The following is a 261412-nucleotide window of genomic DNA, read 5'->3' on the forward strand; positions in this document are numbered from 1 at the left end:
GAGGGCGTGGTGAACTTCTCTTATTACGCTGCTGAGAGACGCCAGCTGAGGTTGCGAAGAGGGAAACAGCATGCGCAATTCTTCCCGGATTACGGCTCTGATAACGTCCCTGAGGCTTTCGTCGTGCGGGATAGTAGTTCTGGCAGTGCTGTCCATCGTTGCCGTCGATAGGCGGTCATAATGCCTTGCACGCATTTGCAGCGACTTTTCGATGTGGCTGGCTTCTTTTATGAAGTCTTCAACGGTAGTGGGGGTGTTCCGTAAAAGCCCAGCGAAAACGGTTTTCTTTTACGCCTCGCATCAAGAAGCGCACCTTCTTGTCTTCAGACATCGTTGGGTCGGCTCTTCGAAACAGTCTGTGCATTTCTTCGACGTACATTAGGACGGATTCGCCAGGCTGTTGTGTGCGCGTTTGAAGCAGTAGCTCAGCGCGTTCCTTGCCGTTTTCGCTAGGGAACGATTCCAGGAGGCTCTGTTTCAACAGATGCCAAGAACATAGCGATGCTTCACGGTTTTCAAACCACACCCTGGCGGAGTCCTCTAACGCAAAGAAGACGTGCCGAAGTTTACAGTCGTCGTCCCACTTGTTGAGGCTAGCTACCCTTTCGAACTTGTCTAGCCATTCTTGGGCGTCTTCCCATGGTGAGCCACGGAACGTTGGCGGCTCTCTTGGCTGCTGGAGGACTATCGGTGTCGTGGTTGAGTCGGTGATGCTAGCTTCTGCCTTATTCGTTGTCATCTTGATTGCAAGAGGGCCGAACTCCGGAGGCAAATTTTGCAATCGGCGGCTTGCTCGCTGGCTGGTAGCAACGTCGACTGGAAGCGCACGAAGGGGGCTGGTGCTCCGACTTCTACGGCGCGAGTTGGGCATGGGACCGCAGCACCTCCACCAGATGTCACGTAGTCTTGCGACTAGTGCGGTAGGAACCCGAAAACAGTCCAGGAGGTAACCACTTTATTGGTCGAGCATGTGCCCGAATTCCTCGGCAGTAACGTCGACAGGCGCGGCTGTTCGTAGGCGTAAAAGAACACTGCACCTCGGTGCTGCGCGCTCTTTTAAAACAAGGCGTAGACCATGTGTGACGTATCTTATCAGTACGTCAAGTGACACACAAAAAGAAAGCAGTAACATAGTTAAACTCTGACACACTGCGCGCATAGTTCCACGCGTGCAACAAAAGAAACAGATGCAACAAATGATAAAGATAGCGCGCCTGCAGTGACCAACTGCATAGCCCACGTGGCAATATGATGCGTTTACTGCAGGACACTCCTTTTGATTTCTGCAAAAGAACCTCGCAACTTTCACTCGCTGTGCTTATAGCCCAGATCACGTTTCTTTTAATTTTTTTTGCGAGATTAGGCTTTAGCACGTAATTGTGCGTGGTAATTATAACCAAGAAAACACAGTTCAGATGTCCTTTGAACGCGAAGTCTTTTCAGGCTTCACATTCAGACATATTGTTGCTGCGCAAGCAAAGAATTTCTGAAAACGTTGAATACTCAATTACTTTGCACAGTTGCGTAAGTGTGGTGCACACCGTTCCGAGTCCGCTTTCAAGCACGGACGCTGGAAGGCGGCTTCTTCACTTGGCAGGTAGTTTCTGTATGGTGGAGTGGAACACTCCAAGCCTAAGACGTACGAGACTCCATCACATAAACCCTTCACTGGAACTCCGATCTCCATCCTGACTTCGTAGACGTGAAGCTTCGCTTCTTTGTCGGCTTTGGTTAGGGGTTGCGTTCGAGAAGGGTTATACAACGTTAGCCTACTCGGAGTGGCCGACAGTGCGGCATGTGAGGTCTGCGGCAGTGAAGAAAACGTAGAGCATTTGCTATGCCATTTTTTTTTATTTGCCTCTGATATAGGAACACTTTCTGACGCGCTGCGACGACTGGACGATCGGCCGCTGTCCGTGCAGATTTGCTGGAGCGCCCTCCTCATTGCTCCTTGGCCCACAAGGCAGCTAAGGCACATTTTTGTTTTTTAAGGACTACGGCCCTGTGTTAACATCTTTGTTTATTGAATAGCGGAACCGACACATAAGGATCAGCTCATTTATTGCACATTTCCTTCTTTCCTCCCCCCCTCTCATCTTTCTATTCCCCTTTCGCATTGATCCAGCGCAGGGTAGCCAAATGGACACGTTTCTGGTTAATATCCCTGGCTTCTCACTTTTGCTTCCTTCCTTCCTTCCTTCCTTCCTTCCTTCTTTCCTTCCTTCCTTCCTTCTTTCCTTCCTCTGCAGGAATATTTTTTAGCGCTGCAAAGTTGAGGACGAAAAAACATGGAGAACACAGACGAAGCGCATCTAACAATTCAATTTATTGAAACAAGAAGGAGAGGAAGAAAAGACGTAACATGCGAAAGAAAGGGCACTGTAGGCAAACCACGCATGAGCCAAGCATCGGTGCTATCTATGCAGTGAAACACGTGCATAAATCTAATTCAAACTTTACGTCGGTATCACTGAGGTCACTTATGCTCCGATTACATTTATATTTGCGTCGCTAAACATGCCACTTGTCTTTCCGTGAGTGCTATAGATGGGGAGCTAACACATGCGCCAAACTTCCCCGACACCATACTGTAAGCTTCATTGATAGTTCTTCTGTCTTTGTCCTTGCTGTGCGCCACAATGGAAGTGTCCCTGAAATTTGGGTTACACTTACAATCAGAGCAGTGCTGAGCGAGATTCCCTTCGATTGCAACCCTACTACACAAATTCTTGTGTTCCTGAAGCCTTTTGTTCAGGCACCTGCCCGTCTGCCCAATGTAAGATGCCCCGCAGGTTAAAGGAATCCTGTATACAACTCTTACCTTGCACTCTACAAATTTTTTGACGTGTCTGACACCACATGCTGCATGTCGGGCGTCGCCTTCACTACTCTGGGAGTTGACTTTCCTACACAAGCCTACCAGCTTTTTGGGCGTCGAGAATACCACTTGCGCGGAGCATAAGTGATCGGAGCATAAGTGACCTCAGTGATACAGACAAGAAGCAGGAATTAACGTAAAGTTTGAATTAGATTTATGCACGTGTTTCACTGCATAGATAGCACCGATGCTTGGCTCATGCGTGGTTTGCCTACAGTGCCCTTTCTTTCGCATGTTACGTCTTTTCTTCCTCTCCTTCTTGTTTCAATAAATTGAATTGTTAGATGCGCTTCGTCTGTGTTCTCCATGTTTTTTCGTCCTCAACTTTGCAGCGCTAAAAAATATTCCTACAGTATGTTCCAACTAGCCCCCACCCAAGCTCTTCTTCCTTCCTCATTTGGCATGCAGGGCTAATGCGGTAATACGAGAGTATCTGGACGCTTCAATTCACTTCGTTTCATACGCGACATAAGGAGACTCGTCTGGGCGCTTGCTACGCGGTTGCTTAGGCTACGCGACGTAACCATCGGCTACGCCACACCGGAAGCGCGGACTTCGCGGGCGGCCCTTTCATCCACCCGTGTCGATCGCTTCACTCGCTGCAAAATGCATTTAGGAAGGCACTGGCGTGACGGCTTTGCATCTCGGCTGGTTAAGACTTTGCATAACGTTCAACATCGCCGAAACTCCCGGTGACCTTGCACAAGCATACACAACCTGCCATCAGTTGCACTCTAGTGATCGGGCTTTCTCCAGGAGACGGTACTTTTCGTAGTTGGCAGTATCCACTCCAGTTCTTTGAAGAGGGAAATCACATAATTAAAAATGCATTATGATTTGCCTAGGACGACTCGAAGCCGAAACCGCCCGCCCACTCCGGCCCCCCATAACTTTCTGCACCCAACGTGGTTCTGCACTGCCTCCGGAATCGGCCCACCTTTGACCAAGTGGCGACGTCACGTGATGACGTCATCGTGTGATGTGACGTTACGGGACGCCATAGTGAGTGCACGACGACGTCGCAACTTTTGACCACGTGTGGCGTAATTATGACGCCATATAGTGACGTCATCAGATCAAGATTTTTTGCAGCATTTTTCGCGTTTGATGAGGCATCTAAGACATCCGTCTTAACAAGTATATCCACTTGAACCAAGGTGATTTAATGTACGCAGTTGCGGTTCTGGAGCGCTTTTGCGCGACTGACTCTTTGCAGAGATGCAAACAAAACCCAAGACAGACGATGGAGGCTGCAAGTGGCGAGAAATAGTCGAACAGGGCAATGGCCGAGGAGGAGGAATTGCCTTCGTCGAGACAGCAACTGTGGGTTGCCCGAATCGCTACGGGTATAATTTTAACGACACTCACTTCGCCAAACTTAAACACGACACAGGTTCACGGGAAAATCGACGCTTGAAGGGACGGGTTGTCGTCGAACAGGGGATGTCGCTGAGCCAAGGCTTCGACGGGACGATTTGTCGGCGCTGACGAAGAAGTCTCTTTTTTGAGACGTTGGCTCCAGGGAAGTTTCTTTATTCGACGACCTGTCGTAATTTTGCAAACGTGTGGGTTGAAACCGTGCTAAATGGCGCTAAATCCACTCTAAGTTGATGATTGCAGCTGATAAATGCCCCAGTCTTTAAAATGCAGAAGAAAACGTTGCGCATCCAGGAAAGACAAACACCAGCTATCAAAATGTACGCTGTATCTTGATATGTCGTTTGAATAATCTGCATACGTAACGCGTCGGTTATCTCACCTTTTTCTATAGTAAAAGACCGACGCTGATGAACGGGACAATGAACGAAATTTGACATGGTGGATGGCATTAGATCAATTTCCCTCACCTTGGATTCTACGGCACCTGTGATGCCTGTGTGCAGAAGCACTGTGTGTGTCCACTTAAATAACTGCGCGTCATTTTTCAAATTATACTTAGACGCCAGTTTATATCCTGCAGGGTTGGCGGCTCAATGGTTATTGCTTCTTTGACACTGATTATGTCCTCTTTGGCACTGTCCGCAGCGACCGCATTTCCATTGGGCCAAGGAACTGAAAACACCGTGTAGTTCGATTTGGCCGCACGTTAAAGAGCCCAGGTGGTCGAAATAAAACCGCACTCCCTTGCTAAGCCCTGAGATTGGGCTTTCGAGCACACCGACAGCAGTGGTCTAGTCGTTGTGGTACTTTACTGCTGACCCCAAGGTCGCGGGATTGAATCCCTGCCGCAGCGGCCGTATCTCGATGGAGGCGTAGTGCTGGAAGCCGGTGCGCTTAGATTTAGGTGCGCGTTAAAGAACCCCAAATGGTTGAAATATCCGGAGCCCTCCACTACGACGTCCCTCATGATAATATCGTAGTTTTCGGACGTAAAATTCTAACGTTATTACTGTTATCAGGCTTTCAAACACCTGAGGCACCGAAATGTAGTAGCCAAATTCTAACCTTGTGCCTTTTAGCGGCAACCGAACGAGGAAACACAGGTCTAACCACAGCTGGATAGTTTCGTTACATCGTCCGAAGTATTCAACGCTTCCGCTTCTTTGAATTCGGAAGATAGTGGTTTAGAGTGCAGTTAGGTCGGTAGTAGTGCCCTATCACCACCTATTCTGTATTCATGCCAAAGACGAATCGCTGCGTATACGTCAACCTTCAAGCGCCACATGCCAGGTGCCTCCCCGTCTTCTGCGAGGGTGCGATTACATCGCCCGATTCGGCCGTGCTCGCTTTGTGCGCAACGGGATAAACGCGGCCGGCATTGAATCTGTCCGTCTGCAAAGCACTTGGCGGCCGCTCAAGGTCGGGCAGCCCTGCAGTGCGCGACGAGAGATCGGTTTGAGGGCACTGATGAGCTCCGCTTCTGTCTGCCGTTTCTTAATGCGCCGTGTCGGCGACGACCAGTGAGTTGAGATAGCTGCGGGTAGGTGAGCTGGCTTTTTTTTTGTTTTATTAAGGGGGAAGCCTTAGATGCCTCATTAAAGGCGAAAAGTAACCGTGGGAGTCAGCGGCGTCAACATAATTAATACAAAAAAATAATCCCCATGTGATGACGTCACCCTGCGGCGCCATCATGACGTCCAAGGTTGAAAATATTTGTAAAGTGAAACGATGCGCTGCATAGATGAACTAGGACGATGACACAAGAACACGAAACGGACAAGGACCTTGCGCTTTTAGAAGGCAAAAATGCATTCCATTAGTGCTAAATAAGAGAGCTAGGATCATTTTAGGCTTCATTATTTCTAATTTTTATTTTACAGCAACTGTCACGAAAAAACTGTGTCATCGTCTCTAACTAGCCCCCGTGGAAGCACTACTAAACGTTATGAAAATATTTCTGACGTGAAAGACATGACGTCGCAGTATGATGCCGTCACATGATGTCGTCGCTTGGTCAAAAGTGGGCCAATCCCGGAGGCAATGCAAACCACGTTAAGTGGCGAAAGCTTTCGGGAGGGAGGGGGATGGTCGATACAATCGAATAAGAAAAAGAATACGACATTGGATTTCGAATCGTCTTAGGCGGATGCATAAGAGAGCGTCTTTCAGTATGGTAATAGCGGTTACGCGGACGCCCTAGACGCGTTTTCGTCATTGCTGTTGACGCGCAGGCTCACCACGTGCGAGCAGTGTTAATCCTCCGAATGTGCATCGAGTTCGGCTGGGAGCGCGATAAAACCCCAAGTGAAGTCATCGTAACACGCCGCTGAATATGCTCTGCTGAATCATCGGTACATAAAGTTCGAGATTTCAACGTCTGCTACTATTACGGTTGCGTGAATACTATCTAGCGTTCCTGCTGGGGAGATGTGTGCGTGCCCCACCGTGGTGCACTCGACTGGACAGTAATTAAACGCGGAGGTAAATAACGACTACACCAAAGGGCAGTCTCGTTCAAACCGGCGACACAATGCAACAGTTCCACCACATGTAACGGCTTCCTTTCTGCTACAGCTGAGCAATTTGGCTTTATAATCATGTGTCAGCAATGTAGTCTGGCGAAGAACACAAGCGTTTGAACTTTCTTGCCATTCAGCCTGCTCCTCCAGCTGCACTATATATCATGCGCACGGGGAACCAAGATGATCCTGCAGTGAGTTCGCACTGTTGATTTTATGCCATCGATAGTGCCATCGAATTTACTATCGATGGCGCTATCGATAGTATATTTTTCGCCATCGATCGCTCGATAGTGACACAGCTATCGATAGTATCAATATTACCATCGATAGTTCTGCATCACTAAGGTATGAATCTGTCGGTGGAAGACAGGACCAATGCTCGTCCTGTCTTCCTCTTTTCTCGTCCGTGTTTCAGTGGCACTGTTTTCTTTGGTGTATCGTACCAATAAGCCAAGACACATGTATAATGTGCCAAGACTAGACGCACAATGTAGTCTATTCGCTTCTATAGTGCCCACGCTTTCTTCACTGAAGTCCATTCCAGTGAAGTCATGTGCCAATAATTTCCCCTTCTGTAGTTTTGGACCACTCTGCGGCACGGAGACAGTGTAACCGCCTTTAGTATTGCCTGTCAGCAGCGAGCCTAATCCCGATATCGGACACCGCTGCACATGCGACCCAGAAAATAAGAAGGGCAAATTACGAAACCACGTGCGATAATAATTCGTCGCTCCTGTAGGCGGCGTGGCGTCCGTCGTGCCCATCGTATGGAACTACCGACGGAGAAGTCGCACTAACTGCTGCCTGTGGTTCCGCTCCCTTAAAGAGATACAAAAGCCGAGGCAATCTTGGAGGGCACCCGCACCTGTATGTCGACGCTTTGCGGGGAAAGAGGCGTAACGAAACGACCGCATTCGTTGCGCATGGCTGTGAAATGAGCGCTTGCCTTTCTCACGTGCGTACAAGTCCCGCATTTCCGGTCAAGCAGCGTTGCTGCGACTGCGCACTGCCATAGCTACTGTTTTCTGTGTCATCGAGCGTGTGATAGAATGCTGGGACTCCCCTTAGCTGAATTTGTACGCTTGATACGCATTATTAGGCTGTCTCGCCGGTAACTTCCCCCGTAGCCCCACCCCAATCTCAGTTCTTGACCGTTCAACTGCTACTCGGTGCTCGGGAACGAGGACGGCGTGAGTCAGCGATTAGGCGCGATTTCCGGAGGGCCGTGCGACGTATTCTATTAATAAGAAATTGGAGGCAAGCCTAATCCTTGTCTTTGGTGTCTTTTAGTGGCACCGACACGTCGGCGTTCGTGTGGCCTGGTGTATTCCTTTAGGTTGACTGTGTGCTAGCGTCTTGGTGCCGAAGCCGATCACAGAGGCTACGCAGGAAGAAGCGTGTGGTAGACATTTGCTCTACCAGGTGCCGCAACGATCCCAGCTGCTCAACAGAAAACCATCTGCTCTTTCAGTGAAGTTATTCAATTAATTTCAATTAGCTATCCTGACACTTGGTGTTTTAAGCCAGCAAACCGCCGCCAGCCAAGACGGCGAAGAAGACCAAAACAAGGGGCCCTGCCGGTCGAAGACTGTCATTCGCATCTGACATGCGTGTCTTGCTGTCCCGTTGTTCCTGCCCTAGTGCGTGAAAAACTGGTAGAGGTGTTGGGTTTATATGCATGCAATGTAACTCTTAACATTAGCAAGAACCATCAGTTCCGTACCACTCCTATTTCTTTAACCACGTTTTCTGAATACTCATAAAACCGGAAGGAAATGTGCGACCGGAAGTGCTTGGAAGCGAAACTAGAGTTTCACTTGTTGCTCGTGCCACTAAAAAATTTCAGCATCAACCATATATTCAACTTTGTCACCAACCATGTATTCAGCTTTGTCTGTGAAGAGGAGTTTCGTGCAACACTCATCTCCACCCACATTTTGTTCAGCAGCCACTCCATGACACTCCATCCGCATTGTAAAAAACGCACCAAGTGCCTACTCGCGCTGGCTTTTACGAAGTGACTTCCTCTCAATGCTGTGAAAAAGACGTGGCGAGCGTCTGAGTGCACTTGTTGGCCCACACGGCGTTTCCAAAGGTGTTCTATGCTGCTTAGCGCTTGTTGCGAATTGGTTGGAACATCACGCTTAGGCACTCTTGTACCCTTGAATGTACTTAGAAAAGAAACTAAGCAATATTTAATTGGTGTTGACTTGGGCGTTACATAGTACCGCCTTTACTGTTAGCGCTGCCATCCTCCTTTTCAACAAAAAGGAAAGCAACTTTGCTTCCCGCGACTTTACAAATACTTAAGCTGTCAGAATCGAGGTTGCCGACCGACATTTTACGTACGGTGTGTGTGTGTGTGTTTGTGTGTGTGTGTTTGCGTGCGCGCGCGCGCGCGCGCGTGTGTGTGTGTGTGTGTGTGTGTTTGCGTGCGTGCGTGCGTGCGTGCGTGCGTGCGCGCGTTCAGAGCTCTCAAAGTTCCGTTCTTGTGTTCTTCCACTCGGCTGCACACGGCTGTCACCTCGTGTCGACGCCACCAAGGCTTTTACCGTACGCTTCGATGAAACGCGCAAGAAAAGCCTCGCCGAAACGCAAGCCGCAACAGGAAACTGGGAGAAGGTGTTACGGTGGCAATGGCGACGTAAGGGTGTCATTCGAGAGGAGAGCGTCGGCGGATTCTTCTTCCGGTGACACACTGCAGCGTGATGCGCCCGAACACCCACGCGCACGCGCAGTGTACGTAACGTGACATGTCCCTCGTATTTCCTTACGTACCGCTCTTGCGTTGTTTCACTTCCTTCGTAATACAACTCGCAGGTTTCGATTTGTACAGTCGCCTCTGTGTTAAACGGACACTAAAATGAAACGATAAATCAGTTTATGCTGATAAATTATGCGCTTAAAGCTATACTGTTGTTAATTCTCCATCTTAGGTTTATACGTACACGAATAAAATCAATGTGCATAGTTTTACTTTTAAATTTGTCGTCAAGATCTCTGATGGTGACGTCACGGATGTGAGAGTACTTTTTCGTATTCTGGCCACATTGGCCCAACGAAGTTTATTGAAACTTGGTACTAAACTCAAAAGTAATTATACTTCGTTTTTACCGACTAGGAACTACGTAGGGCCTAGTCTGACGCCGTCAGAATTTATGACGTCTTGGCGACTGGGGCGGGAACTTCAAGGTGGCGTCGCCACCTGCATTTTCTATTTGTGCGTTTTCTCGCTGGCCAAACGTCTTCTTGCAGCAAGCGTGGCGTTTTGGTATCCTGGAAGTGTAATTTACTAATACGAGAACATCACTTTTTCTCTTTTTTGTCCTTCTAAGGAGGTCACTGCTTTCCGTTTGGAAGCACGAGCACCGAGCTACAACAGTCTTGCATTTCTTCTAAGCACTTTCGTTCTAGCACTTCCGTTTTTTCCCGAATACTCAGGAAAAGTCCCGTTAATAATTAAACTGGTATAAAATAAATGGTTGGGGTTTAAGTTAAAATTTATATATTGGATACATCTGATATCGGAGCAGAATTTTACTAAAGATAACGGCTGATTAACTGTTACCATAATTAATAAAAATTAATTGAATGAGTTGATAGAAAGAGCGGACGGTTTTCTTGTGAGCTGCTTGGATTTTCCGCACATTTCAGGGGCGGATTTCTTTAGAAACAGGTTCTTGCGCAGGCCCTAGCTGAATGGAGTGTAAATTATTATTACAAGGCGTCATTGCGACTCATGGTCAAGCTCACTCGCGGCCCTTGCATGCCGTCTAATATTCTTTCGGAATAGTAATATCTGGGTGTTTACGTGCTAAAACTACTATATGATTACGAGGTACGTGTAGTGGATGGCTCCGGGCGACTGACATCCCATAGTATACGCGCCTCTGGTACTTTGCCTACGTCAAAATGCGACCGTCGCGGTCGGAATCGAACCTGCGACCTTCCGGTCAGCAGCCGATCACCAGTCATTTGAAAAACAAATTGTGCTAATAAGCGTGATTTCATGCACAAGCGAAAGCGTTTTCTTTTCTCCGGGGTTGTCGTATTCCGCGGTCACTTCACCTTGGAGTGTTCATCTTGTAGCTTCACTCTGTGCAAGTGCACTTAAGTGGGAGACCCAATAATCAGTTTTTTTTTTTCATGCTTCTTCTTTCTTTTACCTTTTTGTGTTAATGGCGAGTATGGAATTATCGTCTTCTTGGCATGCGGTGTGCGATCCCCGACGAACGCCTCTATCCGGCTGATTATGCGTCTCGACGTGACGAGGATCAAGGCGCCCTGCTTAAACTTTTTAAAGGAAAACTGACTTGGCATGCTGTTTGTGAGAAAATATTTTTTTTTTCTTGCGAGTGAGATTCTTCGCACTTTCAAGAAACAGTCTTCTGTTCGGTGAATATTATTAGCTCTGCAAGAACCTGGGTAACCCCAGGACATTTGTATGATTTCAAAAGTGTACACGAGGATTCAGCTAGGCTTTGAGGGCGATCCTTAAATGTGTGCCGGTTTCCATTGCTATAAACTGTACGTCGAAGCCGCAAAACGACAAACCGGAGCTGAATGTCCTGCGTGACGAACATATGTGACAAACAGCTCGGTTCCTTTAATCATGCGAACCCTTTGATGCCTCTGCAGCGCGAAAGCGCTTCCACCCCACCTGTCGAGATTTTGCGGATGTCAGGAAAGCACTCGGGGCTTCAGGTGGAGTCAGTGGAGGAATATGTCGCGTGCGATGGTGAGGCTAGGCGTTCCTCGGCTCTGTGGTGCTTCTAGGCGTTTTCTTTGGCCACTCGGGCTTGGCTGACGCGCGCCTTGCAGGGCCCCAGTAAAGTTCTTTAACTAACCAACCAACCAACTCGGGCTTCGCGTTCCTCGTACGTATCGGCAGCGCACCCATCACGCTCGTACGTTCTTCCAGATTCCAACCACGTGTGGCATTTTCCGCTGCTCTTCAATGTGAATAAAACTTCAGTTGTTCCTAGTTAGCACATAATCCTGAGGTAAAACTTACAACGCAAACATACAGGACTGCCCGCGAAGAAAAGACGCGATACACAAACGCACTGTATGTGGCTTCGCGCAGCGCTACTTTCTTTCAGAAGCCAGGGACGTGGCTATTTCGCGCAAAAAAAAAAACACAAGGGAAGGGTTAAGGGGAGCGCAAACTTTCCACTGTTTATTCCAAATTTACTGCAGTAGTATATATATATGCAGACGCATGCGCAGAAAGCAAGGCAAACATCGAACAGATAACGCTTTGTGCAATGCAATGCATAGGTATAGACATGCGCAAAAGGGCAGGCTGACAACGATCGGATACCATCTTAATCACCACCTGCGATGCAAGAACGCGCTCTCTGCCTGCGAAAGAAACAATGAAGTGTCACTAATGCATATTAAACCTCGTGCTTTTATGTGAAAAGCTTCCAGCAGTTCTCTAGCAGTGGTGTCCCTGCTTCTCTCCAGAATCTAAATTTTATGCAGATACGGCTCACACTTGTCGGAACTGCAGTGGGCCGGCAAATGTGCCCCATCTTTACCTTTTAGGGACAGCTCGTGCTCCCGCGCACGCTCATTCACGCACCTTCCCGTCTGGCCGACATATGTCTTGCCGCAGGAGAGCGGAAATTCGTAAACAACACTGGTGGCGCATTTTGTGTATGAGTTTGCGTGCTTCTTGCCACAGCCACTTTTTTTGTTCCCGTCATTTAGAATACACGGGCAAAGCATATTGCAAAGCATATGCATATTTCACCCAGCCAGACAGATCTCTGTCGAATATGTTCACATTTAAAGCTGAGATAGCTTCCGTGGCGCGGAAAAAAACAATTGGCACGCCGTGCCTGTTTGCAGCCTTCTTGAGGTTGTGTGAAATCCGGTGCATATACGGGACGACATCAGTTTATTATGCATTAGGTGACACTTCATTGTTTCTTTCGCAGGCAGAGAGCGCGTTCTTGCATCGCAGGTTGTGATTAAAATGGTATCCGATCGTTGTCAGCCTGCGCTTTTGCGCATGTCTATACATGTGTATTGCATTGCACAAAACGTTATCTGTTCGATGTTTGCCTTGCTTTCTGCGCATGCGTTTGCATATATATATATATATATATATATATATATATATATATATATATATATACTTCTGCAGTAAAATTTGGAATAAAACAGTCGAAAGTTTGCGCTCCCCTTTACCCTCCCCTTGTGCTTTCTTTGCGCGAAATAGCCACATCCGTGGCTTAATTCTGAAGGAACATGAACCGACTAGCCCAACAACGTGAGCGCTATTTTGCTTGGCGGAGATCTCATTTTTCGATCTTCTTACTGGCGCACTCTATTATTCGAAGGAATTCAGCCTGAATTTTCCCTTCTTTCTTTTCCAGTTCATTGCGTATTCGTTATGCTGCTGCTAATACTACTACTACAGCTGTGGTTAATCAGTCAGCCAATCAATCAGTCAACCAACCAACCAATAAATAATTTATTTAACGTGCCCAGGAACAACCGTGACATCCTTGCGCTGGCGCACTCAGAGAAATTAATAATAATAAACAATTAAGAAACAAAAGCAAAACTGTTCACAACAGGGCAGCAATGCACTTACTCAACGCGAGGAATGTAGAAGCGTAACAACAACAACGACACAACCATAAAAAACATAATAATAATAATAATAATAATAATAATAATAATAATAATAATAATAATAATAATAATAATAATAATAATAATAATAATAATAATAATAATGCACCAGCCGGCGCGTTGTATAAACTGATAGTCTGGTGAGGATACTTTACAAAAATTGAAGTCTGAAGCACTGGCCTGACCAGTCCTCTCTCTTCTTGCTTTGCATGAGCATAATTAGAATGCTGCCCTTAAAGCGGCGGAGGCGGGTAGAGTTGCGTGTGTCGTCGTAATATCTTTTCTTTGCGAAAGGATCGCCACACGGGGGTGACGCTGCGGTTCAGGCTCATCCAGTGCACAGTTTCCGGGTCAGCGAAGCGAGCCATATATGCGTAGGGCGCCACCTGAATGCATGACGAGGGAGCGAGCACGTGGCAGGGGAGCCATTTTTAGGCATGCTCTGTAGCGCAAATAACTCAAGGCGAGCGTTAACTGTGGTAATACGCGGCGAGCTTCAAATTTAAAGAATCTAGAATGTCGAAAACCAAACTAGTTGGTATGGATATCCCAATTTGCGTGTACGCGGTGCCCCTGCTAATTTTAGTCAAACAAGAGAGAGATAAAAAACGGAGAAATTGCAGCGAGGTCAACCAGCAATTATAACATCCGGCTTGATACCCTACACTCTTAATCAAGTCCTGCTAAATGCTGGCTATATCCAGGAAACTAGACGAAAACAGTCCTGGCTGTATCTAGCACTTTAAGAGGGACCTGTTTAAGTGTGTACACTATGGGGAGGGGAAAATAGAAGGAAAGGGGGAAAGAAGAGCGGAGAGTAGAGCAGACGCGTGACACAGAGCGCGTTGACCTATTTTGAAATTTTACACAAAGTTTGAAAATATGCCGACGCGTTCTATGACTAAGCGACCAAATACATGCTGCTGACTACCGCATGGAGTAAGACACTGTTTTCCTGATGAATTTAATGCTTAATTAGGTCATATTAATTAACCACATTCTTAGGTGACAATAATTAGATCAGATAAATCAACCAACTTAGCAACGAAGATGGGCGAAAGATTCGAATTATAATGTGGTAGATAGGTTTGGAAAACGTCCTGTGAGACAATTTCTATCTTCCCATCTATTAAGGATTGGTGTTTTTGTGCTTACTGCTGATGCCCGCGAAATCTAAACAGATTGCTCTCCCTAACGTTCCGTCGCGGTGGTTCATTCATGGCACCGATACCCGCAGCGCCTTTTACGCACTGACACACGCGGCCAAATTCTGTGGTCGTTTGCACGCGGAAGGTTTGGATAGCGCTGCCATTACGGCGAGCATGCAGGCATGCCAATCGCTATTTTTCTTTTCTTTTTAATTTTGCAGGCATTTCCAATTACCGAAACAAAACAACAAAAAACAATAATACTTAGTAGACAGAAAATTATAAACTATCTAATCGTACGTTTTGCGAACAACTTTCTCATTGGAGTTTTTTGCCAGGATTCGTTACTTTATATGTTGGTTAATTCATCTTGCCTGATTAAGCAATTGAGCAGAACAGGAAAAAAATAGTGCGAACTACTCCGGTAATTTGTCAGCAACATGCATTTGGTCTCATCCTCATATTTTTGAGTCTCCCTGAAATTAGCTGCGGCACCGTGTATACAGCGCTTTACGATGTTATTAAACGAAAGACGGCAATCGCACGACAGTGGCTGTCTCGCAATATTACGAAACATCCTGAGCAGATGCTAACGTTACAATATGAACGCAAGCTTAAACAACGAAATCGTAATAACTGTAAGTAGTGTTGAGTTTACGCCTACACTGTTCTTCGTATGTCGAGCAATATTTCTGTGCGAATATTTCGACTATGTCCTCTTTCCCTTGGCAACAGTCCCGTTTCTAAAATGGTTCAGTTTTGTCGTGCGCTGCATTTTACATTGGCCGCCCATTCCATTTTTTTTAACACGAAAGTGTTTTATGCCGGGGTCCACGACGGCTCCGCTGACGTATTTCCGTCACGGATATGACGTAAAATATAAAGACTAACAGTGGGCAAAGAAAAAAACCAGAAGGAAAAAGTTCCGTCACCGGGAATCGAACTCACGACCGCTCGTTCTGCAGCGCGCAGCGCGAAACGATTCAGCCACGAAAGGCACGTTGTTCGCAATGCTAACGGCGAGCTATTTATATACACCATTTGCGGGTGGCTGTACTCAGAGATCTGTGTTAGTGTGTTTTCGTTCTCACTAACGAGATGGCGCGACGGGCTCGAAGAGCGTATAAGAGCGCGCTTGAAAGGATGGTGAAACGCTGTTGCGACGAGCGCCCGCGTCTACAGGGCGCGGTCGCCTGTACTCAGAGATTTGTGTTACAGTGTTTTTGTTATCACTGGCGAGATGGCGCGACGGGCTCGAAGAGCGTAGAAGAGCGCTCTAGAAAGGTCGTCGCCGCTGCGACGAGCGGCCGCGTCTACAGGGCGTGGTCGCTTGTGCGGGCGCTTATCTCGTGATCGCGGTGGTTTGTACGTCTAGCGTTGAGAGCACGAAAGTCACTTGGCCCACTGCAGCGGCTGCTTTTGCTAAAGGAGCGCGGTGCTCAAGCAGAAATAAGTTACAAATGTGGCAGTTAGTTCTCTCTCATCCTGTGTATGTTCGTTCGTGCACCCTTTCTGCTTGAGCAGCGCGTTGCAAGTTTCGAGCTGCTTGCCGTTCTTCGCGTGACATTACAATTTGTTGCTGTAGCATTCATTCCATCGCCCTTGGGGCGAAAGAATGCGCAACAAACGCTCAACTACGTCTGTGAAGACACGTTTCACTTTCGTGTTATACCGATTCCTATGACAGAGGGATCATCCATGTTTTTTTCCTGTTATCGGTGCGCAGTTTACATGCAAGTAATTTTTTTGTAAGTTCTCGTGTCCACTTTGCGGCGGATAGGCAAGTTCTTGTCTCTTCTATCTTCTTTTTTAACAGCGTGCCTTTTTAACGCGATAGCGTTAAAGAGCTCGCTTCGCAGAATTTCCGGTGTAGGCGTCGGCGTCGCTGTCGCCGTCGGTGTCGACGTCATTGGTTGTGAGCTAAAAATTGTCATCTTGTCCGTGACCGAGAAATCGAGAGAGACGCAAATAAAATAAATAATAAAAAAAACTGCGGTCCGAGTGAGAATCGAACCCAGGCCACCTACGTGGCATGTAGATGCTCAACCACAGAGCTATGTTGTAGCTTAAAATTGCTTCGAAAAAAAAAAGCACAGTATGAATGCCATGTAGTGCAAGGAGTCTTCTTAGCGCATGTAATATTGCGTGGCAGAAGCGTAGAATCGCGCAAGGCGTCAAAACATGTGAATCGCGCAAAAAGTGGGTGTTTTAAAGTCCCACCCATTACAATGCGCTCAGACATACTTAATCATGATCAGCTCCAAAAGCATCAACAAAGTGAGCAGCTGCGTAGGTTCGCGTGTTGCCTTACGGACGCGTAGTGGACCCTTCGCTGATTCGCAAAAGGAAGAACTATGGCGTCTTGGGCACTTAAGAACTGTACTTGCAGAAGGCATTCTAGGATAGTTTGAAACGGCACAGTCGTTCATTTCCTTACGGTGCGATTCAGGCATGCACCGAGAACCGAAGCTAGGCTAGCAGTTGAGAAGGCGATGCGCATGGAGCCCGATTACGCTATCGCGTTCTACTCTTGAAGGCGAAGCTCAAGCGTCCTCCAATATTTAAACTCGAGGTTACGCCGAGCACAGTGAACAGAAACTATCATCATCATGATCGGCCTCTACCTTCTAACGCGTTGCTCGGCCGGCGCGCTCTGTCTTCGTCATCTGCTAGGTCTTCTTTGCTCACAAAACACTTGCGCCAAGTGGGATGCAATAACTCGGTTGGGCGAGAGAACTAGTTTCGAGAGAGAGAAAGACATAGAAAGGGAAATAGAGAGAAAGAAGGGAAGAAAGACAGAAAAAATAGATATAAAACACAGAGAGTAAGATAGAACGAGAAAGAAAGGGAGAAAATGAAAGAGAAAGAAAGAAAGAAGGAAAGAAAGAAAGAAAGAAAGAAAGAAAGAAAGAAAGAAAGAAAGAAAGAAAGAAAGAAAGAAAGAAAGAAAGAAAGAAAGGAAGAAAGAAAGCATACCGCAGCCACGTATAGCATAGGATAGCAAGGAGGTGGGAAAGGAAAGTGAGGACTAGGGACAGGAGGAGGAGAGGGGCTGAAGCACAGCACAGCCATGTATACTAAAGTATAGCAAGGGAAGTGAGAGTGGGGAGAAGGGAAAGGGGGAGGGGGAACGCCACCATCTCCGCTCTTTCCTCAGTCTTCTCACCACTAGTCGTAGCTGCCCTAATCTTCTCTTTTTTCGGGCCTTTTTCGATAAAAGGGAGTATCGAGGGGCAATGTTCAGTTCGTAGGTCCGTCTTCCAGCACAGAGTGCTGGTGTACCAACCGTCGTACCACCATCGGGCTCATTCGACATAGGTCAGTAGTGCTCGCTGACTGAATTCTATGAAGCCATGAACTGTTGTTCGCGATCTCTTGGAGAAAGGCCCGTGATACATTCGGCTGAGCCACTGTAGGTCCTGCGTTCCTCACCACAGTATTCATGTCCAAATATGGAGTAAATTCGAATCGTTTAAGTGCCAAAAGCCCAATATGATTATAATGCACGCCGTTGTGTGGAACTTCGCAATGATTTCTGTAGCCAGTGCTTTCTTTGAAGTCTAGGTAAATCTGAGCACACGGGTGCTCTCGTATTTCACACCCATCAAAACACGGCCGTCATGGCCAGGAATCGAGTCAAGCCCTCGCGCTTAGCACCGCAGCAGTTTAACCACTAAGCGAGCGCGGTGAGTTATTTCTGTACCCGAAGCATCAACGACATGAAAGCCAACTCTTACCAGATAGCAGCGTGAAAATTCCGAAAGCTATACCAAGCATTTACAACATTCTAAATAGCAAGGCGTCACTTTCAGCACCACATGATCCTCAGCTCGGATACGCAGACAATAGCGTGTTTTAGCAGTGGCAGTAAACCGTACGGTAAGTACGGAAATACCGTACAGTCTTGGTCATTACGTTGCTTTCTTTAAGCGTTTTAGCCACGCGAGTTGTTCATTGTATATGATAACGTGATGAGATGATCAAAGAGGGTAATGGAGATCTTGCAGACTAAAAAGACTACGCGCCGACCACGACGGTGCGGTATTACCATACTTACCCTACGGTAAACAGACACTGCTCAAAGACCCTATTGAGGCATTTACGTATTTGTGCGCCAGCAAAAGCGGAATATGAGCGGCCTCTCCGGGAGTCGAGCCGCTGACCTCGTGGTTAGTAGCGGAACCTCTTAACGGCTACCTGACTGCGGCGTAGATCACGCACTGAGAAACAAAAAACGGACAGTTATGCGTAATAATAATTACTAAACTTCTCGAAACCTAAGCAACTGCTTACGGGCATTCACACCGGGGCCGAAAGAACGCCCGCTCGGCGTTAACAATGGCCATGTTTGTGCAAGCACCGAGGTTTTAAGCCGCACGCGAATACTGAGAAAGAGGTACTTCGTTGCTCGACGAGGATAGTTTAGACGGCAGCGCCTGTTGTCCTTCGTCAGCGGCGCTCGTTAGGTAAACAAAGGCACCCATCGACGCCTGTTCGCCTCAGTGACGGCCTCTTCTGAAGGAGACCCACTGTCCTGGAAGGTCACCGCCTCCACAAGAACCTCAGGAGAAGTGACTGGCCTTTTAAGCTAGCGATGAACTATAACTAACTGCTCACAAACACATGTAAGACTGAAAAAAGTAACCCAAGGATGAGCGTCGCTTACTTTTCCTTCTTTCTGTTTTTCATTTCCACCTCCCCTTGACGTCTGTTGACTGAGAAGCATAGCGGTTTCGGCTAGTTGGTATTGCTTGATCTTCAAACAGCGCATACAACACATATATACAAGAAAGAACTGTTCGTTCTGAGTCCACTTTCATTAGAGCGAATGAATTATTGCCGCTTAGAGCATACACGTTTGTTCTAACAGTAGCTTCCTGTGCCTGCTGTCCCCTTGCGCCGAACTTCAACAACACTCGAAATTGCTATTTGGCTTGAGGAAATAGCTGGTCCACGCCACGTCTCTGGCGACGACGTCAATTAGTTTAATTATCTTTATTCATTCCGCAGTAATGTGAGGCAATTGGTATCTCGATTGCCTTTAGACAACGGTTGTGGGGGCGGGAATTAGCCTGACGACTCGAACTTTGCGTAAATGGTCTCAAAAGTTCTATTTCTAGCGGAGATGCGGCTTTATGTGACTCAGCGGAGGGCCACAAAAATAATCGGAAGATATGTGCACCTACCAAATACAGCCCCTAAGCAATTAAACCTTATATTCGCTGGCTGCATGGTTTCTCTTTAGAAATAAATGTAAAGTTGACGTGTGAACGGCAGTTTGTCACACAAAAAGGGCCAAACTTAGGCTAGGGTCATTCCACGCCAAACGTCCCAGACATTGCGCTCGACCCTCTCCAGTTGTATTGTAAAAAAATTGTGGACGTTAATATCAGTGCACTATTTGCCCTCGGAAAGTACTTTTTGGAAAAAAAATTTTTCTTGTCTGTTACAGTGATTTGAATTTTGTCGTAGCGGGTGAAACATAGGTTGCGAAAAAATACTCTAAAAAATACAATACTTTACGGAACGCCTTAAATATCTGCTGTTTACTTGAAAAGGAATGCCGCTATCTTATTATCACCCATTGACGACCACTACTTTGTCCCAAGATGTGCTTTGTGGTGAAGCAATGCTGCAATTCTGCGCCCACTTTGATAATTTTTTAAAAAATTCTACGAATATTACAGACAAAATAGGACTATATCACATGGCTGGATAGTTAGCAGTAAGCGAGTCAAAAAAGTATTGAAGTCGATGACCGAGAAGTCTCGAAGTGGAAGGGCGCAAACATTGAAAAATGTGTGAAATGCTCCACGTTCAGGCACATGTCGAGTGGTGATGCAGTCCAAGTAAAAATGCACGCTTGGTCTCGTTGGGAATAGTAAACAAAGGACATTTATTTGTGAAAGTTTCATCGGAGTGTTTTTTGTTTTGGGCGAGAAACAAAAGTTTATGTTGAGCGTTCGCGGCGTGCCTGGGCGCGGGCCCGTAAGTCCGCTTCACTGCGCCGCCACTGTTCCTTGGGGCAACGGAAGTATGCAGCGCCCACGCGGGTGACACGATCGTGTGCTGCTGTGAGTTTTCACGTTGCTGAAAACTTGCAAACAGTGTATATGGCTGGCAGAATGTTTCGGAAGCGCACTAAAGGCTGCCGGGTAGTAGTCGGAGCAGAGCACGATTTCATTGCCACGTCACTGCATGCACACGTACGACAGGCGCAGAGCTTGGGTTGTGTTTTCAATCTCTGCGGAGGTTGCAGTTCTTACTTCCGTTGCCGACGTTATGGTCTTCGCCACTTGAAATGCCTCTGTTGCTGAGTATGTGGTGAGCCCGGGATTAAGAGTGGTCAGTGGTGATGGCACGAAAAGGTGAAATGTGCACGTACTTTTGAGGGAGATTGTAGACTCAAACCTTGCTGAGAACTCAACTTTCTGCCATGCTGCATGCGGTGCTTTCATCTTAGTAATCGCCTTGCGATTACTAAGCGAAGGCGATAGACATTTAAAAGGACGAAGCGGCCTTAAAGGCGGCTTCGTCCTTTTGTATACTTATCGCTTTCGGTTTCCGTTGTACAGGCTCTCCGCCTAAAATATGACACGATAGCAGTATACTCCCCATTCGCAATATTTATCTTACGCGCTGCCAAGGGATGCGGCCGAAAGACGAACCTTCGAGTGCCGCGTGCTCGCTCGGCGACGCGATCACCGGAGCAAAGTTCACCTCTGCCGAAGATCCAAGCGTAAGAATACGTAGCACCATTCGGCTCAGAGGCACGAATGGCGCGACTCACGTGCAAGCGAGCTGCCCATAAAAAAGAATTATAAGTGTATTCCCGGTGCATGTTAGCTACTTTTATTATATAATAATATATTTTAAACGAACCATCACTCGTTTTCCCTGACACTTCGTCGGCGGCACTGCTGAAAGCCGAATGCGTGTTGAAACGTGAAAACTCACAGCAGCACACGATCGTGCCACCCGCGTGGGCACTGCATACTTCCGTTGCCCCAAGGAACAGTGTCGGCGCAGTGAAGCGGACTTACGGGCCCGCGCCCAGGCACGCCGCGAACGCTCAACATAATTTTTTGTTTCTCACCAAAAACAAAAAAACACTCCGATGAACCTTTCAGAAATAAATCTCCTTAGTTTACTCTTCCCAACGAGACCAAGCGTGCATTTTTACACTGACTGCATCACCACTCTACATGTGCCTGAACGTGGAGCATTTCACACATTTTTCAATGTTTGCGCCCCTTCCACTTCGAAACTACTCGGTCATCGACTTCAATACTTTTTTGACACGCTTACTGCCAACTATCCAGCCATGTGATATAGTCCTATTTTGTCTGTAATATTCGCAGAATTTTGAAAAAATAATCAAAGTGGGCGCAGAATTGCAGCATTGCTTCACCACAAAGCACGTCTTGGGACAAAGTAGTGGTCGTCAATGGGTGATAATAAGATAGCGGCATTCTTTTTCAAGTAAACAGCAGATATTTAAGGCGTTCCGTAAAGTATTGTATTTTTTAGAGTATTTTTTCGCAACCTATGTTTCACCCACTACGGCAAAATTCAAATCACTGTAACAGACAAGAAAAATTTTTTTTCCAAAAAATACTTTCCGAGGGCAAATAGTGCACTGATATGAACGTCCACAATTTTTTACAATACAATTGGAGAGGGTCGAGCGCAATGTCTGGGACGTTTGGCGTGGAATGACCCGCTAGTGTATGTTGTAGTACGCGAAATATACGTAAAGCCTAGAGAATTATAGAGTCGCGCATGCGCTCTCGAACAGAACACGGCCAACATGTGCTGTTCTATACTTTTCATGGAGCATTGACTGCCTTGCAAACACTCACTCCCTCCGGAAGTCATTGACTCAAGGGTTGAAGCTATTTTTGGTGCTCCCCGATCTTGTCCCATGCTTTTCAATTACGACACGAAAAAAAAGGAAAACACGTTTCGTGAAAGTTTCACCTCCGTAGACAATTCAACCATGTCCATAAAGGTGAAATTGCGAATACGTAGGCTCACCGACGTTTACATACCGTTCGTCAAGTTATTCCGGCGGGGTAAAAATCTGGTGGCATTCATCATGCTTCCACTGTTCACTGATGACGTGTTAATTCAGAAGAAACTACACTGGACCGTCATACAGGATGCCCGCCTTGGGGCGCCTTCATAGATGAACGGAAGGATCTACGGCGCGTTAGGCGGCGGGCGATCGGAGAGTAGCGGTGATTGGCGCAATTATCCGGAGCGTTCGGCTTCGCGCTCGGTATACACAGAAGCGCAAGGCCGCTGTAAGTGTGTTTTTCTTCGCCGGCTCTAAACGGCAAAAAGCCTAGGAGAGGGGGCTGTTCAAGGACGATGGGGGAAGTGCGGAAGTTGCATTCAGTCACGTAGCAAGTTGGACATCCGAGACCCGCTTAAGTGAAGAGAGAAAGGAAATACGGGCTGCTGCAGGATAAACAGGAAAGATTGGCAAATGCGTAAAATGTGGACTTTCGTCAGCCTGTATGCATTGTTTAAAGCAGTAGAATTCAAAAGGAGGTGTTCGCAAACAGAGCGGAGCCGCCATTTTGTCGTTTCTAGAAAAAACACGGTAGTTAACAGCAACGTTCTGACAACGTTATTGGACGCAACAGAAGACACGACAGAAAACGGTATACTTACATACGAGACGAACGGAATGACTCAATAGGGATTGTTCCTGTATTTACAAAAGTGGGAAATACACAAATATAGCATTCCCTGTGTAACTTCCTTTTTGTGTCATCTTTTCTTTCAATTAGTGATATTGTCATTACGTGTCAGCTAGGCCCTCAATATGTCCTTTTGACAACATTCTTCTCTCCTTCTACAGAAATCTTTAAATTGCTTATTCGTGTAAAATTATTGTTCAGGGATTCCTGCGACAGCAACCTCTGCCGCCGCAGCCATATGAAGTACTGAACGAGATATGCAAAGTGAAGTCTATAAAATAAGCCTCAGGATGAGGAATAAGCTATATCAAAGTGAGCCTACAGTATATAATACACCGAGGTGGCCGGTGGTCCTATTGTAGGTTGCCGCCGTTACTGTGCCCCGACATATTGGTCTACTCTTCCAGAGGATGGTGACCCACAGGACTCAACTTAGGCTCAAATCAACTTCTCAACTTTAGGCGAGTACTGTGAAGGGGCCATCCGAAGGTTTCGCCAGAGTGCCCATGTCATCTGACAAAAATTACAGGCCTAGAAACCGTGAAATAGAGCTCACGGTGCCAATTATTGTTATGCCATGTAGAGGACTTTGGCCACAGCAGCAATGATGATCATGTTTCAAAGCGAAAGTGAGTATGTGGATAACGTGGCTTTGTCGAGACATGATATTAGCAAGGACAGCTACCCGGCGAATGAAATTAAAAAAAACCAAAAACATTGCGCGAGGTTTAACATGTGCATATAGCGGTTTCTAAGGTTTTCTGAAAAATCCTTGCGGATTTCCTCGTAGTTTTGTTCTACAAATGGGTTGATGCCAATTTTCCCTTTCTCAGCCATTCCTCCACATGGTGGGATTCTGAATAACTGATTTGCCATACCTATTTGTACCAGTATATTTCCAATTAGTTTCCTGGTCATGCAAATGCAAGGTAGCATCACCAACCAGAGGAGAAAGCGCTTGGACAGCACTGCAGTTGTTATCCAGTTGATCACAGAGCAGATATCATCTTCACATCAAACACTCTGCCAAGGAAACAGCGCTACGTTACAAACACTCGCACGAGAGCTTGGATAGTTACCAAGTTCAGACGGGCACGTGCAGGCGACGACGTCTATTTGTTCTGGCAACCTCTGGCCCTCTCCGCCTATTTTCGTAAGATTGCAGCACTGAAACATTAATCGATGTACGGTAAAACCTCCATATAACGAAGTCGGTAAACGTGGCAATATACTTCGTTGTATCGAAACTTCGGTACATTGAAAATCCACCGTTTAGGCAGATTATAGTCGCCAATGTCCTCATTCTTTCGCACAGCAAAGGCCTGAAAGAATGTTTGAATAATACGGCCTTACAGAACACTAACTTCAATAACACGTTAAAAAATAATTTTCTTGATCCTGAGACCCGCCGAGCGCGGCCTGACGCTGCGGTGGCGAAGACGTCACCTTCACAGCGGTCGAAAGTCATGCGCGAACCCAAATAAAATGCAGGTAAAACTTACTAGCTAATATCGAATAAGGTTTCGCAAAACCACTTCAATTTATCTCCTCGATCTTCGTCTGGGGCAGCACTGAAACTTCGCCGTATTGAAACCACGGGTAACACGCTTCGTTATATTGAGGTTCATGTTCTATGGCATGAATTCGTGAAAAGTGAAATATTTTGTTATATCGAGAATTTCGTCTTGCCGGAATTCGTTGTAACTACGTTTATCTGTATAGTACACTGATATACCGGGAAACGAAACGTGATAAAGACAAATCATTTGTTTAAGTAAAGAGAACCCGCAGGGCTATTTGACAGGCCCTGGTCGTGGGTTGAGTCCTCAGTTCAGGACCCCATGAGCCCTGTCCGCTCTGCGAACTCTCACGAACAGATCGGCCTTGTGCCTGAAGTTGCCGCTAGGAAGCGTGGCTTCCGCTGTTTTGTTGCCTTAGAACGGGTAGTTATAAAGGGAGATTCAGTAAAGAAGAAGAACAATGCACGTGCTACGGGGAAGATCAGGAAACGGCGGAGCATGTTCTGATTGAATTTGGAGACATCCACCCAGGTGTACGTTTGGGCACGAGCCTACATGACGCCTTGGGTTTTATAGACAATGGAAAGCTGAACACACCCGCGATTGAAATAAGTAAGCGACGGTTAGAGTATTGGTGGCAGAAAACTAGAGAGAAAGGACAAAAATAAATATCGGGCAAAAAATAAGGACATTCTGCCGTAAAGGGCACAGAACGGAGCTGAAAACTTAAGGTTATTTGTTTTTTTTTTCTTCTGGAGTAAAATAGTTTTAATTGAAGTAAAGACACTAGGCCAACGCTAAAAAAAAAAGAGTAAAGGTTTTTTTTTTTGAGCCTGGTGGCACACTTGTCACCGCCCCGTTATAAAGGGGACGCTCATAGCATCCATCCATCCATCCATGTCGTAAGGTGTACGATTGGAAAGTAGGCGATCGTGAGCTAACAACCGCACCCTGCCCCCCCCCCCCCCAAAAAAAAAATAATAAAAAATATATATATATATATAGGGTGTTTCAAGAAATGTGTCCGAAAATCCTCTAAAATCAGGCAAATGCGATATTTGCTTGCTGCCTTTACAATTCCTACTTCTGTAGCGACAGGCATCTTATGATGGTTAAAGGCATCATTTGGGACAGTAGTTAGGAAAGTTATATTAACTTTTTAATTAATAGAGTTAGGCGGTTACGTCAAATGGGAGAATTGAAGTTCTTTATACGAGGAACCCTTCGCAGCTTTGAGATAAAGAAAAAGCGACCTCTATTAATTATTGCCGCGTAATGAAATTCAACCAATTTCAACGGCGAAACCGAAACCGAAGCACCAATGAGCGCAACAAGCAGACGTCCAGAATGACGTCACTGTTCAAGACAACGAGTACAGAGGTGTGGTTCTTCAGCGTTCGTTAAAGTATGTGCGCCATGTGTGCTATAATAGCAAGCGCAGCCCGCACACCAGCACAACGAAGTCGGTTGATGCTCGATATAACGACGCTCACTCATTCTGGACGTCTCAGAAGAATATGACACTTGAGCGCTCCCGCGTTTAGGTTTCGGTTTCGCCGCTGCATTTGGTTCAATTTCATTACTTCGCAATTATTGCTAGAGGCCGCTTTTTCGAAACCTCAAAGCTGCAATGGGTTCTTCGCATGAAGGACTTTAATTCTCCCATTTTAATTAAACACCTACCTCCACTAATTAAAAAGTTAATTAATCTAACTGCCATAATTAGTGTTCCAAATGATGTCTTTAGCTTACTTAAGATGCCTGCGGCTACACAAGAAGTAATTGTGAAGGCGTCGAACAAATATCGCATCTTCCTGATTTTTGAGTATTTTCGGACAAATTTCTTGAAACACCCTGTATATATATACACACAGACACATATATATGTGTATATATATATATATATACATATATATGTATATATATGTATATATATATATATGCAAGAGTGTATATATATGTGTGTATATACGTGTGTATATATACGTATATATATATACATATATATACACACGCACACACACACACACACACATATATATATATATATATGTGTGTGTGTGTGTGTGTGTGTGTGTGTGTGTGTGTGTGTGTGTGTGTGTGTGTGTGTGTGTGTGTGTGTGTGCGCGTGTGTGTGAGGGAATCTGTACAAATATACAAACACATGCGGCTGTATCAAATTAAGTATTTCTCATCGCAATTAAGACCGCTTGCATTAAGGTTCTTCCAGGAATAAGCTTAACTTTATCAACTGTCGGTCTTCTTTGAACAGCTGGCCGGAGCCATTAGAAGCTTTCTCGCGTAAGTATTTCGCGATAAATTATGCTGTTGCTAATTCCCATCAGCCCACCAAGCTAGCACTAATCTCGACGTCACGATTAACGATAGCGGAGCTACTGGCTGCGGTCCAAACATTATGTGCGAAGAAGAAACACACGGCGTCAGCCGAGTGGCTCAGCTGGCGAAACGCGTCGTGAGATATTTCATTCGCGCTCACGCGCGATAGAAGCGCGACCACGGGCGCGCTGGAGCGCTAGCATTTAACGTGGTAGCGTTCCAGTGCAGCATTAATACAGCGAACGACTTAATTGCTGGGAAAGAAAGAAAGAAAACCGCAGAAATGCATTTAAGACGAGAAACGCGCGTCATGCACGCCTTCTTGCATCCTTTTCGCAATGCCGATGATAGCAATACAAAAAAAAATAAATGGTAATAAAGAACCCGGGAGTACGAATCCGACGAGGCGCGGCTATTAATACCGGTACGCAGAAGTTGTGCCGACTTTCATTTCGAATGCGAGTGTGGCCGCAATTAAGTGGCTACCGTGCGCGTGGCTGTGGCGGAGAGTCTGAGTGGATCGCCAGTGGCGGTGGGATGATACGCAGTGTTAAGTAGGACTGGTTTTCAGCAATCATCACACCATCCGGCCACGTGCGTGCCACGTGGCACCGCGCCCTGTTTTCTTAATTATCATTTCTTGTCTAATCACTTCGCGTTCGTCCTTCGATGGATGGAAGAAGCCCATAGGCAAAGGGAAGACCCCCCCCCCTTCAGCATGTACACGGAAAGCGATCCCTGATCTCGACGCTATGCCGGCAAGCTGTCTGTGTACGGAGGCAGTCTTGCCTTTTTGACGGGAGATCAGTTGTCAGGCGGCTTTATTGATGCCGGAGCTGACGACATATCTAGGCCAACGATATGTGTGGTAACTTGTTTTCATTCGTGTCTACCGGGGCGCACATTTAAATACGCGGGAGTTAAAAACAGGCTGTAATAAGCGAAAGTGCGGCAAACGGTAGTATAGGAGGACTTGTAACGGAAAAGCCCTTTGGTTACTCCGAGTCCATAGCAAATGACGCTAAATTGGGCAATAGATGAACCCCAATTAATTTACATGTGCAGGGCGAATGACTTAAAAGTACAGTGCTCTTTTTTGCACTATATATCACGTAACGTTTATTGGCTTTCATTTCCCTCGTAGTGTATGGGTAACTAAACATTGAGATAAATATATTCGTCGATGTAAATACCACCTTTTACGTGTACGCCGACTGGGAGCACCAATGAACGGGATCGTACGCGGCGGCATCAGCAGGCATGGGTTCCCTTTGTGCTAACGAACAATGTATTGTACTTAGGAGCCAACTTTGTACCGGATAACAACGTTAAAAGAATTATTCGATGATAACACGTGAATAAATAATATCGCTTCACATGCCATGCTGGCACGGATGTTGCTCAGATTAGAACTTCTACCGTTCCCGATGGCATAGTAAAGCCGATGTTAGTCTTGCGGTGCTCTCGTCCCCACAGATTTTGCCACCTCAATTGTTCCCATGAGGTCTATGCTGAGAGATACCGACCATATCTTTGATTTGAAACAGAAACGTAGTGCCTTTTAAACTCTTGTGCCAGTCGGCAAGAAAGCCAAATTTTCTGCGATTCATCCGTTATCACATTCAAATTCTTAGTTACTTTTATGTCAGGCCCGTAGCCAGGAATTTTTTCCGGGGGAGGGGGGGGACGGGGGGGCACTTGCTGAAAACCTTGACTATTTGAGAAAACACCTATTTTCAGTACTTACTTTTGGTGAAAACACCTACTTCACCAAAATTTCGGGGAGTGGGGGAGGGCCTTTAGGAGCCTTCCCCCCCCCCCCCCTCCTGGCTACGGGCCTGATTTTACTTGCTCCGTCCTTAGGTGTCTTATAGGGCACAACCCAGATTTGAGCAAATATCATAAATTGCGGTGCGTTTTATTAATGAATATCAAAGCTACTATTTCACTTTCGTAAGTGTAATACTTGATCTTTGTGGATATTGAAAACACTACATCGTCGATCCCTAAGCATACTCGTGAATGTAGTATTCACACCTCGTGTTTTTCTCGTTGCAGGTGAGTCAACGCCAATTTCCACTTTCGCTCTCGGCTACTGGGATAACGTGATTCTGCGAAGGCAAGTAACGAAACAGCAGCTGCAGTAGGCGTTTGCTTATCAACATGCGCAATAACCGAGTGATCGTTCTTCACTTCAGTCGATCATTGGTGGAAGCAGCCCGAGGGCGCGCCTTATTGTGCCGACAGCTACAACACACGAACGGAACACGTGGAAGGGGGCTCCTTGCGTTGCCGCTTATGTTAATGTTGCGTTCTTTGAACTGAGAAATTGTCCGAAACGTCGCATAACTATGGCGCGCATGGTTTCTTTTTTCCTGTTCCTAGCCCCAATTAGCTAAGCCACTGGTATAGCGCGGTCAAGGGGAAAAAACGCTTCAATTTCGCGGGAAACCAGGCGCAAAACCACGCCTGAGGGTAGGGTATTACTCTTGTAAGGACGTTCAGAAATGACGCATTCGTTCCACATATCGTGCAGTGACATATTTCGGTCCGCCGCCTTTAACGAATTGTTCTATAGCTTATGGTATACGGAGATGTCCCTGAAAAGGAAGTCGATTTCACTAGACGCGACGGTGCGGAAAAAGCTTGCCTGAATGAATTCGAAGAAAAAGTAGGGATGACAAGATGAAGGCTCGTTGCTAGCTCAACCCTGCAGCTCTAATTTTTGCTAGCGATCTGAAAGCTCTATGCGTAAGGTCTATGGTGTACACAACGCCGTGGTGGTTGAAGCGAGGAATCCTTGACGATTGCGTTTCAAGACAACAAAGAAACCCTGACGTTCTAGCAAGTGTTTATAAAAAAAAAAATCACAGCATATCCACGGAGTGAATGATGTTGAGTGGGCGAAGCTGCGGAGGTTCATCGGTAAACCGTGAATCTTCCGTGAATTCTGCCCAGTACATCATCACCGACGTGAGATCGGGCGCGTTTATACTAAAGGTTCGATGAGTTATGACGACTTGCAGCTAACTTTAATTTTACATGTACGCTGTGAATTTTCATTGTTTAGAAAACCGTTGCTTTAGAAAACATCTGGCGTCTTTCGTTAAGCAGCTGGCGTCTTTTCGTTTTGCTTTAGAAACATCTGGCGTTCTTTCGTTTTGCTTTAACAAAACATCTGGCGTCTTTCGTTGGTTTATTTCATCAATCAACGGCGTTTTGAACAAAATTTTTATTGTTTAATCACGCACAGGAGAAATCTCTCCAGGTGCTACCTTGGAGGTAAATAATGGCTGCTAATGGAAATGAGAGACAGAAGAAGTCGGCTTTTAGCTAACACTTACACTTCTACTTCTACTAACGTTTCCTACTGGAACATGCCAATGGCTGCTAATGGGCAATAAGAGACAGAAGAATTCGGCTTTTAGTTAACGCGCACGCTGCGAATTTTTTATTGTTCAACAACGCACAGGAAAAATCTCCCACCGGCACCACCTTGGAGGTCAAGACCTGGTTCTAGCGTTACGACTGGTTACGCACTACTACGACTACGAGGGACGAACGGGTGCCGCCTTAAGGAGCTTCGCCCCTAAAAGTCACAGTTTCGCCGCAAGGGCGAAGCAATGAATGCGATAGCAAGAAACTAATGCTATACGAAGTGAGGCTCGCCAATGGATACTCTCAGTTTCAACAGCGCTCCTGTTGCAAAGGCGGCCGAAGCAGCGAAGGAAACTAGCGTGCTTCAAGTGTCGAGCTGTGACACTTGATAGTTCGCGCTCATCTCCTGTTTGTTCGTTTAGCGGCGTCCCTTGAGCTCGAGTGACTTTCTTACGCTACGTAACATGAGCGGGGACATCACGGTGAAAGCGTGAAACATCCCTCTTCCCCTCACCACGTGAAAACCGCGCGAGCAGACAGCGGAAGGGCAAGGTTCTCCCTGCGCAAATATAAGAAGCGAGCGAACTCACCGACGACTTTTAAATGCGCCCGTCGCGCTCCTAGCGCCATCTCGCTGGTAATGAAGAAACGCTTATAAGCGGCTGCCGTCCCTGAGTCCGTCCAGCGGTAAAGGGTGTGTATATAACGCTCGCCGTTAGCTACGTGGAGGTTCTGCGTTTCGTGGCGTAGTGGTTAGCGCCACTCGCTGCGGAGCAAGAGGTCCCTGGTTCGATTCCGCGCTTCGGGAAGCATTTTTCTGAATTATTTTTCTTTGGGGCTTTTTTCTATATATACATACGTATTCATATACGGTGCATGACGGCGGCGACGGCGACGGCAAAATTCAGACGAGACTGTCCATATAATTGCTATCGCAATAAAAATAAGAAAGAACAGGTTGCACCTTCAATGTCTAGAAACATCTATTATTGGCAATAACAACATTATTCTACACCTTGTCTAAAATTACCGTTTAACAAAATACGTAAACTTAAGGTGACTATTCTAATTTGTTGTAACATCGGCCTACATATTAGGTATGTATTTAGTTCTTCTGGGCGAAGCTGGTCAGTTTAGTTGGCCTATTTGATGACACTATTTTTTACTTTGTATGTACTTTCTTTGAGGTTAGATTATAATATGCTGCAAGCCCTTGGCAGAAGTGCCAAAAGCATAAATTTTTCTAACGTTGTCCTGGTAACAGAGGCACCTTAATCAACATATTTTCTTGCCACATTTTCCTACTTTGCCCTGAGATATGTTACAACATGGCGTAACGTCCCTGTAGCAAAAAAAAAAGAAAAGAAACAAAGAAAGAAAGAAAAACGCACAAATATCGATGCTGGCGGATATTCATGCTGTCGCAACTAAACACCAAACAAAAATAAGAAAGTAGCAGCAAACGGCGCACCTGCGACGGAAACACTAAAGAATTCGTATGCTTGTGTTTTTTTCCTTTTGGTCAAATTGGAATCTTTGTACAAAACAGCGAGAAATGCGGCTGACCTTCGTCAGGGGACGTGCGCAACTGCAAACGAGATGTCACCTTGGAGTTGGTTGCGTTTGCGCGTGTTTTACATACGTAAGTGACGCGCCAAGCATCTCGTTACTCTGCCTATATCTTCGCGCAGCTTTCATCAATATGCGCTGAAAAGCACTTCTCGATAGAAAGGCGGTCACCGCAGCGAGCTTTGCTGATGGACCTTGGCTGTACGCTTGGGTGAAGTTCGCATAACTCCTTCCCAGATTCCGTTCAGCTTTTATCTTGTCACCAGGAAACAAGTGCAAAACGCAACGAAACAGCCAGAAAAACGGCAGGAGGCGACCAAAAGCAAAACGTGACAGAAATTTCCAACGTGCGAAACCGACTTCGGGAACCGGTATGTATCGCGCTATTTACTAAGGTAGAGTGCAATCGGGGCTCATGCCGCACACGACTTTGTTGTACCATTTCCTGGTATATGAATGTCCTCTAACGAATCGTGAATATCCTCGATGAAACTCTCTCATTTAAATCGATACGGACAGATATTTTTGTGCGTTTTTTTTTTCTTTTGAGAAGCATTGGTATTCTTAAAGATTTCGAGAAAGGAGTGATCCGTGTTGCAACGCATCGACTTTGTAAAGTTTCTCGGCTCTGTTGTTATCATTCGCGAACGTTGCAAAGGACTCCGTAAATCACTCGTTTTTATAGCCCCGGCTCTCGAGCAAATCCTGCGGGCATCTGAGAGATTGTCCGATGACTGCGTCCTCCACGCGTGAGAGGTGTTGAGAAATCAGCTGTTTTCGCCGCGTATTGAGCAACAACCGAGCAGGGGCAGCAGCGCAAAAAATGAAAAAAAAAAAATGAAGTAAGAGCCGTCTTGCTGGTCGTGCAAGTTTATGCTTCGTTTGAAAAACGCAAAACGCTATCGGCTATACGCAGTCGCTGGTCGACTGTATCTCATTTGCCTTGTCGACGCGCTTCTTCACTGTCACATATAGCGCTAAGTGCAGTCTTATGTAATATTTAAATGAACACATCATTTCGCGCCATGTCGCCCAGAAGTCATGTTTTGCATTGCTTGCAGCTCACGTAAGTTATAATACAAAGGGGGAAGCCTTTCTAGACTATATATATATATATATATATATATATATATATATATATAGAGAGAGAGAGAGAGAGAGAGAGAGAGAGATGGCCTCGATGTCTGCGCTACAATAGGAAAGTAAGGTGCTGAGGAACTGTACCTTTTCTGACGTCACAAGCGACAAGCATTCTCCTCCGGTAACCATGGGATTTGTAGATACGTCAAAATCACGAAAAAAGGGAAAAAAGACTAGGAGGCCGCGTTATGTGATAATGATGAAGCCTACTCATAAAATGATGTAATGCAGAAATAGGCATTGGTCACGTGATAGGTAAGAGCTATTATTGATTGGCTCGCTTAGATTGCGTCCATTGCTGGCGCTGCGAGGGCCTACTCCTACCCAGGAGGGACCGCGCTCTGGTCGGGAGGGGTGGCTACAGAGGAAGTTGGCTTGCCTACGCTAGCGAAAAAACGTGATGCTCCCTTCTAGTGTTTTTTTTTCCTTCTTCTATGGTCAAAACGTAAAGGGTGAATGCTATCGCCTGCAATGCGGATAGGTTGCCTACAGGACAACTACAGTTGCCTACAGGACAGCCCGGCTGTCCTGTAGGCAACTCGTTTGTCATCACAGTATGCACAGCGCATGAAGAGTCAGACGACTGTGTCTTTTTGCGCTCGTTTCTTTTTTCTTAATTATTCGTACGCTGTACATGTCGTAGTGTCGGCTAGCCTTTGAGTTATGATTCCAACGAGCTGTTCTCTCTTCTGTGGCTATGACTTAATCCTTCTTCAGGCGGAAAAGTTAGACAGCCGTAATCGTAAAAGTTTCCTTCCTCCAGGTAGAATCGATATTTTTGCCTGAACATACGAAGACCAAAAGGTCGAGACCCGCCCGCATGGTGGCTGTGAGGAAGCATGCATAGCTGGGAAGCTTATCGTATCGAGTGGCGCATGTAATTCACTCTTTCACACTTGAACTACGCAATACATACAGCTAATTCGATAAGTTGATTTCAAATTCTGGTGTTTCTACGTTAGGTCGCCAGAAGTTCGTAACGATCGCCACGCAGGATTCCGATTGCTCGCGCAGTTGTGTCGCATCCGTGTCTCTTCAAGCTCATAAACTGTCGTCCTGAAGAAAGGTGAAGGCAAACAAGCAGGGTCCTTCCACGCTAAGATGGCGCCTTCCACCGAAGTTTGGCATGGGCCCAGGGATCACGTGCTGCTAGGGCTATAAAAGTTGAGGAGCGATCCAAAACCCGATATTGATCCGGGGCTGAAGGAAAAGATGTGATAAAGCCGAGGTTTAGGCTTAGCAGCAAAGCAATCACACGGACCACTACGCAGTCGCTCTTCGTATAGGTTTTATCGGCGAAGCTCGCACACACGATGCCAGGTTTGACCAAAGGATATTCCGAATATGTGGATGACGATTACATCTGGACACACTCCAGGCACTCGCGAGAAATCAGAGTACATGTTTTACGACTGAGGAAACATGCGTAATTTCTTGCGTCTGCTAGTGCTTAGCGTAAAGGGACAGGGTCGTGCAGTCTTATGGTGATCACGGCTCAGCGCGGCATCGCTCCGCGGAGCGCCAGTGTAGCCGGTGCGGCCGCACGCCACAGAGACCCACGGCGCACAGGGACCCATGGGAGGTGCACTGCGCCTTTAGCTAGAGCGTGTTGGAGAGCTCCGCTGTTGCTTTGCTGTGATGCAGCAAGAGTGGCGCGCTCCTGTGCGCCCGCGCACCTTCGTTTCGATACACTGCCACTCCGCGGAGTGCGGCCACGCCGACCCATGTTCACCCTAAGAGTGGACGACCCTCTATACGGGACCCAAGGCCATGCTGCGAACCCTCACAATACTGCTGCGCAACGACGGGCACACTGCCCTTCCAATAAATATCTTCTATCCTTTCCCCTTCCAAATCAGCCCCTCAACTCGCCCCTAGCCCGTACCAATTTTCTCCCGCAGGACCAACGCGCTCTTATACTACCGTGTGTCTACTTCCTCCCCCTTCACCTCAATAGGGCGGAGGAAGTCGTGCTTAGAAGGTTTCGGGCAGAGGTGGCCCACCAGCTGTCATTTCAACGTTGAACCTGTCGCATTTCCCACGGGGTGCTACCAGTTCATACCGCTTCGTTGCAGTGATGGAAAGATTGGGATACCAACCAATATGAATCCAGTCATGATGGTGAAGCGCTAAAAGAAACGGAGACTTACGAAGAACACAGGCCGCTGCACAGCACGCGACGCTGCACAGCACGCAGCGCTGCATAGCGCTGCGTCCTGTGTTCTTCGTAAGTCTCCGTTTCTTTTAGCGCTTCACCATCATGAATGTATACCAACACGCCCAACTGGCAGTTATTATGAATCCAGGTTACGTACTCCCACCACAAGCAAGCCTCCGATGCAAGGAATTTTACAAAACCCTACTTCAATTTATACATAACACAGGTCTTACTGCACAGTTATAATAGGCACATATCTGCATCAACAGTTATGTACTAAGGGCCGGTCTTCATCGCAACATAGAAATGCATGTAGGTATATATTTACGCGTCTGAAAGGAAAGGCAGAAAAATAACCTTGTACAAAGGTCAGCATGCGGTTTGTGATAAGCAGAGTAAGAAGAGCTATAAGTAAAACCACGAAAGAAGGGTCTATTAGTTTGTTTCTTGGCCGGCTTCCCATCGTACATTTCAATCTATTCAAAGGCGAGCGCCACATAACCTTTAGAACAAGGCAGAAGTTCAGAGGAAGATGGCGGATTCAAGAGATGAATATTCCTGAACAGAAAATGTCAGTGGAGACAACGTCTCGACATGTAGTCTCGTCTTCTTCGAAGCAGAAGCTGCCTCGAAGAAGACAAGAACACTTGTAGAGACATTGGCTGTAGTGATACTCCCCATTCAAAAACGTTCATATTATCGTTCGGTCAGTTTTACTGGGACACTAAACATTTTGCTTAACCCGCTGTGGAGCGAAATGAAGGTGCCATCTGGGCAGCCGTGATTGAGATCAATGAGAAAGAAGCATGCTGCTCGAGTGACCGACATGTGGAAATGCAGCTATTCCCAGTGATATCCTTACATCTCAAACGTCGACGGTGCTATTTGCCTAAGCGGGGTTGCTTGCTATCTTGCTGCTCTGCTATCTCACCTTGCTCAATCATTCCTGCGCGTGGCTTTTTAGCCTCTTCAGCCTTGTTTTGGAACAGATGCGAGCATCCTAGGTACAAAATTACTTCATGCGCGGTAATGTCGAGACGTATTGCGTTTATTGCGCAGCGTTATCTCCATTTGTTCTGGTTGCTTCGATTGCATTGTTACTAAAGCCACGCAGCAACATAATGTGCATCCGATATCACTTTGCATGTGGACCGTTAGCTCCACCGTAGCTAAAGATTAAGACATCTTCGTGTTCTCACCTTGCGTTCTAAATGGGAGTGAAGACTATAAATCGACACGCACCATATTTATGATCAGCGCGTCCCACAGGCTTCCGTCGTGGCGTTCGAGATAGTCTTTCTGTTGACCCCAGAGGGCAGCAATCGAGCTGTGAAACCTCGTGCGTCGGTGATCGATGGAGATCTGGAAGGCCGTCGGCAGTTCTTTCAAACCGCACTTCACGCCTTGTGCCCTTTGAGCTATACCCGCGCTGACCGCGTCGTTTGAATATTTCGGCCACGCCCCACTCCAACGCGCGACGGCGCCATTCATATTTCATGCCGGGACATTATAGGTCGCCGACGATGTTCGAGATATCGGGCTCACGGACAGTCGCGCTTCTCTCTATTTTCTTTTAGAGTAGCGACCGCCCCCTTGTAACGATGCCCAGCGGGCACAGTAGACCGCCGCCAAGCGTGAACTCACGCAGCTGAATTATCGCTGCACCTTGAAAAGACCTCTCCGTCTGGAAGAGCTACCTGAAAGGGCAGTCTCGTGACTTCGTCGCTTGTCCGGACAAATAGGCAAAAAATCAAGCGAAAAAAAAATTGTCTGGTGTGCAAGAGCACGCTACGCGATACCTAGAGAAGATGTCCTTGCAAACCCACGAAGAAATCGGTTTGTCACCGCCTGCCGCTAGTGGGACAGTGTGTCTGCGTTTGGCTGCGGGCTGAGATGACGGCAAGGTGTTAATTTAGACGCACTGCCCCCTCCCCCCCCTCTTCCACCATAGACTCCTCTGTAGTGCGTTCCACTGTCGCCAGGGGGCATGCCGCGCTTCAGGCGACAAAGAAACGAATGACTGGCGCTGGATGTGAGGCCTAAGTGTTCGCTATTAAGGAAGGGGAATTACCGCTTTGCACTGGCACAGCGCGCGGAAGCAGGCAGTGTGTCTGCCATGCGGCCGTCCTAGCTCGAAGCCCAGTGAAGAGAGGCGAAGGGCCGCAAAGACAATGCAAGGACATCGCGGTGTGGAGATAAGGTGTAATTTAGTCCGCGGACTCGCCTTCTGGCGGCACAGGTTAATGGAGCGCGGAAAAATCTATAAACACGAGTTGCGCATCGAACGAGCAATAAGGTAAGGCACGCTTGTGAGGAATCCCGTCACGCTAATCTATCTAACTGTTTCTCGAGAGTCTCGGTGAGACAAACCGTGCTCGGTGGAGACAATGGTACTCGATGAAGAGATAGTTTTTATTATTACCTTTATCAACATTGTAATCTCTGCCTTAAAGTGGCTCATTCGCGCCACTGTTTAATACGCAAGTTCACGTGTGATGTGGGCTCTGCATTCATTAACAGGCCCAGAAATTAGCAGTGTTCTCAAAGCTTATTTCCTTCCCAAAAAGTGCGAAGCACTGTGTAGTGTGCAGAGGTTTTGAATAGATTGTAATTTGACTGAAATAGGACGCTCATTTTTTCGCTTAAACCAAATTCCCATAGAAGTGCGTTTAGCGCTCACGGACATGCGCGTGCACAAGATGGCACTTTTCGTACAGGCGTATCCATTCATACTCTTCTTCAACTGAGCTTCTTGAAAGCACTTCTTGTAAGCACGCACCAATAATCTTCCAATCGCATTAACAAGTCCGCGGTATTATGGATTGTCCCATGATGGGCGATGGGCAAAGGCAGGTCCACCAGCCGAAACGAAATATGTTGTGCAAAACCAACGTATGTCGTGCTGTATTTATTAGTTCACATATATGTTGTAACGACGTAAGATCGACTAGGATGAGGAGCACGACAAAGCAATACGCATTTTCAGTCGTCAAAGTTAAAACAACCTGTCCTTCGCCGCTGTCCCTGTACTAAACACACTCCCGATGCTCCCACGTCATCGCCGCTGGCACATACGCGCAGCAATACATTAGAATTCATTATGACACCTCTCACTTGTCGCCAAGGTTTGAAGAATAACGCGTAGCGGCAATATATCACGCGAAGTAACAGATACCATCGCTCGCTGCTCACCTTCTCGATAAAACCAGCTCGAAGACCACTTTCGCCGGGCGAATTCGTGGCACGCACGGTCGGGGGCACGCTCGTGTTTATGATTTCGCCGGCAGCTCACACTATGGCGCCGCTCAATGCCGGTCGTGCGTTACCTTGCCCGACTGAACCCGAGTTCGCCGAAGGGCGCCAGCGTCGACCCTCGAAAGAATGAGAAGCTAGGGCGAGGCCAGAGCGACGCTGTCCTCAACGGAGGTGCCGATGCGCGGCCTTGCCTCTGGCGTCCACCAGTCTCGTCGTGACGTCACGTGATCATAACACTGCAGCGCTGTGTGCCGTGGAAATTGAGAAACCCTTCGGCTAAAGCTGTCGTTCTTTTTTGGGCAACGTATAATTTGCACACAAGGCGACCTCCTGTGACCTCCCTGGTGGAGTTCGTGGTTTAGAATTCTCGTAGCAAGAAAGAAAGAAAGAAAGAAAGAAAGGAAGAAAGAAAGACAAAAAGAAAGAAAGAAAGAAAGAAAGAAAGAAGGAAAGAAAGAAAGAAAAAAGGAAAGAATGAATGAATGAAAGAAAGAAAGAAAGAATGAATGAAAGAAAGAAAGAAAGAAAGAAAGAAAGAAAGAAAGAAAGAAAGAAAGAAAGAAAGAAAGAAAGAAAGAAAGAAAGAAAGAAAGAAAGAAAGAAAGAAAGAAAGAAAGAAAGAAAGAAAGAAAGAAAGAAAATGTAAATTAAGAATTAGTCACTACCGACCCTGACAAGACGAGCTTCTGTTGACACGTTGAAGCAGTCTCCAATCTGACACATGTTCCAGAAGCGCGGACAAACTGGAGCACTGACAATGACAAGCCCTTGGCTCAAATGCATATTTATCTTGCAGCAGGACGGTACGAAGTACAAACAACGAAAAAAAAGCGCTGATTTTTTGTCATAACCACGTGATCCCTTGGTAGTTTGTGCGTCCGCATTTTTGGTAACGTGTGCTTAATGCTCGCCTAATGAGCTACAGTTCTCCTAGCTAGGATCAAAACAGCACTTCGAGACTGTACGGCTGGAGCAGTCTTTCATTTCAATCACTATGCGGGATTTTTTGTACCTTCCATATTTTTTTCTCCAATGGTATTCGGTGCTAAAAAAATTTGTGGTAACTTCGTCGTATCGTGACTCTTGAAATGTGCATGTATTCAACGCGTTTTCTGCAAACCACATTGCAGCTTTGCTAGCGCGATCGACAGTGGGCGATGTCTCTGTGACGAAATTTGCGAGAAAATCCGACAAAACTAACATTAAATAAATCGACAGACATCAAGTTTTATGTGTAAAGCACTGAAATTTCTATTTGCCAACCTTGGAGCCGCGCCCTTTTATAGCAGAGCCTTTTGTGGCTGTAGAAACGTCTAGGCTAGTTAATGAGCTTGTGCGATACAGATATCGCTGGGTTTTGTTATGCCCATGATGTCACCACTAGTATTTAGCGACTCGACGGTATTTCAGAACTAAAGAGAAATAGCCAGAGACAGAATGCATGCCCATGATCGATAAAGCTGATTGTATTGTCTAGTTAAACGTAATCTATCGGAGACAAATTTCTAGGAACGATTCCTGCAGGGCGTCGTCTGCTTGGGCCTGTAGCATTGTTTCGCTCCATGCGCTGATGACAACCTATGCGAAACCAATGAATAATCACGTTAGCACAACTTGTGTTCTCGGAGGGGATTCGTAAACAGCCCATCGCGAGCGGGAATTCCTGACGCACGGAACGGAATTTCCTTTATTTATTTGTTCATGTGCCAACAGAGTTAGTTTGGCATTACATCGGCGAGATGGGATTAAGCGCAGACAGCTGGGCTTGTTGGTTTTGGTTATAGCTTTGCAACGTGATACTGACGAGCAAGTACACTGACGCGTAGAAACAAAGGCACCGACAACGCCAGATTTCGACAAAATTTTATTGCATACAAAACACCGTGAGTAGCCACTAGGATCAAGGCGTAACGATAGGTAAACAGCCGGGCAGTACTTGATCAACAGCCGGTAAACCAAACGTGCACAGCACTCACGTAAAATCCTGTACACCTCATGACAGCGTAACAGATGACACGGACAGATGAGATTTCAGAAATTCTAGTTCGTTTATCCCTAGCGTGAGAGAAGGGGCACTTATATCGTAGTCTTTCCCATTATCTATACAAGAGGCTTCAAAATTTTCGCGTTCTTTCTTAGTGCCATATTTCCGCAGTGCACGTGTTTCATTAAAAATGGCCTTCCATACTGGCTTGTACGAACAACGGCGTATGCAGTCAGCTAAATGACCTGCGTCTGATATTCACGTTACATTCCTGCTGTGCTCTAGCAAGCGTTCTAGCAAGGGGGGATGAAGCCGTTAGTATCGATAGAAAATAGCGGACGTAATGCTAGGTGCAATAGGAAATGACGGTCACCTTTATTAAGCCCACTTGGTGCTTAGAAAAATTCGGGCACACGACGGAAAATGATGCAAACAACATGCATATGGACTTGTCTTGCTCTTGTGCTATATATGACTGCGGCAGACCGGGAAAGGAAGGGGGGGAGCTTTTTCTTCCACTGAAGAAAACAAAGAGTGGACATGTAAGCGGACAAAGGGCACGTTTACCCTTTCCCTGAAATCATAGGCTGGTTAGGGTTGCTGGAGAGAGCCGTGTTGTTGTGCTCAGTAAGGTGCATGGGCCCGCCTTGGTACTACACTTCCCCCTCTATGTGGTGCTATTTGGTGCACGTTCAATAACCATATCACTACTACTACTGCTGCTGCTATTGCTACTACTACCATAGATCGGCAAACTCACTCATGAGCCGTCTCACTCAGACTCACGCAGACTCGGATCGCGCCGTGAGTCGGAGTCTGAGTGACTCCGAGAGAGCAATATTTTCCTGAGTCCGAGTCCGAGCGAGTGCAGTTGAGAAAAAATTCAGTGACTCTGAGTCCGAGTGAGTCCGAATGAGGAAACTTTTGGTGTACCTGAGTCCGAGTGAGCCCTAAGGGAAAAATATATTTCATGATTGAGTCTGAGTGAGCTCCAAATTGTTTTGGTGTCCTATGGTCCTATCTACTGATCTTCTGCATTACTATCAACCTTATTACGACTCACTCACGTGCACCCACACATACTTCAAAGCCTTAGCGTTCATATGCCATCACAATATTTATTGATCAAACAGGCGTGAGTTACGGATGGGGGTAAGGGGAGTTTGACCTCCCTCTGGCAAAATCTTTCAGGGCAATTCTTGACAAAAATATCTCGTGTGAGCCATCTCTTTAGATAAAAATGTCCTTACTGGATTGTAAGCATTGATAACTCTTATTTGAAGGTAGGAGATCAAAATATGGTGGTCGAAAAAAGGTAATGATACGCTAATGGACTCATGAGTCGACTCACTCAGACTCAGATCGAGCCGTGAGCCTGAGTCTGAGTGAGTCCGAGCGATCAATATTTTGGTGAGTTTGAATCTGCGTGAGTCCGGTTTAAAAATTTTTCTGTGAGTCCGAGTCCGAGTGAGCCCTAAAAGCAAAATATACTTTATGAGTGAGTCTGTGAGCTCCATATTTTTTGCTGACTTATGACTACTACTACAACCAATACTACTACTTCTATTACTACTACCACTAATAATAATATTGATACTATAATAATAAAAATATCAGTAATAATAATACTAACACAAATAATAATAGCGCCCGTTCTGCCTATAGGTCCTGTCTGCGGCCCACTTTTGAAGTAATGTCTGCCATTATTATTAAGCGGGTATTCAAAACTACCTAATCGTGTGTTGGCTTTAATTCTTGGTTATTGGTGACAAGCCCACACCGCGTCTCAAGGGACTCCTTAACCATTGTCGCAGGACCTGCGCATGCGCCGTCAATAGTGGTGCATCTGTAAGCCCTGAGCGTCCCTACAACTGTTATCCCATCCAAACCAAATCAAATCAAAATTTATTTTCTTTTCAATAAGAAAACAGAAAGATATATAATGCAGTCACCATCGTATGCACATTTGGAAACGCTTCAGAGAGCAACACCGATTGTTGGCGGGCCAGTTGGTACATACTGAGCGTGAAACCACTGCGCCGAGAAGGGACAGGAAAGAGCTCTTGGGAGCCACTATATGTATGCGAATGTTATAGACTGTTTTACGCATGGGTTTCAGTGACGCTATGTTGGGCTGTAGCCTTGTCGTTTTGTATCTTTAACAAGTATACCAACAGCGCTACGGTAGAGGCACACCCATGGAAATGGCTAGGTTGGTGCATTCGACGTTTCATGGCCTTATTTACTGCCGTCGCGATATACAAAAATAAGAAAAAAAAGTTGTTTAACAGCCCAAGATGGCGGCGCCCATGTGGCCAACGTAAAATCGTCTGTAGTGAGGTGGAGACATAGTGCCAGAAATCACCGCTCTAATGCTCGCACGCGCGAAACACAAGCACACGCACTGAAACTAGGTGTAAGCACAAAAAATACCGCTGAGCATACAGTTGCGCGGGATATTCCCCCGTCGTTGCGTTATCTAGATGGCATTGGCAACGCCCTTCCGACGCTCGGCATACGCATCTCCTTTTCGCGGAGAGACGCTCCCAGTGCAAGGTCACCTCTTCTACAGGAGTTCCCCCGTGCTCCGTCTTGGAGAGCTATGTTGTGCGCCATCGACGTCGGAGAACTTAGCGATGCCGATGAGCCACATCGACAGGGGCCCGCACGGAGGTCGATCACTGGCGTCAAATCATGGGAGGACGCAACGAAGTTGAGCCGGGAAAAGCACAGGGCCTTCCGTCGAACGGAGTAACTCCGTGAAGGCCTTCCGTAAGGATTAATCAGAACGCAGAACTGAATCCAACCACAATTACAACAAGGACAAAATAGGTTGGTCGTAGATGAAAATCCGCAAAGAGAAGAATGGACACAGAAAAAGAAGGCGACAGGACAAAGCTGCACTAACAACAAGTTGTCCTCTCGCCTTTTTCTTTCTTTGTCCGTTCTTTTCTTCGCTGGTTTACATCTCCAATCATGTACGAAATGGGTCAACTCTCGACGTTACTAGCAGATTAGTCGGCACACTCGCCACAAAATAAATGAGGCTTAAGCCTAGAAAAGACGTATAGATTTGCTCATGAATGAGCATTTGAACTTTTTTCAAGAACACACCTTGCATGTGTGAAGTGGCAGATCGCCCGAAGAGAGAGCCTTTGCGATATGAGGAACGGAGCCAGCTCAGGACAAGGAGGAAAAGAAGAAACGGAAAGACAGGGAGGTTAGGGAGTCAGCTCAGCTCCTTCCTTATGCATGTGAGTTGTGAATTATGCATGTTAATTTTAAATAATTCAGAATCGGCAGAAAATGAAAACAATACAAACATCATTATTGGTTTGAAACATAGTTATACGAGAATAAAATAGACAGCAGCTTAGGATGATTGTTATAAGAATATGAAGTGATATTTCAGCTTTAGCGAGACAGATGTTCGAAGGAAGATGAAGGCTTAAAACGATGAGAAATCATTGAACAAGCTCGTACAATGTTGCGCGTTAAAGACACATACAAGAGCACAGAGACAGACACGGAGCAGTCTTGTCTACGTCTTTAACGCGCAACAGTTTACGAGCTCGACTGAATCAATACAGAATTACTTCCTCACTATTTCCTAATTATTTTTACTTAGAGTTCTTTTTACCTTTACCTGACTTGTTTATGATACTCAATTGTGCATTGTACGTGTATCTATGTTGTACCCTGCCGCTCCTGCATGGGCCACATGGCCTGCAGTATTTTGTAAATAAAAAATAAAATAAAAAACAATGGGAAACCAACAAGCCGAAGTAGAAACTTTTCGACTTTTCAAACCGTTGGCTCCAGCATCATTAACTGTTCGACAATCTTTTGTTGCTTTTTTTAGTAGCTCATAGAAGAAAAATAATATCATAATTCTCCCTCAAGCACAACATATTTCGCAAGCGCCTTGTATAGATCATTGCCATATTACATGAAAGGAAGAAGCACCACAAATAAACAGATTTATTTTAAAAATAGACATTTTTACGAAGGAAAAGCATTATTCTGACATTTCAAAAGAATAATTATATCTTATAAATAGTCGTAAAATGCATTAAATGGCCATAATAAAATGGCATGGGCTGATAACCTGTTCAGCAGTAGGATTGGTTTTTCTTTTATCTTACTCAGAAGTCTTGCGCAGTCTCTCATGAACTCGAATAGCGGTCATCAATTTGTAATAACTTTTCCGAATCAGTCGGTAGCCTCCACTCAAAATACATTCGCTGTCATTATTGGCGGTAATTATTGTTCCAAGACACCTAGCTATAGCGTAACACTTTTTTGTGAATACTAGCCCACGGCTCCAAAAGTTCACTCAGAACCGGAACCCGAACGTCATCGACGCTCGGTGACCACGTGATCCGAGAGGTGGCACAGCAATCCGCTTTCGCCAGTCAAAATGAAGTATCACATGGAAGCACATTGTGGGAGCAGCATTTTGGGCAAGTTGGTAATTCATAACCTCTTCTGTGTTGTCTCCGTGTCTTTTCTGTTGTGCAGTCGTATCGAATGAAATAGCACTCTAAAACACGGATATAAATGTTAGAACAGAATTGGGATATACTTTCTGATTCTGTAACAGAGGGTGTGTTAAACTGAAGCTGAAGCAGTTTTAAAAATTACTTTGGAGTGTGTATTATAATTTATTAACTGCTTAATTCGAATAATGTTGTGAGAGTTCTCAAAACTGAACGAAGGTAGCATTTCTGCCAAAAAAGCAGTGGCGGCAGAAGCCGCTGCTCTGCCAACGAAACCTAAGATGACGTAGTTTCAGTTAGTAAGTTTCCACGCCCACACTTTCGACGCCTTCACGTGGGTGGAGCAAGACAAACTTTTATGTCGTATATTCTGAAGCTCCTGCTGCAGCAACTGCGGGAAAAATTGCAACATCGTCGGCGATACCGCCAGTCCCCTTTAACGGTGATGATTTACGGAATTCTAAAACAGATTCAGCTTCCCTCTAAAGAACAAAGGGTCTGCAAGTACTCGTCCATGCGTCCAGATGTAGGCGATTCACCGAAACTAACGAAGATCGTGCACGTGGCCCTCTTGTCGCCTGCAAGGCCGCATCTGACAATAACTACAGCGGCTTAGATTGGCCGCAAATTATCCTGTCGATAATAATCGCGTATTGCTTCGATAGTCATTGACGCCAAGAGAACGAGTGGCGCACGTTCCGCGGTGATATAGCTAAAATAATCAGCGTTAAATTTAAAGGCAAGAGATGGAAAGCCTGCATGTAAAGTCGTATGGTGCATAGTTTAAATGCTTCTCGTTGTAATAGCAGTACGAGTGCTTGGCATTTTTCAAGCGACCCCTGGTTTCAATGTGCCTGTAAGTTGAGTGCATATTAGAATCAAGTCCCAAGCATGCTCGTCTACGTTTCACCTAAACCGCCTCGACGACATTATCTACTGCAAACCACGGGCGATGCAACGTAGCAGAACGTTAGAACATGGGATAGGGCCTTCACAACTACTGAAAATTGGTCAGAAAAAAGAGCGCAAGTCGGAAAGAGCACGCCTCATCACGTCTCGTCAGGGGAGAAAAGTGGTGAATATCAACTTCGATACGGTGGCTAAGCGGACTTGTTGGAACGTACGTACACATAGTTATTCCAAAACAGCGCAAAAACGGGACAAGAAAGAACCACACTACACATGCGTGGAACCACAGGGTTGCTCTTTCTTGTCCCGTTTTTGCACTGTTTTGTAATGGAATGCTAGGTGAATATAAGTAGCGAATACGTCGATTTCAACACAAATTCGGACCATAAAAAAGCTGGTCAAAATTTATTTGATCATATATGCGTAGTCAGGCGTTTTGTCTCACTGATCTACGTGCCCTCAACCGACGTAAACATTATCGTGAAAGCAGCATATTTGATCGACAATCCACGATAGTCTTTGCAGTGACTGCAAGCATACTGTATTCGAAGCTGACTCCGTCATAACAACAAACTCAAGCAACTTGCGCAATTTTCAGAACATAGAAAGCCTGTTTTAGCATAGCAGGCATACAATTCTTCAGAAAAGGCTGTTGACTTTGATTTGCTCTAAGACACTAATTGATTAGGCTTCAGTAAACAAGAGGGCATTGTTGTTGTAAGACAGACAGACAGACAGACAGACAGACAGACAGACAGACAGACAGGCAGGCAGGCAGGCAGGCAGGCAGGCAGGCAGGCAGGCAGGCAGGCAGGCAGGCAGACAGACAGACAGACAGATAGATAGATAGATAGATAGATAGATAGATAGATAGATAGATAGATAGATAGATAGATAGATAGATAGATAGATAGATAGATAGATAGATAGATAGATAGATAGATAGATAGATAGATAGATAGATAGATAGATAGATAGATAGATAGATAGAAACTGTCAAAGTGTCTGTGTCTTGTCTGTTTAACAGGTCTCGAAAGAAAACAAGAATCGGTGTCGCTATTTCGTTCATGAACATGAGTTTAATTAAAAGTCGACTTCACGCGAGCCTTAGACACCGCGGAATAAAAGATGCTACTTAAACGCCAAAACAACTTTATCTCTTTCGCGACAGGATAAAGTCACTCGCCATAAGGATCATAGGGCAATATTTAGCGGAAAGAACTTATTCCGTAAATAAAGCTTTCAAACACGAACCAATTTAAATTCGTTACAGCAGCCGCACGTGTTGACTCATAGCGGGTCTTATGGCTTTGTGTGCTGGCGCCAAATCTAAAGAGGAATTCGCCAAAGGTGTAATCCCCTGGAGCGGTTCCATTGAAAGCTGTAATCTGCCCGTAAAAGCGAAAACAATTCTACGTGCCTTGAATCTCCTTATTACCCGGTTGAACACAGCACTCATGAGCGGCCGGAGTGTGCAAACCGCGATGTTTCGTCTCAGCAACTTAGGGCTGCCGAGTCTTTAGCCTCGCGTTGGTTACATTCATCGGGTTATTCGCCAGTGAAATTAGCCACTCTCCTTGAATGGAGTACCAAAGCAAATGCATACCACCTAATATGGACATGCCCAGGGTTGTAATCGGAAAGCTCCCGTGTCCTACTGCAAGCAGGTGTCCTCCACAACAAGGGTCTCAAACATGCGGCCCGCGCGTGACTGTCTTCGTCTGGGATGTTTTTTTTTTCTTAATAACAATCTTCATGGGCTACACAGATGTGACCAGTTTCAAGCTTTTCTTTCTTCGTGAGCCCCCCGCTCCCCTCTCCCCTATGCGGTTACCATGTGTTAAAACATGACCATTGAACCAAAACCTACAATTCGAAATTGGCGTCCAGACTTCAGAAGTTCTAGTGATCAGTACCAATGGGTCACTGGAAACCTGACTTCAAATTCCCATCACAAATCACCCATATATAAAATATGGGAAAGGCCTTTCAAACCACAACATCATCTGACATTTTGTTCGAACCCCCCCCCCCCCCCCCCCCCACACACACCCAAACACACAACCCCCGACGACTCCAACCTTCTTCACTGTCCCGGCCCTTGCTGGAGACTAAACGTGAGTGCGGCCCGCTAGTTGAGGTGAGTTTGAACACCCTGCGCTACAGTGTCACTGCCAGCTATGGCCATTGAATACCTGACAACAGGTTCCACAAAACGCTGCTTCAATTTATCCAAAACGGAGGCCTTACAGCACGCGTATGCACACTCCGACCTTTAGGCCTTAGGGGCGAGGCTTCATCTCACAAAAAAAAAACGAACTTCATCTCCTGTACCTTATTTTTCATGGGACTGAACTTTCGCGCTGAGTAGGGAGTGTCATCACACACGCTGATTCTACCTTCGACGCTTAAATTGTCGTAAACGCGGCACGTGAGAGAAATTTCGAATGCATCCCATTAACATACATACAATCACGACCACAGCTGCTGCTTATTGCCAGCGACGAATGTGGAGATACTTTTATTGGCGGTTTACGGAAGAGCGTATACAATGAATTTATTGAAGATATATTGCGCAGTAAGCTTCAAGTAGGACCGTGACTCAACGTGGACAAAAAAACGCCCGATGAAATAACCTCATGAGTTTTACTTTGCTTTCTGATATGTAATATCATCTAGGAGGAAGTGTAAAACAGTTGAGAAAAATACACCAGTAATAAAGAAGGGTAGTGGTTAAAACTTGTTGGTAAATGTTAACTTTTGGAAGAGCCCTACACAACAGCTAGGACAAAAAGGACGACATGTTGTCACAGGCTAGGAGACCGGGTTCATTTAGAAAAAATGTGTTTCTCGATTGATAAACAGCTCAACAGTTTATTGTGTGATGGAGTTACGTTGTTGTTCGCTAGGGTTGTTACCTGCGCTCTTCGGCGTTGCACGTGTGTATTCGTGTTTCCCACGAAAACCTCTTCGTTAGTATGAGGCCATTCGTAGAGTTATCCTTTCCTTAGAACTCCTAGTATCTTTTGGAGAAACGTCCAGGAGAGTAAGAAATTGAAATATTACCCACTTTCACCGTATGAAGTAACACGAAAATTGTGGTGAACTTTGCACGGAGCTGCGAAGGAAAGCAGTCTCCTGGTTCTAATCTCATGTAACAATCCATTCAGTGGACTGTATGTTTTATTACGCTCTGAATGGCTCAGGCAGCTAACTGCACCAATCGGGACCGCCGCCTCCGATTTCTATTCAATCAGAGGACGCTGAAATGTACAATCCACTTACAAAAGAGAGAGAGAGAGAGGGAGATCAGCGAAGGCGAGAGGCAGGGAAGTGATTCAAGCCCTGGCTGAGTAAGGCTACCAAACACTTGGGGAGGGGAGTAGAAAGAATCATAGATAAGATCTGCGAGCGTAAAGCGCTCAAAGGACGACGTGGACCAGGACGGACAAAAGACAGGCGCCTGTAGTTTGTCCGCCATAGTCCATGTCGCCCTTTTATCGCTTCATCCTCGTTAATAGTGCAACACCAACTAGCTCAGACTGCCACCCTTCTAAGATGAGATAGTGCAGAAAAAAGCAAATAGCAGAAGAAATAACAAAGGGAGAGTTCGTGTGAATACGCAAAAACACGAACACGCGCTGGCAGTTCACAAACTCCCGTGAAGTCCAAAGACGTCAGGAAGCACAATAGCGCTTTTGTAGCCTTGTGCTTGTACGAATGCGTTGGTCAAGGTATAGGGCTGCGCAGGTCGATGGAGAAGACATACAACAACGATTGCAGTGACCACAAATGTACTGCTTAGGTGCTACGACGTAACCGTTGCCATGTGCATTCTTTCTTTTTCTAATTTTTTTCTCCGACAAGAACGTCTGTATATCACGCATATGTGTAGCCAAAGAGCTGTAGCTGGACAAAGCGCTCCGAGATGTCGCTGCCAACATTGTTGTTGCATTTGTAGCCAACCGTAACCCAGCATTTCTGTAGTATCCAACAGGATTACACACGACCCCAACGCGTCTGTGAAATCACTTTCAACCTGGTTTCATTGCGTGCTTAGTCCCTTCGAGCTTCGAGTAGGATGTTGCCTTGGCTCTCGGTCCAAGAATATATTGATTCCCCCTTTGGAATCGAGCTTACGCAAGGGGGTTCATTTAAAGGGTATATATATTTATGACTTAGGTATGGTCATAGCTGTTTGAGCCAAGGAGAAGCCTCTTTATATTCCGAAGGCACGATGCCGCTCCATCTGCAGAAGGTAGGTGACACGTATCCTGCTCTGCGCAAGCAACACCTGCGAGGCGTTTTGCACTAGAGCGGTGTGATCAATGTTCACGTCTCGCACGAGGATCCTGTTGGAGACACCCCTCGGTCCGGCCAAGCGAACGAGTGCAGAATGCAGAGCATCTTTTAAAACCTTTATCGCTCTCATTTTTCCTTCCCAGCATACGTGATTCCTAAGCCGATTGAGAAACTGCTTTGAAGTAGCTCACCTTACGTGATATGTCGCGATATGAAGTTAACGCCGCCGACCAGGAACTAACCACGGGCCCATTTATTGGAATAGATAAAGCTGCCTACTCGCTTGTAATCTGAGGAAGTTTATTTTACTTGGGTGCTGCGCTGAATAGCAACCTGGACGATTGTTGCCAATTATTCTGAAACGAAAATCTTAACTGCCCACTTGCATTGCACGGTCGTGGCTGAGGTAAAACAATTTTCACAAAAATAAAAGTAAACAGGAGCACCTTTAGCAAGGTCCGACGCCTCCTGAATTCAGAATCTCTAGTCATTTCCACCTGTATTTGCATGATATTTGAATATTTAAGGGTTCTTTTTTTATTGGCAAGACGCTTCGCTATCATTCACGATAGACTCAGGAAATTTGAGGTTATAACGCTGTTTCATGAAAATATACGGCCGAGCGACAATATAACAAGCCAGCATGTTAATATGAACCTTGCTTATATAATTACTCACACGTGTTTCGATACTCCTAGCTTGTTACATAATATCTCGACGCATGCTAACAGCTATAGCGCATGTAGCGCATGTGACACAATGTAGCGCAGATTTTACTCAATGTTGCTATCGCCCAATTTAACGTTCGCAACCCTATTGCATTCATGAGAAAATATTTTTGTCATTTAATATAATTTTTTACGGTACTCGATACTGCGGGCCAAAATTCTTAGAGACAGTAATCGCGCCTCTCACACGTGTTTCTCATGCAGGGCAAAAATAAGTAAAATAAAAATACTTGCAACATTTGCCGTTGAAATCCACGTGGCGTTGCTGTCAATGAAATGCCCGTGAAAAAGTACACGGAAAGATTATTACATTTGAAAAAAAAAAGCATCTATGGAATTTGAACAAATGGCATTGTGTCAAGGTACGTCACACTAGAGACACAAAAATAGTTCAGGTGATCATTGCTATTGATATTCTGTACCCCATCTTCAAAAAAATGCTGCGATTTGCTTACGCATCTACCACTATGAGCCATTCACTGCCTGTATTAATATTTTCACGCAGAAGCAGCACAAACATATAATACCCAAGTACAGTTACATTTCGTACACATCGTATTTTTTTATTGAAGTACCCTAAAGGCCTGCGTAGGCATTACATAGGGGAGTTATAACACAATAAAGCTCTTAGAATTACGGTGTACAAATTGAATACCAAGTACAAACGATTGATACAAATAAATATAAATATGCACATACGCTATACATATGTAGGCATACTATTACTTAACAGAACACTGATGCTGCGCGGAGAAAATAAAGAAAGTACTACTAAAAAGAAATAAAATAAAAGAACAGGACAACAAAAGCTCGAAGAAAAATTTTCGCAGTGTTCAAAGAACAAGAAAAGGGTGCAAAAAAAAGGTAATTCCCGTTCATTGAAATTCCGTGTTCAAATAACAACTAGAATAACAAGAACAAAACAGATTTGCACAAGAACATTATTAGCGTTCAATAAAATAACTTTTAAGATTGTTTATGAAATCTTCATGATTTTGAGAAGAAACGACGTCGGCAGGTAGCTTGTTCCAGTGATATATTGCGAGAAAGAGGAGGGATTTATTTAAAAAAGATGGAAGGATATTGATAGATGGAAGGATATTGAATATAGCCGGACGCGAAAAATGAAACAGGATAGAGCTCATCAACGTGTGTCAGACATCAGTCCTCACATGCTGATGGGGTGTGTCCCTTTTAGGGTTAAGTTTTGTATAATATATTTAGATTACTTATATTAATATGGCTTGAAAAGCACAGAGTTGTGAAACCAGCACAGCAAGATATTTCTGTGCACATTTATTACTTGGTAAAGCGGCCTCGGAACATTCCACCGGTTTTTTTTTTTTTGTCAATACTGCTCAGACTTATTCATGCCGGTTGTAAACGTGCATTCACAACACTAGCAGCTACAGACTAAAGACGCCTGAAATGATGATAATGGGCAATATTGCTGAAACTTTCCTGCGCGACAGGGTTGCGGAGAGCCTCACACACATATAATAAAACCGCTGCAAAGTAATTTTCGTACGCAGTGTTATTATAGTATTACTGTTGCGTGTTATTGTGTTGTGTGAATGATCCTTTTTGTTGTACTGATTCATTTTCTGCTTATTAATAATACTGTTTTGTTAAACCCTACTTCACCTTTACCTAATTCCTACTTGTAGGGCGTGAGGCACCTGTAAATAAATAAATAAATAAATAAATAAATAAATAAATAAATAAATAAATAAATAAATAAATAAATAACAGTGGTATCAAGTGTCCGGAAGAAAATGTAATTGTAATTTAAACGATGCTTCCAGAGGACAGTATGCTACAAGATATTCGACGTAAGGACTCATGTAACGCCTAATGTTGCTTCTCATGTATCGAAAGTCATCCTCGCTGAATCAGTGTATACAGCAGGTTTCATTTGTGTTTCATATTAGAGCGGCATCAGACCTATACGCGCTCAAGATAAAGAAAGACCACGAAAACAAAGTGCTGAGCTCACCACTGATTCTTGATTCGAGAAGTGAATTTATAAAATCGGCAAATCTTACAATTTTGTAACACAAGAAGGCGATAGCCTTGCTGCACTTATGTAAGACAAGGCGAGGCCCAGTGAGCAGTGCATTACGTTTGGCCTGAATGTGGCCGCCCTCTAAACGCCTTATACGGACCCCTTTTTGTGTTATGCTGGTGTTTACGCCTGTTGAATACGAATACAGAAATGTACCTTGAAATGAAAAACTTGAGAAATAAATACCGGATGCTAAGTAACAATAAGTAGATGTAAAAGTCGCGATCGGCGTTTTCCTATGTTATTGGATAAAATAGGCGCTACTCGACGTAAAATGCGTAAAAATCTAAGGACACTACGATACGTCCAGCGTTACCGAAAAGTTCTATATAAATCATCTAGTGGGTTGTAGAATACAGCGCGCAATCAGTGGAAGACGAAATAGCGTTAAAGAGGTACAAGCCGTTCTTCATGATCGCGCACATGGGCGGTTTTGAATACAGGTAACAAGCGATAAGCTAACCCGTATCTTTAAGCTGTAAATATTCAATGGTGGGGAAATAACTTGTGACAATGTCATGTGAATTTGTTTGATTAGTTTGAAAGGTACCACATTCGTCACTTTATCATTCATTGTCAACTTAGCGAATCATCACGTCAGTCGTGATTGCGATCAACCGTGTGATAAAATGTTTATGCGGATTTCCGGGGCAAACATGCCGTCCTATCATATAAGTACATAATTTGTGTTGGTATTTTAGATACGGTCGGTGGTTACTTAATATGCGGCACTGTGCTTATCGAGTGTTTGTTCGGCTTTGTGATGTATTATTCCTATAGTGCACTGTGCACTCCCTTTTGGCACTGAAAAGCTTTCTTACCATTTACGTGTTCCTTGCCTCTTCAATTTCACGTCTACGTACCTCAAGCTGATCGATATCGGATCGACATGCCCTCCTCTAGATGAATCTCAAGATGTGTACGTTATTCAGTGTTGCGTCATTTGGAGACATGCCGGGAAAAGTATATTCTTGAGTCTGAAATCTTGCGAAATACTAGCACGAAAAGAAATGACACTGCAAGTACACAAAGCGTCCACGCCCATACGCAACAAAACCAAGAGTAGCAGAAAAGCACATTCTAATTTGCGTCAAAGGAATTTGCATGTCTGCATAGCAAACTCGGCCAATTTTCTTTCGATAAGGCAGGAATGTTCAGACGCGCGTTCCAGGCGTCTACTGGCGATGCAAATGCGAAAGAGCAGTCTCGAATCGCCGCTTACATGTCGCCCTCTCTACATTGATTTCTTTTTGATTTGCAGTCCACGCAATTCACCTGTGAGCCTCTTTCGTCACTTGCGCTAAGTGGTCGTTTGTCACCTCTCAGATCTTAATGCGCGAAAGCCACGTGGATACCGCGAATTTTCAGCTTGTCGTCACAACTAGAAGGCGCCAGCGTTGGAGCTTGTAGTGTAGGCCACGCTGAAGAAACAGCTAGCCCGTGCAAGAGGGGGTCTGCCTCAAGCTCTCCCTTCGGTTCACCTCATGCAAATCTTTGCGCTCGTGCTTTCTAAATGAATGTGTAGGAAGGACAACACTGCATGCATTAGCAAAAAGAGGAACTTGCGACGTGACGTTGTTCGTATTGATTCATGAGAGCAAAACAGAAAGAGAACGTTTTTACCTCGACTTGAGAAATGATTGAAACAGTTATGAGCCGAAGGTTGATAGCTGCTTCAACTGCGGTCAAGCAATCCCCGTAAATTGCTTAATATCATCTGGCAACCTAACTTTCTGCGTCCCTCTAGCGCGCTTGCTTTCCCGTGCAATCGAGTCTGCTGCTTTTAATGACCAGAAGTTATCTTGCGTTCTCGCTACATGTCCTGTCCATACCAATTTCTTCTTCTCGATTCCGGCTAAGATGTACCTAACACGCGTTTGTTCCATGACCCACTCTGCTCCCTTACTTACCCTTAACGTTACACCCATCATTTGCCTTTCCATGGCTCATTGCATGGTCCTCAATTTCAATTAAGTCCATATTCACACCTTCAATCAAGGATAGAAAAATGCGTGAAATATAACCAACCACTATATATAGTTTACCTGAAATAAATAGCGCAAAAAAAACCGACGGAAACACACAGGACAGTGCTTGTCCTGTGTGTCTTCTTTCCGTCGTCGTCTGTTTTTTGCGCTGTTTATTTCAAGTATGCACAGCCCAGTCAGCTACTTTGTTAAACTATATAGAGACTTCATAGATTGCGAGAAAGCATCTGATTCAGTCGTAATCTCAGCATCATTGAAGACGTTACGATATCAGGGTGTTGACTAACCGCATACAAATATATCGGAAGACATCTACAGGGGCTGCATGGCCACATCAGTCCTCCATAAAGAAAGCAATAAAGTCGCACCAACAAACTGGTTGTTTCCTCAAATTTCTGCACAACTATGCAGTAAAACAAGAAACGCTACATGAGTTGAGTGCAAGAAATGTATGCCGCCAAGAGCAATGTTCACTTACAGGAAACCTCTCTATGTCCTTTTTTTTTCTACGGCTTCAGATTAGTAACGTTTGTGCATGCGCGGTGCTCGGATGTTGCACTCATAAACCTTGACAACCATCGTTAGATGGTTTCTGCTGGAACTCCTTTATGTATGGTGGCATAAATGAACCCTACCACTCATCCGGAACGCCATACACAAGCAACAGCGTGCATGATCGAGGCACAATACCGTCGCTTATTACACAACACCCCACCGAAAGTAGGTTTCTGGTTGTAACAGTTCGCAAAAGGTGCCGACGATTGTGTCTTCGGGGTATCGCACGAACGTCTCCAATGGCTCCATCAGCTCGGCCTTCATACGAGGAAAATAAAGGCGCAATAACGGGACACCCTTCCGTATACTGCGCGTTCAGCCTCTCCCTATGCGAAAGCCCAGGTATTAGGAGAGTCGCAAGGTCGTATCAGTTACGATTGTTGGGCTGATAGCCACATATAGAGACGCGTTTGTAAGCTGTGTATCCTGGTCATGCATTCTTGCGATTTGCGACGAAGTTTTCTCGCGTGAAGGCCATGGCGGGGAGGAAATGGTAAGCTTTCGCAGCAATTCTAGGCCGCGCAATGTTGAAGGGGTAAACCAGAGATGCTAACGCAGTTATTCGGTGTCCCGAAGTGGGGCAACCAGGTCAAGCCTCGAAGCAAGAAAGCTTTTTTTTTTTTTTTTGAAATAACGAATATCGTTTTCTGATGCCCAATGTGCGGCTCGTCGACAAGCTGTTCATTGGAAAAGGAAGGCACGACAGGAAGGCCGTGTTTTCTTGTCGTGCCTTACTTTTCTAAGAGATTAAAGATTCGGGAACACGGGATGTCACTGTAGCCGGCGTTTGGACAAGCGGAATTGTCTGCTTCGAGGCTGCAACAAGTCCGCTTCTCGAAACGTCTGCTCCAGCGGCACCCAGTGTTCCCGAAGTTTTGATCTCTTTAAGCTTCGACCTTCCCCTCAAATGCTGGCTTTTTTTGCACTTACTCTTCTAAGAAATTTGCACGAACTAGCCTAGGATTGCGTCTTAGGCAGTTATTTGGACCCGCAAGTTTTCTGCTGACTATCAATTTTGACAATTATAAATAATTTTCTTCAGTATCTAGATCTGTGTTGTCACAATATGTAATTTGAGACGGTAGAAAACCTGCCGCAGCAAGAGTACATTTTTACAAAAAGAAACGTAGACATGCGTAACTGAAACACAGGAGATAAAAAATGACTAAATACTACAAAACACGTAGAAAATTGAACAAAAAGAGCTGGAATTCTGCTTTGTTTATTTCCTGTTCCTGCATTTGGTCTCTTTCGGCGAGCGCCGGTTTGAGTTGCTACCGTAAGATCTCCAAGCGTAAACGGACCCGGCGCAAGAAGGCTTAGCCTACTCATGCAACTTACAAACATGCATGGAAATTATGATAAAGCGTGTCGATAATTGTCGCATGCGCAACGACATTTGCTTTCAAGGTCTCCGCTGCAGGATTACGCTAGTATGTAAATGTCGAGGCTGCAATATTCAAGCTAGTGAATAAATAATGTTTTGCATATAGTGATAAGGTGCACCACTCAGGAAATATACATGTCACCATTTCTGGTCTAGCATTCATCGCTAAATTAAACGAGGCTACTTTTCTTTTTCTCTACTATTTCGCGTGGTCTTGCGAGATAATCATTGTACTCGTCCCTGGTTGCTGTCATCGGCGTGCGCTTTCTCCAATAAGAGGGGGGAAGGGGGACTATATCACAGCTCATTTCAGAGCTTTCTATATAACACCGTACACATCATTTCAGGGACATTGGTGTAGATGCTAATCAACATGGAAGCGTACTTCATATCTCCTTCTTCTAGAATTTATGCCTCTTAAATATTGATTGCCATTATCTGCACTTGGCAAACGTAATTCGTATTGTCGCACACCATACAAATCATCTGCCTGTTCATCAATCTTTTAAACACACGCCTCCCCTCTGCGTAGCAGTTTCGACGGCATGCCTCGGAGCTCAGGAATTTTTCGCGGCACATCTCAAGTAATTCTGTGAACCTCGCAACACAGAGGCGAACGTTATAAGCTTATCTCACGAATTTACGCGCAAATGTGTAGTATTTACTGCTGCGCTGCCTTTCTTTGTTGCAAGCATCGTGGAAATTTTCGAGACAAGCGGTACGCGCGTCTTGTCTGTCAAATAGCACAGACTGCTTAGCCACGCCCCACCCCAGGGGCATGCAAATTATCCGCTTTCCCGCTTTTTACTTGTGTTAGGCATGGAAATAAAAAAAAAAGTGAAAGAAAGCCAGTCGTCGAGGCCACTAACGGCTGTTATCCGCGCATGACGTTAACTATGTCTTCTTAGGCACTCTGGATACGAGCGCGTTTGCATTCCTTCTCCCATGAACTAACGAAAACATATGTGACCCAGTCCGCTGTAACTTGTTTCTTTCAAATGTTTCTTTTGCTCCACTCTGCAACTTCCACGAGCACGTGACGTGGTGTTACAGCCAATGGGAATTTAGGTGCCGTTTCGCTGTTGCAGACCCCGGCTTGTTCGCTCAACGAGCCGTTTGATGCATTCGCACTAAGATAAAGAACATAACGAGCGGTGAGGTTTACTCAAGGAAGAGGAAAACTCAGGTTAATCACTTCAAGCGCGAAAATTGGAAAGTCTCACGATCAGACCTTTCTCATCAAGAATTTGAGGACAGCCATTCGTATAGCCTGCTGTGGACAGGGTTCAGTTGACGAAGTCGCTCGTTTTATGATACGAAGATTTCTTTGGCAGAGGAGCTAGCAGGGCAGAGGACACAAAGAACATCACAGGCGGACGGCTACGCATTGTTTTTACAGCTCTGCAGAGACAGGAAGAATTACTTTTCATTGTTGAGGTTTAATGTCCCGAAACCACGATATTATAATGAGGGACGCCGTTGTGGAGGGCTCCGGAAATTTGGACCACTTGGGGTTCTTTAACGTGCAGCTAAATCCAAGTAAACGAACCTGAAGCATTTTCGTCTCCATTGAAAATGCGGAAGCTTCGATCCCGCGAGCTATGGGCCAGCAGTCGAGCACATAACCGCTTGACAACCGGCGGGTAGAAAGAATTCTTGATACAATGTAACGCATCTTCCAATGTTACGTCAATAATAGAGATAGTCGCCAAATGCCGTGAAACGTGTAGTAAAATTTGTAGCTGAGTATTTCTTGAGTTAAGACTTGGGCGATGTGGCGAGGGCGAAAGTTACAGAGTGACGAGAGCCGAGTGCCGCTAAACTACGTACCACTTACGCATTCCGTACCTGCGTTGGCAGGAGGAATGAAAAAGAAAACGCAGTTAGGAATGCCTTCAGATCCATCTGACACCGTGTCGGCTGGCGCCATCTTTTCTTCTTTTTTCTCGAGAGATCGCTCGATGTCCTTCGACGCACATTCCGTCATTGCTATTGACTCGTGGACACCAGATTGCCGGTGCATGTGAGGCAACTCCGACTTCGCTCGGCATATCAATAGCCGGCAGTAACGAGCCTCCTGTTTTGGCAGATCGAAATGCATAAACGAGGGACGTGCTCCGAATATTCGGCGTCTTTGGATGCCTTCTTCAAACAACACCAACCCTGTACAGCGTCAGCATGGAAAGCAAGCCTCGCTGCTCATGCAAACGTAAGCGTCAAGTTGTGGAATTTTAGTTCGTATCCGGTTGTGTGGGCATATAGTTTGCATCGCAATCGTGTTGTTCTGTGCTTGATGCTTGTGTAAGGTCGATGCTCTTGTTGTCTCGCTCGTTGCGAAGTTATTCTCGTGTTTTCGATATTTAGGATGGGCATATTCTGTTTTTTCTAAGCGTGTGAGGTGTGAGACTGAAAAAGAAAGAAGAGGCTCAAGGTCGTACATGTGGCCAGTTTTCACGGAATACGGCAGATCACTAATGATATGTCGTACTCATTGATTATGCGCTTCGAGTTGTCGAATAAATCGCCCTCGCGCTTACGATTTCCAGCCTCCAGGTCACCTCAACTGCTACAGCGACGTTGGTCTGGAGTTCGAACCTCGTCCCAGGACAGAATATTTGTCATTTAAAAAGCAGTTATTTCTGAGAAATTTGAATGAATTCCCTCGTAGCTTGCAGCTGCAAACGGGTGGATGACATTTTCCCTTTTCAGCGCACATAAATTTTGGACTTCTCTCTCTCTCGCTCTCCCATGCTGGTTTCGAGGCCTTCTCTATTTTGCCTCGTCTATGATATGAAAGGCACGTGCGTTGCCCACGATGTGGGCTTTCTTTTTCTTTCGTGATCACGATGAGTTGCCGAGAGGTTCACCCATTCCATTCATGCCACCCTCTTCATTCTTTTAACTAGCGGGAAAGCGGCATCATACGACGCGTTCCGCCTGTTCTGTCACCGCTACGTCATCGCTTGCTGGAGCTTTTCTCAGACGCCAATTTGAAGAGTTACCGTCAGTATGCCAAGGAAAAAAAATCATAGAGAAAAAGGAGCAGTCGGCAAATTATTGGCGTTGGCCAAGAGCTAACACGTGTCCAGGAAGAACGGCTAGTGTAATGGTTTAGCTGTTTATATATGCCGTACTATTAAACCGCTTCTTTTTTGTTTACGTATGCGGGATTACAGTAATCCGAGGCGTTGCACTCGTTCACCTCACAAGTGTGCAGTCGTACCACGTGCTATATACGGACCATACACAGAGCAAATAATAGTGGAACCAAGAAGACATCGATGTACATGCACGTGGTTCTTGACGGTATTTTCGTGAAATGAAAGTTTTTACTTGCTCTCGAACTTGATTCATGTCCTTTTGATGCTGGTGAACTGGAACGGTCTGTACGAGGGAGTCGAACACGCCAGGAGCATACCTCCCACCTCCCGAACAACTGATACGTTCCTCGCGAAGCGTAGTACCAACGTGGCTAACGCTACTTGTTTTCATTCTCGCCAACGCCAAAAAATGGAGCAGTGACCTTCAAACAATAACACGGTAGAAGACTGTTACCGGAGAGCACATTTCTCTGTTCGTCAGGGTTTGAGGCTATAATGCTGGCTTTTGAAGCGTAGGTCCACCACGCGCATTCAAATCAGTACATCTGGCGTACTGAAAGCACCTACACCGAACTTACTGCTCAAAATGCGCTTGCTTCTTGCAACGGGCGCCATTCTTTGAAGTGCATATTTTTCTTCTTCTTTGTAGGATATTTTCAAACTTTACCGTAACCTTCGAATCTGCAGTCAAAATAGCACTGTGCGTTCGCCTCGTGCGTGATGGAACGGTTCTTGCAAATCCACTCGTACTTGACTTGGCTCGTACTTGACTTGGTAAGTATTCAACACCCGGAGTTGTCGACTGGACATAACTCTGAGTGTGAACGTGTTTACCAAAAGCACTGAGTATTCCTAAGGGTCATGCCTCGCCTCCCTTTACGCTTTTATCTCTACTGTCGCCTCCTATGTTTGGCACCACTTTTTGTTTATTTCTGTAGGTAGTGCCGACGGCCTATTTTTCATTTGCAAAAGAGCATCCCAGCCATACTTCTCATATGCACCTTCATCCTATCTTTTTATTCATTAGTTTCACTTATTGCACTGCCCCCTTTCCTAGTACACCGCTCTGACGTGGTGTCCTCACCACGAAGGACAGTTACGGCAGTGTACCTATCTGGGCTATTTTCACATTCTAATGTAACTACCCCTGCCTACTGTGATCGATATTCCACGCACAAGATGCCGGTCGTTTAGCAGTCACACAACGTTTCGCTAAACGTCCGAGCTGCTGCAAATCAAGAAGCATTACGCGGCTGCTGCCGCTGGTCAAGAACGTGCGCTCTCCGCTTTCCCCGTGCATGACTGCACCTGGCACGAGAAAGGCGTGGAGGCGCAGCCTTCCATCAGGGATACTCTCTCCCCTCGGCCGCTCGGCGCAAGAGTGAGGTTAATCCGTTTTGAAAGAGCGGCTTCTTGAAAGTCGCTGCCTGAGACACGGAGGCGTCGCAACAGTCAACCACCACTGTTGTGGACAACACCCTTACTGCAGTGGCTTTCACCAGTGGCGCTCTCGTTAAAGTGCGTCGGAGGAATCAATATTATTTCTTCAATCGGTGTGCGCACGAGACAACTTTCCATCTCCACCAAGCTCACTACTTCTTGAAGATTTTGATTGGGCACCAGCGGCGGATATCGTTCCACGAAATAGAGGTACGTTACCTATGCCCTTGAATATTTGCGTATCATAAGTGTTTTTGTATATTAGAACGGTTCAAAGCCTGGATCCAGCAGTGTTGTTTACTTTAAGTTTATTCTTAATATAGTAACCGCCGAGGTGGCTAAGTTGCTGTGACGTATTGAAGAGGTCGTAGGTTCGATTCCGGCCGCGGCACGCGGATGTAGTACATGCCAGGCTGTAATTGTGCCTTCGAGCGATGGACTACTTAGTGCACAATCTTTCTATAATTACACGCGCATGTTTAGAGCGGTTTGCAGCGCTTGAATCATGAGGATAGCGGCGCATACAACATGCCATTATTGGGATATTTCTGAATAGACATCACGTCAGTTGTTAATTATTCACTTACCGTCGGCTTTTAATTCGATAAAAAGCTGTAAACTAATAGATTGCAAGCTTGGCAACATCTTCAAAGGCACAAAGACAATAAATGTAGTGTAAATAGCTCGCTGTATTTTGTAATTTCGCACAACTGAGTTTTCATTCAATCAACCATAGTCGCATACATCCTTTTATATTGAATTTACATTATAAAAGATAATTGAGCCAACAACAACCGAGTAAACAACATTTTGTGTGGCAGTAATAAAGAACAAGTTACAATATGCGTAAGATGAAGCCTCAAAAATACTGAAAATCGAGCTCTAAGTATGGATTCGAAGTGTGAAATTGCTGTATATTAGCCATCGTATGCCCAAGCCCTTTCATGACATGTCGCTTTGTCTGAAATTTTCTGTCTATTATCCGCTTTGGCTTCATCTATTCCGAGTATCCTGCTAATCTTGAGTATTAGGTCACTTATAAACAGTATTTAAACACTTGCAGTATCGTCCTCGTTATCATCGATACACGTTAAAGTGGCGCAGTGTCGAACAAGTAATCCTACCATTAAAAAAAAGACAAGGAACTACGCTAGGTTTGCTGATGCCTCCGAGAGTTGCGGAATACAGGCTGCCCACATTCAGCTTTCTATGAAAACCAGCGCAAAAGCCTGCATTTGTCCGACACTGCAAATGAAAATCGCGGGCCCCCTAACTGCCAGCATATTCAGCAGGAAATGACGGTAACCGTTTTGGTGTTTATTGGAAGAAAGCATTCTCAATGTGCCTCTTGCAGGGTCTTGATGAGATATCGGGCATGCTTAGTCAGTGACAGCAAATCAATGTTCCGTGCTGCGAAAGAAGTTGGTGGTTTAAAGGACAGGCAGCGCTTCTTAAAGGGCCCCTAAACCATTTGGAGTTCAAATACGAGTGAGTTGTTTCTTACTCGCCTTCACGGTAACCGCCACGGTGGTCTAAATTTTCGGAGCTCTCCACTACGGTGTCCCTCATAATCATGTCGTCGTCTTGGAACGTAAATCCCCACAAATTATGATTTCTCGCCTCCCCTACCCTTCCTACACGTGACATCTCCTCCTCGCCGCTTATTTATTCAAAAAACACATGGGCAATGTCAATGTCAGCAATGTCAGCACTAAGCGTTGAGCCTATCAGGATTTCGCGCTCTTCGGCTGCACGCTATTACCTACACTTGCGCAGTCGAAAACGTACAAAACGAATCTGGAATGAGTAAGTCGCGCGCTATTGTCATGCGAGACAAGATATAACGGCGTGCGACTGCATGACAAAGCATAATACGAGACAATTGACAACTGAGATCCGTCGTATATGCACCAATCAGGAGCTTGTTACTACATGACGGTTACATGAACAGAGCGCTGGCGCGTGCCGAAAAGTACGGGAAACGCTGTAATAAAAGAACGCCTTCGTTCTTTGTATTTTCAGAGGTTGTTTAGGGGCCCTTTAATACTCTGAAAGTATCAGCTGACGTCGAAGTTTGCCATTTGAAGTCTAAGAGCTAGTGAAGGAAGCGATGTAGAGTCCGCAATATGTAATATGTATCAATGAAGCTATCTGCATTTGGCGAGAGGAGCTTTAACCACTTTCGCTGCATTATCACTAATTATACTAGTCGAAACACCGCTTAAATACGGAGACAGCTGTGGTCTGACTCTAAATTGTGATGATGTGCATCGCCATTTGTCATTAGCTTAAGAGAGAGGTCGGTGCTTGGCACATTTGTTCACTTCTGTTTTGAACTTTTTGGTAGTCACAAGCAATTTATTTGAAGTGAAGCTCGCGTGCTTCATTAATAAAAAAAATCGCGCGAAATCAAGGCGTCCGAATGACCCACGCAGGCTTCCAGATAGTGCGCACGAAGTTTATATGAACCCTTCTCCTCTACAGAAATATAAATAGCGCCAAAACTTGAATCGCGTTTGCGGAGAAACGGGCTGTCATGCCAGGCGTGAAAAACGCGGGCGTTTTGACGCGTAACTGGATCAGCTGGCGCTGCTTCCATTGGTAAAGCAGTTGAACCAGGCGAAAAAAAGGGGGAGGGCTGTGCTGCGGTCTTGAAACTACCAGTTGTCAACTTGCACCGCGAATGTGACCCCTGTAATTACGGAGAAATACCGGTCTGCGCACTCAGGCGCGAACGACTTTGCCGGGCCCTTTCATTGGTGGTGTTCTAACTTGTGCGGGTACTCTTCGCCCAATGCCCCACCCCCCCCCCCCCTCTATTTTCATGTTTGGTCTCCTATTGGAGGTTGCCGAAAAATAGAGGATATCTTATGACGCAAAACAGCACTTTTAGTCTAACTCTTACAGAGACTCACAAGATCCCTTCCGCATTTGCCCAAGACGACTAGAAGACAAAATCCATCTTCTTGTTTTTCTTCAGTCGATGTACTGATCCGCCGAGAGCTTTCTGCACCTAACAAGGTTTTGCACTGCCTCCAGGATCGTGGGCATTGCAACCCTTCTGCACCTCATATGGCAATACACTGCCTTTGTTCAAGCGATGGACAAGCCCATCCAAGCCTACCTTTGTCCAAGCGATGATGTCTGGTGATAGTTCCAAAATTAAATGTCGTTTATAAAATTTAAAAGACAAGCGCTCTTGTATATACAGTAGCGCAGAGATCAGAATTAACTTTCGTTATGTGGTCTTCTTCAGCCTTCGTACAACGCACCTTAGACTAGAGATTTTGCGTACAACGGAATTTCGCCAGGAATATAACCGAAGAAAAATAGTTATAGCTATTGTGGCACCGGGGCGTGACCTTCATGACGAGATGACGTCATGATGCCTTTCTGGTGTCGTTGATATTTTGCGCATTTATATAGGCGTTTTCGTGTGCACAAGGATTGTTTCAAGCACCTGCTAAATACAAATTTTGCTTTTATTGCGATATGGCTTGCCCTTAAGGCATAGCACTTTGCGTGTACGCGTGTGTTATGTCTGCGCTGTAAGGCCTGTGTTGTATATGAATTGAAGCAGTGTCCTGTAGAATATTCTATTATGTATGCAATGGTCATAGCTAGTCGTGATAAAGTAGCGAAGGCCGGCTTGCAGTAGGAGACGACGGGAGTGTTGCGACTGAAAGCCTGACATGTCTATATTAGATACGACAGCAATCATCGCACTAATAATAATAATAATAATAATAATAATAATAATAATAATAATAATAATAATAATAATAATAATAATAATAATAATAATAATAATAATAAAAAGAAGAGGAAGAAGAAGAAGAAGAAGAACCTTATTGTACTTTTATTGCATGCAAAACACCAAGAAAGTACTCCGACATACTCGCGCACTACAGGAAGCAACGACGCCACTATCCAGCGGCTCATAAAAGGCTTACTAGAGAGGAAGCAGTGACTTGGAGAAGGCTACAGGCGGGTACCAACCCGCACGGTACACTACTCCACGCAATGTACCCCGGCAACTTTAACAGGCACTGTACATACTGCCCGGCCACTGCCAACACCCTGTACCACATGGTATGGGGATGTCGCAACAACCCAAGTATCCCGCCCATAGACGAACTGAACGTGGACGAAAATCCGGAAGACCAGTGGGAGGCGCTGCTGACGTCCGCGAACCCTGAGGACCAGCTCCGGTTGGTGGACAGGGCTCGAGCGTCAGCTGCAATCCATGGCTACCTGGAATGAGGAAGTCACCCACCTCTGGGCGAAGAGCACGCGCGCCTGGTCCCTCAATAAAGTTTAATTCTCTCTCTCTCTCTGCATGCAAAAGATCTTTGGGGGAACATCTTTCTACACGGACGACTTGAATAATGTGGGACCTATAACAAAAACGCATTTATCAAGGACTTGGTGATATACGAAAAAACACTGTTTAATGAAAAACTAATGTTACTTAACACTACTTACAAAGAAACTGTGTTCTATCAAGCAGTATCGCGTGTTAAATGACAAAGAAAGCAAACATTTTGGAAAAAAGAGAGAAGAGAGAAAAATGTTTTAATTATGGTAGCCTGCCTATTCGATTGACGTAATACGTATACAAAATAGGCGAAATGTACAACCTGAATACAGAACAGGACAAGGCAGAGCCATGCAGTCATAAAATGTCCTAAAAACGTACTGCTTGAAGCGTTAAACTGGAGATGCACATCTTCAAGGGGAAAAAAAAGTTTTTTTTTTTTTTTTCAACCTATCAAACTCGCAGCCTGTGCGCCGTAAGATGCGGCATACACAACACGACCACGTTCACTGGCGCCTTGAGGCGCGCGCAATCGCTGCCGAGAAGCCCTGGACGCAGACCGCGTAGCGTGTTAATGCACTTCCCCTCGCGCCGTTATTACCGGGTCTGGGGCAGTGAACCCCGCCGGAAAACCAAGCCGCAGAAGGGGACGGCATGTTACGAGACGCGGTCATGGCCGTCACGGCTCGCCGATGGACCGGCTGCGGCACGGCGAAAATCGTCGACGCTGACGCAAATGTCGCCCGCGCGCGCCGTCCTGCTACTACCGCCGAAACCACCGTGGCCGAAACCGCCGAGAGGGCGACGATGAGTGTGCGACGGCTATTTTGCCGCGCTTGCGACAGGCGCGCTACGGTGGCGCGTCGCGGCGCGTGAAGTGCCGGTCGTTTCCATCAGGTGGCGGTAAAGGTCGCAGTGCCGCAACGGCGCCTAACGCAGGGAACAGTTTGAGCGCGCTATTTGCACACAGGCGCGACGTATCTCATTTCGTTCTTTGTACCATTGTTTTGCGTCTTTCGTAAAGCGTGACCACCTAATAGTCGGAGGTGAAGTGGCTGTAAGGGCGGTCCGCTGACGTGACGCAACGTGATGGGTCCTTTTAGAAGGTGTTTAAAGCGGACCCACAGCGCCTTAGCCTGTGCGCGCCCCATTTTTACTAAACGGGCGTGCGCTGTAAACAGCTCCTAAACAGTTCCTCATCCATTCGGGAAATGTTCAACGCGCGCAGGAATCCAGCATCACATTTTCACCGATCGCTGAAGCAATGCCGTCATCCTGTCATGGCCTACCTATTTTACTTTCTTATTTCTTTACTGATATTGCCGCACAGCTACATCTACCTTGGGAAAACATGGGTGAAAATCACAAAACTTCCCTTTCGTAAGTGCGTTTTACCATTGTTCAGCCGGCTTTGCTAAATATATTTCCGCATCGTGATTGGCGGAAATATAAACTTACTAACATTTTAGCTTAACACATTTTTGTGAATACAGGCCCAGACTCCTTCACCGAAGGATAGGATAAAAGAGGGTACTCTGAGTTTTGCGCGCGCCATCGCCTTGGGTTGTCTCCACTGCGCTTGCGTCATGCGCTAAACAGTGTTTGAATTAGCAATGCGGTCCCTATAATTTTAGAAAATAGCGTGCCTGAAGTTACCCCGAAAGCTCATTAGCATTGATCTCGTGAAGATACGAGCGCGATTTACTTCCGCATCGCTTTGTGGACGGACAAACATTGTTCCAAAGCAAGGTCTGGGGACGGGCTAGTTGGTATTCCATTTTAAATTGTGATCACAGCGCAAAGTAAGACACGAGACAGAGAGCAACGAAGACGAGCATTGACTTCCAACTAAAATTTTATTGTGAAGCACTGTGTTCCAAAGCACTTCCGGAACACTTACGCAAGTAATCCAGGGCCTGGGCACGCCATTCTAAGACTAAATATTGAAGTGGAAAGTGCTCGATAGTATTGTCAACTAACTATTACATTACCAAGATACTGGTTCCGCTGCTAGTCTTCGCAGTGCATCTTGCTACTTTGCAGTACACGCCGTGATAATTATAACGAACACGATTTATCTCTAATGAAGACAGACACTAAAAGTCCTAAACAGGTGCTACTAACAACTGTTAATAGTGAAAAACACTCGCCGCTCTCTATGTGTATTCCGTAGCGCATGCGCAGCGAGACATCATGAAAACGGCGCGGAAAACAACATGGTATAGTCCAACAAATCAAAGAGCTCTCAGCCAGAAATAATATTCGGTAGAATGCATTCCTACAGAAATCGCGCTAACATACACTGGGTTGTTTCTTTTTCACGAACAAAGCTTCTAAAGCAGGGGTCTCAAACATGCGGCCCGCTCATAACTGCATTCGTTTCATTTTTTTTTTGTTCTTAAAGGGACACTAAAGAGAAACAATGAGTTGGTTTAGATTGACAAAGTGTGCTCGGAGAACTCTTGTGTAGTTTATTTCACCACCATATGTTTATTATTAGAGGAGAAGACCAACTTCAAAGTTTCATTTTTTAAATTTCGCGCCGAACTTTGTAATTCGTGACGTAAAAGATTTCAAAGAGCATTTACCGTATTTTGGCGCCACTGGCTCGACGAAATTTCCAGAAACTCGTTATGTCAAGTCTCTGGCCCCCTCAGAGGACAATGTACTCCGATTAACCGATTAGGAACTACGTAGGCCCAAGCAGGCGCCGTCAAAAATATGTGACGTCACGCCAAATGGTGCCGGAATTCCAAGGTGGCGTCGCCACCTGTATTTTCTTTTTGCGCGTTTTCTCGCTTATTAAGCGTCTTCGCGCAGAAAGCCTGGTGTTTTTTGTATCGTGGAAGACTACTTTACTAATGCGAGAAAAATCGTTTTGCTCTTTATTGTCCCTTTAATAAGAATGTTCATGAGCTATACAGACGTGAGTGCACTCAAGCATCTTTTTTTTTCGTGAGGCATCGCGGGCGGTGACCATGTGTTAAACGTAACAGTGGGACAAAAACTATCTATTTCATAATCGGCATCCAGATTTCAGTCAATCTGGAAATCATTGTCGACATGTTTCTTCAGAAATGAGCCATATGTGGTATATGGAACGGCCTTTTAAATGGCAACGTTAGGTGACATTTTGTTTTTAAACTCCAACCGCCCACCCCCGCTCCAACTTTATTCACGGACCGGGCTCTTGCGGGAGACACATCTTGTGACTGCGGCACGCTAGCTAAGGTGAGCTTGAGACCACCGTTCTCAAGCTAACCGAGTTGTACCGTTCTTACCACTATCTTAGTTATAATGCAAGACCAGCTAGCCCAGCAGTCTGTCCTACGCCGTTATAACACTTAGAGCTGTTGATGCTAACCACCGCAGTTATTCACTGCACTTTTCTGTTATCGCCGTCTGCCATCGTGGTGAAATGGTTACTGTGCTCGGCTGCTGACCCAGAAGACGCGGGTTCGATCCCGGCCGCGGCGGTCGCATGTCGATGAAGGCGAAATACTATAGGCCCGTGTACCGCGCGATTTCAGTGCACTTTGAAAAACCCCTGGTGTTCTAAATTATCTGGAGCCTTTCACTACGGCGTGTCTCACAGAATGTCTCGCTTCAGGGACGTTAAGCTGCATAAAACCCATAGTGCTCCTACGCGCCGGCCTACTATAGTGAGCACCACATGACGCCGCAGGTATGTAAGTAAATAAGTAAATATAAAAAATGACCGCTCAGACTTTTTATATACAGGCGTTTAACCAGCGAAGCTGAACCGAGCGGACCCGCAGTGTTTAGCAACAGCTACTCCAGATGGTTTATTAAAGGCTTTCTCAATAATCGACTACATCTGTACAAAAAAAAAAGCTTAATTGATGTTTTCCGCCCATGTGTTTCCTTGTTCATTTTTGGTGGATCAGTGTCGAGTACTTCTTTAGTTTACCACTACGCGCTAGGGCTGTTTTGCGTACATAGGACGGACGGATTTTGGTTTTACCCAGCCGTATACAGATTCGCTGTAATAAATAAATAGAGCAAGTACCTCCACATTTGCGTTTTCATTCGTGCGCATATCTTTCTTCGAGAAATATCAAATCTCGAGTAAAATTGTTGCTATGCGCAAACGGCCGGTATGTCGCACCCCGCTGCTTATTCGACCGCGACAGCGGCCATTAGTAGTTGACAGTCTGGAGGAGAAGAAGGGCTTACAGTGAGGTTGCCAGGAGGAAAGGGGGATGGTGCTCACTCGGCAGACGCTGACCCCATTGGTCAACGGAGCGCCGGCGAAAGCTGCGCAACCAGCGGCGGCGATACTACCCCCGTATACAGCAGCTACAGTGCTGAGACTCCGTGCGCCTCGCGCGATACGCGCCGCACGGCGATGACCGTGTCACGAAATCCCAAGGGCTGTGAGGAGGTGTATCGCTAGGTGCGCGTGATGGAGTAGCGTCTTTGCCATTTCCACACATTCGTCCTGGCCGAAGAAGAAGGCGCATAAGATGGAAGCGATCGAGGCCCAGGTGGTTCGGAATACGATTCGATGAGATCAGGAAGGTGCAAGCGATGACATTGCTTCACTGTCGACTCTCTGTTGGGATCGGCATCTGGTCGTTAGATACTCTAGTATATATGAAGCATGTGCACATTTCAACATAACTAGGACTAGCAAAAAACGAACAAAAAGTGCAAGAAAAATTCCGACAGATCCGACGCATTGTGGGTCTCTTTACATGCTCTCTATACACAAAAAAAGAAGTAAACTTAATCAGTGGTATGTTTGTTTGAACTTTTGTCGCTCCTGCACAGTCTGTTCACGTTATAAAAGCCTTTCCATATTGCCTAGTTATAGTCCCTTGACAGCTCCTCTGCGCATGTTCTTTAGGCTTATCGTTTGTGTATAAATAATCTGCATATGCCAGTAAATCACAGTTGAGAGTCAGCGCTTGTTCTGTGTATTCTTTACTTCATCCCGTCCGTCCGCGCGCTGTTTTTGCCCATTATGTACCACCAACTAGCGCAACTTTCAGTATTGCTGCATTGTGGGAAGCGATTTCACCCCAAGCAGTCAACGAGAAGCTGCTTATGCATCACTTTGAGCCAAGTCTTACTAGGTAGAGTGACGTCTTAGTGTAACTTGAACAGGTGAGTGCATACTGTGTGCTTACAAAGCACGTTCACTACACCTGGAGCATAAAGGAAAGCTGATTGTCCGACGTAACGCCGGCGCTCACGTTACCAGCAGAGACGTCACTTTTATCGAAACAAAGCGTAAGCAGCGTTCGTTCGCGTATTCCTACAGGAACTGGCAACGCCTGTTGAGTCATTGTAGTACATATTTAAACGTTTGTGTGCTACGATATCATCGCCAACTGTAACAAACGGTATGTCGTTGTCCTGTTTAACCCGCGCAAAGTGTCCTATAAAGCTTTCACTGTCTATTTTCGATGACCTGGGTTGGCACAGACTGTGAATTACCTGGGGCACTTGCCCGCGTACCACGGGCAGTCGTATGAGAAGCCACACGTGATTTGGGGAAAGGTTTCATGACGTACGCGACAGGCGTGTCATGTTATTGAAGTCATGACCCCTCAGTCATTTTCGCCATACAGTCTGTGGGGTCCTCACGTTGGGCGCCAGTTGGGGGGTTCTAGACGGCGGCTGGCACGGAACCCCTCAGAGATGAAGCCGGAGACGCCGTTAGGCACGTCTTTATTCGTGGAAGCCTTGGCTGCGACTGCCCACTGCCAGCGGAGGCAAAGCGCGAGCTGCCCACACGCGCATCTTCATTCCTCTCTTCACCGCTCGGCCGCTCGCTCTGACTCCCCACAAGTCCTACCCTCCTATGCCCATCACAGACAGACAGACAGACAGACAGACAGACAGACAGACAGACAGACAGACAGACAGACAGACAGACAGACAGACAGACAGACGGATAGATAGATAGATAGATAGATAGATAGATAGATAGATAGATAGATAGATAGATAGATAGATAGATAGATAGATAGATAGATAGATAGAATGAATGAATGAATGAATGAATGAATGAATGAATGAATGAATGAATGAATGAATGAATGAATGAATGAATGAATGAAATACTTAATATATCCGTGTGCCACACACCTTAGCTGGTCATCCACCTTCACTGAGTGGAATGGCTCATGCTTCTTTTTTTCTGCTTTCTCCTTATTCTGCTTTCTGCTTCTTCCCTTTCATTACGTCCACTCCACATCCACGATTCTTTTCACGCAGTTCTGAAGTAGAAAACGTCTGTGTGTGAGCATATGTGGGCGCAGATGGCGAGGAGGAGTAGCAAAGGACGTTGTTCCGCTCCAGTTCCGTGTGGCACCTCTCTAGTGGATGTAGTTTGGCCTCCGGTATTTCGATGCCTTGACACGCCAACTGGCGTGCGTATCGCTCGGCGATGAGAACCAGAAGGGTTTTAGTTTTTAAGAAAGGGATCAGTCTTGTGAACTGTGCTTCCATGATTAGAAAAGTCCACGTATGGAACTGGATATGTAACATATCATGGAGTCCAAATGATTCATTCACCTTTCACAAAAATTGCGAAGTAATGCGTATTTTCCGTGAGAGCGCGCAAGCAAATAACAAATAAAACTGCATTTGGGTTTTTGAAGTGCTAGTGTGTACATGTCATTTTGAAGGAAACAACAGCGCGACGACTGGACACAAGATATTGGAGCGCACAATACGAGGGCTATCACGCACTAAATGGGCACTGAATGTATCGGTTTTCATTGAGTGTTCTCCTGTATGCATTGGGTATGTTACGTGATAAATCTTCGTGTCGTCACAACCGGGGAACATTCCTTGTTGCGATTGCCCAATAAGTGGTTGCAGTTCATCAAGAAAAAATCAAACAGCTTCAATGTCCCCTTGCTGAAAATCGTCCAACTCGGCCTTTTCTAGACGCAAACGCCAGAGCCTCCCCTGTCTATGAATGCAAGACAATGATCCAGCAAGGAGGTTTAAAAACAACTACATGAATGGCAATTATGCCTCAAGCGTGAAGCCGTACCCACCTTAAAATGGCGCCCGCGGCAGCCACCTTAGGCAGGATAAAACCTTAGCGCTCGGTGAAGAAAAAGGAGCATTTTCCTTCCACGCTCTACGAGATTAATATGGCAAATTTTTGTGGACAGATACTGCTCAGTGCGTGCCTTTGTGTTATTGGTTTCCGCAAGGAACCTCAAAGTCTAAACTCCTGGCTAATTTTATTCGACTTCAAATCATCAATACTCATCTCATCTCGGTATAATATTTTAGTCAGGAACAACGGCCTTTTATTTTATAGGTAACATAGCATCCGTATTAACAAAGCAAAACCATTTGAACCCTAAGCTGGTACCACCCGTATAGAGCATGTTTCCGGTGTAGGGGGTGGGCAAGCGCTGATTTCATTATCGCCGTTAAGGCGTATCGAAAACTTCCACTCCTGCATATTTTTTAAACCTACTTTGGATCCAGTGTGCCCCTACGCGAGTAAGTAATTTTTCAAAATTCCATAGAAAGTCATTCATTTTCGAACGGGGACAGTGGTAACCCGGTGGCCTTTTCCCGTCTGACGCGTATCAATCGTTCCATTGGTCTCTTTATGCGTCGTAGACACCAATAATTCTTGTTTTCTTCAGTTTTCTGAGGTTTTGTTTCACCCTGTTTTTTTTTTTTCAGCTTTGGCGGCTTCCGACTTCGGTGCGGCAACCTCTTTTTACCACGACTTGCGCAACAAGCCCGGCTCCGGTGAGTGTACACCAGCTGCGCGCGTCTCAGTCTCGCCTAGATTTTATTCGGGTCGCACATTCGCCCGTCGCCAATCCACGAAAACTAGCAGAGCTTGGAGATCGCGTCGGTTGCTCTTTCAAGCTGTCACTGCCAGCGTCGGCACCGAAGCGTGGCGCAGATTCCTACGGTACAGGTTACAGCTCGGCCCACGCGCCGAACACGATTAAGGCGAAGTAGCTAGTAGACGCACCATTCGGTTGACGTTCCATAAACCTGCAGATGAGTTAAGTAAGGGCGTCACCTTGTTCTAGTTGAGCATTCAGCTGGGGCCTTGCGGTGTGATGCGTTTCATCGACCTAATGTCATAGCTTGAACTATTCGAAGGTTCGCTCATTGCTCTGATACGTGGCTATAGGATGATATACAGGACAGTTACCTATACTGTCACCTTCGGCACCCTCCTCGCAGGTCTAGTGGTTATGGTATTCGACTGATGACCCTAAGGTCCTGGAATCGAATCCTAGTCACGGCGACCGCATTTCGAGGGAGGCGAAATGCTAAAGGGTCATTCCACGCCAAACGTCCCAGACATTGCGCTCGACCCTCTCCAATTGTATTGTAAAAAATTGTGGACGTTCATATCAGTGCACTGTTTGCCCTCGGAAAGTATTTTGTGGAAAAAAAATTTTTCTTGTCTGTTACAGTGATTTGAATTTTGCCGTAGTGGGTGAAACATAGGTCGCGAAAAAATATTATAAAAAATACAATACTTTACGGAACGCCTTAAATATCTGCTGTTTACTTGAAAAGGAATGTCACTATCTTATTATCACCCATTGACGACCACTACTTTGTCTCACGATGTGCTTTGTGGTGAAGCAATGCTGCAATTCTGCGCCCATTTTGATTATTTTTTAAAAATTCTACGAATATTACAGACAAAATAGGACTATATCACATGGCTGGATAGTTGGCAGTAAGCGTGTCAAAAAAGTGTTGAAGTCGTTGACCAAGTAGTTTCGAAGTGGAAGGGGCGCAAACATTGAAAAATGTGTGAAATGCTCCACGTTCAGGCACATGTAGAGTGGTGATGCAGTCCAAGTAAAGATGCACGCTTGGTCTCGTTGGGAAGAGTAAACAAAGGAGATTTATTTCTGAAAGTTTCATCGGAGTGTTTTTTGTTTTTGGCGAGAAACAAAAATTTATGTTGAGCGTTCGCGGCGTGCCTGGGCGCGGGCCCGTAAGTCCGCTTCACTGCGCCGCCACTGTTCCTTGGGGCAACGGAAGTATGCAGCGCCCACGCGGGTGGCACGATCGTGTGCTGCTGTGAGTTTTCACGTTTCGACACGCATTCTCCGGCTTTCCGCAGTGCCGCCGACGAAGTGTCAGGGAAAACGAGTGATGGTTCGTTTAAAATATATTATTATATAATAAAAGTGGCTAACAGGCACCGGGAATATACTTATAATTCTTTTTTATGGGCAGCTCGCTTGAACGTGCCTCGGAGCCGAATGGTGCTACGTATTCTTACGCTCGGATCTTCGGCAGAGGTGAACTTTGCTCCGGTGATCGCGTCGCCGAGCGAGCACGCGGCACTCGAAGGTTCGTCTTTCGGCCGCATCCCTTGGCAGCGCGTAAGATAAACATTGCGAATGGTGAGTATACTGCTACCGTGTCATATTTTAGACGGAGAGCCTGTACAACGGAAACCGAAAGCGATAAATATAGAAAAGGACGAAGCCGCCTTTAAGGCCGTTTCGTGCTTTTAAATGTCTATCGCCTTCGCTTAGTAATCGCAAGGCGATTACTAAGATGAAAGCATCGCATGCAGCGTCTTCCAGAAAGTTGAGCTCTCAGCAAGGTTTGAGTCTACAATCTCAGTCAAAGGTACGCGCACGTTTCACCTTTTTCGTGCCATCATCACTGACCACTCTTAATGCCGGGCTCACCACCTACTCAGCAACACAGGCATTTAAAGTGGCGAAGACCATACGTCGGCAACGGAAGTAAGAACTGCAACCTCCGCAGAGATCGAAAACACAACCCAAGCTCTGCGCCTTTCGTACGTGTGCATGCAGTGACGTGTCAATGAAATCGTGCTCTGCTCCGACTACTAACCAGCAGCCTTTAGCGCCCTTCCGAAACATTCTGCCAGCCATATGCACTGTTTGCAAGTCTTCAGCAACGTGAAAACTCACAGCAGCACACGATCGTGCCACCCGCGTGGGCGCTGCATACTTCCGTTGCCCCAAGGAACAGTGGCGGCGCAGTGAAGCGGACTTACGGGCCCGCGCCCAGGCACGCCGCGAACGCTCAACATAAATTTTTGTTTCTCGCCAAAAACAAAAAAACACTCCGATGAAACTTTCACAAATAAATCTCCTTAGTTTACTCTTCCCAACGAGACCAAGCGTGCATCTTTACTTGGACTGCATCACCACTCTACATGTGCCTGAACGTGGAGCATTTCACACATTTTTCAATGTTTGCGCCCCTTCCACTTCGAAACTACTCGGTCATCGACTTCAATACTTTTTTGACACGCTTACTGCCAACTATCCAGCCATGTGATATAGTCCTATTTTGTCTGTAATATTCGTAGAATTTTTAAAAAATAATCAAAATGGGCGCAGAATTGCAGCATTGCTTCACCACAAAGCACATCTTGGGACAAAGTAGTGGTCGTCAATGGGCGATAATAAGATAGTGCCATTCCTTTTCAAGTAAACAGCAGATATTTAAGGCGTTCCGTAAAGTATTGTATTTTTTAGAGTATTTTTTTCGCAACCTATGTTTCACCCACTACGGCAAAATTCAAATCACTGTAACAGACAAGAAAAATTTTTTTTCCACAAAATACTTTCCGAGGGCAAATAGTGCACTGATATGAACGTCCACAATTTTTTACAATACAATTGGAGAGGGTCGAGCGCAATGTCTGGGACGTTTGGCGTGGAATGACCCTAAAGCCCTGTGTGCTTATATTTAGATGCACGTTAAAGAACACCATATGATGGAAATCTCCGGAGCGATCTACTACGGCATCCCTCATAGTCATATCGTGGTTTTGAGACGTAAAACCCTAATTATTATTATTATTATTATTATTATTATTATTATTATTATTACGTTGTCGCCTTCGCGGTTAACAACGTTATTAAGACGTTGTGCACCTCAGAAAGAAGGAAGGAACTAACATCGCCATGTTGAAGCCATGTTGAAGCGTTGCCATGTCGAATGCCTGAAATTTCTTTACAGTCTAATCAATTTTCCCCGCCTCGACACTCTAGACAGTTATCTTAAGTTCTCCAGACCTTTATCTACGCGGAGCGACCACACCCTTAACATTGCAACTTTTTTCACCCGCACTGACATGTTCAAGTACAGCTTTTTCCTTCAACTATAGAAGCCTGGAATTTGTTGCCCGGAAGTGTGCGTTGCTTACTACTAGAATTTCTGGAAGCCTGTTCATGAATGTTGATGTGCTGTTATTGTTTTTTTTCTCTTTTCCCACTACTGCAATAGCATCATTGAGGCTGCAGTACGTAAAAATAAATAAATAAATAAATAAATAAATAAATAAATAAATAAATAAATAAATAAATAAATAAATAAATAAACCATCACTACCCGGCAGCTACTAGACAGTTTTAATTTCACGTACGTAGGGACTTCTCATCGCAAACGTGAAAAGTACACGTACGTTACGTGCACGACATCTGAAACGTTTTTAGCTGCACGCACGCGACGCGCGGTGAGAGCTACCACGTAGCCCCATCTGCTGAGAATCATGAACACTGCAGTAGTTTGTTCGAGCGCCCGCGCGAGCAGACAGCGGAAGGGCAAGGTTCTCGCTGCGCAAATATAAGAAGAAGCGAGAGAGCTGGAAGACGCCTTTAAGTGCGCCCGCGCGCTCCTAGCGCCATCTCGCTGGTAATGAAGAAACGCTTATAAGCCCCTCCGTCTCGGAGGACTGCAGACGGTAAAGGGTGTGTATATAACGCTCGCCGTTAACTGCCGGAGGGATGTACGCTTTGTGGAGTAGTGCTTAGCGCACCGCGCTGCGAATTCAGAGGTCACTGGTTCGATTCCGCGCTTTGGAAGAATTTTTCTGATTTATTTTTCTTTGGGATATTGATGTATATATACATACTTATACATATACGCAGCATGACGGCGGCGACGGCAAAAATCAGCCGAGACTGTCCATATAATTGCTATCGCAATAAAATAGTAAGGAGAGAGGCGACAGGGGTAACGTTGTATTTCCGATTGATTATTTCGTGGCACACGCTAAAGCTCTTAGATTGACTGCTACAAACCTAATAATAATGTCTCGGGTTTTATGTGCCAAAACCACGATATGATTATGATGCACGCCGTAGGGGAGGGCTCCGGCAATTTATTCCACCTGGGCTTCTTTGACATGCAAATCAATCTAGGTGCGTGGGCGTTTAGCATTTCGCCTCCTTCGAAATGCGACCGCCGTGGCCGAGTTCGACCCCCCCCCCCCTTTCGGTTTAACAGCTGTGCGCCGTAATCACTGTACCACGCGGCGGCTGCTGTTACTAACACCACGCAACTCACTGTACACGACGTGCGAGCAGGCCAAGGAATTACAGTTAATTACTTGAGTTGTTAGATGGCAAATAGTAATCAAAGCTCTGTGTGCTTAGCTGATGGAGTACTGTGCCGCAATGCGGCACCACCACTTCTGCACCGGTAACCCAGCGCCGGTATTTACAGCACCGTTAACCCAGCAAACGGCAAATGCTTTGATTTTTTGGCAAACTAAGACGAGCTGTCATCGGTGGCAGTGTACAAGTGGTTTACGTATTCTTGCATACTTCTAAAGGCCAGTTAGAATACCCATGACGCTCTCTGTGACGTTCCAGTCTTATTTAGAGCAGTGGCCTGAACGGCACAGTCGGTGTTTTTGAAGCTCTTGGGAAACCAAAAGGAAGGACCCCGGCGTGACATCTTTCGAAACGAACAATCTTTACCCAGGGCTAGGCAATCTAGCTGTTTCTTAAGAAATCAAGTTTAGTTATCGATGCTCACAAATGAATGGCACTTTCGTGGCACAGTCTGGAACCTGCAGTACAAACAAGATAGGAGTTCAGAAAAAAAAAAGATAGAGGTTTAAACTGATGTAGAAAGGATGTCGTTGGAGCCAACGTTTCCATAAGAGTACTATCACGGCTAGGGTAACAGCAGCTTTTTTTTTTTTTTTGCAGCGTTGCCCTCTTGTTTGTTTTACGCTTGCTAGCTTTGTCGTAAGGAGAGAAAATAGCAATATAGATATACAAGTTTTGACATAACGCCGCGCATGGAAATGAATCAACTGAGATTATTTCAATCTATATTGGACTTAAGGACAATGACCAAAGAAAATGTTATGAAATATGAGGTAATCACGTTTCTATGATCTGCTGGCTCGACGCTTATTCATTTGGTGTTGACAAGCTGCCAGGACACACAGATCGCTGCCGCTGCTGAACTAACATACATCGAGCACTACTAAGACAAATATTCTTGAACAGCGGATGTCGCTGGTGCCAACGTGTCAATAAGTAGTCTTGTCTTCAAGGCCGCAATTGCTGCCTTGAAGTTGCTGTATTGAAGAAGAGAAAACCACTTGTCGAAACATTGACTTCAGCGATGCCCTCTTTTCAAGAATATTTATATCTTGAAGCCTCCATCCAGGGGCGTAGGCAGAAATTTGAAATTTGTTCCGGGGGGCACCTCCTTGATCTGAACTGGGAGCCGGGCAGGCCACTGTGGTCGAGTGGCATATTGTGCAAACAATTCGGGGAGGGGGGGGGCGGTATGCCATTCCCTGGCTGCGCCACTGCCTCCATTTTCTCCTGAAATTCTGCGCTAAGCACTACGATCGCTAAAAGATAGCTGTCAAAATATACCTAAAATATTTCCACAGTCCTATACGAATGATTAAAACATGAGTATGGCAGAGGCTTGATATGACTGCATAAAATCGATAAATGCGTTTTCGAATGAGCATCGGGCGAACACGGTGGTATCAGTAGAAAGGAGAACCCTGAATAGGCAAAAAGCAATTCGACTCAGTTGAGGTTAACAGCAATCTCGGAGTCGATACTTCACCAAGCAGTACTTGAAACGAATCTCAATACCCTAGCCAACGTCGACAATGACTCCGCAGCAACCCTGCTTCTCAAGAAGAGGCGTAAAATCGCGATCGAGAAAGGGGTCAGACAAGGAGATGCGATCTCTCCAATGCAGTTCACTGCATGCCTAGAAGTATTTAACGGACCGGACTGGGAAGAGATGTGGGATAGAGATTAACGGAAAGTGTATGAGCAACCTAAGATCTGCAGACTCTTCTAGTGCTCTTCAGCAGTAATGGCGACAAAGTGCATAGGATGATGGACTTAATACGAAAAAGTAGGGCTAAAATGAATATTCTGAAGGCAGAGGTAATCATAAATATCCTGGCAAAACAGAGTTTGCGATTCGAAACTAACACTTAGAGTTCGTACAAGGTCAGCAACTAACAAGGCAACCTACTCATGAAAAACAGAGTGAACGAAGAAAAAGGATGAGCTGGAGAGCATAGGGCAGGTATTACCGGATCATGACAAGCACACTGTCACGGTCCCTAGAGTAATAACTTTACATTCATTGCATACTGTCAGTTTTAACATATGTGGCTCAATCTTAAAGAATAGTAAGGAAACACGAAAAAAAAAAACTCGCAACGCGCTGTGCAACAAAAAATGATGGGCCTAACCATTAAGAAACCAGACGAGAGCACATTGAGTGAGACCACACACAGGGACCGCTTATATTCTACGTTGTTGGTACTCAGTGAAATAAATGGACCTGGCCCTAGCCACATAATGCATATTATCTTGCAGGGGACATAAAATTAGCTGAAAATTATAAAGATCATGATGAACTTCGTTCGACAAATCGAATTTTTCACATCTTTTTGATAGCGTCAGTGCTTGAGTCACTGGTGTCCTTTATTAAAATTCACGTTTATAAGTTAAACTTTTACGGATCCAAAGGCCGAAACAGTCGAACTGACTTGCATAATTTCATAATAGCTTGTTTCCCACGAAGAAACCTGATTGCGGTTGATTTGTCCACGGGAATATCGGACACCCTGATGGCAGCCCTATCTGCGAATGCATGCTCTCTAGATGTCTCAGATTTGGTTCATGGTTTAGTGAACTACACGGCCCGATATAATGGGCCTACTCCTCACACATGTCACTAAGGAATAAGGTATAGACGAAGGCACCCATCACGCTTTCATGCCTTCGATTGGCTCTAAACAGGAACGCTTTTATTCGCGCAAAACCAGTGGCGCGCATCATGTCGCCTTCCAAGGCCGATAATTTGGGGGTATCGAAAAACGGCCCGATTTCTTTCGAGTGGTTGTTATTGTTTCGTCGTCCCGCTTATTCCGGGAGTGACGCCCTTGCCGCGGTACATACTCAGCGACTCTAGCTTAGAGACGCACGTTCTGTCCGAGCCGAACGGTATTGTTTTCCAGTCCACGCACGCGGCAACAATCACCACCAGTATAGGAGCTCACGTTGCATCCACTGGCGCCAAATTGCGGAATATCACGAAGCTGGCGGCGAAAAGTAAAGAAAATCGTTTTACGGTCCGCCTTCGACACGCACGATGGAGAATCACTCTCCCGCCAAAGAAAGTTAGAGAGGTCTGCTAAAAAAGAAAAAAAAAGCAACCGGCACGCGCGATTGCCCTGAAGGGCGTAGCAATTCACTTTCTGGGGCCCTCTTTATTCTTTAAAGAAAAGTTTCTGGTAGGTGGCACTTAGATGAGGCAACCCTGGCATTAGCGAAGAAGCCGGCATGAGTCCTCGGCGGTCCCATCCCCGCGACTGTAATCATTAGGTCGTTTCGTCATGACAGGATTTGCCGCTACACGCTTTGAGGCGTGACGGTCGATTCTTCTCCGCTGGCAACGAGATATAACCACGGACGTGCGCAGAAAAGGGTTGTTTCTCGCATTCCCTTCCATTGTCTCCGGGAGTTAGAAATGCGCCGAGCAATTGAGAAATAAACGTTTAGCCGAGGCGTCTCGAAAGAAAAAGGGTTCGGAGTCTTGCCGAATCTGGAGCACCGAATCGGGTATTGAAAGTCAGTGACAGTGATGTGCGGACAGGTCTGTCGAACCATGGCTTCGTGTACTGCTTTGAAGGCAGTGTGCGCGACGGCGCGCCCCTTGTATGTTGTTCTTCTTTTCTTATTTGTAACACCCGCGAGCGTGCCCACAAGACTAGGAACAACGGTGAAATTGGTCTGTTTCGAAATTAAATGCAAGACACGTGTATGGCTCCATCCTCGCTGCATAGCGCTGAACAGTGGAACTAGGAAAGCAAGGGAGCCTAGCCAGATGCACGTCCGGTTTTCTACCCTGCGCAACACTGCATCCTTGAGAATACTGGCAACGTAAAGCTCTACGGCACTAGTGCGATGGTTTCCATCCCTGTGAAGTGCTTCCGTACACTGGAACCTCTAGAAGAGGTCAACGGAATATTGGGTTGAACCATAAACCTTGTGCACAAGGAGACGGTTCCTTTAGCCAGAGTCTGCAGCTTTGCTTATACAAAAAAAAGTGCTCTAGATGAACTTCTGGGCATACCGCAATAATCTTGATTGTACTAATTTTGGCAATACACCATGGTATCACGTCTGCGCTAAGTAGGACCTTTATAATACGAAACAAAATTCTTCCGGAATACATAGTCATCTGATTACTCTTAAGAAGCTATGAATCAGTTTGATTTTTGTGGCCATTTATCGGCGCTGGACTGACGCTTTTCTATATCTGTGGCTAAGCGGTCTGTACACGCATTGTGAACAGGGCCTCGCATATTATACGCAGTTCAATGCGACCTCGATTATTTGCTGTCTGATCCACCTAAAAAAATGAATATAAAAATATATGTGCTGTTGTAAACAGCTAGATGTCAAACTCAGAGCGATGAAGTCGCACAGAGTACTAATTTTTTCACGCACACGCTTGCAGTAAAATCTATGGGACACATATGCATACGTTCACACTGTGTGTTGAGCTTTAATTTTACAGTTATGTGAAAGAAACGAGCTGAGTCGTGCATTCACACCTGACAACAGTCAAGCTGTGGCGCAGTTGTAATAAATCGGTTCTAAGAATGAAATTGTTCACGGTATTGGTCAGAATCGCGATGTCATCAGGAAACCAAAGCCGTTTTGACCAATCACGCGAAGTCAAGTGGGTGAGCTAGCAGGGGCCGCTGGGCGAGTTGGTGCAAGTGGGTGGTACGCTAACCGAAACGTTATCTCATCGCACTCCTGTAGGCTCATTTAAAATTGAAGAGGAGTGTTTTTTGAAACACGATTGAATAAACCTTGGTTTCCAATGGACAAATTGACGAAATGTCTCTTTCGTTACTGCTCTTCCCTATTGGCTGGCCGGCTTCGCGATTCATATATCCGGTATCATAATTGCATGAAGCATTCTCCTACGAACTTTCTTAGCATAAGACGTTTGTGTGAATAGGAACCAAGATGTTCTATGTTCGTCTCGGGCACACAGAGCTTCAAACTCACTGAGGCTTGCCTTCTGCAGCAGCGCAAGCTTGGCGTTATTCGGATCCCATGGTGGCAAAGCCTACATGTCAAATAGAGAACAGGGGCAAAATTCACAAACCTTCTCTTTCGTAAGTGCTTTTTGCTGTTGGTCAGTCAGCTTCGCTAATGATATGACCCGCATCGTGATTGGCTGAAATACTCTCTTACGAAAATCTTTATCGTAAAACGTTTTTGCGAATACGGGCTCAGAAATCTAACAAGGGAAAGGCAGTAACGTGGGGCCTAGGTTCACGAAAGTTTTCTTTTGCAGGTGCGTTTTGCCGTTGGCTGGTCGGCTTTGGTAATGATGCTTTTAGCGTTGTGATTGGTTGAAATATTCTCTTCCGAACGTTTTAAGCGTAACATCATTAAACGCAGCGCAAGAAACACGGACACGGACACGGTGTCCGTGTTTATTGCGCTGCGTTTAATGATGTTGTCGTACCAACTCGCCCAGCAAGACACCCTTCTGAAGTTTTTAGCGTAAGATGTTTTTGTGACTACGGGCTGCGTTCTTTCCCAACTGCGCAAGTAGACAGTCAGCACTGCGTTTCATTGCTATGCAGCACAGAATCAAGCAAAACACAAGGTTGATTGCTCGCCTGAGTATTATATATCACGCATCTTGGGGAAGAGGAATAAGCGCTCTTTTGTATCTCGGTGGTGAAACTGAGGCACAGGCAACGTTGGCAGAGCCCTTGTTTCTACGGACGAGGCTTGCTACTGGTACACTCTATTGTTGGCGCAACGTAGGCCGCGCACAAAAGGCACTCCGAGCGCGCATAATTCCAGCGATAGAGCACCGCGAGCGCGGGCGGAGGTATGCGCTTTCAGCGCCTACTTGAGCGTTTTCACGCAAAAGATGGATGACACCAGGGAGCGTTTTCGGGCAGCTCATTTGCAATTCCGAGAGGCGTCACGCTTGTACGCTCCTCAATGGAAGACAAGCGACCGACATTATTTTCGATCCCTGTCGCGTGTCATGCGCGCGCTTGAGCGCGCATGAAGAATGACTCAGCGCAAAGAGAAAGCTTGACAGCTGGTGGTCACAAGCACGCCTTTTGCTGGCGAAAGTGCTCGACATTGTGGCCTTGCATATAGCGAGCCTTGGAAGAAGGATTTTGAGGTCACGGAGCATTTGCTTGTAAAGGCGAAAACGTCCGCCTCATAGCCAGTCGTTGTAGTGGCCAGTGGTTTGCATGTCGTGTTTGTATACCCATCCACACTGGTAGACCAACGACCTTCAAACTGACCTTCCGGTGATATGTGTGCCTGAATACTTGTCTCGGTATTCTCAGTATTTCCCCCGATAGCCATACATGTGCGAAAGCACGAAGAGAAAGAGAGCTTTCATCATATCGTTTTGTTCATTTTATTCGTTTTCCGAGAGTATATATTCCGCTGAGGCAAAATAAAAACTAGTTGTTGTCAGTCAGCGCTTGGTCCTGTCCCTTGCCTTCTTTGTCCCGTTGTAGCACCGTTTAACCGATGTTCACGAATAGAACATTTCAAGTTCGTTCAAGGACTTGATTTGAGCGCGACTTCCGGACGCGGTAGCGCTTCTCAGAAACAAAGCGTTTTAATTGCCGATGGACATGTCATGTTCCGCAGATCGAAGCAGCCTAACGTCTTTCTGTGGTGTTACAGAAGGCATATGCACATATGCTTCGGAGGGCTGAGAAGCATGTTTGGTTGCCGTCCGCCTCGCGGGCTTTCGCTCAAGTGACTTGCGTAATTGTGCTTTAAGCTTGTTGCTCAATTTTCTTCTTTCTGAACTGCACACAATAATAAAAGTTTCAGTTCCTCCTGATGTATGTACATAACGAAACTCGAAAAATTTTTAAAATGTGCACAATCATTGTTCTCTTTACATTTCCTTATAATTTACGGTTAGTTGCATAAAAACAATTGCGGACGAACGGTGATTTGTTTGTATCTAGTAACCAACACTATGGGAATCTTGTAATGCCTTCTTCGTTACAAGATCGGCCTGCATAAAGTTGGCGTCCACGAAGTGAATCTCTTCCGCACTGCTGAAAACACTTCTGCACTTTCACCAGTCGTGAGCTTCGCGTTATACGAAGAGGCGCATCATGGCGACTGTTTCATTGTCCTTCGAAGAATGAAGGAGGGAAGGAAAAACGGCTCGCGTCGGCGGTTTCTCCGTGAATGCAACCCGCCTTTTCGCATGATCCACCTCAATCGGTCATACGGCGCTGTCAGGCTTCACGACCCTCGCGTGCTGGTGTCTGTAGAGATGCCCCGACTCATAACCTTGCCACGTGGTTAACGGAGGCGCAGTTCGTAAAAAGCAGCAACAATGTGGCGTTTTTAAGGCGAAAGCCTTATATGTCTCATGAGACAAGAAATTTTTTGAGATTTTACGAGGCCGTTCGATACTTCGCGAGACCTTGTCGGCGGCGTCGGCGTCAACACTATAGTGATGAAAAAACTAATAAAGCTCGGTCCAAAGTCACGTGATACTCTTATGACTGTTCACGTGTGTTGCAGATGGCGCACCAAAAGTCACATGACCTCAGTATAACGTGACGTTATCAAGATGTCACAGATCGCAAGAATTGGCTATGTCATCATGACGTCCTTATGACGTCACAATATAGCTTCACGTGCCGTCGCCGCTTGGTCAAAGATGGGCCGATCACGGACGCTGTGTAAAACCATGTGAGGTACGGAAAGCTTGCAATGCCTAAGATCCCGGAGGTGGTCTAAAACCACGTTAGCTGCCGCAAGCTCTCAGTGCGTGGGAGGGGGGGGGGGCAGGGTTTGATACATTACGCTCAGATTAAAATGAAAAAGGAGAAGAAGATGATGACTATCGTCTTGCACTCGTCTAAGGCGAAAGCATAAAGGGCGGTGTGATTTTTATCTGTATCCCACAGCGGGATGACAGCTGGTGGAAAAGCCGTGACGCCCATGAGACAAGGCCAGCGCTCGGCCTTTAAATACACGACTGAAAGCACTGGTTAAGAGGTCTACGCGAAATGTTCGCTGGCCACAGGAAGCGAGGTTGTTCTAGAGGACGTGATCGCATTGTGAAGAACAAGGCCGTCTGTCTATCTTGAGATGTGACGGTTGGATGCGGTGCCCCGTTTGTTTCAGGAAGACGAGCTTCTGATTGTTTCGTGCGGCGCAATGCACTAACTATGGCCTCTGTTATCATGGAAACCTTAGTGTATAAAAAGCGTCAATGTATGCGTTTATGAGTAGGAATCGAAATCCTAGTATTCCGAAAAAAAAATATTCGTCATTACACTCAGTGGCGTAAATACATACTGTGATAGAGTCATCATAAATGTATTTTGATGGAAAGGGCGGGGAGTGCGCAGATGTGCTTCATTCCTCTTGCTCTAATTAGAGCTCATGTAAAATATGAATTGTTCATTTGTTGAGGCAACAAACAAAGTAGGGGACTATTTTGCACTGTTGCATTGCAAAACAGTTGCAATATGTCAGAAGATCAATAAAAGTGTTATTTTCTGTTGCCCAGTTTTAAAATACACCTTTCCTTTTTTCAAAATATATCATCAAGTATTTTTTTAAAAAGTAAATAATTCTCAGGATGTACCTTTGTCGAGAAAATATGTCTCGCTTTTCGTTGTTATTAAAAACCACGTTTGCGGCAGCCACTAATGATATGTGTTAGATCTGTATTTTGTACAAATTCATATCAATCCGTTGAGCAAGCGCACGTAGTTTTTAAGAATTGTATACACACACTAGACAGCCATTTGACTTTACTAACGTGCTTGAATATCTTAGTTTTGACGTAAATACAAATGCTGGCACACAACTAAATTATTCTATTCAGATGGCATGAAGATGATGCTGGTGTAATAGCAGCTGATGGCCTACATTAGTTAAAATTAACATCAAGTAGCACTAGTTAATATTAGCGGATGTATTAGCCGAAATTGTCGAACAGGCTACGTTAGCCATACTTCATTAAGAGGGGCGATTATTACACGCGAAAGGGCGCTGGCGGTATACCAGTAAACACAGCAGCTGGATTCACCGGACTAGGTCAGCCGCTCTGTTAGACCGCTCTATCTGGGATCAGCGCATAGTTTTCGTAAGAAATCAGACATATACAACGCCTGTCTCTGAGTGGAAGAGCGCTAGGCAGAAAACGAAGTCCTGCCTAGCAAAAGAAGTTGTCTGCAGAAAAAGAAGTTCGTGAATGTTCTTTTATCTGGCGTTTGAGCTCTTACAAAGGCTTGCACAGCGAGTCGTTGACAAGCTGACTCGCTCTCGAGGTTTGTTCAGAAGTTACTAACAATAGACCAATATTATGCCTTGAAGAACCGATCGCTCCTACCCCAATACGCCACATGCGTAGTAACATATGTAAGAAGTTTCCTATTACGCCTTAGTGGATGCAAACAATATGAACGAGAAGGAGGGAACCGCAAGGCTCAGTATCTCAGAGCCACAACCCTACGAAACCAAAAGGTAACGAAGCCAAATGAGAAGTGTCATTCCGGATTGTATTACAGTTTAAGGTAAATATAACTGCAAATAGACGAAGGAAAACAACCTTGTGCCGGAGGAAGACATACTTACCTACTCCGCAGTTATGTTGCGACTAAAGTTATGCTTCTATTATCGCTACATGAATGAACATGAGAACTTCTCGGCTTATGTTTCGAGCTAGTGACCACAAAAGCCCTCTGTCCAGAGAAACTTTACTGTGCTATGCTGCAAGCGCACGAGTTAAACGAGAGAATCAGTGGGCCCTGTAAGTGAATATGTACCAATATATGATGCCTCCAACTATCGTAATGGAGTAGGTAGAGAAAAATACGTTAAAGGGTGGTCGTGCGGTGTAAAACAGGCACGAGAAAGAGTAAAAGACAGGGGAGTAAAAGAAGCGGAACGAGTAAAAGAAGAAACCGAAAGGAATAACCGGCTTCTCGATGCGATTGACTCCCTTTCCATTCGGCGGCTCGAGACGCACGAATGCGAATACATCCTCTTCGTATACTTCCTCGGAACAAACCTCCAGAAGACGTCGACGACGAAGACCGGGGAAAGAGTTGTCTTCGGGAGAAGGAATACTCTCTCCCGTTTAAAACGACAGGGCTCCTGAGGGCAAGGGGGGAAATACCCTCTGAACAGCTGTTGGTCAGGACGCGAGAGCAAGAAAGTAAGACACCGGCAAAGTAAAACGAGCGTGAAACTTGAGAAAGAAGGACACCTCCCCAAGTGGTCCCTTGCTGCAGAGCTCCTGGTCGACACGCACCGGTCATTTGATCGACACCCAGCGCTTACTGAGGGTAGTGCACGCGGGCCAGTCGCAGGTACAAGAGTGTGAGAGAGAGAGAGACGGGCAAAGAGGAGAAGGGGAGAGGAACCTCGACCACCCCACATCGCACGCGGCGGCAGCGGCGGTCACACATCCAAATCGAGGCCGCTTCGCAGACGAGCGTCTGGTCTGGCTTTCGGAACTCTTTTTCTCGTTCAACGCTCGCGCTTGGGTGACCGCCGCCGCCGTGTCTTCGAGTCGCCGCCCGCCGCCACCCACCCCTCCCTTCGGATAGCTAGTTCCTGGACTGAAGCCGGCCGCTGACGTACACCTTCTCGGTTTTGCGAGGCCGATGATGTTGGTTTCCTGAACTCACGTGCGGTGCCCTTTCCACGCTGATCGCGCTTCTGGTGCTCCGCTTGTGTGCGCGTGTGTCTACACTGCGACCGAGCACCTCTGCAAGTGTTTTCTCTCGTACCTTCGAGATCGTCGGCCTGACCACTGTGCGGACACAAATTCGGCGTCGACAGCTCTGCGGCCTATCTGGCTCTGAAGATCGCTGTGTGCAATGCGCGGGATGGGAAAGACTGGTACTACTTCAGCGGACCGTGCATCTCGCGCTGTGCCGGGTGGCTTTAACACGTATCCGCCATTTCAGGTACGTTCATGCGCAGGTCATTACGTGTCACAACTTTGTGATGATGCGAAATCCTTGAATAGGGGTTATTTCTGGAGCCAGCGTTTTGACAAGTGGTCTTGTCTTCTTCGAGGCAGCAACTTTGCTGCCTTGCAGTTGTACTACCAATGGCATGAGCACAAGAGAATAGTACATTAACGCGGAAACTCGGCAGTAATATGCAACAAAAATCACCACAAAGGTTAGCGCCGTGTTTGCGTACTTTTTGAACTCGTCGTGTATTCGTCCTATTGAGCCTATAGAATTGTACTGAAACCAGCCTTGTGACCTTGCTAGTCGTGGTCACGCCATCCCATTCAATCGCCGATAATGCATGAGTCGCACACCTCGAGGTAGTCCTTGTGTCTGTGTATTGATGTATGTTTCATGACATGTCAACAGCGAAGAAGTCTGGGCAATGCTAATGCTATCCATGTTAACTTGCAGAATTTCGAGGAAATGGTTGAGCTCCTAAAGTAGCTGTTCAGGGCAAGTAATGTAATCAGGCAAGAAGGGATATCAGGACAGTAGCTCTTTCTAGTTATGTAGGTTGCATATTTTCTTGTTATAGGCCTATGTTTAGGCGTACAGTTTGCGTGATTCTTCATCGACGTCTCACAATGACTGTTCTTGCTTCGTTTCAATATTTCAATCTGCTCCTTTGTAGCTGCAGCTTCCACATTCTATTTGTACAACGATGGCCAGCTCTAGACCAATTGTGAGGTCTACCTTCACTGGTCCCGTTGTTCTTGTTATCTTCATAAGCCAAGCATTGAGTCTGAGAATGGCAAAGGGAAAGAATTCAAAATATGCAATCGGTGAAAAAATGAGGCAGCTTGCGTCGTGTAGAGGCGACTATAGTGAAGCCTATGGGAAAGTACACTTCATAGACGCGCCGCTAAACTATTTTTAGCGCTCGCAGAGGACACAGTGTAACACATGTACGCCTATGAGTTAACGTAGACAGTGTCAACCAGCTACTTCGTAGCGACTCTTTGTTCGCGTGGTTCTGCGCTTGCGATATTTGCTTTGCTTAGTGTAACGATCAGACTGTATGGGCGCCGTTCACTGCTCTAACGTGCGCTGCCCTCACGACTGAATGCCCACGCTCGACATGTGGGCAGCTAGTGCAGAGCCCCAAGTCGTGCTGCACGAACTGCCAGTAGCCACCACGTTAACAACCGTTGGGAACGTGACAAGAAGCGGTACGGACCCATTGTGCTCCCTTATGTCGGTAGTATACCGAGAAAGCATTGACGTTAAACCCAAGCACTAAACGGTATTCCATTGTGTGCAATCACTAAATTGTACGGCACCGTGTGATTAACTTCTCAGAGCCTGTAGCTTTCACAAGCTCTGTCACACACAGAATGTTCGAGCGTGCCGAGGTCACACGAAGCACGGTATTCAGCTGAGCTAGCCTTAGCGTTATTGACGGTTGCTCTGGTCATTACGAGTGCTCAGTAAGCTCGAGTACACTTCACTCGAAGTTGCGAATGGAGCAGCTGTTTTTGTTTTTATTTCGCGATGCGGTTCATACAGGACAGTAATCTTGTTGTGATAGAGTGACGTATCTGCTCTTGGTTGCGCGCTTCACTTATGCTTACGAAGAACGGACTATTAAAAAATTATTCTCTCTTTTAAGATCGCTAAAGGCGCGTCGTCAGCTTGTGATTTAGCTTAATTACGCTCTGTGTAAATCTAAAATTACTCGGTGCTTGTGGAAGCGCAGCAGTTGCACATATGAGTTTCAGGTATGTTCGATTTCTGTTACTTCACTCAAACCCATATGTTGTCCAAATAAATGAAAAATTGGGTGTGGAAAATGGAAAGGTAACGTTCTTTGATAAAATATTATTAGGATCACCGTCTGGTAAGGGAGGCAAGAGCCTGTCAAAGAAAGTGGATATACCCGAGAGAAATAATCGATAGTAGTAGTTTATACGGGAAAAATGCAGGAGAAATACTCCGTGCATCAGAATCTTGTGGGGCGATCGATCTATATACATAAGGGGTGTGCGAATATTCGAAAGTTTCGAATATTCGTCCAATATTACATTCGAAATATTCGTATTCGATTCCAAAATCGTGTATTCAAGAAGTTTCGAATATTCCGTAACTTCGAATATTCGAAAAATTTGAATATGCGATTCGATTATCATGCATAAAATAACTCGTCTTCCACATTTATGCTGCGTTCGCATAGCTAAAAAGGTTGCCGAAAGGAGCGATTAACATCGTAAGTACACGGAGGCACGATATCTGCCTGCGACGAGCGCCCCAATACGTATCATTTATTGCTGGTGCATCTCCGACGTGCAGCGCTGTTGGCGATCATGTAACCGTACATTTTCAATATTATGCGGCCGTAACGTGCCGCACTACCACTCGTTCACTATGCGGGACCACTTCTGAAGAAAGACAGTGACCCACGTGACTGGTGGCGGACTGTAGGCACCTTCAGATCTGGCAAAGCTTTGCCCCATGTAACTCCCTATACCAGCCACTTCTGTTCCAAGCGAGCGTGCCTTTTCAGTGGCAGGGGGGGGGGGTTGTCTCTGTTAGAAGGGAGTGCCTGCTGCCTGATCATGTGGAGCAACTCATATTTCCTCATGATAACATCTAGTCATTACTTTCATTGTGCCGTGATATTTGCTTGCGTTGTGATGTGCATTGTGCTAACCTGAAGATTGTGTTCTGGAGATAGCAGTGTATGTTTTGTTGCCAGTCAGGCTGTTAATGTTTTTTTTTTCAAATAGCTACATGTTAAATGAAATATTGTAACTGTGGAGGCATTTTACCTCTGATATTCGATATTCAATTCGATAGTCGAAGGTGGATATTCGTATTCGATTCGTATTCGAACAATTTGATATTCGCACACCCCTAATATACATCTATAGAAGCAGGAATTTACAAGTACGGGGGAGAAAACAAGGATTGCCCTTGTGCCTTATGTCTCAGAGCTAAATATTGTGTTAAACGTGGCGCACTATATACTTTGCACACACTAACCATTTTAGCCATGAATCTGTCTGCAACTTTGTATTCCTTCTACTTAGTACGAACTAACACTGTCTATTTATAATTTTGAGTCGTTTGACTGTTTAATCATTTTTTATTATAGTATCAACATGGGCATACATAAACTTTTATTTTGGCTGCACTACATCGAGAATATAGTAGCCGAAGTGCTCTTTATATCGATCTCTCGACGGCGCTGTGAATTTGCTGTTTCTGTGCGAATGGTTATAAGCAGTGGTTTTTTTGTTCCTACCAGGGTGCTATGCTTTGAACGTACCAGTTTAGTAAGCGTACGGCGCATACCTCATAAACGGCATATCACTGCATGTAAAGGATTTTTGTGATGTCATGTTCTAAATATCTATGTTATATCGCCATCTATGTCAATTTTCGTGCGATTTTCTTGCTTTGGCAAGTGCTGAAAGCATGCCTGTCTTGCCAACAGTCGTACTGTATACTGAGAAAGGGCCTTTATTTAGTTCGTGTCTCTTCTCGATCGCACGAGGAACTGATTAATCAAATGAATTCACATAAACAAAAGTAAACTACAGCATCACTTTCTGACAAGCCCTTGCAAATGCATCGCGCAAAAAATAAGAGGAAGGGTTAAATTGGAGGTAAGAAGAAAAGTTAGAATAAGGCCCTACAATATAGTTTGCTGGATGTGCTAGTCCAAGAACACTTGCACTTAGCTGCCTTGACTTCTGGATGTTGTTTAGGAGGAAAGCGATCGTTCAAAGGGCTGGTAGATAAAAGGCTGTGCTGCAGTTCAAAGCACGATTGCTTTTGAGCCATAAAAGCCCGCACATAACCAACCGCAGTTGGTTTCGAGTATGTTACTTGTAACAGCTCGTTGAGATTTTCGCGCAAGCCTAAAGCCTAACGTATTTTAGCACGGACAACCGAGAAACCGAAAAGGAGGCATTAGCGAACTTAAGAGCTTATACCATTACACTAGTGGCTGTTTAGTATAAGTTATCGCCTTCGAGCACGGGAGCGCGTTTCTTACCCGGTCATTCTGCTCGCATCACGGGGTGAGGCTTCGGTTCATGTCATTGGACACAAAACCAACAGAAGTCTTTTAGGCGAATGCCTGAGAACCTACCCAATTACTGACAAAGAGATAGCCGTATGACTAGTTGTTCATTTGAAGTAAGTAAAAGTGTGCGTATTCCAATAGCACTTTGACTTGGGCGAGTTGATACATACTCGGATACATGCAGCGCGACTTGGACGAAGACAGGAGACGTTTAAAATGACGGCGCTCGTCTGTGTTTTATGTGTCTCCTGTCTTCGTCCAAGTCGCGCTGCATGTATGCGTCCTGTTATGCGTCTTGTCAAGGACGCCCATTCCTATACTGCTAGCTCAGCGCTGGAAGCTTGACCGAGGTGAAACGTCTCCTTGAACGAAACAGTAATTCGAAATTATCTCTTATGCCCTACTCGGAAGGCACGCTGGGAGATATAGTGTTTCATGTTTCGAAAACTCATCAGTACGAAGCAACGCGCGCTTATTCAATGAGACAATGTCATATCGAACACGTACGCTAGGGAAACTGTACACGTGTCAGAGAAGGAGCAAGGAAGAGTTCTTCGGCGGCAGCAGATGCTTGCACGCTGTCCTCTCGACAGAAATCGTACACCACCCGTAATGATAGCTCTTCTCGTATACGGCAAGCAATGTCCCCTGTCGACAACGCGTTCTCAATATGCCAACACAAAGTGACTCTTCGCTCGGAGAAAAGAAAAGCGAGCACGCACCTGAGAGGGTCCATTTTTGACAACAGCGACAGAGAGGAGAGCGTAGACCATTCAAGAGCGGTCATAGATCGGCCCACACGGAAGCTTTCGTCCGCGTTTCGCATCTCTACTTCGCGATGGCCCGGCAACACACGCACGCACGCTTCTTCTTCTTAAAGCCATAGAGCTGCGGACAGCCGAACAAAGCGGGCCGTGAGTATTCACGAGAGAATGGACGGCGCGATTTCTCACGGTTTCATTGACACGCGAGGCGGCAACTCCGCGAGGAAGCGCTTTTCCCGGCGAGCAATCGTCGTCGTCGGTCGCGTAGTGTTGCCGGCGTATCAGCTGGAAGGGAGGAGGCTAAGCATGGGCAAGGGAAGGCTCGTAGCATCAGTATGAGTACACATCACTCGCAGCGATCTTGTGTGGCCGTGTGAGTGAGTGCGCGTGTTCGTGTGCGTGCGTCCGTGCGTACTACCAGATTGAAGGTGGGGGGGGGGGGGGGGGGGCTGGACCTCTTTTGCATGGACGACGTCACTGGCGGCGTTCGATATCGGCGACACTTTATTTCCCACGCGCTGCTCCTGTTTCCTCCTTTTTGTGTTTTGATGGTGGCCGTATATAGTGGTTCGCTTACGTACAGAGCGTCGCGAACGCGTGCGTGCGCGCTGCAGAGCCAGCCTGTCCAGAGTTTAGCGCAGCCGGTTAGTAGGGTACTGGGGGAAGACATTTCCTATCTCGTGTTGCAAAGCGCGCGGCAAGCACCTGCCGAGGCGGGGGACGCAAATACGGCTCGAGTGCCCAATGCAGGCCGAGTTCAGGGTGACCTAAACGGCTTAGCGCGTTCCGTCGACTCTTTCATGGCGAGCAAAAGAACCACAGTTACCAAGGCGAAGAACATATGAAACGAATTATTCAAATGCTTGGATTTTTTTTTTGCGTGCCAGAATGGCGACTTGATTATGAAGACCACCGCGGTGGCCTAATCTCGATTATGATGGCCACGTGAGCCCCCCGTTAACGCGCACATAAATCTAAGTTTACGGGTGTTTTTACAATTTCGTTTCTATCTAAGTGTGGCCACCGTTAGCCGGAATCTCACTCGCGTAATGGTGGTCAGCAGCGCAAGATCTTGACCGCTGATATACAAGGGTAGTAAGGTGCTCAACTAAAATACGTTCTTTCGTCTTTATTTATGCCGGGACGCTTAATATCGGCGTGATTTGGGCTTACGCGTTTAGTGTGGTGTCTAAACAATCTTTGGGAACAGATAATTCCCGACGCGAGGTTGTGCTCTCAAGTTACCGCTTGATGACATGACGTGACAAAAACTTTATTTCAGTCCTAAGGAACTCAGATGAAGCTGTCGGAATTTTGTTTGCCCTGTTCGCATCTCATTTGCCCATGGTTGTAACTTGGCTTAGACTAAACACAGCTCAAATCGGAAGAGCTAGCTTCCATTTCGATTGCATTGCCATTGCTAGCGCCTTTCAAATGTCGCACATGACTACCCCACGCCTGCTTCCTACTCAGCTACTGATTTACTTAGCATGCGCGTTAAAAATTAATATATTAGATTGATTATTTAATTCTTCTGAGTGACTGCAATTGAAATATAGTTGGTACTCAATAGTATATTGTGCTACAGAGTGAAGAAAAGAATACAGAAATCATAGGTTAAATCTCATAAAAAATTGTTTCCTATAAAACAGAGCGCGTGATGCACTTTTGTGGCTAAGTAATTGGTCCTATTGCTTTAATATTTGTTTTCCAAAGAGACGCAGCATTAGAGGCCGCTAACAAAAATCACCAGTGGGCTTCACTTGTACTCTCTACTTGACACGCATGGAGTATTAGGATTGCATACATTGTCGTAGTGACAAGAACAAAAAAAAAGAATGCTGTGCCACTCTAGTCGGTCACCTTATTATACTCTTGCTTACGCTATAACGAGAACATCCCAGTGCAAGTACTGATCATAGAAAAAGATTAAATTAAAATCTGACGCTTCACTTCGCGTGAATGTAGGGCGTGACTTCGCAGGCAGCAATCACGGAGGGTATAATTAGTCTCAGCTATTACGTGCTTACGTCACATTACGCCGATCGCATGCCGGAAGTGTGTGTAGACAGGCAGCGCCGGAAGGCCTAATTTGCCTGAGAAGACGCTTGAAGTGGACGTAATGAAAAAAGGATATATTTCCTTGCAGCGTCGTCAACCTTAATCTTTGAGCAACGGACCTGAAACGGTAAGCACATACGCGATCGAGGGATGCAAGCAACCGTTGTAGGTCGAGTCACACACTAATGAAGCGCATAGGAGAAACAATACTCAGGTTTGATGGCACTTCGGTACCACGTAGAGCGAAAACTGTCGTGTTCTGTTCTAACGGGCTTGCTGTGGAGAGGTCGAGGTTTATATATTTCTCGTCTCTATGATTTCTATAGATTCTGCAGTGCAAAAAACACACAAAAAACAAAAAAAGCAAAGGTTACTCAAAAACAACAATCAACAAGTTAAAAAAAAACACAGAGCAAACTGAAACAAGTAAGGAAAATAACATGACAATAGGCAGTTCACTTACATAAGTTCACTTTGCAATTCAACATTCTCACGCGCACATGTATGTTCAAGACTGCAAGAAAAAATAGGACAAAAACTTCCGGACACATTAGAATACATCTCAGACCATCAGGCCAGAAACATTCAAAGGAGGATTCTATATATGTATACAGAATATCTCCTATATGAAGCATTTATGATTTTGTAAATTCGAAGTAAGATCATGACTGAAAAAAATCGTGAGATTTACGGTTAGGACGGTGCTGAAATTATCACGTTTGAGGCTAACAAGACGCAGTGCATGATGCGTGTTTTAGGCTTTCGGTTCAGTTAGGCGCGGGGACATTGAATTTCGACTGAACATGTGGACGTACACGTTCGCTCAAGATATGTACAAATCAAGCAATTATAGCTAGCTTATTTCATGATCTATGTAATGAGAAGACAGTAAAGATATTGTCTCTGCTACTACGATAGGGTTATTGATCTCATCAGCCTGATTAAAGATGGAAGGAACACAAGACGCTATGTTTGCAAATCACCTAACTTGTGACAACTCCGAGGAACACCTTGCAGCGCTTGTGCAATTTCCGGCGTAAAACAACCGCGCAGAAACAGAACAGGTAGGACGATGCTTATGACCATTGGGCAGTCAGGGTCTTATCTTTTTTTTAAGGCGAAAGCTTTAGATGCCTCATCAAACACAAGAATTGGCCGTTGGTAGCGTCAACAAGAGTCATTCAAAAAATCATCACGTCATGACGTCACCATATAACGTTGACATGACGTCTCAGGATCGCCGAAATATGTGACGTCACTATGATGTCACCGTGACGTCACATGACTGACGTCACGTGATGGGGTCCTTACGTGGCATCGTCGCTTGGTGAAAGGTGGGCCGATCACGGAGGCAGCGCAAAAGCAGGTGTGGTGCAGAAATCTTGCAACGCCTGCGATCTTGTAGGATGTACAGAAAGGTTTCAGAGGTACCGGGACAGGATCAATACATCGACTGAGAAGAAAAAGAAGATCGCTTTCGCCATGGAGTCGTCTTAGTTTAATGCATAAGGAGCCCTGTGAGTTTGTGCGTTTCAGAATGCGTGCTGTGCTTTACTGCGACCAAAGCCCAGCCCTTGCTATAAAGTAAAGCCTTTGCTGTACGAGGTGACGCACACTCCTCACACCGCCACGGCACAGAAGGGCCCAGCAATCTCTCTTTGCAAAGGTCCACTCCCGACCTTTTAACGCGATAGCGTTTAAGAGCTCGTTCACCTGAAATTCCGGTGTCAGTGTCGGCGTCGGCGTCATTGATTGTGAGCGAAAAATCATCATCTTGGATAAAATAAATAATAAAAATATCTTAGGTTCGAGTGAGAATTGAACACAGGCCGTCTGCGTGGCAGGCAGGTGTTCTACGACAGTGCCACTCCATTTCTTGAAGTAGCACTGAAATTAACTTTAATGCTTCACAAATTTGTGTATAGGTGTCACAGTACGAGATGTAATAAGACCACGCAACTGACATTCTCAAAAGCTAATAGCAATTGACATAGGTCTAAGACCCAAGAGGGAAGTACCTGATGCCGACTCTGTAGCCGCCCCTTGTCGGCTTGGTGTGCCTTCGTGGCTCCTAAGAGGGCAATGCACGGGGCGTCACACGGTGCAAACCTGCCTTCGCAGTGTTGGCCCATACGTCTGTTTCCGCAGTAGGTTGTGCTATAGAACTAGTGCCGCCAGCTTACAAGTTAGTAACGCTACAATGGGCAACACAAAGAAACACCGCCTGCTTGCATTCGTGTGTGCGTTCATACAGGAACTCTTCGACGGTTACTATGCGCGTCACAAGCTCACTCGCTTTGCTGTGTTTCCGAACACCCTGTGGAGCTTTCGAAGCACGGTTGTGAGCGCCACGGCACGGTAGCGCATCAGCGCAGTTGCGTGGTCTTATTTGATATTTTGCTGGCTTTTACTAAACATCGGAAAAAGTCACCACGCAGCATGCACGTTGCCAAAAAAAAGAAAACAAAAGAAATGGTTCATAAGTGCGCACTTTTATGTATAAATGTGTCCTTGTGACGTGTGAATAAAACAGTTGTTAGCGCTGACGTTGTGTAGTCTTTCGTCGCTTTTTGTCTGTTCTCCCGCTCCCTGTTGACTGAACGAATATGTACCAACTAACGCACTTGTCGATCCTTTTGCGAAAAAGAATGAATCGATTGTTTTTTAATGTCCTCTACAACGCGACACCCGCCACGGTGGTCTAGTGGTTATTGTGCTCGAGTGTTGACCCGAAGTTCGCAAGATGGAATCTCGGCCAAGGCAACGCATTTTCGATGAATGCTAGAATGCTTTGTGCCCATGTGCTCGCGATTTAGGTACACCTTAAGGAACCCCAAGTGGTCGAAATTTACGGAGAAATCCATACGGCGTCTCTCATAATAATAACGTGGCTTTGGGACGGTAAACCCAAAGAATTATTGTTATCTACAACGCGACGAAGCCCACGTGGGGTTAGTGAATAATTAAAATTTCGCATAACTGATCTTAGTTAATTCAACAATTTAGCGCGATATCAAAAAATACCTTAACGAGTGCTGCATGACCGCGAACCACACGCAGTGCTGGGCAGTATCGAAGATACATGTATCTTCGATACTATCTTAGATACTCTTTGGGTATCTTGTATCTGTATCGCGATACGTCTCGCAAAACAAGTATCTGTATCTGTATTTCCGATACATTGAAGATTGTATCGTGTATCTTAAGATACAAGATACTGCGATCGCCCCACCACCGTGCGAAGCAACAAACGTTGGCTGAGCTCCGCTTCTCAAGCTGATACTGCTGACGCTAAGTCACCAGAATAAAACTAAAAGCAGGGACATTATTTGATCTTTCCGCAAAAGCTTTCCAGCGAAGATAGGCGATAAGCTCTGAGCGTCCCTGTATATTTGTTGAGCAAAGTTACGAGGTGGCGCTCGCGTCGTCTCGACAGACAAGCGCGCGAAAGTCTGCGCCCAGCCGAATTTGTGTGTTCAATTGTTTTTTTTTTTAGTTTTGTCAGTGCCATGACACTTGCCACTTAGCCACTCTCCTGTACCGCGTACTACAATGCGTGCGGCGCCTTTCGCACACATGCTGATGACGCTGTGGAGTCATTATCGAAGTTCCTCTTGGGTGGTGCTTCGTTACGAAGTCTGAAGCATGCAAGAATGGCGGGCTGCTTTGCGTCTCGTGGCTTTCACACATCGGCGATTTGAAGGATCTCGTGGATGTAAGTTTGCATTACATGCGACGAGATTGACTTATAGGCAAGTAAGATTCTAACAGTTACACCACCAACAGTGCCGATGCTGGATTTAACAGAACAAGCATTCACCTAACAGACGTTATCTTGGCGTACGTCTGTTTTCCTTTTATTCAAAGAGTTCTTAAAATCATGCTTTGATTGTTAGCAGACGTTCTTTCTTAGCTGTCCATACCATACATTACTTATGTTTCTATATATTTTTTCTACCGGTCTGCTTACTGCAATATGCCTTTAACGTGCTGCTAGGGTAAGCTCTCCGCTTTATTCCTAGTTTTAACTGTCTGCGTCATTTCTGCTGGGCTATTCCACGTAAGACCGAACAAACGATGGCTGGTCGACCTCTTAAATTTATTTCAAAATTTATATATTATTGCCTGATGAGTGGAAAGAAGAGATCCGCAATTTGTTTTGCCGCAAAATTTTTTCGAAGCACAGGAAATCAATAATGACGAAGAGGTGGAGTGGAGCGGTCATCCGCTCTGCTGTTTTGGCCAACTTTCGTTATGAATTGCACAAAATATATTAAAGTGAGGTAGCTGAAACTTCTTTAACTAAATAGATGCATGTTTTTGCTTCTGCTCAGGTATTTTTAGTTTTTATGTGTAGTGTAAATGTTTTTATAAAAAACCTCAAAATTGGCCCAGGAAACGTTATTTTCCTTACTTTGAAGGTCTTTATCTCAAAAAAGCCTTGTAGCAGAGCGACAAAAAATCCGCATTACGTTTTTCGCATACTTATCTACCAAACTGCCGCATAATATATTTATATACTTTTTCAGTAAAGAGATACGATCGGGCTAAGTTCAAGAAAACACCGAACAATGGAAACTTCTGACAATTAAAAAAACCCATTTTTTATATTTCTTAAACTTTGTCCACTTATTCTCCTCCACATCAGCTTTCACAATCATTGAAAACATATTGCATAATTTTGTTGCACTAATAGTTACGGCCCCTCCAATGAGACACTTAGGCAAGGATTGGCAATTCCGACTTCTTGCCCAGGAAGTGTATAAAATGCAGGCAGGATTGAATTTCTTTTTATTAAAAGGCTAGCAGTACCGAAAAAGGTGTCGGCGGCACTGAAGACGTCAATCTTGAAATTATTTGGTCACTGAAGCGGTCACGAGCGCGGGGTTACCAAGCAGGCGTGGGCGCACCCGAGATGCTCGTTGTAAGAGACGGCGCAGTGAGAGCTCGTTTTCGCGTCCTCCGAGTCTCCGACCGACTGCTCACCCTAGGTTGCGGCGGTCGTAACTCGATGCCCGTGTGCTTACATTTAAGTTTTATAATACCACGTGGTCAAACTTTCCGGAGTCCTCCACTATGGCGTATATCATTATCATATGGTGGTTCTGTGCGACGTTAAACTCAACAATTATCAGCTCTTGGGAGTTCCGCCTGTATCGTGTTCCCATACTTATTCCCCGAGTTTGATACAAAACCGCTTTTCTGGTTTACTTAGTTACATTTGTTTTTCTTTCTTAGTCTTCTCTAAATATTTTTACTTTAGTAATCACCAGGTAATCGGAGCTTAATTGGCGATACAGTGTGAATAGCGGCGGTGTCCTGCGGCACTTCATGCAACTTTGAAACACGTCTGAGACGTTTTCTGGGCTGCAGATGTTCTCCCATAAAAGAAAAATTCTTAGAAGATCGCGCATTACTGAGTACGTCGCTAACGAACGCTTTACGTCAGCAAATAAGTAGAATATAAAAGTAATTGCAGTTTTATGTCCTCTGCGTAAACAAGATGGATAGCAAAGAATGTCGCTACCAGCGTTCTCGCTGATGCACACCTGTCCGGTGATCGGGTATATCGAAAACCATGATATGTTTACGGGCAGGTAGAACTTAACAACGGCATTTGCACCATTGTGCGGAGCCATCTTATTGAAGATGGCAGTCCGCTAGCTGGTCGGCAAGCAGAGCATCGACTCCACTCAATTACAAAAGCGGCAAGCAAAAACTGTTATCAGCGAAGTGTATAAAGAGCTTGTCATGGTAAGCAGCTAGATCAAACCGAATAAGTTGTTTCGGAACAAAGTAATATAGCTTCAGCAAGAAATACAAAACTTTGGAGATACTAACAGACATTTAATTCAAATGAAACAACATTGGTCGCAGTTAATAACATTCAAGCGAACATTTTTGTTCATGGGCGTTTAGTGCTGCCATTACCGTAAATACCCATATATGATAAAAAATTTTCGAATGTATCGAAGTATCTTTAGATACAATTGGAATGTATCGTATCGGATACAATCGGCGTTGTGGTATCTTGTATCTCAAATACTTATTGCCTGAGCATCTTGTATCGTATCGCGATACAATTTCACGGTATCTTTGCCCAGCCCTGACCACACGTCGTATGTTTCATTCAGTTGTGGTTAACCCCCTTTTGAAAAGATCTTTTCTAGTTACGTGAAAGAATACATCGACCGAGAAGGAAAAGAAGATAGATGGCTTCCGCCTTCGAGCAGTCTTAAGAGAATGCATAAGGAAACCCTGTGAGCTTTTGAGTATATGTACGATTAAACCTATCTTGGCTCTCAACCGTGCTTCGAAAGCTCCACAGGGTGTTCGGAAACACAGCGAAGCGAGTGAGCTTGTGACACGCATAGTAGCCGTCGAAGAGTTCCTGTATCAGAACGCACATCACGAATGCAAGCAGGCGGTGTTTCTTTGTGTTGCCCATTGTAGCGTTACTAACTTGTAAGCTGGCGGCACTAGTTCTATAGCACCACGTACTGCGGAAACAGACGTATGGGTCAACACTGCGAAGGCCGGTTTGCACCGTGTGACGCCCCGTGCATTGCCCTCTTAGGAGCCACGAAGGCACACCAAGCCGAAAAGGGCGGGTACAGAGTCGGCATCAGGTCCTTCCCTCTTGGGTCTTAGACCTATGTCAATTGCTATTAGCGTTTGAGGATGTCAACCTGGACCGCACCTGAATCGGTAGCGAGACTCGCACTTGCTACCTACCAGTCCTGAGAAACCGAGCATCTTGAAACACTCGCCCACAGGACTGGTTACATGTGAATGATTGGAGGAACCTATATCCGTGTCAAAATTGGGGTACGCTTAAGCTTCGCATTTAAGAGTTGAACGCGATAGCGATATCCGGTCCCATCCTCATCGTCCCTGTTTCGCTTGTCATTATGTTCAGCCGCGCGGTCTCACACAGACGCATGCACACACACACACACTCGACATACCTTTAGTAAAGGTAAAGGTTTCCGCTCTCTTCAACAGCACTTTTATGCCAACAGTGTACCCACTACGTGTGTGTAAGAGAATGCGCGCACTAATGTGTAAGCCCTTTGTAATGAGTGGCATGCTTTAAACCAGCAGCAATTACGCGCGTGATACTTTTTCGAAGTTGCGATGCACCCACTACGTGTTCGTAAGAAAATACGCGCAGTAATGTGTGTGCCTTTTGTAATGGGTGGCCGGCTTTAAACCACCAACTGGCGATGCAGTTCACATGGTGTGACTCCCGATGGCAATATGCGCTTGTACCCCGTTTTACTGCAATATTACATCTTTGTACTGTGGCACCTGTACACAGGACGCGTATGTTTAGTGAAGCACTAAAGTTAATTTCAGCGCAGTTCCAAGCAATGGGATCGCTCTGTGGTAGAACACCTGCTTGCCACGCAGACGGCGTGGGTTCGATTCTCACTCGAATCTAAGATTTTTTTTATTATTTATTTTATACACGATGATAATTTTTCCCTCACAATCCAACGACGCCGACATCGACGCCGCGACACCAGAATCTCTGCGGAATGAGCTCTTTAACGCTATAACGTTAATATCTCAGTAAAACGGAGTACAAGCGTATATTGCCATCGAGCGTCACGCATGTGAACTGCATAACGAGTTGTTGGTTTAAAGCCGGCCACCAATTACAAAAGGCACAAACATTCCCTTACGAACACGTAGTGGGCGCATCGCAACTTCGAAACAGTATCATGCGCGCAATTGCTGCTGGTTTCAACAACGCCACCCATTACAAAGGGCATACACATTAGTGCGCTCATTCTCTTTCAAACACGTAGTGGTACACTGTTGTTATAAAAGTGCTGTTGAAGAGGGCAGAAACCTTTACCTTTACTATAGGTAGTGTCGAGTGTGCGTGTGTGTGTGTGTGCGTGCGTGTGTGTGTGTGTGTGTGTGTGTGTGTGTGTGTGTGTGTGTGTGTGTGTGCGTGCTGTGCGTGCGTGCGTGCGTGCTGTGGTGTGTGTGTGTGTGTGTGTGTGTGTGTGTGTGTGTGTGTGTGTGTGTGTGTGTGTGTGTGTGTGTGTGTGTGTGTGTGTGTGTGACCGGGCGACTGGACATAATGACAAGCGAAACAGAGCAAGATGAGGATGCGGCCGGATATCGCTATCGCGTTCAACTCTTAAATGGCGATGCTTAAGCGTCTCCCAATTCTGACACGGATATATGTTCCCTCTAATCATTCACATGTCAACCAGTCCTGTGGGCGAGTGTTTCAAGATGCTCCTCTTCTCAGGACTGGTAGGTAGCAAGTGCGCGTCTCGCTACCGATTCGGGTGCGGTCCAGGTTGACATATTCACAAGCTAATAGTCATGACATAGGTCTAAGACCCAAGAGGGAAGGACCTGATGCCGACTCTGTAGCGGCCCCTTGTCGGCTTGGTGTGCCTTCGTGGCTCCTAAGAGGGCAATGCACGGGGCGTCACACGGTGCAAACCGGCCTTCACAGTGTTGGCCCATACGTCTGCTTCCGCAGTACGTGGTGCTATAGAAGTAGTGCCGCCAGCTTACAAGTTAGTAACGCTACAATGGGCAACACAAAGAAACTCGCCTGCTTGCATTTGTGTGTGCGTTCCTGATACAGGAACTCTTCGACGGTTACAATGCGCGTCACAAGCTCACTCGCTTTGCTGTGTTTCCGAACACCTTGCGGACCCTTCGAAGCACGGTTGAGAGCGCCACAGCGTGGTACCGCAGTTGCGTCATCTTATTTCATATTTTGCTGTCTTTTACTAAACGCCGGAAAAAGTCACCACGCAGCATGCACGTTGCCAAAAAAAATCGTTCATATAGGCGCACTTTTATGTATAAATGTGTCCTTCTGACGTGGGAATAAACCAGTTGTTAGTGAGCGCTCACGTTGTATAGTTTTTCGTCGCTTTTTGTCTGTTCCCGGGCTCCCAGTTGACTGAACGAATATGCACCAACTAGCCCACTTATCGATCATTTTGCAAAAAAAAAAAGGATCGATCGTTTTTTTAATGTCCTCTACAACGCGACACCCGCCACGGTGGTCTAGTGGTTATTGTGCTCGACTGTTGAACCGAAGTTCGCGGGATTGAATCTCGGCCGAGGCGACGGATTTTCGATGAATGCTAGAATGCTTTGTGCCCATGTGCTCGCGATTTAGGTACACCTTTAGGAACCCCAAGTGGTCGAAATTTACGGAGCAATCCACTACGGCGTCCCCCATAACCATATCGTGGCTTTGCGACGGTAAACCCAAAGAATTAATATTATCTACAGCGCGACGAAGCGCACGTGGGCTTAAGCGAATAACAGTGAATAATTAAAATTTTGCATAACTGATCTTAGTCAAATAAATAATTCAACGCGATATCAAAAATGCCTTTACGAGCGCCGCATGACCGCAAACCACACGTCGTATGTTTCATTCAGTTGTGGTTGACCCCCTTTTGAAAAGGGCTTTTTCTAGTTACGTGAAACAATACATCGACGGAGAAGAAAAAGAAGATAAATGGCTTCCGCCTTAGAGCAGTCTTAAAAGAATGCATAAGGGAACCCTTTGAATTTTTGAATATATGTACGAGTAAAACGATCTTGGCGAGTCGTAGAAGCGCCGGCAACTCCTCTGCTTTGGCACGCGATATTGATTAGTCCCAACAAAGTTCCTGCCAAGAATTTCGATATCATGACAGAAAATTTAGAGCTCCACACGTCCACCTAACAGGCACAATACAGCAGCTGTAACAAAAAAGTCAGTTTGTCCACAAAGGTGATGCGATGAAGGCGAGGTCGGACAAAGTACGCTTTCCCGGCCAAAGGCACGCATCAGCCCCCCCCCCCCCCTCCCTCCCTTCCACGAGCTCTTATCTCAAGAATACCTGGAATTGGGTGAATTGGTCCGTAATGAGAAGGATCCTTGACGTTTTCCGGTGCACGTCGTCTCATCTGTATGCGGTACATTGCTTAAGAAATCGAAACATTAAAAGCAGCGCGCAACAACAGATCTTGACAAAAGGCCTGTGCATGCAATTCCATCTGCTGGTCTTCATTAAGGTTGTGTCGAAAACAAAGAAGCGAACCCTCAAATATCCCCTTCCTTTATTCATACCTGCATAAAATACCTCATAACTTGAGGAAGGTAGCTAGCCGACATAATATCACTTTACTTTTTTTCAGCGCCTTGCATACTATCAGCTATCTGTAACCTTCATACGAACAAAAGACGCGTGCAATGTCACACCAATCATAGGGCTGCTTACACTGTATGTACCGCAAATGTAGTGTATCAAATACCTCTAAATTGTGGACGCGTCTATATTGGACAGAATAGCGGGTGCTTCTACGACCGGGCGAGACAGCACAGTAATGACGTAAGGAAGGGATTCGGTAGCCACTTGGCAGAACATTGCGAAAAATGCGCATGCCCAAAGGTATCCTTATAATTTAACACCACTTTTCTTAAGAAAGGCAGTTCAAAAACAGAACGTGAAATGGTTGCGGCTCTCTTGACAATGAAAGCAGGCGATAAGTCCGTCACCTGCCATCTTGGTGCTCAAAGAAAATGAAGTGGCTTTCTGTCGACGCATTTTGATACACCATAGATTTGATTTCATATTTCATGTTTGAAGATTGACCTCTTGTGTGACGATGTGTTCATATGTGCTTGGTGGGCGGGTCTATCACGATGTTCATTTTGAATAAACGCCAGTTGCAAGTATAGCACCAGTCCTGTTGCATGTGTTTCGTCTTGGTCGTTTGCGCTTTTCGAGAATCCTCTTAGCTCCGTGCGCCTTTCGCGCGACGCCGACGGCCGCCTCGTTGTTTCATCTCGGCTCGAGCCACTGTCGCCGACAGCGTTCCGGCGCTTTCACTCGCACCTGGAACGCACGACGCGTACAGCAATGTTATCAACGTGGACATTACACGGAACATGACTGCGACGGCATCAGTATGCCTGGAGTGTCCATATGATTGCTGCCGCAATAACAAGACAGAAATAGCACCATCCTACCCAACAGACACTACACAAAAAAATACTATGAGTAATGATTACAAAGGGACAAGTCTCCAATAGACTCAGTTTAGTCACTAACAACGCACATGAGGCGCACGTAAGCATTAATGAAACTAACAAAAGTGACGGAGCAATTTGTACCAGATGGCACGGGACGCGCCAGACAGAGCAAACTGCTCTGAATAGCGCCTTCGTCTACAGATACGTCCACGAAATAACCGCAGTGTAATGTAGCACGCCGTCAGTTCTCCGAATGAGCCAGAAGTCTGCGCTATTCATTGGCTTGTTGCTACGGAATAGAGCACTGCAGTGTTCTTGATTCGTTCTAAATTGTTTAATAATAAAAAGTACAGGGCATATATCAATATATCTTTTCCAAGAAAACCTGACACTGGGCTGGTTGGGTAAACGTGAACAGCTTTCTTCGTGCAAAACTAAAATAGTACTGGACACGGCGAGAAACGACACACACTGAAGACACCAGACACATGCACGCGCAGGCACATACAGATGTGGACTGTATCCGTCGTTTCTCGCAGAAATTTTTGTCCAGTACTTTTTGTTGTCTTGCGCAAAGAGAGTGGGTCATATCTTTTCTAACATTAAGGCCAGGCTCCGATCAATACGCTAGGTCAATATAGTCATACGTGCTGGTTTAGTTTCTGAAAGCATCTGTATCCTATTCATATTTCTGTCATCCGTGGCAGGTCGAATTACTGCGAGTGCACGGGTGCAATGTTGTGCGTGCCGAACTCGAAGGCCACAAACGCGCATGACATGAAAAATGTCGGTATAATAAAATGCGAACCAGCCAAGCTTCTTCGCGTATTCTCATTATTAATTGATCTGAACAGAAGTATAGCTTGATGTGCAGAATAAGGCTGTGTAACGCAGCACCACGAAGCCTGTCCGATTCGCGGTCAACGTGCTTTCCGGCCGCGAAGAATTACGGACGGCCACATAAATCTCGCGCCAATGTACCAGCTGCTACAGTGGAGGGCGCACGCACAATCACACACTTACACATCGCAGACATTATTAAATGCGCGGTTCGGTTCCACTGCCCGGGTCGAAAAAGGGGCAGTTCGAGAGGAAGAAAGAAAAGCGCAGCTCGTGCGTTGCAGTAATATGCCATGCCCATTGGTTCGATCTCCCGATATCTGCTTTCTTCGCAGCGGGCGGTGTCTTTCCTGGCGGCTGAGCCCCTGGCGCGCAGAAATCGAGTGATATCGAGTGTAGATCGTCGCATTCTGTATGTTTCACGGTCTAGATCGAGCATCGCTCGTTCGTAACCGGAGCAGGATTTTCTTGTTTTTTCTTGTTTTTTTCTTTCGCATTGCAAAAGCGAAGCGCCACTTGAAGAAACTTGCGGGCAGTCTGGGATTAATCTTCCCACAATCGGGTCGGCAGTGCATGAAATAATGTTCTTAGAAATCGAAGAAAAGAATGTTCATTATTTTTCAGGGGCAATATACCGGAAGTCAAATAATATTTCGTTGAGTCGAGCTCTTGTCTCTCAGCACAGGAAGTAACATTCATTTTCAAGTCATCATCGCCATCCTCATTGTAAGCACAATCACCACCACCACAAGCCCCAGAGGCAGTGACATAGGACGCTTGAGGAGAAGTTGTCCACGGCGCAGAAGAAGACGAGGACGTCTTCTTCTGCGTGCGTGTCTGCGAAGAGGAGGCCGCCAGTGTCGTCGTCCTCGTAGCCTTAGATGTCTCATCAAACGCAAATATTGGCCGTCGGGCGTCAACACGAGTCATTCAAAAATCATCACGTCATGAAGTCACCATATAACGTGAACACGACGTCACAGATTGCCGAAATAAGTGACGTCACTATGATGTCACCGTGACATCGCATGACTAATGTCACGTGATGACGTGTAATTTCAGTTGTTAGTATGCGCTTGTGCTGTTCTGTTCTCTCTTTGTCGACGTTTTCTTGCGCAGTTTCCCTCATAATAGTCATAATAGTACGATGTGTCTGCTCTATCTGTGCAACACTTAAACGCCAAACGCCTCTGCAATTTAAGACACCTCATTCTCTTTTCACGTCACCTTTCACTTGAGCACGATTAGTTCTTAGCCGTCATTAAAGGTTCGTCGTGAGGAGACTCACGTCGCCTTCGAGACCGTGTCCGCGTTAATTCGCGGCCAACTCAATCTCCGCACGCGATGCTGTTGGGAGACAGGCGACGCGAAAGAAGTAAAAGCGCGGCCATCGCGTCGCTCGGACAGAGCAAAAACCCGAATACTCGATCGCACTTAGCGATTAGGATCGAGATTCGGAAGCCCTTACGACCGTAGTCGTCGGCGGCGGCTCTTAGAAGTGTCCCGGACCGAGACATCAAGCCGGTCGCAACGTCGGTGCCCAGATTAAAAGCCGCGATACTCAGGAAGCGGGCTGCGATGACTCGAATGGAGTGCTGTAGAAGGCTCGTGCCCAAAGAAAAAAAGAGAGAGAGAAGACGACGACTGTCCGTTTGGTAGCAGCGTTGCGCATAGACCCACGAGTTTTAACGGTCTCACGAATCTTTGGGTCCGCTACAATGAGCGCCGCCGTGCGTAGGATTATGGCCTAGAGAAGACTGTAGGACACGAGTGACCACGCCAACCATTTATGCGGCTGTTTCCTTTCTTGGGGCGGCTGCGGCTATTTCCGTACAGTCTCTCACGACAAATGCCCGTTGTACAGCCGCGCAGAAGTGCTACACAAAGCAAGGAGCACGTGTCCACAAAAACCGCCCGGAAACCCTCCACGGGGAATAGGAGGTGGTGGTGCCCCGTCTGGTGAGCCCGAGGTCCCTTGTTCGATTCCTTCAACCGCATCCAGAGGGGCGTTGAAAGCGAGAAGGCTCTTGTACCAAGCTTTTAAGGTGGGCGGGGAAAAACGTCGGGTGCTTTCTTTTTTCTCGGCACTTTGTACCAAAAAAGCAATTGTGCTGCTTCGCCGACGTTAACTTCACATTTTCTTTGTATTGTTTTGCTGGTTATATGATCTCATAACATTTATGTCCGGCGTAATGAGGGCAAGCCTTGCTCTGTCTTTCTTTTGCTGCTAATTAAATCAAGATAAATTATTTTGCACCCACTACCAACGTTCAGTTAACGTAGTTAAGTTATCCAGAACGTTGTTGCGCAAGCCAGAGCATCTGAGCACGGGATACTCCAACAACGCAATTTTTCAGTTGCTCTTCAAGCTGAATCTCTTCATCTTGATCCATTAAACCATTAATGAGCTTAAGTGACTCAAAAGTACGGGATAACTATGAAAACCTTCCTTACTAAAATTTACTCTTCTCACTGTGGACCTGTTCCTGCAACAACACCCTTAAGACTGAAAGCTGGGTCATTGTCTCAGATAAACGGGAAGTGCAAGTGACGGCTGCCACGAACAGCTGCAGCGAGTCGTGACAATACGGAAGCACCGTGTTCAGATCAGCGGTGCTGATAGCCCAGATTGACCGCGCCGCGGTGCGTCAGGACCGAGATGAGGGCCGTTACTGGAAGTATACGCCCAGCCTGACTGCAATAAGGACAACACAGATGCGTTTGCAGGTAGCGCGTGCCTTAGTAGGAGTACACCATCGTCGTAAAGCCGCGAATGTACCCCGACGTAAAGCACGCTTGTGCCTCGTGCGGAATCGTAGGTAGCTCGCTCCGTGCCTTTACCTACGTAGTGCATTCCGTGGCCTTTACGTAAGGCACTATTAATAACTGCTGGAGTTTTACGAGCCATAAACACTATATGAATTATGAGGCATGCATTAGTGGAAAACTTCAGAAATTTCGACCAAAGTTAACCTAAATCCGAGTACACGGGCCTCTAGCATCTACTCTATTGAAAATGCGACAGCCGCGGCGGGGATTGAACCGCGACCATCAGGTCAGCAGCTGAGCACCGAAACCGCTGTATAAAGGCCGAGACAGACGGTCCGATTTTCCATGCGATCCGACGGCCGACGCAGCGGTGGGGGAGAGGGAATGGTGGCTGTACGATGCTATGAAAGGTCACCATTCCGTTTTCCCCTCCGCCGTATCGGACGTCGAATCGCATGAAAAATCGTACCGTCTGTCTCGCCCTTAACCGTGGCGGCTTTTTAAAGCATGAAAGCCAAAAGAGGATTCATCACCTCATTTTCAAGCTCTATAACTTCCGCTTGATAAACAAAAATTCCTAAGCGTTTTTTCATATTTTTCTTAGATAAAAGCTCTCCTCAAATATTTCCCGTTTAGAGCATATGTTCATTTAGTGCAGTGATAAATGAAGATATTACGACTAAGTACTTTAGAATGTATCGAAACTGGATCAGACAACAGGTCAACAGAAAGGCTCGAGTAACTTTGAAAAGTTTAAACACGTGCTACCGAATATTGCAGGCATCGCTCCTGCCCATGAAATTAACTGTCACGTGAACAACGTGAGAGCTTCAGAAATGTCAATAAATGCTCGCGTACCTTTGGAGCCATTGTACTAATGCGAAATTGGTAAACAATTAATTAATGTATACTAATACCTAACAATCATATTGGTTGTATGCGTAAGCAAGCAATTGTTCTTGTACACAAACATATTTTATTCAGAGCGTTTCGTGCTCAGACATTCCACGAACACAATGATATGCGATGAACTTGGTTATTGATGTTCACAGTAGCATGTTGTCGTCGTAAAACTTAAGCTTGGTAGGAATCCACTTTTCTTACCGAACCCAGCTCCCTTGCTTTGCGAATTAGCAGGAATATTGTACCTATGGGCTGCTCCACTCCGTCTGAGCTAATCAGAGTAAAGGATGAATTAGTGCGCCCTGTGCAAGGTGTTGGCTCTCAGATCAGCTGGTTGTGCTATTCAGACGTAGTGTGTAATGCTTGCGGCACGTGTGTGACAATATGAGCGTGGCATTATGGGTGTGGCATGCAGTATTCGTGCAGCAATTAAGATAACGAAAGCTCCCATTTTGTTGAGCGAAGGCCACAGGGAGAAAGGGAACCGCTGAATATACGACTTCGGTGACCCGCTGTGGCTTGTTCGTTAAGCCTACAACACGTCGACCGCGTTACTCCAACACTTAATCTCATTGCATGGCACACAGTGCGTTCACACGGGTTACCACTCTACAGGATACGTATCCGAATTAAATGGACGCCTTCCGAATTCAAACAGCGCTTCCAGAAACGATCGCCTGCGGTGGAGTTCTCAGTCGCGGACGTTTGTGACGCAATGTAATAAGGTACGTTGGCCTCACTGCAGAGCGACTCATTTCGTATGCACCTCGGCTCTGGCAGGACCGTAAACGCGCCCACACAGATGCACTAGGAGGCAGGCATGCAGGCTGGAGTGCGTGCATGCGCAGTCGTATAAAATCGCAAGATTCTGTCGCAACATCGGGCGCCCGCATTCTTCAGCGAGTCCTAACTCACTGCGGTGTACACGCTCGCAGGGAACCAACCACGATACGTCCGCGCGGTCACGAAATACGTACGTACGCTATGGGAAACGCACAGACAAGCTAAAATACACGAACAAACACACTCCATTGCAACCGGAACGTCCGTACGCTGTGCAGAGCGGAGGCACAAGACGTTTCAATGGCGCACGCGGCAGTTGCGAAAAGGGTCTCGGTAGCCGTGCAACGGAGACGGTGGGAAGGAAACATTCACGAGCCCCTTCGTTATGTGTGTGTATGAGACGTAGCGCTCAATTAAACCCGCTGATTGCCGGGCACGCGCTCTGTGGACGTCCGGGGACTGCATTTAATGGTCTGGGAAGCGGCAGCGGCGTTTCTCCTAGCAGACCTCGGATGTGTGCAGCGTACTCTACCGCTGCACCCTCGGTTACGACATTGCCCTAAGGAACGCCGCATCGCGTAGGCGCACCAGGGGGCGTGAATGTTTCTGCGATGTTCCTGTCGTCGGAAAGCCGGGAGGTCCGCGTGTGGGAGTTTATACGCTAGTTGGGCGGGCGAATGTCTTAATGCGCTGGTTAGGCTAATTAGCCGAATATTGTTTGTAGCGGCTGCCGCGCAGGTTAGCCATAGAGGATAGTTGTTGGAAGAGTAACCAATGCATTTGCGCTAAGCAGACATGAAGTCATTAGAGGTTGCGCTAATTTAATTAGTTTAACGTGTTTTGAGAAAAACTCCATATGATAGAGGTCGGCTGTGATGGGTGAGTCCGGTTTAATTTTGGCTACCTGGTGTTCGTTAACGCTCACCCAGATCTACTACACATGTGCTTTAAAATTCCCTTAATCGGAATACGGCCTCTGTGACCGGAAATCGAACCCGAGTCCTGAAACTTAGTAGAGCAACACCTAAGCGACACGGCAAGTATAGAGGCGGTGCAAATATGAAAATTTTGAATCTGATTTATTTTGTTTTCATTGAAACAACGTGAACACCAAGTTCATGATGAACGAACTTCATGTTTTTACCGACCGAAGCAATTGACAATGAGAACTGTAATAGATAGAAACTCACTGTGTTCGAAGAAATTCAGATGAATGGCCAGTACTGATTCGTCATAGTAGTGGAAGCGATAGAAAGAAAAAACAAGACCAGAAATCATACTGCAAATTATACTGACAGAAACGTATTTTTCTGCGTGGTAACAGAACTTGCAGGAGCCGGGAAATTTACATCGCTTCGCCAACAGGTGGTGACGTCTGGACGTTTGTTTTATTTCCAGGTACTTGTGGGCTCTATGCGGCTTTCAGTTTTGAGCGTCGGGTGGGGCACCTTAAAGGAACACGGTAAGCCTCACTGCACTTCTATTCTTGTCGTGTTACGTCCATTTGCCGTCAACGAAACGTTCAGCACTTCGTGAAACAGAAAGCCCACACCGAATACACTTGGTCATATAATTTGCTGGTACGTTTAACAGCGTGTCATGCCGAACTTCAAGTAGTTCAGCTTCTTTCAATAGCGAAACTTTACTGTAACAGTTAAGAAACAACGCTATCATCTAAACAACAACACTATCATCAAAACAACAACAACAGCAACTACTACTACTACTACTACTACTACTACTACTACTACTACTACTACTACTACTACTACTACTACTACTGCTACTACTACTACTACCACCCCAATATCCGTGGTGGAGGGTGACTCTTCAAGAAACGTTCACAGTTTTCGGCGCGCTGTTTACAGCAAGAATTATTCCGTTAATATGTGTTTTTTAAAGTGGAGAGGGCGTTCGTTGTCACTATATCTTGAAGTTCACTTTGCTGCCTTGGAGTATCCTTATACGGTAGGCGGAAAGAGAATAACCTAGCATGTATGATTCGCCATTGCTTTTATTATAAAACATGTCGGGTGTCTTATTGGGCTAATGGCTACTCTAGTCCATGAACGCCAGGTAATTAGAAACGCTCTTACGTAACATAAGCTTCGCGAATTCGGCCCAAGGCAAGTGCTATAATCTCCCGTTCAACCTTGTTTCTGGCAGTAGGCGTCTACCTTATCGCGTGCATAGCTCCTATCCTTGAAAAACTTTTTTTCACTTCAAAAACATGCTGGGCTGCACTCAGACCCAAACAAAACCACGGTCCGCTGCCTTCGACTCCTATTTTTCGCTTGCCTCTCCTTTTCGTACGGCAGTTTATTACCACCGCTTGTAAACGCACGTTCTGGTTGAGTCCCGCGACGAGGCGCCAGGCCTAGCAGTTGTAACCGCGTACGCGCTGCTAGAAGCGCCCAGTCATGGAACTCCAGAAGGGGGTCAGATGCGCGCTGGCCCGTGCTCTCAAGGCCTTCGTCGTTTCTTACTACTGCACGAGCTGAGTACGTGCTCGCAGCGACGTCTGTATGCATTGTAGTTATAACTGCATCGACTCGGTGGCCCCAAGAGGATTTCTGCATGCGAATCGGTTGTTTCGCAAGATGGCGCCGTCCCAATTTCCATGCTTGATGGCGACGGGTGCAGAGACTGCGTGCAGCCGTGTCGTCGTAGCCCCGGCGACATTCGAACCTGCGCTCCAGCCGCACTGGGACCTATGTGCCGTTGTGCAAGCGTGACAGATAATGGATACGCGGCTTGTTCATCGTTAGATCCCTGGCTACCCAGAAAGGCGTTAAACACCGCGCTGCCTGTCCTAAGTAATTCATCGAATACATCGTGGAGCGTGGTCCTTTCTTAAATGGTGCTTTCCTATTGTAACGTGCATCATCGGAACCTGTATTTCCTTTTGATATTTTCTTTTTGCTTCGCGTGTCTGTGATTTGGCACTCCTTGGATTTGTGTGGTACGACGAGCGGAAACTGCGTACAACACTTTACCTGCGGTGAGCTCGACGGGGGTGTTTATTCGACGCATTGTTCTAAGCAGCTGCTGGTATGCGCTAACATTTTCTCAGTACCTTGTGACAACATCTGAATTGTGCGAGACCAGTGGGAGGGCAGTTGTATTTGGCCAACCTGGCTGTTTTAGGTGCCAAGATGTGTGGTTGACTAAGACCGTGCGAGGCGCCATACACACGGATGAACGTGGCCGGCTATTACCCGCTTGTCCAAATATCTGATGAATATGAAGAGCAAATGCGCGTTTGCTTCCACACCCAAAGAACTTACAAGCGGGTGCTAACTAAGAAACGAGGCCCATATTCACGAAAACCTCTTAAGCTAAGAACTTCCCTGAGAGAATGTTTCAGTCAATCCAGATGCGGGACATATTAACCAAGACTGCTGGTCAATGGTAAACGCACTTACGATAGAGACGTTTTGTTATTTCTGTCCGTGAGTTATGAATGAGCAGTTATTTCTGATAAACGGCATTGTAAATTACATATCCCGGAAGCACATATTAGTCCGTCGATTGAAGTAATTCGTAGTGTCTTCTAAGAGGTACTTCGCAAGATGTCTATGTGGCTTCTTGGTTACTCCGCTTTGCTAAGAAATAGCATGTTGTAGGTTATGCTTGATAAAACGCGTTTGTTTTGTAATGGCAGTGTGAGTGTCAAGGTATTGGCACTTCTCATCGGGATTCTATTTTCACATATAGAAAAGTTCTTCCACAAAATGCTCTCAACCGTTTGTAGCATGAACAATTAGCAAATACGCTTACTTTCGTATAAGAAAACCTTAGCAGTTAGGACATGCATTATATTTACGCAGTTATTTTGACTTAGCGTATTTAATTCTGCTCTTGTTTTGTTTTCTGCAGTGACCAAAGGTGCCGCCGACAACCAACTAGGCATTCGCTTTCGTCCTGGTAAGATGCACAAAATTTTCCGTTCTTTCTTAGTTCAAGAAATCAACTAAAAATGGAATGAATCCTAGTTCAATAAATAAACAACTGCTAGACATGAGACGTGTTCTCATTTTTTTGCAGAAAAAAAAGGAAGCTGTCGATCGAGAGTGTTAAAAAAATTTTACATAGTGGAATGCCACGTTATGGCCATGAGTTTTAGACGACCAGCTCACTTTTCTGTCACGATATATTGAAGCCATTTCACATATACTGTGCCTGAGTATTCGGTGTTCCTGCTAGAAGAAAGATGCTGATAGCCGGGTTTTTTGGTTTGTTGGTGATGCAGTTAAAGCTTTTGACATAGCAAATCTGTGATGAACAGGGGTGACTGCTGTCTTTTCTTCTGTGGCGATAATTTCCGTTTCCAAAGCGGATAACTCCTCCAAACGTAGACACTTCTTTTAGAGCCAGAAAGAAGGGAAACGAAAAGCGTCGTCCCAAGAGCTGCACGCACATTCGTTCATGCAGTCGGCACATCGAATTCGATGTGATTATTCGTCGGTGTGTCTTAGAGGTGTATACCAACAATGAAGTTCTTCTTCCCGCAAAAGAATATGAAGTGGGCCGTTTTGCTGGCCTCACAAGAACGTATACGTGTGTGGGAGACTCCTATTGCTTCTGGAATACGCGACGTGACTTTTCTCCAGGCACTGAAGGCTTCATCATTTCATATGTAATCCGTGCTGCAACGCGTTTCGAAAAGCGCGTGCCGTTGCAGCAATGCCAGAAAGAGTGGACGTCTCTCTTCACGGACAATGAGAACTGTTCTTTTGTTGCTCGAACGTGACGTGAATGCGAAGAGAAACTTCGCGAACCAAATGAATTTTCACAGTCGCTCGCCGGGCAAGCAACCATTATTCACCGCTGTTCTTCACGACGCCGAGCTGAGATATTCGAGAAATGCATACATGGATAATGGAGACAGCCGGCAGCGCAGTCTGATATTTGGCTAGCGTTGATATTAAGCAACACGGCCGTTAATCTGTCACTCTACGCGGGCTAAAAAAGAGTTTAATATACAATAGCGATTGCCCAATGCATCTCGTTTATTGATACAAAAAGATTCTCGTAGAAACAGTTGAAGCACTGAGTAGGTAACTGTTTCATTTGTTGACCTAGCAGAAATTAGTACCCTAACAACGTCTGTGCGTGTTTAACGTTTGCAAACATATCCAATACAGCCGTTAGTGCTAAGGAGGGAATTAACGTATTGCAAATTTTCTTCCTATGCAGTTGTGAGAGTGTATCGGCAGGTGTGAGCGTATAGGGGTATATCTATCTATAAAGAATGCAGTCGTCACTCTGCGTGTTCAAATTTAAGCTACCTGCGGTCTTTTAACGTCCACTAAGTCTTCGCTACGCGGCTGTATTTTTTTGTTCTTTTTATTCTCTTTTCAGCGATATAGGATTACTATAGCAATGGCAACTTGTAACAGAAGCTGCGATCTCGTACTTCGCGGCACACCTCCAGGGACTCAAGGCCGTGGTGATGGCTCAGGGCAGTTTCCTCATGGTTGTTAAACCGAGATATTTTCTTCAAATTTGGTAATCACATCGAAAAACCAGAGAAATGCAACTTGACAAAGCGAGGTTATCTTTGCGTAAGCTTTTTTTTTTCTCTCTACCCCCTTGCTATACAGTATGTGTCCACCTGAATAGGGTCTCTGACTTCAGCGGAGCTTCTTACCATAGTAAGGCGCAACCACGATTGCAGGACGACACTAAAGTTGAGAGATATGTTGTCCATAAACACTCCATGTGTTGTATATACCGGCAAATGTACAAGCTGCGTTGTCGCAGGCATCAATTCATGAGCCGCCTTGCGGAAGCTTCACGGAGATTACAAGATGTGCTTTGAACTTCATGATTATTTTCGACGAATAGACGACAAAAGATTAGCTAGCGTAAGTGCACTCCTAATAATTGCTGTTCTCCTCCGCATGGTTAACGTGATGCTCCACGGAAATGCATTAGTCATTTGGGATTCTATATTCGGCTTTTGTGCAATGCACGTGCGCGAAGTTTGCCTTGCAGGAAGTTATTATTTTAGGCGACAACATGTTAAGGATTCTACATATGTAAATCGACTTGGCACACCCGATCGTCTTTGTAATAGGTGTGCCACCAAAAGTTGCGTATATTCAGATGTATAGACAGATCGACACGCATCGTAAGTCAGTAAGATTGCTGCTGTTCCGGTGCATCTAATTGATACCTGCGTCCGACTGCAGCACCCGCTACAGCAACCAGGTTATTGGGAGCAATGGGCGTCAACGGAAGGATATTAGCATTTACATTCACAGGCACTCAAATTCTCAAAACAGCCAATTAACTAACTCATCTTCGCGCGTATCCACACGGCAATAGAATTTTCCCAACTTTTGTTTCACGTTTGGCGTCCTCCGGCTGTGCATTTGCGTTCTGATTGCCTGAGCTTCGAAAAGAGCCAACCAGTCTTACTGGATTCGCAGTCAAGGCCATTCAAGGCCACATCTCTTCTTTCCGAATGTAATTGTAACTTCAAGGAAGTTCATTAAATAGTTTGTGTAACAATCTTGGCGCAGCAGAGTCCGGGGCAATTTTTATCATGGTCATTACGCAACTATATTTTGCTGGGTGCGTGCATAAATAATTAGAACGCTAGAATTTTCCACTCCCAGTCTTCTTTAATTTATGTAACCGCACGTGCGAGACCTATTTGCATACCGAATCTCGAAGCACTAAGCACGTGCCTGAGGGGAGTTCTTTACGTTTGAGCATGCTGGGTAACTTTTTAAAAAACTGGTTGTCAGACATACTTTTGCTGCTTCTTACCTGCTCATTATACCTTCTCGAAGATGATTGGCTGCACTGGGACGAAAGAGAAGAAGTCAACGCGATCGCTCCACTGACTGCCTTTCATTACAAACCTGCAAATCGCAGCTAAAAAAACAAAATAGAGAAATACACTCTACAAAATACGGGGTCGTTCAGACATGTGTTTCAGAAAGAAATCAAAAGTTCTTCTTGTTGCTGCGCCTGCACAGACGGCGCAAGTCCATGGGTCAAGTAAGTCTCGTAAGTGGAATCATTATATCGTCTTCAGCGTATTCGACGTGGACATTAAGGTCCTTGATACATGTTGTGTGGTCTCTGAAAGTAGAAAAGAGGGCTATGTGTTCTCGCACATCAGATGTCTGACACCGTACACTCTGATTTATTTAGTTCCTAAACACTAAGTGATATCGTTGAGGTCTAGCTGAATAAGGTGAGGGATTGCTGAAGGCGGCATGCCTGAACCCGCCTGTTAGACTAAAGACTGATAAACTGAAGAAAAATTCAATATCCTAAAGTGAGAAGGTGCTTAAATGTGCTTGTGACGTGACAGTAGCTACCATTATCGACTTCCCCTCACTGTGTCACATCTGGACGTCCAAGAATCAATGGACAAATATTTACGGCACTCATAAGGGTCCTCTCATGTGCGGACCATTAACGAGGACAACGTGTTTACAAAGCGTGCACAACATCTCACGGAACGCGTCCGGCTGCCTATCCCTGCAGTGTTTCCTACATCTATTGCAGAGAAATGAAAAATAAGAAGCGGAAGCGGACGTCGGACTCACCTTCGCCTTTGACAGCCGTCAGCAGGATCTCACATCAGGGCTCTCGATTGCTTCCGGCACGTGTGGAATCGCCGACCTCTAGTGTAAAAATGACATATTGGGAGCCACGAATGCAATTCGGACACTTGATTTGTAATATTCTTCCAATTTTAGGGAGCGCCGAGATGTCACGCTTTTTGTGGATTAGAACTCCATTTAAACGTAGTTAAGATGGAGTTCTCGTTTAAGAAAAGCTATACGCATCCGTACTATCGCGTCTTACGTTGCCTGAGAGGCAAGTTCCTTCGACCTGCGTACCGCACTGGCATTCGCGGAACGATTGCCTTTTGTAAGAGCATTATTAGGGTCAGCATGCTAAGGTTGAGGCTTGGGCTAGGTGGTTTATGGTTGCAAAAGGTGGGGCAATACAGCAAGATATTGACGGAAAAGAGGACGAAGAAAGGACAAGCGGAAGACGAAGAAGGGGAAAAGGCACCGCCATTTTATCTGTGCATAAGTACCAACCGACTCGCATTCATACTCAGTTAATTTATTTTGCATAATTTTTCAATTTTTCGCGTTGCAGCGCAATGATTTCCTTGTATCTGAATGGGTAATTTGTCTATTTTTATTTTTTTGTCCGGTGTAGCTTTATTTTGTGTAGCGAAGGGCGGGTATACATTTACCCTCGGCGTATGTGACTAAAAAACTTCAGTTGAGATTCGGGGCCTCTGATCGGCGCGTCTTCAGTCTTGCGTCTTATTCTGTCGGCCGGTTTCATAGTAATAGGGCCGTGATGTATGCTCGAAAAAATGCTTCGCTGAGAGCAGGAGATTCTTGCGCGTCGTTTTCGCGACGGCAAAGTGACAACCGATTTCTCCGAATGCCGGTTGCTCGATTTTCCGGAGTTGCGGTGACTGCGAAACATTTGCGACGCCACACAGAGAGAGAGAGAGATGTTCGCTGGCACCTGCTCCCCAATCAGTTCCAGCTGAGCGCAGGTGCGCGGGAAACCAGAGCGGAAAGATTTCTGTTGCGTCGTCACCGCTGACGTACGTAGTCATTAAGGAAATCGCGGCTTGATAAAGGTCGGGGCTTCAGGTCTCTCACACACACACACTCTCCGTGTTCCGTCCGAAAAAGGAAATAGAATGTGGGACGTTCAGAAAGCGCCGGCTGTTTTGGTATGTGAGTGTTATCGAGAGTGGGACTATGCTTCTTTCTCTTACTTCATCCGTTCGGGCGATAAGCGGAACCGTAAACAATCGCTGCCTAAGGTCGTCAACGTGTCTGGCTCAAACGTGATGGGTCAGCGTACGATCGCGCAAACGACTCACAACGGGATACCGCCCGTCTACGTTTCCGACACGAACGGTCCTTGGTGGAGCAAAAACATATGGACTCGCCGACTGTTTGCTGTCGGGCTTGTTTTTCTGGGACATTCCGTTCGTCTCTTCCAGCAGAACAGACAAAGCTTTGTGTATGTGGCAGTGCCAGATGTGTGCACAACGGCTTCTATCACGCAAGAGTTTTGCTGTCTCGTATAAGAGACTGGAGAGAGGACAAACAAGACAGAACTGAGACAGTGTCGCGGCCACAGGAAATAGTCACAAATAAAAAAAAAACTCCTTGCCTGGAACGTGAGGGACACTATAGTGCGCGCGTTCACTGCGGTCAAGGCATAAATACAGAAAGTGTGTTCAGGCCCCTCCAACAAAATTAGGGAAGATACAGCGCTATGAGGCCTGGTGGTCAATGGTACAAGCAGTACAGCCTTACATACCCGATCATACCCGGTCAGCAAAACATATCCTCTCGGTCACATACGATAATACATACGAGCTGTGGGAAGGGCCCCTTCTCCCTCAAGCATAGCTGGCCCCTCTCTTGAACAAAGTGAGAGACCAAGCACTCACGCTGTTGCATTCATGATGGGGCAGATTTGTAGGTACTGAGCCAGGAAATGTCTAGGCAGCTCGATATAAATCTTTTAAAACCCAAAATGAACTTGTCAATAACAAAGCAATTAAAATAATTTATGCGTGTAACTTATTGGAACGAAACTGAACTTTGCTTCAGACAGGAGGAAGAAAGAAGGCTATAGAGCGTCGCTTTTACTTAGTTCTGTGCGAAGCGCCGTCGGTGTCCGTTCCAGTAATGTGCCAACACGACCAGTCCAGCCCACGTCTCCATGTATCCTGTATATATAACCTATTAATACCGTAGACTGAGAAGAAAAAGAAGACAGCTTTCGCCTTCCAGTCTTCTTTGGCGAATGCATAAGAGAGCATGTGAATTTTTCTTTATAATTCAAGTCGCTAACAGCGAACTATGTGAACTGTACCGGTGAAGCGAAACAATCACTCACCTTCTCCGCTAGTGCCTTCATTTTAGTTTCAGCGCTCTCAGCCGTGCTACTAGTCTGCTTGACAAGCACCGAGTTACAGAATGCAAAGTTCTACACTCTAAGAAAAAAAAGAGTATGCGTGACTCTTTTCGGAGAGTTCTGACTTGCCACGTATACGACTCTCTTTAAATAGTCACGGTGACTCTCTTGGTGGGTCAGGGTCGGCTCGCTCTAGGAGAGTCCCCTGACCCTCTAGGAAGAGTGCAAAGACTCTCATCGGGAGGATCACGTTATCACTCATAGGGAGTCAGACGACTCTTGCCGGTAACGCTCCTAGGGGGGTCAAGGGACCCACACCAAAGCATCAAGCGACTCCACAAGTATTTTAAGCTACTCATTTGATCCTTGCTCTATTTTTGCGCGACTACTGTTGAAAATAGTGGAGTATTCATTTTAAGCAAGTCCAATAATACTTGCCGTTCTGCCCAGCGACTGTAAAAAAAGAATAGTTCAGTTTTATAATTATTTTTAAAAAACTCGTCAAAACAACACATATTTTCCAACAAAGTTATATAGAAAGCGCGAAAAGATGGTCTGTGATTTCCAATTAAGAAGTTTGGGTATTCCTCATTTACATGCTTCTATGAGTATAGCCAAATAAATGTGTGACTGTGATGTGCACAGTGTCATATGGTGCTAAATGAACAGCAGAAATCGCCATCATGTTTCCATATTTATTCCTTGTGATTAAGAATAAATCAAAAAGTGGTGACGGCTGGAAGCATCAGACTTGTGGCTTGCTAGGTTGTCGCTCCTGTCCAGCGTGAGCACCATGAAAAACGGTATCTGAAAAGCAGAACGTGATATTATGATGAGAAAATGAAATTGCAGTAAACGTTTGCACAACCTACACAATATAAGTGGTTCACACAGACATAATAAAGGCTAACAACAAAACAACAAAGCACATCCTCCGGCAGCCAGAGGCATGCCGTGAGCGGTTATTGACCGCACGTTTTACAAACGTAACCCATCCTTAAATACTCAGATAAACAGATGCGAGTACTAGGGCCCGAACGACACCCAGCGCGTGCGTACGCCGTCTACGTCGAGATCAGACATGTCATATGCTAGAATTAGCGCACATAACTCCCACAATCACGTACACTCACTCGATTCTGTTATAGCGCCCAACGTCATCGCACTGTATGCAAACCACGAAAACAGCAAACAGAAACGAGGGAAAAGAGTGCACGCCGGCGGCCGCAACAACGCGCGCCGTCGAAAGTCTAGAGCTTTTTCACTTTCACCGGCGAGGCGTGTCCAACTTTAATGACTACCGCATACTTTCTGGAAGCCACCGTACTATATCTGCACCTCAAACTACCGTCTTTAAGCCAACAAAAACCATTACATATAGTGCGTCTAAGGGTTCTGTACACAGGCTCTTTTTTTTCACGTTCCCACGCGTGGAAGCACGCTGCACACTCAAGGTAGATAGAAATGTTATGATGAAGTAGACTTAAGTGCTTCTCAAAACGACATCTTGCACCTTCAGTAGTGCAGACACGACGTGCGATCAGCAAGAAATGACTCTCGATTATTGTTTGCATCGCTCACTTTATGGGAGCTTGTACAGCAACGCGCATAACGGTGGGAACTCGTTAACTGACAGCTATAGTTGGCCATCCGCAACAGCCCCGCGGGCACAGGCTGCTGTTGGAAATGGCTGGCAGATAACTTCCGCAGAGCTGCTGCAGACGCCCAGCTAAAGCTGTATAATTAGTGCCTACGAAAGCAGTACACTCACCGTTAACTGGCGCCCGTTGTCCGTATCCACAGCTCCATGAATATTCCGCCCTCCAAGCGTCACTTCGTGCACGGAGCCGGCGTCAATACCACCGAAGACGCGCAACCAACTCATCCACGCAACGCATTCCAATAGACCAGGAGACTGAGACGACTGAGAGAGGAGAGCGGCGCGCCACCCCGGCGCCAACCCCGTCTGCGTCGCCGAGCAATGCGCCACAACGGCGCCAAAGGGCGAGCGTGCGATATGTATGGCGTATACGGCGGCTCTTCCGTATACCGAAGCCAATCGAAACGCGCTTCAGGAGGGTCCAGTGACTCCTTCCCAAATGCGAACTCTTTTTTTCTGCCTGTACCTTCCAAAAGGGGTCAGATGGACACCCGAGGAGAGTCACGGTTCCATGACCCTCTTTTGACTCTCTTTTTTCTTAGAGTGTAGGGAACTGGTCTACATGGACTTCAGCGCGAGTCGATATAAAGGCGTTGTTGCGTTTCCTTACAGGCACTGGATCAAACGCCGCATTAGGACTGTGCACAGGGTAGTAATTTTTGTTATGTCTTATTTGGACATCGTTGGCGTTTCCGTTGACTTTTGTCTTCATAATTTCTTTGTTAAATGTTTTCCTAGCCCTTGTCAGTTTACCAAGTACAGTATAGCTAACTTAAGACCGTCTCTGGTTATCCACACAGTATTTCAATTGCGTTCCTCCACTCTGTCTCTCTTTTTTCGCTTCCATCATTTCTTATCTGGTTTTATTGTTCGCGGTATATCACGGTATGCATAGGCGTGCGCATGGTGGGGACGGGGGGGGGGGGGGAGGGCGGCAGCCTCTTTATATCATATCAAGGGGGCCTTAATTCTGCCCCGAACCTTTATTCAGCCGGACATTTAACATTATTTTTATTGCGCGGGGTTATGAGTGCGCGTGTTTTTTGACATTAATATTTACCAAGGACCGCTGGTGTTGCATTTAAATATCTGTTTATTCCCATCTTTACCCCGGACAGTCTGGGACGAATGACAGGCCTCTGTGAAAAGCAACGTTTGTTGGGCGAGTTGGAACGAGTCAGTCATAACGTAGTTCAGCGCAAAAAACAGGCAACAGACGAGTGAGAGGAGCGCTGTGTCCTTGTCCTTTCACTCGTCTGTTGCCTGTTTTTTGCGCTGAACTACGTTATGACTGACTTTGTGAAAAGCACGTCATCGCTCCATTTTCATCTGTGCATCCATTGTGAAGCCCGTTTTCTTTCGGAATCGAGCAACGGGTGGTGGTGGGAAGGGAGGGGGAGGGGATTGGGTGAAACTTGGCCCCCCGTAATGCAGAACCTTGCGCGCGCCTATGACGATGTGATGCTCAATGATTCGTTAGTATTGTTTTGTTCAGTCCTTTAGTCAATTTATTTTGTCCATGCTGCCTTTACATCAGTGATCTGCTTAGAGGAACAGCGACTGGGCACTCATACGGGCATGGCCAGTCTTCTCGCCAGTGCCGGCGACCATCCCTGCGTTGCACGTGACCTCCCTGCATGCGTGGTCCAGTTTACACCGTCGCGTTCGCCGAGTGCTTCAGTTACCACCCGGAAATGGGGCGACCGCGACGCCGCCGTGCTATTCGAGGAACGAAAGCACCGCGCGCAAACGGCACTCTAACCGGATGCTTGAAAAGACGCGTGGGAATAGAAAATGAGCCTCCTGGTCTGCCCACATTGTCGGGCTTACAAAGCTGTAGTGTTCGGAAGCATTCCCGCGTGCAGGTCTTGCGTGTCGGTAGTGAGAGCAGCTTCGCATTCGTGCCGGATGCCTAGGCCAACGCTAGTACAGCTAAGCTGAATACGGCTAGGTTCGGGCGCATCACGTCCGCGAAGAAGAAGCATAGAAGCACAACTTTCGACGAATCGATTACCGCAACTAATTTAGCATTCTTGCGTCGAACACATGCAGATGGCGAAAACCTAAACATAAAAGTATATGATTTCGCCGACATGGCAGAATGACACGAACAGTTTTGCCTCAAGGACAAGACCGCTTGTATAGGAACAGAACGTCATGTTGTTTTTGCAATTTTGAAACAGCGGGGGCTTGTTATGTGCTACAGAATTTCATTTTGAGACCAGCGTTGGTCGGCGTTGATAAGACAACATGTGTCATGTGCAAGAGAAACGCCGCGATCTTTGAGTCTAGACCTCTTTATTCGCTCAATATAGTCAATAACGATAATATATAAGTTCATTACAGTAGTCTTCACTGTGCCAGACCCACCATCGCCACAGCGTTCTTGGCTTCCATTTTCAGAGCGGTGAAGGTGCTCTGAATTTTTGCTTATCCTACAGCGATGCTGTATATTGCTACGGTTCCGCGCATTTTTCTTCTGCGTCAACACAAATGTCTGTGCCACACAGACACCACTCACCAGCGGCCGTGCATAGGTGTGACTCTGGCTAAAAACATGACTAAGGTTGTACCCGAACCTTTGAGTCTGTACCGTAACGATCACAAGGCCATCGTCACCACCATTACTTCCAAATATTAATGACCCACCGATCAAGACTATTAATGACCGATAATCAAGACAATAGGTGTGGGCACCTTTCTTCCCGATGAATGGATGGAAGGAACTTTATTTGGTCCTGGAGAACCCCGATCAGACAACCTCCGAAGCGGGGTCCGCCGCAGATGCTGGCCGCGCCCACAATGGTACTGGAAGACCGTGGCCCTCCGCCCGTTCGCAGGCCTCCTGGACTGCCAACAGCTGGACTGAGAGCTCGCGGCTTTTAAGAGCCCTCTCCCAGTCCTCTTCGGTGTTGAACTTTGCGTAAGTAACGCCGGGCACTACCAGAGCATGTGAGTGAGTGTAAAATTATCCGCCCCACAGCTAGGGCATCCTGGGATATGTGCCTTCAGCAAGATTACCACCGATGAAGAGAACGAGCTCGTGCCTCCGTTCAAAAATCTGTGTCACATCTGTGTCGTGTACCGGTCATCCACCTTGGCAGAGTGCAATGGCTTACAATTTTGCTTATTGCTTCTTATTTATAACTTTGTCTTACGCTCTGCAACCCTTTGACACAAATACAGCATTAGTCGAGCAACATTACTTAGGTAAATTCTGCGTTGTCCATGAGCATATAAACAATGTCCTTCAAGAACGGGGTCCATTATCAGGAAACGTCTTTGGATTGAAATGTTCGTAGTAGATTACTGCAACCAGTTCTGACGTTGAACATACGCTAGCCAGGTAACCTAATTTTTTAGCCCCACATTCAGAGTAATTTCTCACAAACATAGACTACAATAACAGCCTCACAAACATGGTGAATGCCGAGTCTTGTGCTCTTTGCCGTTTTGAAAGCGTAATGTTCGGTCGTGGGTGTGAGAGTGAAAATGACCTCGTATTCCAATTTATTTCGTTCTCTTTTTTCGACTCATTGGCGAGACGAGATTTCAATAGCGAGTATAGCTGTTTTTAGACGCGCGGATCTCGGTGCCGCATTATCCCGTCCAGTCACGTTATCGAAGGAGTACGCCCAATGCCCATCAATTTGACACGCGTTCCGAACGGACTGCTGCCACTTCGAGGAGCTGATTCGGCATGCACAGCACAGGGCCGCTCCTCGTGTTCGAAACGATGTATTGTTGCCGGCGCTAACAACGCGCGTGCGCGCTTCCGTGCGCGTACGTGTCGGAACTGGATCACCCGGTGAAAGTGCAGAGCAGGAGCGCGCTCACTTCCGCCCATTCGAATACGCTGCAGTGCATTGACCATTAGAGTTCGGGCCTTTTCCCGGCCGACCATTCAGACACGATTGGTCTTCGCCGTTGACACCGTTGTTGGGCCTTACGTAACGACACGCACAAATGGGAGCGACACTCGAACGTGGCTCCAACTCTCTCGTTAGCGGAATCAACTCAGATGTATGTATGAAGCTGAGTTTTCTTTTGTACTCTGGCTCCTTTGTTTAGTTCAAGCAGATGTAATCTCGACCATGGTTGTCACTTGTCGTTGCGGTCAGCCCAGGAACTGTAGGTTTGCTGATATGAGAACTGATGATGGACGAACACCGGCGGCAAGCATGCCATATGGAAACAAGTGCTATTGTTGCTCGTTCGTTCCACTTCTTCCCGCACTGCCCGGTAAAAGATGGAGGCCCCCTAGAAACCTGGAAAATTTGGCAATGAAAAGAGATATTGAAGGCATTATAAGACAATTCGCGCAAGTCAAAGAAGAGAAATAAATACGGATTCTTATAGTTGGACATTTTATAGTAGCACACAAACGCTGACTTATGTACTTCAATGACTCGTCGATCCATTATTGCCTAGCGTTTCTCATCCTCTCACGAATACATCAACTAACGCTGCTGCAGTTCGTTTCGATAAAAGTCACGTCTCTGCTGTAACGTGAGTGTGGGCGTTGCGTTCGACGACGAGCTACCCTTTAGATGCCAGCGTAGTCAGCGCGCCTAGTAAGTCCGCGATATGTGCACAACTACACAAGTTACACAAGGACGTCGACACACCTCGTAGTACTTGGCTCAAAGTGCCTCATACGTAAGCAGCTCCTCGCTGACTGTTTCGCATGAAATTCATTCTCACAATGCGGGGGATCTGTCTGATTTTTTTTGTGTATTGAAAGTAGACGTAAAACTTAGCTAAGCCGTTCAGGTGTGAGCTGCTTGAGCTAGACAGTTATAGCGGCTGCGGCCATCATTGCATTCTTCTCCACTACCCCCCCCCCCTTTTTTTGTAAAGTTTTCATCCAATAAAGAACCACTTACTACTACTAACAGAATTATCCAGTGTCTGTGATTACATTAGAAGTGTCAGGGTTCGGCTTCACAAAACCTTCTTACGTTAGAAAAGATCGCAATAGTAAACTTCAGCCAAGGACTGATTACAAACGTATTTTAAAGCGAACACAACCCGTAAGGGGCTGAGAGCACCTCCAATCGTAAATCAACTACATACAGGTATTTCAATTCAGTTCTTCCGAATCCCGCAAGGTGGCGAAAGGCTGCAGAAAGGGCAATGGACAACCGCCCGTTCAGAGCACGAAGCCCCAAGGAAATCCATAGGGCTTTATCAGAACGACAGCTTCTTAGCTGCCCAAAAATTCGTCCTGGACCGGGGACGAATTTTTCAAAGCATTCGGTTCCTGCAGATTGGAAAAAACCCTCCTATCGATGTTCGTCCCCGCCAGACGGAAGGAAGAGGGCCTTGTCCCACTAAGCACATCCGACGGTCGAGCCGAAGAGAAAGCCCCGATGGCGATACAGAGCGTGTCCCTGCCCTCACCTTCGCCTCGGGGTCGAAGAAGAAAGGAATCCCGACCTTCCGAGAGGTCTGTGTGTCGGTGTGCCACTGCGTCGCGGAACGACGCTACCGGCTTTTCCTACCGCCGGGTCAGTGGACCTCTCGACGACCCCCCGAGCGAGTCGGTGGGGGACGCTGCAGCGGTCACCCTGTAATATATACACGCTGCGACGGGGTCAGCCATCGGTTTCCTGGACGCTCGTTTCCCGCTTCCGAAATGGCAGTTGTGGACGATCGCTTCCGTGACCGTGGCCTCCAAAGAAAAACACGACACTACCCGCCACGGCAAAATCTGGTCCTGACGTTCGGGCACGTGATGTGAGGCGGGTTCAGAAAAAAGACAAATCAGCCCTGTCATTCTTGTCGGTAGCTGCTTGTTGGACAACTGTACGTAGTTACGATTAGTAGCAACAGTTGTACGTATATTTGTTGGATTTCTTTATAGGACGTCTGAACTAGCTCTCAAAATACAAATGAGCGCGTCATTCTCTCCCGCGACGTTTGCCGTCTTTCTGGCACAATTTGTGTTCGCGTGGCGTCATGAGGAAATAAGCGGTTGGTGCACATACGAGCGATATCGGTTGTGAATTCTCTCCAACCCTGCTTTGCTATGCAGTCGCACGCCCACTTTGCCTTGTGTCGCATGACGAACGTGCGCTTCATTTTGTATGTTTTCGGCTGCGGAAGCGGAGCTAACAGCCTGTAGCCGAAAAGCGTGAAATCCTGATAGGCTTGACGCTAAGTGCTGAAGTTTTCCACGTGTTTTATGAAGAAAGAAGTGGTGAGGAGGAGATAGCACCTGTAGTAAGGGTAGTGAGAACGAGAGAGAAACCACTCTCTCGCATTTGAGCTTGGAGCGGTTTCGGACCCTTCGAGTTAATTCTTGATGAACAGAGTCCATGTGGTGGAAGCGAAGGCTCTTTCTTACGCAGAACGTTCGCATAAGTACTTCAAAAGTAAAATCATCAAGGAGCAGTCGGGTTACCCAAGCAGACATTCCTAGATACTCGAGGTTGTTTACGCCAGCAGTACCGGCCGTCAAGCAACAAACATGTTGCAGTGGTTTTTGTCATAGCTGTCCTTGTGTGTCTTCGCAGCCACGGTTTGAAGCTCCCAGTCGTATGCCTCTCGCTACAGGTTATTGTGTCCAGTCGAGATAAGGACGCTTTTGTGTGATTATGCCGCACCCAGTACGCGCTCCAGCGCTCTTCTTTTCGTCGGTAGTACTAGAGATGTTTTTTTATTCTATTCTGCTTTCCTGTAAGCGCCCCGCCTGCAAGAAAAAAGTGAGGCAGTGAGCGCATCTGCAACTGCATATTGGGTATACCGGAGCCTAGCAACTTGACTATCAATGGAATATGAATGCGTACGAAAGAGAAAAAAGAACGTGAAAAAAAGCCGCTGAGAACACTATAGAGAATATTATTCTATTCTGCCGAATAGAAGATATATCAGAGTACTCAGTCATATTATAGGGATAGCACACATTATGAAACAATAACAAACAAAGCATGGTTAAACTTGCTCGGGCACACTTGCTGGCACGCTAGCCTTTCTAAAGATTATTCTGTACACGGCTAGAGGAAATTACGGGATGCCCTGTTTGCGTATGCACCATCATTTCGGTCCGTCAAGCATGGTGAAGAGGTCGGTAAGTTACTTTTAATAGTATTGCTGAGTAGATGATCAGATACTGAAGTACTTTATCGTAGTTTCCTTCTACAACACAAAGTCATATGACACGACTCTGTAGTGTTTGTTCTCACCTCGTGAGTCATGCTGAGGTTTGTGCTTGAATCCTAAGCATCTTTGTTAGCACTTCCTTAAGCAGGTGCACCTGGTAACTTTCTTAATTCAAAGTTTCAATCCTATTTCTCTTTCTTTTTTTTTTTGGCGATGGTTATAGAGCTCCTTGACTTTGAACATTTGCTACTGGATGTGGTTTAATAAATAATAGTACCAAATCACACCAGCAATAAAAAGAGCTTTTCGTAAGAGTGGTAATGTGAGGCAGCACTTGGCAGAAGGTTACGAATGAATGAATGAATGAATGAATGAATGAATGAATGAATGAATGAATGAATGAATGAATGAATGAATGAACAGGCAGCTTGCTCAATCGCCAAGAAACCGCGTCACGGGTTATTAAATAAGCATGCGCATAAGACGCGCAGCTATGATTTTTTTTACTTGAGGGGGGGGGGTGGAGGGTGTAGCTTCAACCACCCTTCATATACGTTCGTAGGTACATAGACGCATGCAAAACTGAAAAATTGGGAGGGAGTTTAACCCCCTCCACGCCGATTCACCCTATTTACGTAAATGATACGCACATCAGTAGCAACCCGCTGTTGCCTTCAACAGTCAGTCGACTAACTAACTGGATATGCCGCTTTGCCTACCTAACTGTGTTACGCATGCAAGCGCTTTCGACCACTAGACTGGGGCGCCTCTGACTCACGCTCACTTAAAACCCTTACCGCTCTCCGCTCATCGCAGCCGCGAAACGCAGTGTAGCCGCCATCGTTTCAGAAATATCTCTGATCGCTTGCGTCCTCCGTGTATGCCCCGAGTACACACTCGCGTGCCAGGCCGCGTACGCGCTGGTTCCACTTGACCGTCACTTCGGGGGCTACGGGCGCCATCGTACACGTTCAGCGGCAGTAACTGTACCGCAACGCGTTCTAAACACGCACCTCTCGCGTTCTGACGAGGCTATATATTATAAACGTACATATACTGCATGCGCGTTCTTCAGTCTACAAGTGCGGGACCCCACATCGCGACGCCTGTCTTCAATCGCTCGGCAGGACTGCGGATGCTCACTGCGCGCCTTGTACATCTACATGAGTACAACGTACTTGTATATGATTAACGTTTGCCCGCTACTTTTGGGACACTTGAGCACACCACATCGTTCTCATGTTATGCTGCATTTAGAGTGAAGCGCTTTTGCTAATTGATTCCCAGGCGAGAGCAAACATAGATATGACAGAAAACGTAAACGAATGGCATAGCTCAGTACTGCCGAGTTAACAGCAGAAATATTTCGCGTGTTCATGAAGGTGGAACCCTGCAAATGAAGCAGCAAGAAATGTTTGGTATATCGCCGCAACAGCGAATACTAAGCCAAGGAATCTAGGTTTAACAGAGCGAACAAAAACATAGGATAGTATTTTATGACATCGGTGTACAGGGCCATAGTGGCAGTGGCATTTTTTCCTGAAGCAGCGCGAAGAGTAAGCTTACCTGTTTGTGAAAGTGGCAGAAAATTGGGATACGATGTAAATTATTAGATAACGCTGCCGATGCAAAGCAAAATAACACTAAAGAAAAGCCTCGTGTAAACTATGCCAGACGTCGGTAAGTGCTGCTGCTATTTGACATTGGCTAACTACCCACTGTTGCACTTTGTCCGACAACACGTTCCTATGCTGCTGATCTTTGAAGCGATTATATCGCATAACAGCATTTTCAGAATAACTGGTCATCTTCTAAGGGCTGCGCCAGTATTTAAAATATACGTTCTTACGCTGAAGTTCTCACGGCAGCCCACGAAGGTGTATGTAGCTGCGTCTATAGTTAGAAATATTTCTTCTGACGCAGTCAAACACGGATATTTGTGATGCACCAATATTAATACTGCAACTTGGGTACTTGTCCTTCCGCAAGCGCAAGTCAAGGAAGTCAGTTTTCAGATAAACTTATCAAGGTGTGATAATAGACATTCTTTTCGCGGTAGATGATATTCCTTTATTATCAACAACACTCACGACTTGCTGATCGCGCAGGGCGATAAAGATGAAAAGTTATATTAAATACACATAACACACGGAATGAAGGAAGAATCTAATGGAGTCTTTTCAGTATCCGTGAAATGTTTTTGAACACGGGAAATTACAAGACAAGAAAGCCGCCAGCAGCCAAATTCTGATGCCATGTAGTACGTGTGCTTGTTCATTTATTACCGTGTTCAGACACGGAGTGTACAAATATCTACAACTGCAGAACAAGGGTCAGCAGGCGCGATGTGCACATATCCAGCAAGGCCAGGCACGATCACATTTAGGAAGCGTTCGCTTTGGCGAAGACGCGTAAGAGGCCGGCTGACAGCGTGCCGAAGTGCACGAGTGGATGTTGCGAAGCGCTGGTGAGCATATAGGCGCTGTCGAAACAGCGCCTTGGCTTCATGCAGACATTTAGTATTACGTCACCGGTGAAAGATAATACGCCGGTGTACTCAAGATGGAAAGGAAGGAAAACGGGAGAGAGGAAGGTGTCATGAATACTTGACACCTAATTGAGCGCCTCGACACTGACAATTGCCACAACGTTAATACGTATGGTTACCGCGTTATATATCATAAATCTTACACAGGCAGGCGGTATGATGCTTCCCACTAATACGTGCATCAAGACAGGTGCAGTTTTGCGTTAGCTGGTAATGAGCGGTATATTAGAATAACAAGAATGATGCCAAGGGAAGGATGAAGGACTGATGATCCAGGGCTTCAGGTCGTGAATGAGAACACTCGCACGGGGCAGCCGTTTAACCAGATTGTACGGCGCTTCGTAGCGTTGTGCAGCACCATATATATAACACATATAGCACTTCATGAAGGCTCACAAAAAAGTGAAAGAAAAAATTCGGCAGATTCCACGCGTTGTGGGAATCGGTTTCATGCGAAGCAGTCAACGTGTACTACCTCTATGCTGTACTTTATGCCTTTGAGCCAAGGGTTGCGAGGTGGATCGACGTGTTTTTGTAAGTGTAGTAGCTATGTGCACATCGTGGGATTACCAGGCACGTCGACAACACTGGCGTTTAAATGGTAACTTATGGTGCGACGTAACGTCAGCCCTCACGTTAGAATACATACGTTGGTATTATTAAAACTAAGTGCTCTTGACGGTGCAATCACGTGAATATCACACGTACCTTTCGTTAGTGTATCCACCGGGGTCGAGGAATGCTTCAATGTAGCGTGCTGAATCATAGGAATACAAATGTAATGTTTCTTAGAATGCTATAAAAGCGGATCCAACACTGGAACCACAGACGTTAATCTGATATGAGGCCTGTATCGTAGGAGTACACATGTAGTGTTTATTGCTTTCTTGTAAAGTTAAATAGCCAGCACCACAAACAGAATTGACGTTGCACCGACATTACGCCTGCATAGGCTGTTTTTCCAAACCAGTTTATAGACTTGGCATGGCTCTGTGGTAGAATACCTGATTGCCACGCAGAATGCTTGGGTTCGATTGCTGCTGAGATTCTAAATATTATTCTTATTGTTTCCATTGTTCGGGTCAACGCTGCCGATGTCGGTTTTTCTTAACGCTCTCTCATTTAAATTACCAATGCCTGTTCTCGCCGTTCCTGGCTAGATATAAACTGTCAGTCACGATGGCGCATACCCGTGCACCGCGGCCCGTGGTAAACGGGTATGTGCCACACCTGTCTATAGGAAAGGGTTTGATGACGTACGCGACAAGATTTTAACGTTATTCATATCATGACCTGACAGTCCTATTTGCAAATCTTCTTACCCTCGCATGCCAACTTTGGTCTACACAAAGTTAAAGAGGCGATCATGAGAGCACCCAGATGTAGATAGATAGATAGATAGATAGATAGATAGATAGATAGATAGATAGATAGATAGATAGATAGATAGATAGATAGATAGATAGATAGATAGATAGATAGATAGATAGATAGATAGATACGCTCAAAGTGCCAAAGGTTCGCCAAGAAATGCTTCGCATTTAAAACAAGATAAGCCACTGCTAGCTACAGAACGACATAGCGATGAAACGCAGGCGTTTTTGGCTTTACACGGTCGCGTAGTTTCCCTTGGTTCCTCGGAAATGAGCCCAGACTTACTTCACGATCTTGTATCTTATCCAGTGCCCTTGACACTGACGGGGAATTGTGAGCTCTCTGGCGCTCTCTATAAATGCAGATTGATTCACTGCTACTTCTCATCTATCATCACCTCTCTGTTTAATGTTCCCCGTCCTCCTACTCGCCCCACTCTCTCTTCTAAACTTTCATTCGCATCTTTCTACATCCCCTCCTGGTGACGGTAGCGAAACGAACTTTGCGTTCTAATAGTGCTTTCGGACTTCGTGCTTTTTGTCATACCTCTGTGAGCTTAACTTTCATGTTTGTTTTTTTCCGTTCGCGCTGTCCGTTTTGTCTCGGCAAACTAAGTCGTGCTGACGTTGTTACACGCTACTGACATGTCAGTATAAGATGCCGAAACGCGAATCCATTGCGCATCTTCGGATTCCAGGACATCGTGCATGGCGAGTGGAGGCACCGCGTGCTTGATGTTGAAATTCCGAGTGTTCGATGATCAACAGGGACGCAGCGCTGGCATTCGTGATTTGCCAAAGCCAGCGGTCATGCTTTTCGGCGAGCGACTGAGTTGTCAGCCCGAGTAGGGACATACGTAGACGTACACAAGGCCTTTTGAACTGTTCACTGTGGTTCTCCTCTCTAGCAGTGTTGGAAATCGCTGAAGGGTTTTTCACCTCTCGTGAACTGCGCGGCCCACTTTCACGCCTGACATCCTCTAACGTGCGTCTTGCAATTGCTGAGCACGTGTTGTACCTCTCAGTCATGGTTTAGGATTGCGTCAGTGGTTAAAGGCTAGGAAAATGGGACATATCCTTCGAAGAAGCTATACACAGAACAGTTCCCGACAACATCTATACATGCCCCGCCGCGGTGGTCTAGTGGTTATGGCGCTCGACTGCTGACCAGAAGGTCGTGGGATCGTATCCCGGCCGCGGCGGCTGCATTTTCGATGGAGGCGGAAATGTTTGAGGCCCGTGTTTTTAGATTGAGGTGCACGTTTAAGAACCCCAGGTGGTCGAAACTTCCGAAGCCCTCCACTACGGCGTCTCCACTAATCATATCGCGGTTTTGGGACGTTAAACCCCAGATAATATTATTAACATGTATACATCGTCATGAATCTTTAGTTAGATTACAAGACACATTGAGCATAGGGCGAATTCAGAACAGTATTCGACGCAGCTGGTTGGTCCATGGCTAACAGTGGTTCGAGCAGGGGAACTAAATGCGAAGGACAAAGGCAGGACATAGAAGGTCGACTTGAACCTTCTGCATTGCCACTGTGTCTTCACTTATCCTCAAAGTTCTGCTTATCTGTGTAGCTGACCACTTTGCTGAAAGCACTAGGATGTTCGACTGCTTGGCCGACGCTCCGCGTTCCAATACTAACGTCTAAAGCATTATTTTTCTTTGCTCCAAATTAGTACGGGCAGCAACAAATTGCGCATGCATTTTGAGCCTACACTTTGATTCCTTTTGTGTAACTGTGGAACATGACTGACTGCAGAGTAATTAAATATTTAATTACACGCTCATTCCGATTAAATACTGACACTCGCAGCAAACAGCATATTACTACATTTTCATTCTTGGATTGTAATGCCGAGTTCCTCAGAATTATGCAGTTGGGAATTTGACACATTTGCAGGCAGTAGATCATAATTCGCGCCTGAAGGGAATAAAATGAATTTGCTTGAACTTGCATGTAGCTCCTGGGCCTCGTTCGATTGTGTCGAGTAAATTTAGCCTTGCAGTGCTCGCTTTAATGCGCAACCTGATTATCTCCTGCCGAACCAACCGCATTTTTGTTGTTGCTGTGACCACAGCAGTCGCTTTTCTGAAGCAACGAAAGGCAAGGAAGTGCGTGTACTTTTAACGGGATAGCTTATAAGAGCTCGTTTCGCAGAAACTCCGATGTTGGCGTAGGCCTCGGTGTCGGCGTCGTTGGTTGTGAGCGAAAAATCATCATCTTGTCTGTGACCGCAAAATCGAGAAATATGCAAATAAAACAAATAATAAATATCTTCCAGTTTCACTGAGAATCGAAGCCAGGTCGTCTGCGTGGCAAGCAAGCGTTCTACCACAGAGCCCTGCTATTGCTTGAAACGGCTTCGGAAAAAACACTATATGAATGTCCTGTAGTGGAAAGGAGTCTCTTTAAAGGGAAGCTGAAGCACTTTAAAAAATGAGTTCGAAACAGCGCGTAAAATACGAGGACACATAAAGAAACAGACAGAACCAGGCGCTGACCCATGAAGCCTTACCCGAACCCATGAAGGCTTACCAACAAGCTCAGACGCATACCATTAAAAAAATGACCTTAAGCCATGTGAGAGCTCTTAAAAGTGAGCGCAAATAGAATTTTTTGGCGAACAACAGAGGCTGTGGCCCGCAGGGCTTCTTAGATGTTAAGCGATGTGATTGTTGAATATGTTGTTTTGACTGTTATGTCTTGACTGTTACGCTAAGTTGTATATTGTATGTACTACGGGTTAATTGTGATTAGAAATTTAGACACTATGTACTTTATGTTTATGAACCCTATGTACTCCAAGAGCTAAGGAGTAGCCGGCGCCTTATTTGTGCGCCAACATCTCCTTACATCATGTCAATAAAAAAAAAAGCGATCGCGGTGACGTGATCCTCGGTATGCCGCATTACCTGCTACAGCAGCGCTGCTGGAGTGTGGCCTCTTCGATTAGATACGGCAACGGCACACCACGAGTTATTCCCGGAGGCCACCGTTGAAAATACGAGAGAGGCTTGTTCACGTGGGACTCGACTGTTCGCTGTGATTCCAGATATCGTAATTCAACTGCGGAATTTTCAGCTTCGCTATCCTTTCTTGAGCCTTCGTCACATAAACAACGCCCTCGCAGTTCGGATCAATGAGCGGCGGCACTGTAGCGGCGGGAAGCTTCCGTCGGAGTGCAGCACGGCTTCGCCAAAGGAACAGAAGATGACGTAGAATTCCACGCCCACACTTTCGGCGCGCTCGCGTGGACGGAGCAGGACAAATTTTTCGTTCGCGTATTCTAAAGCTTGTGCTGCGACAACCGCGGAGAAAAATTACGAGATCGTTGACAATAATATCGGTCCTTGCTAACCGCGAAATTTCATAGACTTCTAAGACCTCTTTATTAGTTTTGTTTTAACGCATGTAATATTCCGTGGCAGAAGCGTAGAATCGTGCCAGGCGACAAAACATGTGAATTGCTCAACGAGTAGGTGTTTTAAAGGCACACCCATTACAGAGCGCTCAGACATACTTAATCATGATAATCAACAAAAGCATCAGCCAAGTGAACAGCAGCGTAGGTTCGCGTGTTGCCTTAAGGACGCGTAGTGGGCCTTTCGCTGATTCGCAAAAGGAATAATTATTGCGTAGTGGGCGCTTACAACTGTACTTGCAGTGGGCATTCTAGGACACTTCGAAGTGGCCAATGTTACGCGCACAGTCGTTCGTTTCCTTACGGCACGGCTGAGGCATGCACCGAGACCGAAGCCAGGCCAGCACATGAGAAGGCGATGCGCACGGAGCCCGATTACGCTGTCGCGTTGTACTCTTGAAGGCGAAGCCGAAGCGTCCTCGAAGTTTTTTTTATTATTCTTTTTTGCAGACCTTAATAATAATAATATCTGGGGTTTTACGTCCCAAAACCACGATATGATTATGAGAGACGCCGTAGTGGAGGACTCCGGAAATTTCGACCATCTGGTGTTCTTTAACGTGCACCTAAATCTAAGTACACTGGCCTCTACCATTTCGCCTCCATCGAAATGCGACCGCCGCGGCCGGGATCGAACCCGCGACCTTCGGGTCAGTAGCCGTGCACCGTAACCGCTATACCACCGCGGCGGACTTTTTGCAGACCTTCACATTGACACTCGAAGAAGGCTCCTCACTTTGCGAAGTTATGCGCAACCGCAACTGTATCGTATTAGAGGCAGCGGTGCATCCCTGTCACTTTTCCTGATTCACAGCATCTGCGCCACGTAATCAGAAAATCCTCTTACACTAAGAATTTTCCGTAACAGAGAGCATTAAACAACCTAAATATTTTGCATAAACACACATACTTTAGATTAGCATAGCTTACCGTCTAACCGCAGAGAACAAAGAGCAGAAATCTTTGTGAAAGCGGCTCAAGAGAAGCAGAATCTGAGATCATACGATGACTGTAGCGCCAGGCAGCAGCGAATGCTTTCATATTATTGCATCCTTACAAAATAGGCGGCTCCGCACTGACCCTATTGAGCTATCTGGATTGTCGATTTTAACGCGTGGGCATCTCTTGTACGTGCCTCTAGAAAGTAGTTTAGTTTATTTAGCATTCTTTTTCAGCAATAGCGTTAAAGTACAATGATTGGGTGTTTTAAGGCACGCGGATGAGTGTCAGCATGCAAAAGATTTGGCTCTATAAGTGGTGGTGAGTGGTGCTGGCCGCCGCGTTCTATCAGGCGAGGTAAGAAAGAGATGAACAATACGCTATATGATATACGTGATAAAGTGTGATTTGAATAAATAGGTCAGGTGACCGTATGGCACCCCCCATATACCAATCAGAATGGTGCATAGAGCTAAACTCACTAATAAACCATTCAGCTTTATGCAATCCTGACCTTGGCGGAGTCGTAACGCTAGGTTGAACGTTTTTTTGGAACGGATAAAAAAATCAAATACAAGGGCCGCACGTGCCGACACCACGATACGACTGCGCGCCACGGAATAGTTTTGGCCCGACTGACGCGGGATTGTACCAGCGTTCTCGCATTCCACCTCCAGCGGAATGTGGCCGCCGCAGCTGGGATCACGCAGGACAACACCACAGAAAATGACAGCTCGCCGAATTAGGCATACCAGGTTGAAATTTTTACAACACTGTTGCCTCCTCGCGTGAAAGTCTTCTGACCACACTTCGGAATGTCGAGCTTTTGGAGGCGTCCGAGAGTAACTTTTATTTATTTATTTATTTATTTATTTAGTGGTACTGCAAACACCATTATAAAACGCATCGAAAATGCAGCATTATGCAGCATAATGACAAACAAATGTATATCTGCATGCAGAAGTTACAAAAAGCATGCATACAGGCATGAACAGAATAATACAGAAAAGAAATAATGCTAGAAATACAACAAACTGTGTTTCATTTCTTAAACGCACCATTTATCAAGTGGATAAATCAAACAGCAGACAGAGCGCGTATCAAACAGGCAGTCACAACGAAACCGAAATTACAGATAGAAAAAAGAGCGTAAGAAATGAAACGCAACAAATTATGTTTGAGCCGTCAAGACGACACGAAAATACTGACAGAGGACCACCTCGGTTTCAGACTCTGCAGGTACTTCTTAGCCTCCGTAATATTTTGCCATTTCCCTTTTTGTTTACTCCAAGACAACGCTCGGTGCGACAGCATCTCCCTGGATAAAGCCTGTCTCAACTTTCATATATACTCACATTTTAAAGGGGTATTGACACCTTTTTTCGAGGGCGAGTTTACTCTGCCATATAAATCTCCTGTATGCAGAGACGGCTCTGAGCAAGTGTGAAGCTCAGCACATGCTGATAAGATATTTTATTTTGATATTAAGGTCAATTTTTCCATGGCGCACCTAGTGACACCAACATTAGCTTGACGTTAGGCTACAGTACAAATTCTGGTGACTTCACGCAACAGTATGGCTAGTTGTGATGACGTTACGTACCAAAACTTCCACGATGGCCGCTGGTGCGTTATCAAAACTGTCAAAATGGCCGCTTGTGCGTCACCAACGGAGCAACGGTCCCTATATATTGCGCGAGCACGTGACGAGAAGCTCATACCGTGTTGTGACGTCAGGGTACAGTAGGAACCGAAACTAGCTTTTAAAAACATACTGTTATTACTTTTTGAGCGCGCTCTCGCGTTTAGCTTTACCTTTTCTAGGCTTTTGAGGGCTTGACCTTTCACTTGACGCATAAAAACGACAACTGAAAATATTCGTGTCAGTACCCCATTAAGGAGCGAATCATTGCCGCGCATGACGAGAGGCACCCGCAGCTGAGTATTACCGATCAGGATGAAACCGTGCTTCGCTGGTCACCGTGTATTGTGGAGCAGGTGGTTATCTTCCGCTGTATTTCTTCCTTTACTTTTTTTTTTTACCAACAAGGATACGTCCGGGCTAGACATTTCACCGCTAGATCACTGACGTACGTACACAAGAAGTGAGGCTTTGTCCACAGCGAAACGTGTGCGGATGCATTATGGGTAAACGGTCTACACCTGCCCCGTTCTCGGCGCTCTAATCGCGTTGTAAACACGAGTTCAATCGACTCACTCTGCAGCCGCGCATTCGTGCGTACATAGCCAGGTAAACTAAAGACGTAATCGACCTTAACAAAAGGGGCAATGCCCACGGCTTTTTCGAGAAGGGTGTAGTAATGTGCTGGCTCTCTGGCTTAGCCCGGATGCCAGCAGTTTATTGCACACTTGAAAGAGGATGCAATTCTAGCCAATAACCCCGTCCCATCTAAGCCGTGTTAACCATACATAAACGCTACAATTTTCCCGTCATATTCCCTGGAGCTCGGGGAACACACAGCTATTTCACTTTTCGCTTGGAATGTTTATGGTAAAAAAAAAAACTACAAACAAACTATAGCGCAGGTGTTCTGGTGGTTCAGAACGTTCAGCAAACCGGTATAAATTCGTTATGAAGGAATGTATGGCGTCATACTCGGACGCAAGGCAAGAGAACCAAGAGAATAGATCTGGCGTTGTCTTCTTTGTTTTCTTTTTTTTTCCTCGTTTGTCTTCTCTTGTGTTCGTGTACGCGAGCCTCACGTTCTTTCTGATGGCTTACTTCACTACCGTGCCGGAGATAACGCAATGATTCTATTCCAAGGCTCAATCGATTAGTTTTCACTGAACGCCAATAACCTAAGACTTTCTTATTCCTTCTTGCAGAGAAGTGCGTGTTGTACAGTCTAGCGTCACGAGCTTCAACCACGATGTCCACTTTCATCTTTAACATCGCAAAGGTGCCGTCGTTACGATAATACATACGCTACTATTAACACAGATTCGGATATGACGTGCGTATGTCGTGCGTATACATGCGTAAAGTAAGGATGAAGGCTGACGACTTCAATGCCTTGACGGTCATCCTGTCTCTAATCCAGCTTGGCCAAGATTTGCGCGCGGAGATAATTGTTAGTTATCGGCACAGTACATCTCTACACATGCCTTTAGTCCAAACTAAAGGCATTTGGAGGCTCGCGGTTTTAGAGCGCCATAAAAATTGACGTGTAATCTACCTCGAGGGCACACGGGCTGGCACGGTCGTTTATTATACGACGCAAAGCACCGATGGTATATAAGCACTCGACCTCGATATCGGTAATAGAGATACGTATGAGAAACGAGACGGCCCGCTCGCTCTTCGGACGAAAACTTAATACTCGTGCTGCTGGGGAAATCGGCTCGCGTATACTCCTTTACGTTCGCTCCACTTACCGGTTTCGTTCGGTCCACGATACTGGAAGCATTTCTCTTTCTCAGCTAGCCGCGCGCTTCGTTTGGCGTTACTTTTTTTTTTTTGCCTTGTATAATGTACAGGCGGGTGAGCGACTCACTCACGATCCACTGAAGAATGGTGTCCTTTGTTCTGCGATGACAGGATGATAGCGAGATATCGGCGCAACGCGAGCTTTCGCTCAGTCCTCGGCGTTGCCTGTTGGACCGTATATGTTTGTTTGTTGTATACTCCCGGTTCGCTCGTGTACAAACACGACGGCTGTTTCCATTTTGATGGTTCGATGGCGGCAGAGTACAAACTGTATACCGCAGTGAGGTAGGACCATCTGGAAAGAAAGGCGGAAGAGGTTTTCCCGTCGCGCCAAGTGTTACAAGATAGAACATCCAGTAGGAATGGCATCACAGTACTCCTTACCTCCTTTGTTTCTGCCATGCCAGATTTTATTTTTTTCCCTGTGCCGAGCATTTTCGTGACTTCGTAAACATTATCTCGTCCTCCGCGGTGTGTTTGGCGGAAATGAAAGTGGCGGCGCACCCGAGTATAGGCACCCTTGTTTCCGTTTTTTGAGGAAGTTGTCTTCCGACGTTGCGGTATTCGTGGGTCGGTTTTCTCAAATGACTCGAGGTGCCAGTTCCCATTGCGCCACTTTGTTTCTGTGGCCGCTCGATGAACCGCTTCGGATATCATTGTACAGGCTGGCAGGCGTAGCAAGGGTTACAATCCGATAGCAAACAGTCAGGCATAGCGATGCTTGGTATTTACAGCGAATGCAGGAGCAGAATAAAGCTTTGTTATGAGCAGGCGCAGCGTACGCCTCAAGTGGGTGGCCTCCTTATTCCAGGTAGCCATGGGCAATGGCCATCTGGTGAGCCCGTTCTATAAGGCCTTTGGCGTAACTGGTTGGGGGGGGGGGGAGTGGGTTGTTTTGGGATGGTTCGACCCCCCCCCCCCTTCGAGATTTTCAAAATTTTGCGTGTGTACCTAGGCACCCTCTGATAAAACGCAGGCACGAACGTACATAAAGAGGACAACCGACACATTTCGAAGACAATAAAGACGTTGAAGCAGTGGCCTCCGCAATAATTTGAAGCCCTTGTATTCTTTGACGAGTGCACAATGAGAGTTTATACGCTCATCCCAAAATAGGAAGGCCGCGGCGTCCGGAATTCAAAAACGCAGTCTCGTTTCTAGCCCCACAACACTACGCACTCAACTACCTCGGTGTGTTTTTCGAAATGTACATGTCTACTAAACGCCATTGTTCAAGATTACGCACACGTGTGCATGCAACTGCCCACAACCTTTTGCGCAGGGGCCTCATTTCTCATCGGGGCGAAAAATACGACCGCACAAGACGCCGCAAATTATGTGATTGTCCGCGCGTTACAATCTCAGTGTCCTTACTTTGAACGGCTCGTGTAAAATTGTGCAAGCAGAAAAAAAAAAAAAATGGGGCAGAAAACCAAAACAAATAAGACCGACGGTATTAGGGCAGGTAAGGCAAAACTCCTAAAAGTAAAAGAAAAAAAGAAAAGTGCTCTGATTTCGCTTGATTGTTAGAACGTTGCTGAGGAACACAAGCTTGAAGGACTGTGGACGCTGGAAAATTCTGCCGCTGGCGTCGCCCTCCATTCAATGTCTGTTTGAGTAATGGTTTGGAGGCGTTGTTGCTGCGAACGCATTAGGCAGCTTTTTTTTTTCTTCACTGCATTACGGCGGCCTTTGTACTGTTGTCACAGTCGGGACAATTTCTTTGTTTCCGCAACGCCTACATACATGATTACGCAAGTTGCGCAACCGCCACTAGCCTGCACTTGTGTAGCGTTGCGTGCGTAAGTATGCCGGCGTTTCTTACGCGATGTCGTGAGTTCTCAATATATTTTCGATCTGCCAAGAACGGGTGCTTGTTTTCTGGAACGAATCCATTGTTTCTGAGATTATAAACACTGATGCAGATGCAAAAAGCCTGCGTCTTGGAATGCGGAAGTGTGGTTTCAGTTTATTTATGTATTCGGGTTTAGTCGTTTTTATATGCAGTGAAGATTGCGACGTTTGGAGGTCTTGTTTACGATACTTTTGTATGAAAGTTATTGTCAATAAGGAACGTCGCTCCTTCCGAGACCCTTGCTTGCACACGGACGCGGATATATAGACCACACTACCTGAGAGGTAACGTTGTTTGCATATCTGTACATTTATCAGATAATTTGTTGCTGGGCTAGTTCGTTCGTAATGCTAAACTTCAAAGCGCAAATTTGGTACGGTACACAGAAGAACATACACAGCACAAGATAAGCGCAATTTTCTTTGAAATTAGTGCTTGTCCTGTGTTGTCTGTGTTGTATGTCTCGTACCGAATTTGCGCTCTGTAGTTTAGCAAATCACATCACCTCAGAGTTCTTCATTAAGGGAGGGGGGGGGGGGATTTCACAGCATATTTGTGACATTTCACCATGACATAAAAAATTCGTTTCACAATGTGACTACAAGGGTACCGGAAATTTCGGCGGAAATGCAATGCGCTGTGGAGATGCCGCGAACCAGGCCAGGAGCATGCGTAGGGTTCTCCAGTAGGTGGTCCAAGTTTCACAGCAGACCCCCCCCCTCCTTTTTCCCCAGAAAACTAGCGTCACCATGAACGCAAAAATGACAACGAAGCAGTGACGTGCTGCTCACAGCAGCCTGCACTTGATGCCCGGCTTTTCGGGAGTAAAGATGAAAAGTAAACCGTTCTTGGGATGCTACATCAGGGATACTGGGCCGTCATTACCGTCAAAAACGTGCATGACCATAACCCTTCACTACATTATGCAATGACAGGACAGGTCTGATCGAGTAACGATACGGGGCAGTCGTAGCGCCCCCCTTAGATATCTCGGCAGGCAACCCCTCCCCCCCCTCCCCCCCCCGCCTTGCCGCCCTCTGCACACACCTATGGCCAGGAAACTGCGAAGTTACTCGGAGAATCTCCCGACGACTGGCACTGCTGAAGTACGAAAGCCCTCTCGTGCATGGACACTGTTGTGTAATTGATTCTGCGCAGTGCACGCGTTTGTATAATGTATTGTTGTGCGAGCCAGATTACCGATTTGTAAGAGCCATTTTAGAGCGAAAGCTGTTATGAGATCACAACAAGGGCCGTTTTTGGCGCCGTAGTTGTCCGCCGCCGCCGCTGCCGCCGGTGTCCGTAACCACTATCACTCGAAATAGGAAAAAAAAAAACGAAATAAGAAAAAAAATTCGGCAGGTCCCACGTACCGTGGGAGTCGATGTTATGCGAAGCATGCGGCGGCAAGGTGACTGCGGCGTAATTTTTTTTACTAAGTGACACGTTACAAAATGACACTAAAGTTTTGCATAAATGTTATACACACTCATATATGTTGAAGAGCCGCATATGTGTTATATAACCAGTTGTTTACGGTTGGGTAACGCTGCCAATGGCAACGTGGGTATTACCAACACCAGAAGCGGTACGCTGATATGTAGTGCTTATACTTGTCCCGAGAACGCACGCACGTTTCACAAAGCCGTGAGCATATGTGCAAGAAGTTCTTGACAATTCTTGAACAAGGGCATCATCACCGTGATCAGTGAGCACCAGCACATGGTCATGACTTGTTATAGGATCCGGTCGTGATCATGGTGACGAGGGGTCCATGTGTAGTGAAGTATGTGGTATAGTAGAGCTGTTGGAATTCGTGGATGCCTCGGTCATTTCGTCGACAAATTGCCTGTCGATAGAGCCGGCGACATGTAGGAAACTGAAGCCACCCTTCGCGTTGGTGAGTTATAGGCCGTCGAGGCTGGTAGGCCGGGATAGTGCTACGTAGACCAACATCAGTGGATGGCGCTTCTCGTATTCGTAGACTACCTGAGCGTACGTGGCCTACATAGCCTAGCCTCCAAAGCGGCTGTCAATCAACCTGGCATCATCCTCGGTCAGCATGAGGCCATCGCCCACCCTCGTAAGAAAGGAAGAGGACACTGCGTCGTTCTGGCGGACGAAGTGCACTCTACGGTGCGGTGATGTGGATATCATATGCAACTATCGTTGATATATTCCTCCGGGGTCGAGCAATGCTTCAATATAGCTTGCTGAATTATATGAATACAAACGTAATGTTTATTAGACTGCTATGAAATCGGAGCTAACACTGGAACTACAGACGTTAATCTGATATGATGCCTGTATAGTAGGAGTACACATCGTAGGAGTATCATGTAGTGTTTCTTGCTTTCTTGTAGAATTAGATAGCAAGCACCACATCCACAATTGACGTTGCATCGATATTACGCCTGCGTATACTGTTTTTCCAAACCAGTTTATAGACGTGGCGTGGCTCAGTGGTAGAATACCTGATTGCCATGAAGAATGCTCGGGTTCGATTCCTGCTGGGATCCTAATTTTCCTTCTTTCCATTCGTCGAGTCAACGCTGCCGATGTTGGTTTTCCTTAACGCTCTGGCATTTAAGTTACCATTGTCTGTTCTCGCCGTTCCTGCGTAGATATAAACTGTCAATCACCTGTGGCGCATACCCGTTTACCTCAGCCCGTGGTAAACGGGAATGTGCCACACGTGTCTAGTGGAAAGGGTTTGACGACGTACGCGACAGGATTTTCACGTTATTCATGTCACGACTCGACAGTCATATTTGTCAAATCCTCTTACCCTCCCATGCCAATTTTGGTCTACACCAAGTTAAGGAGGCGGTCATGAGAGCACCCAGACGTAGGCGGCTAGATAGATAGATAGATAGATAGATTTATTTATTTATTAATTTATTTATTTATTTATTTATTTATTTATTTATTTATTTATTGAAACCCTCAGGGCCAAAGGCATTAAAGAGGGGAGTGGTTACAAATAAGAAAACAAACGACAGAAGAACAATAAGCAGCTAGAACATTACAGTAAAAGGCATGTAGTTATACAGTTTTAGTTATACAGATAGATAGATAGATAGTAGATAGATAGATAGATAGATAGATAGATAGATAGATAGATAGATAGATAGAAACGCTCAACATGTCAGAGGTTCGCTAAGAAATGCTTCGCATTTAAAATTTCTAGGATGGAGCGAGGTTCGAACCTGGGCCCTCTGCGTGGGAGCCCAGTATTCAACCTCAGAGCCATGCCGGTGCTTGAGACTGCTTTGCAAAATGACCCTATATAGGCTTCATGTCGGGAAGGAACCACATTAACGTACGTAATGTAGCGTGGTAGAAGAGTAAAATAACAACCAAGTGTCACACAACGCGAATTCTGTAAGCAGGCGTCACACAATGCGAATTGCGGAGCGAGTGGGTTGTTGAATGCTTCCAACGCATTACAAAGCGTTGGACAAGGGTTGGACAGAGGTTGGGCAAAGGTTGTGGCATCAGCCACAGCATCAACAAAGTGGACATAAAGCCTTACAGGTGTTTAGCATGTACCACGGTTCTGCGTATAATAAAGAAAAATTGCATAGTGGCTGCATCCCTATTTCACAAATAGTTATGATCATTTATAACGTCGTGAGTTCCTCGCAAGTGTACTTCTATTGGTTGCGAAGGAAGCCCATACCGCTCCCATGATCCATTTGCTCAGGGTCTCAATAAGGTTAATTCCCTCTCTCTATCTCTTTCTCACGTTAACGTATGTTATAAAGCGTGGTGGGAGAGTGAAATGACAACCGGGCATCGCACAATGCGAAATGCGTAACTTGTGGGTCCTTTGAAGCTTCCAACCCATTACAAAGGGATCAGCCATAATTATTCATCGTCATCAACCGTCCCATCAAGGAACTGCTCATATATATAATGCCTTACAGATGGTACCTCGCTTCTCTGCAGAATGACGAGTAATGTCGTGGTGAGTGCTTCCCAACTTCACAAAAATTATGATTTGTGGCGTAGTGCGTACGTTCTTAGTGTACTTGTATAAGTAGCCACAAGAGAGTTTATAACGGGCTCTAGAAATGCCGCTCTTCGAGCTTTCGCTGTGACTGTGCTGCGCTTTTCGCGCCAGTCTGGCGTTTTTTTATCTTTACTGCTACAACGAATATCGGATATAACAATTTAAGCTATGATTTTTACGCTACTTCGTTATAACGACGTTCTACCCTACTGCACTTGAGTCTCCACTTAATTTCGTAGTGTGGAAGGGTTACAAGTTGGCACCTGTTCCCTCATTGCGCTACCTCCTCTACCAAAGCGTTCTTTTTTTATGTAGTCGGCTAGTAAGCATTCCTGTTTCCGCACTTTTGACCGTTAAACGCTTGCCGAACACTGGATTGCAGAAGCCCGGCTCATTGTCGTGCCGACGTACGCGTCGAGCAGGTGATCGTGACCCACACGGTGGGAGCCAAATGGTGGCGGTCCGCGGCAGTACGTACAAGGGGTTGCAGGTTCACTCTACCGTTTAGCGGGGTCCCTTTCTGCATTTCCTTTAACGTGTGTCTCATGTTTACTTCCTCTTGTACGCTCTTTTATTGCTTCCTTCCTACTTTTTTACTTTTAAACTTTCCGGTCGCCGTCCGTGCCTTTCGCAGCCGTCGTTTGGAAAGAGGAATCCTGATCCCCTCACGGCTTTGGTTAGTAGACCGCTCTCACTAAACGTAACCGAACGTAACAGCACCGGCACGCGAACGGGACAAAGGCTGCGTAAGTGCTCGGTGAAAATAGGTACGGCTGAAGTGGCGTGAACGAGTGGTTTCCTTCTGAAAGAGAAAATGTGGTCAGAACAAGAAGTATACACTCTAAGGAAAAGCCGAGTATTTGGGGAGCACTTCTGCCACACAACAATAATCGTCATCTGGCTTGCTCGCGTTTCTTTTTTTGAAAACCCGTCTCTCGTCACTTTGCTATCAAGAACGCTATGTCACGCTCATAACCCGCGCGCCGTTCGTGACCGGGAAGTGCGGGGACCGCGGTGATAACGAGAGGAAAGTATGCGCGGTGGATGACGATTATTGTTGCGTAGCAGAAAAACTCCCCAAATACTCCACTTATTCTTAGAGTGTGGGACTCGTCGAAAGATAGCCCGAACTTGCGGAATATTTTAATGAAAAGAAAACAATGTCGTCAACATAGTATAGGTCAGCGGTATTACCCGTACACTTGTAAACAAGGATTCAACGCCGGATTGAATAGCCATTACTGACTTGATACATATCTACTAGACTGAAGAAGGAGAATGGACAAGGCAGAACAAATAGACACAGCCTAGAGAAAAAAGAGTATTTGTTACTCTTTCTGGGGAGTCTCGCTTTCCCTATCACTTATATGACTCTCTCTAAAGATACACGTTAACACACTTTTGGATCCCACGAGTCTACGACGACGAGAGTATAATGACATCCTAAGGGAGTTCACGCGCATCTTTAAAGAGAGTGACATCCGTCACAAGTCAGGACTGACAAAAAAAAAACAAGAAGTAAATTGCTCTTTTCTCAGAGTATACAGGACGCAGCGCTGAGTCCTGTTTTTTTTTTTTTTTTTTACTTGTCCTGCGACCTTTCTAAACATAAGTAAATATGCCGCCAGTCAGTAATTTCCTTCATTCTAAAAGGAAAACAATTTTCAGTTTACAAAAGGTTTCAGGAAAAAAAATTCTGATAGGACAGAGCGTTTCAGAAATCTCTTTTTTTCCTTGAAACGTTTTGTGCACGAAAATGGGTTTTCCTTTTGTAATGCAGTACCAACCACTCGAAGCAGCCACCCTGTTGCAGTAATTTCCTGCAATTAGCCCAACGCCCATTTTAATACTGAATAGACATGTTCGCTCCATATCCAAGCACGTCCAAACGCAAGGGCTTGCAGACGCCCTTGATGGGCACAATGGAGGCCATCACGCGTTCAACCCAGCCAGATGAACCAATAATGCAAACGACAAACAGCGCACGTCTTGTTAATGGCAGGGAGTCTGCGATTCAACCTCTTTTAAGTTTGTACGGTGTGTCAATGGCTGCGTAAAAGCGTCTTTCGATCTTCAGCCAACGAAAGGCAGCGCGCCCTCGACAAAGGCGCGTCACAAGGACGCCCATCTGACCAATCACACGACTCGTATGACGCGCGTACTTCGAAGCCGCACCGAGCGAACCACTCGCCGCAAACAATAGTCGCGTGGCCCCAAAAAACAAGAGAGCCGAGAAGAACGGAACGAATGTACGCTCATTTTTTCCTCCTTCTTCTTAGATAAACTATGAACAACGGAACAGAACGAACAGGCGAATCGCGAGAAACACCTTCGCCTCACGCGTTAACTCCTTGCGAGATGGCGGGCGAAAGCATTTAGTGCAAGTGCTTCGCTACCTGCTTTTGTATTTATCTCTGACTCTTCGTTCTTTCGAATGCGCACGTACAACAGTCGTTTTCGCTTCGTAGCCCGCGTTTCACTGTTTCTCCTGTTAGCCGCGCTGCGGCATCTCGTACACAAAAGGCATGACTCTTGCAGCTGAAGAGGCTTAGGGATAAGGCCGAGAAACGCTGTGATGTTCGTCCGGTGAGGGCACGGACAACCTCTTTTGTTCGAAACTGCGGCTTCAGTATAATGGACTAGCCGGCTACGTGCGGAGTGGTAGGGGAGCCAGGCAGTTGTACACGCTCGCTTACGTGTCCGTTGTTGTTGTGTTTTTTTTTCTCTCTTACTTTATATCCGCTTAAAAGGTTGAGCATTCGGTTAAGTGAACGACCGCAAGCGGATCTACTGTTTTTCTATTTTTCTTTCATTTTTCTTCAGTAATCCAAGAATGCGGGAAAAAAGAATTAGGTCTACATTCAAGGCGAGTGGATACACAGAGACGCTTCAGTGGCTGAGAAGTTGTATCTTCAAACTGTACAGCTTTAAAGTGCTAGACAACAGTGAGAGGTGGTTACCTTCGCACTAGAAGAATTTTAGGTATTAAGACAGTATACACATAAACGTACAAAAACAAAATCAGCTGGGATGGAAAAAAATAAAACATTTTGTAAGAATTCTCGGTGAGGCTTGCCGGGAAAGGCAGAGGATGCGCCTAATGCGCATTTAGGTCAATCGTTGGCGTTCACTGGAGCTTGGCTTTGCGGGGGAGCTTATTCAAAAAGGTCTGCAAGCATTATCCACTAACAGGACTTTCCTTCCATATTAGAATAATGGAAACGTTTCGCATCGTATAGTTACGTAAACGGTGAAGCAACCAAAAAAATAGACAGACTGCTGGCTCCCTTTGCTGGCAACCCTAAAGTGCGCGAACACTATGAGTGAATTCTCGCCGAAAAGCTTTACGGTCCACTTGGGTAAAATTGAGGCCCAAACGCCTGTCCTAACCTTGTGAGGGAACGTGAGCGACGCCAGCACTTATGGGGCTCCGAAACTGCCCGCAAAATATTGGGCCATTTACAGTTAACAAAAAAGAAAGCTCGCGCGGATGAAATGAAGTCACGTGACGGGAAATACATCCATTACTTGAGTACATTCTGAATCACTCTTGTCTGTAGGCACGTACAGACACGTATGCACTAGGTTCATGCAATAACAATTTTATGCTTGACTGGTTCATCTCGGCCCCGCCAGATGGCACCACCCATCCGGCCTCTCACATTTAGGTCGACGGTGTCCGGTATAACGCAACGCAAAGAAGTTTGCCGACAAACTAAAACTTTCAAATATCGAGAAGTGTGTGTTTCTTGCTCGACGTAACATAGTCGTTGCGCCCGCCTCGCTTTCTACTGAACTTGGGGAAGCAAACACTCTCTAAGCACACCCAAAACAAAGGAACAAGAAAGAGCCAGTCTGCGTTGAAATACAGCAACTACGAGTAAACCGTTGAGTGAACCCGTCAATGGGCTCTGAAAAGAGGTGAGCATCTCGTAAAGATATCGAGCAACCGATAAGTGGCGCTGTGCAGAAGCAGACGAACTAAGCTAAGGAAAGCAAGGTGGACGTGCTCACCCTTCTTATAGCTGTATCCCCAGGTCGTCCCGTGCCTATAAAACGCAAAGAAGCGGCGAATAAGAGCCAGCGGAAACCGGACGCAAGATGGCGCGTCGTGTTGCTAAACGATCTCCGAGCCCTTCGGTCGATCGTAAAATGGCAGAAGCACTCGCACACGACAACACTGTTACGATGGAGTCCACTCGTCTTCTTGGTGCAGACGACAGCGGTCGCGCGATCGCCTAGCACGAGACTCGGCGGCACGGGACGCCATTATGTGCACCTCTGTGTTATCCGAGAAGACATAGCAGCTCGCTAGTATTGAAGCACCCCTTAGATGGTTTGTTCCTTGGAATGGCAGTCCCGTGCACATAAACAACTTGAAGAAGCAACGGATGTCAATGCGAAAAGAATGGCTTTGAAAATTTTACATTCCCTGTTTCGAAATAGCTTTAAGGTGCTGGCAAAAAAGTATGTTGTTGTACACTCGCCACCATGGATAGGAGTGGCGATGGCTAACACTGCCAGCATTACAAGAACAGAAATACCAAATAAGGGGGACAGGTGAACGACCGCCGTCTTAGCTGAATTGGTAGAGCATTGGAAGCATTATCCCAAGGTTGTAGGTTCGATTCCTACCGGTGGAAAAGTTGCTTTATCTCCCACTTTAATTGCTTTCTATTTATGTCAGAATTACTACACTGCAATAAGAAAGAAAACTTAAAACAATGTCCCATATATGTTTCTTGGCACCATTGTCTGTTGGCCTCATTACGTTGTCTAACGAACAAACGATCCATTTCCCCTCTTTCCTTCTTGCGAGTTTACCAGTATCAAACATGACAAAGACAAAATGAGAAGCACACACGGGACCGGTGCTGTAGCGCTTGACACAGCACTGTACGGCATTCTGTGTCCATTCTATTGTCTAGTGATTTGAGCTGTAAAACCGGCGGTATGTCAGCCACCAACTTGTTCTAACAACTTCCCAGCTTTTAACAAATATAAAATTTGAGCTCTGGTTCTAGAAGATACAGGCATCTTGTAACGTAAGCGTACTACAACTGCAAATCTCCAGCTAGTTTGGTTCGGCTTAACTAATGACACCAGTAAGCCCGATAATTATTTCATTGCGCTTAGAAGTTGCACTTGCAAATAAAGTGAAAAGCAGCGGAAAGGAAACCAAACATTACGTGTTACTGGCTTCCCGATATATCACAAAAATGGCGACAAGGTCGTGTTCACAGCAAAATACATTGCAGGAAAAGTGGGGTATGGGCGGCTTTTATTGGTGGTGATTGGCAAGAGACCAAAAAGTATGCTTAATGAATAATTACCGGAGCTTGACGTGCCAAACCTACTATATGATTATGAGGCACGCCGTAGTGTGGGACTACGGATCAATTTCCACCAACTAGGGCTCTTAATGTGCACCCGAATATAAGCACACGGGCATTCTTTGCATTTCGCCCCCATCGAAATGCGGCCGCCGTGGCTGGGGATGGAACCCGCACTCTCGAGCTCAGTAACACGACACCCTACATAATAAGCTACCACAGAGGGTGAAAAAAGGAAAAGAAAAAGGAAATGACGTTACATTCAACACTGGAAAGGTGCCATCTGCTCATCCTAGCACGCCGACGAGTCCCGTTGCCGCAAAGCCGTTTATCTCTATCCTGAGAGCCTAAGGTAAGAATTAAGCAATGCTCGTCCTATCGCCAGGAATGATAAGCTTTACATCTTTCGTTTTCTTAACGGCAAGCCTCCACCTTCCTTCCTAATCTGAAAAGGAACACCAGTGTCTTTGCAATCTTCAAATACTGCTGCTCCTTTTGACGTCATTTGGCGACGAATGTAAATGCAGAAAAGCGAACATGAAACAGCAATCTTCTATGAAGACTTGCCCGACTTGCCGTTTTATTGTGTTTCGGGTGACACGTTCCAAACTGCAGAATAACGGAGTCTTGCAAGCGTCATTGATAAGTTTGCTTCCTTTCCCGAAAAACTCTCCCGCCTTTCAGTTCCGGCAGTACTGCAGCCTGAAGAAAGTTTAAAAATACACCTTTCTTTTTAATTTAAACAGCACTGCCTCATATGCATCATATGTAAGTGAAATAAGAGTATCCAAGCTAAACAGCCGATAGTAGGTAAAACATTACCCAAGGTGCTCCATCATGTATGCCACAACCTACTGTGTTGTTTTGCAAATGCTAAACATCACATTAGGAATAATGATAACAAGCATACACTGCAGCAAATTCGGCCCGTTATGTGTACTTATAGCAACAAATTGAAGGATGCCATTCACGCCGCAGAATAGTACACCTTTACCTGTACCTGTCGCAGATGTTTAGCCGCTGTGATGTCATGCTGCTGGATGTGAGGCTGCGGGTTCTGGTATCGCCGCGGCAGCCGCAATTCATGGGGGGTCTGATGCAACAAAAAGCTCGTGCGCGCGTTCAGACTAGATGGTCATAAGTAGCCTGGCGCTTCGCACCTCACACACAAAGCGCGGCCTCCGCGATTTGCTCCAGCAACGCTCCGTTAGCAACTGCGCGTTGCAGGAGCTAATCGCAGAGGCGACACACACATACACACACACACGCGCAAACACAAACATTGTGCATGCCCTATAAGGACGTCTGCATCTCAGAAACACAAACATACAGGCACTCACACAAACAGCGACATGTTTTACCGTCATTTCGGCGCGTAAAACGCGGGTATACAATAACATTATACAACTATACAATGTGGGTATCGCTCTGGCTTCAGCGAAGACGATGCGTAGCTCAGGCGCACGCGCTCACGGCGGAACGGTGGCCGGCAGTCGAGCCCGGGACTCCGCGCAGTAAAGGTGCATTTTCTTGCTCAGCCTCTGTGTACTCTCTGAGGGCTTCAGCCGACCCTTGGCCCTGAGCCTACAACATGTATCTGGGAAAGCACACTTTTCATTGGATAAGCGCTAAACACCGACAAAACTGCTTCCTGCAGGAGCCTAAACTTCCGCGAGATGTCAGGTATTGCTTCCGTTGGTCCGCGTTTACTTCGGCGGATCTGCAACATCCGTTGGCAACGTCGGCTTGTAAACGAGTCTTCTGAAGCGGTCATGTTGAATTCCTCCGGACGCTCGGCGCTTTTCCTTGTTACTGCACGCCATAAACGGAAATTATCATTAGGTTCGTCGAATTCCGGAGTGTAAATACTTGTTTGTAAATAAAGCAGCGGGATAGGGGCGTGGCCGGCAAGCCAACACTTCGTTGTTTCCTTGAGCATACGTCGAGGTTGGTTGATTTGTCCTCCTCTCACCTAACGAATATCCTTCACTTTGTCCTCCACGTTTGTGGATTTTCCTCCAAGGACGTAAGAACCGGCTAAAAAGAAAAAAACAACGTTTTAACCTCTATCTCGAACATCGCCAAGCTATGAGATTAACATAACTGAAGCACAGATGCAGTGTTATCCGTGTCCCCATTATTGGATGACTGCTTTCTTTCATCGTGTTTTTCCGTCTCACGGAAGAGACGCAGCACCCTTCTCTTGTTGATAGTTCATCCTCCAGGATGTTAATCTTTCTCGCTTGAGCTCCAGAATCTTCCGCTATGGCTTCAGTATACAGCAATATTCTTTTTCATTGCTACTGCATTTCGTATCCAAGGTGGTCTTTCAGACAGTCTATATCTTCAGTGTGTTATCCAGCAGCTCGATTGGCGTCGATATCGAAGTAGCAGCTGTGTTTTTGCTCGTGCTTATGTATCGAAGTTGACAGCGATGCTTGGTGATGAGAACTTTGCTCGGTATTTTCGTCTCTGATTAAATGAAGCAACGAAAGAATGAATGCTACGAACTTGCACAAACTGCGGATGGGCAAACTTTAACTATGGTATCTCAGGGTTACCTGGAGATTGATCCTAACCGCTCACTCTGGCATAGCATTAAGTACAGCGGGCTTTCTTCTGAAGAGGGCCTCGCTGGTACCGCTAGAATACTTCTTGCTTCTTCGTGGGGAATCACAAAATAAATGATCACATGCACATCGGCAGATATACGCGAAGTGTCCCGTCATTCTCTGCCGACGTTTCTGTACATCACTCACAAGTGGCTACAATGAAATAGTTGTGGAAATGAATCTTGCAAGTATTTGCTGATAAGCATTTCACTGTCGATGATGCTATCAAAATAACCGCCGGCGACTTCTTTTCAAAGGAAGAAAGAGAAAGATCCTTCCCCGAGTACCGTACATCTCGGTCGTCTGTCATGCCACTTATTGATACTGAGCTTAGCCGTTCACAGCAAGACGCCGACGAAGTAATTGGGACATTATTAGCACTCTTCAATTCTTTGTGTGTGTGTGTGTGTGTGTGTGTGTGTGTGTGTGTGTGTGTGTGTGTGTGTGTGTGTGTGTGTGTGTGTGTGTGTGTGTGTGTGTGTGTGTGTGTGTGTGTGTGTGTGTGTGTGTGTGTGTGTGTGTGTGTGTGTGTGCGTGCGCGCGCGCGCGCGTACATGCACAACTTCCTCCACCAGCCATGGCTTCCAGACTTCTGGAAACGAAAGATGTGACTTCAATAAAAAAAATTACCTGCGCAAGGATACGCAGCCAAGTCGAGGGAAAGAGGAATGCCAGAAAGGGGTGGAACCTGACGTCAGAGCTATAGGCGTGGTTTTTCTGTCGAGCTTTCTGACTGGCTAAAGATTGTGACAGTCACCGCCCCATTGTGACGGGCTAGACTTGGTTCTCGTCTGCCTGAAATATCTGGGTCGGAGTGAACCAGACTAAACCAGTTCCCGATTTTGTTGAAACATTGCGACGATCACGTGATACACAGGAAACGATGTCGCCTAAGGCTACAAACTCGTCAGTTTGTGACGAGTTTGTAGCCTTAGGCGGTGCAGAAAACACATTTACGGTCTGCACTTCACGTCGCACGTGCACATGCCCGAAACGGAAACAAAGTTAATCCTTACTGCTACGCCATGCTACGCTCTGATTCGCGAACTTTTTCGAGGTGACTAAACTGAAGCTTTCTTGGAGACAAGAGCACTGTATGTTTAGTCCTAGTTATCTTAATAATTGTGGCTTACGTTCGCTCTTTCCTTCTGATGTCGTGAGCATTAGCTATGAGAGTATTTTATCAAGGATACTGCCGTCGTTCGTTACCTTGACAACTTGCGGTATCGCCTCGCTTCATCTTGTTCTGTGCCGGAAGTCACAACAACGGAAAACTTCACTACGGCCCTCCACTACGGCGTGCCTCGTAATCGTAACGGGGTTCTGACGCTCACGTGAATTAAATCACATGAACAAAATCAGTGACTGCGGTGTACGGTTGCATACGCGCCAAAAATGTAATTGCTTACTACGTTCAGGCTGCAAAAGAAGCGCGTTTGATGACTTGTTTAAAGGCGTCTCGTACGGCGCTGGACACCGCACACAAGGGTGGAGAGGAGGATACAGAGAGCGTTCTTCGGAGTGGGAAAGCTGACGATAGGTTGGCAACAGAGCAAATGGCATGCGCGCATGCGCATTCCGAATATTCCTTGTCGTATCGCGAGAGTCGCTGAGTTTGTTTTCTGATCTCGGGGAACTCGCAAGGTGACCCCAAGAATCCGCATGATCACAACAATTACATGCAGGTGCTTTGAGGAAAACAGCCTTTGTGTCTGCAACACAGTCTATAGTCGCGCTTTTAGTATGTACCAAACCACTTCTTCACCTCAACGTTGTCTATATTTTCATGATCACCTCATTTACTTTACAACATAGCTGAGAAGTAGTCGATTTCAAGGTGAGCACGTGCTAGTCAACACGTAGTAAATAGGTGCCGCTAGGGGCTATAGTGAAATCCGGGTTATATTATCGCCCAAGAGCAGGTCGGCACGCATAGCGTCGGCAGCACTGCACCTAACTACCTCTGGCGGGGCGTATATACCGGAGCTGATCTCGGTGTTGTACGAGTCCTTGACGGTCACGCGACGCGGCTCGTCTTCTCGTTCTCCGTTTGTCGGCATCACGTTTCCTGTCGCGAAGCCCTGTTTTACTGCTCGCGACTATCTGTGCCCCTTGCGGTCGTAGCAAACGTTTCTAGGTATCCATCCTTCTTTGTTGTTGTTGCTGTTCATTCTTGGCATTTCAACCTTCTCTGAGAGGCAGCAACAGCTCGTGAATGAGTTTCCGCCGCATAGCGTAACTCGGCTTTCTTCGTACGGACACTGCTTACAAGATGAATGCTGCCCAAATAACTAGAGCAGCTGTCGTTTTAAACGAAGATACAACATAAGTTCTTGAACTCCGCGAAATGGTGTTCAAACGAAACTTTTCAATTCAGAAAATAAAAAGCGACAGTTAACTAGAAGCTGTTAACTGAGGAGCGACATTTGGAACAGCAAGCAGTTTCGAGTGCATTCTGCAGCACTAAATAGTGCAAGTTACTGTGTAAAAAAGCACAAACACTACGCTATTCGTACACGCAGGTCTCTGGGATGCTATGCCCCTGAGAGGTTTGATGGTTCACCTATCTATTGTTAGGCCAACGGACTGAATGAATCCTAAAAGTGAAATTGGCGCTAAGAGAACTGGGCCCGTATTCACAAACACGTCTTACGCTAACATTTTCAGTAAGAGAATATTTCAGCCAATCACACGGTGGAACATATATTAACAAAGTCGGCTGACCAATGGGGAAACACACTTGCGAAAGAGAAGCTTTGAGAATTCGGCCCCTGAACTATGTCTGAGATGTGGACAATTTACAAATGTCAGTGCTGTTAGCTGGCGGAGCGAACGAGAGACGACACTATGCCTTCGCAGTGAATACCAGTGCCTAAGTCGCCATGAAACGGTAATTGCGCTTACGAGGGGCGTTCAATAAAGATTTCCCCCGACCCACTTCCTGTGGACGGAGAGCAACGAAACTTTGCAGATTTATTAGTCCATCTCTACATAGGTGACACCCCGGGACACACACTTCTCCCATCTTTTTATGCAACTATAAACACCTCACTTGTAGAAGTCGACAGGTTGCTCCAAAAACCATGATTGTAACTTGAGAAATCAGAGTCTCATCATCTGGAAAATGCTTGCCCTTCAAATATGACTTCAATGTTGGAACGAGGTGGAAGTCCGATGGTGCGAGGTCGGGTGATTAAGGGGAATGCGGTAGAATTTCAAATCCGCAGGAGCGTGCTTCCGTCTGGGCAACATGTGAGTTGTGAACTGGGGTATGGTCTCGCAGAAGGCGGACGCCTTTGGTGAGCATGCCACGTCTCTTGTTTTTGATGGTCTCTCGCAATTTCCGCAGCAGTGAAGCATAGTATGCCCCAGTAATCGTGGCACCCTTTGCTAGGAAATCCATCAAGACTACTCCGTGCTGGTCCCAAAAGACTGTGAGCATGACCTTGCCCGTCGAGGGCTGGGTGCGTGCTTTCTTTGGAGGCGGTGAGTCCAAGTGCTTCCATAGCATCGACTGGACTTTAGTCTCCGGATCATAGTGATGGACCCAGCATTCATCCTGTGTAATCAGTCTGTTGAAAAAGTCCTGCTGGTTTCCATGGCACATGGTCAAAAGAGCCTGGGAGCATTCAACTCGTACCTGCTTTTGGAAAGGTGTGAGCAGCCGGCGAACCCAGCGATCGGATACCTTACGCATATGAAGATGGTGCTGAATGATTTTTTCCATGGACCCCACACTAATCTTGACATGTTGGGCTAGGTCTCGAACGCTAATGCGGCGATTTTCTAAAATGGCGGCCTTCACTTGCTGGATGGTGTGTTCATTGACAGCGTAGTGGGGTCGCCCTGCAATCGGAGCCGCTTCCACGGAAATCAGACCATATTTGAATTGGCGATGCCAGTTATTCACTACATCATATGATGGGGAATCCTCCTCATAAACCTCTTTTATCTCATCGAACGTCTTCCTTGGAGTGCGGCCTTTCAAGTACGGGAACTTGACTGCTGCTCTGTATTTCACTGCATCCATTATCACACTTCACACCACTTCAGCACCTCTAAAAGAAAGACCGTTATTAGTTTAGAGTTACAAATTGGCACGTGACCTACAGTGACTTATGTCATTACACATGCGCAGTTTCAGCATCCTGCAATAAATGGAAGTTAGTCAGGGGAAATCTTTATTGAACGCCCCTCGTACCTTATGGACCTCATATGATTACACAGTGTATATGTGAAGCTGTGACATCTTACACCTGAGGAATCCTTCAGCAGTGGTATATAAGCGCACCATGCGGTGTGTCAAAACTCACACGGTCCCATAAGACGGCTCGAAAGCGAAAGCCATTTGCTTCTTTTTCTCTTCAGTTAATTTTATTCAGCCTTATTCTAAAGCTTTCTCAACCTCACGCGGCATTGCAATTCCTCCGGGATCGGCCCACCCCTTGACCATGCGCTGACGTCATGTGATGACGCCATCATGAGCGTTATGCGATGACGCCGCGACGAAGTAACAGATTTTGACTGTCTGTAAACATGATGATGACGTCACATATGGTATCGTCATGACGTCATCTACGATCACGTGACTTTTTGCAACATTCGTATTGAAGCCGTCGCCGCCACGAAGTCTCGCGAAGTGTCGTCAGGTCTCGCCGAATGCCGCAGAGCCACTTTGCTCGTGAGACATATAAGGCTTTCGCCTTAATGAATGAGCAATGCGAGTCCATGCGTTGTGCAGGCATTGAGTGCAGTTTAGCAATGTGGTTCTAATCTTCAATAAAACTTCTCTTAGGCCTAGGTGGTACAAGCGCCAGTATTTGTCTCATATATTTTTTGTGGTCCGTCCAGGTTTTCACCTGGAAATTGTAGTGCTCTGCCACAGATGAGTGAGTCTATAAAGCTAAAGCTGTCCTGTTTTTGAGAAATAAAAAATGTTTAGTGGTATAAGAATTCGTATAATCAGTGCCATGTCGTATACTTCTCAGGTCGCCGAACTGATGTGCGTCATGTAAGTTCCAACTCGCTACCGTCATCCTGTCTTTTTTGCTTATGTCTCTGGAGCAACTTTTATGCAGCGCACATGAGCGGTGAAAGCTGAAATGTTTCCGTACAGCTTGAAGAGATAAAAAAAGGGAACGCAGAAAAATAGGTGATAAAACAGCAGACGCGGTGCAGGGAAAACGGCCATTTCACCGCAGTACAGTAAAACCTCGGTGATACGAATCTCGCGGGGTTGCCAAAAATATTCGTATCATCCGAAATTCGTATCACCAAAAAACATGGAAAATTAGTATGCCACAAAAGAAAGTTGGCATGCGTTTTGATTTAGTGTTTCTCAGGGTCGCAGCGACGTCATGAACAGCTCTGGATGATTCCCAGTAAAGTTTTTAGACGTCAACTATCATACTTGTACTCGTAATCATACTTGCACCCGGTGTGTTAAGCCCCGTGACCGCTTGCATGACACCAGAGAACCGCGGCGAACGTGACTTAAGAGGCGCTTTGCACACGATAGAGAGAGGCCAAGCTCCTTCGCTCTTGGAGTCTTCGTCTCTTGGGGTCTTCGTCCACCTTTAATGGCACTTCATGACGGACCCGCAGCCCAAGTTTCAGTCTCGTTTCATAGAACGTCTGATTGCGGGGACATGACTTGGAATCGATGTGACAGGCACGTGTTAACACACTACAAGGACGCTGCTGCATCGATCACAGGAGCACGCGTCAACACGTCGAAAAAAAAAAGCGCGACGTCAACGTCATCTGTAACATAAACGCGAAGGCGCATAAAGGCCTCCAAGATTCGCGCGCACTATCTCGGAGGCAACGACGCACCGTTGATGGTCGCGCAGCGCGCATGCCCGCGCCGGCGCGTGACGGCCGCGTCTTCCGCGACAGCGCGGGCAGTACCTGTTAGTACCTGTACGCTAGGGTACGTTCGTATCAAACGTCAGGGGTGCAAATCGGATCGCAACAACCATACTCCAATACATTGCCGGGACCACAAAAAAATTGGCCGGGACCACAAAAAAATTCGTATCACCCCGAAATTCATACGAGCCGTGATCGTATCACCGAGGTTTTACTGTATATGTTTTCAATCGTATGATAGCGACGATAGACTGCAGGCTTGATGGTAAAGTGTCCTCATAAATGGCGCATCTAGGCTTATTTTCGCCAAAGGAATAATCTCCCCAGAGTCAATGCCGACACAAGCTCTTCTTTACACACTCTGATCGCATGATTCACGCTTGCATTACAGTTAAATATTGCAGAGAAGCAGCAGTCCGCAGCAGAGTATGCCGCGGTGGAGGAGTGGTTATGGTGGTGCTCGGCAGCTAATCCGAATGTCACGAATTCGATCCCGGCCGCAATTCGTGGAGGCGAAGTGGCCGAGACCGGTGTACTGTGGGATGTCAGTGCACGTTAAAGAACACCAGATGGTCAAAATTTCCGAAGCCTTTCACTAGGGCGTCTCTCATACTCATAGTGTGGTTTTGGGACGTAAACCCCAGATATTATTATTATTCCGCAGCAGAGGGGGCAAACACCATGGTATCCTGTCAGGTGCCAGTAAGTGGCGTTATAACTTTTCAATCTCTGTAATCAAGCAACACGAGCGAGCGCTTTCAATCTCTCGATATGAAAATGTTTTACCGGCGGCGCATTTTTTTGCCGTTGTTTGTATATCGTGCGGCATTGCGTCAGTGTTCAGTGGACAAGGGTGCCGCAAAGCGGGATGTTTGTCAGGACGTCACACGGTATTCTAGTAGGGCAGGTCGAAACGCGGGTACGAACAGACACCAGCATACCAACACACTAAAAGTCAACTTCTTCTGTTTTTGAGGCGGCGGCCTACATCAATGAATGCCACAACCTTCAGTGGACGAACGTGTACGCCGCTTGTGACATGTTACCCTCTAAAATAGGATAATGCCGGAGTGACACGGATCACATTCGTAGAGCTTGAACAAACGTGCTACAAAACGGCGTAGTAGTATGGTATGAGGATGACAGCCACACCTATATGAGGTGTTACACAAAAGCTTAAAGCTCGTAGAGAACTTAAAGAATGTTGTTCGAGTAGGTACATTGGTGAACATGACTCCCACGCAACAGCCACGGAATCAATTTTTCCAGGTTTTTCATGACTCTCTTCCATGAGCAGCGTGATTCAGGAAAACTTATTAAGCGTTGTGATTGAGCTCAGCGTCGCTAGGTGTCGCTGACGACGGATCTGCGCCGAATGACATTTAGTCGCAGACTGGATTACTATACTCTAAGGAAAAAAAGAAAGGAACAGTTGTTTGAATTTTCTTTGCTACGTATGTAACTCTCACATACACATAGAGCGCTCATTAGAGAGACGCGTTAACCCTCTCTTTGAGAGTCGTGGGACGCATGATTCTCCAGGAGAGAGTTGCGGTTTTGCATAATATGCGGGACGTTCTGGTTAACTAGGCCTCCGCAAACTGATCACCCTTGCCACCACATGCAGAAACTGGGAATTTTCCCACTTATCACTCGAGATTATTGCCGGTATTTTCAAAGTGGCCGTTTTCCTCACTTATCCGTTCATTCTCAATAGTTCATTCATTGTCTCAACCACTCGCGCGCACGCTGACTCATCCCCAAGTTTCGTTTCTCTCGTTCCCTGTTGGTTCATTCGAGCAATATCTCTCTGGACCTTTTGCTTACTCTCCTCTCTTATAACTCTCACTCACTAATTGAGATTACACAGTTACACTCCAACAATACGCACGAAGCCCCGACGCACACACCTACATATTTTTGTTTTTCATTCCCGGACAGCCGTCCTTAAAAGCAGCCTGACATTCCCCAACTCACGCAATCTCTCTCTCTGGCTCGGCTGCGTGCATGTACCGCGTTTCATCATCGAAGTTTAGGAACATTCCGCAGACACATACCACAGCTGCGCATACCGCGGCAGCTACGTGCCAGCGCTTAGGCTTTGCGGCCGTCACCGCTCCGAGTCGCGTGCCGTTGTGGGACCGTCATTCAACCTCGGAGAGCGCGCGGCACGTGTCAGTACGGCGACGCAGAACACGTCGGCCTGGCTACGTGAAAACGGTCGCACACATAGGCGTACGCAGAATTCGCCGTTAGAGGGCGTGGTGGGGAGGGAGGGAGGGCACTCACGGGAAGGGCGCTCACGGGAAGACGACAAATGAGGCGGTAAAGGGTGATATGGGATGGACAGGCTTTGAAGTGAGGGAAGCGCAGAGCAAAATGAGATTCGAAGAGAGGCTGAGGAAAATGAAGGAGAGTAGATGGGCAGAGAAGGTTTTCAGGTATTTGTATAGAAAAAGCGTTGACACGCAGTGGAGAAAAAGAACTAGGAGGCTCACCAGTAAATATACGGCTGGCAGTGCGGGCGATATGGCAACAAGGAGCATTAAGCGGAAGGTCAGAGAGGCGGAGAGGCGGAAAGAAGCCGGCTCTGAGTAACTACCGAAAAGGAAAAAACGAAATAAGGAGGGAAAGGTTTTATGATAATTCAAGGGGAAGCGCTTTACTGTTTGAAGCAAGGTCGGGCTGCCTTAGAACGCGTAGTTATAAAGCGAGATTTAGTAACGAAGAAGAACAATGTACATGCTGCGGGGGAACTAAGGAAACGATGGAACATGTACTGATTGAATGTGGCGATATTCACCCAGGTATACGTGTGGGCACGAGTCTACATGAAGCCTTGGGTTTTAGGGACAACAATGGAAAGCTGAACACGTCCGCGATAGAAATAAGTAAGAGACGGTTAGAGTATTGGTGGCAGAAAAGTAGAGATAAAGAACAAAAATAAATAATGGGGGAAAAATAAGGTCATTCTGCCTTAAGAGGCAGAGAGATGGACCGTGAATTTATATTTTTTGGTATAATAACATAGATTTAATCAATGTAGATAAGGTATTTGGCCAACATGAAACAAGGAAGCTTTTTTTTTTTTTTTTCTTCGAGCCTGGTGGCAGACATGTCACCGCCCCGTTTTAAAGGGGACGCTCATAGCATCCATCCATCCATCCGAGGGAGCATTTTTTACAGCAGCGCCTCACTGCCCCCACTCCCGATTGGCCGAGTCTGATAGAAAAGCTTAGCAATAGATACACACATGACAGCGACGCGACGTCCCGTACGTTCCCTACCCCCCCTTAACGCCATCTTATACACCCAGCGATACATCCCTCCCCTTTATGCATTTTCTTCCAACAAAGAGCCAATCTCGATTACATCATGTGGGGTTGTACTCTGAACCCACCACCTAACTCGCTACACATGAATAGTAAGGAGCAGTGGGAGGCTGCCATGTGCAGCTCGGCGCCCGAGGTCCAGGACCAGATCCTGGATTGGGCCAAGAGGGTAGCGGAGACCTACGCCGGGTAGGCTCCTCTGCTCCCTCCACGACGGCCTCCTTCCCTCTTGGGAGAAGTAGTCTTTCTCCTCCTCCTCGTCCCTCTCACAACGGCTTGCCTTTGGTCACCCGCTTTCCGGGGTACAGGAAGTAAACAGTGCATGGAATGCAACGTCAGTGGTCACGTCGGCCGCTATTACCGTCAAAATCCAGCATGGCCGTAACCCGGCACATAAAACAATGACGGGGCACGTTCGACTGAGCAAACATACCGGGCTGACTTGGTGCCCCCTTAGATGATTGGGGGATGCCCCCGTTCACCCCTTGCGTGGAGACAAATTAACTCTCTGTGCGCGGGAAACCATGTGAATTTCTCACCTATTGCCGGGTTAAATAAGTGCCAAGGGTAACACATCACCAGGTTGTAATGTATAATTTATTTAATCCTTGCTTCTTTACGCTATGCTACACTTTCAAATTAATCCAAATCAATTATGTCACCTCTAACCAAGTGAATGTGTGAAGTTTAGGTGCACATGCATAGCGCGACCCATGGTTATCGTATGATCTTTTACCGCAGCTGGCCATGCCAGGTACTACCGCTTTCCAGTTGTGGCGCCAGGAGATGGGGAGGGGCACAGGCCGCGCGGTTGCACCTTCAAACATTTTGCCTGCGCCCCCCCCCTCGCATTTGCACTCGCAATAAAGAAAAAGAACAATTATAGCGCCGCCTCAACCGCTTTCTACCCCGCAGGCTACCGCCTTCGTTTGGCGCCCTTGGCACATGCGCGATATGGGCTATAGCTATAGTCTTGAGCTCTTGAGGTGCAATGTTGAAACGTGATTGGCTCTCCGCACGGAAACTAATGTAAATGGAAAAACTCCACGCATCTTTGACCTCACTGATGCTGCACAACACCCTTGAGTGCACAAATTACATAAGGTAATAGCGCCTCGGCCTTTCCACAGCATAGTAACGGAATGTCATATGTTGTAAGGATTGGGGTTCGGCGGGTCTCGTTACGGTAGCTGGCTCCCGCCGTCCGTCCCCATAGCCGATGATTCCTAGTGAGGAGGCGCGTTCTTTCAAGAAGGAACGTAGATTTATTTACATGGTTAAGAGATTGGAGTGAAAAGAGAGAGCAGAGAGATAACGTCAAAAGTCTTCGGCTTTTATAGCCCCGAAACCGTCACTGCAGAAGCACAGGCAAACCGGTGTCAGCGTCTCCCGCCAATCCGGTGACCTGTCGTCCTGGCGTCCGGCCTCCCGAAAGGAGGCAAAGAGTCACACAATACACTCGCCACGCCCCGAAGACTCGTAGGTGAGAAGGTCGGCGAGGAGTTTCAGTCCAAAGGGGAAAGGGCCGATGACCTCCGCTTCCACTGCCAGTAATACTTGGAAGAAGTGTTGAATGATGGCTGCCTCGGGTGAAGGCCCCACCTGGGTTGATGGGAGCGTCTTCAACGGCGCAGTCCCACGCTGACCAAAACGCACGATAAAGCGGGTGTGTCGAATTCCGGAAAACACGCAGACCGCTCCCTCCGGCACGGGTTAATTTTCCCTGCTGCGGTAGGGTAGAAGACAGAGGTGGCTGGCTGAGAATCCCTTCCGCGGTGCTATCTCACGCAGAGAACAACGAGCCAAAAAGGGGTCTCCGAATTCCGACGTCCTTTTTCTGGGAAATCCGTCCACGGCGACATGTCCGCTCGCCCGGCAAAAGCTCCTCCAGAAGAATCGGCATTCCTGCCTCCGTCTAAGCGCCGGTACGGGGGGGGGGGGGGAGACAGCATTCTGGTAGATAGCTGCACACTCAATGGCGTCTGCCTCGACGAATTTTAAGGCCAAACGTAACAGCTCCTCCGCCGCCCGGAAAATCTCGGCTGGCCAGCGCTCACAACCGCTGGGCACGAAGAGAAAGGCTGGTGATGAGGACGACGTCCTGGCTTGGAACCGCAACTGCGAACTCGCAACAAACTCCCAAACCACCTCACAATGATCGACAGCAGCAAAGCGAACCACACAACACAATGCCACGCCGCGATCAAGCGCCTTGGACTCGCTAAAAACTCTCCAGGCTTCTCAAGACACACAAAGAAATGAAAAACCCGCTACTTTAAAATTTTGGCAGAACTTCGTGCCGCCAAAGCTACAACACTCATGGATGAGGAGATGCCTACAAGATGAATCATTTTGGCCGCCCAAGCAAAACAACACCAAAAGCAGATATAATCTGGCTCTAGATCCCTGAAAACAACCAATTTTAAAACAAATCTGCTCCTACCATCCGCACTGCTATGTAGCGTTACCTTCTCATATCTAACTACACGAAAAACAACCAACAACACAACTTTCACATGAAGGCTGCCTAAAATCTACACACAATATCTGTGCGTATTCTCTACGCTCACCCAAAACAAACTCAAAACGTAGCCGCAATTACCTACCTGAGACACAACCTGACGTACTCACAAACACTTTCACAACAGATTCCGCTGCGTCATACAACTGTCTGAAACGTGTCCCTATCCCTAATGTTCGGTAAAGCGTAACGCTCAGCTTACGTGACTACACGACCTGTAAGCCATCAATGATAGTAAACAAAACAGAGGGAATAAATATCGCGTTAACATGCTCGTGTGGTCAATGCTACCCGTCCCTGAGAGCCGCTCTGATAAAGAGCGCACTGCGCTCTGCTGTGCTGTTTAGCTCTACACTGCTCGTATTCATAGAGCGCTGAAACATTAATCCTCCCAATTAGCCATACGCCACATCCCTAGAAACTCAACTTCTCTGAACACGCGACAGAACCTAAGTGTTCACGAAAATCAACACGCAAAGAAAATAACTCTTGATGCCGTACACCTCGGGAGCACCTGACGTAATCTGCGTTAGATTCGTGCTGAATAACCGGCCCCACATGCTTGTCAATCCTGACAGTGGTCCACTAAAACAGCCACATTCAGCGCCAAACCTGAGCATTTCAAAAACCGCTTTGGTTTTACTCTTAAAACATTCCTCAAAATTGCTCATTTGCTCCCTTAAAATGGGTGACAGTATACTACTTCGCGCTATACATAAAAACACAAACAAGTGAAATTCGCTTCCGATCGACAAACGCTATACCACTGCTTCACAATTAGCGGTCGTACCAATATTCACTCATGACTGCCGTGACTCATCTTACGCGGTCAGCTCACTCCCGTGCGGGTCACTGCTTCCGCAAAAGTGACTCATGATATTGAGCCCCCAACTATTTCGCACAATGCTTATTGGCTCAATAAAAGAAACACACATCGCCTAAAAATACCCAAAAGTAAGAAACTGCTTAGCTGAACAAACTAGTCGCGGAGATAACAAAAGAACACTACATCAAACTACAATAACCTTACAAAAAAATTCATTTCGACAAACTCACATTCTCCGACAAGCTTACAGCTTTCTTCCTCTTTTTAGTCGTACTCGTGGCGGTCGCGGTCTTGGCGGCATTTCAGATCGCCAGAGACTACAATGAGCGCGCGCTTTAAGCTGAACTTCGCCGTCACGCCGCATTCGGGAATACAGACGGTTTCCTTCACAAAGGCGAAGGGGATGCCAGAGACGCAGGGAAAAGAGTGGCAATCCTCTCCTTTTGTTTGCTCTCGCTCGGCGCTCTGCTCCTCCTGCCTTGTGTCTAGGAATACCTCGACATGGTTGTCCCCGCAAACTTGTACCTGTGGAAGGCACCCTCCGTCGTGGAGATGCACATTGTTCTCCACCACTTCCCCCTTTTCGCCGCTTGCACCTTACTGCGCGCCCCGAAGGACGTTTCCCTGAACTGCCCGATGACCTGTCCTCTTCCTTTCTGCGCTGCGGCGATCGCTTGCACCCAACTGTACGCCTCAAAGGACGTTTCCCTGAACTGCCCGCTCGCCTGTCCTGTGTTTCGCTCTGCCCTGTGCCACCTGTCTCAACACTTCGCGGCGCCGCACGAGTCCGCTTTTTTCTTTTGCGGCGACGTTTGCGAACATTTCCCCGATTACGGTGGACTTCACTCTGGGTTGCGACATCGGCATTTTCACAGCTCGTGGGTGCTTGTGCGCCGCTTTTTCTCTTGCTTAAGTCATTCGACTCCTCCGCTCTGTTGCACTGTCGGGCCAATTGATCTGTGCTCTCATTTGCAAAAACTACAGCTGGGCCCTTCTCGACAGTATGGCTCTCTACCCTCTCACACTCTGGGGTATTTCCTCTGCTATCAAAAGGAACTTTTTTAGAGAGGCCCTCTCCGATAGTGCTGTCTATCTGGAGCGTTGCGTTACCGCTACGTTTAGGACTAGCGTTGTCCTCTTCTCCCTCGACTTCCGGAAGGCCATTCACGTGTTGGGCTGCGAGGGAAGTCTCCAACTCCTCGATGACCCTATTAGGGCGGCTGGAACCAGCCTCGGTCCCACACGGAATGCCTTTCGGAATCCTTTCAGACTCGATACCAGCCGCGGTCTCGTCTTCTATTTGCTCGGCCTTCGCACAATCAGAGAAACGCGTACATTTATCAGGCGCGATTTCACTATCCGCGACCTGTCTCTCGGTTTTCTCCGCAGAAGGCTCCGTGCGCATGTCGCACTCGTAGAGACGCGTACCTTTCATTTGTGGTACCTCACAAAAAGCGGCTTTCTCAGTGGCTTTGAAGTGCACCGCACTCGCCACTTCTTCGCACCTTTCGTGCGCAACCTCTGCGGACGTCTGACTTCGCCGCATTGCCTCAACTTTACGCTCCAACCTTTCAATCTCTTCGTCTAAGGCTCGCTCGCGTTCATCTCTTTCTTTCTCTTGTTTTTCTCTTTCTTTCTCTTGTTTTTCTCTCTCCTCTCTTCTCTTTTCTCGCTCTTCAAACCTTTTGAAAGCTATTAACGCGCCGTTAATGTCCTCCTCAATGGATTCCCTAATAATCAGCTTCCACATATTAGTCCTTGCCATTTTATTATCTACCTTGATGCCGAGATGCTCGCACACAAACAAAAGCTCATCTTTCAGCATCGTCCTCAAATCCATGACTGCCGCTTTGCTTTGGTCCTGCTCACACATAATTAGGTGATCCCTCAAACTCACTCGTTACGCATAACTAGGTGATCTACCTAACCCACAAAAACACAATCCAGCTTCTACACTACTCAAGTGTAAACGCAAAATGAAGCCTGGAAAGTCATAGCAAAGACCAAGCACTCACCACAAACGCAGCACCATGTCGCAAGGTCCATCTCACCACTGCCAACTAGTTGTAAGGATTGGGGTTCGGCGGGTCTCGTTACGGTAGCTGGCTCCCGCCGTCCGTCCCCATAGCCGATGATTCCCAGTGAGGAGGCGCGTTCTTTCAAGAAGGACTCGTTACGGCGGGTCTCGTTACGGTAGCTGGCTCCCGCCGTCCGTCCCCATAGCCGATGATTCCCAGTGAGGAGGCGCGTTCTTTCAAGAATGGGCTGCGCGGTTGCACACCCTCCGCCGAAAGTTCGGGTTCTTCGCGAAGCCCGTGACGGCAACCAGAGAGTGCCAATGGGCTCGGGCCGTTCAAGAACAAGTACGGGAAGGAGAAAACGAAAAGTGGCGGAAGGCGATGTGTTCCAAGACAACATTGACGGAGTACCGCAAGCACAAAAGTGTTATAGAAAAGGAACGCATCTACGACACAAATGGGGGTAGCGGCCTTTTGTTTGAAGCGCGGGCTGGGGCACTGCGAACACTTGTGTACCGCCGTCGATTCGACGAAGCTACCGACGACACGAGGGCTTTATGCCGGGTGTGCGAGCAGGAAGAGGAAACCATCCCCCACCTTGTGCTACGCTGTACGTCTCTGTGCCCCCGCCAGCGAGAGGGCACTACTCTGCCCGAGGCACTGGGGTTTGCGCGCACGAGTGACACGGTGCTGCACGCAGGCGATGAAACGGCTGGTGCAGTGAACTATGCAGCAGTTCGCACAACCAAAGCAAGGCTGGTGCGGTGGTGGCGAGCGACGCAGCGGCAGTGAATTAGCCGTACAGACTTATTTACGGTGCTGTGAGTGTGTGTGTGTGTGTGTGTGTGTGTGTGTGTGTGTGTGTGTGTGTGTGTGTGTTTTTCTTTCTTCTGTTTTTTTTTTTCGCTGGCTAGGGCAAATTAATCTTGCCCGCCCGATACAAAGGGAATAGCCCCAAGTCATCATCATCATCATCATCAACGTAGATTTATTTACATGGTTAAGAGATTGGAGTGAAAAGAGAGAGCAGAGAGATAACGTCAAAAGTCTTCGGCTTTTATACACCAATTTCACAAGGAGGCTGCCATTTTTAAAGCTCGCCACCGCCGCAGCGCCGTCTAGCGTCTGCGATGTTTCGCCGCCCTTCCGGTGTGTGGGGTTCCGCGTCGGTGTATGCAGCGTATACGCTCAGTTCACAAGGTATTGCTGTTCTTCGCGGTACACGGGCAAAACAGAGCAACGCTTCGCGAGTTTAAAGGCGCTGGTAAATAATCGCTTAGCTGTCAGCTTCAAAATGGCTGAAACAGCAAGCAGCGGCGGCCCACGAGACGTTCCCGCAGCAGCGCCGACGATGAGTAGAATGCCAGTGCAGTTCTTAAAATTGGCAATTGCTTTGTATGCTTTGTTATAGCTGACCTCGGTGTGGTTCTTGGAATATGCGCTATAAGAGAGCGTTAATATTTAGGACAACTCGAAGTAATCGAAGGAACGTAAATGGAGACGAGCGAACACGTAGGCCATTGTCCGGCTGCGCGCTAGGTGCGCGCACTAGAGTTTAAGATGACTCTCGGGCTTCCGTGCCGTGATTATGCAGTTATACGTAACTCTAATCCCTAACAGACCATTTGGTTCCGCTTAGCACGTTGCAATACAATGTTCATGGAACGACAGGAGCACAAACACCGATGCCTGTGTTCATTTGTGTCGCCGTCGTAGTTAAAAGCTTGTGGCCTCTGATCGTTGCACAGGATAAGAAACAGATGTACGACGGGTGAGCTCAAAATTCGACGTAGAAACAACACGATGATAAAATTAAAATAAGCCTGTTGCACGTCTGGAAGCATGACATGGCGTAAGTTCGCATCGGCGCGAGCCGCCGCCGCTAGCGATGTGCCAAAAGGGCGCCCGCTTTTGGTAACATTATTGTCAACTAGTTTGTTTTCTGGCGAGTATTTGAGAAGCATTACGACGAGCGCACGTGTCCAGGTAACGACCTGGCTTTAACGAACGTGGGCCGATTATTCACGACACCCAGGTTGTCGCGCGAAAAAGAAAAAAAAAGGTGCGGTTGTCATAACGCTACCTTAGTTATCGTCACAATATTGTCAAGTCGAGAAAGAACGTGCTCTCGACGAAACGTTCGAGACGCGCACCTGCGCCAAAGCACACATGTCATGCAGGCCTTTCTGTTATGTAGATTGGAAAGTGCTAATTCGATAACCTCGAAATTGCACGCACAAAGATGGAACATTTTCCAGCCGCAGGCATTGTAAATCATGTGCTGTAGCATAGATATCAGAGAGGTTGATGTTATGAGAAAACAACTGTTGGCCAAACATTTTGTTTATTAATCGTCAGCCTTGACATTGGTTCTCTTTGGTGCAGATGATAAAGTGTACCAGCACCCAAGCACAATCACAAGCTGGTGTGATGACTTGAAAATGTGGCCATAAGTGAAGACACCACATATAATACACTATTTGCGGGAGAAGGCGTGCGACCTGAGAAAAGCCAAGTCATTTAAAAGCATTGTGCACTTCGCATGCCTTGGCTGCCAGTCTTTCAGGCTTCCGTTGCTGTTGCCGCAGCCAAACACAGCGCAGTGGTAGCTTGTCGACTTGTTCTCGTCCGACATTTCGATTTGCGGCAGCACAATTGCTTCAGCGCGTCGAAAAATGGAAACACGCTGACCTCCCACGCTCCACGCAGTGCTAAACTCGGGAATCCGCACACACCAGCGGCAGCGGTCGGCCGAGGTGGAGAGAGAGAAAGCGGTGAAAATACACCGGTTCGAGGCTGCGCTCCTCCTCTCCGTGAAAACGGTCTATAGCCCCGAAACCGTCACTGCAGAAGCACAGGCAAACCGGTGTCAGCGTCTCCCGCCAATCCGGTGACCTGTCGTCCTGGCGTCCGGCCTCCCGAAAGGAGGCAAAGAGTCACACAATACACTCGCCACGCCCCGGAGACTCGTAGGTGAGAAGGTCGGCGAGGAGTTTCAGTCCAAAGGGGAAAGGGCCGATGACCTCCGCTTCCACTGCCAGTAATACTTGGAAGAAGTGTTGAATGATGGCTGCCTCGGGTGAAGGCCCCACCTGGGTTGATGGGAGCGTCTTCAACGGCGCAGTCCCACGCTGACCAAAACGCACGATAAAGCGGGTGTGTCGAATTCCGGAAAACACGCAGACCGCTCCCTTCGGCACGGGTTAATTTTCCCTGCTGCGGTAGGGTAGAAGACAGAGGTGGCTGGCTGAGAATCCCTTCCGCGGTGCTATCTCACGCAGAGAACAACGAGCCAAAAAGGGGTCTCCGAATTCCGACGTCCTTTTTCTGGGAAATCCGTCCACGGCGACATGCCCGCTCGCCCGGCAAAAGCTCCTCCAGGAAGAATCGGCATTCCTGCCTCCATCTAAGCGCCGATACGGGGGGGGGAGACAGCATTCTGGTAGATAGCTGCACACTCAATAGCGTCTGCCTCGACAAATTTTAAGGCCAAACGTAACAATGTGAGTAACGTTGCTGCTCTATTGTTTGTCATCGTGCCTGGTCTGTCACGACCGTAGAGAGCAGCGTTGAACCGGGTTTTCTTCAACAGGGGATACCTTTAAATATACAGAGTAGCTGGTGTCTGCGACACAGCAGTAGGTTGCATAAAAGTTCTGTCGTGCATTGAATGATATCGTACAGAGCCTCTGTGAATAACTGGCGTTTTCATCAGACGAAAGCATAATTTTGTACAGTCCTGCAGTAACTCCGGAGATGTGACAGTCACTTTAAAGGCTGAAGCTACAGATTGCGTCCGCTAATGAGCGGTGCAATTATTTCTTTGTGTTGCACCGCTTACGGGCGGACGCTAGCGTAAAGGACCGCGGTGGCGCGTGCGGATATTCGCCGACCGGGAGCGCCCTCCCCGCTGATTTTGCTTGGCCTTGCAGCAGTGCTTTACTAGACTGGCGACACAGAGTGAAAGAGTCGCTATTATGAGGCTGCAGTAATGATGGACAGGAGAGGGTGTGCACTGTCAGAAACACTGACCGTCAACTCAACGGCAGTATACGTGTACACGAACGGGAGGAACATGTGGCGAGAATGCATCCGATCCACGTGTCCCTCTGTGAAGCCACCGCCTGGATAATCTCAACTGCTCGCGCTTTACTTCGACAGACAGGTGCCGCAAGTAATTATTATTGCGATAGCAATTATATGGACAGTCTCGGCTGGAGTTTGCCGTCACCGTCGCCGCCGTCATGCACCGTATATGTATAAGTATGTATATATATATATATATATATATATATAAAAGACCCAAAGAAAAATAATTCAGAAAAATGCTTTCGAAGCGTGGAATCGAACCAGGGACCTCTTCATCCGCAACGAGTGGCGCTAGCCACTACGCCACGAAACGCAGACCCTCCACGTAGCTAACGGCGAGCGTTACATACACACCCTTTACCGCTGGACGGACTCAGAGACGGCTGCTGCACTTATAAGCATTTCTTCATTACCAGCGAGATGACGTTAGGAGCGCGACAGGCGCACTTAAAAGTCGTCGGCGAGCTCGCTCGCGTCTTCTTATACTTGCGCAGGGAGAACCTTGCCCTTCCGCTGTCTGCTCGCGCGGTTTTCTTGTGCTGAGGGGAAGGGATGTTTCACGCTTTCACCGTGATGTCGCGCTCATGTTACGGAGCGTACGAAAGCCACTCGAGCTCAAGGGACGCCGCTAAACGAACAAACAGAAGATTAGCGCGAACTATCAAGTGTCACAGCTCGACACTTGAAGCATGCTAGTTTCCTTCGCTGCTTCGGCCGCCTTTGCAACAGGAGCGCTATTCAAACTGAGAGTATCCATTGGCGAGCCTCACTTCATATAGCATAAGTTTCTCGCTATCGCGTTCATTGCTTCGGCCTTGCGGCGAAACTGTGACTTTTTTTCATTCTCCGCCTTTTCGCCCTTCCCTCTTCGCATATGTACAAACTGAAACCCACAAAACGGAGCGCCAAAACGACTGGGAATTTATTTTCCTTGCGGTGGAGACGGCGGCTGCGGCATGGTTTGCGGAGAAGCCGGCGCCGGCTAGCGCGAAGAAATGCGGGTGGACAAAGATCACGCCCTCGAAGGTGCAACTGATGCTCTCTGTATGGCGGGCTTGTCGGCGATCAGCCATCTCTGATCGATGTCGCTTGTCATTTCACGTTTCCACATTTCACTGTTGCCTTTCATTGTTGCATCATTGCAATCTTCTCCGCATCACCGTCGTTGTTGCCTGTAGCAATAGAAGTGCTGCGCTGCAAAGCACGTGAATGAACTTGTCCGATTCCCGCCATGGAGGAACGAAAATATAGGAGGGAGTACCGGGCGATGCGAAAGAAACAAGGAAGGAAAGAAAGATAGTAGCTCAGGCACGCACGCGTGAAGCTTCTCTTGCTACCATTTTTTTTATATCACCCATTCCCACTGAACTTATAGCTGCCAGTCATTGGTGATGTTGACCAAATCTTATTCTAGTTAAAAACTCTAACTTTCTCCACTACAATTAATTTTGGCGACATAACGTCAACGCAGGGAAGTCAACAGCGCGAAAAGGGTGAATCAACGACGTTTCACAATAGCAACTGATCTTTCCAACTGGCATTTGGTCTGCTCTAATACAACGTCCAGCCCCAGCAATGACCAGACATTGCTCCTATGAACGATTGTAATCGTAAGTTTTGAGTTAATATGGTTCCGGATTAGTTGACACCATCTGAATGCCTTAGCTACCCGTGCTTCTGGTGTGCCGGAAAACCGTGCTAGAACCAAGATAACAATGGTAGAAAGTGATGATAGCCGCGCTTGTCGACCACCAGCTTTTGACATGACCGTATTATTATTCGTCTGTATGTGTATGTGTCTGTGGTTGGGTGGGGGGTTGCTTATCACTTCGAGGAGGAGGGAAAGGGAGGGGCCGTCCTAAACGCCATCAGCAGTTGAAGCTTACTGCAACCACGGCTTCGTGAAGATACTTAGACTTCGCTGACTCGCAACAGATAAGAGAAGGGCGTACACAGCGCTTACAGAAGGAAAAAGAAAAGATGAATGTGCAAACAGATATGGCGACGGTGTTGACCTTTTGGTTGTCCAACCCAAACTGCAACAATCTTATTAGCGAAAAGTCGCTGAGCATGTGTGTGCCCATTGTATAGTGTCACGAGAACAGTCTGCCGCACTGGTTTCGTTGCACTCCTCCACCATGATGCTGCCGTGTGTTGTCTTTCTTGTGCGTCCACGTGGGTCCTAACGCTAATATTATCGGCGACAAAACAAAAGATAATTGTTATCATTTGTTTTGTGCAGTTGCGTGGCAGTCGTGACTAGTTGCCTGGGATTAACTATACGTCCGAAACCAATGTGTTTACCTCCTAAATCGTCGATGCAGTGGAACTCAATGCGCGATTGATTTGAACGACGATTGGAGCAAATGTGTCAACAGGAAATTTTCAGCCACCGTGAAGTACAATCCATCTCTGTTTTTTTTCGTCCGCGTCCTACACATACGTTTTCACCAAGGATCGCAGGAAGCTCGCAATACACGGGAAACATACCGCAAAACTAGATTCGAGCGCGCGCACCATGCGATGCGGGCTCCTTTTCAGGGTTTGCGAAAGCAAGTGAATAAGGATGCCAATTTTGGCTTGTTGCTCCATCGTCAAATGGCTTGCATCGTACAGCGCAGGAAGAGACGAGGACAAAAGGTGAAGTGACAAATGGACGCAAGCGTTGTATAAAAGCGGATGTTGGAAAATTAGCGCTTGTGTGCCTTTGTCACTTTATCTTTTGTCCTCGTCTCTTCCTGCGCTTTTCTACAAGCCATTTCGTGAAACTGTTTTTGTAACATGCAAAGAGCGACCGAAACGTATGCGCGGTGTTTTTTGACGACGGCCTACAATACCCTCAAGAATACTTTATCTTTTGGGGCCACAGTTTATGTGAAATCAGACACAGCAAATATGTCGGTAGTTGGGCCAGTTGGTACGTGATTGAAGATGAAAACCAGCGGGAAAAAAACGGGCACATAAAAAGAAGGTGACAGCACGGAGCTGGACTAACATCAGTTGTTAATCCAGCCCTGTCCTGTCGCTTGTTCGAGATGTCTGTCTTCGGATCCTTTCTTGTGGTTGTGGCCGACTCTCAGTGAGTATATATTGGTGCAAGTATATAAGACCACACAAGGTCCTAATGCGAAAACATCCTTGGTGATAGACTGCCCATAAACCCACATGCAGTTATAAGTAAGATGACGCATAATAAGTCCTACGTAAGTCTTACAAATTCATAGGATATCCATGATGGAAACGGACCCCGTAATCCAAACACAGTCCATATATTTTCCATATATTTGCCGTGTATTTCAGTGAGAATGTTATGGAAACATACCGAATTATTCGAATGGCACACGGAACGTTTCAGTAGGTGTGTTAAAGGAAATAGGCAGTTTACTAGACGTTTATTGGTTCTACCATTCGGTATGTGCCGTTCGTTAATTAATGCTTGTTAGTCTGTATTGCAGAGTCAGCTTGTCTCGTCGTAATTACTAGTGGGACAGAAGCTTTAAACCTCGCTGCATATGCACCGTACTTCTCTCCGAATGCATCCATCACTACGTATTATTTTCCCAGAAAGCAGTCCGAGCGATACATCCTCTTAAGTGAGTCGGACAGTTGACTTGCTTTTTTTGAAAGGTACACTGTAATAATGAAAGCGTGAAAGGCGTCAACGGGAAGACAGGCAGTTGTAAAATACAGCTCACAAAAACAAAATGTATCTCGTCCAATGTTTTGACAGGACTATTTGTTGACAGGTGGAGTCCCGTCCGATCCCTTCTTCGAATAACCTTTCCATTGTTGACTGTTACTCCCAAGTTGTCGCTTACGTATCTCTTGACAGCCCCTTTTTGATCACGACGCCCTGATTCCCTTCCTATTTATGTTTCATTCAGTGTTAATGCATCTAGAAATGCGCAAAGTATTAGTGTACTAATGATGAACACCGTAACTTGAGGCGATAACACTTTCGCTTCATTTTCTTGGTTAGTGAGAGGCCTGCACTGAGAATGCAAAGCCGCGTAGGGCTGGTAATAAATTCTCGGCGAGCCTTGCAGAAAGCAACGTCAGAGGAATCTGGATGGGTGTGCCGTCAAAAGCTGCGCGCACGGACGGAAGGGTCTCAGAGTCTGATGGCGCGGTTGTTGACAACGGAATCTGCAAGGGTAAGACAGGAAGCAGATAGGAGCGTAATGCGTCCCGTGAGAGCGAAGCCCGTCAAAGAACTCCATTCATTTCCTCTGTTCGCGTTATCTGGGCAAGAGTGGTGCGGAGGAATGTCGTCAACGCGCGCGAGACTATGCCCGACGGGCCCAAAAGCGCGACGATTACGCGGGCCAACTTATCTCTCGTAATTAGACAGAGGAAAGGATCGTACGCGGTTGCCACACCGACGTTACTGCGGTAATGCCACGCGAAGGCAGGTGTGACGTTGCTTGCACAAAGGCTTCTGTTTTGAAGACGCTGTTTTTCCTGCAACCTCTGTTATCGCGGTTGGCTGGTCCTTTTTTCTTTATCGTGGTTAGTGTGACTACAACGTGAAGACCAAAATGCCAATTTGTAAATAAGGGATTTTGCTACTCCCACGCAAAGTGACAGCAGGCGCGAAATGGAATAAAGTTGTTCAAGACGGGCTGACCTTACCGCACTAGGTCGACCCGTAAGATCATTATTTCCGCCTATTCAATCAAAACAACATTTATAATGAATGAAGTTCAGTTAACATTCATTGACGTAACCATCTTTCGGGACCTAACAGCGTTGTTTCAATGCCCCGAAGTGGTTCTTATTTACCAATAATAAGGGCGTGTTTGTCGCGTCCTTTGTGTGTTACTATGCGACTCTATTTTCGCTTAATTGAGAACGCGCAGTAAAAAAAAATGCCCCCACCTCTCCGAAGGGAATTGTGAGTAAATGCGAATGCATTTCTTTCGCCGAGAGTACACGGTGTAGTAATTTTAATGGCGTAAAGCTGGACACATATACGCGCTCAAGTGTCTCCCTTTTGGGCGCCTCTTTCAGCGAACGCTTCCTACGTGAGTTCGTGATCACCTCATGGATGTTGCCACCGTCTTCAATGCAGTACAAACGCGTTTAGAACGCGCTGTTTTCAGGCTGTGCCAAGGCAGCACAGACGCTACAAACGCGTTTCAAACGCACTGCATTGAGGCGGTGGCGCAGGGAGGAGAGAGAGCGAACGGCGAGAGAAGGAGCGGCGAAGCACTGCACCTACGCTCGCGCGCGCCCGCAGCTGTTGCTATGGGAGAGGGAGTGAGAGCGGAGAGGCGCGCGGACAACGCCGGATGCCTCACATAGCCCGACTAAGAAATGCATTTGCATTAAAAAAAAAGAAAAACAATAGAAGCAAGCGGCCGCCGCTCTAGATGTCTTTGTATCGTCCTTTAGTCGACATGTTTTAATGGCGGATCTGTTTAAGCTCGCCGTCGGTGCGTGACGGGTGAACACAAATGATCATCATCACGAGGCGGCACGTGCTCTCTTCAGCCTCTTCTTCATCTGCTGCTTCGCTCCGAGAACACGTAAGCGGATTTGTCCGGCGTGCAATGCAGTAACTATGATGGGCGAGAGAAGGAGTACAGAGAGAGAGAGAAAGAGACACGGAGAAATTTTTGGCGAAAAAAATTACTTGAATAGGCAGGATTCGAACCCGCGTACCGGCCATCCGAAATCGAGCGCCGTAAGCACTCGGCTAACCAGGCAAGCTAGCAGAGCATAGCATAGCCTTGTATAGAAAGGGTGTGGGAAAGGGAACTGAGTGTGAGGAGGAGGGAGACGGAAAGAAGAAGGGGAGAGAGTAAACCACAGCACAGGGAAATAGAAAGAGAGAAATAGAGAGAAAGGTAGGAAAAAACAGAAAAGAAGGAAAGACAGAATTCATTTGTTTAGGAAATACTGCGTTCACTGAAGACCAGGCAGGTGGGGAGCATTACAAAAAAGCAAATACGCAAACACCGAGAAAGAAATCAAAGGAATAGTCAAATTTGCAAGAATACAAAACTGATATACAAATGGCTATATACAAATGGATATATACACTTGGATGATATAAATGGATGATGATTGATGATAAAAGAGCGAGAAAGAGAAAGAAATAGACAAAGAGAGAAAGAAAGAAATACAGATAAACTGAGACAAAAAAGGATGTAGAAAACATAGAGCGAAAAAAGAAAAAAAGAAAGAAAGAGAACAATGAAGACAAACAAAGAAGGCCGCCCAAACTCCGCTCTTCGTTCAGGCTTGGCGCCACTATTGCGAAGCAGCCCAAATTTTTTTGTTCTTTTTCCTGACAAGCATGTTGTTCACATAGCGGCAGCCTGTGGGAAGTGCAGACTTTGTACTTATGCAGTGACTCAACGGAATGCGCTCGTACCTTACTCTGAAATTTGCGAATGCCATGCTTGGTATAGATGGCATACTTTATTATCGCGTCTATCGCATGCCGTACATGATACGAAAATGGAGTGAAGGTCGTTTACCTTCAACCATGACTCGTCCCCCAAGTTCGTCCACATAGAGCGGCAGCTTTGGGAATGCTGTGGACAGACACGCGGAATATCCGCCACGCGATCCGAGTGTACATTGTTTTCGTAGTCAGCGCAAAAGATCGCCGGCTTCCTTGTTGTATTCACTCCAACGCACACGTGAGGGTAAGCCTTCAGCTAGGAATCAAAACGTGCTTCTCTGTTCGCATTCGACGGCGGGATCACAGAGGCACTCGGATCTTGCCCTCACTGAACCGATGTGGAATACAATTTGCTACACGATATCTTGGATAGTCTAAGCAGTAAAACGTAAACTTACACCCCTTTCCAATTTCTCCAGCCTAGAGTAGCTGACTAGACACTTTTGTGTTTGACCTCTGTGCGCCTCTTCTTTTCTGCTTCCTTCCTTGCTGCAGCTCTGAAAATTTTCCGTACTTCACAACAAATGACTCAATCGTAGAAACAATTGAAACACTATCCATTAAACTGTATTAGTGTTTCCGTGGCAAACGTTTCCTTTATCATCCTCATGGAATCATGTCCTCTGTGGAAGGCAAGAAGAACGACTGCGTGCCAGAAGGACACATTAGAATTCATGAACTAAGGATGGCCACATGATGAAGTTGCCGGGGCACCGTGCATTAAGGCTGGTGTTAATGCTATATTTTTTTATCGTTCAAGCTCGGGAACTTCCAGGGGTACATCGCCAGAGTTCCCTTTACCGCAATACCTGAGTTTCTCAAAAGGAAAGAAGACGCAGGAGCCGCACGTTTGCGTCTTGCTTCTCACAGTGGGATTCATGCACGAGCTCCTATCTATGCGATGAACATCCAACACCTCAGCTGTGAAGCGATGTTCATCCAAGCTCCTATGTTTTCGGGATGCACTGCGTCTACTGTCATTCTACTAGACTCTCAGCAATGCCCCACAATGGTACACACGTGCGTTAAATTTATAGATGTCACTGTTGAGGTGCACAATGAAACGAGCCTCCGAATGATATCTGCTCGTTCGAACCGCCATACTACTCTTCCGCTCAGCACATGTGCCATTACGCGCGCGAACCATTTTATATAGGGGCAAATTGCAATGGAATGCAGGAACTTTCGAGAAACAGGAAGCATGTAGGCAAAATCCTGAATCCAAAGAGATAGACAACATCGCCACTGTCGGCAGTGATTCCACTCCTGCGCCAACTGCGCCAAAGTGCGCCAAATTGTATTTACTGCGCCATCCTGATAATATCGACGAAATTTGCGCCAAACTGCGCCAAAGTCTTGTGTTTGGGGGCGTCTATCACCGGCAATCGCACCGCCGGCGCGTCAGAACATGTGAAGCTCGATCTTGGGGCTGCCAATAAAGTCGCAATCATGGCCCAAGAATTGTTCCGCTGAATACATAGCGCTCGCGCGTGCGTTCCGAGTAAGCCAGGATGCCATGCACGGTGCCTACGCAGCTTCTGTTCTGCAAGTCGGCTCGACAGCAAAACGCGCTCTCCGCAGAGGCTCGTGACGTCTAGGCCTATCGGTGGCGAGAAAGTGCGACGGCGATTCGTCGGCGGACGTCGTCTGTTCCAGAAACGCTGCTGATAGCTCGTTTCAAGCATCGCACGGCACGTAAGGAAAGCAATGTTCAGTAATAACTACATGAGTGCCGCTAAAATGTCTGTCACTTCTGTTTCCGGACATCGCGGAATGAAATCTGGGATCGCTCGCAATAGATATATGGGACAATATCGAATTTTCCTTGCTTCGCGTTTATGGAAAAGCACGCGAACGGTGGAAACGCGTTGACACTTTTCCTCAGATATACTTTACCCATGGATCTTCATCCAGAACAGCTTTTTGACCATTTGCAAAAATCTGCAAGGCGGCTTTACTGCAAGGTTGTTTTCCAACCAAAAACTCTCCGTCGCAGACTGGTTTTCTCGCTCATTGTACTTTTACCGCTCCTAGTTCCAGTGAAGGCACGCGAGTACGACAAAACGACCTCTTTCCCCAACAATTACTGTGGGGCCGCCTCGTACGAACCCTCAGCCTTCGCTAGGTGGACAAGGCAGCCGTCGTTCGTAAGAAAAAAAAAAAGGGGGGGGGGGTAAAGAAGCAAAACCGGAATGAGCGAGAAAAGCAGTCGGGGATTGAGAGTTTTTGGTTGGAAAACAACCTTGCAGGAAAGCCGCCTTGCAGATTTTTGCAAATGGTCCATTGTCCGAGTTTGTAATCACTCTGCGGTAAATACCCCCTAAAAGGCCCTGCCCTTTCTCGAGCTCACGTGCTAGGGTTCCAATTCGAATTTTTTGCTTGCTTTTTTTAAAATGTCATCTCATTAGTAAACTCATATCTCCTGGTCGGAGCAGCCGCAAATGCGCAGCCAAGCGAGTGACATGTCCATAGAGCCAATGGGGACGAATATTTGGACACGATGGTAGCGCCGTCTGGATTCTAACGGTAGTTGCAAAAACAATTCAAAATGTTATCTTGCTCTCAACAGAAAAAGCTTTTAGCATCTTTCACATGCAAGTTAGTTTTAAGAACTACGAATATTGTTTGTAGATTTTATAGCTGTGTATAAAATGAAATATGTTTCAAACGCACAAGGGCGTTTTGATATGGCGCCTGGCGTTCCGCATAGCAGACGATGCCATCGTCGTCTGCTTCTACGTCGCCGCTGCCCCCCCACTCGCTCCGGCAGCCCCCTCTCCACCCTACCTGAATTTTTCTCGTTTCCATAATGTACACTACAGTCACTTACTCATTAGGTACTCACAAGTATCTTGCATACTTTAGTAGGGCAGTGCTGCCGCATGCAGGCCGAGAGAAATGACAACGCTGATCACACGAACTTGCTGCAATAAATTATTTTATTGCGACTGCATCGATGGTTACACAAAATGAAGGACACGTAAGTAGCGTTTTAGCATGTATACCAGCGAATAACATGCATGCATAAGTGTTTATATGCAAAGAAGGTACGTACTACGCATAGCCCCACCACAGATGTCCGGAGCACAGAAGCTGTCCAGCGTTGGATGATAAATAGATCCAACTGCACGAAGCCTTCGCTGGTATAAGAAAGGTATACCGCTAAAGTCCCTGCACTTCTGCTGCTCCAGATGTCGCACCACTTCGTTCACAGTATTCACCAAACTGTCTGTAACTGGTATGAACATATCCGCGTCCCTTTCACGGCCACCAGTGCGGCGTGACTTCTGTTTTCTTGTTTGCGCTGGTTTGCGCTGCCACAAAAGTGCGTCACTTTCAAATCTTTTCAGCCTTCGCGCTATACACGCTTCTAACAGCATAAAATAATGAGAAACGGTTTTTTGTGCATGTGGACCTGAAGTCTTACAAATAAAATCGGCGAAAAAAAGGCTTAGATGGCGTTTCGATTACCGCTGCCGGCGGTGCGCTGTCGTCGTTTCGATGGGGGCGACACCTGAAGGCCCGGACGCGAAGCTCGCATCATGCCACCGGCTTGGCGCAGCTGTCAGAAGCGGGCCCACAGTGAAGCGGCTACGCCATGTTACACGTCCGCCCCTCGCTTTCGGGGGTCAATAGCTAACGGTTAAAAAACTCAGTTTCGCTTAAAAGCGAAGCAATGAATGCGATACCAAAAAATTGTATTGTGAAACGAAGTAAGACTAGCAGCTAACTCTTTTGGATCCGATCTCGCGTAACTCAACAAAACGCTGGTTTAAGGGAATATGGCCCCTCCAGGAACCGAAGCGTTTTCTTGCTCTGAGTTCTCTAAACGCGAAGTAAGCGTTGAGAGCACAGCAAGTTTACGAGCCGTCTCCTGATGCCTCGAGATAGCGCGCGCGCAAGCGACTGCGCCCTTCGAACGATGCGCCCCTCCCCCCTTCCGCTCCCCTGGCGTCCCTTCATGCTCCTTACGAAAGACGGGCGGGGCGTTTCCTCTCTGTTTGATGAGCAATCGACGGCAGGCCGCACGCGGAAAGATGTTATCTCATGCGCTGTCCGTGCGGCGGAGACAGACGGCCGGCTAGTTTAATCTCCGCTTCAGCCGGGTTCGTCGCCAGCGCTCGCGAGCTTTTACCCGCGGCTAGAATGCGCGTGGTGATGTTATTAATTTGGACTTTATACGGCAAATTACGGCAACGGCGACGGCGAAAATCCGCCGAGAGTGTCCATATAATTGCTATCGCAAGGGTCAATGTACGGGGCAGATTTTGCGCGTCCCCCCTCTTAGGTGAATAGGGGGGGGCGGCCGCCCCCCCTCTGCCCCCCCCCCCTGTGCGCACGCCTATGCTCCTGAGATGATTTTTTCCATGAGATTTGCAATGAATCGAAATATTTCTAGCCTTCATAAGAGCCCCATAATAATGCTCAGGTGCTTGAATGTTAATGCAATATGCTTCTGTATTGCACTCCAGGATGTAAAATTCGCTGCTCCAAAGCGCTCCCAGATCCAAAATTATCTGCTCCAAAGTGCTCCAAGATGAAAATTTTGCTGCTCCAAAGTGCTCCAAAACTGAAATTTTGCTGCTCCAAAAATTGCTCCAAATCAGAAGTCCTCGGTAGCATCACTGACTGTCGGCCTTCCACGTAAGTGCTCGTACACGTCCTCGTTTCGAATCATTGTTCTCCATGTTCGACTTTTGATCAAACTGCTTTCGTAGACTGCTAGTTAAAAGCTAGTTTCGTACTCTTCACTACTGTCAGCTCCGACGGAAATGCAGCGGCCATTTGGCATGTCTTCAAGAGCGCAGGAAATCAGAGCGACAGAGGCTTGGGATTAGAAGGAAGGCGGAGGGGTAGAGACAGAGGAACGACAGGCGCGCTAATTATTCTTTCGTTTTGTTCTCCGTAGAGGCACGCGAGAGATAACGGCGCGGCAACTGTCGGGTAGGGGGCTGGATTGACAACATGCCTGTCTGCTCGAGGAGCCTGCGCGGCGACCCTGAATTGTGACGGGGCTCTGACTGTTTCATCACACGCCGCCGCCTTCCTGGGATTCCACGGCGCGGACAATTTCCACGAACGTGTTCGGACGTCGCTCATGTGGATGAGGATAACGGTCGAAATAGAGGGGGAGGGGCTGGTCCGCGGATAAATAAATAAAGCGCGATGGCGGTTCACAACGAAAATTCCTGCAACGGCGAGTCACTTCCCATTCCAACGCAAGTCGACTGCAATGCGCAGCAGCTGGTGCTCTCGCTCATGATCTCACGTAGCATCGCTGTTCGTACCGGTGGTCGTAACGGCGCTCCGCGTGTGTCACTCTGGTCGACGACCACGGCGCAGACCCTCTTGTGTCCGTGCCGTTTCGCTACGACCGAAGACGTCGTTATAGCGAAGCCTCCGCAGTCCTCGACGGACGACCTATTTGAGACAGTGCGGTGAACTCTTTGACTGCGCCGTGAACTCTGTAGAATGGTGTGCCCGAGGACTGAGTCGTTCACAAGCAAGCCTCCTCCCGTCAACACTTACACGGGCCGATTGCCTAGTGCCGACGGGTAAGTTTTTGGTTCGCGATGTTTGGAGCGCACTATGATTCGATGGCGGGGTGGTCGCGGGAAATTGAAACGTTTGGCCCCTGCTTTGCATCTTTTACAGCGTCACTTGAGAAACGTGCCGTATAGAATTCCCTCTGTGTTTTCAGTGTGGCGTCAAGGATATGTTCCGGTCATTTTCTAAAGATGTAACATGAACTTTCCATTTTCTTAGTTTGCGAAGTTTCGCTTTACACTATATTCTGGGCCTGCTAACGCGAATTTTCCCATGCATCGATCTGTGACGCTGTGAAAGCATCCGGAGTAAATAATCGGTTAGTGCATGGACAGGTGAACATGCCTGGCTTGTACCCCGATGAACGGTCGCTTATATGTGGCTGCTGCCTCTAATGTTTGCTACCAAGAATGGACTAGCATTCATAAGGAGCACAACTGTCACACATTAGAAATGCGTGTCAGTTGCCAACAGTAGCCGAACCGGATATGTTAAGGTTAGATAGACTTCAGCGATCGTCTTCACACGCTGTCGTTGTTTTGGATGCGGTGGCATTGGTGTCGGGCTAGAATGCCACTAAGGCAACATGCAGACTTAGAAATAGATCACGTGAAAGTATAAGTTTTCATATATTTCAATTAGGAGCTGGCTCGCCAGTTTCATAAGCTGGGGCAAAGTTTCGCGCCGTAAGCGTAACCTTAGTTCCAGAGGCGACCGCTACAGGCGCAGTTCGCGCGGAAGAGAAGTCTCCTTCCTCTTGTTCTTTGAGCTCCTTGATGATGATAATAACGCAGGCAAAACACCGATTATTTCCGAGCCAGCTCCTCAATCATCATTCACTTCGTAGATATGGCGTGAATTTTTTTGCTAAAGGCGAGCGAAATATGAAAGAACGGCTTGTCTTGAATCATTCTGAAACTTTAACTGTTACTAACAGTGGAGCTCTTTAAACGGCCAGTAAACAGGCTCCAACATTATTTTTTGCACCTCCCTAAGAAGCATGCTTATTCGTGTAGAAGGCCGCGGCGACCACATTTTGCGAATATCCCAGCACTGTGGGCCACACAGACGCCCATATTGAAAAACAATTCCCGCGCTCCTCTCCAGCGCCTGTCCAGTCATCCTCGCCCACGAAGTGACGTAATGTTGCCCATGGGCAATTTTACGTCACACCGCCTTCGTCGATTGGTCCTCTGCACTACGAAACGGCGCCTTGGCCCTGCGGTGATGCAGCTTGGCCACGCAGTCCGCATCTTATTTCCTGTGCTGCCCTCTGCTGTTTTGGTGGTGGCTGGCACTATCGGGACAACCGGTATCGCCAGATCGAAGGCCTCCGAGATCGAGAGGCGCTTCGCGACATTGCCGCTAGGGGAAGGGCGTATGCGCCGTGGCATGCTTGCTGAACTCGTCAGCGCCTCGCACCCCTCGCACCAGGCTTCCTCAACGCGCCGCTCTGCCACGAGAGACACCTTGCAGACGCCTTGCTCGTTCTTATAGAAGAATGGACTGTTCGGCGGGTTGGTATCCATTATCATGAAAACTGCGCGAAAAACGTGTAGACGAAGGGAGACAAGAACAGCACAAGCACATATAGGCAGCGCATCGATGACGTAATCGCTGACGTGCTATGCAGCTGAAGTGGGCGTATAGTCACGAGAACGGGCTACGCCTACCCCTCTTCGCTGCCAAGAAGGGTTGGAAGGCCGAGCAAGAAAATGAAACGAGCTGAAGCGGGTTGTTTCATACCCTGTAACGTCCTTATTACAGCACTTATTCACAAAATTCTTGCATGTTCGCATCGCACAAGTGCGCAGTTATATCTCCATCACAAATTTTCGGGTTTTTTACTGGGCCTTTGAGATCGACGCTGAAGCGCGCGGAACATTCGCACTTCCGACTGGCGGGTATGTGCCGCAGACATTGGGCAAGCCCCAAATTACCTCCGGGCCACTGAAAGTGAAGAAGCTGTCTATAACAAGAACTAGCGGGTGTGTGCACAGAAATTGGGCAAGCCCGACTACTCACTTCCGGTCCACTAAAAATGACAATGACTAAAGGGACCGGAGGTGAGTAGCGCAGCTTCCCAAATTTCTGTGGCACATACCCGCAGGGCTAGTGTAGAAAGTTTCCTTGTTAGTGGACCCGAGGTGAGTAGTGGGACTTGACCTATTTCTGTGGCACATACCCACAAGTCCAAAGTGCTAACCCAACGCTTCACACGTTTTAATGTGGACCTTAAAAAGTTCCGTTGATAGAACACTTGAAACGCTACAATTACCATGCCATTGTTCTTCAGGAGAATCACAACGCGTACACTATACAGCTCGCGTAAAATCAGCTGCGTATTTTACTGTATCTCCGACTGTCCGACGCACCAGGAAGCAGTGTTTTTGGAGGCTGCTGCTACGGCAGTCTGCTTCCTGTCCTGTTGTTCAAGAGGTCTTAAGTGTATGTGTTGTACGATTTGACTTGTGTTGAGGGCATGGGGAGGTCGCAGCACAGATTGATATCAGGGAGCTCACTGGCCTTCCTCCCTTAGTGCAGCACTGTCACACCGTGGTTTGCGTCGTTATGAGCCCTTTGCAGACTGGACATGCCTGCGTGTACTCGCATAACGATGTTATAATCGCATAATGCCATAAGCGCTTGCACAGCGTCTCACACAGCAGAGTAGTGTCCAGACCGCCAGTATACAATGTCTTCTGGTGTGCTGTAAAGTTAGGCATATGTAGCTCGATCGCTTGGTTGCTTCGTCTCATTTACAAGCTTGTAAAATAATACCGCGAGAAAGAGCGGACCACAATGGAGATCATCACACGTAAATATAAAATATTCATTCATAAAACACAAATAGGGCAGGCGAAACGAACTCATATTTCTTACATGTTGGAACCTAGGAAGATACGCCTCGCACTTAGGCCTAAAAGTTAAGCCTAAAGGCTTAATGGTTATAAGCAGTGAATTTTGTACCGAACACACAGGTCGCTTAAGCGTCGTATTGTAGTTTCAGTGCGAAAGCACATTTATCCATTGTAACGCTGAAACTTCTTCACATAGAATAACAGAGAGCTGAGCTAGTTGATAAGCATTCTTAAAAGAGAGGGCGTGCATACAAGGACACAAGAAAGAAGTCAGGACACCACAAACGCCGACTAACAACTGAAGAGACGTGCAACGGCTGAAAAGAAAGAATGCACGAAAACTTATCTGCGCATGCCCGTGCAACAGGCGAACCTATCAATCCGGCACGCGTGGCGGTCTACGTTGAAGATAACTGTTAAGGCATTTGATTTCATTTTTATGCAAGTTAATCGACGGTTGGCTCACGCATGCGCTACCACTATTCTCGATATGCCATACTTCAATCATCAGGCGCGTTTCTTCATTTCTATGACGGTACAACACTGCGCATTCATCGAATTTTGGCGTGCACTTACAATCTCGACAATGTAAAGATAGATTAGAAGGTGAGGCTCCTGTTAGCGATCTCTTATGTTCCAACAGTCTCTGGTTAATGCATCGGCCCGTTTGTCCTTCGTAGAAGCGGCCGCAGCTGAAAGGGACCTTATACGCCACACTCGTACGGCAATCAGTGAATTTGTTGGTGTGTTTTACGAAACAAATATCGGTCCGCTTCTTGTCTTTTACTCGCTCATTCTTCCTCTGCACAGCGGCACAAATCTTACCTAGCCTATTGGCAGCCGTGAAAACAACATTAACGCCGTATCTACTTCCTACTTTCTTTAGCCTGTGAGACACGCAATGAATGTACGGTATACACCAGAGCACGCCTGTCTCGCACCCAGGCTGCTGGCGAGCCGAGCGGATACTCTCGCACCCAGACGCCGGGCTGACCGGGCTGCCGAGGCGCGCGCCGGCTGCACTAAGTAAACAGGGCAAGCTGCAGTTCTGAAGCTTTAAAGTGCAAAAAAGTACCCGTTCACGCCGCTTCAGCGTATAAGAGCTCGTCTGGGCACTACTGCGTCGTCTTTGGATGCCAAAACAAGCAGCGCAACAAGAGGATAATAGCGTTGTCTGCGACGATTATACGACGCGCCACGGAAATAGTGCCGGTGCGGTATTTTCAGCTTCGCCGCGAGTGGATAACTGTGATTCAAGCAAAAAAACTAGGAGCCGAGTGAAAATGCTCGAGTAAGTACACTAAATGCGTGTATTCTGCAGTGTGGTGCCCACCTATTTCGTTTTGCGAACCTAATTTGCGTGACACGCAGCTGGGTTGAAGGCAGGCGCGAGCTTTGTGTGGGGGTGCACTTCATACCTTCGAGCGTTTCCTTTGACGAAATGTAGTGCAAGGTAGTGCTTTCAAGCACAAGAAATCAGCATGCTTTGCCACTTTCAACGTAGTATTAAGCTTTAGTGCTTTTGATGGCATCCACGCCTTCGAGATTTCGTCTTCGAAAGGTAATAAATGGCACGGTGCTCCTCAACAGCTGGCCAGAATTTCGTGCTTTCACTGCAGTGTTCGATGTCCCCAAATTTATTTGGACACGACGCATCCAGCTGCACATAATACATATATTGGCACGTAAGTAAAGAGTACTCGCGCCAGTGTCCTTTACGTCGCAGACGTAGCTAACCGGCTAACTAATAGTAGCACAGTTTCGCTTGTAAAACACCATCGTTACAAGAATAAAATCGCGCAGATAGCTTCCAAAAGGGATCGATGAACGTCACTGCAGGTGATACTCTCTGATAGCACGCTTTTGTGAGCAAGACGCATTATTGTAAGAGCGCTCGTGAAACAAAAATTACGTTCCGCGAAACTACCCGTAAAGCGTACTCTAATTATTACGCGATGAATGCTGAAATGATGAGCTTTCACAAAACTTGTGCACAACTTGTAATATGGGGCAACAAAACATCGTTTCACTCTTTCGCGAGCTGCACTGCGATTACGATTCACGCGTACTACAGCGAGAACGTTTTTTTACAAATGTAACAGCGTACGTATCCGACGAGGTTGCTTCCGCAGCCCACTCAGCACGTACTGTATACATTGTGGACTTGCATGAGCAAGATGTTCTTGATGTTCCAATAAAATAAGCGAAAATGTCCAGGCCAGAAAAGACGCGAAACACGCTCTCCGACGGGCTGAGTTTCGGGAGTTTCACGTTTGCTCTGTGCGGCGTCTGCTAGCGTGGCAGCCCGCGCACGTTGTTTCCTCGCGTGTGCGATAGATGGCGCGACGCGCGATGCAAATATGGCGATTCGCATGGAATTCGCTGTGTTCTGGTCTATACCTACGACACGTTTCTTCCCATCGCTTCACATAATTTATTTATTTATTTATTTCAACATACTGCAGCCCCGCAGGGCTATCGCAGGAGTGGGCAAATGCATACATACATAGAAGAGCATAATACATACATATATACATAGCAGAGCATAACAAGTGCGCTGAACATCAATGGTTAGTAATATACAATAAGAAGTCATCGAGTGATAAAGATAATCTTTACATCTTTGTGTAAATCTTTGTGTAAATCTTTGGGTAAATCTGTAAAGTGATAATCTTTACATAATCACTCGACTTTACTCCTGCGGTAATCGCCCACGTCTTTCTGTTTTCAATTGTCCTTCTTAGATGATGTACGTATGTAATACGGTACGCACACCTTTGATATGCAGTTGACATCACGCTGACGGTGTCCTCGATGCCACGTAAAAGTTTTATTAGACTCCAAGCAGAGTCTTATTCACACGCACTTCCTTCATGATATCGGTTGGAGAGAACTCTGTATTGTGGGCTTGCGATAGAACTGCTGGAGGTACTTGGTCTACCACTGCTGCTGCTGAACGAACTGCCCGAGCAGATTGTCAGCAACGCTGCCGCCAGAATCCATGTGTTCGCGCTCCCAAAGCAGCAACTTAGTGCCACCCCCGAGAGGATCCTGCCGTTCGCGCCGCCGAAGCACGAAGTCTTCGACGCTTGTCGAGACATACATTTTAAATGCGAAGCATTTCTTAGCGAACCTCAGGCACTTAGGCCGTTTCTATCTATCTATCTATCTATCTATCTATCTATCTAGCAGCCTACGTCTGGGCGCTCTCCTGATCGTCTCCATAAGTTGTAATATACCACAATTGGCATAGCCGGGGATCAGCGTATGACGAACACGATTCACTGGTCATGAGATGAATAACGCAAAATACCTGTCACGTACGTCATGAAACCCTTTTTCTCAGTCACGTGTGGCACGTACCCGCATACCAGATTTCATGTTATGCGGGTATGTGCGACAGGTGATACAGAGTCTCAACCAACACAGTAACCACGAAGACACACAATGACACGCAAGGAAAGTGACAATAATTGTTGGGGTTTATGTCCCAAAACTACGATATGATTATGAAAGACGCCGTAGTGAAGGACTCCGGAAATTTTGGCGATCTGGTATTCTTTAACGTGTGAACGGGCATCTAGCATTTTGTCTCCATCGAAATTTGACCGCCAGAAAGCCGGGATCGAACCAGCGACCTTCGGGTCAGCAGCCGCGCACCGTAACCGCTACACCACCGCGGCGGCCGCAAGGCAAGCGAGGAAGCTGAAAACAGAACACCCTTGGAAGACGCTCAACTACCATCCACTCGTCCATGTGGTCCGCAACGTGGACCACGTGGATTACGCAAAAAACGGGATCAATGCTACCGGGTTCATCATAATAAATGCTCCGAGAGAACCAGGCCTCTCATCATTACCGTTCGCTTCAACATTGATTTATCATGACCCAAGAACGCTGGTCCTTATACTGCGTGAAAGACGGCTTGGATGTGGACAGGGCATCAAAAGACCTCGCTGCCACATCTAGGACAGAAGACATCATAGACCATTTCATCGTAAGAGATATCCAGGATTTACACCAATTGTACTATACCTCGCACTTCACTGCACTTAGACCACTCGTAGCCGCGATCACGAACGGATCCGATTAACAAGTCCGGTCCAGCTACTGGGGCTCACTGATCACGGTGATGATGACCTTGTTCAAGAACTGTCAAGAACTCCTTTCACACATGCACACGGGTTCGTGAAACATGCGCGCGTTCTCCGTGATAACGGACAAGTATAAGAATAACAAGTGTAGCAACTGCAACTGTGACTGTAACGTACTTGCGGTACGCCTGCGCGCGCCACTCGGCTGTGTATATATCCAGGGAAACCTTCCTGAATGAAGCTTAGTTGCGAGTAACGCCTGTCTTGTTCATCTGTGTTCCTTCTTTGCCTTGTTCGGATTCGTGCTATATAGTATTGAAGAATATAAGCACTACATATCTTACCGTGTCTGGTGTTGGCATCACCCATGTTGCTGTTGGCATCGTCACGCAACTGTAAACAACTGGGTATTTAATACATATGCGACTCTTCAACATATGAGTGTGCGTATGCCGCTTTCCACATTTTTCTAGCGTCATTCCGCAACGATTCGCTCAATGTGAAAAATTACGCCACAGTCACCATCCCGCCCGTGCTTCGCATAACATCGATTCCCACGGTACGTGAGATCTGTCGGATTTTTTGTCTCTCTCAAGTTGTTTGCGCCATATATGTTGCAAAATTAAAACAGCTTAACAGCCGCACTCAAAATTCGCGTTACAGAGTATCGTAGTCTAAAATGGCAGAAATTCCGGAAAGGATGAAAAAATCGTGAACACGGGGGTGCGCTGGAACCGACGTTCCGACAAGCGAACTTTTCTTCAACGCTGCAACTCACTTTGCAGCTTCGAACAAAAGTCCACTTGTCGAAACGTTGGCTGATAATGGAATCGACTGACAAGAAAAAGAGCAAGAAATGGCTGTCGCCTTTCAGTCGCCTTAGGCAAATGCATGAGGGACCGCGTAACTTTGCGACTTTTTGTGTTCGCTGCTGCTATTTGATGGTTTTCGCCCTTGTGAGCTGCACTAGCGTAACAAAATTTTGTGCGTACTGGTCCTCTTTTTGTTTTCCTCTTTACGACGACTGCCTGGATGCAGTTTTGAGAGTGAGGGAACCGGCTTGGCCATAAACAACGACAACGTGAAAATATGTCGATGCTGCGCAGTGTGACCGTGTCGTTCTAACCAGCTGCGTGCCATGAATCAGCCCTGCAAAGACCTTCGTCGAGGTGGATTCACGTCCGCAAGTAAACCAAGCACAGCTGTTGTTTCGTTCTTTTTTGAACAAAACAGCGAACTGCGAGTCAACGCCATTCGTCTTCTGCGCACGGCGAACGTCCTCACGCTGGTACAATGTGATGTAGCCGCAGAACTCGAAGGCCCCTTCACTTCCTGTTTTGGCCAGAATAATACGGAAACGGGACAACCGCGGCCCGACTTAAAGCGGTGCATTTGTTTTGTCAAGACGTGTTTTCTTTATTCCTAGTGTTTCCTCGAGAGGAGTTCACTTGGGTCCGCTGACACCGCCAAAGTCTATTAAAAGCAGGACGTTACTTACGCAGGGAGTGCACTCATGAAAAGGAAATTCAACGAAGCGTAAGGACGGGGTGGAGAGAATTCGTGGGCATTTATGAACTATGACGTTCGGCTTACCGCCTTCATGACGTGTACAGTCATTGGATTGTGTTCAGGAGAAAAGCTGGGCAAGTTGGTACGCATTCATGATGAAAAACAGCTCATAAAAGCGATGAACTTGTTGAGAGCGCCCGTCCTGTTTCCTTACTACAAGTATACCTCGTTTTTTGCGGTATTTTTCATCACTGGATTGTACCAGTACTAACACGTGGAGGAAAAACATAGAATAACAATAAAACTATAGTCGGATACAACTTTAGAAGTCAGCGGCATTTCTTCCTCAAAGGCGGATGAACACAAGCCTGCACCAATGGGCGCGCACTCGGGACTGACGTCATGAACGGGACAGCCGGTGGCTCTGCCTTCGGAGAACATCGGCGCGTGCATGACTATTGCTTTAGTCGTGAAGGCGATCGGCTGCCGCGCTTCGGTCGTCTGGGCGGGGCCTCTCTTGACTTCTTAAGTTTTATCCGACTATAGATATGTTAAGGACTGCACACCATGCGATGGAAAGGAAGATGTTATTGTAAAGTTAATAGAGAGGACGACATCGTAGTAAATGAGGGGGCAATCAACGTTATTTGATATTCTAGCTGGCAGTAAGGAAAGAAGGTAGAAAAGAAAGAGCAGAGAGGGGAGAGGCACGGACTTTAACCAGCTCAGCAAAACCGGCTTCCTGCCCTAAATTGGGGAGAGGGATGGGGCAGGTTGGGAGAATCATGGTGCTGCTCGGGCCACGCAGTGCGAAGAACACATGACCGGTGAAGAGAAAAGCAGGCGAGATGATGAAATAAGCAAAGCTACAGGCATGAAACCGAGCCACTTGTATAGGACAGAGTGTGTTGGAGGTTGTTGTGAGCAAGCCTTCGTTCTTTAGAGGAACCAGAAATGTGCCGATGATGACGCCGAATGTGCGAGCGGGACGTCCAGTGAGGATTTCTTTGTCACGGCCTACATTGTCCTGCATAGCTAATGGACTAAATATAATAACAAGAAGACGCAAACGTGTTCAGTAAGGCTTGCAAGTTTTAAGCCTTTTTTAAGGAAATTCAGGACCTTCAGTAAACGCTCAGCTACTATTGCCTTAAGCTAGCTCACCTGCACTGAAAGGGCAAGTCATGGTGCAAACTTATTGCCCAAACGTTGTTTTATGGTAAGTATCACATTATCTCACTTTGTGAGGATTTTATTGCTGAAGCCAGTACAAATGGTCTTAAAGTGGATGATGGTTCGACGACGAAGAGTGTCGTTGTGAAAATACATACATTGGTACTGCATGTCCTGAGGTATCTATTAACTACATAGGTATTGCAGTTAAATAATTGTGCGCCTTCCGTTTCCATAGTTACGTTGCAGATTCGCCCTTGCTGTTCCTCTAATAAGAACAGTACGTATAATAAGTTAGCACATACAATGAGATATTTCAAAACGAACACTAATGGCCAAGTGGCTACGCCAACCAGTGAAGTTACGAAACTATTTCTACTGAACAACGCGGACATGCGTGGTCTTCGGATGATAATAGAACACTACGACGGCACCGCATACATGTGATGACTTTCGACGTGAAATTAGGGAGATGAATCGGCCGCAAAGTCACGCCTTCGTAAAACGTGATACTGTTAAGCATCGCCCAATTTCATGAATCTTTTCGTTCGTAAGTGATACTTGGTATTGGCTGGTTGCCTTCTCTAATAGTATTCCCAGCGTTATAGCTGGCCGAAGTTTTCTCGTTGGAACAGCTCAGCGTATTAGAGGTTTTTCTGAGTGTGGGCGTCGTTCTTGTGTAGTAGAAGTGCTGAATACAGAGGTGCAAAACCTCGTGCTTGAGTTTCATAGTGAATCGCATGGTAATCATCATGACGTCAGACTGTACCTCGCAATTTTCTGGAGTCCTACGCTCTCTCTGAACATTTCCGGATAAGAGTAGCTTTATAACGGCGTCCTTGAAAGGAACGTCTCAACCGTACCGTAGGCGTAACTAAATCAGCAGCTACAGTACTGCAGTGCTTGCATCCGACATTGCTCAGCGCTTTGCATCCGTGCGAGTGACAGATGGTCTTCTGAGGGATGTGGCGGAATTTTTCTCTCTCGCACTTATCTCTGAAGTTATGTGACGCGAGAGACTATAACACCACGCGCACTAAAAACAATAAAATAAAAACTGCTGTTTGCTCGAAGCAAACACATATCTTGCCTGTCAGTGCAGCAAAGCACCGCGCTTCGAGAGCACGTGCTGACCAAACCAACGATGCGAGCGGAGTTTCGAAGTGACCGCCGCGACTCTCTGCGATTGGTCGACGACGCTCGACCAATGGGAGGAAAGCACTGCGCCGCGACACGAGCGCCGCGGGGTGTTCTTTTGCGGCACGTTCGGGCACTAGGCCAACAGTGCAACGCTTTCACATTCACGTGCGACACGGCGAGTTTGCCCGCATATGTTTCTGCGCACGTGAGTCGACCCATTGTGTTACAACAGTGCAGCCAGCAGTCGTTCATCCGAGGCCATGTATCGAGACGGCAAAGCCGGCGTGAATCTGAACCCGTGAGTTCCGAGCGTTCGTTATACCCACACGTGCCTGAACGTAAACAGCTGGTGAAGAGCGCTTTAACGAAGTGCATTGTTCCCATTCGTCTAATTTTGGCACAACGTTTACGTCAATTTCAATTCTTTTGTAGTTCTCTAAAGAACCCACCACCGAGAAATTGCGGACTACGTGCTGAGCCGTGGAATTTCGTGGAAACAGAAAGTAACAATTATTGGTTCGTTAAGCATGCATTTGCTGCTGTAAATTATTTTGTTAGGTAATCTTCATTAGTTGAAGTAAAGTGAACAGTTAAGGCTAAAACCTCATTATATATGTACAAATCCGATACAATCAGTTTATTAGGCTGAAGAAAGAAATGAGTACCTGTCCCAGAGAGCGCGCCAATTGATATGGAAGCCCAGAGGCCAAATACCGAACAGGTGAAATGCACGCTCGCCTGAATTTGCACTCGCGCAAAATAGCGGCATCTGACACCAGTCTGAATGAGATCACTTCGACGCATATCACCAGAATCGCTCATGGAATGCAGTTCCTCCATGGCTATCCTTATTCATTGATTACTCACAAAAGCCGAGACTCAAGCGCGGTAGCTTCGTAGTCAGTTCAATACATGAAGTATGTTTACTCAACGCTTGGCTTCTGAACGCACTTCAACATGTTACATAGCACAGCCTTCATGACATTTCCTAAGCAAAATAAGTGATTGGGAGAGGTGGTAGAGTTTAACTGTTTTGATGTGCAGCGCAATACTAAAAAAGAATAAATAACTGCAGAGGAGCGGGTGTCATACTTGTGCTTCCTGCTCTGTCGCGCTCATTTTTTTTTTCCGTCTCTACCGTCTTAGTGAATCAAAATCGTTTATTGAGCCAACGGCCTGGAGTACACCAGGCAGAACTGCCGAAGATGATTATTCTCACTGGCGGTTATAGAAGCATTGGAAGATTCGAATTTAAGGATGAGTTGGTTTTCACCGAAATCCATTGTTCATAGTGAAGGCTTGGGGTGTGAAGACATACTTCTTAGGGGAACAGCGCCACAAATACGTTGTACAGAAACGGGGGACAAACATCAAACGCCGTTTGCTGCCCTTGACGGTCCTACTTGCACTCCCACTTCTTGGATTTCGATTACACGTCTGCGTCGAACTTGTCGGACCATTCAGGAATAAGGCGGTTAACACGTCAAGAACCGATAGGGCGTTATCCTCTGCAGCGCGCTGACGGAGAAATTCCGTTCCTGCTGCATCTTCGCAATGGAGGTTTACGTTCGGGGCTTCCGGAGTTCTACGTGACCGTAAAGTACTGCGCGAATGTCGTAGATATGGGAGAAAGTCGTAAACTTGCATACCACGGGGGGTGTGTGCGCTCGCCACCGCAAGCGAGCGCCAAAGGAGTTCTTGAGAACTCGGTTCCGAACGGTCATAACCAACACGACCGTTTGCCAGAAGTACCAATCAGCACGACGGGGCGCGGTAAACTTCAAGAAAAAAAAACGTCGTCTCATATAGTCATGGTTGTCATCCCTGTCAGAAACTTGATTTTACCTATGTAAACCCGCAGACGTTTCTACAGTGCCCATCAAATGCAACATTGTATGAGCCGGCCGAGTCGCCAAGCTTTCCAAACCCTGCGTACCAGCAAGGTCTCTGACATCTTCTCTCACGTCAGCTGCAATTGGGGCGAAACTTGGCCAGTCATAGTGGCAACTTGTGAGAATGTGCAGATCTCCGGGCAAAATAAAGAAAATCACACAATGCCTTATATATATATATATATATATATATATATATATATATATATATATATATATATATATATATATATATATATATATATATATATATATATAATAACACACGAGATCTATAAATAATTATTTTTGTAGAGTTGAAGTTAAAAAGGTGGGTGATGATGCCAACACAATTAAGAAGCCGTTTTTGTTCACAAGACTATGGAAAGAGGGGGGGGGGGGCACATAAATATCTAATTACTTTTCGTAGGGGAACATTGGTTTGGCAACGTTACACTTGAACGCCATTCTTTCCTTCCGTGCCATGGTTCTATACTAAGCGAACCAATTTACGCAAATAGAACATCCTTGTTAAAATGTACGACTTGCCATATAGAGGAATATGAGATCTATCTCATCATGAACGATATGAAGTGTCCAAACATCCTCACTATGCATGCTGCAGTTTTAAGCCTTATCCGTATCTATTCAACCGTACACATCGAGAGCCCCGTATAACCATGAGAGCGCACGCCCAGTTACACCGGTGTTCTGTAACCTAGGGGGCCACTCGGTCACTTCCGATTGGCTTTCGCACCCCGCTGTTTTAATAGCACATCCCGCCTTTCTCTCCCCCTTTCCCTCTCACCGTAGCCACTGTACGTAATATTCAGAGCGTATTGCACCTACGAAATTGCGCAGCTAGCTCGCGTATCATATCATTCACAGCATCCCCGGTGACTGGCTTCCGGTTGTTTACAATTCACTTGGCGTCAAAGCTTGGCGCAGCTGTACGCGGCTATGGCTGGCTTATCCCGCAACGGCAGAGCGCCGCTTCCGGCGCGATCAACGGGCGATCGGGCGCTTCACCGGTGATTCTAAATGACGCGGTGGCGAGGGGGTGTTCGCTCAAGCTGTTACTGGGAAGTGATGCGACGCGCGCAATTCCTGTTGATGTACAATCGCGCGCTCCGCTAATCGGCGACGTGCGGCGGAAAACTTCCTCCGACGTTGAAAACTCGTGCGCTAAATGTTGATAACACTGAAACAATGTTTGCTTACGGACTCGTTCTGTAGCGGCTGTCGATAAATCGGGAATATTAGAATATTTAACCAGGGTTTGGACTGTGTCGCTCGGCTGCGCCATGAAAGACGAAACCTCTACGAAGAGCGTGTGAGTATTATTGTTTCCTAAAGCGGCGGTAATCTCACACGGATGAGATGTTTTTTTGTCTAACGTAATTTATTTCAATTTACGTCGCAATTGCTACATTACAGTGAAACAAAAACAAATAATGTCCATTATGCTTTCCTTAGCTTAATTGCCTGTGGCTTCACATGGTTGCGGCTTACGAAGAAACGAGTCCCTTGACCAATTCTCCTTCTTTCGTCCCTCTTTATTTTCATGTGATATGATGATTGTGTTGTCTCGGTTTGTCTGTTTTAATTGATTCACAGCACGCGTGCGTAATTTTGTGCATTGCCTGTACAGCATTTTTCCGGAATAAAATTCAGATGCGAGTCAATGCCTGTCTCTCCACTTTTCTTCACCGTGTCCTGTCATTAGACCCGTTCTCTTTGTACTGAAGATGCACCAACGTGGCCAGGTTCCAAACAAACACCAACATTTCTAAAGTTCCAAACGTCTCATGTCCTCGTGTAAATGGGAATTTATGCGCCAGTTAATGCGTATAAATACGTTGATAGTCTATGCTATACGTAATTGTAGGGCAGAGCCTTGCGGGAACACCTGCTTTGTCGATGTGAACCACAGTTTGTAATGACCGGTAGGCTGCGGTTGATGAAACATGTAGTGACAGCAGGCATATCATTATTGACTTAGCCAACGCGAATTTCCAGAAACCGACAGCCCGTATATTCGTTCTGACAAAAAAAAAATAATAGGAACACAAACTTACTTCATTGCTGTGGATGTCGTTTTTTAAGTAAACGCGGACTTTGGCACATCGAAAAAACGTCTGTCTTGCATTTTTTTTCTGATTTTTCCTGACGCGACGTGTGACCCTTGACCATGCAAATGCGAAAATAATGTACAGGAACGTTCGTTTTCAGCTGCAATTTTTGTGAAGCGCATTTCTGAAAAGACAGGCGATTACATCCGCATTTAGATCTAGCCAGGTGAATCGACATAACCAACAGCTCAAAGGCTGCGTTCTCTTTTTCAGTTTGACTATGTGTTGCAGACAGTTGTCGACTATCATCTTCAAACTAAGGCTTGGAGATGCTGTTTGGACTCATTGTTTTTTTTTTACACGATGATGTATCTTCCTCGTAGACAAGGTCTTTTTCTTTTTTCTTACCGTACAAGTTATAGACCTGGAGCGAGGCCGGATATATGTGTCGACAGGGAGAACAGAAGCAGGATGGCGATTGCCGGCTTTGTTTAAAGCAACTTTGCATAAGTTGTCTCGCCTCGTTCTTTACCACTTGTGTATTGTCATGGTTAAAGCAGCTACATATATTGCTGAGTGCTGCGACCTCGCGTCGGTGTGTTTGCTGTTCACCTGATATACGAGCTTTCCGTATTCATGCTACGTTCTGTCAGCATTATTTACACGGGGGAGGTGCGCTGCTTGACGTCTAAAGTAGTTCATGAATGTGACATAAGGACGTACCCACAAAAATAAAGAAAGTATATAAAAGATTAAAAATACGGTTTAACAAATGTAGCTGTTCCGCAGGGTAAAAAGTAATAAATAAGAGGCGAAAAGAATAGCTTGTCTGGCAAAAGCAATAAAGACACCAGGCGAAATACACGCTCTCTTTCATACGGCAGCTATATTAAAAAAAAACAGAAAAATGAATGAAGGCACGGCAATGGTTTTACATCAGCGTCGGTTGTGACCAGAGTCCAAAAATTGTAGCGTGAAATAACGACTGTCGTTTTCCCGGTTAGTTGTGGAACGTTTCTGATTGCGCCCTATAAACGAGAATAATGAAATAAGAATATCGAACCACCTCCAGTACCAGGAAACGTTGCGATCGTGTCACCTTACCATTCAGGTGCATGTTCCTATGTTACACCATAAGGCTATGAACTACACAACATACGAATTAAAACATTGGGCCACTGTGCGTCTTCACGTTCCAAATACGTAAAAATTAATATAATACTTGAGCAACACACACATACCAAGACAAGCGGTGAATCCAGGAGCCGTATTCACGTAAACCCTGCTCACCAACGAGAAAATCTGAACTTGTTCATCAGGAAAAAATGTCAGCAAATTCTGCAAATGCCTTTAGCAAGGATGGTAGGCCAACGGCAGGTGCCTAAGAAGGAAAAGCGTTGCGAATTCGACCGGCCCTATTACACTGCAGTATTACACTACAGGAATTTGCCTGGAGAAGCATTATGAAAGTGCAGTGATATTGCCTGCGTTTAATTACATTGTTTAGTCTGTATATTCTAAGGTGTTGTGTTTTTGTTACTTCAAATGAGTCATCCATCATCCAATTCTGGTAGACCTGGTAAGAGTAATAGAGCATAATAGAGGCAACTAATCAGGAATAATATGTTTCAGGCCCGTGTACTTAGGTTTAGGTGCACGCTAAACAACTCCAGGTGGTCGAAATTTCCGGAGTCCTCCACTACGGCGTCCCTGATAATCATATCGTGGTTTTGGGACGTTAAACCCCAGATATATTATTAACCAGGAGTAATTTCGTTCCAGTTCGTTAGGCTGCTTTGATCGACTTACTTTGCAGATTTGTTTACACTGTCTTGATCCTGTTCGTAGACTATGTGGCTGCATTCATTTAACGTCTAAACTGGTCATTGATAGCATGTGGGGACACTGCTGTGTGGAAAGCTCTGCAGTGGCCTGTGTACCAGATGTTCTCATTTGCATATTACTAGTTTGAGAGGAGCTATGATTCGACACCGCGCGTACTTATTTATTTTTTATTTATTCATTCATTTATTATACCCTCAGGGTCAACAGACATTACAGAGGGCAGTAGTAAAAACAAGAAAAACAATATCGTAAGTGCAAAAAGCCAGCTCGTTTATAATATAGGCATCTCGTTTCTTTCGGCAACGCTATGCGACAGGAACGTACAATGCGTGTGCATAAAGACAATTGCTTGGCTTTGTTACTGCAAGTCCCGTCTTGCCTTGATTCGTTGTAATTTTTTATTGCCGCTTTGAAGTGGGAAAGGCGGCAGAAGCATTAATAGCGCGCATATTATCGGCCAAGAACAGATGACTTTACGGGTAAAAAATGTTGTATAATTCAGACAATTACGCTGTAATCACTTATTATCACCACGGTGGCATTTTTTGTTTGCTGACATGGAGTCCGTGGTTACTGGTGGGCGAGCAGCGTTTGAATCGGCACCACTGACGATATTTCGGGCGTAACAAACACCCACTCAGGGACAGGTGAGCTTTGTTTCGTGTGCAACCATTCGACGGCGGTACACTATATAGTCAGTAGCAAAATAAATAACACGCTTGTTTATGCGCTGCTGACGATGCACCTGTTTGTGATCTATCACATCACGTGACACGTAACCGTTGTACACTCGTATCTGTGGCAGACCTTGGAGCAACAACATCCGTTCAGGAAAACAATTTCTTTTTCCTCGTTTCCAGCTTACATGGTCACACGCAGGAACTGTGCCTGAAATATTCGTTACCATAAAAAACAAGGCATGTTTCGTTGTTTACATAGAGTCGTCGAAATGGGGCTGCACTAGACCTAGTTGTTGACTGAAATAAAATTCTGCTCAAGATACTTGAAGTGAGGTCTAGGGCGTTGGTAGTCTAAGAAAAGAATTACTGATTAAACAAACAATATTGTAAATGTTAACTTCGGTAGCACCTCGTTTTTTTTTTTTTTTTTGTAAGGGCTTATTCCTTGTGACCAGAACAGGCTGAATTGAACTTTGAAACTGAATTTGCAGATACTTCCAATTGTATTTATATGCTCTTCGGCTGCACGCATTTACCACAAACTCTTTCTTTTCCCTCCATCTTTTCACAGATGTCCTAACCCGACCGCGCCTGTCAAGAGAGACTACGCCTTCAGACGCTGCAGTATGAATCCTCAAGATTGCGCACGTTATGGCGTGCATAGGCCGTCATTCACGCAGGTGAGAGTTGCCTTCTTTCGGGAACGTGCTCGCTGGGCGCCGCTGTGCAAGCGAATTAAGCGAGTACAAGCATCATCGGCCACTTTAATTAACGCGAAGCACAACCTCAGAAACCGGGTACCTTGTAACAACCGTTCCCAAACTATCATTTAAATATTGGAACAACCTGATCTCATTCGCTGCAACATTACTCTTCTGGCATCATCCGTGTTTGGGCTGCATTGGAGCAAACAACCCCATCTATTGAACTTCCGCAACAAGACTGACATTCATGTTTGAAGCACTACTCAGTCTATATTGAGTATCGCCCGTTTTCACAGCAAGAGAGGGACTTCTTTTACCCGAGTATTTTTGTACCTATCTTATTTCGTCTTGCAGCCCTCCCTCAGCACCGAACATGAAAAGTAAATGACTTATGTATGTCTCAATTTAAATTACTTTGGTTTCGAATAATTTCCTCTTCCTGACTCTTGTCATGCTAATTTCCAGGAAATGTTGAATAACTAGTTGAATAGCTAGGAAATCAGCATTCAGCTTCTCTTCAAAGCAAAACAAATGAGACAGTGACGCATCTTCAGTGGTAACTCCATGGGTGTAGCGGTAGGCGAGCCTGTGATTTCTTTTTTTTTTTTTTTTTGCTCAAGCAATTCGGAAGCTTCCGAGTGGGGGCCACAGTGCAGTGATTTTGGCACAGACACTTCGCGCGGCAGCCTTGCGCGGATCACTTGTATACCATATTCTATTCGCGCCCCATTATCAGTAAAGGGAGGCAAGAGGCCTGCGTTACGAACAGTATTCGTCAATTTTCGAGCTCCACGTTGCCCTTCGGGAGCGAATTACCGGTGCACCGAGCGCAGTAGCGACAGCAGCCGTCGCAAATTACATAACGCGAATCGCACAACGAGGTATCCGGGACGCGCAACAGCGCAATCACGTCGCTGGAATGTCATGATTAACGCCGCGATTCCACGTCCTCTGCTACCCAACTGGATGTCATTAGCAATGTGACGGACTGGCTGCCAGCTGCGTTCGTCGCAGGTCGAACGGTTGGGTGAAATCGGCTGCGTTTCTAGAGCGCATTGAGTTAGCCAATTATTTGGTATTGCGATTACACGTGTCGTTTCGTCTTGCCCCGTGAGAGAAATCGCACAGCCTCTGCTTAAATAGAGGAGGGGGGGAGGTTATGCCGAATTTTTGTGTTAGTCTTTTTTAGCAGCTGTGCAACGTTCATTTCTTGCCCTGTGTGCACTTTCTTCCGAGAATGTACGATAGGCTGGGCGCAATACACTGGTAGTTGAGACACCATACTACTGTGTGTGGGGAGGGAGTAAGAGGGCGCTGTCGGCGGCCCGAGAAAAAAGACACCGAAGAGGCCCTCGAGCTTGGCGCGCTCGCGCTAGGTGGAACCGCGGGCAGTCGGGGCTCGTGGCTTGGCTAGCCACCCTTACTTGGCTATTAAAGGCGGTTTCTTCTCCGGCTGTGCCTGGCTGCTTGCGCCCCTCCAGCAGTGGTTACGGGCTCAATAAACCATCTGATGCATGGTTTTACGGGCCATTTGGTATTTCATTGTTCAGGTGAGGAGTAGAAAGTGATGAAGAACGCTTATGACAACATATACAGAAGGAGAACACAGTTCTGTTATCCGACTGGTTATGCAGCTCTTTTTTTTCTCTCTGTCTTTAATGTCAACGCGTTAGTACGAACAGAATAAAAGTAAAAATAAGAAGTGAGCTAGTTTGAATAAAAGGGGCATTTTTTTGCATTTCAACTTTATTTTTTCCCCATGAATAGTTGACAGCTGTAGCACATGATATGTGTCGCCCTTCCTCGTTCTTGTGTTTCGTTCGCTGGCATTACATAGGACCATGCTTAAAGTAAATTAAGGAAACGAAGTGTACTTGGCTACTGCTATTAAGCAAGCATATTCGCCATCGTGCTTACCAGAAACGTTGACGCGTGAACTATGCCTTGTATATCATGCCTTAGTTCCTCTTTCATTATATAAGAAAAAATCGCTGTCTTCATGACGGTCTGCGCGCACGCATAACTACAACCTTTAGAATGAATGAAATAACGGAGATGTAAAAAACGCCATACAGAAACTCCGTTGGGCAGCAAACGTTGGAAACTCAGGGAAGAAGTGAGTTAGTACCGTCCAATCACAGCCATCGAACTGGAAACAAGCGATGCTGGCTGCGGTGTTTGGGCTGCATTGGAGCAAGCATCCCCATCTAGTAAACTTCCGCAACAAGACTGACATTCATGTTTGAAGCACTACTCAGTCTATTCTTTCATGCGTAGCGAGTCCTCCCAACGCGGGCCCATATAATTGAACTGTTTGTCTCTTTAAGACTCACTGACATGGTGGGGCCCTTAATAACATTGTAGTTTCGCCTCTTCGAGACTTTCACGCAATCCCCGTGTCTCTAAAGCATGTGTAAAAAACGTAAATAAACGCGCATAAACTACAAAGAAAACACTTTGGGCTGGTTCTTTCAGCAAGCATAAAGCGGAAGCAACGCGGGTGTCCGCCTGAACAGACTTTCCACTTCCGAAGCGGCAAGGGTATTTCACTGTCGTTGTGAATGTGGTGCAATTAACCCCTTAGCCCAAATATGCGCCTTCACCCGAGGGCATGAGAAATAAAGAAAGGGGGTCCTCGCGTGTGATGTGGCTCGTGTATGCTCGTCAAAATGCGAGCGCGTTGCTTGTGCATACCTATAGCGCAGGCATTGTCTGCAGGTGTGTCGTGCCTCTGTTTGTGTGTGTGCGTGCGCGAATGAGTGGCCGGTTGCTCCGGTGTCCCTCATAGGTGCGCGCGAGAGAACACGGGAGGTCCGTGGAGAGCAGGAAGCGCACGTTTCGCTGTCGATGCAGTAATTTCGCGAAATTGGGTTGGGCGGTTGCACCCACTCGGCTATCTCATCGGCCTGTCAGTGGATGTTTAGTGTTCCCTGAATGGAGTGGACGTGCTTTGAAAGTCACGTTTTTTGTTAAACGGAGAGAACGCGGGTAAACGTGGCGACGCTTCAGCTTCTAAGCAAGCAAGGCACTAACCGCATTTTTTTTTGTCTGCAAGTTCTTTTATTATCTTTGTTTTTTGACATTGATGTAGCTGCCTTGCTGTTCTCTAACTTCTCGCGAACTTTCGTTTGAAAGAAAAAAAACACGTAAGAAATGAAACTAATTGCACGTGAGAGGCTTAAAAAATATCAGAGTAAAAAAACGCGTAAACTAGTGGGCTTTCACGAAACTGAAGTGTTAGACTAGTTAGCATGTAGGCCTACGAAGTCACGTCATTCGTTCGCTGATTCAAACTAGTCAGTGACGAGTGAAGTATTTACTGACTGTCTTATTTTCTTCTCCTGTGAGTACCTAGTGGAGAGCATTTCCACAAAGTCAGTGTGCGAAATTCAATGCACTACGTAGCATCTGGCTCGTACCGTGAGGGAAATGGCTTGTAGGCTACCCATGGCAATTCGCTTAAAATTCTGCCTCCAGTCCAATGTGCAATGAACGTCATTTTGGAGTGTGTTTTCTGAGGGATGCGGACGATCAAGTTAACGACGCACTGCGAATAGATGAATACATTGAACTGTATTAAATAATGAGCCAGCCACTTTCACCGACTAAGCATACTTGAGATGTCAGAAATGTTGCTAAGACACAGGCACACGAGCTCACCTTTACAGTCATCGTGACAGTAAGTTCTGACGATCTCGGCTACGCATGGTTAATTTTATGTCGATACAGATGGACATCATTGTATTATGAAGATGCCTCGATAAGTCTAGAGATGTTTTATTGAGTCAGAACTACCAAAACTCGAGATATTTTACAGTACTCAAGTCTTAGTGACCTCTTGCAAATGAGCTCTGAGGAAATAATAATAAACTTATATTCAACCATTTCTTTTCAAATCTAGGGAGAAACGAAAATGCTAATTTATGAGAATACTTGTAGAATTATGGAGTAGTTCATCGCTTCTCCCTGTTGTTTCTCATGTTCAACAGACAAGTATCGTCCTTATGTGCGCTACAGAGCTGCTGCCACTCCAGTGCTACCAACGGTCAAAGACTACCGTTCATCGCCGCCCTACCCACTCTGCTGAGCTCTCCGTACACGATTTCTATACAGACGCAGGTCTATTTTTATTGGTCATTAGCCGGGTCGGCATATGCATTCTCTGCCAATGAACACAGTGATCATTCCTCGCGTCATGCACTGAGCAGGACCAGCCCTGTCGTGATTGTTCTCATTCGATGCCAGTGGCCTCGCCCCTTACGCGGAATAGCAAACGCAGAACCTGAGTTGTGGGCTCTTACCATAACGCGAGGCCTTAATTATCATGTTGCCCTTCTTCAAGGTATACGTGGCATCATTCACTTCGTTTATGCGCAATATCAGTTTGGGGTCGCAGCTGATATAAAAAGGACGTTCTTACCTTGAGTACAGCAACTTGGTGGCGGATAGATTTAGCAATAACTGAAATTCTTAAATAATTGTTCAAGCCGTGAAAAATTAATTAGCTGCGCTTGCGCTTTCCCACTTTCTTAGGGCTGGTGATTTTGTGTCGTACGTTGCTTAGTTCGCGCAATTAGTTAGTATTCGTAAAAAAAAGTTCTCTAAATATCCAGAAACGTTCAAATTTATGGGCAAATCAGCAATCTTCGCAGTTTAAAAGCAAATTCTGAACGGAGATATGACTTGAATTTATCTGGTATGCACCAATCACTGTGTTTTCCTTCTTCTCGCGCCAGTTCATCTCGCATTATCAAAACAAAGAGTCCTTTGACATTTTTATGTGAGTCCAGTTCGCCACGTATACGACTCTCTTTAGAGAGACACGTGAACTCTCTTTAGAGATCTTTCTATCCTCGTCGGAGGGTGGTGGGACCCAAAAAGGTTGAACGTGTAGCTTTAAAGAGAGTCATGTACGTGAAAAGTCAGGACTTGCCGAAATGAGAAACACATATTCTTTTTATTTTATTAGAGTGAAAGGTTAGCTATCTCTATGCTTTGCAGTTTATTATTGTAGGCGCCAAAGCAGCCGGCCATGCTCTGCTCCTACCGTGTGCACCTGTGTGGCCAGTACAACCGCTAACGTCACACTCAGAAACGAACCGAAGCTTAACGATACGTTTATTAATGTGCTTTTGATTTGTGCACTCGCAGACCGGCTTCAACGACACGTACCTCCAACTGCCCAAACACAAGACGGCGCCGGGCGACGTTCTCAAGCGCATCGGCAAGTCTCAATGCAACACCCGCCACCTGAAGCATTCGGCACTGAGGTTGCTGCCTGTGTTCGGATGGCTGCGGACGTACCGTGTCAAGGACTACCTGCTCGCCGATGTGGTCACCGGATTCACCGTCGCCATGTTTCAAGTCCCGCAGAGTGAGTGGCGTTAAATAGGGCCTTATGCATCCTAACTGCTTCTGCAAATCATTTACATTCCAGATGGTATTGGCATTTAGCAGTGTGCGTGGGGGGTTGTCGAACCATTCACAGACATTTATATTTACACTAACTTAGCAACAACAATGAAACAACTATTAGCAGTCAGCATGAGTGGGGCATGACAAGCACGTTAACGTGTAGGATGCTTTAGCTCTGCGTCAATACATTTACAAACTATTAGATGTGCCGACAGCAGCCACAATAAATTAAATATTCCGCATACCACCAAAGTTTAGGGGCGATGTTAGAATGAACAAACAGCTGCGTGATCTTCGCAGCCACGGACACTTGAGAACACGCTAAGGAATGATACGTTTTGTGAACACAGCCTTTCGCATAGTGACTTCAGAAAAATTCTTATAAACGCTGTCACTAGGTCTCGTGTGAGAAAACTACAACGAAATCTAAATAAACAGGCGCTTGTACGTAGCTCTATGCTTGAAGTGGTATACAGCGGTTAAACACTAAATGTCACCCGCTGTTCGCCTGGATTCGCAGCCTATACAGTGTTAAGCTGCATTGTAAATTTTGAGTCATCTGGGTAAATTTCAGCGCGAACGATTAACCTGTGACTTTGATCTGTCACACATTGCGGAACCGCGGCAGTGCCTTAATATTATTTGGTTGCATGTCCTTTTAAACCTGTTGGCGTGGCACATGTCATGCCAGCATCGTGCTGTCAATTTTCCGGGTTAAGGACCGTTCATTCAACCTTTTGTCGTGACGGCTTCCAGGCCTCGTGTCAACAGGGGTGGTTCTGGTTTCGTCCATTGAAAGGAACACTGAACGAAAACTTTGCGAACAGGTTACGCAGTGTTGCCACCCGGAACGCTGTGTTTTCCTATGCGAGTTGTGCCATATCTCCGCAAGCGCGGGATATTTTATGGCCTCTGACAATGTCTACTTGCGATCTTCCTTTTCAGTCTTGTTTTGCATTCTAACGCTTCACGACTGCTCTACATACCGACCTAAAATGGGGAGTGCAGCTGAAAGGCTCCCACAACTCATAACCTTCCATAATGCAGGCCTTGTTTTCGACACGTGCTCGCCAGCTATTTCCAAAGCTATTTTATTCGTTCGTTTAATAAGGGTCACGCCGGCACATGAAGCACGCGGCGGACGGCGAAAAAGTAATTTCACCCTTTGTTTTGTTCAGATCGCGATGTATTAGTCGACACGTGCGGCCACTGAGGTATAAATTCATGCTTGCCGACATAGAGAAAAAACAACCAGTAATCAATACCAAAAATAGCCCCTGCGCGTCCCTCATATGCGTGTCAACCTTAGTATACGGGTGAAGGAATGGGCTACATGATTATCCATAATTAAATCCACGTATTACAGTATGGACGACGACTAAGGAGCCCAGATGGGTTGTGTCAGTCGATGTGGTATCCTGCGAACATCCGACGTTTTCGCATCTCGTCGATGTGAGATTTAATGGCGTCAAAGATAACAGTTCCACGTGAAACTTGAAATCAGAGCGTTACACTTGTTAACGTGATTATGCTACAGATGTGTCAACTGTGGAAGATATGTCAGTTTTCACCCTCCAGAATTAAGAAGAAAAGAAAGAAAAACAATTTCGTCTTTGTGTCTTCTTTTCAAATTCCCAGCTGTTAGGAGAGCAGGGTTCAAAGGCCTCGTCATGACAATGCTGAAATAAGTGCATAACTTACTGCTCAGGCCTCGTATAGCATAATGAAATAGACCTCCGACTGTGTACAGAACACATTTCAGCTAGATGAATGTGGAAAGCTTTCCAAGTAGTTACCGGCGATCTTTTGCTTTAAAGCAGCAAATTTTTACTAATTGCAGGGCTCGAACGGGAGTATACACTACCGACTGCTTGCAAAAAATAGTAGTGATACGCACACTTTTGGAAGATTTGATGATATCATGGACGTTCCATTTCATTTATGATTAAATACTGCTAGGCTTGTAATACGTTCTGGCGATGCAATTTAAAACTAGCAGATATTTACACTCATTACATTCTTTCTGTAATTACTTTTCTGTGCATGCAGAAAAATCTGCATACGCTAATAAACACCGGCTCTTAATGATGTAGTAATTCGAACACTAATATTTGGCCCAGTAAAACGCGCCAATTTTTTTTCATACGGTCATAAGTTCGCTAGTTTGTGTACCGAAAAATTGAAAATTGTTTTTTTTTGCACATTTGCCAATGCGTACACATGGCTCAATTATATTTTATATCTAATGTTTGTTTTTCTACTGGTGTTCATTGCAGGTTTGGGTTACACTCTCCTCGCATCTGTGCCCCCTGTTTTCGCCCTGTACAACGCAATGTTCCCGATGATGATTTACATCATCCTGGGAACGGTCAGGCAAGCATCTGTTGGTGAGTAGGAAATGTTACTTTTTAGGAATTCGCCAACAATGCACGTGATCACCAGCGGATGATTCATAATGAACTTTCTGCTTGAATGTTTATTATACGTACATGTGCGATCAGGTTTAGGCGTTATGAAGAAATCTCTTAATCTTACAGCTAATAAGATCCCCTTGCCACGTTCCATCGGGTCTGCTGAAGTTGAGTGATGCACGTGTAATAAATTAAGCTACTTCTGCATTGGTACTACAACAAGCGTTAACACGCACACGCTGCAATGTAACACTTTTCTTTTTAACATATACAAAATAAACTTCAAGTTAAACAAATGTGACAAAAGGAGAAAAAACAGGGAAATATCGATTGACAGTGGGCTACCATGACTACCCGCAGCCATGAGCTTATATTCTGATAAAAAGACCTGTCCAGAAATGGCTCAGGCACACGCTTGGTTTAGCTGTAAACAAAGCAGTTCACGGACAAATAAGCGAAACTGAATTATACCCGATAACACGATTGAGCAGTAATATAACACAGCATACAGATAGCCATGCTGAATCGTGGTACAGCGGTAGCAAGCGTAAAACTGCCTCATGCTCCTGCGCAGGCGCGGACGCTATCATGTCTATGATGACGGGTGGCATCGTTCGGGAACTCATCTCTGGTGACACCGGTGGTCATCACCCCATGGTCGGCACACACAACGGCACGCACGCTGGGCAGTACACAGTGACGCAGGTCACTTCTGCACTATGCTTCACCATTGGCATTATACAGGTGAGTGAGGCGCCAGTAAAATTTTAACAGCAGCGAAATTTCAGTTTGATCCCAATCGTTATAAAGCAGTAAAACTCAGTATTTCTTTACCCTTGTAAGAACCGCTTGTTTGGTAACCGTTTAATTTGCTTAGTAGTGCAGCGAAAGAGAGAAAAAGGCAATATTTGTGCCTGATTATAAATCCTCGCAAGCCAGAACTAACGCTCAAGTAGAGCCTAAGCGGGCGACGCGGTTGCCTGTTCAATTAGAAGATATCACACGAGTTCAACCCCGTCGCCTCCGAGTTTTTTTAGAGCTGCTGATAAGCGCCTATATTCTTGCAGGCAATTACAAAAAGACACATAATGCTTTACAGGGAATACGGGAAATCAGTGGACTCGTATTCATGAGTTTTCTTTTGGTTTCGATAGCAGAAGCGTTTATTTTGGCTAGGTTTCCTGATGCGTCCAATCGAACTCCAGCTTTAAAAATTGCTAGGGGCCGTTTCCTATTTCAGCATTATTTGAACAGACACTTTTTACGCTGCCTCAAAGTATTGTATTAGGTACTTGATAATCGAATAAAGTGCTGCAGCTCTTTCTTTTTTTTCTGCTGACAGTTTATAATGTGGTGACATGTTTGCAGTTAGCGTTCGGCTTCCTGAGCCTCGGCACGTTGAACGTGTTCCTCTCGGAGCAAATGGTCAACGGCTTCGCAACAGGCGTGGCCGTCCAGGTGGTCATCAGCCAGCTGGGGTCCATCTTCGGGAACCACGTGCCTCACATGAGCGGAATGTTCACCATATACAAGGTGAGGGTGTTACAGATACGTCCACGGGTCGCCGACAGTCATAGGTGGGCAAAATATGTGGTGGTCACTCAGACTCATTCAAGCAACTATTTTGCGCTTAGGGTTCACTCGGACTCAGTCTCACCAAAATTCTCTTCAACGGGACTCACTCGGACTCAGACTCAATAAAATTTTTTTGAACCGGGCTCAGTCGTACTCAAATTCAACAATATATTACTCACCCCGATTCACTCAGATTCAGACTCGCGGCTCAATCTGAGTCTGAGTGAGCTTTTGTGAGTCGACTGATGAGTGAGTTTGCCGACGTATGCCTAGAGTGAGTCGCTGCCAGGATTCATTAGATCCACGCGGATGAGTGATCCTCCTAGTATAACAATGTTTGCTGAATTGGTGCGTTTTGACTAAAGAATAAATTACAGAAAAGACGGCGACACATATCAGGAGGCAACAAAACAAGTTTAACTAGAAGAAATATCTGGGATAGTTGTCGTCTAGACTGGTATTTTGTTTTCACTTGTGCCATTTCTTCCAAGAAGAGTTATGACCATTCCTCCCAATCTGCACAGTGCTGCTAAATCTATCGATCTCATAAGCCAACGGGAAATTAAAAACGGCCATGCGTATCTAGCGAGTGGCCAATTGGATCGGCCCACCTCTCTTATGCGCTCGTGATCCCGCATCCACTGTTGCCAAAAAAGCAACAAGTGGGCAGTACTAATTGATCTCTGCAATTGCTAGAGGGGCCCTGCGAGAGCCTCAGCTTTGAAGAAGCACCACCTAAGCTGCACACACTAAGTGCCACAACGCTCAGTGTTTGCTTGAAGCTTCCTATGCGGGAAACCAGACGTGATATGCTCGAAGCGTCAAGTTTGCACAAAAGCATCTTTATTTTTTTCTCTCTTCTTCTTGAACACTGAGGTACATCGTTGTCCCCTGCATACCGATGTGCAGCATACATAACATCCGTTCCCGTTCTTTGTTCCTCTCGTTCGCAGACGTTGTACGCCTTCTTCGAGCACATCCACGAGGTGGCGTGGCAGACGACTCTCGTAGCGTTCGTCGCCATCGTGGTCATCATGGTGGTCAAGCTGTTCCTCGACCCTCCCGTCATCCGCAGGCTCGGAATCCCGCTACCCATTGAACTCACCGTCGTAAGTACACGTGACCACTAATCACACAGGGAATGGACTATCACGAATGCTCTAGACGAACGGAACACTTGTTTTATGAAGGTACCGCGCCAAGTACGTGCTCAGAAATACGTGCTCAGAAGCTGCAGTTTGTAGCTGTGTGCATGCACGTGACTTACACACATGGTACAAATTCAGTGCAGTTTTAGTACGTGCGTCGCACAGATTTGTTTTCTCGCAAGATGTGCGTCTTGCGGGAGCATATACCCACTTTTACTGTCCCTATGTGCGTGCGCTTTGTGACAGGCGTATGTCCTTCGTCGGTGTACGCTTCTTTGCACTTGGTGTACATTTTCTGAGCTCAGATTGCAATGACCCGCGACTTGTGTTCTGTTTTTTGACACCGTATTCCAGTATGCCCTGCATTGTAAGCGGGCCTCAACTGACCTAACAGGAGGAGTAAAGTGTAGAATTCCCAAATCTGCGATATTTTTTTCTAACATGATCTTTTTTTTTGTTAATACTCTTGAGTTACAGAAAGTAGCCACAGTTAGAGGGTAGATGATACCCTTCTATTTTGATTTGATTTTAATAAACAAGAAATGACCTCAGCGTTTGTTAAATTCACAGACGTGACATCACCTCGTTTACTGTGATTTACTGTGCAAGATGCATTACGAGCTCGTGGGAATAGCGTTGTCTCTATGTTGGTAGGAGAATCTCATTCGCGAACTCCGAGACAGAACGATTAGTATTCTCCTCACACTTTACCCTCACACTCCTATACATCGTATTTCCTACGCCTGCTATGAATATTCTAAAACACGGAAACATACGCGTTTTGAATTCAGACAGCATCATTGATCTGCCACGTCCGACTACATAAAAGCAGGTCTGCAGACATCGAGCATCACAATACGTTTATTTGATTATCATATAATTTATAGGGTCTTACGCGCCAAAACTATGACAGGATTACAAGGCACGTCGTAATGGAACGCTCCGAAAATTTCGACCACCTCGGCTTCTTTAACGTGCCCCTAAATCGAAATATATCGGCCTGTAGTGTTTTCGCCTTCATCGAAAATACGACCGCCGCGGGCCAGCATTGAACGCGTGCCTTTCGAATATGCGCATTTGTCTGCGTCATCAGACTCACCCAGAAAGAATGTTTTCATTTGAAGTTGAACATCTGCTGAGGGGCAAACGTGCGCGCGATTTCCACACACGCGCTCTTTATGATTAGTGCATTGCTCACATTATTCCTGTATTTGTATGTGCTTATGTGGATACCGCGCAAAACAGAGAGCCAGAAACGATGTACTTCGAGGTAAAAATGTGCTGTCAGAACAAATGTGCCATTTATTTCCCGCACAAACGTTGCTTATGACGGTAGGAATTGCGCACGGGCCACCTGCATAGAAGGAATTTGCAATGTCGCGTTCCCTTGCTGACACATGGCTTTGATAATTGTCAGATTTCGAACTCACTGGAATTCTTTACCGACATACCTGCGTCCCATCGCAATACGTTGCCGTATATATTGTCTGCGTTTGTGTTGTAATGAATTGGTGTCATATTTCCTGCCCGCTTTTCCAACATTTCAGAAATAAACTATTTTTTATGGCGTAATATCTTAAGTAGAGCACGTTGCATTTCATTTTCCTCTTGCTTATTTTAGTAGGTAAGCGATGAGTTCTTCGAAAGCATAGTGATCTGAGGCACTTCGTTTCTTTCCTTGTTGCAGGTGGTACTATTCACAGTTGGGTCCCACTTCTTGAACCTCAGAGAAAACTACGGCGTTGAAGTGGTTGGAACCATACCTGAAAAGTAAGCTCTTGTACAAGTCATTGCCGTTTCGGAATCATTATGTTCTGGCTCTTCCTACCACCCGGTCGAATTCTTGTCTCAATGCAAGGGGGATGCCTCAAGCATTTGTCGTACGCAGAAAGACCTATAGAATGTAAGAATGCATTCTATCATCAACGTAAATGTGTTCACGTGAAGTTGTGAAGTCCTTGAAATATCTAACACCACTTATTTATTCAACTTATTGAATGTAATAGTGTTCGAATTTGCTAAGTTAAATCTGCGCTGTAAGCTAGAGTATCTACAGTTGTTGGGAACTGATCTCGAAGGCAAAGTTTTTACAAGTGAGAATAACAAAAAATTATATTTTATTAACCTACCAAGACCGAAACCAGACTTGTAAAATGCGAAGTCTTACAGTAAAGCTCGACGCGAAAAACATACACAAACCTTACAGCAAGACATGCATCTAGTTTATGGAATATCAATGGGCTACTAGTTTTACGGTTACGCCTATCGATTCAGGCCAAGCGTTGGGTTCATACTCTGAGATCGTTTTAATCGTACAACACGCGCAATGTTTTCCCTTAGTCAATAGGAACTATGGCACTTGGCACATAGAGCACGGAGCGCCTGGTTGTTTCCATGTTGTGGTCGCACCGTTCCATCTCACTGCGGGGGAGAGGGGCGGGGAGTTGCTACGACAGGACTAAGACCACAACACGCTCCTGCTCCCATGTTTCTTTTGACAAAAGCTGCACGCGTGTACATATAAGAAGCGCTTAAACTTGGTGTTTACTAAGTATGTGCGTTGTTATTGCAAAGAAGCAATTGTCGCTTTGCAGGTTGCCCGAGCCCACTCTTCCCAGCTTCAACACGCATCTCATCGCAAGCATCCTACCCGAGTCGTTTGCCTTGGCCATCGTCAGTTTCGCCATCACTCTCTCACTGGGGAGAATCTTCGGCCAGAAGCATGGTTACGCTGTTGACGCTAATCAGGTTCGCAATAACTTGCTTGCTAATAGATGTAAAACTTGGGTGTGCTTGGTGGTGGTTATTACGGGAAAAGTGGCAGCGCAAGAAAGACAGGGACAAAATCAGGACGACGTGAACGAAAGGGGGGGGGGGGATAGCTAGCCTGAAACTTCATACGCGACAAGCGACAGCGCTAAAGAGACGAGGGCACGTGAGATCGGATGACAACGCGAGCGCTGTGCTGCCACCCGTTATATGTCGTCTAGTAGCTTTAGCGTCAAATATCAACTCTCAGGCTATCTCGAACCCTCCCCTCAAAAAAGTATTACGCTGTTGCTAGCAGCGCTCAATGCACCCGCGATATTACGTATCACTGAATCTATGTGCTCGCTGTAGTTTTCAACACTGGCAAAGGTATACAAGTGCTTTCTTCCGTTTCCTTCTCTTTATAATATAACATAGTGGATATGTAAGCACCATCTTCTAGTTGTTATGCCCTTGCAGTTGTTCTGTAGTTTTGCCCTTGCTTGTTGGCAATGCAGTTTTTTATCGAACTGCGCCATTTTCTGGTTCATTTAAACTGTCAATGCTCCATTTCCCCATGTTTCAGTTGCATATGGAGGTTATTTCGTTGTATTTTCTTTTTTCTAGTTTTCCTTAAACATTTTTTTTTCTAAACTTCAAATGCACTATCGTTTCTGGTTTAATGCTTTGTCGTAACTTCTTTAGCCGAGGTACCTCTATCAGGAGTTTGCGGTTACATCTGAATAACTGAGCTGCCAGAGAGTGATACAAAACGCTCATTTCCTAGGAGAGCAACTTTTATATGACCTTGCGACATATTCAGCCGCCTGACATCAGCGACTAGTGTTTACGAATTCGTGCTAGAATGTGTCGCAAATAAAACGCCAAGTTACAGACATCTCGGAGCGACGTGTCACACGCATTTGACCTGAGATAAGAGGTTGGGCTGAGCTGTGCAAAAGAAGAAGAAGATGTTTAATGACAAGGAGAAGGAGAAGTCGGCCTGGAAAGCGGGTTTCTAGCCTGCTACTCCTCACGGGGGTAAGGGGAAAGGGGAAAGAAAGAGAAAGAAGGAGGGAGGTGTGATGATAGGTGACTATGGTATATGGCACAATGAGTCGCTGTACAATCTGTCCTGCGCGGGGACAGGACACGCGCGAAAGGCTTTAAACCGCACATGCTCTAAAGACGAGCATCTAAGCCTGTCTCGCTTAGAAATGCAATGAATTCCCAGTCACTGTGGCATAGCTAGGAACGAGCAAGCGGACGCAGAAGTTAGAATGACGCAAACTAACGGCGAAGTCATATCAATTCACTTTTCCCGATATGCAAACAGCTTGCTGTCTAAGTCTATGAAAAAAAATATATGACACGATTATGGGATGACCCTGATTTTCGTCAAAAGCGTCTTTACAGACTTCACTCTGGTCATACTTTTCGGCTTCCATTCCGGCTAAGAAGAGACCAGGAAACATTACTACATAGATAGTGGCTGGGTGTCGCATATACACGAAGATGCCTTTGTAAGACTGGGCAGGCGCAAAACCCTAACTGCAGTGGGTGCCACACGTCAGAGGCTATTCAACATATCCTGTGCGTGTGCGCTCAATACGCGACCGAAAGACATTCACTTAAGTCCGTCATAGATTGTCTGGACTCCCGACCCTTTTCGGAGGAGTAGTTTTTGGGTACTTGGGAACATGCAGACCACGCCCAAAGGAGTTTAAAGTGAGCTGTGCAAACATTGAGTATAACTTGGTAGGTGGTAGGTGGAGGAAGTCAGGCAAAATGTGCCTCATGTCTAAAAATTGCTGGCATGTACTGCTTAATATTCCTGTGACTAAGAGTGTCAATATCCTTTATGCGTTTGGCTGTAGACTTGCATAACGTCAGCGATCTAATTTTCCATTGTTTCCATCTCCTCAAACAGGAGTTCCTCGCCCTCGGAGCGAGTCACGTGTTCTCATCGTTCTTCTCCTGCTTCCCAATCGCCGCATCGGTGCCTCGCAGTGCTGTTCAAGAGGGCGCTGGTGGCAAGACTCAGGTGAGCTGAACCTGTTGGCGTACTGTTAAGCGTAAAATGGTCACTGCGGTGTTGGAAGAAAACTAGGTGTCACACCGTCCAAGAAAAAATAAAACACAGTGATAACGTTCATCGCGCCCTGATAGGCACCTATGAGTTTATCTATATACGTATTACTTCCATAAAAATATTGTTGTCATAGCACCGGCAACAAAAGCTATTTAAAAAGCACCTGGGACAAAAGTATTTTAGGACTAAAGGGACCAACCAGTATGGGACAGATCAATGTTCTAGATTTGTGTACGCATCGCAATCAGTATACTAGGTGTAGATTTTTGAATAATGAATGCTTTAAGGAATAGTGTACATTCGTTACTTATTGTTTACGCAGATTGTGAGTGTGGTGAATATCGTCATCATCGTCCTGATGGTTCTCTTCCTCGGTCACTACTTGGAGGAGCTGCCTATCGTGAGTAGTTTTAAATAAATTGTAATTCTTTGTTCTGTTTCTTGACGTTTCTTGCGTACTGAGATGCAATTTTTACGATAGTGCAACGGTCATTCCTGCAGTAACGTACTTTTTCCTGGCTCAAGTGCATAAAATTAAACCAGAAAAGCAAACAAAAAAGCATGTAGTCCAACAGTTTTGCTTGAAGCAAATAATGTCCTTCTTATGCACGGCGGATCTGATCAAGAATTGAAAAACCACGGTCGTTACTCAGTTGTTAAACTCTGTTTAAAAACGGAGACATTAGAATGCGCGCCGAACATATTTAGACCTCACTTAATGCAAATTATACTGTAAATAGATTCCTTGTGTAAAGGTTAGAAATGCGATGGGGCAGAACTTTATAGCTCTCCATACGGCATTTGCAATACCTTACACCTTCACTTGCGTTGATGGACCTTCTTAATGAAGAACTGACCAGACGGACTACAGTGAAAAGCGTTGGACGCTCTTTTATTCGAATGTATACGCGCAGAAGATTCAAATACGCGCTGCTTTGTGTAGCAACTTCGCAATACGACCAATCTGACAGGTCTAAATTGATTTACTATATCCTTCATCCCTCTCCGCCAGTTTAGGGTAGCAAGCCTCCCTGCCTTTCACTCCTTTCCTTCCTCCTCTTCCTTCTCCCAGGCCCATTCTGTGATATTTTCGCACAGGTAATTCACTAAACCCTGAGAAATATGGATTACTGACACACGATTGGTGTTTGCTCAAACTTGCGTCCTTGTAGTTCATCAGGTTAGCCTATTCTTATTGCGCGAACATAGCGTACAGCAGTCTTATTTCAATAGACGTCACTTCCTGTAAACTGTTTTTTCACTTCTACCAATAACACGCATGTATTTTATATTGTTTCAGTGTGTCTTGGCGGCGATCATCGTGACATCATTGAAGAAAATCGTCATGCAGGTTCAGGACTTCAAACGCTACTGGGACATTTCAAAGATCGACGGAGTGAGTACCCCACAATCGGCTTTGCCGTATACTGAGACGGTCATGAGACATGGTGTGCAATGCAACTATACATGTCTTCACCTTTTGTTTTACAGCAAGTGTGGATGGTCTCTTTCGGTGCCACCGTCATCTTCGACGTCATCACTGGACTGGCCATTGGCGTAGGCTTCTCGCTGCTCACTCTCATCTACAAGATCCAGAGGTGACTGTTTTAAGCGCACTTAAGAACACTTGCTGGAAAGGTCTCTAGTCAGTATTCCACCTTGACCAAGCGCATCGAAAGGACAAGATCATTCGAAGTGTATTCAGAGCCTTCCCTATGGTAGTTTCGATATCCCGTGCGTTAGTTTCGATGATAAGCACTTCTCGTTATCGCTCATTTAGATAACACCAACTAAAAAGAGATATACATTATTCTGTGTGCGCAGAAATAAAAAATAAAAAAAGCGAAATACGGGCAGCCAAGAAGCAGCAGCGCTGCATGGGTTGTGGGCATATTTTCATCACTTAAGAATATTCGTCAAATTACTGTCATAATATCTTGGACAACTGAGGAAAACCGGCTGTGAATAATACCAAGGACTCTACTCGGGGACAACTTTTATTGGCAATGAAGAGAAAGCTACGGGGGCGAAGCTTCTGCATATGTACCCCTACGCGAAGTAGTCCAGCATGGCGCACGGTTCGCACCGCTGTGGAAAGTAATGGGTGCGCGTAGTCAGCGTTTCATATCGACTCAGACGCCGCTTAGGGTTCGAGGTACACGTAAAAGGCGCGAGTTTCTCGCGCGTGCAGAAAACGCGAAGTGGCAACCGTATAAATTTAAAACAAATACAAATACCTCACTGGTGTGAGCTGCGTCCTCACTCAAAGAGCTACATCTAGGAAATGAAGGAGTATTGTTTATATATCTCACGCAGAAAATACGGACACAGTGGTGGGACTACACTCATTTGTGGTAGGATACGCGCGCTTACGCTGTGTAGCTTTCGCTTCGTGGCCAAGAAAAGTTGTCCGCGAGTATAATGTTTCTCTAACTGCTGTATGCAGCGTTGGCTGCACGTCTGTGTTTGCACGTGCGCACGATTCCTATTCCGCATTGTAGACACGTGCCACACATTTCCAAAAAATATTTTTACTCTATAACGTATCGCTAGAACCGCACGTGCGCTCGAGGCTGCAAAATACGCCTCTGGCAGCCTGGTCACGTTTTTCATGTTTCACATGAACATTGTGAAAACAGTCCTTCCCCCCCCCCCCCCTCCCCCCGCCACTCCATCAAACATTAGCAGACTTTGTATTTATGTACGGGGAGAGAGAGAGAGAGAAACAAATTTTATTGAAACGGCAAGTGTCAGAGGAGTTTATCTCCCGAAATACATTTTCTAGTTGGTGTATTGCGCTAGTAAAAGGCGTCATTCGCAGTGCGCGTGTTTATCTCATAGACCACATCCTGCACCTGCGACATCACGTGGTTATGGCACGTGAAACGCCCGTACCGCCTCATTTCTACTCGAAATAGGGCATCGGTAGTCTAATATTTCCTGATATTTTTCAAACTGTGCGTGCTTCATACGGCACTCGATCATACGGCATGAACATGTCACTTTAATAAAAGTTGCAAGGAAAAACGCACGAAATCTATAGATTGCACCGGGATAAATGATAGAAATCAGTTTTTTTTTCTCTCGTTGAGCTAGAAAGTTATCTTCTGTGAATGCTGGCAGCTTTTCCTGCTTGTTCTGTCGCGTAAAAATAACTTGCATCGATGTTGCGTGCCATTGTTTTCCTGAATGATCTGCTTTTGGAATCCCCAGACCACGAAATGCATTTTTGATTAGCGTCCTAGCGTTCAGACTTTGAGACAGTCAGCTTGCTGTGTCGGAAGAAAATAGGCGCACGCGAAGTGGTGATTACTGTATGGCAACAAGATAAATCTCAAATGGTGTAACAGTTTTGCAGACTGCATAGCTTAATCCTGAGATCCCAAATATCCTTGTTCCTCTTGACGCACTTACAATGTATAACTTACTAGTTATCACACGAGAAAGGCAATCTCCTTGCAAAACAACGCAATTAAAGTTATGCATCAACTCAAATGCTTGCGAAATATAGCATTCTTGATTACATCAATAAAATTTGCCTCTTTAGGTAACAGAAAAACCACAAATGTGTACAGATATTATAAAAAGTACAACTTATTAAATCTAATTTCAGATCTTGACTAGCCTAGCCTTACAAAGAATTGTTGGCTAAATGGGAACTATCATCTTTTTTTTTTCAATAGGCCTAAGACGTTCCTCCTTGGTTCTGTGGCTGATACGGAGTTCTTCGTGCCCATCAAGAAATACCAAATGGTAAGAATCCATTGGCAGTATTGCAGCTTTCGGAGTGACCAATGCGGTTACACATGACAAATGACACCGATAATTTTAAATTGCCATGCCACCTTAAATATTACAAGAACTGCGTTTGAGGCATAAGAAATTTATTTCAAAGAACCTGTACGGTTCATGTGCTATAGTCTATGGCTGCGAGGGATGTAGGCTTTGCCTAGTGCTGAACGATCCATGAAATACTTGCCCGATGCTGCTATACTTCAGAGGGAAGTGGTCAAATATTTCAGTTACGAAGCGGTGACGTTAACTGCACACTGCCACACTAATTTCGAAGTCCACAGAGAATTTAGTGCAAGCGCTGATCACATCTTTGGCGTTATATGCAGGTCGACGAGATTCCCAAGATCAAAATCTTCCATTTCGGTGGACCTGTTCACTTCGCCAACACAGAATACTTCAAGGAGCAACTGAACAAGAAGGTCGGCTTCACTGTCAGGTGAGGTAAACGCTGCAGTGGTTCATTCTGAGTTGCAGTGGTTTGCAGACGTACTTAAGGATAGCCGGTGGTTTTAAGATTGTATTCCTTCCAGTGAGAAGTCGTTCATGAAATAATGTAATTTAGCGTAATTTCTCGAAGGTAATTGCTTGGTACAGCCAACGCATCGAATGCTTCAGGCTGACTTTTTACGTCCTCAGCCTCTGTCAAAAGCGAAGAAATCAGCGAGAGAAATGTCAACGTATCCGCAAGTAACAGAAGGGAGCGTGCACTAGAATGGACAATTTCTGTTATATCTAGAAAAGTCATTGACGCCTTAAAAAAGACATATTTTAACTTTGCAAAAATTTGTACATGACAAGGAAAAACGTCGGGCAAGAAGTGAACTGGAGCTGAAAAAAAAATTATTTGCTGGTTATATAACAAGTCAATATATGGGGCAGACTTTGCGCCCCTCCTCTTAGGTGACTGCCCCCCCCCCCCCGTGCGCACGCATATGGTGATGAGCATATGTGGGTTGCAGGCTTTGGCAATAAAACTGAATGAAAAAGATGTCGACAAACAAGTTATACTCATACTACACATTGCATGTTCCGATTGTACTCTACGATTGTGAATTTCTTGAGAGTTACACTCACGTACGGCTGCTACACAGTAAAATGTAATAAACGCGTTGTTAAGAAACGTGAATGCCAAGTACCACTGATACTTGATTGCATCGGTGCTGTGAGCTCATATTATGGCTGTGTATTTTGGTTAAATCAGGAGGCATTCGCAATGCTCCAGAGAATGAAAGGTGTGACAATACGAATTTTTCTTTTAACAGAGACGTGCTCAAGGCCCGGAAACGAGCCCAGAAGGGATCCACGTGCAACATCGCCAACCTAGTCAAGGTGAGGTGGCACTGCTACTTCTGTTATGAATAACGTCCCACACGAGCGAGTGGCTCGCGAATATACAATACAAATGAAAATTCTGCAAATTTAAATCTCTCCTAACAGCGAGTAGGAGTCGAAGGTGCGAATTTTTATACATGTTGACTTTAGGGAAGTAGACCTTACTTCTGCTTTGCTATGAACCAAGTGCGCTACAGAAGCAAATGACGACGTATTATGGTCTGGTGTCGATATATTTTATAAGAATATAAATGCATTTAAAGATATGTTATTGAAATATGACTACATTATGGCACATTGCGAGATCTCAGCATCTGGCTTCTGTGTTTCCGAAGGAAAAAGAAAAGACGTCAGATTTCGTCCCAAGTTTTGCATCTGAACGATGTATTTAGAATATGGTATCTGCACACTTCTACCAGTGTGCACAACAAAAATTTGCGCCCCCTGTTCGACGCGATGACACTAGCCTTTTAAACCCTTTCTCTTGACTTTGTTTGGGCCTTCGCTATGACTGTACTATTGAAGGTGATCATGACGGAAATAAACTTGCGTTGCGTAGTGCTCACTCTTCGCAAGTGCAGCTTCTTCGTTCTATTGGTTGGCCACATTGGTTAATGCTTTACTTGTGTCTCTGCAGGATTCACCGATGCTGGGCGCTGAGTCCAAGAACGCCTCGTTGAACTGCAGTGTGGCCGCGGACCTGTGCTCGTTGAAGTCGAGCAACAGTTGTGTCGCCGAAATGCTCGCCCTGCCCAGCCACATCGTCCTCGACTTCTCTCGTGTCTCTTTCATGGACGGATCGAGTGTTGCTCTGCTGAAATCGGTGAGTAAAAAGAATATACTTTAGAAGGATTGAAAGCTGGGCTAATTGGTGACCGTACTTGAACATTCTTCAAACAGCACCACGACGACGAAGACAAAGAGACAAGAGCCACAAACCACAGGACTGACTCGCAACTGAATGTTTATTAAAAACATATGAAAGAAGAAATGGAAAGAAAAAGACAACACACCCATGTAACCTCATCTGAGCAAACAAAAACTTCAAAAGAAACAGCAAGCCAGCCAGTCTCTTTGTCTTCGTCGTCGTTGCGCTGTTTGAAGAATGTTCGAGTAAAAAGAAAGTGCTGCATTTTGGGTTAGCAAGCAACGCTTCTTTTTTAAATTCACAAAAATAGAGGCAATGCTTGAATTCGAAATAAAAATAATCATACAAAAGAAATAACAAGATCCGATGCATGACATTGACGCTGCCTTTTGTTCTGGTTTCAGCTTAAACGGGATTACGACTCTGTTGACGTCAAGCTCTTCATTGCTGCATGTTCCGGTAAGCACATTTATTAGGCAATATTGAACAATACCCTTGTAACCCACTCTTATAACAAGCAAATCTATTTCTAGAGGACTTAAAAACTCGGACAGAGGCAATCTTGCTATCAACAAAAACTGAAGATCAGACTTAAGTATTGTTATGCCATAACACGTATAGGAGCGGCATCAGCTTTCGAAAGTAAATATTCTATGACCATTACATGAAAACTAAATTGTAAAATCTTACGTTTCCTGTTCAGCAAGCAATGCGAAGCTGTGGCGGTTTCGTTAACAGTTCAACATTTCGGTAAAATATTTAACGAATACTTGCATGAACATCACAGTGCTGCGTATATCAAATGTACGCGCAGGCTAATAATTTTTATTACAACCTGTCGCGATATCGAATGTGTTAAGGTAGGTAATAGCTGGAGATCTGTTGCGCTATGCCATGGGTCTCGACCTAGAGATATAAGCGGGACCCTGTTGAAGCTCTTAAGTTGCATTGTGAAAAATATACGAAAAACAAGTGACACCAGAACAGTTAAATAGCGTATTATCAGAATAGTTATTTCTATATAATCTCGTGCATTAACTGCGCCCATGGCTAAGATGAGGACGTTCTATCCCGACGCTACTACCATGACTGCTTGCGTGATTATGAAAGTATTGATTAGCGGTGTGTGAGGCTTTATGTTTACGGTATTTTACTAGATACGCGGGCTTCAACCAGTGTCTGTGCCTTATAGTCAATGTGCAGGATTGTAAAACTACAGTGCGAGTTACCAATATGTCCTAGTAAAAAATATTGCCTAACTGTGTGGACGAGCTCGTGCTACATATAGATTAACTAGACATAGCTTCAGGACAAAATGGAGACTTGAAATTATGAGTAGTCGTCGAACAACTAATGTCGCTGGGAATCGCCTAACAGGAACAGTTACCGAGAATCTGAAGCCACTTTGGATTCAACAACTATTGGCGTTCATTTTAATGCTAGATTGAATTTTCAGTGATTAAGGACCATTTTAATCCAACACTGTGCATAGCATGGGCGCTTGCGGCGATCCATGCATCAATCATGTTGTTCAGGTTATTTATTTATATAACGTCGTAACTGTGGACGTCCTGTAACCTAAAGAGGTGTTAAAATTGTTTTTTTTTCTATCTTTTTATCTTCTCTCGGCAGACTCCGTCTTCGACTTCCTACGCAAAGCGGATGCAGTGGAATTCCTCGGCTCAGACGCTTTCTTCCCATCCGTTTTCGACGCCGTTCAGGCAGCCCAGCATCCCAACAAGGTATGTATAACAACCGAAACACACACTTCGCTCTGAAGGCACGTAGCAGCGTCGATGTTTAGAGCGGGAGCGAAAAAGGAAAACCAAAAAGTTTAATTGCCTGAAGTATTTGAATGAATGAATACAAGAAAGTAGCTTTCCCAGACCACAGCTTCTTATTTTCAAGCGCAAATGCCTCATCGCTGCGGGCATGCGGTTTGCCTTGGGCATAGAGCGAGACGAAATAAAGTTAGGTTAGCTAAGTAATGTTAAAAGCTTACAATGGCAGCTCACATACCCATTATTTCACCTTAAACGTCCTTGCATCTTGAAGAGCAAATTGAACCACACATGAGTGGCAGTGGAAATCACAGTGACGAGGATATTGCACTACCAATCGGGCAAATATTTCCGGCTTCAACTTTTAATTATTTAGGGCAGGCAAATCGAGAATCTTGTTGGTGAGGTTTCAAGCGTCTCGCACACGAGCTTATGTGATTATGGATCTCAAACACTATATATTGTATACTAAAAAACCACGGTTTAATTTCATCTTTGGTACGTGTGTGTGTGATGAGCAGCCTTTTCCGTGAATATTGAGCGTGGCTATTTAATCAAAGATAGACGTTTAATAAGCCTCAAGCTTGGCAAACAGTCAATCACAAGAAATGTGCGGGTTTTAAAGCTATGCACGGAGAGAAAGCCGTAATACGTAATTTTGTTTGTCGCCAGCGATAACAAAATTGGCGATAATTATTCTTCAACATGGTGCATGCTATCTAACATTTTCACAGCCAAGGTATTCACTTAGAGGGCACCATAAGTTGGTCAGCCGCCCTAAACGTGCTTTGCTTGAGAATAGAAAAAAATGCGAACAAGTTGAGTGAATGTACCTTGTGCCGGCAACGTGCTGTTCACCTTCTCATTATGTGAGAGCAATGACACAGGATGCCAAGTGATTTATGCTTTGTATGTTTTGTAATTCTTACAGTTCATTGGAGCCATTCCCGAGCCCCCACCCTCCATTGTCGAACCAGAACCAGATACGGAATCTGTAGACACTCATCCAGAAGTTTCAGAGTAAGTGTTGTTTATTACCAGTGAAGCAAGAAATAAGCCATTCTGCTAAATAATAACCTCCAATTGAATTAACATATCAGTAATGAATTTCTCTGCGCAACGTAGAAAAGCCACATCCCTTGAACAAGGTTTAATGAGTATATTCAATGCCCGGGCGATATAATTTGCCCTCGAGATTAGGTAATCCAATGGTAATCTGTTCTAGTTGATGTTTGTAAAAATGCAGCCACTTATATTAACCTGTTGAGGATGTGAGTAGTCTGCAAGAAATGTATCCAGCGCTGTAGGTAAAGAAATGGGCACTAACTATAATTATTCGCAGACCCCATAACAATCAATATTGTTTAGTAGAGCAGAGAGCTGTCGCAGATTGGCTATCAGCCCTGACCCTGAGACTGTAAGCGCCTAGAAGCAACGCCACATAGACAAACTAGGTGGCGTTGCTAGAAGGTGCAAGAAGCCCCTCACATTGCTTAATATGCTCCGCCGCTCTGAATATTTCGTCAATGCTCGATAGTATACAACCGCTTTACAGCAATTATTGTTATCATACCGGCTTCGGTAAAAGTGCCCACTTGAAGGGTCCTCTCGGTCACACATGCTAATTATTTTTCTTTTTCCCTTTATTCCAGATTTCTTTGAAAGAGATTCCCAAGTTTACAAGCCGCTGTCGTGACGTCACATCTCGCTTTTGCACTTTTGTAAATATTTGTAATAAACATCCTACATGTTTTTAGTATTTATTCACAAATGGAATCGGTCTCTTTCTGCAATATTTCTTTCCCGAGATTAAGTAAGGCGACTGTTTCCTTGAAACGACCTTATAACATTCGATAACACCAAATCCTGACATTCGTTCAAAGTAAGCATGGAATCTGAAGGTGATGGCCGTACTGCCTACTGAAGCAACAAGAACAAAAAAAAAATCACAGCATATCCACGGAGTGAATGATGATGAGTGGGCGAAGCTGCGGAGGTTCATCGGTAAACCGTGAATCTTCCGTGAATTCTGCCCAATACATCATCACCGACGCGAGATCGGGCGCGTTTATACTAAAGGTTCGATGAGAGTTATGACGACTTGCAGCTCACTTTAATTTTACATGTACGCTGTGAATTTTCATTGTTTAGAAAACCATTGCTTTAGAAAACATCTGGCGTATTTCGTTAAGCAGCTGGCGTCTTTTCGTTTTGCGTTAGAAACATCTGGCGTTCTTTCGTTTTGCTTTTAGAAAACATCTGGCGTCTTTCGTTGGTTTATTTCATCAATCAACGGCGTTTTGAACAAAATTTTTCTTGTTTAATCACGCACAGGATAAATCTCACCAGGCACTACCTTGGAGGTAAACAATGGCTGCTAATGGGAATGAGAGACAGAAGAAGTCGGCTTTTAGACACTTCTATTTCTACTAACGTTTCCTACTGGAACATGCCAATGGCTGCTAATAGGGAATGAGAGGCAGAATAATTCGGCTTTTAGTTAACGCGCACGCTGCGAATTTTTTATTGTTCAACAACGCACAGGAGAAATCTCCAACCGGCACCACCTTGGAGGTCAAGATCTGGTACTAGCGTTACGACTAGTTACGCACTACAAGGGACGAACGGGTGCCGCTTTAAGGAGCTTCGCCCCTCAAAAGACACCGTTCTGTATATTAAACAGAACGGTGTCTCTGTCCGTTCTGTGCCCGTTATTTGCCAAAATTATTGACAGCAGTGCCTTTTCCGGTTGCTATTTTCATGTCTGACCGTCACACGAGCCTAGAACAATGCCGTGCGGCTCCCTCTCGTCCTCTCGTGACGTTTCGTTCCGTACTACCGCGAAACGTGTACAAGATAGCTCCACAGGAGGACGTCTTCAAAGAACTCATGGCATCGGTAGTGGTGGATTCGTACTGTTTTGAAAGAGGTTGATGAGCTTAGTCAAGCCAAGAAATATACTTCTAACCTTTCTGCGAGATGGCAACGCATAACACTCAAATGAGATGCATACTCGCGACAACAGCCTGTGTGCTTCACGCGGAGCTTGTCGAAAAGTCCGGGGTCGTTACGAAGGTGTTCGATGCCACGACGGACTTCACCGCCTGCGATAACGCAAGCGCGTAGGACTCGGGCGCGATAATTCAATTCGTGGCTCGCGCTTCGATTGGTCCGCCTTGTGAGAATCCGGCGGACCTCACCGACGCCGATCTGGTTTCCACGCCGCTCTAGACGCCGATTGTCTCAGGGTAAACGTGACTTAAGGTTCAAAGCAGCAGTTCACCACAACGACTGTTGAGGTATCGGGCAGTTCATTTCCTTTATTTTTAGAGCGAACTTGTATATAACTATAGTCGGTTACAGCCTAACAAAAAATATAGGCTTCGCCCATAAAACTGCTGCGCGCCTGCATTCTAGTTTGTAAGACAGTTGTGCTAGCTCGTTTCCGTTCGAAGCGCGAATGCTTTTTCTCTGCTAATGTAAACACTGCACATATGGGGAATCAAAGGTTCGTCGTTCCCAATTAAAATATTGTTTCGTTGGGCAATAATGTCAGAGCATCTCACGAAGTTTACCAGGAGTTTAAAGTCTCCGACCGAAAACCAACGACACGAACGAGTTTCTGCTTGACAAAGTCAACTAATAGAACACGCTTTAAGTGCTTCACGTCACGAGAATGGGCAGATCTAATATGATGGAACATTTATGCGGATTCTCTATGTGAGGAACAGCGATGACTGAGGGCAGAGCTTGTATTTATTCTTACATTGTATCCAACTATAAACTATTCCCAACTCCGCGAACAATAACTTATTCAACTGAAAACTGCCATCATCATGAGCGGCCTTCATGGTCAAATTAAAGAAAACGCGACCGTGACCACCCAGGCTGAGCTCAAGCGGCAGCTGGCAAACTGGGCGAATCGGTTGACGTGATTGTGATTGCGACCCTGGGAGAGTAATCAGAAATACGAGGATATAGTAATTCTGCGAACAGTCACGTAGTCAACAATTACCTACTCAACTAAAAACGCCTCGCTGGTATGTGCCACAGAAACTGGGCAAACCATACTGCTCGCCGCTCGTTCAATAAAAAAAGTTGGAGAATGCTTGCCCTTCAAAAGTAGAACACGATAGCGTAATCGGGTCCCATTCGCATCGCCTTCTCAATCGGTAGCCTCGCTTCACTTCCCGGTGGACACTTCAATCATGCCGCAAAAAAAGGAACGTCTGTGCGTGTAACACTGGCCGTTTAAAACTATCCTAGAGTGCACTAGAATAGAAACTTGGGCTAGTTGGTGATTCAACATTGCGAAGGAAAAACAGCGCTACAAATGGACGAGGACTAAGGAAGAAAACACAGGTTTTTATATAGATGGGCTGTTGTTATTTTTATCAGACGTTCTTACAAATGCATAGATTCGTCATGAGTTGTTAGTTGTTTGTTTGCTCTGCTGCGCAGACGATATGGAGGGTCATGTGACCGAGTCAGCTGCTGTATATATGTGTGCGTGTGTTTTCCAATAAAGTTCAGTTGCGAGTTCAGCGCCCGTGTCGCGTTTTCTTCCTTAGTCCTCGTCCATTCGTAGCGCTGTTTTTCCTTCACAATATCCTAGAGTGCCTATTGCAAGTACGGCTGCGTAGTGCCCACTACGCCATAACTCGTCGTTTTGCGAACGAGCGAAGTACCCCTCACGTGTCAGTAAGGCAACACGCGAACCCACGCAGCTTCTCACTTTGTTGATGCTTTTCCTGATGATGATGATGATGATGATGATGATGATGCCTGGGTGCTTTGTAGTGGGTGAGCCTTTAATCCCCTCGCTCGATGTGCAATTCAGATGTGCTGATGCGCAACGCGATTTACGCTTTTGCCAAGAAATAGTACATGCGTTAAGCACAATAATAATGACCACTAACAGACAATAATGGCAAGGAAAGTACAGGGGATGCTTTTAGTAGTAAATGTAAGGTAAATGTGAAGAAAGAAAAGTGGACGAAAATATAGCTTGCCGCGGGCAGGGACCGAACCTGCGACCTTCCAATAACGCGTCCGATGCTCTACCAACTGAGATACCGCGGCGGCCATCCCCCCGTCCACTTTATAGGGTATATATGTGCATTTAAACGTGGAAGCGTCAGTCAGCGCCGCCAGTAGCCATGACGGCGAGTGAGACTGGCGGCGCTGACAAGATCGGTCTCCGATTGGAGACCGATCTTGATGAATGATGGAGATGGAGATCGGTCTCCAATCGAAACGTCGACAATGAAGTTTTTTATGAAGACGCATATACTCTTAAATACTTATAACATTGCGGCAACCGAAGTTACTCTTCCGCATATTTTATATATATATATATATATATATATATATATATCTTATGAGGAACCGCTTTATTCAGCCGTGCTCGAGCCGAAATCACATTGATGATGATATATACAGATGACGAAGATGCACAAGTGATGATGATATGTAAAGAGGAGGAAGAGTCATTCACTTTTCGCGCTCACACTAATTCCCTCGCGCGATGGAAGCGGCCGCCTGGCCGCCTGAGAGTACTATGAAATGCGTCGGGTATAAGGCTTTAAACGAGATACATGCACTATCTCTGTCCCACGGCAACGGTGATCAGATGGAGTGCTAAGAGGGCACACGCGGTAATTAACAGGGGATGTCTGTTCGACGACCGTGTACGGTCCGATAAAACGACTGGTGAACTTGTCGCATAAGCCGGGAACGTGCAGTGGAGTCCAGAGAAGAACTTCGTCTCCAGGGGAAAAAGTCACAACACGCCGAGACGAGTCATAGCGAGCCTTTCGAGTTTCCTGGGAAAGGCCGGTGTTAACACGGGCCAGGTGACGGCAGTGTGCGAGGCGAGACAAAAATTGTTCAGAGAAAGGAGCTGTTGAGGGTGCAGGTGCCGAAAGGAACGAGACGTCCAGAGCGAAACTCGGGGTGCGGCCGTGGACGAGGAAAAATGGAGAAAAGCCGGTAGTGCGTTGCGTCGCCGTATTGTAGGCGAATGTCACGAAGGGCAGGATTGCATCCCAGTTCGTGTGGTCGGGGTGGATGTACATTGAGATCATGTCCGAGAGGGTCCGATGAAAGCGTTCTGTCAATCCGTTTGTCTGCGGATGGTAACTAGATGTTGTCTTGTGAATGGTGTTGGAGGCACGCAAAACTTGGTCAACAATAGAAGACAGAAAGACCTTGCCGCGATCGCTGAGGAGAACGCGTGGGGCTCCATGGCGTAAAAAGATGTTGCGCAGAAAGAAATCGGCGACGTCAGTGGCAGTCGCAGATTGTAGAGAGGCGGTTTCCGCGTAGCGGGTCAGATGGTCAACGGCCGTGACAATCCAACGATTCCCATTCGATGTTGTAGGAAGAGGGCCGTACAAGTCCATTCCGACGACTTCAAAAGGCAAGGCGGGACAGGGAAGTGGTTGCATTAAGCCAGCAGGAGCAGTCGTTGGTCGCTTTCGCCGTTGGCAATGGACACAGGAGGCGACATAATTGGCTACGGCTGAAGAAAGGCCAGGCCAGGAGCAGCGACTTCGTATTTTGTCGTAAGTTTTATGATAGCCTAGATGACTGGCGGTTGGATCATCGTGAAATGCTTCCAGAACCTCACGTTGGAGAGAACGTGGTACGACTGGGACCCATTTGTTTCCATCGGGGTGGTAAACATAGCGATATAAAGCACCACCGTTAAGCTTGAATTGTCTGAGTTGTCGACGGAGTCGGGCGTTTGGAGGAGGAGAAGAGCCGTTGATGCGTTCAACAATAGTGCGGCAGTAAGGGTCGACACGTTGGTGCGAAACGAGGACGGATGGGGTGCCGGATGAAAGCCAACTTAGAGCTGCGACTGGAAATGCGGTGTCGTTTTGGAGCGACGATGGTTGGTTATCTTCGCTGGGCAGAGGGCAGCGTGATAAGGCATCGGCGTCTTGGTGCTTCTTTCCAGACCTATAGGTGACATCGAAATCGTACTCCTGCAAGCGAAGCACCCAGCGACCAAGGCGACCCGATAAGTTTTTCAGTGACGAAAGCCAGCGCAGTGCGTTATGGTCGGTAACGACTGTAAAGTGGCGGCCGTGGAGATATGGGCGAAATTTTGTACTGCCCAAACAACAGCAAGGCACTCCTGCTCAGTGATGGTGTAGTTTTTTTCTGCAACGGTGAGAGCACGACTAGCGTAAGCAACGACGCGTTCGCGCGAGATGTTGTCACGCTGCAGGAGAACGGCACCTAAACCATGACTGCTAGCGTCAGTGTGAAGGATGGTGGGTGCGTCGGGGTCGAAGTGGCACAGTACCGGATCGGACGTAAGGGCTTGCTTTAACGCCAGGAAAGAACTCTCGCAGTCTTCGGACCAAACAAAGGGAGCGTTACTTGCGAGGAGTTGATGGAGCGGAGACGCAAGTGCTGCGAAGTCGCGTATGAAGCGCCGGAAGTAAGAAGCCAACCCAAGAAAGCTGCGCAGGTCTTTTTGACGCTGTGGCCGGGGAAAGTTGAGAACGGCGGCAAGCTTCTCAGGGTCCGGCCGAATGCCTTCTTTGCTGACTAAGTGGCCGAGAACCTTAATTGTCTTGCTGGCAAAGCTACATTTTTTCGTATTGAGCTGTAGGCCGGCTTTTGCGAGGCAGGTGAGGACTTCCTCAAGACGTCGCAGATGTTGCGAGAACGTGGATGAAAACACTACTATGTCGTCGAGATAGCAGAGACATGTTTTCCATTTCAGACCACGCAGTACGCTGTCTATCATGCGTTCGAAGGTAGCGGGCGCATTACAAAGCCCAAAAGGCATCACATTAAACTCGTAGAGGCCATCTGGGGTGGAAAAGGCGGTCTTCTCTTTGTCAGACTCCGACATCGGTATTTGCCAGTAGCCTGATCTGAGGTCAAGGCTAGAAAAATACTCGGCGCCATGTAATGAATCCAGTGCGTCGTCGATCCGTGGCAGAGGATAAACATCTTTGCGCGTTATTTTGTTTAGTGCACGGTAATCGACGCAGAAACGAACTGTGCCATCTTTCTTTTGTAGTAGAACAACTGGGGATGACCAGGGACTCGAGGGACCAGCACCTCCACCACTTATGAGGAACCGCTTTATTCAGCCGTGCTCGAGCCGAAATCACATTGATGATGATATATACAGATGACGAAGATGCACAAGTGATGATGATATGTAAAGAGGAGGAAGAGTCATTCACTTTTCGCGCTCACAATATATATATATATATATATATATATATATATATATATATATATATATATATATATATATATATATGAGTGAGAAGAAGGACTCACGTACGAAACGTTAATAAAACTACATTTCGTACGTGAGTCCTTCCTCTCACTCATCTATCGTACCGGATCTATCGATCTTCATACCCAAAGTACTATATATATATATATATATATATATATATATATATATATATATATATATATATATATACATATATATATATATATATGTATATGTATATATATATGTATATATATATATGTATATGTATATGTATATATATATATATATATATATATATATATATATATATATATATATATATATATATAGATATGGTGGGGGGAAATTAAATGGATCCAGTATACAACACAAGTTTTGCTAACGTTTTCGGCAGGCGGGCCTGCCTTCGTCAATACCAACTACATCTGCTTGGAAACTGCAAATAAGCCACCAAGAAGATGCGACAACCGACTGGAGAATTCTACAAGCAACTTGGCAAAAAAAGAAGCGCAAATCCGATTATTATAAGCGGAAGTGGCAACTATGGGTACACATAGGGTTCAATAGTTTCTTCAGCTCCAATTAACTAAGCCTGATTTAACCAAGCGCGGTGGCAGGCGGAGCCCTTGAATGACGCTGCAGACACGGCGAGGCAGGCACGGCTTTTCTCAAGATAACTCTAGATGCCTGGGTTCTCGTTGTATTCAGATTCTTTTCCAATGTTATGCAGTATCTTGCGCTACTATGAGTTCCTTTTTTCTCCCTGATTGGGTATTGTATGTTCAGCTCTGTTGGCGCAGTGTGGGGCGTCTTCTCCCTTTCCTTCTTCCTGAGGAATAAGAGCAGCCTTCGTCTGCCTGCTCTACAAGTATGCCGACCACTTGTTTTACTGCGGCGTTTCGTGCCCTGGCACTTAGGCCTAACATCGAGGGCCTCACTTAATCCTCGGCTCTTTACTACATCGACTCCACACATGTTGGCGACGAGGTAAACTACGTAATTGCAAGACATGGCCGATAATACGTTTGCCTCCACCACTACCTCTGCTGGGACGACTCAGGCATCTGCTTCGGCGCTGAGCTCGGCTGGCGTTTATCCCGCCATAGCGGCCGCGCCGTCGCCTCTGCTTCTTTCAGCTCGTGCACCTGCAGTAGCATGGCAGACGTGGAAGCGCTAGTTTCAAACATCTTTACTTGCGAGAGATTGAAGGCGATTTTGGCGAATGAAGGCGACAGAAAGAAGGCCACGTTGATTTCAAATTGGGGCTTCGAGGGTCAGCGTCTCCCCCACGATTTCGCGTTGCAAGCCGACTTCGCAACCCTGAGCTTCCAAGGCATTTTGCAAGTCATCGACAAGTCCTAAGAAGAGGGGACAAACTGCTTGTTTCATGGTGTCGTTTTCCGCGACCGCAAACAACAGACAGCAGACACATTTCAAGACTTTGTGACTGCTCTGCATCGAATAGGACTGGGAACACGGCACGTTGGTGTTGATTCATAGCGAATATTCAGTCTTCTCAGTCTTCTTCAGCCCTTTATTTATTCACGCGGTCATACTTGCGACGCATCGCTTAGCGCCTGCCTGCGAGCTCGGAGCATGACAAGATGAGGCGCTTCGTGACCAAACACACCATGGCCCGTCTTCAATACATATTTGCGACTGACTTCTCTACGAGGGTTCGTCGTTAACTCTCAAGAAAGCAGCATACATCACCCCAAGTGTCGAGCAAGAACACAAGGAATTAAAAGTCTTCAACGTGACTAAGGGGCCGCGCATCTCTTCACAAAAGCGAGATGAATCAAAGAACTGTGCGACAGACCACGGAGGCCATGGAGTTATACTTAAGGCTGATTCACAACGAAGGCGTGGCGGCCCAAGCGGCAAAGCGGAAAGCGGGGAAAACCTCCTGTCCAGGCTGCGAATGTGGGCGGAAAACGAGGCGGCTAGTCCGATCGTTCCCGGACCGATTTTTTGGCTGTCTGGTTTTCGCCGCTTTCCCCTTTGCTGCATTGGCCGCAACGCCTTCGGTGTGAATGAGCCTTCAATGTGGAGATATCCACCCAAATGTAAGTTTGGGCACAAGCCTACATGAAGCCTTGGGTTCACACTTGGCGTGAACACCTGGCCCCGCGTTCACACTTGGCCTAGAAGGAGGCGGAAGCGGCATAACTCACCGGAAATTCACTCGCTGCGCCGCGCCAGAAAAACAAGCGGTGAGCTCGACGCGAAAAAAATGGTCTCGCACCAATTTTTCGGCCACGCGAAACGAATCGCGTTTTCGCGTCGTACATTGGCTGCGCTAGCTTAAACCACGTCATGTAAAAACGGCCCGCAAATTTGACTTGGCGCATCGGTGCATTTCCAAACTACCCGTGCAGCACGCGAAACCTGACTTCATCGACAAGGACGCGTTCCTCGACAGCCTGGTTTGGATTAAGACTGCCGTGTAAGATTAAGGCCCGTATTCACAAACCAACCTTATCCTTATCTTTTGCCTTCCTTACCTTTTCGGCACCTTAGCGCGTTTCATAAACAAACCTTATGCGCCAATCCAGCCTTTCCTTAACCTTATCGCCGTGAAAAGGTGGCGTTCGATAAGGTAGCCCGGCAGCTACCTTAAGGCGCCACTTATGCGGCGCGCTACGGCTTATTACGCAAGAAGCTGTACAAAGTCATTAAAGAAAAGGTGACGTACGCGATCGGCGTCCATATGTGCAATTAACGCTGCGAGTACGTGCTCGGGAACCGTCAAAATTCCAAGGAATAGTCAAGCGACGGTGTGTTGCTGAGCAGACTCCGCTTCTCGAAGCGAGCACTTCATGTCCCCGAGCTTGCCGCTGGAAACGAACAGTCCAATACGTCGGTTTTCCCGTGCCCCCCCTCCTTCAGCTGCTGGTGGCGCTCTGTTTCTTCGGCACAGGCACTTTTCAAATTGTGAACGGTGACTTGGTGGACATACGCTTGCCACACTGCCCCGCGTAATAAACGTGTGAAAAAATCACTGCGCGTACGACGCGGAAGCGAGCGTGTTTCATTGCGGTATGGGATATATTTTTTTCTCACTTTTTTGCACTCACAGAGCCGCTGTACGGCCGCACGTCGCTTTTGCTGCTCTGAGCTGCTCCCACTTTCTCGTGTTGTCCTTCACTGAACACCGCGTGCTATCACAATGCGACGCTTTCAAGTCGATGAGCAGCGCTGGATCTTCAGTAAAATTCAATTTTCGCCTTTCTGCCGCACTCAATAACAAGGCATATGTGTGATACACGCAAACATTCACACACGTACACACGCAGGCAGACGGAGAAAATGGCTCGCAACTTGGCGCGTTCGTTGGTGCCCTCGTAGAAATGAGCGCTCCGTGGACCGGCTCATGCCGGCGCGTCTTCGACTGCCTCCGCTTGCGGCGGCGCGTCTACGCGAGCGGACGGTTGCTATGACAACGGTAAAGCGATAACAAAGAAAAGGAGCACACGGCGCGACCAGACGATACGCGTTCTTTCCGCAACTCGCACGGTCATGCGTTCCTGCATTTGTCTTATTGTTTTGAGGAGCATATAGCTATTTTTTCTTGCTAATAAACCAACAATCAGCCAGCAAAAGTTCATAGCCTCGCTCCCATGCTCGTTCCTTATCACGACAAGGCCGCCTTCCGTAAGGCTACCTTAAAACCGAATAAGGCGAGTTTCTGAAATGCACTGCGGCCTTTTCTCATCCTTACACTTTTCCCTTCCTTACGAAAGGCCGCCTTATAGCGTTAAGATAAGGTTGGTTTGTGAATACGGGCCTAAGACTGCCGTAGAAGAAGGTGCCGCAGCGCCTCGGCATGCCCCAACTTATCTCGCTTTTGCACAGCCGGGTGAATCCGCCGCCGCCACTGCAGGCGTGTCCGTTTATGTAGCTTCTACTGGCGTATCTCCCTAAACAGCGGTTTGAAAAGGTGAAAACTATATCTTTTCCGTGTTTTGCATGCAGAACTTGAATTCGGTACGAAATTACATGCACAGGACACGTACAAAATAGAATGAATTCTCCAAGTGGCGAAGGTGGCGGCGGCGACGGCATCTAGGAGAGGCAGTACAAATGTGAACGTTTTCCGGCCGCTGTGGCGTTTTCGCTTTCTCTTCGCTCCTCAAGTGTGAATGCGCCATAAGAGTATTGGTGGCCGAAAAATAAGGAGAAAGGACAATAATAAACAGTGGAAAGATACGGTCATTCTGCCGTAAGGGGCAGAGACCTGGCTTGTGAACTTGTTTTTTTCTGTAGTAAGATCGAAGTAGACAAGGCATTAGGTCAACTTCAAAAAAAGTGTGTTAAGTGCTAACGTTTCTTAGCGAACCAAAGGCCGCAGGGCAAACTAACGGAATAAGAAAAAGGCACTTTGAGCGTTTCTATCTATCTATCTATCTATCTATCTATCTATCTATCTATCTATCTATCTATCTATCTATCTATCTATCTATCTATCTATCTATCTATCTATCTATCTATCTATCTATCTATCTATCTATCTATCTATCTATCTATCTATCTATCTATAAAAATGCAGTGCAAAGAAGGCTACCAGCAAGAACGATTGCCGAACAGCAAGAACATGTGAACGATTGCCATAAACGGAGTTATAACGATTGCGCAATCACAAATCTCTTATTGTATGCTTTGTTCCCAGACTAACCTGAGCCATTTACGGCTATTACACTTCGACTACGGAACTGCTTTCAGCCGTACCCCCCCAAGATATGTACGTTCGATTGGGTACTACCCTGACCTTAGTTGTTTTCTGTGCTGACATAATTCCCCACTGTAAGCACGGGTATATATGTCTCTTTTATCTCTCTACTACCACCAGACCAGTGACGAGGAAGTAAGAATCGCCCTACGTGGTACCACCAATTCGTTGTTGAGTATGGAAGGCGTTGTGGGTTCGAATCTTGGAATACGGTTGTGTCGTACCGTCGTCCGAACTTGATCCACCGCCGATGGAGTTGGTGTGAGCGCCCACGCTGTCCTGCGAAGTGGCGGTTGATGGCCCGGGGCCAGAGGAGCGATCACGTGCCTGCCCGAGGGCTGCTTGCTCGAATGCCAGCCACTCGAGCCGGTAAAGTGTCTACCAGTTGCTTCGACTGCAGCATCGATCGATGCAGTCCGAACCCTGGTTGGACGCAACCGGGATCGTTGCACCCATGCAGAAATCGTCGCGTCAGAACTCGCTTCCCCGCGATGAGCTGTGCGACGGGACCTGCAGGGGGCAAGCCTCCACACCACTCCTGCTCCCTTCACAGGGAATTTTTTTTTGCGCTCACGAGCAGAGCTGGTTTTGATGGGCGAAGAAACTTAGGGTCTCACCTTGTCGCCGTGTCATGTCGTCGTCACGGTCCATCGTCCAGCGTGGGACCAAGGTTGTATCATAACTCGTTTGAGCGAAATAGAAACGGCAATGACCAAGAGGTACTCCTAGGAGAGAAGATGGTATTTCTTAACAGAGCAGTAGGGGCCAGACCTCGCCACACGTAGGTGCAGTTGGCACTTTCGGTTCACGTCCGGCGAGCAGTGTTGCGGAGTTGCCACTGCGGAATTGGAATGACTCCGGAATGATTACACATTTTCGCGACACCGGAATGGTATGGGGACAAATGCTTGGAGGAATGGAATGGGAATGAAATTAAGCGCCTTTCGCACTGAGTGAATGGGAATGGAATTAAGCGCCTTTTGCACGGAGTGAATGGGAATGGAATTACATCGTTTTCCGAAAACAGAGAACGTTTTCGTCTACGCGCTGTTTTTCAAGCTTCATACATTACTAAGTCAGAGCCTCGAATTTAACAATAAAGCAGTATTTTAAAAAACGGCAGGCCTCTGCTGAAACCGCAGCACAGTCATAGCGAAAGCTGGAAGAGCGGCGTTTCTAAAGCACCGTTGTAAGCTTGCTTGCATCTTCTTCTTCTTGCTTGCTTGCTTGCTTGCTTGCTTGAACCTCTTCTACTGGCTCTTACCCACAAAGGGGGATTGGCCATGAAACCGGCGGTAAACATTACACGGAAATTTAGAATTTAGACAAACTTAAGCTCTCTTGGGGCTACTAATACAAGTACACTAGCAAGGTACCCACTACGCCATAAATCACAATTTTTTGTGAAGTTCGGAAGCACCTACTAAGCCATTATCCGTCATTCTGCGGAGAAGCGAGGCACCAGCTACACGACTGTAAGCATTATGTGCACTTTGTTGACGCGACGACTGATGACGATGAAGAATGATGGCTCAACCCTTTGTAATGGGTTGGAAGCTTTAAACGGCCCACCAGTTATGTAATTTGCATTAGGTGACGCCCGGTCGCTATGTCCCTCTCCCGCCATGCTGCATAACATAGGTTGACGTGGGAGAGAAAGGTGGGGGGGCGAAGAACTTTACTGAGACCCCGAGGAAATGGATCATGCGCTCATGGGCTTCCTTGGCAACTAATACAAGTGCACTTGCGAGGAACCCACTACGCTATAAATCATTGTAATTTTTTAGAAGTAGGAAAGCAGGCCTTATGCCATTTTTCGTCATTCTACGGAGAGCAGTGGTACCGGCTAAACGCATGTAAGGCACTTTGTCGATGCTGTGCCTGATGACGATGAAGAATTATGGCGGAGCCCTTTGTAATGGGTTGCAAGCATTCAACAACCTTCTCGTTGCGCAATTCGCATTGTGTCACGCCTGATTACAGAATTCTCGTTGTGCGACGCTTGGTGTTTATTTTAGTCTTCTACCACGCTATATTGCATATGTTAATGTGGTTCCTTCCTGACATGAAGCCTGTATAGGACCTTTTGCAAAGCAGTTTCAAGCACTGGCATAGCTCACAGGTTGAATACTGGGCTCCCACTCCGAGGGTCCAGGTTCGAACCTCGTTCCATCCTGGAATTTTTTCTTATTTCGCTTTTTTTTGTATTTCGAGCGATAGTGGTTACGGACGCCGGTGGCGGCGGCGGCGGCGGCGGACAACTACGGCGCCAAAAACGGCCGGTGAAATGATCTCATAACAACTTTCGCTGTAAAATGGCTTGGCTGATTACAAGTACATACATTTTATAAGCAAGCGCCTACTACATTTCTGTCCTTCGATATATACTCTGTCGCTCCTTCACCCGATAAAACTATCAAGATGCCTTTTCTACGTTGAGGAGTTACAGGGATGGAATTGAACTGCCCGGCCAATCCCGCAGTGGGAATGGGCTAAGTTTTTTTCATTCCGAGGAATTGAAAGGAATGGAATTGCGGCAAGTTCTAATTTCCTGAAATGGAAATGGAATGGAGGCGCCCATTCCGCAATGCTGCCGGCGAGCAGCCGTAGCAGTGGCACCCTGGACTTGGGGCCTCAGCCATATTGTTCCACGTCCCCATTCTCATTTACCCTCTAATAATGTCTCTTCTTTTATGTGCGGAACCCTTTGGGTGCCCCAGCTCTCGTCACTCGGCGTGAAGCTCAAAGTACCAACATAGGTCAAAAGATGGCGCTACAGGCCAAGTCAGTACCAAAATAGGTAAAGAGAGGGCGCCACTGCGTCAGAAATAAAAGTTTCCTTTCCCGCCGTGGACGCCTAGTAGGCTGCACGTTTGGAACGCCAGCGTCGCCGATGGGCTAAGTAATCTGCCCGAGCTTGCGAATGAATAGGGAAACGCCAGCGCCGGGATTTAGAAGCATATCAACGGAAGAGAGAAGCTCAGGTGAAACGCCAGGGAATTAGAGGTGACTCTCAGCTTCGGAATGCTCAGACGTAAGCTAAGCGCCAATAAATACAGGCGAACCCGAAGCTTCGACTCAGACAAAAACAAGCCAAGAGTGAACAGAGGCAGGCGGATTCTCAGCTCTTCTCCGTAGTTTGTAGAGTTTTCATGGTGTGGATCTGGCTCGACTTTTCTAATCATACATTCAATTTTAAAGAAAGAAGCGCTGCTTTTGTGCGTGGCAAGTTATTCGGAGAAGGTTTATGAAAAGTAAGTACTGAGCTTCTTTGGCTTCTTGCATATGGGGCTACTTGAGTTATGGGAAACGGGCGAGTCAAAAGTAAGTAGACCAGGCGCTTATAGTTGCCGGCAAACTGGCACACCTACTACTCGAGTGCCTGTGGCGCCTCCAAGATGCCGATAACAAGTCCGCAACGACCGCACGCTTCAACCTCCTCGTCCAGACGTGGGTGGCCTAGATCTCCGCACGGGACCTAGACGACCAACGAGGACTCGTCGCCAGGGCCCGCGAGGCGATCGCGGCCAGATGATTCTTGGACTGAGGGACCCTCCCACCTAGGGTGACCCCGAACATTGTTTCGGAAGATTAAAAGTTTATTTCATCATCATCATCACTGTTCTGTGCTTTATTTCATTGCATTCGTTATTATTTTATATCACAAATGTTATTTTGTATTCGGAGTAATAAATGTAATATAGTAAATTTTCACCTATAACTTGTCATCGGAAGCGAAATCACAGAGCTCTAAAGCGGCGAACACATTGAAAGTTCCAGCCGTCCACTAAAACGAAAGGTCTGCGCGCGGAGTCTCATACATAGAATTACGATAAAGGAGCACCCATTTTCCGTGGCGCCATCTTGGTTCCCAGTGGTCATGCGACGCGAGATGGCCATGCACGGCCTGCTTTGTATACTCATATTCTTGAGGTGTGAGCTTTAGTCTTGTTCCGCAATATGGTGCGAGAGCTACATGATACTGCCGCAACGGCGTTTCGAAGTGCAGCAATAGTATAGGCGCGGAAAAAATGTATATTCGCTTGACCAGATATCTGGCTTGAAAGACAATCAATTACGAATTCCGTCCCGAGAGAAGTACCCTTACTTCGAACCATAAGTGGCCAATATGTCAGCGTCGAGAAGCTTATTCGCGTCTTTATCACCAAACTGGAACGAACCCTAAAAATAGATCGAAATAACTTCCTTCACCTCCCACGCTAAGTCCTATGCCGACCTTCTATCGGTACATCGTTAGGCGGACCTACACCATTAAAATAGGAAAAAAAAGAGCATGGCACATACTGTGGATGGCATACACCCCTGAAAGCTGCAACCAGAAGCCCACAAGAAGTTTTATATATGATATTAAACAGCGGCAAAAGCTTCGGGAACGAGAAAAATGAATGGGTGAGCTGGGCAGCTATATTCTGAAGAAGTCCACAAAGACATTCGAAATTTGCTCCAGCGATGGAGGAAAAACAACTACCGACGCCCATGGAGTTGTAAAGGTGTTTACAGTTTATTTCTTCATAGCTATGAGGAAATACAATGTAAACTACGCCGCAAAAAAACCTGTAGAGTTTACGTACTAGCAGTGGTGTGATATATGAGATAAAAATGGTATCACAAATAGCTTTTTTCTCCTTTCGGCTGCGTCTTTCTAAAAGTGATCGTTGTATACGTGTTTCGTTACAAGTTTTATCTAGGTTCGCGTGTTCACAAGGAAAATAAATTTGGCTTTTTCTCTGTATTTCTCTTGATGTGGCAAAGTGCTACTATGATGAAGATAGGTGCTACAAATCAACAAGGCTGGACGTTTGCGTTTGTAGGTAGAGCGTAGCTTCAATTTGAAAAGAGAGCGCAATAAAAGCAGACACGAAACAGAGCGTCATGTTCTCTGTCCCCTCTTTTCTTATAGAGCTCCCTCTGATTGACGCTGCAAATCACTTTCCTTGCAAAAATTGCTGCTACAAAATACCCTTTATGATTCCCATTGTATTTCCTGAACATATACGTACAGTAGCGCCAGGCCCGTCCCGAAATTTTGGTGAAGTAGGTGCTTTGACAAAAAATAAATAATAAAAATAGGTGTTTTTCTCAAATAATCAAGATTTTCAGCAAGTGTCCCCCCCCCCCAACCCCCCGAAAAAAATTCCGGGCTACGGGCCCTCATAGCGCCACCGCACAACCGCTAATTGCACCCCGTTAGTCAGGTCAACTGTTTCAACGGTGAAGCCCTTAAGTACAAGGAATTACTGTATGCTAAAGTATACCCGTTAGCGAAGCACGCGCCAACGAAACCTAGATATTTGCTACTTGAAATTCCTTCTCGTTGATTCCATGTTCGGTCAACACCACCTAGATTACCGGCTCAGGCCCCTGTCCGAACCAATCTGCTGTGTGGCCGGGACAGGCCGGGCCAGGTAGGTAAAACTCTTTTCTCAGTTTCGGACCGCGCTATGGTCTCGTTCGGCGGTTAAACTTAAACGAATACCAGGCCCAGGTCGGGGCCGAGAATCACGGCCAGTGCAGTGCTTTGCCCTATAATATTTCATAAGATTTACCCCAAAATACAGACAACAAATGTATGTGGACTGTACAATGTCTTAGCGAGCTTACATCACATGCTGTGGCGGTGTCCCCATTTATGCGGCGATGAAAGCAACATTTCTTGCGTTTCATGCGTTTCTACACGGCATCTACCGCGGCGAAAAGTTACGGGCTGTCCAACGGGCCCGCGGCACGGCGGAGAGGCTCGGCCTTTGTGTTCCCACGTGTGAGCGGCCCGGTCCTGAAGGACCACAATAAATTGCTAAATCCAAAGCATTTATTAGCGATCGAAAGACAACTAGACCGTATCTATCTATCTATCTATCTATCTATCTATCTATCTATCTATCTATCTATCTATCTATCTATCTATCTATCTATCTATCTATCTATCTATCTATCTATCTATCTATCTATCTATCTATCTATCTATCTATCTATCTATCTATCTATCTATCTATCTATCTATCTATCTATCTATCTATCTATCTATCTATCTATCTATCTATCTATCTATCTATGTCTGGGTGCTCTCATGATCGCCTCCTTAACTTGGTGTAGTAGTGATGTAGAACTATCGGCAAATTGACTATCGATAACATCGATAGTTTCCGTGAAGCTATCGATAGTGCAGACAACCTATCGATAACACTACTATCGACAAAACATCGATAGTGCAATCGGTAGTACCATGGTTAATATTACTACCGATATTACTGCCACGCTTGTTTATTGCTTTGTTTTCATGTATTCGGGTTTCGCCCACAAATACTGTGAGCAACGTTTGACGCAGACCGTGCCATAACGTTCGAGAAGCTTCACAATTTTTGTTTGAGATCATTCTGTTAAGATTACGCGCCAGACGCCAATAGTCAAGTTTATTCGAGAGCTTACGCGAGCACCAGCGATAACGCTGGAAGGTTCAATGACTGATGTACAAAAGATGACGCGTTCCACCGATGATCAGGTTACTCGACGCCCGACGACTGTTCTCGCCGCTATCATGGCGCAGCGTGTATCGCTTGTATTTTGGGTTTTGATTTTCTGGGCACAAGTTCGCCCAAATAAAGAGCTTCGTATTTCCCAGCCTTTCTCCGTCATTATTTCCCGTCACAACAACGTGACAATACTATCAATAGTGGTGTGAATAATGATGCTGTTGCGGGCCGGCCATATTGCCAAAATATTTGCGATAGCCTGCTATTACCTTCGCTTAATTTAAGAGCAATTTATGGCGAAAGAAGTTATTTCCGCAGTGAAAATGGCGGAATATGTCCATCAATAAATTCACATCCAAAAGGAACCAGTCGCACCTTACAATTAACAAACTTAGTTCATGATATTTTTTTTATCTTGAAATCATAAAACGCAATATAAATTTGAAGCTGTGCAGTTCCACCACATGTAACTGCTTCCTTTCCAATACAGCTGAACTGTTTGTCAGCAAAGCACACTGGTCAACAACACAAGCATGCGAAGTTTCTTGCCCTTCAGCCTGTTCTCTCGGCTCCACAATGTACCACGCGCGCGGGGAACCAAGTTTATTCTGCAATGCGTTCGTGCTGTTGATTTTATACTATCGATAGCGACCGAATGTTTTACTATCGATAGCGCTATCGATAGCATTTCTTACCATCGATAGTTCGATAGTGACTGAGCCATCGATAGTATCGACAGTAGTATAGAACCATCGATAGTTCTGCATCACTATGGTGTATACCAATATTGGCATGGGAGGTTAAGAGGACTTGACGAATGATTGTCTGGTCATGACATGAATAAAGTCCTGTCGCGTACGTCATCAAACCCTTTCCTCCAGACCTGTGTGGCACATAACCGTTCACGACGGGCCGCGGTGTACGGGTATGCGCCACAGCTGACTGACAGTTTATACCTACCCAGGAACGAAGAGAACAGACATTGCTAATTTCAATGCGAGAGCATTAAGAAAAGCCGATATCGGCAGTGTTGACCCGACTAATGGAAAGAATAATTGAAATTACGATCCCAATGGGAATCGAACCCAAGCATTTTGCGTGGCAATCAGGTATTCTGCCACAGAGCCACGCTACGTCTACAAACTTGTTTGGAAAAACAGCATATGCGGGCGTAATGTCGGTGCGACCAACGTTTATAGACACTTTTTCAGTTCCCTATCTCCTCGCAGCGCGCGTAGGGAGGAGGCGGCCTGTCGCCGCACCCGCCACCACAGCGCTGCAGTCGCGCTTTGCGCTAGGAGAGCGAGGGTCATCTGGTAGCGCGAAGGGTTTTGCATGAGCCTTTGCATAAGGCCGAATGAGAATTGCGCGAACACTGTACTTGGTCTTTGTTCCATTTACTTAACGTTAATTGGACATGTACTTTAATTTGTTTGGGTCATATTGCTCACGAACTTGAAAAGACCTGTACAGACACGCTTCGCAGGCATCAGTTTTGTGCAATGACAAAGCGCTCGCTTCGCCCTGCGCCTTTCCATGTCCGTTTCATTAAGACCACACTAGTTTGGCTATTGAGCATGCTCCAAAAATACAAATTTCAAACGTAGAAAACTCGAGGTTACACAACATCTCTCAAACGCGGAGAAATTTACGGGTACAACATTTTTGTAGTACGAATAAAATATTGTTGTATCAATATACTCGAAATATTCGCCGAGAATTTTTTGCGGTTGGCAAGCGTGTCACAGATTTAGCGAAAACTGACGGACACATATCATTTCAGTAATTCTAGTGCGTTCATTAACTTGAAAATATTTGGTCTAGCCAAGAGCACAGCATATTCCGGGCATAATAATTTTGCAACTTCGCGTTACGTGACGTTTTCGAAAGTCTTGGATTGTACGAAATAATAATGCGCATTTGTATTGTTTCAAAACGCCAAGCAACATGCATTTCGGTCAGTTATTTCGAACATGGTGGCATCGCAAGAAATATTACTTTGTGAAAGCAAACCGAGATCCTTGGTATGCAAAGTGAACGGGGAAACTTTTTTACACGCGTACATACTGTACAGCATTGTTGGCAGTCAGTAGCATAACCAGGCATTACATTTGGGGGAGGGCGGTAATCATTTTTTTGTATGTTCGTGCGTGTGTTTGTATGAGTGCGTGGATATACATATGCAAAATCGAAAAATATCGGAGGAGGAAGTTTGACACCCCCCCACACACATCCCTTCCTGGCTACGCTTCTGTTGCCAGGTTTGCTGCCAATTAATTTTTAAAACTTGCTTTCTTGCTCTCTATGTGCCCAAATGGTACTGCTGTTTTCCAAGCATTTGGCGTGTGCAAAAAAGTGCATGGGAGTAAATAAAAGTGAAGCCAGCAGTGTTTGTGCCTCTCGTTATAAGAGCATTCAGCACACCCCAAATCACGTCACCAAAAAAATGTGCCCTTGCTAGCATGCTTTATAGCACGCTCTACCGTTACGTGCTTACATGCAAGCAGTTTCTCTGAAAGGCTACCACTGACACATTCGCGCACAGCAGAGGAGTAGCCAGGAGGGGGGGGGGGGGGGGGGGCACACCAGGCCCGTGCCCCCTGCCTTCCCGAATTTTTTTTGCCATAGCATACACAGCTCAAAATGACACTCGATCACATTTGCCTGCCCGACCCCACTTAAGGTAAAGGAGGTGCACCCCCCCCCCAGAAAAAAACACGGTTGATCCCTCCGTCATAGGAATCGGAATAACACGAAAGTAGAGCGTGCCCTTACAGAAGTAACTGAATGCTTACTGTACATTGATTAACAGAGTTTGCACAATGTATATTGATGTCTGGCAGCTAATGGCGCCGTTTAACGTGTATGCACCCACTTTGATGATTGGTGGTACATCTCCATCCCGACTACTAACGTCCATGTTAAATGATTAAACAAACCCTTGTGGTAGCTGTAGTAGTTAACGGTGAAAGCGTAATCAGAGAACGAGGTGTGATAGCCAGAAGAGCGTCGCATATTGGACGTAGAACTTGGTCTCCATCCCGCGGCATGTTAAACTGTGATTGAACACCACGGCTGGACTAAAGGGAAACGCAAAGCGCGTCGTGCCACCAGCCCGGCCGCGATTTTTCTCGGGGCGAGTGCGTGAGCGTGGAACGCGCTGTTACAGCCAGGTGAGGCAGGCGCGCGTCGCAGAGCTATTTTTGGTTTGTATTGGCGTGATGCTGAGCGACGCCGACGCTTTTACGACGCTTGGGCAAAGGTCGCCACCTCGCGGTGTGTTAAGGCAGTGACAAAATTCAACTTCTATTGAAAACGCGCCGAATGGGACGGACGCGTAAGGCGTTGCAGGTGCTAGTCTCGGAGGCCACAGCAATGACGAATTACTTTACCTTACCACTCCCAGAGGTCAACACCACCCAGCCGACCGGGAGAGTGGTAGATATAAAAGGCGTGTTCGTAAAGCCTCCAGAGTATTCTATGTGTTTGTGATGTGGTTTATGTCTGGAAGCAGGCAATAAAGCAAAAAAAAAAAAAAAAGACCGTGGCGCAGTGGATAGCGTGCCCGGCATCTGTTGTTGCGGACCGAGCGGTCGTGGGTTCGATGCCCGTTGACGGTACCTTTTTTTCTTTGCCAACTGATTGTGTATATTTTTTCGACGTCATTTCCGTGACGGAAATACGTCACTGAAGTCTTGGTGGACCCCGGCATAAAACACTTTCGTGTTAAAAAAATATTCTGGCTACGCCCCTGGCGCACAGTGACCAGCATAGACTCATGCGGCAGGGAATCCCGCATACCAAGGGCATCTTACTTGCTGACCTCACAGCGCGTTGTTTTCTTCAATTTGAAAGCCACGTAGCCTGCCAGTAGCAAAAGGCTTTTGCTTCTGGTGATGGTGCACAATTACCCATGGTCGTCAGAAACACCTGAGAGGTCACGGAACGGCATGGACATAAGCTGTAGGCAAACTTTGTCGTTCATCGCATTTTTCTGGACAAGGTGTTAGACGTTCTTAAACTGCGCGAAATGACCAGGACACAAGCAAGAAAACACAGCGAACAACACGAACGCAGTTCGTGCTGTTCTGCGTTCGTGTTGTTCTCTTTTCTTCCTTGTGTCCTGGTAATTTCACGCAGTTTAATAACGTCTAACAGCAATGAACCAACTAGCCCGCGAGAACGTATTACTCTGGACAAAAGACTCACGACGTTTTTCTTTTTTTTTTGCACAGCGGTTTTCAAATGCACTATGCAAGAGTGGCTAAACTTGGTCACTATGGTATATGGTCTCGCATGTTTTGCTCAGCGGTTTATCGGCGCGAGAAATAGCTCGCACCCAGCTTTCAAGAGGCTGCGGATTGGGTGACGGCGCAAAAAAGTGCCGCTTTTCTGGGTTATGCTTTTGTACCCGCTGGTACAGCAGGGCACGAAACAAGTTGGCATCGAAAAGCGTGAAAACTGCTTGACTTCCTCTGGCAAGGAATGCTCGGTTGTCTGAATTCACCGAAGTCGTCGAGAGTAACCTCGCGCATGTACAGCAAACACACCCAGGCAAAACATTCCATGACAGCCCCGCACGCGGCCAAGCACTACGGGAAAGAACACTTATGCCCGCGCGTGCGACAGCGCTATTCACGACTGTGGCGCCCTTTTACTGCCTGGGTAAAAGCGGCGGCCGTCTTCGGCGGAGGAGTTACGGAACTGAAAAAGTATCTATAAACGTTGGGTGTGACGTCATTTGCGTTTGTGGTGCTGGCTATCTAATTAAGCAATAAACACTACATATGTACTCCTATGATACAGGCCGCATGAACGTCTGGGGTTCTAGTATTGGCTTCACTTTTATAGCAGTCTAATAAACATAACATTTTTATGCCTATGATTCAGCAAGCTATATTGAAGCGTTCCTAGATACCGGGGGAATACATTACGAAAAGTTACGGATTATATTCACATGATGGCACCGTAAAGTGCACTCAGTTTCGATAATACTGACGTATGCACTACAACGTGAGGGCTGACGTCACGTCGGACCATTAGTTACCCTTTAAACGCCAGTGTTGTCGACGTGTCTGGTGAGCTCACGATGTGCACACAGCTACTACACTTACAAAAACACGTCGATCCACCTCATAACGGTTGGCTCATAGCCATGAAAGGCGGCATAGAAGTACTCGCTGACTGCTTCGCATGAAACCGATTCCCACAACGCGTTGGATCTGGCGAATTTTTTAATGAATAAACACCGGCTAGCCCAACTAACCATCTTGTTACAGCAGTTGTATTCCGCACGAAACTGTTTTGCGAAATCCATGCCGATAAATACTGGTTGGAAGTACACTAGAAGAATTAAATGAGGTGTGAGCGTATTATATGTTCTAAGCTTTTTACTGGAATGAATGCCATTGGTATGAGACGGTAGTTTATTGGCGAACGTACGTCACCACATATATGCACAGCGACTACCATTCCAATCTTTCAGTCAGAGGGCAGTGTCGGCGTCTGCAATGGCTCTTCAAAGAGGCTTTGACAATATTAGTGACGAATAAGGTTAAATTTGTGCACACTTGAGCATTTTTGAAGAAATGTTCTCTGGGCTAGCCGATGGATACATTTGCAAATTGAGAACCTGTGTTTCAACGCCAAATGCATCAAGGACAATAGGGCCCATTGGTAAGAAATTTGTTTTTGGTAAATGCGGAAATGGGGGGGGGGGTTGGAGAGGGGGTACGCTTTTATGAAACTGTGTAGCAAGAACTTTTTCAGAACACTGCAACTGGGTTAATTGAATATGTTGCATTTCAGAGCTCTTAATAATGCCCCCATATTTTCAGCAGTTAGAACGCCGCAGCAATGGATGGGGTTTATAACAGAACTCCTTTAGGACTTTTCAAAGCGTTCTGCGGAATTCTGGGTTAAATTACTGATAGGATGACCTATGGTAATTTCTGGTTGTTAACTGTGAGCGTCGGAATACCCGCTTTGCTTTATTGTGCGCGCGTGTTAACGTGAAGCTTTTCTTTTTGAAAGTGATGAAACTTTTCTTTCTAGCAAACAGCGATCAATTAGAGGGAACAGCTCAAACTAGCAAGAAACAAATCAACGAAAGCCTGCAATTCCCCTTTATTCCAGCATAGTCTGTCTTGCTATGATCTTGGGTAAAGCTAGTTTTGCTCTTCAATAAAAACCTGTGCCCTTAAGGCCATTACTAGTAAGCTCAAATCATATTACTGAACACCCAATACAGTTAATCAAGGTTAGCCTATTCTAGCCAAAATCAGCCAGTACGAGCAAAAAGTTCTTGTCAGCCAACTTGATTCAGTGCTAAACAACGCTAGCAAGCCCTAGGCAATACAAGATGGCAGTTAGCCATATTCAAGATGCGTCTAAATTTTCACGATGCAGTCAAGCTCAATCTGTACATTTCAGAAACCGCGGTAGGTTTACAATGCAACGCGACTATTTTCGAAGCTGCTAAGACAGTCGCAATTGCCGAAGGTGGCATTGTCTACTGCATATATAACGGCAAAAGCTGTTTTAGCTGAAACGATGATCGTATGGTGTTACTGAGAAAATGACTGAAATAATGAGCTACTACTGATTCATTGACACATTCTGATGTCCGAAAACATACCGCAATTAAGGTAAGTTTCAGAACAATTACAAGGAAGGATAGTGTTTGATTCTTGAGTGTTTCGGAAGCTCATAAGCAGAAAGAGGAAGGCCAAGATTTAAGGCCAGGACTTCCCCTTGGTTGCTGTTTCAGCAGCCTTTGGACGGTCTCTATAACGACCCTACGGTACAGATCAGCGGTGGTTCTTTTGATGACACGTGATACAAAAGACTAATAAATGAGAAAAGAGAAAAGAAAACGGCGCATTTAGGTTATACTGCCAATGAATTCCAAATTGAGTGTCTGCGAACCGCCAGCATTGTGACTTGGTAATAAATTAGAGAACACCTTGGATTCACGCTTGAGCAACTGTCGCGTTGGAAGAAGGCGACCAGAAAGGAAACATCATTATTTTTTCTTCAAGTTCGAAGCTTGGCAAGCCATTCAAGTATTTTTTTACGCGACTGGGAGTGAGTTCATGATAACATCACGACGGACGCCTAGAGTTATGACATGCCGGATGTGCTAGGGCATAAATCACGGCATGTTTGGTAATCATCTGATATATGCAGCACCATTTACGCCTGGTACGGCGTTTCATGTTTTATTATAAGAGGGAACCACACCCTCATATGTCCGCTGTGATTACTCAGCCCACGAAGGCATTGCTTTCGAGAGTGCTTAGCATAAGTCTGATAGGGACGTCATAGATGCAACTATGAGCCACTAAATTGCAAAGCACATACCTTGATTCTCTGCCATCTTGCAGAAGATAAGAACACTTCGGCGTAAAATGCGGAAGAAAAGGGGATATCAATGCAGAACTGGTTCGCATGAAATCCTGAAGCGTTCGTGTGGTTACGAAGAGCTTCTTACCGTTTCCGCTTTCTGTCAGAAGTAGGGACATGGAGGTGCTGCAACAGGGAAACGTTTCTTCTGTACTCTCTTGTACCATAGCTCTGTTGGGATTGTGCCGTCCTGCCCACAGAGTTTAATAAAAGAACACTAGAGGGAAATCTGGCACTTATGTCTAAGGGAGCTGCAACACATGGCGCTTCAGCCAGCATATTAATGATGGGTAGTGCATGGATTTGGCTAATTTTCTTTTCCTTCGGCTCCGCGTGGTCTGCAGTCTCTTTGCGCAAGACAAAGTTCAGCAAACGTTCATCAGTCCCATTTCACCACCTTGAGCCTTTTAGGCTGACCGATTCAAATCAACTAACAAGGTTAACAACGAGCCGTTTTTTTATGAGAAAGAGAAGCCAAAAGACAACAATAAAAAGTCCACAAGTGCGCTTGAAGCCGCAAGCCTGAAGACTAGGCAAATCTCTGAACTATCTATCATTACCATGGTGGCTGAACGATCGCAGCGCCACAGTTCCCTCTCGTAAAGATTGTAGGAAACTCTGTGGTCAGGAAAGCTATGGTATTTGTTGGGTAGAAACCTACCGCGCTATTGAACCTTATGCTCGGAGACCTAGATTGGCTAGCGCTTCTGCACGCTGGCATTTGCCCAAGCTTCTAACTTTCATTGAACTCGTTTTTGTAGCGTGCCCTAATTTCTGCAAGCATACCTAAGAAAAATAACGTTGACCCTGCCCTACTACATTATTTTCACGCGAGAAAAGGAAAATTTTTGCTTAATTTCTTTCTATTTAAAAGACCCCTAACACCAAACTTGAAACCTCAAGATGTTTGTGTTGTTTGATTGTCCTGTATACTATGGCACTTCTGGCCAATTACTAGTGGCGGACGTTTGCTTTAAGATATCTTAATTTTGTTTTAAAATAAGCGTGAGTGCTCACTAAGTTAGAAGCACCTCGCGACATCGCCACTCGTATGACGTAGACCGAGGCCCCGTGTGACGTTCCAAGAGTAACGCGAGTATTTCCGACGTCAGAGAAGATTTGCGACTGGCACCCAGCAAGGACTTTTGTTCGTCACCCCTCTCGCTCTGTTGTTGGGCAGCTCTCAGTGTAGTTCTGGCTGCTTAGGCCGGAAATACTTTTTTTTCTGTAAGGGGGAGGGCGGGGAGAGGAGGGGGGACACGCTTAACATACTGAAGCACTCGCATCGTTTCATTTTTTACCGGATGGGTAGTCAGTGCACTTAGTTGGGCCAGTTGGTTCTGCATGTCGATGAAGTGGATGCGCTTGAAAGACGAGGACGAAGAAGAGACGGGACACACAGTGCGCAACTTACAACTTGTTTATTGGAAAAAGGGGGTAGCGTCACTTATATACACTTAAGCAAGTGTATATAAGTGACGCTACCCCCTTTTTCCAATAAACAAGTTGTAAGTTGCGCACTGTGTGTCCCGTCTCTTCTTCGTCCTCGTCTTTCAAGCGCATCCACTTCATCGGATGGGTAGCCCCAGTTTGAAAAATGCGCTTTCAACGGCACCCAAGGTTGAGTGCACGTGATCTTGGGTGCTCCCTCGCTGTGGGGCGCTAGTTTCTCATGGTATTTAGGCGGGCGTTTCTAAATGACGCAAAATCATTCTCAATTAACGACGCATGCATAATTATACGATGTGTTAGAGCATTTACAATTCAATTTCGGGATTACCAGACACAAAGCTACAAATTACAGTAAAAAATTCGGAAACAAAACTTTCACTGTCATGGGCCCTTTAAGGTATCTCGGAGGCTACCATCTCGGAGTATATTGTGAAAACGTAAAGTGGATAGATACACGAATTAAACTTAAGAAAAACAAGAAACAAGTTTTAAAGAAGGCACGATGGAATAAGAGCGGCAAAATTGCGAAGTTTTGCTGAATGTTAGTCGGCTTCCAGTTAGCCGGCTTCCGGGCAATCTAGCGATTGTCTGGAAGAAATCCACACCTTGGCGGATAACTTCAAAATAACCTCCGTATATTTTCTTTTTGCGTTACAAAACGTCCCAGCGCAAACGCACTATCCTCTGTAGATTATGTTTTGAGTCTAGGTAACGCCTATTTCTACATAGTCAAATATCACAAAGAACCGCGAGCGGTCATCATCCACTGCGGCATTCGCCACGGTGGTATAGTGGCTATGGCGCTGGATTACTGAACCGAAGGTCGCGCAATCCGCATTTTTACCGCATTTTTGAAGGAGGTGAAAATATAAAGGCCCGTGTACTTAGATTTATGCGTATGTTAGGAATGCCCGAAAGATCGAGCTTCACGCCAGAAAGCGACGAAGGCACTGTTGAAGCTTCTACGAGCGACCCAACTAGTTCAACGATTTCTGTTCCTGTGCGTGTGTGTGTTTATGCTTATCTCCCTACCTCTCTCATGCTTATCGTCCTTACATTTCAGTCTACCCGTACCCCTTCCCAAGTTCAGGGTTACAAACCGGTTGTTCATTTTCCGGTTAACATCCCTGCCTTTCCGTATTGCATTTCTATCTCTCTCAATGATCACGTTAAAGACCCCCAGGGGGTTGCAATTTTCAGAGCCCTCCACTACGGCCTCTGTCATAATCATATCGTGGATTTGGGGTGTTAAACCCCAGCAATTAATATTATCCATTGCTGCGTTTCTGATCGCAGTAAGGAAACAGGCAAGCTTGAATTCATCTACGAACGACAGCGGCACAAACACACTCTCTTGTAATCTGTTCTCGCAACACGTTATGACGTAATCATGAAATTACTTGTACCTCTTCTTTTCTGATCGTAAACTCAATTTAGCTGATATCTTTCAGGCAAGCCGTGTGAAAAGCTGGTAAACATAATAACATAGGAAATAGGTTAGTAAGTAGATACGGTCGGATAGTGCCTGGTATTGCACCTAGGACGGTGCGCATGTGAAGAGGGTGACGTGCTCCGGTCGGGTATACATGTTTGAATTTGCCTAAGAAATAGTTCTGTTGATCGTAGCGCTGGTGTCGTTCCCTCCCTCTTTCTTCCTGTAAAAGTTCGCGCTCGACGTTTCTATGATGTATAAGTACCAACTAGCTCGTCTTTCGGTGTTACCTTAAACATAAGTTCCTCAATGAAAATCGGTATATGAACTTTGTGAGGATATGCCTGTGAATCCCAACTCTGTGCTTAGTGCCAAAGGTCTAAGATCTAATTATTTTACATTAAAAGCGGCTGCTCTTGGTAGTCCAATGTTTTCATGCAAGAGCGAAGCTGGGTGGCCTTCCTTCTTTCGCTTTCTTCTTTTTATTGAGATAGCAATTATATGAAGACTCTCGGCGGATTTTTGCCGTCGCCGTCATTTCCCCGATATGTATAAGTATATACGTACATATATAAAAGGCACAAAGAAAAATGAAGCAGAAGAAGAAAATTCTGAAATACCCGACCGGGGATTCGAACCCGCGACACCTCGCTCCTCAGCGCGTTGCGTTAGACATCGCTCCCCAGCGCGCTGCGTTAGTCATAGTTTCGCCGCAGAGGCGAATCAATCAATGCGATAGCAAGTAAAGTGGAATGTCACACGAAGAACGACAAGCACCTCGATGCTTGCAGCGCGCCGCCGAAGCTCAAAGAAGGACGTCCGAAATGAATGCACAGGCATGCACAGGAGAAGCGTGAACTAACAACTGTCACAGTTGTTACGTCTTTGTGCTTGAACAACGCGCTGCAATTGTCGACAATGTTTGTTTGTTTATTTGTGTGCTTGCTCAAAATTATCGCACGTACCCACACTGGGGGATTGGCCAAGACTGCGTGACGAAAATGGTGAATCAGACGCTCTTAGATATTTCTTTTTCTTTTAAACTGCGGCGCATGGAGTGACCCATCTGCGGCTCCTGCCACGTGGGGACCTCTGACGCAAGTTGCCCAGTGTTCTTTTTTTCGTTCCACATCACGAGTGGGCACAGAAAGGTGCCACTTTGTCGTGCGCGTCTCAAGGACAGTTTTCAAGTTCAAAGAAAATGTAGGAGTGTTGCGTGGTAGAGAACACGCTCAAGCTCCTCCGTGATCTGCGTATCACACGCGGTGAATGGTGAACATAAATTGCTCGCCTTTATTTCACCAGAGCGCGCATGGCGTGTGATTAGGTTGTCTAACGCAGCGCGCTGGGGAGCGAATCCCTGGTTCGAATCCCGGGTCGGGTACATCAGACTTTCTTCTGCATCAGTTTTGTTTGTTCCACACTCGCCGCCATGGCTGCGATTGGCGCTGACTAACACTCCTAGGTTTAAATCAACATATATACCCCAGAAAGTGGACGGGAGGATGACCGCCGCCGTAGCTCAGTGGTAGAGCATCAGACGCGTTATTCGAAGGTCGCAGGTTCGGTCCCTGCCGGCGGCAAGTCATCTTTTCGTCCACTTTACTTTCTTCACATTTATATTCTAAGTACTACAGATAGCAACCCCTGTACTTTCCTTGGCGTTGTTGTCTGTTAGTTCTCATTAATATTGTATATATATCCGGGACATTATGGCGACGGCGAAAGTCCGCCGAGAGTGTTAGCTAGGAGTGTTAGTCAGCGCCAATCGCAGCCATGGCGGCGAGTGTGGAACAAACAAAACTGATGCAGAAGAAAGTCTGATGTACCCGACCCGGGATTCGAACCAAGGATTCGCTCCCCAGCGCGCTGCGTTAGACAACTTAATCACACGCCATGCGCGCTCTGGTGAAATAAAGGCGAGCAATTTATGTTCACCATTCACCGCGTGTGATACGCAGATCACGGAGGAGCTTGAGCGTGTTCTCTACCACGCAACACTCCTACATTTTCTTTGAACTTGAAAACTGTCCTTGAGACGCGCACGACAAAGTGGCACCTTTCTGTGCCCACTCGTGATGTGGAACGAAAAAAAGAACACTGGGCACACCTTGCGTCAGATGTCCCCACGTGGCAGGAGCCGCAGATGGGCCACTCCATGCGCCGCAGTTTAAAAGAAAATGAAATACCTAAGAGCGTCTGATTCTCCATTGTCGACACGCAGTTTTGGCCAATCCCCACCAGAGTCGGTATGCGCCATAATGTTTGGGCAAAAAAAGAAAGAAAGCAACAAACAAACATTGTCGACACTTGCAGCGCGTTGCTCAAACACAAAGACGTAACAACTGTGACAGTTGTTGGTTCGCGCTTGTCCTGTGTGTACCTGGGCGTTCATTTCGGGCGTCCTTCTTTGTGCTTCAGCGGCGCGCTGCATGCATCAAGCTGCTTGTCGTTCTTCGTGTGGCATTCCTATTTCTTGCTATAGCATTAATTGATTCGCCTTTGCAGGGAAACTGTGACGTTTCATTTCCCTTTCTGTCTGTATCTTGTATCTTTTTTGTATACGCTCCTTTCTATCTCTCTCTATCTACTCCTTTCTTTCTTTCTTTCTTTCTTTCTTTCTTTCTTTCTTTCTTTCTTTCTTTCTTTCTTTCTTTCTTTCTTTCTTTCTTTCTTTCTTTCTTTCTTTCTTTATTTCTTTCTTTCTTTCTTTCTTTCTTTGCCTCTCTATTTATCGTTTCCTCTTTCTCTCTATCTCTGCTTGTTTCCTGATTTTTTTTATTCATGATCGACTGTGTTTTCGTTGATGTCGTAAAAGCCATCAATAGTGTTTCTTGCCATTTGCATTTACCAAAACTAAGCATGCTAAACATTGACTCTGATTTATTACAGTGGAATAGATGTTTCTCATCTAAAAGGACCCAACACGGAACTGCTAACGGACATAACTCACGCAATCGTTCTGTCACATCCGGAGTATCTCAAGACTACGTCCTCGGAGCCTTACTAATCCACATTAATCTTTCTAATCTACATTAAAGGCCATGAAACTTGTACTTAATTAACAATCAGGCTATTTATGGACGAGTGTCCAATTTACCACGTTATAACTAACCGTCCCGATTAATGTAAACTTTCATGTGATCGCAATAGGATTACTTGTTGGTGTTCAATCTGGCCTATGAATTAGAATGTTAAGAAATGCAATATAATGAACGCCTCCCGAAGAAGTACTGACTG

At 46.2% G+C, this 261412-nt stretch overlaps 1 protein-coding gene across 3 annotated transcripts; it reads left to right on the top strand.

Moving 5' to 3' along the window:
- The first annotated feature begins 116322 nt into the window (after positions 1–116322).
- On the top strand, positions 116323–230179 carry LOC119402348 (solute carrier family 26 member 6). Of its 3 annotated transcripts, none has more exons than XM_037669495.2 (21): positions 116323–116346; positions 205110–205218; positions 210394–210616; positions 212934–213044; positions 213643–213812; positions 214437–214601; positions 215597–215752; positions 217479–217561; positions 218386–218539; positions 220470–220583; positions 220954–221031; positions 221932–222027; positions 222123–222229; positions 224315–224384; positions 224753–224862; positions 225689–225755; positions 226396–226581; positions 227031–227085; positions 228259–228368; positions 229339–229427; positions 230060–230179. In XM_037669495.2, the coding sequence occupies exons 2-21, from the start codon at positions 205165–205167 to the stop codon at positions 230067–230069; spliced, it is 2208 nt and encodes a 735-aa protein (XP_037525423.1). In that variant the 5' UTR covers positions 116323–116346; positions 205110–205164; the 3' UTR covers positions 230070–230179. The 3 variants fall into 3 exon arrangements, with proteins under 3 accessions (XP_037525423.1, XP_037525420.1, XP_037525421.1); XM_037669492.2 differs by lacking the exon at positions 116323–116346 and adding an exon at positions 187059–187301; XM_037669493.2 differs by lacking the exon at positions 116323–116346 and adding an exon at positions 198248–198368.
- Positions 230180–261412: the final 31233 nt, after the last annotated feature.

The sequence above is a fragment of the Rhipicephalus sanguineus genome, chromosome 8 (genome assembly GCF_013339695.2).
Source record: "Rhipicephalus sanguineus isolate Rsan-2018 chromosome 8, BIME_Rsan_1.4, whole genome shotgun sequence".
Lineage (NCBI taxonomy): Eukaryota > Metazoa > Arthropoda > Arachnida > Ixodida > Ixodidae > Rhipicephalus > Rhipicephalus sanguineus.

Coding starts and splice junctions, on each gene's coding strand:
- LOC119402348 (XM_037669492.2), top strand. CDS start 187,219: ATGGTGTGCCCGAGGACTGAGTCGTTCACAAGCAAGCCTCCTCCCGTC. Junction 222,230..224,314: donor CTCATCTACAAGATCCAGAG/GTGACTGTTTTA, acceptor TTTTTTCAATAG/GCCTAAGACGTTCCTCCTTG. Junction 225,756..226,395: donor ACATCGCCAACCTAGTCAAG/GTGAGGTGGCAC, acceptor GTGTCTCTGCAG/GATTCACCGATGCTGGGCGC.